This window comes from Aythya marila (genome assembly GCF_965140915.1).
Source record: "Aythya marila genome assembly, chromosome: 7".
In the NCBI taxonomy this organism is placed as follows: domain Eukaryota; kingdom Metazoa; phylum Chordata; class Aves; order Anseriformes; family Anatidae; genus Aythya; species Aythya marila.
The window spans coordinates 10,289,737-10,533,753 of record NC_139048.1 but is presented as its reverse complement, the minus strand read 5'-3'; the positions used below and the strand labels follow the sequence as shown (position 1 = coordinate 10,533,753).

At 43.5% G+C, this 244,017-nt stretch overlaps 5 protein-coding genes and 1 long non-coding RNA gene across 14 annotated transcripts; 4 read left to right on the top strand and 2 right to left on the bottom strand.

Moving 5' to 3' along the window:
* Positions 1-12,152: 12,152 nt before the first annotated feature.
* LOC309880002 lies at positions 12,153-22,063 on the bottom strand. Its single transcript, XR_014317880.1, has 3 exons — positions 21,850-22,063; positions 12,877-13,453; positions 12,153-12,439 (listed from the first exon to the last, which is right to left on the bottom strand). It is a non-coding gene; the product is annotated as an uncharacterized lncRNA (long non-coding RNA).
* A 3,232-nt stretch (positions 22,064-25,295) lies between these two features.
* Positions 25,296-129,333, top strand: RBM20 (RNA binding motif protein 20). Of its 5 annotated transcripts, XM_082765315.1 has the most exons (15): positions 48,105-48,254; positions 80,074-80,262; positions 101,389-102,529; positions 104,238-104,299; positions 104,455-104,546; positions 104,888-104,985; positions 109,341-109,484; positions 110,360-110,491; positions 112,333-112,412; positions 113,252-113,939; positions 115,854-115,952; positions 117,349-118,006; positions 120,171-120,290; positions 121,234-121,355; positions 125,272-129,333. In XM_082765315.1, the coding sequence occupies exons 3-15, from the start codon at positions 101,582-101,584 to the stop codon at positions 125,380-125,382; spliced, it is 3,354 nt and encodes a 1,117-aa protein (XP_082621441.1). In that variant the 5' UTR covers positions 48,105-48,254; positions 80,074-80,262; positions 101,389-101,581; the 3' UTR covers positions 125,383-129,333. The 5 variants fall into 5 exon arrangements, with proteins under 5 accessions (XP_082621439.1, XP_082621438.1, XP_082621437.1 ...); XM_082765313.1 differs by lacking the exons at positions 48,105-48,254; positions 80,074-80,262 and adding an exon at positions 25,296-25,574 and having other exon boundaries at positions 104,888-104,979; XM_082765312.1 differs by lacking the exons at positions 48,105-48,254; positions 80,074-80,262 and adding an exon at positions 25,296-25,574 and having other exon boundaries at positions 113,255-113,939.
* Positions 129,334-139,169: 9,836 nt separating this feature from the next.
* PDCD4 (programmed cell death 4) lies at positions 139,170-155,722 on the top strand. 3 transcript variants are annotated; one of them, XM_082765031.1, is made up of 13 exons: positions 139,170-139,339; positions 141,409-141,514; positions 142,781-142,877; positions 146,038-146,337; positions 146,940-147,034; positions 148,538-148,651; positions 148,887-149,108; positions 149,393-149,490; positions 150,699-150,813; positions 151,591-151,698; positions 152,717-152,827; positions 153,551-153,690; positions 154,968-155,722. In XM_082765031.1, exons 3-13 carry the CDS (start codon positions 142,838-142,840, stop codon positions 155,026-155,028), a joined length of 1,404 nt encoding a protein of 467 aa, XP_082621157.1. In that variant the 5' UTR covers positions 139,170-139,339; positions 141,409-141,514; positions 142,781-142,837; the 3' UTR covers positions 155,029-155,722. The 3 variants fall into 3 exon arrangements, with proteins under 3 accessions (XP_082621157.1, XP_082621158.1, XP_082621159.1); XM_082765032.1 differs by lacking the exon at positions 139,170-139,339 and adding an exon at positions 141,141-141,264; XM_082765033.1 differs by lacking the exons at positions 139,170-139,339; positions 141,409-141,514 and adding an exon at positions 142,424-142,474.
* Positions 153,697-156,258, bottom strand: BBIP1 (BBSome interacting protein 1). Of its 3 annotated transcripts, none has more exons than XR_014317931.1 (4): positions 156,209-156,258; positions 155,932-156,124; positions 154,351-154,891; positions 153,697-154,049 (listed from the first exon to the last, which is right to left on the bottom strand). XR_014317931.1 is itself a non-coding variant. In XM_082765034.1 (3 exons), the coding sequence occupies exons 1-2, from the start codon at positions 156,252-156,254 to the stop codon at positions 155,955-155,957; spliced, it is 216 nt and encodes a 71-aa protein (XP_082621160.1). In that variant the 5' UTR covers positions 156,255-156,258; the 3' UTR covers positions 153,697-154,049; positions 155,932-155,954. The 3 variants fall into 3 exon arrangements, 1 of the variants encoding a protein (XP_082621160.1); XR_014317932.1 differs by lacking the exon at positions 154,351-154,891 and adding an exon at positions 154,185-154,304; XM_082765034.1 differs by lacking the exon at positions 154,351-154,891.
* A 9,439-nt stretch (positions 156,259-165,697) lies between these two features.
* SHOC2 (SHOC2 leucine rich repeat scaffold protein) lies at positions 165,698-228,798 on the top strand. Its single transcript, XM_082764722.1, has 9 exons — positions 165,698-165,878; positions 189,626-190,564; positions 203,470-203,607; positions 215,043-215,173; positions 218,571-218,759; positions 220,027-220,149; positions 221,961-222,098; positions 222,587-222,704; positions 223,890-228,798. Exons 2-9 carry the CDS (start codon positions 189,862-189,864, stop codon positions 224,096-224,098), a joined length of 1,749 nt encoding a protein of 582 aa, XP_082620848.1. The 5' UTR covers positions 165,698-165,878; positions 189,626-189,861; the 3' UTR covers positions 224,099-228,798.
* Positions 228,799-238,730: 9,932 nt separating this feature from the next.
* Positions 238,731-240,744, top strand: ADRA2A (adrenoceptor alpha 2A). The gene has a single exon (XM_082764275.1). It carries the CDS (start codon positions 238,949-238,951, stop codon positions 240,281-240,283), a length of 1,335 nt encoding a protein of 444 aa, XP_082620401.1. The 5' UTR covers positions 238,731-238,948; the 3' UTR covers positions 240,284-240,744.
* The last annotated feature ends 3,273 nt before the right edge of the window (positions 240,745-244,017 follow it).

Genomic DNA, 244,017 nt, shown 5'->3' with positions numbered 1-244,017 from the left:
TACAAAGCAGAGTAAGAGTAGAAAAATTGGTATGGAGTAACTTCTCCCTGGGAATGATAATCCAGTAGGAAATCACTACTGGCAGTAAACTTCAGAAACCAGAAGCAGAGTAGATTGTAGCTGATGTAGGAGCTAGGGTAAGCTTAGCTCTGGAGTCATCAGCTGCATAGAAGATGCCTCTCAGTGAAAAGAGGAGAGGGTACAAAACCTGAAACAAGCTCTTGAAGCCAAAGTAGCTTTTACCCAGCCCCCTTACGTTTTTAGCATGTGTTTAGGCTTTTGATAACCCTCAATCTGAAATTTATCCTCAATGTAGAGAGCTGTCTTTGTATTGATTACAGAACAAAGCATTCTTAAATTGACTTGCAGGTGAAGCAAGTGAGCTCAAAATCTTAAGGGGTACTTGAAGAGCCAGGTGAAATGGATTTTTAACTAAAGTTAGTGATTGCATGCTCTTCTGGCTATTGCATGCACCTGGGTGTTAAATACCCGTGACCTATGACCACCAGGAACAGAACTTTCCTGTGGTGGTAGCAGGCTGCTCTCTCTCAACTTGTTAGGCTTGCCAGCGCAATGTCTTGGCAGTTGTTTAAATTTTGGAAGATCTACAGTTCACAGGTAATGAATCTAATTGCTGTGCTTATTAAAAAATTGTCAGCCTAAATCCCTCTGATCAAGAAGTTTATCAAATTATGATCTCACTAAAGGGGAAATAAATTAGTAGAGCTTCTGTTCCCTGTATGCTGCTCGGTGTCATTGAGCATAAATGTAACTGAATAACCTCAGTAGCTTCAGCTATCTTAAAAGTTTACCGCTGGATTGAGTCTATCAACCAAGTTAGTTATCAGGCACAGTAGGAAAATGGGTAATTGGCAAGCTGGTGAAAACATAAGAGGGTTGATGCTATGTGAGATAAGACTAGATGAGCCTTTGGCTATTGTCTCAATTTGATACATGCTAAAGACTAAGGTTTAGAAGTACTGCTTGCACATAACAGGAGATTTATTGAGACCTCACTGAGTGCTGCTAGTAATGCCACTATGCACAGAAGCAGAATAGGAGATGCTGGGAAAACAAACAAACAAACAAACAAACAAAAAAAAAACACCTGGATACTAACATCCTATGGTAAGCTGGGGTTGCTACGTGTATATACAGCTGAAGTTAGAACTGAAGGGTTTCAAACAGGGACTAATAAGGTAGGCAAAATATGTACTAGCTCGCTACGTTGGAAAAAAAAGGGGCATGAGAGAACTGTGAAAAAAACAGAGCCTTATCCCTTGCTGTATTTTTAAAGGGAAGTCCTTAAATAAAGGAGGAAGAATTGTCTGATACGTTTTCAGTACACATAACACGAGGGGGATTTGGGATTTCCCTGCCTGTTTTTGGCTATAGTTAAGTCAGGAGTGGCAGAGAAATGAGTTCTTTGCTGTCTTCCTGTAATGTTTTGTTTCCGCTTGCTACATAAATTTGGAGATGTAACACAGCCATTGCAAAATGCAATCGTTGAAGTGATAGGCTTCCAAGGTACATGCATTTGTGTTCTCTTTGTGGTGGCTCACGTCTGTTCTGCTTAATACTGTAATTCACGGTTGTCTTTTCTGTTGGCTCATGCTACAAATTCTTCCTGGGGTCTGAAAAATAACCTTTGGAGAGTGTTATTGTATCCATCAGTTTCTTCAAATGAGTCCAGGTTTTCTATCTGAAAACGCAGAGTTCAGTGAACCTATATCTGCCCTGACCTGTAGGGCATCCCAGAACTTGTAGAGTCTCTGGATGCCTGATGGTGCACTGGCCCGTTGTGCCCAGGGAGCCTGGGCTCAGGTATGTTGGCTGCAGGATCTACGCAGTAGCTCTGGTAGATGCTCCTCAGGAACGTGGCATCATAGGGCTCCTGGTTGTCTTCTGTGTCAGTATCAGGAGAGCAGCTTCTGTTGTACGTGTGCTGGGAGAAAATCACTGATGAAAATCCAGAAATATGAACATTGCTTTTTTTTTTTTTTTTTCTTTTTTCTTCTTCTCCATTTTTTTCCTAGTTATATTTGTCCTTCCAACATAACTATTGTTGCCTGGATGCCTAACTGGGACTGTGGCCCTTACTACAAACTTGAAAGTCAGCTGGGAATTCCCAACGCTGTAATGTAATTGCTGAATAACTCCAGTATGGGTGTGTTCGGCTGCTCATTTTCTTAATTGCCGATATGTGAAATTTAATCATCAGCTGAATCTGATCATTTCTGGTATCGCAGGAGAGTTCTGATCTCTAGCAAATGTTCAAGTGCTTTGAAAAATTAATGCCTTTGAGTTTCATATTTTTAGTATCTTAGGTAAAGGTTACAAGATGTAGTTTCTAGCTTTGGGCAGCAGATGGAGTCAAACTGGACTAAATAACGAAATTTGCCCTCTTATTAAAGTTGAGGGCAGAATTCAGTATTTTTTATGAAGTTTTCTGATTTCCAGAGATTATTGTATTGGTCACAAGGACCCTGAACAAGTAGAGAAATGCAAAAATTAGTTTTATATGCAGAATAACGTAGGAGAATGGGAATAAATCACATTTTTAGTTAATATATAATTTGTTAAAATGTTCTTAATAGGTAGAATTATGAATAAATTTATCTAAAAACAACAGAAAAAGTCAAGCCAACCACCACCAACAAGAAACAAACAAACAAAAAAATGCCCCTCAGCACTGTACAGGTGAAGTAAAAAATAAATTCTCAAAAACTGTCATGGAAGTGTAAAAACATACCCTGAGAAATGACTGAAATAATCGTTTTTAGAAAACTTTTGGTGGACTAATCATTCACTCCTTGTAGCTGAACCTGTGAGCGCAGAAGGTGATGATCCCCAAGGATGAACAGAGGGGACAATGATTCTGTCAAAATTCTTCTGTCAGGCTGGAGGTATGGATGGAGTGAGTAACCCTGACTGCTCAAGCTGGTGACTGCTGGGATCCCCTCAGCTGCTCCCACCTGAGCATGGTTATTGTTAGGCATGCAAGAACACATCTGAAAAAGCTTTGATTGTAGAGCACCAGGTTGTAAGAGATAACAGCTTTTCACCTGGGAAAGCACTTTTTTTTTTTTTTTTTTTTTTTTTTTTTTTTTTTTTCATTGACTGTTAATGGCAACCTGCTGATTTTACAAGCTGAGAGTCTTCAGATACTGTTTCAAAATATTTTCTTAGGGAAAGGTAACCTTAGACCCTGGTAAGGACTTTATTTCCAGCATCTGCTTTCATTCCTCATTAGACACAATGGATGCTTTTACTATCTCCCTAACTGGCAATAAAAGCATTCCTAGTAACAAAATCTAGAACTTTTCACATGTGCACTTAAATTTATTTCACTACTGATACTATCTTATTTTTCAAAGAAGCTTATGAAAGAGTGGATTTGGTTTTATAGAAAAGCAAAAGCATATTTCATTTTAGTACAAGTATGACTACATTTGGGGATTATTTTAATTTGAAGCATTTTTCACCTCGATTCTGGCATGATGTCTCTCTTCTCCCTATTACAGTGAGATGAAATGTAGAGAAGCTAGTTTGGCTGAGTTCCTAATTTCCAGTTCTGCGTAACTCTTCCTTTGCTGTGTTTTTTCCTCTTTCCTTCCCCATTGTCTCTTTTTTTTTGCTCCGTTTTGATTGTAACCACGAGGGGGCATCCCCTGTGGCTATTGTTAACCTTGATTGTTTCAAGTTCAGTTTTATAATTTTAGTATCTCCTCTCCCTGCTTATTTTGCCCAGGAATTTCTTGTTAATGCAGCAGTAACAGTTAAAGCCACTGTTCAGTAGACCTTGGATTCCTCTGTTGCTGCAGTTTGAGCTAAGTGTTAACGATGTCCAAACATGATACATTTAGCCTATGACTTTTTATCATCATGCTGAGCTAGCATCAGTTTTCAGTGCTATTGAACCAGCAGCTGCTTCATGTTGCACTTCTCTTATAGGAGAATTAAATTGTTCTTCAGAAATACCTTAAAATGTGTATTTCCAGAAGCAAAGAACTCAGCGTTTCTTATAGCTCTGTCTTTCCCTTGGAATAGCTTTCTTTCTCTGGGTAGAAATGTACAGACGTGAGAAATGACATGCTCATTCTCACATTCTGATGCCTGACAGTTCCCACCAGTCCAGAAATAAGATTTACAGCAGGCAGGATCAGCATTCAGAATCCACTTCTGCAACCATGTCCTGGAGGAGGTATTGGCAAAATGCTTATTGCATGGCCCTGGATGATGCAGCATCTGACCATACCGTGCTTTACATAAATAACCATCCCATGCAGGGTGTGTTTGAGCAAGAGTACTTTTAGTTGCAGTTGATACCATTAAAGGCTGTAGGCAGATGCTGCTGGAGCTTGGAGTACAATGAAATTCTGCCTCTATCCAAAACAACTCAGACTTTTTTTTTTTTTTTTTAACCAAAACCAAAAATGCATCCTTGACCTTCATTGTTCAGATCACCCCAACAAAGTCCTACCAGCTGGATGCAGACCGTCATAGAGCTGTAGCATTGTGTAAGCTTGGGGCAGGGTACGGGTTTCTGAGCTTGTAAATGGATGTGTGATCAGTTTTAGAATTTCAGCTTCTGGATGTTGAGTAGCCAGATCTCTCAAGCACAGCTGTAAGTTGCAACACTGGCTACTAGGGAATAAATTGTATTCCCATTGTTTGGTGGTTACCTGCTTTATTTACACAGTATATGAAAAAGAAATGCACAAAGGTCTGTTTCTACATTAAATCTGTAAAAGGTCTCTCTCAAATTTCAGGGTAAATAAAAGAAAGGAACCAACACAGTGTTGCTCCTTACTTCAAAAGAGCTGGGTGAGTGAAATAACTGGGGCTGTACTACTGTGAGTCACATGTGGAGTTCCCTCTTGGGGCAGGAACCAGCCTATCTCCATCTGCTGCATAAGAAATGTAAGAGAATCACACCTGGATTAGATGTGCAAGGTGGGTAGCTGGAACAAGCAAGGAAAAACAGGAGAGTCCTCTCTCCCTCCCTCCTCTTCTCCCCCTTCCTGAGGAGGCTGGGACACTCTGGATGCAGGGTAGCTCTCCAAACAGTGAGTAAAACATCCCCTGTCAGAACGGGGGTTGGCAAATGATATTCAGCAGTTTCTGTTTTGTTGTCTGAGTCCTCCCTGCTTTTGAGTTGCTGAGTGAGGCTGCTTGGGCTGATCTCTGGAATGTGCAGTGGGATGAGAGCAAAGCGTGCATGGAAACAGCTGGTGTGATAAAACTGGAGAGGAGGTTCCCAGCACTTCCAGGGTGTTCTTTTTATCTCAACTCCATCAGAGTTCAAGGGACGTGGCTTCATTGTGGGGTGCCCAAGGGGGCTCTGTGGTGGCGGTAGGGTGTGTTGTGCTGGTCCTCTTGACATGCCACCAGCTTCTAGTGAGCAACCCAGGGTCACTGGGACGCTGGCAGTCTGATAAGGACACTTTGATTGTCAAGTGTGTTTGCTTATTGAATCTGCTTACACAGAGCATATCCCTTCTCCTGTCTCATCCTTTCAAGGTCACCTGGCAGCAAAACAAAAAGAGGGCTGCTCAGTAGGTTGCAATTTCTGATCAGTGACACAATAAATGGAGTTATCTACACCCTGTGCTCCTAAGAAAACCCTGAGTGGAGCCCTGGGATCTACGTGTGGGTTTATACACTGGCTGACTGTGGAGATTGTATTAATAACTCTTTGTTGTGTAGTGCGTAGATGTTGGCCTGTGTGGAAAGAGAGCTAAAGGGCTGGGCAAAGGCCGTAAGCAAGCTCTCTGGCACTTGCTTTGTGACATTCAGCAGTTCAATGGCTGCTGTTGTCTTCATCTCTGGGCAAGTTGTACTCACAAGGCCACTTAAAGCACTCAGCCTGTGCTGCTAACCTTACTGATGCAACCTTTTCCTGGCTCTGTGTGAATTTCTAGGTGCTAAAAACTCCAAGGCAGCATCCAGTCTGGTCCTTATTTCTCTTTGCAGAGAAGCCAAAGAATCCTGTCTGGGGGAAAACTCTTTTTGGTCTGCCTGCTCTCCCTTCTGAGCAGCATCACAGAGCATTGCCAGTTCCTGCGAGGTACTCTGCTTGGTGACTGCTGAACTTTATTTAGCAAGACACGCAATCTAGCAGCTTCAACTGGGAAACTACTAAGAGTAAAAACAAATAAATGGTGTTGAAAGAAGCTGATTAGCTATAATATCTAGAATCACATCCATGGATAACTAAATTATGCATTGCAGAAAGGCATTGTTTATGTATAAACTGTAATATCCTGTCAGTCCTTCACTTCTACATGCTTTTCGTTCCACCAGGGCTTGGATAATCGTTTTATGAACCAATTTCCTGAGAGCTGAACACCCTTTATGCTTTGTATCTTCTCCTGACTTCACCTTTCTGGAGCTATGCACAGAGGCTGCAGTACTGGTATGTGTATAATGGCTTGGCAGGTCTCCACAGTTGTGGAATTTACAATCATCACTGTGTGTACAATGCTCGGAACAGCCTTTTTTTTTTTTTTTTTGTAATTTATTTCTGGTGGATGATGAATTAGGCCATCTGTCTCCAATGTCTTCTGACCCTTCCCCCCACTCTCCGCTTTTCTGGTATGTTGGCACCATCGCTCAGTCAGCCAAGGTCAAGGTCTGGAACCCAGGTCTGTGACCTTCACTGCTCAGTCCATGATGGCTCAGTCCTCATTTTCTAGGGTAATTCCCCAGTATGTCATGCACCCAGCATCTGAGATGCCATGCAAGGAGGAGGGATCCACTTACAGTAACATTAAGAACACAGCAATAGGAACTTCCTTCAGTTAATAGTAGTTAATACTTGACGAGTACTTTATTTAGGCCTAAAGTTAGTGGGTCAGGGTAGTTTCTCAAAGAATAAATGGGACACTTGCTAACTTGCACCACAAATGTCAGAGGACACGTGAAATCAAATGAATTAAACACAGGTCTGAAAACGTTCGGTATAGACACATTTAAGATATCACTGAGACAGATGGAAGCTTTGGTGGAACAGAAATAGAAAGTCAAGTAAATTTGTCTTGGCTCATCCCATTTTGTCCCCTGCCTGAAACAGAAATCCATGATAGAGGCATAAGTATCGGCAGCCAAACATATATGAAGGTTTACCCCTATAAACTGAGGTAGCATTAGTAACTGAAGAACATGATCCAAAGTCTCCTGAGATTAATGGGAATTCCAATTCAGAATTACTGAGTTTATTGGGTTTTGGATTAAGTGAATAGATACAAAAGACTTTATGTAACAGCTTGCAGTGGTAAAGATCTCTGTGAGCACTTGGGGAATCTTTGAGAAGCTTTTTGTAAACGTATAGGTCTTTAGCACGAGTGCAAGACTAGCAGACTTATTTACTGTTGTTGGCAGGCATCACAGGGATATGTGTGCCATTCCACAGGGAAGGGATTTTAGCAGTTTTTCCAGTTGTGTTACAAAATGATGAGTCAAGTTTATTAAAAAATAATGAAAAAATAAGACTATGGAACTTTTTTTTTTTTTTTTTTTTTTTTTTTTAAACAGAAGACCATGTGTTCTTTTTGTTTGCAGCCTCTGTTTTGGCCTTTAAAGTTGCATGCAAACCATACTGCAAAGCAGTTGTGTGTACACAGGAACTTCTTTTTAATTAAAACCTGGAATTCTCCTGCAGGGATATGCCTCCATCATATAGGGCTGTAAGATGCTACAGAATATCATGAGATTTGCATTAACATTTTAGGAAGAGATGATACTGAGCTAGTAGAAGGGATGATGGAATGAGATTTAATGGAGTAGACCAGCAATGAAGAACAAGGGGAAATTCCCACCCATGGAAAGCAAAACACAGCATCTGACAACAGAGCAGGCATAGGATGTCTGGGAAAAGGTAATGCTCCTGTGGAAGTAAATCAGGATTACCTCTGACAAGGAAAAATTAAGAGTGGTGCTACGTAAATCTTATGCACAATATTACTTAACTCAACAGCTCAACTCATTAGATTTAGATTTAATCTTTCTTTTTCACTTGGCTAATTTCACGTACATGTTTTCACACCTGTTCTGGCTGCAGAATTCAGAGGTTTGTCCTGTAGATCCAAGCAGTCCTGTCTGAAGGTGAAGCAGCTGAAGAAGTTGATGCTGAAGGATGATAACCACAAACAGAAATACCAGCTCTTAGCTCTTCAGAAGAGACCATCTTCCTTTAAGGATCAGAGCCTGCCTAGACTCAGCTGTGGTTGCCTACTGGCAGGTGAGATTCCTGCTCTGAGGTGAGGCCTTGTCTATGCTGCACTGAAAGGCTGGCCTTAGAATGGCTAACAGTGGTCAAAGGCAAGCGAGTCCATGTTCTTGCCCACCTTGGCACACAAATGAACTGTACTGTGAGTTGAGTGCCATTCTACCTCCTAACACATGGCACAAAGCATATGTTCAGAGGCACTTGTAGCATAAAGAGTGAGTAAATCTGCCATGGGGAAGAAATCTGCCATGGAGGAGCCTTGGTCCTCTAAACAAAAGCAGTACAGATGTAGCCTCGGTTCCTTCTGCTGGGATTTAACTTAAAAAACCCTTTACAGGGTGGTTCTCAGTAAGGAGTAACCTAGGAAAAATACAATATTCTTCTTGTTCTTGAAGTGTTAATGAGTCTGTGAGACTGGGTGGCTTTTGTTCAGATCTCGGTATAAACCACAGCATAAGGGTTCTCCATTTTCGACAACTGAGACAGGCTTATGAGTTGACACAAAAAGCAAACATTCTCTTCATTGTTGTTATAATAGTTCCTCTGTCTTAATAAGCCCTCAAAGACTGAAGCAGAAAATGGTTTGCTCCTTGCAGGGAATTGAAGTTGGGAACCATAAAATTCAGATTACTTTGAGACTTCTGTCTCTGACTGTACCAACTGGCAGAAAATTAGATGACATCAAAGAATCATTGGAAAGGGGCTTATTTAATTTTGAAATTTATTGGAAATTGTCACATGTGGCTATCATGCTAACAGCTGCCTTCATGTCACTTTACTGCAAAAGAGAGTGGCATTATGCCTGGATAAGGGTATAAAAGCTGGAGCTGTGAACTGTGACAGAGATGTAAGTTGAACTTTCTGGGATACATAGTGAGTTAATTCCACTGTCTGTGCTACACGTGTTACAGGCTCAGAAGTGTTGGAGCTTGATTTTTGCAGTAGTAATTACACTGTTGCAATTAATTAAATGAATTCTCAGTTGAAAATAGATTTTCTTACTTAAAACCACTCAGATGAGAAATTTATGCAAACAAGCCTTTCCTAACAAAGAGCTGGAATTTTTTTTTTTTTTTTTTAATAATAAACCTTGAAAATATCTATTTCTCTCTTTGAGTTTTCTCTCTGTGAACTTGGGATCTAGGAAAATTAAAACTCCATTTTTGAGAACAGAATTGGGAAAAACAGTACTTCAAGTGCTCATTCAGGAATGAGAGACCTAAGTGCGAGCTGGGTCAGAGATTTGCTAAAATGTGCCTGTTTCCAAAGACCTTTGTAATGGTGGGTTCTCTCTACCATGAGAGCTGATCCCTCATTTTGCCTCCTCTTTCAGTCAGATTGATATATAGAGAGCAATGATATGAGGCTTTTGTAAGAAATTGAAATATGTTTTATAACCAGTCAGTTTTGAGTTAAATTCTTCAGGATGCTTACCTATCATTTTCCAGTTTAAGTCCACAGAGATGTGAGAAATTTAATCATTTTTGCTTAGGAAATCAATTATATACCTTTTGCAGACTTGATCTACGGTCTGTCATTTCTGATCTTTGGAAAAATGGTATTGAAATATTTTAACGATTACTTAAAAAAATTTAAGAAGTTAGGGAAAATGTGCTTTTTGTAGAATCAGGTGTGGATGCAAGGTGAAGGAGCAGAGACTGACGCTGTGGAAGTGTCTGAATGCTAATAAGTCATTAATGTTCTCTGGAAAGTTCAGCCCTTCTTTAACTTCTATATGTTGATTTGATCATAGGCATTGGGAAAGGACCCCAAAGAAGGAAAGTAATTGCAGTCAAAAATCAGAAAGCTGCAGGCAAACATGCCTAAGTTTTCTTAAGGCTGGTTTATCGGTCCTTCACCACCTGTGATTTGAGTGGCCTACAGTGCAGCTACTAGATGCCTTGAAAGATTTTTGGAAAGCAGACAGAGAAACTATGCCTCCAATGAAGCAACAAGATTCAAGACAGTGTATTTCTGAAGGATTATCGGAGGTCTTGGGCATGCAATGAGATACAAGGCTGTAGGCCAAACACTTTCAACCCCTACCAGTGCAATAATCCATATAAAATGTGCTGGTTTACCCATCTAACTGTAGGATTTGCAGGAAAAAAAAAAAAAAAAAAAAAAAAAGAGAGAGAGAGAGAAAGAGAGACTAAGAAATCAGAAAGAAAACTGTAAAGGATGTTAAATAACTGGTTGTTAAATGTCCAAAATTGTTTCCAAAATTTAATATATACTCTATGACCCAAAAGCTCAGATCTTTTAAAAATAATTTTGAAACCTGAATAAACTCGTGGGGGTTAATAGCTCTCTATGGTAAGGTTTTAACAGTATCCATGTTCATAAATCGTGTTCATTGATGGGATCCTTGTTGATGTATATCTGAGATGACTTACAGATTTGGGAATTGTGTGTTCTGTTTGTTTTAAACTTTCCACCAAAATCAACATCCCTATAATAGCACCAGAAGCTGTGCCCTAATGAAAAAATTTATCATAGATGATTTCAAATGGTTTTAAGACTAGTCATTTATTGTTTATTTAAAGGAGTCCCATTTATAGCAGCAAAAGTCAGGGGAAAAGGTCACTCACCTTCCGTCTAGCCTGTCAAGAAAACTATTTGGGAGAGGTGAGAGGGAAAAGATGGTTTGAGGAAAGCCTGAGAGGAAGAATTACAACTCGACAGTGTGTTTGTTGTGAATTTGTAGGCCTGCCCATCTCTTGCCTTTGTGCACTGGGTGCTGTTATTATTAGGGTTTCTGCTTAAATTCTTCTGGAATGTTCAGTGAAGATGCTGAAAAAACAACTTCCCCAAGTGTATTATGCAATCTATTATGTGGAATCAGAGCTGAAACAGCCTGTCCAGTGGGACTGGTTTTGTTTTGTGTTATCCGTCCAGCAGGGGTTTATCCATGTGTGCTGGAAATTACAATATTAAATGCTCCAGCATGGAAATTTTTTGTGAGGATTATCGGACTTATGTTTTCTCGGTGTATGGCACTCCAGGCCTCCTGTTGGCACAGAGGTTCTCTGGAGCTTCCCTCGCAAAGGTTTTGTAACACTAACGCCTGAAATAAAGAAATCTGAACTCTGGTGAGGAGTGAGAGAAGATAATGTTTTCTCAGTTTCACTACTAATGCATGACATCGCCTATTTAAAACCTTTGCTCTTATCTCACTTCCCTCAAGCATTTTGTTTTAAGCTGCCCAGTTGAAAAAGAGCCACAGCATTGTTCCAGCTTGGAATTGTTCTGTTTTCTTAAGTGGACAGATATAAACCGTGGGTAACATTTCATTTTTTTAAATCTTTCTCCAGATTTCTGTGTAAACATAAGTATATGGAAGACTGAGGTGTTTCAGATACCGAGTGTACTAGCACCCCCTCCTGAGATGGCCCAAGGGTGGTTGTCTGCAAATGGAGCAGAAGCAGCTCTGAGGTTGCTGCCTCCTAGAAGTACAGCTTCGACTGCTTACTGTTACCACTTATCTTTTGCCAGAAACGTTCAAGGTCAGTCTTTCCCATTCTCTTAACTGTGTGTGTGTGTGAACACTCGTATCTGATTCCTTGGGACCGAATCCCCACTCTAGTGCCGAGACCTGTTGGGGGGTGACACATGTCTATTTTTAAAATAGATCCACCAGATATTTAGTATCTGAGTGCAGGGTGATTATTTAGTCAAGATTATATTTCTTTGGGTTTTGTACTGCCGTCTGACAGTACAGTTTTACTTGGGTGGTTGTTTTGGTTTTAATTCTGAGGTCGTTTCAATGAGTGTGCCAAGCGCTGCAGTGGTAGAAGGCAGTTGTTTTCGAGTCCATGTGATGCTATCGCTACCACGTGCTCGCGGCCTTGCTACTGGCCTGATCCTGTGAGATGTTCATCACAGTCCAAAAATAAAACTTGCTCACAATGTGATGTATGGAATAGTCTTACAGGGGAAGGGAAGGGGGAGCTTTATTGCTTGTATCACTTAACATTGGGACTACATGAAAACTGGAAAATATTACACCAGAGTAGTAGCCTTTCAAATCACCGCTGGGGTTGCCAGCAGCAATTGCAAAGCTTCATAATCCATTACAAAGCTTTATTTCATCCTTCCATTAGCTTTTGCTTGGAGAACTCATTTCTGCTCGTTAATGTCTGGTAGTCTTGGAAGGACAAAAGGGCTTTTTCTGAAAAACAGTTGCTCACGTTTCTATCCAATCATAGTCTGTAGAAAAAAAAAAAAAAAAAAAAAAAAGTTAATAAATAAAGGCTAAAACCAAATTAATTTCCTTAGTTTGGCTACATAGACCTAGCATTTCACAGATCAGTTTGAGCTACAGCTATGCCTCTTCAGCCTTCCTCTGCTGAGGCTGCAATGCTCACGCAATAAAACCATTGGTCACACCTCATTACTGAGGTTATTTCCAATACTGTACAAAGGACCAAGTAACAGATGTTTTGAAATGGTTAATCAGTTGTTACAGGTTTAATTAAGTTGATGCCTCCACATCTTTTCCATAATTTTTATTTCATTTTATTTGTAAAAGCTGGGGCAAAGATCTTAACTACAGACTCAGTCAAGCCTCCGTGAGGCTCAGGCTTCAACTTTATAACATAAATATTACTTGCAAGTAATTATAATATTCTGTTTTTGCCACTTACACTAGAGTTTTGTATCTCTGAATTTCGCTCTTGGAAAGTTAAGTTTGGACTTAGATGTATGGCACTTGTTGTTTGGAGTGACACACACAAATCCCCATACACCAGAATGAAAATTCAGCCCTAATCATCAAAGGGAAGTGAGGACTAAATGAATGTGTGTCATGCGTATCCAATTTCCCCACTGATCATCCAGAGAAAATAAATCACAGCGGATGTCCTTCCACTTCTTCTTCTTTGTTTAAATAGCTAGAAGGAGCTCTATGTTAAAGTCACCCTGGGTCTCCCCAGAGAATACTAAAATAAATTAATATTTGTTGATTAAATGTTTTGACCCATATTAAAGCCACTGGAAAATGATAGGCTTATTTTGTCATGGCAGCACTCCAGGTTTTTTATGTACTACTGAAATCAGAGGATAAATATGGAGGAGCACATCTCAACTAAGCTAATACCCAATTTTATCTGTTTTTAATAAATCCTTTTTTGGGGATTGCACTCTTTGAGGTACTCATTTGTAGCAGTCTCTCAGAGTTGCCTAGTGTCCAGCTGTGCTAGGATCTCCTGTCATCTTCCCATTCTGCAACAGAAAAGACAGAAAAAGAGATTGACAGGAAAGTGAAAAATAGGGAAAGGCAGTACAGAGCAGACTGGATTGATTAATGGGAACATTTTAAATGGCACAAATTTGCGTTAGGTATCCAAGCCGCATTGATTTTCAATAAGAATGGGATAGCTTACAGTCCCTCATCTCTCTGAAATGTTCCCTTACACCCTAAGGCAATTTAATTTGGAAAGAATTGTTGGAAGAAATCTGATAGGTGTATAAAATGAGCGGTATAAAAAGCATGCTGTCATGGCAAAGGCAGTGCCCTGAGACTCGGAACCTGCTCAAAAGTTAATTGAAATCAATTGGAAAGACTTCTGTTGACTTAAATAAGCTTTGGGTGAGCCCTTGGGAGAGCTAGTTTCAATACCCAGATTTACCACAAATTTCTTGAATGGCTCAGGGCAAGTCACTCTGGGCCATAGCCAGAGCGGGGGCCAGATATTGTAGTGAGATTGCTCAAAGGGAGGAGAGTGCGAAAGGCTGTCCAGGCAGCCTCACGCTTTAGGGCTTTTTTCAGAAGTGGGTTATGAGCTGCTAATGTAAAACAAATAATAACTTCTGTTTAACCTATCCTAGGACGATGTCAAGTCAATTTAAAAACATTTTGAAAATGAGGATTAGGCACTTATGACTATAAGAACAGCATCTGTGGTAAGACCAGCTTGGATAAAATGTCAGGGGCCACCAATCCTCATGTTTCAGAGCATAAACGCACCACCAGCTGGAATAATGAAGCAGATACCTCAGTGGAACGATATGTTACTGTTAAGCAGTTTATAGTATCGTTTACTATGGGTTGTCATCTAGCCATACCTTTCCATGGGTACTCCCTAAGGAATAGGGGTCTCTTCTAACTTCCTGGGGAATAGCAGAGGTGTCTGTAATCCAAGTAACTGGGGCCACTTCCCTGAAGTGACAGAAGCTCCTGGGGAGTGCTGCACCCTCAGCGCTGCTGGGCTGGGGTCCTCCCAGCTGCTCCAACTCTCATAAACTCTGGCGGTGTTTTTGGTGGTGTCAAGAAGGCTCTGCAAGCTACAGGGGCTGGCCAGTGCCTTGTTGGCTTTAGCCATCCGTGCCAGTTTAAAACGTATGTACATCCTTATATCTCTCCAGGGTCCTTTGCTGTAATTGCCAGTCCTTGCTGGATCCCACATTCAGGGTGTCATTTCTGCTGCAACGCTTCGTTGCTGCTCAGGCAGAGGCATTGGGCATGAACAGCAGCAGCAGCGGTGCTTTGGGAAGCCAGGATGGGTGTCAGCAGCTCTGGGCACAGTCAGCATAGGCTGAGTCTTGTCTGGGTATTGATCGCTGCCAGCTGAATCACTGATGGCTCAGCCAGGTTGTATGTGAAAACACAGGAGATAGTTCAGATGATAAACTTATTTTACATGGGACTAATAAGGCAGAAGAACCACCAGGAAAAAGGAGCTTTTACAGAAATGCAACGTAGACGTTGCAGTGTTTTCCAAGCTTCTAGCCGCAAAGGACAGAGAGAAGGAGCCATCATTTTCTGAACATTTTTTGATTGCCTCTTAAGAGAGGATTTTGTTGCTACCTAAAAGTTTGCTGATATTTTCCTGGGTTGCCTGAGGCTTTCTAGTGAGGCTGGTGCCAGCTTACTTTAACATAACTAACAAGTGTTGGCTTCCAGGCTGTGTTAATGGCTGCAAGCCCTAGATATTTAAGTTACTAAAAGTTCAATCAAAAGTTAATTAGGGCTTTTGGCTTTTCCTGCCTACATCAAGAACAGAGCAGAGGAGATTTCCTAATGCAGTCAAGGAGGAGGGGATAAAATCAATGCTATCAGACAGCAGTGTTTAATAGACAGCTAGAACATCACAATCTGTGCCAACAAAACAGTCTTTCTAGGGAGCTCAGTGCCTAACTTGAACATGTCTCTGGTGATGATTCCACTGAACCTCAGGTACTTGGGCCAGGAAAAAGATTAACGGTGATTTTATCTCCTTACATCATTCCCAGCTCTCTGGGATACGAGATGCCTGCAGCTTTGTGTGCTGCAGCCAACATCAGATGAGCTGCCTTGTTTGTGGCTACAAATCCCATGTGCCGTTTGGACACTGGGTTTTCTGGGAAGGGTCTGTGGCTCCTTTATCTGCTTGCTGTTGATGCAAAAGCAGGTAGGGTGTGTAATATCAGCCACGCTGGGCAGACGTTTATCACCTATTCATACTAAAGAGGTCCACAGTCTTGGTTACATACCGAAGAACCTTTTTATTACTATTACTATTATTATTGTTTGTCCCAGTCCATAATATGCCCTCCAAAAATGAACACAGGAAGAGGAGTTGGATCTCCTGCCTTTTTCATGTCCCTTCTCCACAGTGTGGAACTGCTTCGATTTCTTAATGACAAATTCAGAAAGTTGTTTTTCACAATGCGAACCAAATAACATATTGTCCTGTAACTGTGTCTAGGAAAGGACAGACATTTTAGCTGGAGATGTTCCAAAAGATCCCCTGGAAGCAAATGCAGCAGCCAAACAACTGCTTCTGGTCATTGGCCAAAACAAAATTCAACTCCACTTTGTGTCACCTTGACACAAAAACCATCTAGTACGGGAATATTTTGAGGGTTGAAATAAGTTGCTTTACCTGTATATATTCATTCCAAACCAAAGAGTAGGAAAATACTCTCTGACCTGACCACCAGAAGTGAGTGAGTCCCAGGGAGAGGCAAGATGTATATGGGTTGAATCCTGCTGCTTTGCCTTTTGCATGTTTATATTAGCTAAAGTAGCTTCAATGTGAAAATAAAAGAGACCGGTTCTAGAAACCTAGAAGGCTGTCTCTCATCTGGAGACAGGAGCATGCAGTTCAGATCCATGCTCTGAAGAGACAGAGGAGGAGCTCAAACTTTCCTGACATTTCTCTTTACTAAAAACCCGTTCGTAGTTACTTACAGTTTTATCAAACTGAAACTATTCAGGATTAACTTTTTCCTTCGGGGTCTATCTTACTTTCCTGTCTGTGTTCTTAACATTGGGCTTTCGTTTGTGTCAGGGTGGTCCTGAGCAGTTTTGTTGCTCCTCTTGAGCATGTAACCTCCTTGTAATGTCTCTGACACTGCTTGAAATTTCAGCTTTTCTTTTGAAACTGAGAGGGTAAGAATACAACTGTGAGTTTAAGAAAAATTAAGATGAATTATCATTCCTTCAGAAATGTTACCTTTCTCATGGACCAAGTTCAACATGACCTGATTGATGAGTTTGCCTGGAGCTGATTTTTTGTTGTTGTTGTTTTTGTTTGTGATTTTTTTTTCCCAATTGATCTTCTTAATGGAAAAAACAAAAACAAAAACAAACAAACAAACAAAAAAACCTACACCCTGAACTTTCGAGTCCTCTAGGCATAAGCAAGTGGAAAGGGAGAAAAAGAAGAGGGAAAGTTTAATTTTAAAAGCTGTTTTTAAATTTTATTTTATTGTTTTTCCTCCTGCAGGTGTCTAACTAAAAAGGGAAAAGTCAACATATTCTCAATACAACCTAATTAATTTCCTTCTAAACTACTAAAGCTAAAGGAGCTTTCAGTGTCTAAAATGGATGGTGTGGTGTTTGGGTCAAGGAGACTTACTGTGAGTTTTCTTGGCTTTATAGCTTCGCATTCTAATGCCAAAACATTTTATACTGTCCCACATAGCAGAAGGAAGATTTAGATTGGACACAAGGAATAAATTCTTTACTATGAGGGTGGTGAGGCACTGGAACAGGTTGCCCAAAGAAGTTGCAGATGTCCCATTTTTAGAAGTGTTCAAGGCCAGGCTGGATGGGGCTTTGGGCAACCTGGTCGAGTGGCAAGGGGTTTGGAACCAGGTGATCTTTAAGGTCCTTTCCAACCCCAACTATTCTATGGTTCTATTTCTGGAAATCAGAAGTAATTTCAGAAGTATTGTCAGGTAAGGTCATTTCCTGACTGAAGGATGTAATTTAAGTCTGCTTTTTTCCATCATCTCTACCCTGCATATGGGAAACAATTTATCCCATTCTTCTTTAAAGGTTATTTTTATGTCTGTCTTCACTCATCTCCTTTCTAGACTGAACAATACCATTTCCATCATCCTTTTTTGTGCCTGTCCTCTTGTAGGCTTTTAACTATTCCTGTCCTTTTTTCTGAATTGCTCAGTCCACTTAGTACTTAAAGTTCAACTGCCAGACTGGATGTCGTGTTCTTACTGAGGCCTCATTTTCTTATTTTTCTTGGTGCTGACTACACCATGGGCAGAGCAAACTCCTATTTGTACAGCTCAGGCTGATGAATGCCTTTATTGCAACAGCATGTTGTTGCTGACTTATATTCAGCTTTGATTTTCTGTAATATTCCACAGGTGCTATTCAAAACAACTGTTCTCTCTCTAGTCATTCCCATTCTGTACTTTCTCAGACAATATTTTCCCCTCCTAAGTGTAGGACTTAGCACCTGTCATTGCTGAATTGATCTGAAGAGATCAGAGAAACAGTCTGGAAAACATGGGATTCGATCTGAAAACTTTTGCTCTGCCTCCATTTGCCCAGAGTACCTTACCCCACAAGCAGATTTCCAGTGTGTCACCTATTTGGTTACCTGGACCATCAAATAACAGAAAAATATAGGAACAGGACTTAACTCTTGCAGGTTCCCAAATGGTACACCCTTCCAGTTTGACAGCAAACCACTCATATCAGCTATGAGCAAAGTTTTCCAAGAAGTTGTGCATCCATCTTCCTGTTGCCTTATCTACAGTGGTTCACTAGTCTTCTTTTGAAAATATCTTCTGAGATAGTAAAGCTTTTGCTGTTACCTGTGACCATGAGTTATTTCTCCTCAATTCACATTTCTCTTTATCCCAATAGTTGTCCTTGGTGTTCATTTTCTATGTCCTTTCTCACAAGATGCTGACACACATACAAAAAAAAGTAAACTTCCTACTGACTTGAGAAGTAACAAAGAAATCCTCCAGGAATCAAATCAAAAAAATTTATTGCTGTTATTAACCCATCAAGATGTCAGATGTTTCAATAAATGAATCTGCATCTGTCATTTAAACTTAGTGATGGTTATTTTTTTCTCCATAATTGTCTGTCTCTCAAGACTGCTTTGAGATTTTTCATTTCCTTCAGTAAATAATTATTTACAAAATCTATTTCTACAGTCTCTCAGAGATTCTCCAGATTCCCAGCAGGAACATAACTTTAAAAGCCCTTTTAGCTTTTCTAAAGTGGAAGGATTTGGGAAAAGGAAAACAACTAGTAATTCAGTGAAACAAGCAAGAGCTGTAAGTCAGTTTATATCCTAATGAAAGCTTAATTTTAGAAGATGACCTCAAAGGGTGAGCAGCTCATTTCAGGTAACTCCAGCCCTTTGCTTCTCTGCATTGAGTATCAATGTGAATCTGTCTGTTGACTCTTACTCTGAATATATAGGTCGCAGGAGCCGAGTTAGATTCCAGGTCAGCAAGATCATGTTTTCCACTGGAAACTCTCCAGATGATGATAAATATCATCAAACAACTTCAGGATCACCACAAATGTTGATGTAAGCATACCTTAGACTTCAAGGACATATAATCTCATCTACCTTACCTTTCAAACAACACCAGGCAAGTTGTCCAAAATCAGCATGGTTTCTATACATCAAACACCATATGGATTTAGCACATTTTTGCAAGATGTTTCCTCTTTAAACTGTATAGCCGGTCTCACTGCAGTAAGCTGCCTCTCTTTACAAGGCTGCAGCTCAGAGCATCAGTGGATTCCCCACTCGTCTTGTTCACCCAGGGCCCATGGTTCCCTCAAGAAGGTTGTCTCAATGTAATGGCTCAGCGCCACTGCCTGGCATGCAGAACATTCCTGGTTTGTCTCTGGAGATCCGCAATGCAAGTGCTGACATGTAACACCACAGCTGTGCAATTTGTCAGCAGACAAGAGGGAAAAAGCTCTCCCTTGGTCCATCAGGAGGCAGTGCAGCTCTGGTCTTCGCACTGTCCCAGCTTTGCACCTTCCCAGAGTCAGAGCACCTTAGGCAGGTCACACCAGCAGGCGGGCCTCAGACAAGTGGCCTGTCAGAAACGCAGTCCTGCAGAACATCTTTTGCAAGTGAGAAGCCCCAGAAATAGATGTTTGCCACAGACCAGAACACCGTGTGTGTCTGTCATCTTAGCCCAGACCAGCCTTCTGACAGGGTTATGTCTCTTTTCCCTGGCTGCATTCGGTGATACATACCTTGTCCTATTGCCCATCACACACTGGGCTTTGAGGACACCAAAGCAAAATGTAGATGTGACTGCTGCATCAGTTGCCAGACATTTCTCGTATGTGGATCTGAGAAAATTTCCATCAGGAAAATAATTTTAAGAATGTTTTTGTTTGCACTGGAGACTATAAGCCAACCACAAAACTCACATGGACCATACCTCATGAGAAAATACAATTTTTTTTTTTGTTTGCTTGTTTTGTTTTTGTATACGTGTGCTTGTTTGTTTTTGTTGTAGTTTTTGATAGCTGGTCACTCTTTCTTGTTTAAAAAAAAACAAATGCTTTAAATGTTCAACTTAGTTCCTGCCAATGTTCAGCATCAGTGCCATTGTACAAGAACTAGCAAGAATCAAGTTCTTCTGTAAGTGGAGATGCATTTGGTTTGGATTCTGAAATGACTTGCACAATAATTCATCCTGGACTCTAAGAATGATGAACATTTGCTTGGTTAATAAGGGTCCATCTCTAGACAATGATATAGCCAAACGTCAGCTATGGTCACATAGGATGAGTAAAGTTTCGGTCCAGATCTACTTATTTTCTACTCTTAGAAATTGGTTGCCTTCATATAAAATTTCAGAAGGCTCTCTTGGTACCTAAAGATCTGAAAAATAAAGCTTTTTGAGGGCTCAATACTATTTCTAATCTAATACGTTAGAAGAAAAAAGGTAAAAGTGACTGAAGTAAAATTGATACTAAATATGTTAATTATGAATATATCCATTAATAATAAAGGGGTGCTAACAAAGAGTTGCCTACAGATTTAGGGAAGAGAAGAGTAAATCCCCAATATACATGCATTGAAAAGGGGTGGGGTAAGCAAATAAATAAGCAAATATTGTAAATTCTGTCAAGCTTCTTGGGTTGTGTTAGATGAGAATGAGAAGTGAGGATGACTGGAAACAGACCGGTTATGTCATGATATGAAATGGAATATGTTATAGTGAAGGCATGGAAAGATAAATTGGGTTATTAATATGCAGGTTTTGGTTATCTCAAGAGCCAAAACTAGCATCAAGAATTTTTTTAAAAGCACAGTTGTTCCTCAAAGAAATATAAATTTCATGTTTACTGTGCCCGTTATGTTTTCTTTGCTTGCTTTTCACTTTTCTTTAAGCGGTTGGCTACTGCAGTTAAAATGGTAAACCTTTGCCATTTCTCAAGCTAGAAAGGAGCATGACACAAGCCATTAATGACATAAGCCAGTATTTTGGGATCAAACAGCATGTGTAAACATGCTAGGTATGATCAGTTGCACATTCCAATCTTTTCTAAATTTACAATATGTGAATTGAGGATTGCACCGTCACTGGCTCGAGGTGCTGAGGGGGCATACAGCTTTTCACAGTAAAAGCAAAGGACGACGTTAATTTATTGAACGTTGTTCTGCAACAGGACTGAAATTCTACAGTATTCGCCTTACATTAGCTGGCTGCCCCTGGCGTGTTGAAAAGCCTCAGCTATCCATGGTTGAGTGTCCACTAATTTGTCTCTAAAGGTTATCTTTTTGCATCTTGATCTGCTTGAATCTTGAAGGCACGCTTCAGTGGTCAATCCAGCACACGAGTTCTTTCTCATTTTGCAGATTTCGAAAAAGGTCGTCTATCTCAGTGTGTTGCAAGTTTCATTTTCTTATTATTCTCCTTCTAATCTAATACATTTAGGTAAATGCTTCAGGTGATGCTGTTCACCTACAAAAACATCAGCTCTGTAGCCCATTATTTTTTACGCACTGGATTTCCCTTATATTTTCTTTTCAATGCATTAGGAAACTGTTTCTGGTTCTTTCAAGTGTCAGATTACTTGTTGTTTGTTTGTTTGCTTATACAGCAACTTGTAGTTCTGAGCTAAATTTTACCTGGTCCTTTGTAAATGTACCCTGAGTGTGTCTGAACATCACCAGCCATCAACACAGTCATGGGCAAAGGAGCCCGTGCAGGTGCAGGAAAAAGCCAAGCAAGAGTTACGGCAAAAGAGCTGCCAGTTGTGGCCACCTGTTTCCATTCACATCCCGTGAAACGAAAATCACTGAAGAGGAACAAGTGAAAAGTGGTGCTGGCTAAAACCCTTTTCAGGAGAAGCTGATAGCAAAAGCTCATAAAAATGAACAGTGACTTACCCAGAAGGCAGATTTCACGTAGCCAGACACTGGAAAGCTCTGCTGCAGTCTTCAGCTTCTCTGTCCAGACAATGATTGGAGAGAACAACAGGCAAAGATGCACAGCAAGCTCTGAAAATAGGGTTCAGTGTCATTTAAGAAAAAAATAATGTCTTAATAATCTTAATCTGCCAGGTCTAAAGAGGTTTTAATCCATTTTCTGGAAATTGAAGGTACTTTTCTTCATTATCTTTGGGAGTCAAGTAAGAGAGTGCTTTCCTGCCTCCCTCCACAGTGTGTTAAGGAGTACGATGTTACCATTCTTCCTAGATGAAGTCTTTTATTCCTGCAACGGGATACATCTATTACTTCAATCCTATTTAAGAACCAATATCTTACTCTTCATGAAATCATTTTTGAATTTTAATGTTTTCATTTCTGCTTGTGGTACCATCATAACACTGTCTAAATCACTTCAAAATACTTTATAAACATTAATTAAAACATATTTTTTTTTTTTCTGTAGTAACAGCAAAAACAAAAAACAAACCAAAACAAACAAAAAACACAACAGGGTTTATTGTCCATTATTTCTAGCTTCATTACTGAGTTTGTGAATAAGCCATATTATGCACGCAGTGCTACCTAAGCTGGTTCTGCACTTCCCAGCTTGGCCGTGCAGGATTTATCTGCTAGCGCACAACTCTTACGGAAAGGACTGTGTTTCTTCCAGAGCCAACTAAGGCCCAGAAGTACTTGGATTATCCATTTTTTTCCAATTTCCCCCAGCCCCCCTTCCCCTAATAACGGAAAGTTGGTTATGTATTGATTTCACAGAGGATTACATTTAGGGTGTTACAGTCACAGGGGATTAAATTGCAGGTTGCAGAGAAACAGCCAGGTTCAGGCATGAACCAAAGAAAGGTCTTACTTAGACTAATGGGCACATTGACTTGATATAATCTTTTATTCTTAGACGTGTTTCCTTGCTACTCTCTAACCCTACAGTTAATCAAGCTCTTAAGGCAATGAAGTTACAGCTATTTTTGTTATTTGACGCTGAACTATTTGGGGACAGCGTATCCTGTGTGTGCCTGGCTCCATCAATTTTCTACTTTATGGCCCCTTTCTCTTTCCTACCCACGCCTTTGTTAATCTACCCTCCTAAAAAATAAATAGTCTGACTGTGAGTTCATGTACACCGGAGTGCTGCTTCTGATTTATAGCAATGCAAGTTAGAGCAGCAGTTGGATCAGGAGATCAGTTTTAGCGTGCAGAGTGCTGTATCTGAAAAAACAAAAAAGGCATTGTAAAAGGTGGCTTTTGTTTTAATCGTGTGTGAGGACACAGGAATTATCTTTATCTCAGCCCAAATTAATAGCTAGCAATGTTTTTTATTTTTTTTTTTTTATGAGTGCTTACTAACATATTTGACAAAATCAGCAGTTTTAATCTCAAATCACAGATATTTATTTTCATTAATTAGCAGCAAGGTGAAAGCCAGTTCATTGCCACAGTCACCACTTGTTGACAGTTTTGCTAGTACGGAAAGGACCTCTAGCTGAGGGTAAAAACCTACTGATATGTTTTCTCCATATGCATAATTAACTGTGGTGCATATTAGGAAAATATGAAGCACTTGTGCAGCATTTTGTACTTGTTCAATTCTATGATTCATTTATACTGTCCAGCGACTGTTCTCCCTCTCTCTTATGCCAGTGCTATCAAAATACTGCAAGGCTTGGACAGAAACTGTGCTGATTTCTTGCATGAAAGATCCTGTTAGCCTTAGTAAGTCTCTGCTTGCTCTCAGACAGTAACACACCCACTCATTTATTTGCAATTAAGACAACGAGTTAATGCCCTGCATGTCCGAGGGAGCCTGGTGCAGCTGTGTTCAGGTAAGTAGGGACCAGGTGGAGACAAGGGGAAAGTGCTCCTGCCAAACCAGCTTGTGCCAAACGAAACACCACGGTGTGACAGCAAAAGAGACAAAAACTTGACAAAGAGCAGATGTGTAGGAATGAGGACTGTGACTTTAAAGAGTGACTGGAGCAAAACTTTGCAAAGTTTCCAGACCCAGCGCTCGTTCTAAGTGCCAAGCTCTTCACTGTATGCATTGAATGCAGGAATAGCAGTGCTAGTAAAACACACTTGATCCATTTTTACAAGTGATGTAATATATAACTGTCTGTGTGAAGTAACACGTTCTTGTGACTATCCACCTTCTAATCCACGGCCGTGCATTGGTGTCATAGCTGTGCTCTTGCTGCCCTCCGAGCCATGAGTCACCATCTTTCACTTCCTCAAATAATTACAGGCAGCAGAAGGGGCTGTCGCTGGGGCTCTTCAGGGCTTTCTCTGCTGCTCTGGCAAGAAGGGAAATCCATGCCTTGCCTCACCTGCCTGCAGGACCGTGCCTTTCTTTTGCTGGAAGATCTGCTGGTTACACCGTGCTGACCATCCCTTGGCCCTAGCTGAACCCAAAAATAAGTGACATTACAAAACTACTCCAAACGCATTTGTCGGAGCATTGTGTGAGCAAATCCATGTGTATACACATGTGCTGATCGCCGCTCCTCTTTAGTAGGTTCATTGGGTGTTGTGTTACTCCTAAATAACGAAACTAGTAAAATACGGCCTGTTTCTCTGCTGCCTTGCACCTGGTTAGTGCTTCCCATCTGTGAACTAAGGGCAAAATACGTGTTGAATGCGAAGAACTGTAAATTTTCCAGTCCCTGGTGGCAATATTTTGAGCCCATTTACAAGGCAGCGCACTCCTAAGTGACTCCACCAGGTGCAGGGGGAAGGAGGGCCCGACCCCCCCGCTCCTGTCTTTCCCCTCAATTCAGATTAAATTTTCCCCAAATCCCGGGCATTTCTGCTTTCCCCTAGTGGGTGTCTGCTGGGGGCAGGGTGCCCGGCACCCAGAGGCGATGCTGGAGGAGGTGTCGGGGTGCTCAGCCTGAGCAGGACAGGGAGACCCAGAGGGACACGTCCAGCCCCAGCCGATACCAGCACCACAATTTCTGCCCTGTTTCGGCTGCGGGGCTGGGGCACAGCCTCCCCTCCGACCCCACGCCGGCTGACACAGCCCGTGTCGGGGAGGCGGCTGCTGGCATTGCTATCAGAGGTGCTGTCCCCGGGGGATTCTCGCGACGTGCACGCTTTTCCCCCCCTCCCCCGGTTTGGGAAGGGGAGCGAAGCGGTGCAGGAAAACCCCCACCGGGGCGTGTTAAAGCCCCCGGGGCTCTCTGCCTTTGGGTCCCCGGCAGGTGCCGGAGGGACACACAGCCGGACAGACAGACAGACAGACAGACAGAGGAGGCGGCAGGGGCCGGGCTCAGGTGGGGCGGGGGGGGGGCCGGGCCGAGCCGGGCCAGGGGAGGGGGCGCCGCCGCCCGCCCCCAGCCCCGCCAGCAGCACCGAGGCCCCGCACGGCGCCGCAGGGCGGGCACAGCCGCAGGGGGCTCCCGGCTCTCCTCCTCCTCCTCCTCTTCCTCCTCCTTCTCCTCCTCTTGCAGCCCGGCGGGGGGAGCGCGGCCGCCTCCGGGCCCCCCGTCCTTGCCTCCCGGGCGCCCCCCCCGCCGCATGGTCCCCGCCGCTGCCATGAGCCAGGCCCCGGCCCCCCGCGGCGCCGCCCGGCCGGGGAGCGATGCCCGCAGCGATGCCCGCAGCTCGGCCCCCGGCCGGGGCCCCGGCAGAGGGATGCCGCCGCCGCCCAGCCTGCCCCAGCTCCTGCACAAGTAAGAAGCCGGGGAGGGGACGGGAGGGCAGGGCGGGCACGGGGCGCTCTCCTTCCCTCCCTCCCTCTTTTCCTCCCTCCCTCCTTTTTGCCTCCCCCCCCCCCCCCCCCCCCCCCACCTCCCCGCTCCGTTCCCAGACTGACAGCCGCCCGGACGGGGGTCGGCCCGGCCCCGCTGCCGCCAGCTTCAGCCCCCCCGGCCCGGCTCGGCAATGGGATGGCAGCGCCCTGGGGTGTCCCCCCCGCAAGGGCCCGGAGCCGGCCCCGCTCCCACGGCGGCGCCCGGCGCCCCCAAAGCCGCTGCGGGTCCCGGAGGGGTCGGGAGCGCGCTCGGGGGAGTTTCCTTCGCCCCCCGAGGGTCCCTGGGGGGCCAGGAGGGTGTCTCCGTGCCGCACCTCTGCCTGGCTGTCCCCAAATCCACGCTCTCGGAGGGCACGGCACCGGCGGCATCCCGCTGCTCCCTTCTCCCTCCGGAGGGGGACGGAAAATAAAAAGACTTCTTTTTAGGGAAGGGGGAGCCGTGCTTTTTGGGGTAAAGGAGAACCGGGAGGCGAACCGATCGGGGCATGGGAAGCACAAGCGGCGGCACGACCCGAGCTGTGCCGGCCCCGGGCAGCCCCGCGCCCCGTTTGCCCCTAACCCTAAATCCTCGGGGAAGGCTCCCAGCAGAGCGGGAGGGCTGCGAGGGGGCACCGGGAGGCCGGGATCGCCTCCTCGGCCGGCCTGGCAGCAAAAGCAGCCACGGAGGGGCTGGAGGGAGAGCTTTCGGCCCCATCCCCAAGGACTTGCCCAGCACACGGCCGTATAAATAGCGGTGCGCACAGCTTCAGCTTTGCGGCGAGCTGATTGTAAGTCGGGAGCTGCGTTATCGTTTGTAAACACGTAGGAAACCGCTGGTAAATTCTCATTGCAGGGTGGCCTTTACGCTTCTCGGAGCTTAGTTTTATTTTTGTTTTCCGGGCGGATGTTTTTCAGGCAAGTTTTGTAACTTAATCTGTTAACAATCCTTCCTATTATCCGTGTTTTTACTCCTGTTTGGAAACACAGACTTGGAAGTTCACACTGAAACTGAAACAGTAATGGTGGCTTCCTAATTCGGCTGGGTAGCTGAAGAGCCGCCTGTGAGTTGTAGTGCAACCAGAAGGTAACTTGTGCTTGTGCAAAATCGGCCTGAAAGCTTGAACTGTGCTTTCCAGTGTCGGCCCTCATTATTTAATGTTTCTCAAGACTTCACATGGGTGCAGGTCAGGTGAATCCGTCAGGACTGCCTCACAATTAATTTTCTCCTGTGGCGCACGATATCTGCGAAGGCATCCATCCCATTTTCGCCCGTCACGCCTAATTCCTAATTCTAGGTAGGGGAGCTTGAAACTGGTTTCTTTTTGAGCTTATCTTCAGGGAAAAGATTGGAGAGGGGTCCCGTGTCCTGACTGCACTCTGTCGTGGTGATGTGGCACAGAATGGCACACGTTGAGCGTCTCCATCTAAGGTCCTGCAACTTGATCGCGCTGTTTTGTAACCGCGTGACATAATTCAGCGTGCGCCTCTGTTTACCTAAAAATTATATCTCCGCCCTGCTTTTACTTGGAAATGCAGGCAAATTCTGTTTTGCTTTTCTCTGTATTTTATAATCTGAATTGGATATTCAGTGCATTTGGTGGTTGTTAGGAAGGGACGCATCAGGGCACGTCTTAAACTGCTGTTATTTATTTCTAGTCTGCTGGGGTAGGTGTAATGGCTGGCACCATAACATACTTGGAGAGGCTAAGGTAAACGATGATCCTTCTGTCTCAGCACAAAATGAAGACACGATGGTTTCATTACTAGGAAATAAAATATCAACATCTTCCTGAGGATTTTGACTTTCTTAACTTTTTTTTTTTTTTTTTTTTAATACAAAACAAAAGCCCAATTGTTGTCTGTTTGCTTTGTGAGCTGTGGTAAACAAGTGTACAGTTACAGAATGGTAATTCTGAGTGGTACAGCTCAGAATGCTGCGTGTTGGTTAACTGAATCTTTCACCGCTTCTATTTTTCATTATACCATTTAAACTTACAAAGCTCCCCGGATTCCTTCCCTCTCCACCCCCCAGAATACTTTAGAAGCTTTTACAGATGTTAGGTGAAGACCTACGTCATTTAAAAAATGACTTCTTATGTGGGCAGCTGGTGAAATTTCACTGTGAACACTGAGCATTGAATAGGGATTGAAATTTAGCAAAACGGGAGATCTGAAATGTCTTTGGCTCTGTTGGCTGAACTTGCACAAGGCAGATAGCATGTGCGCTGTTTTATTGTACTGCAAAACAACTGGTGGTTCTAACATTTCTAATGTAATTTTAATATTAAAATATAATGGAATCCCTTGATGTTCCTATCTGAATCCTGTCCAAATACAATAAGAACTAAGTTGAACTAAGCTGTGTGTATGTATTTCCCCTCTGAGTGAAAATGTCACTGCAGTTGATACTAAAGGTCCAATCATAAGATTTATAGAGCAGTTAAAACTTTTTATCTGAGTAGGTGGTTGTGATGTTTGATGGGAAAATAATTCAAATTTTCCCAAAGTAAAAGCATTCCAAAGCCCTTATGTTGTTGGGCTGAGAATGATAAGCTGGTGGGGAAGGGAAAACCTGAATTTGCACACTCTGATGATGACTGATAAAAACATATGCTTGCATATGAAATAAAGCAGAAGACTGAGAAGAAGGAAAAGGACAATTGTAATGGTGTTGGTTAGCATTCATCCATTTCTGTTATGGTGGTGTGGAAGGAGTAGAAATGCAGGGTAGGGCCTGTAGCACTGGCAAGTGAAACAAATATGTGAAACCTTTGAGAAGTCCTCAAATACCTGCTCTGCACAGAAAGGTTTTATTGCTTTTTTTTTTTTTTTTTTTTTTTTTTCTCCTCCCTACAGGTAGGTCTGCTCCTGCAAGTGAAGGCTTTTTGTTTATAATTTGGAGGTGGTATTACTCAACGCAGTATTTACATGACATCTGACAATTTTTATCACCTGTTGTTAGATTGACTGGTGTGCATGGGTTCTCCCACCAATAATTCAAGGTGTGTGGCTCACCGCAGGCTGATGGAGCAGCTGTCTGGAAATAAAAGACCGAGTGGTGGTTGTGGTCTAAGTATAAAGATGTTTCATGACGACTGCTTTCTGTGAAAGTTCGTGCTTAAAACGTGCCACAAGCAACCTCTGTAATTATAGGAGGCCTGACTATTGAAATGCAATCTCTCTGTACGTTTTAATGGCTAGCTGCGTGCTTTCAGTTCTAATAATTTGTCATGGGTAATACATGCTCAGTCGAAAGGGAGCACTTCTGAGCTCTGAGTGTTGATATAGGGCTACATTTATTTTACACGTTGAATAAGGCGTCTAAAAACAGTGGGGGGGAAAACGAAGTTAATGTACATTTTTTTTTTATTTTTTTTTCCTAAGGGGTTGTGCCCCAGAGATTTTGAGCTCCTCTGGAAGCAAGATGGAATTTCCAACATCTGTGCCGGAGTCGTCATCAGTTTGTGCCAGTTAGGGGGCAGGCAGAAGCAAGCAGGCTGGTGCTGAATGCTTTGAGTCCTTTATTTCCTATAGCAGCAAGGAGGAAACTTGTTGGAAAAAAATATATATTTTTTTAATTCAATTATTTTTAAGCAGGTGCTTTTTGATTTTTCATTGTCTGTTTAGTGTAAAGTGCAGGGTTTTCTTTCTTTTTTTTTTTTTTTCCAACCCAAGGTCTCTCAGGAGAGATAGAATATGAAATGTACTCCCATTATATACATTAGTCATGGCAAATAGTTTGGCATATATGGCAAAGGCAAAACGGATACTTAACAAGACGACATTAGAGAAACACTGGTTTTACTGTTTCTCTTCTTGCTGTCACTGATCCAGGCTTTGTGTGTTTACTTGCCTTTTAAAGCACATCTCCAAAATCTGAGTTGCTTCCTTGACCAGCAGAGCCCTGAAAACTCATCTAGTTTGTGTTGTAACAACTGTAACTTGTCTGAGTGACAGTGAAAACAAACCCGAGCTCTGTAGCTGTGTGAGCTGAGAGGTGTTAACAAAACAAGGGCAAGGAGCTGAACCCAGCAGCCAGCACAATATGGGTGGTGCGGGACTCGCTAGAGAATGTGGGAACTAAACCCACGTTATTGAACTTCCCTTTGTGTTTCCCATTCGTCATCTCTGTATATTAGGAAGCAGACAATGAGGGAACCTCGTTTTTCCTCTGTATTTTCTGGCTACTCATTGTGTAATTATTGAGTCTCTTCCTATACTTCACCTGGCAGTAAAACCGGGACTTGAAATGTGTGTGGGGAGGGCACCTGGGGGTGCTGCACCTCTAGGTTCAGTTGCTCACAAAATGTAGAAAGTAGCATCAGGGATGGTAACTGTCTTCAGCGTCAGGTAACAAAAATGTCTCATTTATCTTCAGATTTCTTTTTCTTAACATTTCTGATTGTCATGTAAAATACCCTTTTTGGAGGGGAGAGGGAGGAAGAGTAGGGGGAGGAACCAGTAACAGCCCCACCATGTCCCTTATATAAGGTATGACCTAAAGATCAAAGATGAATTCATTCTATAGATATTACAGTTTAAACAAAAATTACTATTTTTTTTATCCTGAAATCTTTTGATTTTCTTTAAACATTTTTTTAAACCAACAGCCTGTTGGGTGAGGAACTCAATAAAATGCATTTAAAGACTGAAGAGGGAGCACAGAGGTACAAAGGGATCAGAAAAAAAAAATAAAATTGAAGGAAGTGCCTTGGATGCAAACATTTCTGTATAGTCTGGCTTTTATTATCAATAAGTTTTTAGTTGCCCAGAAATGTCAAAATTATTTTTACATATTTTAGTGGAGACTGAGCTAACAGCAGCAGTACCAAGTTAAGTAAGAAGTGAAATAATCCTTAGCTGATGAGAAGCAGAGTAGTAAGAAGTTTGTGGAACACAACACATGGCAGCGGAGTCCTCCTTACTGTAACTAAGTTGCCTGGATCTGGCTCTTTTATTGGGAACTTAATACTACTGCTCCCATCAATGGGAAGACTGGGAAATGGGTGCTTTGTTTTTTCCTCTTTATTCACTCAAACTTGCAGGCAGGGACCTGAACTAATGCTTCTCTGTGTGCTAAAAGCCCATTTGGAGGAGAGGAGAATGGAGGTGGGTAAAAGCCTCAGTGCCTTCTAGTTCTGGTCCTTTCTGGGGACTGCCAAAATGGGAGGAACAAAGTCTCTAAAGGTATGATTATATTTCATAGAGGGCTGCGGAAATTTCCTTAGCAGGGTAAGAAATGGGTTATTTGTGTGAAATACTAATTTTAGTCACTTTAAAATTCCATTCTTCAAATAGAATCTGCTCTTTCTGAAGATTATGCCGTCTTGAAGTTTTTTTGAATCTAACTCTTCTGAGCTGATTTGCAGCTAGACACGTTGCCCGACTGACTTCATTCCCCTGCATACACGCACACATACACCCCCTGCCCCGTTCTTTGTAACCTAGTACAGTTGGTTTAAGGATGTAATCGCTCCGTTAGCCTCTGCCCCTCTGTATCCAGCTGCTTTCTCCTTGTCACACTAATGACCCGTCACTGCGGAGCTGTCACTACACGCTGGGTGAAACCAGAAAACCTGCGCCTTTGGCTTTTGGAGAAGCTTAGTATCTGTCCTATTCTGGCAACACGAGCCCAGCCTACTTTACAAATGCATCTTGCCTCTTTTGAACAAATGCAGAATAAAAGCATTGTGTATTCTGTTGCAAAGGGGCAGAGGCTTGTGTTAAAGGGTCAGTGTTTTGTTATTAGTGCACAGAGGCAATTATTATTGTGGCAGGCTTGCTGCTTTAATTCTTTTTAATGCAAACTTGTGAAATGTGACTTTAACTGATATGATCCCGCTACGACAAACTGTATATTTTATCCTGTGCATATGAGGAGCTCCAAGGGAGCCAGACTTGTTCATTTTCTGCAAGTCCCTTTTGGGAGATGAGCTGAACTGGCAGTGAGTGGGCTGTGGTGGGGTTGTGCTGTGTCTCCAAATGAAGCTGTTCAGATTTGTCACCTGCCATCTCAGTTTAAAGACGTGCAGGTGTCTCACCAGCTCCTGCAGAAGACTTCAAAGATGCCACCATCCCTGCCTGAGTCTGTGAGTGATGTGAAACTGTAGCTCTAAGGGTTGTGAAGTGCAGTCCGTCTCCTGCATGGAGTTAACTCTAAAACTAGACTGTGCTACGTTAAATGTTAATGGTGGTGACTACTTTAAGAAGAATGGGGATTCTGCTTCATCATCTTGGATATACTTCCTACTAGGAAAAGACAAGGTTTGGAAAAGGAAATATTTAACTCCTTTTCCCCTGAGTAATTCCCTTAAGTCTTCTGCCAGCCAGGATGGATGGAGAAAATGTATTGTGGGCAGGCTTTGAGTAAGCTCTCTGGCTGACTTCTGCTCACCTGGTCCCTTGCCTGGCTTACTGGCTTTTTAGGTGCCAAAAGTGTGTGATGTTCTCTAGTCCTAGCTTTCCTCAGCTTGCCATAAATCTCCTGGTTTTCTGTACAGCGGGCTGCAAAGTATTGGAATTTGGACAATGTAAAATGTTTTGAATTTGGTTCAATAAGAAAGTAAAGTTTATGTCTTGTGGTTATTTTTATCCTGGAGGGGGAGATGTGTGTGGTGATGGCACCTGCAAGCTAGGGCTGCTTCTCACACAGAGCCTTGGAGATGTGCAGGAATTGCTCTTGTATTTTTACATAGATTTGAACATTTGTTTTAAGAAATAGGCTTTAAGTACTTCTCCAACAAGTGCCTTGACAGCCAAGGTTACATCTGAGGTTTCCTTTATTGAGATAATAAATACCCTTCTGCGGGCTTTTGCACATGCTATACTGGAAAGCAGCAATAAATTGACCACAGTCTGTTTCTGCAGTAAAAAAAAATGTTATTTCAGCCTGCTGATTAACATGCCCTTCCCTTAGAGGAACATACACTAAGTAAATCTATTAGGTTGATGACACACATAGCTCTTACACTGACCAACATTTCTGTTCTCTTTTTGGTCTCTCTTTTTAATATGTAAAATAAAATCTGCAAATTACTTACTGAGAACAAAATGCCATATAATATCTCACAGGATCCTGAATGCTTGCCACCCTGCTTTCTGTTCTGTCTGGAACTAGACTGGGGGCAGAAAACTTCTGGTACAGAGGAGTTTCCTCCAGTCCCAACAGAGCTGTGCATTACGTCCATTTGCATTGTTTGCAGTTGTGTATCTCCTCTACCGCCTCACATTAAAATTCTTTGCCAGAGGATAAGTGCAACTCAGTGAGAGGAAGGGATTTGAAGGAAATGTGGCACTTGTCTCCTAAAACCTCAGACAAAGCTATTAGCAAACTAGGGTGAGGTATTTTTCTGCCCCAGGCTCCTCTTATCTTCCAAGCTCTTCCATTAACACATCTTAACGTTCACACCCCGCTATCCCTGTGCTCTGCGCCATCCATTTGTGCCCTGCTCATGGCACATTCTTGTAAGGTCACCTACAGCTTTCTACAGTCCTGCCAACCAACAACCAAATGTTGGGCTCTTCTCTTTATTTGCCACTTCATTCAAGGTCATGATTCTATTCTGTAGCAACACCTCCTCCCCGTACAGGCAAGGCTTACCCTTCTGCTGGCACCTTTCCATTGACTCCTTGAAATGGCCCAAGAGGTTTGCCTCAGGTTGTCCTGATGTGGATTATGCTAGGGAAAGAGTCCTTGATGTATCTGGAGGTGAACGTATTTGTAAATAATGCAGGAAAACAGTGGCTGACTGGGATGGTGTTTGTAGATACCTCTGTCAGTGCAGTGGGTGAAGAGATTCATAGATGAAGTGGTGCAAACAAAAAGTTCAGCGGTACTTGAATCCAAGTCAGCTCTCATGTCTTCTGCACTGTGTTGGATGTTATTTCAATATTTTGTTTTCCAGATCCTGGAGAAGTAAAAAGTGCTGACAAGCTACTTCATACTTGACAATAAAATTTACGTGAATCACTTTTTCTTTTTTTTTTTTTTTTTTTTTCTTACATTGCAAAGTATTAAAGGATTGAATTTCCTTTACCAAATAAAAAAGTTAAAACAGAAATTTTCAGGGACTAGAAGTTATTTATTTCTTTTTGTTTAAATAATGCAAAGTAAAGCAACACTCATCTTATATATTACCTAAATATCTTAAGCAGCCAATCCAGTTTGTTTGGCAGTGGTAAATAAGACTTAAATTCCTCTTTGGATATTGTGCGTATGCTATGAGACTGGGCTTGCAAAGCATTTGTACACATGAGGATTATTTTTGCGTGTAGGCTTTAGAGGATCAGATCCCATCATCTAGGTCTCCAAGGCTTCATGAATGCTTACTGCTTTGCCAGGTCTCTGGGAGTCTTGCATAGAAGCATCAAGAACAACGAGCACTGATAGGAAACACCTAATACTTTGGAAGCCAATCAATAAAATGGATACCTTGTGTTCTAGCATTGAACCTTTTCATTTAAAAGAGAGTGTGGTGCTGTGCAGGGAGGAGTATTGGCCTTATTCCTGTATGCTTTCTAATAGCATGTTAATGAGCTCAGGTGTTTAAAAAGCAATACTCTGGAGTGTAAAACTTCACAGCTGTGGGCTTATGTGGCAGCTCAGCCTCTTTCAAACTGTAAGTCAGGGCCATTTGGAGCCTTTCCTGTGCAGCATACTGCCTCTTACCGTGCATTTTTCAGTTCTTGGCACTGCTGTGTTTGTCCTTCCCTGCTGTGTATAATAGAAGGCCCTTTTATACTAAGAAACACGCAAAAGAGAGATTCCTCCCACTTTTCTTATTGATCTGTTCAGTATAACAGATTTTTCTTTTGTATGTCCTTCTTCAAAGCATTAAACCCAACAGTTTTGCTTTGTTTGCCTCTCCACTTCCAAGCTGTATTGTGAGAAAGTTGGTAGCAGCGTTCCAAAGCCGAAGACTTGATTGGCAAGTTTTAGCTGTGAGTAAATTTTCACAGCTGATCCATAAATCCCCGACAGACCATTAGGAGCTTCAGAGCAGCTCTGGCAGGCTCCCCTACAATAATTGTAGTTTTAAGTTTGTTATATTTAGTTTTCTCACCTCTTAGCTGGATGCCAGGGAGCCCTCACCAGAAGCACACCGCTCTATCAGCTCCGTGTCTACATTTTACTCCACGTGGGCAGTTTGTGCAAACAGCACGGTGCAGGAGGAGGGCTTGCTGCTGTTCTCCCAGTGGACAAGGCAGAGAGCTCCCAAGGGTGTGACTTGTGACAAATGGGCCCCAGTCCTGACACCAGACATTTCAGGAATTTGAAGAGACCTGGAGTACATCGCTTCTCACCCCCTGCTGCCTGCCTCTGCTCGTAAGAGACACCAGAACAACCAAGAGAGGCAGGAAAAAAGCTGCTTCAAACTTAAACGTGACAGAGTAGCTTGTAACTCTGAGACAGACACAGCTCTGAATTTAAAATCTCTGAGGTAATTTTATTTATTTAGCTGTAGCAAAGCTGGCAGTTCTTGGGGTAAGCACCTCGCTAAGAAAAGAACTCTTTTTCTCCAGCATGGGCGGCAGCAATGAGAGCAGCAGGCGTTTCTTTTGGGGAAGGGTTTTCGGTGGTGATGATGCTATTGCAGCAGCTGGAAGACTGGCTTGGAGACCATGACCACTTTAGGCTCTATAAACATACCTTAAAACCAGTGCTATAATGGTTATATTGTCTGTGTTAAGCCCTGAAGAATGCTCCTTGCACACATGGGTCCCACGTGGCAGCCTAATAAAGTCAGAGGAGAGGTTCTGATCTTGGACTTGGATCCTGCTGCAGGGGCTCTGGAAACGAATTCCAGTTTGGCTGATTGTTTGATCAAATAATAAAAATTGTGTGCATTTCTTCTGGAAACCTGAACTGCTTTGTCAAGGATGCACTTGCTGTTTGGTAGAGCCTGGTGTGTTACCTTGCTGAAGGGAAAAGGGGGCTGTGGGAGGAAGGGGTGTGATTGTAGGCAGGCTCTTACAAACAGCTATTATTTCTCTTTCTAGAAGAGGCTAAGATAAATTAGTTACTAGATGATCATGAATCTCCTTATCCTTCACTACATAAAATCAGTCTTTCTTCCCCAAAGCCCATCACTGATATCTTTACACAGGAAGGTGAAAGAGAAGCATTATCTGAATTACATATGAAAAGGGAAGGAAGAAGAATTACCTGATTTTTTAAATAAATTTTCAAATAATTCTTTTTAAAGCAAGACAAACAGATAATTTGTTTATGTTTAAAGATCCTTCAAACAAAAATCATCAGAAGCTTTGTTGATTAGGGTCTTGTTAGGATAAGGGTAGAGTAAGTAACTATAAATAGCGATACAGTGAGTGATGACCTCGCTCAACAAACTTTGTGTTGAACTTATGCTGGAGACAGTAGAAACGTCAGCTGACAGCCTTCTTGTCAGGAGGTATTTTTGACTAAAGATCTTCAATAAAACAAGGAGAATTGGTCACCTCCAATCCTTACATTCAAGTGCTTTAATGTCATTTGATGTGAGATGTCAAGTGCAATGTCACTGCTGTGGCAGGGATAGGGTGCTGCTGGTGCCTGGGCCAGTTCTGGCATCCAACAATTGAACTAGAAATGCTCGGAGTGATAAACGAGCTAATTGCATCTGTACAAATGAAATGCAGAGCATGCTCCAGCTGGAAGAAAAGACAGCACCCTTCATCTGTATCTCATAATGGAAAAAGCTTTCAGAACAATATGGAACTTCTGACATGACTTGGGAATGGTGCTAGGTTGTGGAAAATAATAGTGGTTTTCAGATTTAAACCAAAAGATACTGGGAATGTGGGTACAAACAAATATCTCCTTAGGCTTGCTTGCGTAAGAGTGCTCTGATTTATTGTAAGACGTGAATGAGTGGGAAGTGGTCATCAGAGACCAGCATGGCCCTCCTGTGCTTTTAGGCAAACAGCTTACCGAGATCAGGGGCTGCAGCTCAGGATGGCAGCGTGTCCTCACTCAGTGGCTGCTGAGCAGCACGATGCTGATGTGAGCTTTCACCAACTCGCAGTGCATCTGCACGGCAAAGAAACCTGCAAATGATTATTCGTGGGAGTAGCTGGAGTGAATCGGGGACCAGTATTTACACATGCAGCAAGTTTACAGGCAGAGCCTGACATGAATCTGTAATTAGAGGTTGAGCATAGTTGCAAAGAGGACAAAGAAATCAAGGATCCTCTTGCTCATTGTTGCTCTGAATACGTGTGAGGAAGACAAGAGGAGAGTTTAGAAGAGTTGTTTTCATGGCGCTGTTAACTTAGGACCCTACTTAGACTTCAGCGGTAAGGCTGCTACCATCATTAAAGCACAATTAATCTTGCTTAAGGTGGTGCTTCTAACACAGCTGAGGGTATTGGGGACCTCCACTTGGGTAGCTGTCACTTTGGCAAGAATAAATTGGCAAAAAAATTTGAATGTGTATCGTCCAATACTGTTTCCATTTCCACCGTTCTCTGCAGGACAGAAAAGTTCTCTGTGTGGAGCTATTGACTGGGAAGGGTTTCAGCCCTGCCCCGCTGCAAGAATTCACCAGGCTGAAACAATGCTGAACGGCCTGGGGGTTGCTATTGGGAAGCTGGTGTTTGAGATAGGTTAATCAGAGATGTCAGGAAAGCGCAAAGTGTGAGGGAGGCATATCCAGAAGAAGAATCTATCTTTCTTTATGTGGGGGGGGAAAAAAAAAAAAAAAAGAAAAAAAAGTGTTTTTTCCCAGCTTCTTTGGGAGAGTCTAGCTGTTACGCTGGCATTGTGTCAAGCAACTCCCCCCCTCTTTCTGCAGTGTAGTTTTGGATAGTTGGTATCAACGTTTGCTTTTCCAGATATTAATTAAAATGAGAATGAAGTTAAAATTATCTCAAGGTGCAAACTTGGTCATTTGCTTTTTCTTCCTCATGAGAGCAAAGTGGTGTGCTTACAATTTTAGTAATTGCAAGAGGTGACTGATGCAAAAGCTAAATGTCTGTTCCTGTGTGGACTTCATTTAACTGTGAAGTGGCTGGGGCAGTCAGGAGGTTCTCCAACTTCTGTATATCTCCTTGTTGCTCTGAATCACTTATACTCTCAAAACAGAACTTTTTTCCTGATGGAAAGGGTGCCTAGACTTATCTAGAGCTGTAGCAGGTTATTAATAGAACAGACTGCATTTCCTTCTCATAAAAATACGAAGGGCACTTTGTAGAGAAAAAATCCTGCTGTGCCTTTCTGTCTTTGGGACCAGCTCATCACCCAGCTAAAATTAAAAGGTGAAGTCAGGCAGTTCTTACTCTCTATTTTTAAACTGCTTCAGCATATGAATGTGAGTGTGAAATCTTTCTTTAGGCCTCTCTTAACTTAATTACCTACTTATTCAAAATATTCTCTTCTCAAATTGCTGAACTATAATTACATTCATCATTTCTATGGACACACTGGAAAAGTGTATATTTTTCTTTTGTTAGTGTTTAATTAATTTTATGCTTAATTTGTAGTTCTATAGTTATTTACGGTGATGGAAGTTTCATGGTAAGTGTTTAAAACCTATTTGTAACTGCTCCAAAAAGAAAAAAACAAAAAGGCAACTAAATTATGTTTTCCGATATCTTTTCCATGATTTTCTTCTGGAAAATATCATGAAGAAGCCCAGTTTAAAAAAGGCATATTAAAAAGAATAATTTTCATTTGGTCATAATAATATAAAATGATGTAACCGCTGAAAATGTTTTGTTGCCTTTTTTCCCTTCATCTTTTGTTTTATGCAAGCTTTTTTTTTTTTTTTTTTTTTTTTTAAATATTATTTATTTTGTTTCTATGCCTTTTCTTTCGTGTTTGAATAGAAGGGCTGATGTGACCCCAGTGCATGAAATTTAGTGGAACTGCTTATAAATGATGGATTTGACACTCTTCTGCTGATTTGGATATACTGAATTCATCTTCCTGTGTTTCAGCAAATCTATGAAAAATGCGTATCAAATATCTTTGTTGAAATCAAGTGTTCTTGGCTCACAGGAGTAATGTTCTCCAGACACTTACTTTTAGCCTGCAGAGGGTGTGCTTTCCTCCTTCAAATCATCTCCCTGCATAGTGCTGGTAACACACCGTCCCATTAACACTGTGCTGAGAATCCGTCCTTGCACCCAGAGGTACAAAGAGAAAAGGGCGTCTGTCTGTCTGTTCCCTGTGGCATCTGTTCCTGGATTTCCCTGGCTATCAGGTGTTTGAAGCACAGGCTGTGCCTGCGTTTCTCTTGCACCAAGGGTACTGGTACTTCTTCAGAGCTATCCCCTTTCATGATGAAAAAGGCAAATGTTTCTTTGAATTCTCTTTTGGAAATGGTGTTTGCCTTGTCTTTTTTCTATTTTGTACAATGCTTACAATCCATACATCTCCATCTTTTTCTGATTCCTTTGCTTTTGTCAATGGAAGCAGCTGTGGTGCCAGGCATCCTCAAGTATTCCCTGTGGTTTCCTATGTACCAGTCATGTAGTACTCAAGCTCCTTCATATCATGTCATTTGTGTTTTGTCATGTGCTGATCTGAAGCTGTGTGAGTTGGTAAGCTTTTAAAGACATTTCCTTTGGTGCCCAAATACTCCTGGAGTGTGCATATGGGAGTCTGTATTTAGGCCCACCTCTGACAGATGAGCGAGCAAACTGTTTGCTGCAGACTCTCTTTAGGGTGGCTGATGCTTAGGGATGGCAGTGAGTGTGGTTCCATCTCCCCAGGCAATTTCCACGTGCTGCTGACCTGATTGGTGTACTTCCACATATCTCACTCCTCACTTACCAGAAATACCCAAGATTTCTTATGCTTGGGTGTTGGATGACAGCACATTTGTGTTGCTGGTGAGAACCACGTTGCTATTCGTGTTGTTTAGTGGCAGTATAGTTTGGGCAGCCAGACAGCAATGTTAACTCAGACTTGGAGCTGTGGTCTCCTGGACTCTTTGCATGCCAGACTCTGGGCTTGGAACAGCCCACCCGTGAATTTGTTCCAAGCTTCCACCCCCTCCGTGCCCTCTCCAGAAAACTCTTGGAAAACCGTCTCTTGTGTAAATCCTCCTGGCTTGGTTGGCCACTACCCCTCTGTTCACTCCATCCTGTCTTGTTGCCTGGTTTTTGATTTCAGGTTGAAAACTTGTCAGCAGAGATTTGTGAGTGTTTTCCCTCTGGTAAACAAACATAGCCCTCTAACATACAAGCAAGAGACCTAATTCTTTCATGAATGAAACATTGCATTTTTTGAGTTAAATATGGACATGCTGTTCACCTAAACAATGTGGTTTTCATAAGGCTAATTGCATTCATAGTTTTGTTTTCCTACTGCAGACTGTCGTCCAATATCAGAAACATTACACTGGCAGTACCCACCAAACTATTTCTGCTGTCATCTTTGTCTACATCTGCTGCTATTTAGCTTTCAATATTCCAGTTTTTAAAATATTTTAATTTATTGTAAATGAGCATTGTTATTGTAACATTCCACTGAAGCCCCATTGCTTCAGTGTGCTTGTGTTTTGATTCACATTGATTCAGTGTGCCTGAATCTTGACCAGATCAGTGGGTTTTAACTGTGTTCAAATACTTCTGCACTTGAAGTGGAGCCTGAAGAATTTGTCCTCTGGAAGCTTAGATTATGTTTTCACCATTAGAAATGAGGCACCTGACAGCATTAAGTGATCAGAAGGATTTCCAGCCATGGGCAAGCAGCCATTATGTATATATTAATGCAGAGTAGGAAATTTGGACAGCTTTTGATTTAGTAGTGCTCATCTGTTAAAGGTAAGCTGAAGATCAGCACAGCAGTTACATTTAGAATTGATCAGAGTACTGAAAGGGAAAAGAAAAGCTTATGGGTATAGTGCAAATCTAGTAGAAATGCTGATTGTACTTTTAAACGTCCTGAAAAGTGTATTTCTCAACAGGGCCAATTGAGCCATTATACGATTGCTATGCCAGTTTAAAAATATCCTACCAGCTTTGTCTCATTTTAAAGCAAACACTAAATTCTGTAACATCCTGTTCGATAGATTGGATTACATTCCTACAGAACTTAAAAACGGTCTCTCTTTTTTAACAGTTTGAACATTCATACGTGTTGGAATGCTGTAAAATGGATTTTTTATTTGTTATCTAGACTATTAAAATCTCATTTTCTTCATAATATTGCTTTAGGTAGTTTTAATAGTAGACTTTATTCAGAGAATAATCCTTTTTTTTTTTTTTTTTTTTTTTTGAATTTCAGATATGAGACATGAAATGTATTTATTTAAGTGGATAATAAAACTAAAGAGCTAGGTAATAAAGTGGTGTTCACTAAAGCATACAAAACTAATACAGAGATTCCTGTAACCTGATCTGATAACAACTGGGGAAAACCATAGGGAAGTAATTTGTTGTGTGGCATATTGTGCAGGTGGAATAGGAAGCATCCCAACATTATTGATAGGTATATGTAATATATAAACTTTTATGTGCACATACTTTTTTTGGTGCGTGTGTTTGCAAAATTCACAATTTTGCTATTATAATTGCTAACCTTTTCCAACAAATTTTTTCTCCATTTTGGCTTCCCACACAGCTGTTGTGTCTTCTAGTCATGCAAGAGCTATGTTAGAACAATGTTGTGTACAACAAATGACATCGTCCAAAAGGTCCATTGTTTTTTTACCACATGTTTGGGGCAGTCTAGGTCAAAGCATGAATGTTGATAGGATGGAAACTGACTTCATACTTTTAAGACATTTTAAAAACAGGCAAACCAGAATTGTTCCAAATTCCCCCTGATCCTTTGGCTTTTCTGTTGGCTGAGATTTCAGACTGTCGCATGGTCTATTGCATGATGTCACTTTTACAGCAATTTCTATCAGGTACTGCTTCCATGATTTTTACCACATTCATAATTTGTAATTAGGTTACTGCGACCTGATTGTTTGAACGTTTGGGATTGTGGCAGAGTTTAGCTGCTGAGAATGTTATGTGAGCATGGCTTTATATCTATATTTATAGATATATATTTATATAGAGAGAGATATATAGTTATGGTGTGTGTGTGTATGCACATATATATATATATACACACACACATACCTAAATATTTTCTTGAGGTGTGGGTAATACCCCTGTGGCATATCGCCTTAGGGATACTGAAGGCTTGAAAGTAAAATGGGAATGCTGTATGGGAAAGCCAGTCCAGAGGTCTCATTTGCTGAGCTCTTCACAGCTTGCCTCGCCAGGGGCTTGTCTTTGTCTTCCTGGAAAAAAAAAAAAATGTTGCAAGGAGCATGGTGGGATCCGTCAGCCCCAGGCTGTCTGTGAAGGGATCCACTATGATAGGAAACTGCTGCGGGTTGTTGACCCATGCTGGCTTCCAGCCACGGAGCAAGTTCCACAGAAATGGATCTAAGTGCTGTTGTATAAACTTTGCTTCACATGACAGAAGTGGTGCTAGTCCCTTGCTGGCAAGGGGCACGTCTGGCTTATCTTGTGGCGGGAGCGAGCTCCGCAGCGTGCTCATCATGGGCCAGAAATAACAGGCGATGCTGGGCATTCCTCCTGGGGAGAGCGGGCAACATTACAGGCAACTATGACTATACGAAACACAGGGCTTGGCTGTTGAATTGCCCCCTGGTAGATTCTTTAGGTAGCATTTGCCTTCGGCAGCTGCCCACAAGCAGTCCTCTCTGCCCCTACCAGCACAGGGACCACTCACTGAGCGGTCTGGGACGGTGACCTTAAATTCCTGTGCTGCCATCAAGGGCCAGCACTTGAATCCTACAGCATACTGAATAGAAGTTGCTAACCACTGGGGAATCTTCAAATCACCTTGCTGCTCCTGAAATTCTATATCCCAGTATCGTTTCTCTGAGCTAACTAATCCACTGCAAGAATGGATTTAGCTAGACAATTTATCAGCGGAGATTTGCATTGGTGCATAATTGGTTAAGGATGTAAGCTGAAATTTAAATTTGTACTCAGATATGGGTTTTATTTAAAACAATATCCTACTTAGGATTACAGTAACATATTTTACAAATCACTCTTCAGAGCTCAAATGGCTATATTATATATGAAGAACAAATTCAGGAGGCTTCACAGTATTAGTGATTATCTTGTAATGTTTTCCAGATGGCAGAACGTGACGTAACCTATCCTGTCCAGTTTCACTGCACCACATACTCTGTCATACCCAATAAGTAACCAAGAGACTAATAGAAAATAACTTGTTAATTCAAATGTTCCTTACTACAGTATGAAAACTGCAGATTAACAAATCACTTGTTGGTGAATGCCAGAAGATTGATTGCTTCTCAAAGCTCTGCAAGAACTAGATATGCGATTTGGATTAGCCAGCTCAAACTATGCTTTGGTGAACAAATTCCATTTTCCTTAGGGCTGTAAGGTAGTTTGCATCTGTTCCACTATAAATTTCTCTAGCAGCACTCAGTAATTCCCATTCTTGTTCATTGGAGAAGCAATGGGAATATTTATTGGTTGTTGTTTACATTGATCTGAAACAACCACATCGCTAGTTGTGTGGGCATGGTGGCTAAATTCAACTTAATTGCATCTTGCAGTTGCTCATAATTCTGCTGCTGTTCCTGCAATAATGTTGTTTACTAACTGATGCTTTTATTAGGTTCACAGACCATCATTTGAATGCCAAACCCATCAAATTTAAGTAGGCACTTAGCTCAGGATTTTCTCAGCATTAATTGGAGGCGTCAGGGGTACTGTGCTGGGACAGGTGCACTCTTGCTGTGCAGAGGCAGGATTTGAGGAGTACATGGGGAGTGAAAGCTCCTGGTGCATCCTGACATCCAGCTGTGTAGATTTTCTCACTTGAACCCACATCCAAGAAGTCTTTAAGGGAGATTAGGGCTGTGGTAGGAGGTTTCAATCCACTGGCACTTGTCCTGTGGAGTGGGTTTTGTAGGCACTTCTTCAGGCTATCCTACCCTTTGATTAAGCCCAGAAAAATTGGTTGCAGAGAAGAGTAAGAGATATATAAATACATGGTATTAACTAGCTTCTGGAAAGGATGAGAAAACTTCCTGAAATGGATTTAATATCTCGCAGTGGTCTCATCATCAAGGGAGCAGCTGCCTGTAGGCTGCCATCGGTAGGCCACAGATCGCTGTGCTCTGTCCGTAGGCATGCAAGCAAGGAGGCCTGGAACAGGAGCTGAAAAACACTCTGGAAAGAAGAGCAGCTTCTAACATAACCCTAGTTTCAATGGTTGTTCCATGCTTGCTTGTTTTAACCGATGACTTCCTCATATGGTTTTTATCACACATGGCATTACTGGTGGATGTTTTTATTTTTCCTTTATCGTGTCTCTGGGGAATTCCACAGTTCAGTACCAAAACATCCCCTTGTATGGGAAGACAGAACGAGGAGAGGTTTACATGGCAGATGTCTCATTTTACAGTTTCCTGATGATCTTCGGTTTGGCTGCCCATAAGGAGCGTTTGTTGTTCGTAGTCACTCAGCCCCGGCTTCTTTATTGACTCAAGCTGTCTTTGCTGGATGCAGCATTGCTGGTGATGAATGTGCTTTGTCGTTCTGATTTGCATGCCTTGTCGTGTGAAACAAAATTAATGATGGTGGCTTTTGGAAATTGAAGAATAGCTGAGAGCTAATTTCATTTTTCATTTACTGTTCCTCCAAGTCCATGGGAAGTGGGAAGGGCTGCAATGCTCAGTGTTACTCGGAGCCTCTAGGCCTCTTTCTTGGTGTCTTCTGCAAAGGCTGTGTAGAAAATGGGCTGTCCAGTGATGAGGACAGAGCAGGGCAAAAAGTCCCGAAAGGATGGCATGTTCACACCTTTCTTTCCACAGTCCTTCTCCCTTTCCTCCCCTATCCCTCAGCAACTTTTCCTTCTGGTTTTCTCCCACACAAAATCTTGCTGGCCTTCCTGATGTCCTCTCGTATCCTGATCTGCCAGATCCCTAGTTTCTCCTCTACCAAGCCAAAGTTTTCACCTTTTTGTGTAAGAATTGGCTGCTTCCTCCTCACCAGCTAAACCCTGTGTATGTAATACAAAGAAGAAATATCCATCACTTTGTCCAGTTGGTAAGAAATAATGTATGGAGTCACAGCAGCTTTGACTTCTGGAGAAGAAAAAAGAAAAGGGCTCAGAAAGCCAACCCACTGACCTGCCTTAAGACAATGGGAATGAATTCCAGATTTTGACTGTCTGAGAGCCCAGAGCTGGTAGAGAGGACTTTTTGTTCTGGAAATGTAATATTTATTAAAGGCTTGAAAATCCTTTATTACAAGCAGCTTTCTGGCACTACGTGGACTCTACTGTAAAAACATTGAGTTTGTTGATGGAGGTGGGAGGCATTATCTTCCACGGGAGGAGCAGTGACCCTGTATTTTAAAGAGATTGTATAAGCCAAGCCAAAATCCTGCCTCGAGGGATTTTTGGCATTGCAGAACACTGCTGTAAATGTAGATTTTGTTAGCTCAGTATGCACGCTGCAGGTCTTGTAGCCATATAGCTCAGCGGGCGTACCGCAGGTCTCGTAGCCGTAAGCACTAAAGGTCGGGGTTGTGTTTAGCTTGTAACTATCAAGTCTGTGATACACTATTAGTCATAGAAACTTGAGAAATTTGTTAAGATATTCCGAGGTTGATTTTGATATATTGGAACAGCTTTTAAAAATCCATCACAGCTTAAAGTGGCTGAGCCAGCATGAAAGGCAGTCGATTGAAACGCAGTCTTTAAAAGATATTATTCCTCGTGTGGTTTGTGATATTTACAATCATCTGTTCATTTTTGAGAGAAAATTTATCTGTAAGTGTAAAAGCTGTCTGCCTGGAAGTAAATTATTTATGCATAATATAGTTAAAATATTTTCATGTAACTTCCCATTTGCAGGAATAGCATGAGATCATTTTAGCAACATTAGTTTTAAAATTATTCAGGTACGTATAAGATTTTTTTTTTAATGTTGCAGATTCTTCTTTAAAATACTTAATAATTACATGGATCCTCTCACCTCAGCCCTCAGTTTCTGATAAATCCCAGTTAGGCAATTTTTATTAATCAGTAGTGCTTTAATCACTGTATTTTGTGGTTGTTTCCTTAGAATTTTGTTTATTTAAATCAGCTATGTTAAACAATAATTTTTATTGGAAAGATGCACAGAAAACTATGAACTAGTCCTGTCTAAATTGCTTATTTTCCTTAGTTGCATTTTCTGTTCAAAGGTGGAGGCTTTTATGAAGCAGTCAAGTGACAAACAGATGTATTGGTCGATATGCATCTGCTTGTTCTATCCTGAAAAAGAGCCAAATTGCAGGGGATAGGGTGGGAGCAAAAGTGCACAGAATATATAGGTTTTCAGTGTTTAAACAAAAAAGAAAAAATTAAAACCAAACCAAAAACAAGCAATCAAAAACCTCACGATCTGTTTAGTCTCTTATGCTAATTGCAGAAAAAAAATGTGTGTGTGTATATATATATATATATATATATATATATATATATATGTGTGTGTGTTTTACAGAACTCATAGAACAGATTACCAAATTGTATTGCCTAGCTTTTCCATGGATAGTAGTTAAGCTCAAGGCAATAACAAGCTGGCTGTCTTGCTCTGTGCAGAGCCCTGTGAGCTGGTTAGGTGGGGAATGACAGCTGCAGAAAGAAGCAATGTGGATGGGACAAGCAAAATGGGTAATCGCTTTCATGAGTGTTATCTGTCGTGTTATTTATTGGCCAACATTAACATACCATTGCACATCAGGTAATTTTACTGTAATTAGATATTTTCTCATATATTAAATGCAAGTGTCTCGCATTTGTTCTTATCAGGGTATTTCTGTTCTTGAAGGCACTTGCAAAAATGTGCTATTTTTGTGCTTGTTCTCCAGACACATTAAACACAGAAATTAAAATCATTAGTTCAAGTAGCTGTTGTTTTCTGAGAGATAATGGCTTATTCTTATTTTAAATTATTATTTTCCATTCTTGTGTTTATATATATATATATATATATATATATATATATATACACACACACAGAAGGAAAATGTTTTGACTGTGTCTCATCAAGAAGATTTGTTTCTTTTTTCCAATGGCACACAAACAAAACACACGATCTTCTAAAAACAGGAGTTTGTTTTCCTGGCAAAGTAAGTCTCTTTGGGAAACTGGCAGGTCAAATTCATCATTACTTGCAAGCTAAACATATATAACATGAAAGCTATTTAGGCATGCCTGAATTCCACGGTGCTATTTTGAGTTATTTTTCAGAGTACTTACAGGGAAAAAAATAAAATAAAATAAAATATATATATATATAATGTTCAGCAATTTATTTATTTATTTTTAACCAGGCTTAGAAATAACAAATTCATTTATATTTGTGAGGACAAATATTTTAAATAAGAGGAAATGTACATTTGGGAAAAAAAAAAAAAAAAAAAAAAAAAAAAAAAAAGAATAATTCTAATTTCAGCTGCAGATTTAGTGAGGATTTTTATTCTGTTCTATACTTGTGCTTTGTCAAATGTGGCTACATAATTAATACCAAGTAATACCTGTCCTTTCAGATTTTTACCACATGATTTCTTGAAATTTCTGTTCTCACTATTTATTACCTTAGAATCGTACTATACATGAAGGGGTGAAAAGTCGAGTATTAGGTATTTATTAAGCTTGTAAATTTTATTAGCAGAATTTTCTTTAAGTATACTTAATTATAACACTTACCTCTTAAGTAAGTATTTAGAGTAAAATACAAATGGCTGATTATTTTTTTCTTGCATGCTTTTTAAAATCATTCTTCGACATTTTTTTGGTGAAAATGTCTTTATGCAGCCATGCATTCTAGTCACAATGCAGAATTCCTAAAATGATTGCAACTTCAGAGGGTGTCTTTAGAACTTGGTTTCTGGTTTCTTGTTTTTTCTTTATTTTTCTTTCTTTTTTTTTTTTTTTCTTCATTTTTTCTTCTTTTTTTTTTTTAATTAAAAAATTTAATGTGTACTTTTTTTTTATATAGAATCCAGAACTATAACATCCTATTTTTAAATAAAACAAACAAGAAATCTTGAAAAAAGGCTTCTTATATAAGATAGCCTTAAAAAGGAAAAACAAACAAACAAACAAACAACAAAAAAGTAGTTTGTTCTACTGTTTTGCAAAGAACTCAATCTCAGCTAAAAAGCATACCAACTTTCTACTAGTGAAATTGAATATATCAGAAACTGGCATATTTAATTGTGTTACGAAATTCTAAAATTCTGCAATGGAAAAAAGTGGGTCTAATACTTGGTTGTTGAAATGAATTTATTATTAATTAGTAGCATCTAGTTATTATATTTCTGTCAAAGCATTTACTATATGTATATTTTACCCTATAGGATGTAACAAAATGTTAACTTACAGACTTGCCTTAAGTTCAAGCACCTTGTTCCCATTCAAAAGATAAACTTTCAATAGGCCAGCGCTTATCTGCCTGGCTTCCTGGCTGGCTGAGATTTAAGCTATACTGGCTCGAACAGCGCACGCAGTCGAACCTTGCTAACCTATGTGAGTGCTCAGCAAGAACATGGGGAATTGCTGAATTCTTATCAGTAAGAGGAAAAACTCAAAAGCAAAGATAATGAATCAGAAAAGGTAGCGTATTCATTTAAAGTGATATTGGTTTATGATAATTACTTCAAGTAACATTTAATAGTTAATATTTCTTTTATAAGTTCATAAAAATGAAGAGGACAGTAGGGTATTTTACTGCTATGTGTGGCTACTAGATCTTCTGAAAGAAGTACTTATGTTTATAATGTGTAATATTGTGGAGATTGGCAAAGGGTAGATGAAGGTCTCTTTTTTTTGTTTTGTTTTAATTCTTTCTGTGAATGTAATGCTGGTGGTCTTTGTAAGGAAAAGATCTACTTCTGTTGAAAGGATAATGCAAAGAAACAAGAGAAAGGACCTCAAGGTAGGATTTATTTTTCTTGTTCCTATTGCCCTTGACAAATATGTTTTTTCTCAAGTGTGGTTCAGAGAAGTTGTTCTCAAATGTGTTGCAGTAGATTCAGATGCCATTATATGAAGTGCTTAATACGGTCTGCAAAACGAGTAACTCTGCGATAACCGTGCAAGTGTTCTCTGCTGCTTTCAGACGGTCTATTTTTGACCTGGAGACCAGTATCAAGTCCTGGATTTTGTCAGGTCAGGGGGTGGACTCCAAAGACCTTATCTCTTTTTTTTTTTTTTTTTCCTTTTGTTGACAACATATCCTTATCCTTCCTGGGTCCTGGAGTGACTGCTTGATAGTGCTGGTATTTAAAATACCTAGATAGGAGAAGTCATGGAAATTCCTTTTCTATTTTTAAGGATGCTCATTAAAGTTGCTAGCAAGACTCAGTGAGACATGGGGGTATGGGACAAAACTGGGGAAGAACACTGTCAGGGAGACCAGGAATTCATAGAAAACCATGTCACCTTCAAGACAGCTTTGTTAGAGAGATGTATGAAACATGTAACTTAGGGTTAAATAAACATAAACAAATTATAAATATTAACTATTATGTATGCATCTTCATTTATTTATTTTTAGTATGTAAACTTTCAGGAAAAGTATATTTTTCTGGTGCCTTCTGGATTTTTTTTGATTTTGTTTGTTTTTAAAGAACATTTTACTTATTTAAGAAACAGCTATTCATGTGCTTTTTTAGATTTACTGTTAGATAAGCAGCAGACACTCAATTATACACATAATATAAATAAAACCAGTATATATGTAATATATAATATAATAATATACCATATATGTAGTTATATATAGGAAAATAAAGAACAGAGGGAGGAGGTCAAATTCTGTGCAAAGTATTCAAACCATGAAGAGGTGCATGGTCTTTGGAGTCCGGCAGTAACCAGATTCATTCACATACTTCAATCAATTTTTGCTTTAACTGCTTAACATCTTAGCTTGACACTTCACCCCTGCCGCAAATTTGTGAACCTTGCAATGCCAAAAGAGCAAAGCAGTTTAACGGTAGTTACTGCTCTGTCTGTGTTTGTGGGCTAATAATGTGGAATTGCATAAATAAAAAAGTGTAGGCTTTAATTGGATTTATTTATATTAAATTTATCATTATTATTTATTTATTATTATTATGAAATTCATGTGAACAAATTCACTGTGAAAATTTAAGAAATCTGTAGCAATAAAGAGTGCACAATTACATAGGAGAAATCATGAGTATTGACTAAAAAAAAGACAATTATTACAGAAGTTGTGCCTAGGTTCCTATTAGAACAACACTTAGGGTAAATATGATTGGTGGCTTTAGCAAAATGATAATTTTCTCACTGTTTTCAGTCTTTTTCATATAGTAACAACTTTTACTGGGGAGGGAGAAGGCAAAAGGAAAGAGAAGAATCAATTTATCCAATAGAGGCATTTAACTAGTAAATGGTTCCCTACCTAAAAACACATTTGCAAAATTTAAGCAGGACTTTGGAGGATGAAGTGAAAATGCATGAACCAAAAAAAAAAAAGTTATTTCATGTAGCCAGGCTGTGTGTAAAACTACTTATTAAAATTTTTAAGGTGATTCTCTTTCTTCAACTTAATTATACCATGGGAAATGAATATTTTTTTCTTGTGGAGCTACCTGAAATTTTCATTTTTTTCAGTGGTCACTGAGGGCTTTTTGTGCAATCTAAAGTGGTATTTTTATGCCTACTGACATGAACTATCATTGTGTTATTAGCAATGGTGCTGAATTATACCTGAAAAAATTAATTTCATAAATAATATCCATTTGAGTTTGCGTTAGTGTAACGTGGCATAAGATAGTATTTAACATACGTATCTGTATTGTCTTGGGCAGCGGGTGCAAAGCTCTGTATGAGGAGTAAATACTGTCTGGGACAAAGAAAAACTGTGGAATTCTTTCATCTTTCAATATAAATTCTTAGTTGGTGACAGCGGGGTCACCCCACTGGCAGTTTGCACAGCGCAGCAGCTCATTTATGAGGTTTCCCCTGGATATCGTTAAGGCGTTAACTGCTGCCGGCTTCACTTTTACTGGTTGCAGTGTCTGTCTCACATGGTTTTGTGTAAACTGGTTTTAAAAGGCTGGAAATAATTTTGCGAAATCTGTCAAAAGCATACTCAGAATATTACTACAGCAAATAAAAACAACTGCTGTATGTTGGTATTAAGTAAGATTAAAAAGTAGTAAGAAGAGCTGAAGATATTCCTCGATTTTAGTACTTATTTAAATCAGTATAGACAATTTCTCAGTTACCAATTCAGTTGAAAAACAGGAATTATTTTAAAGCCACAGAATAAATCTTAGCCTAATTATCCCCTTGTTGTTGCTGGAAGGACAAAGTTCTTCGTATTTTTCAGGAAAATGCTGACACTCTATCCCATTAATTACTATTTTGATTGTTTCTGTTGCAGTCCTTCCCGTGAGCATTACTCCTGTATTAAATACATGCAGTCCTACTTGTTTTGTTAAATAAAACAATCAAGATCATACAGCTTGGTCAGTACTTGTCTTGGGAGCTTGTAATTCTGGCTACATAAATTTAAGTGCTCCTGTAAAAAGTATATGAATTTAACAGCATAGAATGCTCTGAAGTACTCTCTAATTCTATGGCTTTCAAGCATAGATTAATCCCAGAGATTCCCAGGGCTAGATAAGTAAATATGAGAATATTTACCTGCTAAAAGGCGAACGATCTGTTATACAGATGATAGCATGTCGTTTTTGGATTTGTAGACTTGACATATGGAAGTAATTCATCTTTTCTTAGTGTCACTCATCTGTCTTGAAAATCTCTCTCTCTGAAAGTGTAGAGGAAAGCTGAAAAGGCAGAAAAAAAGAAAGACATTGCAGAATGAGCTTCTTTGGTCCCAGTCAGATCCTCTGTATGATTCCAGTTAGAGTTTGGGATTTTTTCCTTAAACGACCTATCTTCGAGGATTTAAAAAGCCTCTATTTCAATAGTAGACATAGCTTAACCCTTGCAACAGTTTGCGTTTTATATGTTAAAGCTTGTCATGGTGACTTTTAAATTTACGAAACTGTAGCTCTAAGGCTTTTCATGTATCACACAGATACCACAGGTCAGCGGGGCATTAGAGCTGTGCTGAATGCAATCGCTTCCTCGAGTAGTATCTGGCTGTCCTTTCGCTCAGAATTACTGTTCTAATACAATGAGCCACAATTTTCTGTCTTGACTTTAGCTGGAGTGAAAGCTATAGCATAGCAGTGGCGTTGTGGGTTTTTGTAGCAGATTTTACTCAGTGTGGTTTAAATATAATGTTTCTTGGTAAGTGGAATGGCAAAGAAAATCTAGCAGTCATGTTGCTGATGCAGCATTGTGTGTCAAAAGACCGGAATTGCTAAACTGTGAGCTAAACTTCCCAATTGTGCCATGACCCGCTGCAGATAGCACTTAAGCAAGTGTACGAAGGAGTTTAGCTGTAAATTACTCATTTGTACAATATATCAAATGTCTCCTTGTTGGGACAGGTGAGGTTTATTTATATTTTAAAAATAGTCCCAACTCATTGTTGAGACATATTAATAAAATGAGGAAATACTGACCTTCCTTAAGAATAATTTGCTCTGGAATGGTTCTTTATAGGTATCTTTCTTCCCACTGCATATATGTTATGGGCATATAACTGAGAAAATTATGCAGTTTACAAAATCCTAGTACACCAATAAATATCTTATTATTACCTGAAAAGAGTAGCAGGAATTTTTTTCTTTCCGAGAACATGTAAATACATTTTATATTCCCTGTTCTCTCTTCATTGTATTTCAGAGTGTGGCTGTAACAAAAATTACATTTTTAGAGACTCCTGTTCAGCTCTCACAATCATGCTTGCGTGCAAAGATGCAAAAACCATTGGTTTGGGGTTTTGTTTGTTATTCGTAAGTACTGTTGTAGCCTGAAGTTTTTCTTTTCAGCATTAACAGTTCTTTCTCTGATTCTTGCTTGAGGAAATGTGTCAGGGAATCACGTGCTGATATCTAAGCATAATAAATGCTAATGTTCAATATTAAGCTTTGTTAAACAATCTGTAGAATCAATAAATACTTAATTCTCAATGAAATTAATAAAGGTCAAATAGAAATCTTGGCTTCATTGAGCAGGAAAATAATCTTGTTGCATCTAATTTCAAATCTTCCTGTATGAATAACTGATGTGGGACAGTTTGCAGCCCAAGCCTAACAAATTCTTGTCAATGGACTTTAAGTCCTAGAGCTATGATACTCATGGAAATTTGCTTACATTAACATTTTGGGCTTAAGAGAGAAACAAAACAAAAAAAATAACCTGAAAAGAGTCCAGGGAGGTGTTGGTAATATTGGCCCCCTTAAGAGCACATGGAATTAGTGATTTTTCCTTCGTAGCACAATTGAGACACAAAACCCCTGTTTTCTTTAGCAAGAATGCTTGGACGCCCTCCAGTCAAGTGTGAACAAAGAGTTGTCTGTCAGGGTCCCAGGAGCCCCACATCTGCTTTTTAAAACAGGATGTTGGGAAGGGTAAAAATCCACTACATCTGTGACTCTAACATGGTTTGGAGAACACCTGGAATTACCAGACCCAGCATTTGACGCTTCTGTCTGGAGCTCGTTTCTGACAAATTAAATGCCTTAGGGGCCAGGTTCCCAAGTCGCGTGGGAGCATGGTGCTGGAACACGTTTTCCACCGGAGGATCTGGCCCCTAAAATCTGAACCTAATAATTCTCCTTTAGAAAATAATAAAATAATTTCAACAAACAAATTCTGTTTTTATTTTATTTTATTTTATTTTATTTTAAAGTTACAAAAAAAAAAAAAAAAAAAAAAAAGAAGAGTAATTTTCAGTTCCTTTCAGTATCCACTCAAAATTTTGTAAGGAAGTGCATTATATTTATGCCTTTATTTTTGTAAGTTAGCTTCTCATTAAGCTGATTTCACTTATTATGTCCAATAAGATAGAGAATGTAGGACACACAAACAGGTTGTGTAACAGGTTCATTCTGTTCCTGAAGGAGCACAGATAGCTGAGCATTTTAAGTAGAACCTAAAAATGTTCCCAGTGATCAACGTGAAGTGAAAACCGCCCAGGTATGTCATACTATCAACCAGCTTTTAGCAGAATGTAATTCACCACTTACTCAGGTCATTGGCTAACCAATAAAAAGGAGAATAAGCATTTTGATGGGAAGATTGTGGAAGGGAAATTGTTGCCTGACTTTTCTTTTTGGTTATTCATCTACCTCATTTTCAACTAAAGTTGTTGTCACTTGGTGAATTTTGTCAACAATTTCAAGGAAGTAGCAAGGTTTCATTTGTTCAAAGTTTTCTTGTGTCACTGCATGCCATGTCAAAACGATTTGTTGGGTGTCTTCGTTTGCAGTGGGAAAACAATGGTGTGCTACCACGTGCTGACTCTAAAACTCCTAGAAATCAAGAACAGCAATAATAAAAATGTGTCTAGGCACGATTTAAAAGTTCTGCTTTCTATTTTAAAATTTTATTTAAATCCGTGGCCCAATTAGCTGTGTATTAATACGTGTAGTATTTTTAAAGATAGAAATAAAGGTTCTTGTTCAGAATACATCCTGTAATATGTTTTTAGAAAGTAGCTGTAATAAAAAATGTGATTACTGTCATCTATATTTCTGGAATTTTAAAACTCGCAGGAGAGCTCTGTAGTGGGAAGGTTGACAGATGGATTTGTAGCTATATGTTCTTTAAATTAGTAGGTGAGTATGGTAACAACCGCCTTGTGTATTCACTCCTCATTTGTGATAGCACAACTGAGCGTTTCAAACTGAATGTTCAAAGTGTTTGATGTTTTCAATACTGAATTAAATGCGTATTTTGGAGGATATGTAGTGCAGATGAAGAGGCAGCTGAGTGCTTTAATTTCTTATTAGTTTTTATGGCTAATTCCGAAAGTTGAGGCTGTTCATGGGTTTTCTTCATTTGTTTGTTTTGGTCAGCTCAGGTTCTGCCATTTTCTCAGGAGCACTGCTTTGCATGATGTGAACATGTAAAATGTGATTCTTTCGGAAGTAATCCTCACTTACTAAGAAGGGTGCTTATTTCATCTCTTACAAAACCGTCTCCTTAGAGAGTCTTTAAATTGCAACAAACTAAAACAGAGCTAATGTCAGCGGGGTTGGTTACATCCTTTTTAACAGAGAAGTCTTTGAAATACTGCAACTGTAGCAGTGGATATATCTACTTCATAATTTCAAATAAAGATAAAACTGAATGGTTGCTTTAAATTTATCAAACAGGGAACATTTTAAATGGAAAAGATTCTGAAATTAGGTGGTGGGAGGAAAATCCTGGTGACAAGAATTTTTAATCTGGATCGCAGATTGTCTTCACTTTTTTCTGTTAGTCTTAATGCTGTGTAATCCTCCATAATCTGAAACAGGGTATGCGCTGTATTTTTATTTTCTCTCCTGTGAAATAAAGTATCTGCTAAAGGGGGGCGGGGGGAAACGGTTAGATGGACTGTATGTAACAGAAATTTTCCCAGTTACTTGGGAAACTGTAATCATATTTGCTATAACTTAAAACTATTTTCCGTTGCTGTACGGCTGGCAATCTGTTAACCCTTAGAGAAATCTGAATTTCTGTACTGCTCTTCTGGGGCGTTCGAGTTGCACGCTGCTAGAAACCACCACTACTCTGTTGGCTTGGTGGAAAAAGGTACAGAAGAATGCTTCTGTGGATGCTGGCTGTTAGAGTAGAAACATCTTGCATAATATAAAAGCCATCTCATTATTTGTGAGCGAAAGGAAATTGTTTACATTAATTTTTTTTTTTAAATAGTAACCTCTGATGCCAAGCTTCAGTAGGCAATTTTTAATCCTTGTCAGTCAAAGTTTATATTTTCAAAGTAATTTTTCAAGTAACTTTTAAGTACATTTCTGTAGTCCTAAGAGGCAGAGTGTAACAAAAGTATGGGAAAGATGAAAGACCAAGAATAGGGTAAGCAAAAACAATGAATCACTCAAACAAGGCATTTCATGAATATGTGAGGGTGGTTACAGTGTTACATAATTTCTGTTTCTTTGAAGTTAAACTATTAATATTAATGCTGGCAATGAAGTAAAATTTTCTGAAATCCTCCCTGCGCTCAGTAAGCAGCGTTCTGTGCTGTGCAAAGGGTACAGAGAACGAATGCAAAAGCATTTTGATGTTTTAATTAAATGTCAGTATACTATAGCCGTTGGAAAAATGCGAGCCTTTCATGTCAGTTCTTTGATGCATTTGTCATAAGATTTTGGGGTATATACACAAGGTATATTACATAAATATTGTTAATTATCATCAAGGTATATTACATAAATATTGTTAATTATCATCAATCCAAATATTATAATTCACAAGTCAACCAATTAAATCTTAGAGTATTTTAATGTTGCATTAAAAAAAAAAACTGAAATAATTGAAACTTTATTTTTTTCGTTTGCATGAGTTAGAGTTCTAGAAGGGACTTCATTTTTTCATCTGTAAAGCTTTCCCTATCCTTTATGGAATGATTTTTGTTGTTTTAGTTCAGGGAAGGTGTTCTTGACACAAAAGTATGGTAGTCTTTTACATACCCGTTAATACTGAATGGAAATACAAAGCTGTTGCATATATCAGGAATCCCTTCCATATGTCATACAATCTTATCTTCCTTCGGCAGATGATGATGATTATTTTTTCTTGGAGATTAAGATTTTTGGATTTTGAGACTTGAATCTAATTGGCTGCTCTGAAAAAATTGACTTTTTCTTGGATACCTTTTGATTTTTATATCCAAACAGATTTTTTTTTCTGATTTTTTTTTTTTCTCCAGGGATATATAAGACCAAAATATTTGGGAAATATCTGGTAACTCCTGTAATCTATGAAGATTAATGACTGAAATAGAGGGAGGCTGAAATTACAGATAATGCAATAATCTGTCATTATAATGCAATAACTGAAAGTGTAAGAACTAAGTGAAAGCGTGAGGCTGCAGATGCCCTTTCCCACGGTATTTAGGGCAGGAGCAATCTGTCGGCACTGGATAAACGTACGGGTGCTTGCGATCAACCTGCCGTGTTACTCACCTTGCTGTGGATGTGCTTTGTTGTCACTCGTGGGGCCAGCTGCCAGCCAGGAGGGTGGGTAGTCAGCCCAGCAGAGCACGGGGCTGCCGGTGCTGCATGCCCGCAGCCTCGTGGCCAGCTCTCCTGCGCTCGGTCTCGCTATCGCCTGGGCTGCGGGGTGGCTGAGAGGTCTCAGTGCCATTGTGCGGATCCGACAGAAGTGCTTGCCTCTACCTCAAAGACTTTGTTAAGGATTAGAGGGGTTTTAACAAGGATTGTGTGGTTTCATTGCTCTGAGTGTTGGAAAATGCACTCCTGGCTTAAGCGGGTAGAGTTTATAGTCCGGCTTGAAAGATGAGCTACAAGAGGTTCCCATAATAGTGGGAATTAAGTAATGCGAGTTGAGGCACAACAGAGGAGACAATACACATGGGGAGAACAAAGGAAAGGAGTCACACGGCCAAGTGAAACAGCCATGCAGAGTGGTTCTGGGCATGCTCGGATTGCCTCGAGACAGCAGAGAACAATTTAATAGTAATATGCCAGTATATATCTGGCTACTGGTAAAGCTATACAATATGTTGCATACATTTTCATTAACGTATTGATTAAAAATAGAACATATTACTCTCTCTCATGTGAATGAACTGGGATACTCCCTGAGTGCAGTTTAAAAGATCAATATTATAATTTAAACCATAGAAAACACAGGTGCAGGGAACATAAATAAGATTACACATGCTTTAGCCCTTCCATATCATGAACTGTTTAATTATCCTTCTCTGCTTGTAACCGAATATAGGCAAACCAGGCTTGTGTTTATGGAGAGCAATGGGTGATATTTCTCATGAGATGCCTTGATGAGATTGCTGTATCATCTGACGCTCTTGACCAAAAGTCATTTTCTTACCTTCTAGCCTGTCAAGAACAGCAGACTTTTTTTTTACATCTTGATGACAGATGAGACTAGTGTGCTGCACATGGGAATCTTCTTTGTGTAAGAGGTAATGAATGAGTTTTATAGCAGAGGGTTAAGAAGGTTTACTTTTTTATTTTCCTTTGTAAATGAGCATGAAGAGCATTGATGTGGGGATCATTAATGGTAATAGTCAACTCTAAGGAAAAATCACCTGTTTGAATGCTTCTTGGTGTTGGGGGTAGGGAAAGACCCTTTGTGTTCAAGGCACAGCTTTGAGGGTAGATCCTTGTTGATGGTGTCTGAATTTGAGTGTTTTTGGTGACATCTGCAGAGAAAACTGATTGGTCTGGTCTGGGTTCCTAGTGAATAAGCAACTGTATAACAAAGCCTAGTTGGCCTCAACAAAGGCAGACCAAATTCCCTGAACCTCTAGGAGTCCACATTCTGTGTTGTATGGGAGCTGCTTGGATTTACTTTTCCATTCCTGGCTGCGTTGCTGCTATTTGGTGCAGCAGTAGCACTCAAGGGGCCAGACTCACCATACTTCCCAGTAGACTGAGACCCTCTCTGTTTTGGCCTTTTGGGGTGACAAAGGTTTCAGTAGCCTCCTCAAGACGCTAAAATGGTCACGTTTTGTTCTGATCTGGCACATCTTGGTCTGTCGCATGCTCATTTGGGGGTTCTCCATAATTCATGTAGAAAGTGCTAGAATGGAAATATGAAAGAGCTATAAGGGATGAAACACTGCCAAAAACCAGCGGGCTTCCAAAGTCAGTTGCTGAATTACAGTCATCTTGCTTATTACTAGTCAAGTGGCATCTAAGAAAAATAATGTAGACCTGTCATCCAGAAAAAAAGGAGAGAAATGTTACCATTTCTGCAACTTAACTAGGTGGAAGAAACTTACAGGCTTTTCTGTACTTTTATTTTATTTATTTTTATTTTTTTAATTGGGGAAGAGCTACGTTTACTCAGGCTGGTGCTGGGATAGACAGAGAAAGGGCCGTAAAGAGGTCACCAAGCTGTCGGGAGAGTGAGGGCAACGTGGCTGCAGTCAGCGGATTTGTCACTTTAGGGGCACTGGAGTAACAAAGTGGCTGGTAGATTTCTCTAGACTCCAAGGATAAACTTAAAGGTGAATATAATGTGTCATGTCGTTTACATAACTTACCTATCAGTAACACTTCTATATTGTCAAATGTGTGTGTTTATATATATCTCTGCCAAAAGGATCGGGTTCAAAGGATAAACTCTGGCAGTGATGTGGACTCGATTTGACCTTGTAAAGAAGGTATTCCCTTCTCCTTGGTTTTTCATAAAAGAGAAAATGATTGCCTATATGAGCTGTTTCTTCTTCCACCACACAGGCTGTGCAGGACTTCTAAGAAGAGAGCAAATCTGCTCATAGCCCTTGGGTTAAGCTTTTGACAAGAAGCTGTTTCAGTTTTTTGTTCATAAACATTTTCTGTTAAAAACATGATTCACAGTTGGCGTAAATGGCTGGAATAACAAAGACTTGGGTTACTGTTGATGGTCAGCAATGTCTTTAAGCGTCTCTCCTCACCAGGCTTGAGAAGAACGGTGTGTCCTGTCTCCCTGCTGTCAGCCCTTGCAGCCTGCGCGCTGGATGTGTCAGCACAATGCCACTGGCAGATGGAAAAGTTGCAGTAAATATGCACAGTTATGGTTTAAGTGAAAGAGCTGTGGGAAAGGAAATACGTTAATCCATTGCGGCTGTTTTTCCTTTTAAGTAAGCCTCTGTAATAAATGGCGAGTTTTTCCTGGACTTACCCTTTATATTTCTAGATTCCTTTCTTGAGTGGGGAAGGGAGTGGAATAGAAATTGAACTGAAGCATACAAATTATTAAAATACAGAAGCAACTGAAAATTAAATTAGGTCGTGCATGTGGAAAGAAATCCTCTCCCATATGGTCTCTTTCGTGAACACACTTCAGCAAATCCCGGTCTTGCAGATCATAAAATACACCCTATGCATACAAGTGTGTCATTTGTTTAGGTGGTGTTGTGGAGGCAATGCTTAGGAAGTGCTTTAAAACCAGGAAAAAATGGATCCCTGAATCTGAGAAGAGTTAAACCTGATGAACAATTGAGTATAGGCTGCTTCTTTGAAAGTAAACTAAACATTCAGCTTTTTAACTCTTTAGACACTTTCTTCCTACATAATCAGGAATTTCATGTCTGATCCTCTTTGATTTTTGCAGTTTTCAGAACATTTTGCATACATTTATGATGGCTAAAAAGGCGAGGATATTGAAGGTGTTGCAAAACACTTTTAAAAATTCAAAGTAGTTAATATGATTTTAAAATATATTTCTTTTTCAGATGCCTAATTTGTATTTTGAATCTTACATCATCATTTTGCTGTTTTCCCAGTTGTTATAATTTTTATATCATAGAAGGACCGGATAGCCTAGGAAGGAAATTTCATATGCCAGAAAGATGTCAAGAAAAATCATGCATTTTGCTTCCTCTTTTCTTCTTCTTCTTCCCCAGCAGTAAATCACCTTTGGGGTACACAAGAACCTTATTACTTTTAAAAATACTGTGACCCCTTCCCAGTGCAGCAGTGATGTGGGATGCTTGCCCTTCTAGTGTAGCATCTCTGTAGGGCTGTTTCATGTATCCATAGGGTTACAAGGAGGGCTTTAGCCTCCTGCTCTCTGCAGATACCACAGCTGCTGTTGCAGCTAATTCCCCTTTTTGATGTTCATGTGGGTGTTGTTGCAAGGGCTGGTGACAAGTGGCTGTGCACTGAGGACACGGGGAGCAGGAGCCTGAACTTTTTCTGCAGAGATGTTGTTAAAATTGAATAAAATCCCTGCTCCAAGAAGGGGTAGGAACGACAGAGCCTGCACATGAAGCTGAGCTCAGAGATGGGCACAGATCCAAGCCTAGCGTTTCTGCACGCGGTGCCAGTTGCTTTTGGTCCTTGTCGGGAGAGACGAAGCCATGGCAGAGCTCAGTGTTGCTACGTCTGGACCCATTTCTTGTGCTCCAGCCAGTTTATTTTAAGCTAGCCTGAAATATCTCTATGCTGTACCATAGTGGGTAATGTATGCAAAGTCATGGATTTCAGTGGTATCAATTGCAGAATAACTGTTCTGTCACATGGAAACCTTACAGGGAAAAAAGGGGGATAAATAGAAGTAAATGGCGTGAAACTCTAACAAAACTGTTGCCGACCCTTAAATATCCATCTCTTGCTTTTCAGAAAGTTTGTGGAAGCTAGAAATACTCTAGGAAAAGGTGGCCAGCTAAGGACGCTTGGCTGAATTAAATCGTGGCTTGTGTGAGCTCTGTTCTGTCAGTAATTTCATATCCTCCGAAGAGCTTGTTGATCTTCTTACAAGGGCTTGATGTGAGCAAAGTCAGGGCAGAAGCTGATGCGAAATATGTGTTATATGGCCAAGTCATGCACAACGAAACCGGCAAACCCACACGTAACATGCATTTGTGCTGCGGGTGCCCGCTCGTCGGCTAAGTGTTATTTTTGTCAGGGCTGTCATGTTGAGCTGCACTTCTATACATGCAGTCAGTTTTGTCCACCTTCTGGGGGGTCTCCACTATAGAAAACCCAAGGAAAATGTGTAAATATTGCTTTAATTAACAACTGGCACTCGGACAAACTGTAGCAGTTTTGTTTTCTTTTTTTTCCTAAAAACCACAAAACGTCACTGAAGAGCATTGTGAGCAGGATAGCTTCAAGTTCAGCTCTCAAAGCAGCTTTTGTTCTTGGACAAAAATGCCTTCCTGAGGAAAACTGCACACTGCCAGCGCCAGCTCTAATGTGGATGGGGCACCTCATTCCTTCATGAAGGAGATATTGTAGCTGTGTAAACAGGAGGAAATGCAGATGTTTTCCTTGTTCAGCTCTGCTGCTCGGATAACGCCACGCTGTGCACCATGTGTGCCCCGTGCCGTGTGGATCCTGCAGTCTTCGGAGGGCCTTACTTTAAATGTGCCCTACAACACTGCCGAGCTCTGGTGACGTGGATGGCCGCCCCAGCCATTCTCCTTCATGCATCTTTTCTGATGCTTTACCTGTGCCAGGCATAGAAGTATCTTAGGAATTAAACTTTCAGACTGATTTCCCTTGCTGCTTGTCTTCTAATGCAGATTATATTCTTTTTTTTTTCTTGTGGGAGCTGTTTGTTCACTTTTAGGCCAGAATCCCACAATTTCTTGTTAGCAAGGAGGCTGCAATCTAAAGTTTCATCAATGTTTTTGCAACTGTCTGCTCCTGTGTATTCTGAGCTACAAACCTGGGAACTCTTCTAGTCCTCAAGCCAACGGGTTGCTTTTCTTCTGCAGTGTTTAACTGTTCTGTTGCTCGTCAAAGTGAGACATCCCAGATGTCCCCCCTGCCAGAATAAGGGAGAAGTCTCCTTGACTCAAACAAAACAGACCCCAGTTTCTCTCAAGAAACAGCCCAGTATTTTGGTTGGGCAATAAACCTTGATTCTGGCCTTCTGTCAGTGCTCCACGAGCAGCGTACCTTATACCTCACAGAAACATGTGCTGGCATACGTGGAGATTGAGGGGAGAGAGAATATTATGTTTATGAGGCTATTTCATCCTAAATAAAACAGCTTTCTTAGACTGGGGAATTAAACACTCAACTTCTGTTGAATTTTGGAAAATAAGCTTCAACATAACTGCTTAATAACATTTTAAAATACATTTTGTTGCTTCAGAGGAAGGGAGCGTAGCAATCTTATACCAGCTGTCTTTTTGATAAATGACCCTACATAGACTAGCAGAGGCTGTGACATTCCTCTTACCCCCTCTTGATAATCTGAAAATCTTCTGTGCTGGAGTGCCTGCTCCAGGGCAGTAATGTAGGAACGTCAGATAAATTCTGTCTTTCATTCCCTGGGGGATATGCTAGCCAGCAAGTTATACAGCAAGCTATGTGGGCTAAAAGGGGTGCACCAAAACCCAATGTGGTGTCTTCCCTGGGAATCAGAAAATTAGGAATATATCAGTGGCAGTGCAAAGAGATACTGATGACTAAAAGAAATGAGACTGGCTCATGACATGATCCCTTTAAGAAGGAAATACGCTAATCTTCACAAAAATATTGTAAGCCCATTACTTAATTCCTTTATATTATATCAGAGCACTAACTCTTCCGCCCTTGGGCTCAAGATCTCCATTCTGCTGTTTAGTTTTCTAAGAACTCTACAATCAGTATTTTTATTTATTTATTTTTTTTTGGACTGTCCTGAAATCTGGGGTCTCATTGCATGAGAAGATTAGCCTTCTGTGTTTGGGGATATTTCCTCATCATACCTCCCAAAATACAGCATCTTCCTACCATAGAAGCTTTTCATAATTTCAGAAGATTATATGTATTTATATATACATATATATATATATGTATATGTATATGTACATTTTTAAATATGAGCATGTGGGAATTGCACTGTTGTTCTGAGTACACCCCGAAAGCAGCAGAGCTCTGCATGCTCACCTGCATAGTGCAGCGCCCATTCATCTTTATCAGAGCAAGCCTTACAGCTTGGAAAAAAAAAAAGTTGAGGTTCCCACCAACAGAGGTGGGAATCCGATGTGCAGGGCTATAGATCACCCGACGTGTGCCCAGACCATACTGCCAAAAGGGCTTCTAGCCTTGCAGACGTCGTGAGAGCTGGCTAGTCCAAGGAGACGTACAGTAGCCAGTTGAATGCCATTTATAACCAGCCAGTCCCAGTTCCTTGGTATCAGGACTGGTGTCTTTTAGAATATTTATCAGACAGCTGTGAAGCCTTTAGCCTTCCTCTGAAGAGCTGACCATTGTTGGCAAATATGACAGAAGCTATCTGTTCATCAGTAAGTGAATGTTCATTGCAACAAATGAAATTCTTTATGTAGATTATATAAAATTGTGTTGACTAGTAATTTCTAAAAAAAAATTAACTTGTAGTGCCTTATCTTTTCTTTTGATGTATGCAATCTTTGAAAGCCTGTTAGCATTTAATCTCTCTCTTATGCATTACCTCTGTTTACTTTATGAAGGCATACCTCAAGGCATCCTGACATCTTGTCTTTGTTCACCTCTCCTGTGCTCTGCTTAGTGTTGAAGCTTTCTGGAGATCATGGCACTGCTCTTCAGCCAGTTGTTTGAGTGTGCTGGAATGCAAAGTGGCCTTTGTTTTTATCTAGTACTGCGGAGATCAGTTGAAGTGTGTCAGCATAGTTCAGCAGTAAAAATGGCACCCTGAATTTCAATTATATATATTTTGCTCAGTCACGTTTGCAAACAGACTGAAGTTTGTGTTTCACGTAGCTCAGTGGCACAAGTTAATTGTAGAATTATTAACAAATGAAACCTTTTTTTTTTTTTTTTTTTTTTCGTCCCAAAGTCCTCTTCTGTTCAAGCCAAGTTGACTGGAATGTGGATTTTAAAGATATTTAACAGTACCAATAAGCAATTGAACGTGACACCCTGAAATTTAATTCTCTGTAAAGATTTTTAACAAATTCAGGCTGTAGCACAAGACCCCCATAGCATAAAATAATGTAAGAATGATGCATAATTATGTTGTTGCACAATCCAAAGTGCTTGCTAATGAGTAGAGAACAATAGTCTTCATAGAGAAGGGAGACAATAAGCTGTTAATGTATTTATTGTCCCAGCTACTAATATGTGCAAACATTAGATCATTTTGAGTGGGGTGTGTGTGTATGTGAATGTATGTTATAAATAATTTCTCCCATATTCTGTTCCAGGACAAGATTAATGTAATGTACTGGATTTGGCACAGAACCTGAAATCGTTTAGAAGATAGAGCCAGTGCAGAACATGTCAGCTTGCTTTTTTAAGCAGTGTCCATTTACAACAAATTGCAGCCTCTATTTTGTGATCTGAACTGAGAGGCATTTTGCTCACAAGCATTTACGATGTAAAATTCCTGACTGGTCATTCTTCCCTTGCAAATCATCCAAGGGGGGAGCTCCAGCTTGAAAACCTTGGTGTCCATTATTGTAGTGCTGCTGAGATCTTCAAGTTGCTTTACCCCTTTGGCTTGGGAGGTGAGGGTGGAGGAGCTCTCTGCAGAGAAGCTGCAGCTCCCAATGGCTTCGGCAGCACGTGCCAGGGTCCCCAGGGCTTCCAGCTACAGAGCCAGGAGCTGAGCCCTGGCTGCAGTCAGTGCTTCAGGGTCCTGTCCCAGCAAATATGAGATGGGTCCTGGGATGCCCAGCTTTTTGCTGGAGACTCAACAGAGCAGTGCCCATAGCCCTGCCTGCAGGCAGGGCTTACCACATTTGCTGCTGGTGGTGGAGGACCAGAAGCCTGAAGCTGGAAAGTGCAGACTATAAAGTAGTGCTCTGGCAGGAAACCTTGGGGAAACTGCTGGTATTGCCATGCCCAGAGGTTTTGCACACAATGTTTTTATCACAAAGGAATCAAGGACTCAGAGGTGAGAAAATTACCTCGATTTGAAAAACCACGCAACCCCTTTTTCCATCCTCTGTGGTTATTGCTAGAGTGAAACACAGCACAGCCCTTCTGGGCTGCTCTAATAGGGCAGAAAAGACATGCTATAGAGCAGGTGAGCCCCGATCCTGTAAATCACTACTATGATCAAACTCTTGCATTTGCCCAAACCTCTTGAATTAAGATCTTGTTACCTTTTACAGCCTCCCTCAGCCTGCTGAAAGCAGTCAGGAAGGGAGAGGGGGGCCAGGAGATGTCTTTTGGAAGTTCAGGAGTTTGCAGTAGGGGCACAGGGGGATGGTGATGGACAACAGCAAACTGGTACAAACATAACGGGTTATACAGGCAGTAGGAGATATTTGAAAATAGTGTGCAAAATAAATGGCTTTGCGCTTCATATTTGAACGTTCCTCGGGGATTTAAAATAATCTGCAGGGTTAATACGAGAGGAAATAATACTGAATTGCTGAAACGTGAAGCGGTGGGTATTCAGTAACATGCTCGGTCCTCAGGTCTGGCTTCTTGAGTTCCTTCCATCAGTCTTCTGCAGATGGGCTTGGTTTGTTTTCTGGATAGCTCAGAGTATCTCTGGGAGGTTTCCTGGGAGGGTTGGCTGTAGGGGTGTCATCGGTGCTTCCCCCTTGAAGGTCTGAGCAGCGTGGAGAACTTGTAAATCTGCCTCCAGCAATGCTGCAGTGCTTTTCTGTAGGCTTAAGGATTGAAAAACATACTTTAGAGGCACCACAAAGGTCTGCTGGGCTGTTCGCTCGGAGGCTTTATGACTGACAGAGAAGGGTTAAATTTATTTGTCTGTTGAACAGTGATAAACAGTTGTCACTGATAATAAATTATCTAAACTGCAGGTGGTCTTTGGTAATGACAAATGCAGGCTTTATGACCTATGTTCAAGCTAGTAAACACTTCAGTGCATCTCTGTGCTGGCTTGGCTAAAAATAGCCACTAACCCCAGTGAAATCTACTTTAAGGATTTCTGTACTTAAATAACATTTGTGTTTTACTGTCTGTAGCGCAAGCAGAGAATGAGTAAGACGAGAAGATCAAAATAAGTAAAATAATTATGGAAAATAAAAAAAAAAGACTAGGAAAGGAGTGATTGCAGCAGCCGTGTGCGAAGGCTGATGGGTAACACTATAAAGATTTGTTTATATTTCTATCTTAAAATAATGGCAGTGCTGGAAGCAAGGAAGCAATTTGCTTCCCTATGGCATCTGTAAAATCTCAATCCATGAGACTGTCATCTAGCTTAAATTGTTTCTCAGTAAATTATTTTTATGCTGCAGGATAATTGTTTTTATGTGACATGATTTCAATTAACTCTTCGAAATCTTAGAGCTTCTGCATACGGTTATTAATTGTAGCTGAAGGATGAAGAAATGAAAGCAGCCCTGGAATAGGCAAGTGGTTCTCATTTTCAGGGATGTTTCCAGAAGCTTCAGTTCCCTGCCTGGTGTATTTGTTTCAATTAATACCTAGATAATTTTGCATCTTTGATGGAGCAACTTTACTTCACCTTACAGAGGGCTTACGGAAATGTGTGGGTAAACCTCCTGCTGGGAGGAAGGGTGCTCACCTGATTTTCTTAAAGAAAATGCCAGCATTGTGGCCCTGCTTATGGTGGATGCACTTGATTTCTTTGCCATCCCTTTCTTGGCTCACCCGTAAAAGTGCCTTATACTCCATACGAGGAAATCCAAAACTGTAAAACATATTTAAGCAAAATAACTAAAGCACCTTGGAGTTCTTGAATAAAGAAAGGACTTTGCAGATGACTGAAACACCAAAGGTTAATTTAGGGGGAGGAAGATGGACAGCATATATCTTTAATGCGGGAAATGCAGGCTGATGTGATTACTCATCCTCTTGTGATATTGCAAGGACAGATAAGACAGCAAGAAATTAGTTCTGTGTACATTTCTGTAGACTTACCAAAACATTTTCGCCTTGGCTACTTGGCACTAAGGCAGTATGAAGGTTTTTGGTCTGGACTTGGCCGCTGTTTTTCCTTTTTTTGCCTGGAAGGCACTGTCCACAGGCAAGTAGGGAGGTTTGCAAAGGAGTGGGATGCTCTCACATCTTTCTTCAGCAGCATGCCAAGGCTGTCACTCATTCCGTGGTGGGTGTGGAAAGGAAGAAAGGTTTCTAAAATTCGGCATGGGGAAGAGTTGAGAGTATTTCCAAGCAGCATTTTTTCTTTCTTTTGCATTCTCTATTACGTGTTGAACTTCACCACAGTGTCTGGCCCAACAGGCAAATTTGTCTCCTCGGGGTGCCTTACTGTGAAGGTTGTGTAGCTGCAGCTTTACACTGTGTTTGTTCCAGAGCCCAGGAAAAATGTAACTGTGCTGTCCCTTTTAATGAACACTATAGGATGCCAGTTGCTGTTGACAAGTATGTGGTGCAATGCCCCATGGATTTCAGTAATCCGTGCTTGCCTTTATCCACAGAGTTATGTCGTTTTGTCATAAAAGCAGAAGAGACAATAAATGTTAATTTGTATAGAGTTAATGTAATTTAATATGGATTCCCTACGCTTTACTACACCCTGTTCTTAAAGCGTGTATGTACAGCTACTCTAGCAAGGGCCTTTAAGACAGGTTGCATGAATAAAATTATTCGTGTGCTTTTACTTCTACAGGATCAGGCTCCAGGTGTTGAACTTATATATGCTTATGTCGTTTATTGTTTCTGTTTTATAGTTGACTATAAGAATTTTTGATAGGGGTTACTTACACACAGTTATAGTGCTCAGAATAATTTATGTTCCTATAACTACTTTGAGCAGGGGAATAGAGAGAAAGAAATAGGTTCCTTGCATTCTTGCTTGGATTTATGCTTTTTGAACGTTCCAAATTATCTGCTATGCTCTGCAGCCTGTAACAATCACCTGCTGCCCTTCTTGTGGGAATGTGCAATGCAGTTCTGCTAGGTCTTTCTTGACTCCTGGGAAGCTAAAAACAGCTTGCCCATCCACGTGTAAATGTTACACACCGTGAATTGCCCAGGGGCAAGTGAATCCCTTTTTGCATCTGTTTCTGTGAAAGGTTTGATGTTCCAGGTTATTTATATCCTGCAGTTATTGCCAAATATATGATGTAATTTCCTAACTTGTGGCCTCATGACTACTTGCTGATGTTATTCCATTTCACAAATAGCATGAATGAAATACAAACTTCACACACCTAAAAGAAAACTTGTCTCGTCTGCCTCTCCCACCTGTTGTGTCTCTGTACCCACAGACGATGCTGCTGCCACTGCTGGCGCTAGGGATCATGTCACCAACTGCTCCTCCAAGGACAGTTCTTGCATGCATCAGGCTGTTAGAAGCATAAAATGCCTTTTCTCTGTTCTGCTCGTATAAACATTGGAGGTTCAGCATTCAGATTCATCCCAAGACACCGATGCACGTCATTTCATCCATCTGCATATTTATTTCTTTTTGTCCAATGGCCTCGCTTTCCTTGAATCGGGGGCAGGGCAATTTGAAATCCGGTGCCCTTGTAAAAACAATAATTTTATGGTTTATAGCTGCGTGGCGTGTGCACAGTAGGCTAAGCTGATTGGTAACACCAGGATTTCCCGTGAAGCTGGTGGGATTGACAGCCACAGCTTGATGATGAAGACAGATGGAAATCTGCTGTGTCTGCAGGCGGTCATGCCCAGCAGGTTTTAAGGCTGCAGCTATGTGAACACCACTTGCACAGCGAAGTCATGGCCCCAAACCCCTGGTCCCTGGAACCAGTGGGATACGAGGGAATGAAAACAGCTTTCCATAAATGCCTGTTATTGTTAGGTTTCTTGGGAGGGAGGGCTAACGCAAAGATGCTGTTATTAAGATAAGAGGCAATTTGTGTGGCAATCGCGTCGAGGTGTGAAGTCTGGATACATTTCTCTTTTGTTTCTGGCTTTCCTAAACAGCTTCAGCTTGCTTTCCCAGTGAAAAGCAAGCACACATCTAGTTCACCTCTTGTTGACTGCATGGCTGCGTGTGTGCATGAAAAATCTGTTGTCCCTCAATGCTGCTAGTCTGGGATGACCATCACCTCTTTCCGTGAGATGGGCAGGGGCTGGTGGCTGCAGGGGTTTGTCAGTGCTTGGTGGTGGATCACAGTTCTCTCCTGAGGTATTGGAAATGCCCTAAGTTTTCCTGCATCCCAGGCAAGTGTTCCTGCTTATCCTGACAATCACTAGGATAGCCTGGTGCTGTTTTCTCCAAAATCAAGCCCATATTTCTGTCCAGCACAACACATGTTTCTACCATTTTTAGATTGTTTTAAGGTAATACAGGACGCATGGTGCGTGAATGTGAACCATACAAAAAGGTTATGATGGCAGTATTGTGCACAGTGTTGAAAAACTACTTCTTGGAGTGCTTTGATTTTAATCAATAGGAATATTTTCCCTTATTCCTGTGTTTCTTTTAAGATAGATACCTGTAAGTGACACTGTGTTCCAGCCATGAACAGGAAAATTTTGATTCATACCCATCACTCATCTGCAAGAGCATTTTAAAAAGATACATTTTTCTCATTTTCATTTCCTTTACATTCCACATATTTTGTTCAAATTTTGCTTTCCACCAGCTTTAAATCAAAGTATGGACTATGTCAGTAGGAAAATGCATGTTTAATTTCTTTATATTTGCCTGCTTTTCTACAACATATGGGTACAGTCAACTGCCATCCCTAAATTCTGGTAGCCTGCACTAGCCTCCAATCATCACCTAATTTTAGGTTTGCAGGCTGGGCCTTCTTACCTTTCTACTCCTATCTACATGAGTTGTCTGCAGAAGTAGCTGAGAATAAAATCCTGCTGTTGTTTTTAGTTTTGATCTTCATCCAAAAAGCAATTGTCAGGAGAAAGGAAGAAAAATAGGAGGCAGCTGATAAACTGTTTCCTTATAAGCCAACAAAATTCATTCTGTGATAGTACAGCAGATACAAGTCCCTGGGAGGGTGTAAATATGGTCATGGCTCAGGCTTTGCAGATGCACACAAGAAAGCCATGCCCTGCAGGAAGGCATGTAGGGGAAAGATCCTTAAGGTTGCCTTAGACTGCAGGGATTTTTCCAGCTACAACTCTGGGCCACGATCCAGGGAGATGAAGAGCTCTCTCCGTGTGGCAGCCTGTACCTCACAAACTGGAAGACAAAGCCTGTTTGGACACTACAAGAAGTAAATAGGAGGAAGGCACTGAATTTACACTTAATGTATAAGATTATGCCCTATAGCTAAGTTGAATGTATGAGCTGAGCTCAGCTTGCTGTGAATGAGTTGATCCCTTATTACAAAATACTTGGAAGAGAAATTGCTCACATAGCACTGATGGGCCTTTGGAAGATGAGCAAGAGAGAACTGATATTCTTGGCAATTTTAAGGAATGCTGTGTGTTCCTGAAACCTCGGGGAAATAATTTGTGCCACTGGGGTCATAAAACTCATGGGATACTTCAACGGTGAACTCCTGCTGTGTTTGGTTATCTAGATTGAGCAACAGCTTTGAGCAGTAGATGCAGCTCCAAAAGAAAGCTTGCCCAGCCCTGAAGGTGGCCAATTGACATCTGCCTAACCTAGGGCTCTGTCCTCGTGCTTGCTAGTCCTTGCCTTTCAGTACAGTGCCCATTCATTCCTCAGACTTCCAAACACACTGCTCATTTGTTTGTGTGGTGTAAGGAGTTTGCTACAGGGTGTGTTCTGTAACTTCCCTCTCCGCTCCCATGGCCATCCATGGTTTTAGAAAGGGTGAGCATAAAAAATAAATAAACGATGCTGTGTGTTATAGCATTAAGGAATGAATGAGTAACTCATAGCCACTGAGTTTTGACTGCATGAGGATTAATCTGATAACCAAGTTCTGGAAAATAATCCATTGCAGATCACTGAATAAAACCAGAGACTGGTGGGAACTAGCCTATTGTGTGGCAGCATGTGGGAGGAAAATAAAAACGGATATGGAATATTTAAAAATGGGCCATTCAATATACCAGAGATCTGATGCAGCCAATAGGAGCACACTTAGCATTGCTAAAAATGGATACTCTTTTAATACAAAAACCACTGCACACAATACCAGTCAAATCTATTTCAGACGTCATGAGCCGGGATACAGATGAATTGATCAAGGGAATGAGATTTGGTGGTTGCCTAGGGACTGGTGAGCATGACCTACTTCGCTTCGAAGAGCCATATGCTGGTTTATATGGGTAACTTGCTGATCTGATGTTTCAGAAGGGTGAAACTTCATCACTCTGGGGAAAATTTTACATCAAAGTTGATTGAAAAGAAAAAAGTAGAAATATGTAAAGTAAATTGGGATTTTGTTTAGAAGCACTTGCAAAGTATCACTGCATTCATCCACCTCAATAACTGAAAAATAAACAGGGGAAGGTAAATATAAAAGAATTAAAACCAAGATTGATGGTAGATTTTAAATGGAGCAGAATGATGCTAGTGAAGAGGGAGACCCAGTATCAGGTAAAGACTAAAGTGGCTAGAATTGATGAAAAAACAACTACTAGTTATTAAATACTTCCCTTTGTAATAAATACTTCATTTTTCTCTTTGGAGAGGAGCAGGATAACGTAGTTGTATCACATGAAGCTGAGGCAGTACTTCGAAGTCAATATTAATGATAAAATTTGTCTTAGTAGAACTGCACTGAGAATTAACTAGTCTGGTTAGCTGCACTGAGGAATCGTGAGAGTTGGATCCAAAAGTACGCTAAGATTCTTGTCCTCCTAGTAGTTTCAAAAATTATGGAAAGTGGGAATAAATCCAAGCCATTGAAAAAGTGCTAACCACTGAAAAATGGTGACTGGGATGGTCCATGTAATTGTAGTGCAGTTAGTTTGATGCCAACATGAGACAAAATAACAAGAATTTTTAAGATGAACGCCGTTGATAAAGACTAAAACAAACAAGCTCCAAAGGTAGAAATATAGTTATTTGAGTCAGCATAATCTTCTGTTAAAAAGAATTTTGCTGAATGTTTTTTTCTTTGAGATTTTAGTTTTGTTTGATAAAGGTCAGTAGATAGATAATAAGATTTAATTTTTGCAAGGTATTTTGCTTCATAACTCCTGGTCTTTTGATTTTTAGGGGAAAAAAAAAAAAAAAAAAAAAAGCAAGTGTCATTAGAGTGATATTTAAATTGCTGGGTTAAAAATAGTCTGAAAGCTGTAGGGAATTTCCTTTAATAGGGATCTTTTTGGTGGGATACCAGAGATTTGGAAACAGTCTTATTCAGCATTTTCACAAAGTTTGGAGTAAAGTTGCTGTTCACTAGTGCCATAAAGAATGCTATCATTTTAAGTAACAATAGCACTGCAAGTTCTATTCGTGTTCTATTCATGTAGCAAGTTGGGTCCCTGTTAGCATGAAACATTCTAATGCAAAATCTGTAATAGGAAGTTTGGAATTGGATATTTAAGTTGGAATGCAATTCCATATTAATAGTAAAGGTAATTAGCCACTGCGACAAACCAAAAGGAGACAAACCAAGTAATTCTCTGCCTCTTGCCTAACTTAGGTCAAGACTGCAGTGTTGCTCAGGCAGTCTTGCTTTTAGGTGAACGCACATTACCAGGGTTGCTGGGGGAAGAATCCCATGCTGTGGCACAGAGGGCGACCTAGCGGCTCTTCCCAGCCTTAAACTTCACAAAACCATTAATTTTTTTTTTTTTTTTTTTTTTTTTTTTTTTTTTTTTTTTTTGCGTAGTACCAGAGGAGGAGAGGAGTGGAAAAGGCAAATGAGGTAGATGAGGTAGAGGGTCAGGGCTGAACCAAAGCTTGCAAGGGGAATGAAAAGCTTGAATAAGTATTTTCCAGGGTGAGACAGGAAACTTAAATTACATTTATCCATTGGGAAGTCAGTGAAAAAGTGAGAATGGGAGAAGCAGCAAAAAGCGGTGTAAATCTCTCAGAACCCTCAACTGCTTTCCTCCATCCCCTATTTTGATTTCCAGTTCATGAGCAAAGATTTTCTATGAAATCCCATTTCTCTTCCTTTTAAAGTCATTGGAACAGCCCAATGACCAGCAGCCAGAGCTGCAGAATGCCTCTTCATGCCACGCCATAGGTCCTGTTGTGTTGCCAATACCTGTGTCAGAATTAAAGCCTAGACAGGTTGGGGATGGCATGGATTTGACTGTCTTGCTAAAGCAAAGCGAGCATTGGGTGAGGAATGCTGAGATATTTGACAGTTCAGTTATGTGGGCTTCCAGACTCTCAGACAGAAGCTAACTTGCAGTGATTTGTTGTTGCCAAAAATAGAATCGTCCACAGACCAGCAAGCTGCTCCTGATGGGGTGTAATTAGAAAGGTCACAAGTCTGTGAGCTTGTCTGGATCATGTGTGTTCACTGCCTCAGTATCGGAGACTTGTCTATAATTTCCTCTCTGGGTGACGATCTTTAGGTTCTGTAAGGGCATTTGTATTGAACAAGTGGACATCACATAAATACTGTATACGACTCAGCTGTCATATGTTGACTTTGATATTGAGGAGGCTTATAACTTAATGGAGTGTGAAGAGATGCTTATCTAGCTCATTTTGCTCATGCTGGAAGATTAGCTCCTCTATACTGAGCATGCATACATGTCACCGCTAGGATTCTTGCTTTATTTTCCTGAACACTTTATCCTACAATAAGAGTGGAGCAAATGCTGCTCAGAAGTGTATAAATATAATACCATATTACAGGACTTCATTGACTTGGGACAAGGCCTGAATCCACCACGGAATTTCAATGCTGCTTATACTGGAAGCAACAGAAGTGGTTATTTGAGTTATACCACTGACTTAAACCCATGATTAGCCCACTGAACATTAAAACACGTTTCATTGCCCTGGGAGAATTAGTGGGTAAGCAAATAACCACAGGGCCTTCTATTAAAGCGTATCACAGTTTATTTGGCAAGTTTTTAGCTCTGATCATGGTTGGTAGTGCTGCTTGGAAGATATTGGAATATCTTGTGAAGGGGGAGGGTTATAAAAATTCGGCAATGAAATCTTAAATATGTGAGTCTAATTGGGTTTTAATTTCAATTTTTGTGAAGGGGAATATATGTTCATAAGCTATTAAATATCAGATCACAATCAGCAAGGTTTCTCTTTACTTCAACTAAAGCAAGTTATGCTGGGCTGAGCAGGAGCCTTGGGCTGAAATTGTCCCAGTGGTATGGAGGAGTTTGAGCTTTTGGCAAGGACGTAGATGTGAAGCAGCGTGAAACCAGTGGGTTTGGCCCAGGGAATGAGAGGTGAAGAGTTTGCTATTGGTCAGCCAAACAGGTAAGGTGGAATTCAGACCTCCGAGACCTTTCACAGGTCCAACCTCGATGCTCTTGTTCAGCTTCTTGAAAACTTTAAAATCTTTGGCACACCCCCCCTTCTAAATAAGGACATAACTTGTAGGCTTCAAGCAAGCTCTTCTTCCTTGTGACAATGCTATGAGCATCTAAAGGAAGAGAAGAACATATAGGTTTCTAACAGGGTGGCAATGGGTGACTTCAGTCATAAATTGAGCAGGTGTAGACAGTGAAGGTGCAAATGCCCTGACCTTCAGAGAACATCACAGTTTTACAAAGTCTTGCCCCTCAAAATGGGTGAAGCTATTGTAGGTTACCAGTGCTATGTTGTCCACAACTACACCACATGTTCTACACATAAGCATCATTTTGAGAATACAGTCATCTTAATGTAGTTTGCACATGTGTCTCTTAATCTGCACGTTGTATCTGGTGGTTTATATTTAGGCACCTATGTAAATGTGTATATTTCATTGTGGGTGCTTTTTTTTTTTTTTTTTTTTTTTTTTTTTGCCATTTCTGCTCTACCTCTGCAGCTTCGTAGAATACTTGTCCTAATTTCAGTTGCTCACTTTTGTGAAAAATAATAAGGAAAAGAAAATCTCTTAAAATAACAAGCAGTATTTAAAACTTTTATTCTCGGTAGAACATTTCACTTTATCAGTATGCATACTCTCGATATCAACTTTAAGTGGGCTCAGCTCTTTCATCACTCCAAAGATAGACTTCTTGTTATGGGACCTTCTGCAGTTGCCCTTGCTGACATCAGGTGGGTTGTCAAAATGTATGGCTTTTCTCTGTCTCTAATAATTCTTTCCTAACCTTTTTTTTTTTTTTTTTTTTTTTTTTTATGGGTTCAAGCAAATCACGCCAGCTATTACACTGCATCCAGCCCATCTGCATGGCAGCTACCATTTTGCTGTTAAGAGATACCTTTTCCTTTCCCTTCTGTTTCTGCAGTTAATTGATGGTAGAAGTTCCTGTTGGGCCTTTTGAAAAGTAGAAAAGGTCAGATGTGTGTGCAGAATACTTCAAAATTTTAAGGAAAAACAACAACAACAACAAAAATGAGTCTATGACATTGTTCAGTTGAAGAGAAGATGTATTGTTCGTAAGCATTTCCCTCACTGCAGTGCAAGTCCCACGCATAACAGGGGGCACAAGGGCAGCACTGTTTGCTAGTCATGGCACAAATCACTGTCCTGAAACATTCAGCACCCTGGAGCAATGCAGAGGCAATTGCAGGATTGTAGGCAAATTGCTCCTTGCAAGCAATTCAACTGCTGCTCATGAGAAACAGAACTGCAGTAGCAGTTTGACTTTTATATAAATGAAGCATGGTCAGAAGACATTTCTGGTCAGGCTTTGAGTCCTGAAGATTTCACACTTCCACGCTGCACTGTGCGGATGCCAAAATACTGATCTTGAATGCTAGCACGAAATTCCCAGAGGGCTGGTGCTCAAGTGCTGGATGGAAGTTATGAGAGTTGTACAGATGGTCGCAAGGTGGTTTTTAAGTCGCTTTTTGGAGTGTGAGAGCTGGCAGCAAATTTATTTTGGAATGCTGTCTGGAAGAAAGATGTGATATAAAACAGATTTCTCTTTGCTGTTACAAGTTAGTACAATATTAATCTAATTTAATTAGTATTATATAAAAAGAGATTGTTTTGTGCTTCCTCATTTCTTTTTATGAGCCTCTGGAACACCACAAGGCATAACTGTGTTTAGAGATGAGCTTCATTCATACGCTTCATAGTGAAGAGAAGGCACTTACGGGACTGACTGCCTCGCTGCTGTGAACGGTACAATTTCACTGAAATTATGGCCACTTAAATGTTGTTAAATGTGATCAAAATGCTGGTCTGGCAAACCTTTGTTCACCTTGGGCCTGATCCAAACACCAGTCAGGGAACTGGAAACACTTCTTCCAGTCAGTGTTCTGGATCAAACCCTTTATGAAAATAGTTTTCTTATCTCAATTGTTATGGCTTCACGTGGCCTCTAAATGGCTGGGAGCTGATATCCATAGATGAAACATGATTTAGCAACGTACCCCACAAGAACTGGGATGTGGAACATTTTAAAGCTTTCTTAATGCTTAAATAATGATCATTTAAGAGCTCAAGTAAGTGAGATTCAGAGCTTTGCAAGGGAGCTCAGCAGCAGGAGGATGTTTTTCTGTGGAAGAAAATCTAAATCAAGATAAAATCCTGTGTCCCAAGGTGTTGTCCAAATCATGTGCTGTAGCTTGCTTCCCTTTCTGGTAATACTCTTTGACACACTGTCAGCAACACCAAGTACGTTTTTCCCTTCCTCACCCTCTATGTGTCAACACATTTACAGCTGTGATTAAGAATTCTCTGTTTTAAGTTTCATACATTTTTGGATTATATTACACTGAAATAAGCCAGTCTTCATCTGATAGTGCTAAGCTGCACGTACATCCCATTGCTTTTTCTTAATAAAAAAGCTTTGAGAATGAGCCATGTGTGAAATAATAATGCCATACGTGTGCATATACCTATGGAAAAGGTTGATGAGAAAGCTGAAGATGAGTGTAGCTGAGCTGAGTTTACTCCTACAGCATGCTGGAGAATGCCATAAATGTGTTCACAAATTCTTTCAATTCTGGAGTGAAGCCGGAGGGTCTGTAACGGTGACAAGTGAAGATTTACTGCCATCTACTGTGCAGCTGGGCACTGGTTATGCATAACACATTAAAAAAAAAAAAAAACAGTATATGTTGTTTTGGAAGGGGGTACTGGTTAGGACTTAAGTTTTTATCCCAACAGCATGCGGGGTTTTCAAGTTCTGCTTCCGTGATGGACGGGTGATGGTGCAGGGCAGCAGTGCGTTAGACAGGGCAGTCTGCATCCTCCAGCACTGAGTTGGAGCTGCTGATGCTCTGGGTTTCCGTAAGGGTACAGTCCTTCATGTGCTAGAAGAACCTGCGGCTGTTGGTAATGGATCTGATTATTATTTTCTCCATAAGGTAGGTAACTATCTTAAAAAGCCTACTGCAGACGTTACCTTTTACCAGATTTTTTTATAGCCCTTTTCCCAGAAGTAGGGATACCTTAAATTTTCTGTTTAAGATAAATGGTAAAACACAGTAGGGGAAAAATGAGGTGTTTCAATGCCATACTAGGGAGGTGAAGCCTTGAAAGTAGGTTCCTATCAGCTACTGTCCTCCTACGTGTAACTAGGAGCCTTTTGAACTTATCTCATGCACTTTTTGCCATGATACGTGACCTGTTACTGCAACACAAACCTCTACTTAGTACATAACTGACCAGGCTTCTGAGAACTTTTATCTCCAGCTGAGGCTGCAGGTTCTTTCACACGGGTCAGGAACCAGCCCTTCCAACTGCTGAACTCCTGCGCTACTCCCAAGTCAGCTGCCTTCCTCCTCACACCTTCCCCTTACACCTTCCCCTTATTCCTGCTTCACTCTGTGCTCAGCTTCCTGGCTTTTTCCTTCCTTTTGCCAGATGAGTCCCTGTAAAGCTGCGGTAAATTCTGATAGCAGTAACGCTGATTATAGCAGGAAGGAACACAAATACATCCCTTGTGTTAAAGAGGATTTCTTTTTCACTCTTCCAAGACATTGTTACAGAGAGGTGAAATCTGTGAAATCATTTCCCCCCCCCCCCCCCCCCCCCACAGAATTAAAAAAGGCATTTCTCTCCTCTTACCCCTTCAATCATCTTGTATAATCATGGATCTTGCAGTTCACTGTGGTTAGAGAACATTTCCACAGGGATAAAATGTCCGTGTCCTAGCTGAAGCTGTGCCCATCTTTCGTAGTGTTGTATGATGTGGTTGTGCTATTTGTAGTCTGGAGAAAAGCACTTTATAAAAGCATATATAAAGCATGTTAACGAAAATCCCACTACTTCTACAAAACAGATCCTGGGAGACTAATGAAGTATTCAGGTCGTGGTGAATGATGGTGTGTGAAAAGACGGATTTTCTGGCTCTGTGTTAGGAGTTCTGTTCAGCTTTATCATTGTTAAGGCTTTCAGCTGTGGCATTAGGGTTTAGGGGGAAACTATAGAGTAACTATTACATTATTAAAATATTTTGCACCTAGTCTTTCAAAAGAACAATTTGGGACGCCAACAGTAAATAAGTTCTTAAGGTAATAGTAGGGCTCTTTTGCTTTCAGGTTATACATGAACAAGACATACCAGAAATAGTTGTTCCAGGACATGGAATAATTTTTGCTGGACTACTCCTAGTGCTTCTCCAAAGTGATGGATACTTCTAATGGCATTTGGGTTTTCACATTCAAAAGAGTGGTGTGAAACGCAATCATTTGGGTGGGGGGTCTTACAGCACAAGAGCCTTTCTGCTCCTCTTGTCTCCCTTGCTGTGTGCCCTGCTGCCATCATACCTGTGAGTCCCCCGGGGCATATTGGGTGTCGTAGCATCCAGATGTACAAGTGGGACGAGGATTCTTCCCTCGGTGGAATTTGGCTTTTTGGCAGGCACTATAGGCAGACAGGTGTGGGCAACTTTGGAGCTGGCTTTAGGTCCGCTACTTGATAGGGCTGCTAATGAGCTGTTTTATGCTTCCTTGCTGTAGTGGATGATGTTGTAATTCCAAGGATGGGCTCAGGTTTCCTTTTGGGAGTATTGTCCGCAGCTCCTCAAGAGATCTCTGCGCAGGATCTTTCATGGAGCTGTAGTTAAAATCTTTTCTGATGCTCACATATAGTTATTCTTTTAATAAATTGGAGTGCCCACCCAGATGCTGGTATGCTCGAGCATAATGCGCTGAATTATTTTCTTCATGCCTGATGGGAAGGAATTCCACAGCATAATCGACTGCACAGGATGCCAGTGCAAATGGTGAAATGCCCTTTTAGAGTCAGAGACACAGCACAAGAGGGGCTGCAATGAGCCTGTCTGAGGTTTACCAGATCCTGCAGCTTGGGAGGTGTGGGAGCTCTTTGACTGCACACGGTACCTGTAGCTGAAAACAAGCAAGGGGAGCAAAGTAAGCACCCTCCTTGGGTCTTCAGCAGTCTATAGTGACTTTGTCCTGCAGTTTATTTTGAGCATATACTTGAGAAGTCAATTAAAATGAGGAAGTCTTTCTCTATGTACATATATTTTAAATGTATCTTAATCATAAATCAGAAGATACACCTGAATTAGTTCCATGTAATTCTCAAAGAATCATGACAGCTTTAGTTGGTTTTAGTCTATCACTGTGCACTCGTCCATATGCAAATTTTGGACTAAATTTGGTACTGTAAATGCACTGAGCCTCCTGTGTGAGCATTGGTGGCGTCTCCTCAGATCTCAGATCTGTTGCAGCAAATTCCCAGCAGAGGCTGAGCCTGTACTGCTGAGATCAATAAGTATTTCATCTTTGGCCAAGACAAGTGGTAGGGCAAGAATTCAGCCTGCGGGGCTTTCTGTATTTACTTTCATTTTCTAGTTGAAAGCCATGACGAAACATATTGGACATTAACTTTTAACTGAAATGCAGCTTTAGAAATAAATCCTAGATTTTGCACATTAGGCCTAGAGAAACCTTTATAACCTTTTTTTTTCTTACTTTTGTTAACCATTTTTTACTCTTATATTCATTGACATTTTAAAAGGTGTACTGCTGATTTCAAGGCAATAAAATGAGTTTTGTTTGCAACTCTTTACAGGGTTCCCCAGGTGTCTGCTGTGGATTTGTTCAAAACAGCTTTTTGTACACTTAAGAGCTTCCCATGTGCTCTTTTAAAGCAAGTAATCATGTTCAGATGGTATCATTCCTGCATGAGATTGTCTGCATTGCCTGGAAGCTGTAATCAAATTCTCTTGCAGTTACAAGCTGAGGCCACCAGTATGTAAAGGTGAGCACACGGGAGGAGCTTGACTTCATGCGCATCCTTCTCTTGATATATGCTACAATTTTGAAATGATGTCTGAAATATCTTTGAGTATCTCGGAGTGGTTCCCCACAGCTCTACTTCTCCATTCATGATTACTTGGCCATTTGCTTTCTGACACTGGGGAGAAGGGAAATATTAGTTGAGGGGATTTGAGATGGAGGGAAAAGGGTCCTTGAATTTCAATGCACTCGTGAGGAGCGGGTGGAATCCAAAGCTGATAAAGTGAGAAAGAAAAGAGTGTTGTCAGTGCTGTGAAGGGTCTGAAGGTGAGGACTGAGATCATATCCTTCACGCCTTGAGAAATACTGAACTATTAGAAGAGGGGGGACATATGTGCTGCAACTCTGTTATGGGTTGAAGGGGTTGGGGCCAAAAAAGTGGTGTGAAGGGATGGGTGTCCCATTGATTAAGATAGGTGATGTGCATTAAGTTCTAGCTGATGCTTGAAAGGAAAAGGCTGTGGATAGAGGAGTAGCAAAATGTGACAGCCAGATGCTGGATGGGAAAGGAGAGGATGCGTAAGGATGGCAAGGTAGAGAAGAGGGCAGACAGATGGGAGGAAGACCAAAATCAAGGGAAGGCCCAAAAGATGCCTTGTCAGAGAAGGGAGATAGATGGTCAGAAGTATGAGAAACTGCCAGGAGGTCAGGGGAGATGCAGCAGCATTTTGTCTTCTCTGTATATTTATTGAAACTACTTTAATCTCAGTTTAGGAATACATACATTGAGCTGATATCATTTTCTACCTGTTTTCATAGAATCATAGAATGCCTTGGGTTGGAAGGGACCTTAAAGATCATCGAGTTCCAACTCCCTGCTGTGGGCAGGGATGCCAACCACCGGATCAGGTTGCCTAGGGCCTCATGAGTCAATTCATCTGTCCTTACCTTGGCAGAGAGGAAGATGGAGAGAATGCAGGAATGGTTTTATTTTTTATTTTTATTTTTGTTTGGTTTTAATAGTTTGAGAAAGTTTTATTGCACAGGGTGACCATAAGTCTCCTACTGGGTTTGTAATATTCTGAAGTTGGACATCCCCATCTAGTGGTTGTTCCATCCCCATTCACGTAGTAATTGTCTGCGGAGAAAGATGCCTTGCGTGCACAGCCAGCAGAAAACAGTCGTGGCTCTGTTGTCTTGGTGTTTTCTTTGTGGATGTCTTACACTGCTCTGCATACAGAACAAAACATTTACAAAACTTTTCTAAAAGGAAAATCAGCATTTTTTAGCTATATATATATATTTTTAATTCCTATTACAGAAATTTGCAATTTTTTACTTTGCAATTTTGTATTACAGAAATTTGTAATTTTTTACACTTTCTATGTGGAAAGTAAATTGCTGCTATATTGAAGGGACTTATTTTAACACTGCTTCTGACATATCAAATGCCCATGAAAATGCTTTTCATCATGACCTTTTCATCGAGAGCAGACTGAGAAAGAAAAGCAGGATCTGTTTGTTTGCTAGCAACAAAGGGACAAAAAGAATAGGTTACCACACAGTACACTGCTTTGTGAATTAAATTATTTGTGAATTAAAGCAAAAAATCAGTGGGGCCGTGTAGCATACGTAATAATGCAGCATCATATTTCTACCGCCCTCTGTGACCTTTTGAAGAAAAAACAAATTTGTTGCTTTCCTTGCTGCAGTCCTGCTCCCTGCAGGTTTCAGCACAACTCTTGGGTTTTGGCCCACACTGCTGATGGAGCTGGTGTTTGGCTGGATCAGGAGTGGTTTAAGGCCGGTTTTGGGGGTTTGTCCTGGTGGATGCAACCCTGGTGCCTCCCCAGCTCCAGCAGAAATAGTGCCCATGCAATCAGGGCTGTCTCGACCAAAGGCAGGGAGATGTTTTTAGGGCTGCTTGGGACTGGAAAGGGAAATGAGAAGGGCAACACCCTTGTTACACAAACCGGTGAGCCTGTGCCAGGCTGGATGTGACAAACCCAGCTTCTTCCTTGCACTGTGCTTTGTCCACCACGGGTGTGTTACACGTGGTGTCCCCCGGGCACTGGGACATGGCTAAAGACGGCTCCAGCACGTGCTGGGAGGCTGGGTCCCGGCACGGAGCCACTATGCTGGGAGGACACGGGGTGCCCTGGGCTCGGGGTCCCACCTCTGCAGGAAGCGCCTCCTTTTCCTTCCTCCTGCTGTTGTAAGCACTCCCGGTGGGAACTCTTGGCTTGGTGATAAAGTCCTTGGAAGCAGAGCTAGTGTTTTCAGCCTCTAAGTACTTAATTTACCTCTAACCAACTTGTGCAGAAAGGTAATTGCATCCATGTGACAGAGCTACATCACAGGCACTAATCCTGGGCAGAGAAATCTCTCATGTGGATTTGAGTGCATAGATGGAGACAATTTTTTGTATTTCTTGGTCTTTGTCTTAACTCCTTTCCTTCTCTTCTTGAGGACCCTTTTGATTTCTCTACACAGATACATTTTCAGAGGCTGCAAGATAACCTGTTTGATCCCTCTCCCTCACTAATCCTCCTGAGGGCCAGCCAGCATTTTCTGTATACCAGGTAACGCTGAGCTGAGCCAGGCATACATCCTCCCGGCAGTTTTGGGGTGGCATTAGCCCCCCAGCTTCCCATATGCAGTACTGGGGCCTGTCACCACACCTGCAAATAAATGTGTTCCTGCTGGGCAAACTGAGTGCTTGGGTTCTCCATCTGAAAATCCTGGTTGGTTCTTGAATGTCAGGAAGAAAATTGCCTGTTGGCAGCTCTGCTTGCTGGTCAGCCCAGGGAGGAGGAGAAGGCTGCTGCTTGGCCCTGGACATCCCCAGCAGCACGTGGATGTGCCCAGCCTGCAGCAGCAAGCGGCTGCACCCAGCTGGTCTCTCGCCTGTATTTCTTGTTTGAGGTGCTGGAGCAAATATTCAGGTGGAATTCTGAGAACTTCCCACTTTTCCATCTTCCTCAAATGACTATTTTAATGTTTCATATATATTCATTTTTCATAAGGTCTTTTTTAGTGGAAGTGCCCTGCCCAGGCACTTTCTGTTCCCAAAGCAGAGGCAGAACTGGTTCCACAGTAATAACAAGCATCTGCTTTTTTTTTTTTTTTTTTGGTTCCTTTTCTTTTCTGTTTTTTTTTTTTTTTTTTTTTTTTTCTTCTTCTTCCAGCTGTTAGTAACCAAAAAGCCATTGGGTGGCAGTATCAGCCAATGAGCATCTCAATTAATTGCTGAGCTAAATGATAAGAAAGATTTGAAATGATAAGTTTAAGTGTCTTTATATGGAAAGATGAATCAGTTTGTATTTGAAGAGGCTTTCTTTAAGGCCAGACGTATGTTATATATATATATATATATATATATATATATTTAGATAAAGACACCAGTAACAAAGCAATCAGCCTTTGGGAAGATAGTTATTACCACTGCAGTTAGTAATGAAACAACTGAGTTTTTTTGAAGGGCTTGTCAGTAAAGAGTCTGCTGGTGGCATTGCTTTGTTGTTAAATGAATTATTCTGATTCTCAGAGCTTAGACCCGACCTTCTGTTTTTAGGTGGTGACCTTTGGATAAATTTATTTAAAAGCAGAAGTCTTCATTTGTCATCTCAAGGGTTTCTTTTCTTTTCTTTTCAAAGCCCCTGTGAGTGGAGTACAAAACTAACTAAGGATAAAAGAAACTGCTGTGCAGGAGCTGTGTGCGTTGCACTGTGAGCCTTTAGCTTGTGCTCGCACAGGGGCTACTTGAGCTCGCTGTTCCTGAGCTCTGCACGCACATCAGAGCCACAGCATCTGAGCTTCACATCACAACTTTGTATTCACTTTGCTTTTGTTCTTTTATTTAGCTAATATAGCGCTCATTTCTGTGTACAGCTTTATGACTGAAAATAGTACTTGTGATGACCAACAGTTTAATTCTCCATCCAGAGGCAGCAGACTTTAAGAATCACTATATTTGCAATGATGTAAAAGTTTCCAAATTGGCTAGGAGTGGCCCTTCCAGGCTCTATTTCTAGCTACGTTTGTATTTTCTGTAATGGTTATTTTTGTGGTGGTGTATCATGTCAGCTCAATTATAGACATTTTCATGGATCTGCTGTTCTCTACGTTCATGGTAACTCTCAGCACTCTCGTTCTATGTTCAGACTGGCAAGATCATGAAAACCACAGGCAAATTTTGACTTGTCCCTAATATCCTTTACTTCCCAAACCCCATCCAGACAGGAACATTTTGTGTGGTACCAAAAAAAGCTGCACGATCATGTTGTTCCTGTCTTGCTTTCAGGCGCACCAGATAATGCCACTTGTTTAAGCTTAGTCACGTCTGGGGGAATGTCAGAAGTCTGCATCACATGAGCTGCTGCTCAGATTTCCCAGCCTGTATCAGCATGTTTTCCTGGGCAGAAGCAGGGTAGGGATGTTATTAAAATGGCTCATCTTATGTGTTAGTATGGATATGTAAGCCTTAGCCTTATTCTTGTGATTTTCATGCAGCATTTTGCCTTTATATTCTGCCACTTTATGTGATTTTTTTTTAATTTTATTTTATTTTATTTTTTTCCTTAAGGTAGGCATTTCAGGAGGAAGAACACACATTCTAACCGGTCATCCTGCTTGCATTCTAGCTGGTGTTTTCACTTTCTGCTCAGCCTCAGACTTACCACCTCTGAGCAGCTTTGAGCCTGTCTTTGGCTTCATTTCCACGACCTCATTTCTCTCGCTGTGTGGTCTGTTTGTAGACCTGGTGCTCTTTGTCCTCTTCCCTCCTTGGATCAGGAGGGCTGTCAGGATGTCCTCGCTCATGCCCCAGGCCAGCAGCTTCCCCAGCAGGATGGTGCTGTTCCCAGGACAGGAGAAGCACCCGTTACAGTCTGGTTTTGTTCCCTACTGCCTCTGGGGTGCCTGTGATAAATGCACCACATACAGAACTCGAGATGCTCCAGGCTGGGCAGGTGTTTGAGCCTTTCCTTTCCAGCATTGCTTTCTGAAGTTCAAGAGCCACAGCATTCACCCCACCAGCTGTGCAAAGCCTGGAGAGAATGGGAAACGAGGAGCGACAAAGGCCAGCAGCACGCAGCACTGGGCCTTCATTCACCTTGCTCGCAACAGGTTTTTATCCACGACTCTCACTGCGTCTGACTGCTCTGCCCCAGGGGAAGGTGCTGGCCCCGTTCCCAGATCCTGGTTCAAGTCAGAAGTTGGTTGGCATTGCCTCCTAAGACCCGAAGCGTGTGCTGTGCCCGTCCCGTGCCCCCAGTCCCCCCCCCCGGCTTCGGTGCATACGGAGCTGGCGGCCCCACGCGTGCCCTTGTAGGGAAGGGTGACACTATCTTGTTGACATCAGCTAATCCAGCCAGGCATGTGGAGGGGCAGCAGAATGTGATGCTCACATGTAGGGTGGCAGATGGCACTCGGGACTGGCTGTCTCCATCGCACCCGCCGACACGGACATACAAGACAGGAAAAGACCTTTTTAGCGTAGCTCTGCACGCCCTACAGAGCTACCGAAGGGCTGGGCTCTGGTAATCTCGTGTGCTGAGCCACGCTCATCCCTAGAGGATTGTTTCCCTGTGTGATAATGAACCATTGCACTCGCCATGGGCTGCAGTACAAAAAGCTGTAGGAATGAGAGAAAAGAAGGAAAAAGAACATGAAGGAAAAAGAGCATAAAAGCAGGTAACTATCTTCTGCCTGCACATGGGAGCAAGCCCTTAGAAGTGCAGGACGACGCAGATGTCTCATCCAATTACACTTAGGGGGTGCCTCAACCCTCACAAAACTGGATTTTACAGCTCTGAGGCCAGAGAGCAGTGGCTGACCCTGGCAGCAGCAACACGCTGCAGCCTGGGTAGTTTTTATCAGCAGTTATCTAATGTTGCCAGTCTCTGAAGCTTTCCTCTTTGCAGACATTCAAGCAACTAACTTAAAAATAAGTTTGCAATTCTGATACGGGCCTGTTTTACGATCTACCCAACAGCAGTCGCACCCATAAACATAGAAGACCATGACAAGGTTTGTTTGGTTTCTTGGTCATTTTGAAAAGTATTTCTGAATTTCGGGTGGCTTTGCTTGTGGTCCTTCAAAAATGTTGATGTCCAAGAACCCAAAAATGTTGGAGTTGCAGTACTTCTGTGGGGTATTTTCAGTCCTTAGTAGATAAGATGAGAAGACAGACCTTCAGTGTTTCTGTCTGTCTCAAGCTGTGCATGAAGCCTGTTTCCAGTCCTGATAAGGAAGCCGGTTTGCTGTCCTGAACAAATCGGGCTGTGATGCTGGCTGCAAAAAACGATCATAGCTGGGTTGGCTTTTTAATCACCTTTTTCAAATATTGCTATATGGAGAACAGTAGGAGCTTAGGAGGAGTGTAACTGGTAAAAACAAAAAAAATATATGTGAAATTTTCTGCATGAAATACGAAGACAGTTTCTTTGTCTTCTTCCTTGAGGGAAGAAAATACCGCTCCGTTAATATTTAATTTTAAAACTTGGGATGGATTTAACAAGGTCATTTAGAAGAACTTATTTGATTGTTAGAAATTCTTACAGGGGATCCAACCGCAGTTCTGTTTGCCAGCACCCCATTCCTTGGGCTGTGACAGAAAGCAGGGCTACAAAGCGCGATTGTGTGGAGTCCAGATAGAAGCTGCCTCCTACCCCACCTGGAGGTGGCAATTTATGCCAGGAGGTTTGCAGGCTCGTGCCCCATACAGGCTTCAGGATGGGTTGTTTGTTCAGTAATCTTCTCTGAGTGGGGATGCTCCCATATCTGGAGTTCTCTGTACAATATTTTTTTGAATTCTGCTGTTTAAATATTCAAATCGATCCGTCACAACCCTGCTTGGCTTGCATCAATGCATCTGACTTTTCAGAATGTTTTCCAAATGACGTACTGATGGGTTTCTGTAACGTTAATACTGCAATCCAGAAACTCCATAGACAAGGGCAGAATTTGATTCTTCCATGTGTGTGTGCTCAATTTAAAAAAAAAAAAAAAAAAGAGAGAGATTTTTAAATGCATTAAGATATCAGAGTCCAGAGATTATGCTAAGGAATTTATATGAAGAGGTTGACCTCTGAATTAGAAAGCTGCACCAAAAACAACCCCTTAAGTAGGGTGTTAGAGAGCAAAATTTCCTGAAAAGCTGCACTGCAGTGCTCACAGCTCTCCATCAGATGTATTATTGCCTTTGACTTGATGGTTTCTCACTATGTGTGCCATCTGCTCAGCTAGAATTTGTTCTCAGCTGCATTACTTCATTCTTGCCTTTTTTTTTTTTTCATGACACAAATGGTCTGAATGATTGTATTTATTTATTTTTCATACCTCCACCAATGTTCAAGGCAGTCAGTGAGCCTTTCTAAGTCTCCCCAGCACCTGGAAGGATGCTGTCACCTTACCAGAGGGTGTCAGGCAGGTGGGAGCCCGTGCGTGTGCCCACACTGCGGGCATCGAGGCCAGCACGTTGTTCTATCCGAGAACAATGGAGAGGCTCCCAGCTGAAACATAACCAGCTGAGGGACTTCATAGTCTCACATTTCTCTCTCAATGGGATTTACTTCCACAAGTAACGTTTATTTTTGGTTGCTTTTAGTTAAGGTAGCAAAGGGACTGGAAGGGCGTGTTATAATGCATGTTGCCTAATTTATTCTGGTCTTTCTGTAGGGGAAAGACCAGAATAAATTTATAGGGTTTTTATTATTATTATTATTATTATTTTTCTCCCAGCTCAGCAGATAGAGGGGGCAAGGGTACGCCACAGGAATGAGATTTGCCCGATTGCCTGGAACATTGTTGGTCTGGGGCAAGTTCTTTCCCTGGGTGTGAAGCGAAACACAAGTACCCGATGACAGACGAAAATGCAGGTTGGGGAGAACTAACAGAGAGGAGAGAGTGAATCTTCTCCCTCTCTGGAGAGATCAGAGAGCGTGCAGCCTGCATGCTAGGCAGCGTTTTCTGAAATCAAGTTGCCCACGTTACTCGCCTTGCTCCCCTTTGTTGTTCGCTGCCCTGGCTGGGTGGAAAACACGCAGGCCCTCCTGCTGACCCAGGCAGGGCCCGGTGCCGAGCCATATGCAGGCACTGCAAGGATTAGCTCCGCGCCCGGCCGGAAAGGTCTCGCCGCCGTTCCCAGGCTGAGTTTGCCATATGTGTTTCACGTGGCTGTCCTGCGGTTTGCGTGAAATGGAGAGTTCAGCTTCGAGTGCGAGTTGGTTTGTGTTTCCTCATTCTGTTTAATGTAACACAGATGCAGAGGACAGCGTGAGGGCGCCTGTTGCAGAGGGGAGATGCAGCAGGCTTTAGAAAAGCCCCACAGGTTTTGCTAATTCCTTCTCCTTCCCTCAAATTTTCCGCTGCTTCCTGATGGGAGTCGCATGTGGGAAGGAACACCCTTGGACCACCTGTTAAGTGCCTTCCCCCTTTCAGTCACAGGCTTTGCCATCTCTTAAAGACATGGCTTTTTCTTTTGGAGAAGGGCCAGAGACTTGTACAGCAGTTTTCTCCTTTGGAGAGGTGGGGAGAGCGCTCTGACGTGGCACCTGAAGGAGGAAGGAAGGACAGAAAGGAAATTAGAAAGCCTGGACGGAGACCCCTGAGGGCTCCCCTTTGTCCCCTCATGTGAAGTATTCAAAGTATATCCAAGTGTGAAGTACTGCAGTGGTTTCTTCTGTAGGACCGTGTCACGTACGCAAAGCCCCTGCTATTGTTAAATATTCCCAAGACTAATGCTATTAATTGCTCCAAGCCAGTTCAATAAGCTTTTGCCGTGTCCCAGGTTAGTTGAGTGGCCAGCTAAACAGCTGTAAAGAGGAGGCCTGACTGGCTACAGGGGTACGCACCTCTAGCTTCTTAATTAAGTGTGTGCTGTGGTGTGTTATAAGCAGAGGCAGAACAATAGCGCTTTTTGTACCCAAACTTTGCATTTTCTGTTAATCCTTGAATAACGTGAAATACGGGAAAGGTCAACAATTTTGGAAGTCAGTTTGGAAGTATTTAGGTTTAGGAAGGTGCAAAACTCGTTCTTGAAAAGCTTTTGGTTTAACATGGCAGGGACGGCAGCGGGGAGGGACCGGCTGAGCCCAGCCCCGCAGGAAGGCTGTGAGGTCCGGCGCTGCCTCTCGCCCGGCTTTGATCGCAACGGAGCGTGTGGCACAGGTCAGCCTTCGTGTGTGCTGGGGGCAGCGGTTTAGCACTCGGCCATGAATTTCCTTTACCGAGTTTCTGCTGGCTGTTTCCGAGAAGGCAGATAGCTGATTTTAGCAATAACATTATCCCAAAGACCAGCACTGCCTTTCCTCAAAGCCTCCGCTGCCCTTGGGAGGCAGCAAGTCTCCTCACAAATTGCTCAGGGGTTAAAACACAAAGTATTGAGTGTGCATTTTTAGAAATTGCAATTTCTTGTTAAAACTTTGTCTGGATAACGCTCATTGCTTTCCGGAGCAAGGGCTTGTGCTGTAGCAGCCAGTCCCTCTCACTGTTCATTAGCATAGCTCATTTTTTCCGCAGTTCGCCTAATTAGACTGTGACCCTCTCCCCAGTAGGATCCCATGGCTTTACACTGTGCTGAAGCAGGATTTTGGTGCTGAAATGTGGAGAGACCGAGACCATATGGCATAAACATCAACTGATATTGTTTGCCATCCACACTTGCTGCGTGTAATGCAACAAGAATGGTTCCCGGCAGCCACGTGACTGCCTTCCAGTCCTCCATTTGGGCTGGGTTGGCTTTCCCTTTTCCTTTTTTTTTTTTTTTTTTTCTTCATTCCTAAAGTTGTGACTTTCTGGAAGGAAGCTTGTAACTAGACGGCGCGCAGGGAGCAGGTAGAATGTCAATGGGATGTTATTGGGAGGCATGTGCGTAACGCGGACATCGGCTCCCGGCCCCGCTTCCTCCGCACCCGCGCGCTGCCGCCCGCAGCCTTACATGTCGCAGAAAGGTAAGATGTACGCTAATTTGCCAAGCCGAGCATGGGCTCATGGTCACCTTTAAAACTCACTTTTAAAGCACGGCGCCTTCCGTAACAAAGCGAAACAGGCAGGCGTACGTAGCTCTGGCTGCGACGGCTAACTTTGATTTCAAATTAATGATTTGATCTGTTTCGTGCAGTAGCTCGTACTGCTTAGCTTTTCGTAACACGCTTTTATCCTTTAAAAGACATTCCATGCTGAATTGGATCCTATTGATTTTCCATGGTTAACCACCCTGTAATAAGCCTCAAAGTCACTGCGAGTAGACAAAAAGCAGAATTACGTTAATGTCATTTACAACCAGCGGGCAGAACTTATTTCCAAAAGCTAAAGGAAGTCAAAACACCAAAATATTCCAAAGATGGTTGAATTTGGGAATGTGTTCATTAGCTCGCGGACAGAGTTCCTTGGATTAGAAAGAAAAGAGAAAGAACCAGACCTATATTGTTAATGGCGTTATTATTATTTTTTTAATTGCTACATCATACATCAAGACACCTTTTATTTTAAAAAATAAAAGCTTGGAGATGAATAAGATAATTTTAATGAAAAGCAGCACAATTATTTATTTATTTACTTATATATTTAGCGAGTAGCGATCGCAACTTTCTTGGGCATCTTTTCAGACTGGAAATAAAACTGAGTCCAAGCCCCTGAGTGTTATGAGATTAAAAGATACATCAGTAAGCATGAGGTGTAACACCTCATGTGCAGGCCAGCAGAATGAATTAAAACCTGTTTTACCTTAGTCATACAGGCTGATTAGTCACACAGACTGCAGCTACCGAGCAGAGCACATGCAGTAAAGTAAAAATAGACAAAACCAGCACGCAAGAACTAATGGGAATAATGCCCTGCTTAACCAAAGAGCAGAGGCTGTCCGTTTGTATTGACAGTTTTGTCAGCAGAGCTGGGCAAATGACCAGCTGAGGTTAGTGGACGGGTTAATATCTTCACACTTTTCCTTTCCTCACAACTGCCACATGCGGTGCTCTGGAACCTGATATTTTTCATCAAAAACTGATTCCTATTTTCCATTCGAGTCTACTAATCAATTTTACCGTGCAGCGCTCGAAGCACATTGACTGTCAGTTACTCCTAATTAATGCTGAAGGCAGACAAAAAGGGAGAATACAATAACTGACGTTATTTAATATAAGATGCCTACCCCAATTTTGTTTTCTTTGTGGAAAGCTCTTTTGGTCCTCGTTCAAGATTTAAGCACTGTTTTATGTTTTGTTTCAGAGGGTTGATTGAATGGCAGTTTATTATTCAAGACAACAAATTAAACTTCTCAAAGCCAGAGAGTTCCAGCACTTCTGGCACAGGCTGTTTTCTGCCAGAAGGAACACACTCAAGTCTGATTCATACCAACTGTTGCTTTTTAATGGAAGAAAAATAAATAAAGATTCACATTAAAAGATTCGCATTAAAATTTCTTTAGCACAGAAATTTGGACGCGTTAAAGAAAAGGCAAACAACGTTCAGTGCAAAACAGATAATGAGAGCTTCCAGGCCAAACTGTGCTGCGTGTTACTTGCATGTAACAGTACGAACATTAGGGCCTAGTATTGCAGTCTGATTTCAAAGAGCTCATGAAAAGAGGGCATTCTTTGATGTTTTGTTTAAATTGAATATAACCAAGAGGGGACACGGAAGCATTGCTCTGGCTGCACCGAAATCAGGAAGGGCTTTGCAGCTCGCTTCAGTAACAGCTGAGCTAGGTCTGTGTGTGTCAGTGTGTTTCCTAAGGTTGGTGTATATATGTACTCTATATGTGTCAGTAATGAGTGCGGGTGTGTAAACAATAGGAATTTCTAACATACGTGTTTTAAAAACTGTAAACTGGGAAACTATAAAATAGGCCTGAGTTTATACCTGAGTGATATTTATTTTAGGAAACCCACAGAGGTTCTGCTTTTCTATTCAGAATTCTGACTAATAAATAACTGAGAACCCCTCTTATTCCTTTAGATTTCCTCCTTTAAGTAGGAAAGGAAATATCAGTGGTAAAGTAAATCATGTTGGCTGCTTCAGATGAGAGTTCTTGCAGCGCTCCTCCTTGGGCACCCTGGTGCTGCGGTGCTCAGTGCCACGCAGCATTCAGACAGCTTCTGGAGGAGGAGGTGACACTAGAATAATTACAAAGCGATTGTAGTGCTCTGGTGTGACTTTTAGTCGCAGGCTGTTGCTTTTCGGCTGGCCTAGGGTGCAATCAGGAGAGCTCAGATTTACGTGTGATTTCTGTAGCCCGTGCTGCTCTCATTAGGAGAGCTGACTGCAGCTCTAGAGACTTCATTAGGGACTTAAATTAGAGACTTAATTTACTAATAAATTTTTTCATTGAAATTTTAAAATATATCATTAGACTAATATATAATATATAACATAATATATAATAATATATAATAAATAAAAAGGTGAGTGGTAATATTTTTTCCCACAAATGACAATCCTTTCTCTGAACACAAATGAAACTACTTTGAAGTAAAAATCCTTCTTAGTACTTTAGCATTTCTGCAGTTATATGTCATTTTCTTGTCTACAAACTGAAGACATAACTTCTGTAAAAGGGCTTTTATATTGTCTTATATTACTGTGAAATAGATACGGGTTATTCAAATGAGAAATTATCTGCCTACCACGTTACGCTTCCTACTTTCTACATACAAATGAAAACTGCTTTGCCTCCAGGCAGTGTGAGATATTGATATGCTCAAACTTATTATTTTTGTAGTGGTTAACAATACCCCGTGGAAAACACATTAGCAGAAGGTATGGCGAGATATTACTGTAATATCTTTTCTAGTAAGTACTGTATGCCAAGGATTATTTTCCTGTTGGGCATTTGTCCTTTGTGCTTGTGTAAAAAGCCTTTGAAGGGTTTCTGACTTTTTTTTTTTTTTTTTTTTTTTGAGGCTTATTTTTCATTTTTTCCCTTTAATTACAAGGAGCTTTCCAGATCATTTCTCCTGTAGGGGTGGCTCGGAGCGCCGCTGGGAGCTCTGAGCCGCGGCAGAGCAGCGGGTGCTGCTGCCCGTAGCTTGGGTGCTGCTGGAGCTGCTCACCCCGTTACCTGTTTCTGCCAACACTAACCCCTGTCCCGGCCTCTCTGCTAGCCCTGTGGGTCTGCATTATGATCTTTTATCCTGCTTTTCCACTCCCCAAAGGCTTCCCTGCCCCTCAGCCTCCAACAAGCCCTGGTCTCTGCACTTCTTGGGTGGGAGCCGCTGGTGATTTGGGCACGGCACAGGCACCTGCCCGCTGAAGATATGGGGGAACCCCAGCTCCTCTTCTTATGGGGGCACTGCTGTGAGCGTCCGGCCTGGGGACTTTGCACCATGAGGGTGTTTGAAGCCTAGAAGATGAGGGTTGTTGCAGGAAAGGCGCTGGGGAGGCAGGCACGGGCAGCCTGCTGCTGCCAGTCCTATGCAGCTTGCCCACAAAGTTTATGAAGCTGTGAGACAACTTCTGTGCCAAGTCAGAGCTTTGCAGCATATTGCAGGGGGCACTGATCTGGTACGATACCTATTTCTGACAAGTTTTAGCACATATTGAAAATGAAGTTTTTAAACAAATTTCCTTGAAGTTCAGTACATGAAGAATTACGTTTCCTTGGGAAGCGCTTGCAGTTAGATGGCTGCAGTGTGGCTTACCGGATTTCTATGGCCAGATACAGAAGTTTAAAATGTAAAGCAGTGTTCCTGCGCACACACTAATCCTCAGAGCCCTTGACATACCGTGGCATGTCGTCAAACTGGACACCATTTAAATGTTCTGGAACAATAACTTGCCCAACTTCTGAAAACCCTTCCCTGTAACCTTGGGTTTAGGTGGTTGATGTGCTAGTTCTGTATGTCCTTTATATGAAAGTGGTTGAACTTTCCTCAGTTAAATATTTATGGAGATATGTGTTGCAGGAGAGAAAGCAGAAATATACCCAATATACAGTCTGGATTTCCACACAATATAGGACATGTTTTCAGGGTAAAATGTGTACTGAATAACAGTATACAACAAAGGAGAGAAGAAGCATGAAGGCCACTGCAAAATTCAAGAATACCTGGTTTTGTTCTCATGTTGCAACTGTGGGTTGTTGTCTATGGCATTGCCTTTGGCATTTGAAAGTGTCTAAATCCAACAGAAAAGAAACCAAAATGTATAGTTGATTTTAAACAGTAATGCAAGACATCTCTCCCATAACTATAAAGCAGCAGTTCTTAATAAGAATCACCAGAGTTCCAGCCTTTTTTTTCTTGAAACTGTAAATAGGGCAGTTTCTTTTTTTTTTTTTTTTTTTTTGGGGGGGGTCTTTTTTTTTTTTTTCCAAACCATGGAGGAAAGAATGTGGTATGTTCAGCACACAGAGCAAACCAGCCACATGGAAGAGAGGTCCTTGCAATACTAGTGTTTGGAGAGAAGAAGGCAAAATGCATCATGGTTCCCTTCTTGGGAGCGGTCTTTAGTTGATCTGACACTTTCATTAATGACTTGGGTGAACAAAACACCCATTACAATTATGCAGTTATTGCCAAGAGGAGAGGATTTACAAGTGCTCTGGAGGCAGCACAGGAATCCAGAGTAATCCCAACAAACCGGATCTGGCATAACCTGGATGCAGTATTGATGAGGGCGATGTGAAATGCTGATGTAAAAAATCCACTGGACGGTCAAAAGGAGAAAGGACTGAGCTGGCCATCCCCGTGTGGAAAGTAAGACCAACCAAGTTCCAGTGATCCCTCCAAACAACCATCTCTGGTTCCCACGTGGGCAACAGCTCTTCAGGAACAGGCTGTGCTGTGCTGTTAGGAGGAAAAGCAGTTGCACTGGGCATTACAAACAAATGCAGTACAGTAGATGTGCAGAGAAAGGAGCTGGGGTGGATCTAAGGAAGGCATGACTGTGGCTTCAGGAAGACAAGAGAAACCCTTCTTGGTGTGCGTTGGATGACTGAGCAGAGAGCTGCTGTAGATTTTAAGAGGGGCCTTCTAAGAGTAGGGGAGTCAGGCAATGAATTGTCCCTGGAGGTTGCGAGGTCTCTTCCAGGGAAGGTTCCCAAGAATGGATTAAATGAGTACATCAAGAGTTGTTGAATTCAGCCTGATGCCACCTCAGCAGTTAGTTTAAAAATCCTCATAAGATCTCGTCCACGATCACAACCATTATTCAAGTTGTAGCTGCTGTGTTTGCCCCTGTATCCTCTACCGTCATCAGTGGAAAATGTCTGACTTCTCTGCATATGAACAAATGTTGGGGACATTTTAGGTGAAAATTTCAAACGAGCCCAAAGGACTCTTGGTGGGAGTCAGGCACTTACCTCCCAGCTTTGTAAACCTCGACCTTAGCAGCTCTGTGGTAACATTTTACATTTCATCTTCCAGCTAACTGCTAGGTCGGATGCTTGTCCAGATAATAGAGTTTACTGTTGCCAAACATATGCAAAACTCTCTTGGCACAGTGCATGTATACATTGGCCAGAGTTTTATTTTAGTCCCTCAGCAGTATAATGGAGGACTTTAAAAGTCATTATTTGGGATAAGAAGGGTTTTACTTGTAGCTTACAAACGTATTAAAGTAGCTTAGGGTTTTTAGTGCTCCCTATCATTAGCTGAACTTACTGGGAAACATGATATTTTTTTAATCAAGTATAACAGAAACTCAGCAAAAAAAATTCTGCAGCAGATGATTTCAGAACTTAAAGTCTAAAAGTGGAGGGTTTTTCTCCTTTCAGCAGATTTTCGAAGCTTTCATGACCAAGAAAGTAATTTCACTAAAAAATAAAATAAAATACTTCTTATGGACACATGGAGAGAGAAATTTAGTATCAGCCAGATGCAGTCTATGGTGTAGAAAAAAGTTCCCGTGTCCACCTTTTAACCAGTGTACCGGACTTTATTGACGTAAGTGTTGGTTTTATTCAACAAGAAAAAAAATTAACTTAGGCCCTGTGTTCTTAGTGGGATCCACAAAACAACATAAAACATTGTTACAACAATTAGTTATTCTAATAATTAACATATGTTGTTGAGATTGCTGAATTTTGTGTTTACTTTTACTGGCATTTGAAATACTGCTTTGCAGTTCCATTGAATTCAAGGGGCTGAATTCTGTCCTCAGAAACAAGCAGATACTTTCACAGAAGTCAAATTGTACATTCTTTAATTGAAGGCTAGGTTTGCCCCTAATATTTTTCAGCTTCACCCATGTAGCAATTGAGTTTTAAGTTTTTCAATTTGCTCTTTTCATGCAGCAGCAGTTGTTCTGGATAAGTTTAAAGAAGGCAGCCCTGTGTGTTTTGAATAAATGATACGTTACAGGGAAGGGATGTTCACACAGAATATAATTGATTTTGTGCTTGGATAATTAGAAAATGGTGCTCTTTGATGTGTTCAGGAGTCCCAAATTAAAAATTCGGAGTTTTCTAACTGTTAGAAAAATTGATTCAGAAACAGTTTGAATGGATGAAAAACAGCATGTTGTTGCAAATGTGGTCTTAAATCTAATCCTAGGCTAACAAAGAGTAGTCATACATTTAGAATATTTAGATATCTTCAGATCCTGCTCCATTTTAATTCTGAAATCAACACAATAATAGAAAAATAAAATGTATGTTTCAAATTATTTCGCAGTGAAAAATATTAACAACTATATCTATCAAAGCTTTTGACAAGTAGATATAATTATGCATAAAGGCAAAAGTGTCATGGCAGAAGGGATACAAAATCTTAGAAGATGGGCAAGTTTCATGGCAAATGCAAGAAAAATATGCACAGCTCTGAATTAGTCATTTTTTGAAGAATTCAAATTAATTCCCTATGCAGCAGTTCAAATATTTCTAAATTTAAATACTTCCTAAATACACAGTTGTAGCTAACATCATAACTTTATTAGTTTGTATTTTAAAAAATTATTCCTTTGTTTTGGAAGGTGCCAGGCAGCACTTTAACATCCTTAATTTTGTCATTTGAAAATCACCGAATTGTAGAAATCAAGCTGTGGGTTGTCAGTCTGTTCTAATAGATGTGTTTTGTGCTCGGCCTTTTCATCACTCTTGTAGCCAGGATTACTCAAATAATCCAGCAGTCTAGATACCTTACCTCCGACACCGTGTGTTGCTCAATGTTCTTGGATGCTAAAAACATAATAAGGATTACAGGGGCAGCAGATGGGCAGAATTTATTTCTAGCAATGGGGTCTTGCCAACATTTGCAATTTCGTTATGAATACTGCAGTAGGTGAAGCACCTCTTCAACTCCTAGCTTCTAGAGCTGGGGGAAAACTTGCCTGGTTTGTGGCTTTCTTCATGGAAACTTTATAGCAGCGCTCCTGGCTGAGATATTTTAGAAAAGAAAGGTCATCTCTGGTTTTTCTAGTTGTGCAGCAGAGGCACTTGTGTAGCCCAGCTGTGCGTTTAATGTTAAATAAATTAACAAAGAGAACAACTCCTGTTTACTTTTTACAGTATGACCTTACAATCAGGAATGTTTTGCAAGGGATCGAGCTAACTTTGGCTGATGCGGGCTAATTCCCTGAGCACTCAATGGAGAGCGAGAGGTTATTCATTCAGCTGCTTTGAATCATCTTGCGGCAGGGACCCCCCACGAGCAGCCAGGGCTGCGTTTTGGTAACCTGAGGACAAGCTGGGGTGGGACATGTATGTGTACGAGAGGTGAATGGCCCCACAAAATGCCGCAGCTGAGCCCCATCTTCACTTGATGCTTGCAGTTTCCAATGATTTAGTAAATCTGCAGCAGGTTTATTTGCAAAGCGATGTTATCAAGTATATAATATAATGATTGTAGAACAGAACGGGAAAGATTTTAAAAGCTCTGCATGCTGCCCCTGCATATCTCTTACAGCCTGTATTTCATAACAGAACAGAAATATTTAAATGTGGATGCTATTCTAAGAGATGCTTTATACACAGCCCTCTTCCCAGCCTCCCATCTGCATATCTGTTTTTCCCACTGCCCCATGACCATTCCCTTCCTTCTTTAGCTTGATTAGATAAAATATTCAGTTTCTGCTGTGCGAGGATAAAGCGTGCAACCCGAAGCACCCTGAAATCTGGAAATGCAAACCAGACAGCTGAATTTTGAAGCTGTAGCCGTTCCCAAACCTACCAGTGCATGGGAATGACCCCCCTCGCTAATTCTGTCCCTCTGCAAGTGGCTCAGGGGCTGCAGCTTCTCCTTACAGCGTTTGCTTTTCTCCAGGTAAGGCAGCTCCTCGCAGTCCCCGGCTCCCCACCACCAGCCTGCGGCAAAGGGCTGAAGCCAGTGGGTTTTGGCAGTGCGGTGGGTGCTGTCCTGCTCCCCAGCCCTAAAGCTTTCAGCCCGAGCTGGCTGGAGGCTGTCCTGCTGTGCAGCTGTGCTGGGCACCCCCTGCTCTGCCTGCCCCCAGTGCAGAGCTCAGAAATTATTTCAGAGCTGGGGGGGCAGCAAACTGCTGGGCATTCCCAGCTGTGCTCTGACAGGGCACTGCTTATGTACTGGGGTGGGTTACAGGGACATACGAGTCAGGTAGATGCAGTCAGACAGAACACGAGGAGAGCAGCAAGTCTGAGGGAGTTTCAGAGCTTGCAGCAGCATTGTGAGAGTTGTGGTTCCCCTGGGAGGGACCCATGCCCATGTCCTGCAGGTAGCTGCGAGAGCTTGCAGGCGGCTGCAGCTGTTGGGATGTGCACACTGCTGCACGGGCTTGCAGCAAGGCACAATTAAGCTGCTGGGAACAGAAGTCGTCTGTGGCTCCTGAGCCTGCAAACGTTACATGCTGGCTCTTCTTTTTCTTTTAGGGCCACCAGGCAGTTCTTATTTGCATGCTCTATAAAACTTTTGAAAACATTTTACAGCTTGCTTAACGTACAAAAGGTACAAGCAGCTATAAAATGAAACAGTAGCTCTGACTGTGGTGAGTGCCGCGCAGCACATCGTAAACCAGGATGGTAAACCAGATGCTGGAGGCACAGAAAACACAGCCTGGGCACAGGGCTGTGCCGCGTTCCCCAGCAAGCATGCTGGTGTGGGATCTTCCACTTGCTGAAACCCTGTGGGGCTTCTCAGCAGCTTTTGTGGGTCCTCAGCTTGCAGGCTGGCAGTTCTGCGAGCCTCTGCGTTGTTTTGACTGGAGTTGCACACTGACTTTCATCCGTAATCAAATTTAGAGCAAACTGTATTATAAATGCAAGTCTGAGAGCGAGGGATGGAAACCGCGCAGGAAAACAAAAGGCACCTCAGCACTGAAGCGCGCTGGTGTCAGCTTGTGCTGGCAGGGAATCTCGTCATGACATAATGATGCACTTATCCAACGGCGTTTTGTATTTTTGGAGACAGATGTGCCGTGCAGTTGCTAGTGGAAGTTAAATGTTAAATATGAAACCCATTCATTTTCTCTTAGTCATACTTTGGATTTAAGCAGATGTTTTCCTAATTTGTGGTTTTCAAATGTAGCATGCTGACAAGACATTTATCATTAACTACAACTTCATCCATGCAGTTTAGCAAATTGGCCAATTATTAACAGTGAGTGTTGCATGGCGGTTGATGCGTAGCTCCTGCTGCTTTGAAAGGCCTAAATTGAAACTCAATACATTTTTACAATATAAATTAATTGAGCTTTGGACCACATCCCTGTTGTTGGAGTGCTCTCCGCTCTCATTTTCAGAATGAGCAGCCATTTGTAATGTGTAGAGTAGCTGCGCCATCTGTGAGCAGGGCTCCTGCTGGTGTAAGAAGTGAAGGGTCACATTTTTTTCTGGTACGGGTGTGAAAATGGCTGCTGGTATCCAAGTGCAGGCAGCATGGCTTACAGGGGAGCGTGGCCACAGGACAGTTTATGTACACACACACCAGGCTGGCTCTGCCACGGATGCTGCTGGATATATACCAGAAGGATGCACGGGGACAGCGAAAGCAGTGTGGGTACAGCTGCCTGGAAGCTAGCATTGCCTAATATTTTCCATTATAACATTTTACTTGTTTATGAATTTACCCATTTAGGATGATTTTTTCTCCTGTTTTCTGTTGACAGGGTTTCATGTGGTAGGGAGAGGGTTGCTGTTGGTGGTGTGAGCTGGGGAGATCTCCCAAAGGTGCTTTCCAACACCAGGAACCAACGTACGGCTGAAAAAAGTATCATCTCCTATTTTCTTAGTTCTGGAATTCAAGTGGAAAATTTAGTTATCATTTTATTTATCCTATGTACAAGGCTTAAAGGACAACACTCAATGCACCTGTAATTTCTAGGCAGTACAAAGACCTTGATTTTCACCAGCTGACAGTGCAGAAATTTTGCCTTACTTTCCAGTTGAACTATGAAAACTCTTTAGGATGGTTTGTTCATAGTCCTTCTTGCTGCCATTTCTCTTTCTACGGCTTTTGAAGTAGCTGCACAACCTCTGATGCATTTTTCTTCACATTCCCAGCGTTTGTTTTTGCTCTGGCTTTCCAGCAAATCATATGCTTTTTTCCCTCCTCTATATTCCCATCTGCCCAGCAGGGAAGCTATGTATTTTGTTACAAAACAGGCTGCCGTACAATTAAAGGAGAATTGTAAATAGTTTTAAAAAAATGTGTTATGTATTGTATCTTCCTTGATGCCACCAGCTATGCTAGTTGTGTAGTACTTACTGGGTTGCTTTATGCGACCATCTGATGTCCTTTCCTTCACTTCCCCCTGCTCTGTGGGAAAAGGTGGTGCTGGGTCCTACTGAGCATAAAACACCATAAAAATCCACAAATGCTACTGGGAGGTTGAAAACTGCATAAAAAGGGCAGGGGGGTGGGAGGGAACAGAGTTTCAGGGATGGTCTGGGGTAGCTTATGTTGCCTCTGCTCCTGGTTTGCATTACGGGTGTGAATCCCATGGGTGTTTAAAGTGAGCTGAAGGTCTGAGCCAGAGGGTCAATGAAGGATGAAACGGGGGTTTGCAAGAGAGATCCGTGATATACTTGTCTCCCTCATAACTTTTTGATTGAAACGGACATGCAGCAGAGGTTTAAGCAAAGACGGGTTATAGCTGTGTTGCCAGCCACCACCTTGCTCTCCTGGGTTTAGACGAGTAAATCTCTCGAAGTGGCTGCTTGCCTCATGGCAGGCTGTAGCAGGAGGCAAGACCAGTTTGATTTCGGGTGAATTTGGCTAACCCACGTCCTGACCTCTTGCAGCGCTGCCAAGCTCCTGGAGAAGAGCCCGTTCTCCGTCGGCACCCCGAACCCCCTGCTCCCCTCGCCGGCCAGCCTGCAGCTGGCCCAGCTCCAGGCGCAGCTCACGCTGCAGCGGCTGAAGTTGGCTCAGAGCGCCGTCACCAACAACCCAGCCGCCGCCACCGTCCTCAACCAGGTGCTCTCCAAAGTGGCCATGTCCCAGCCGCTCTTCAACCAGCTGAGGCACCCCTCCGTGATGAACGCCCCACCGGGACACACGGCCGGGGGCCCTCCGCCGGGGCCCGGCATCGCTAGCGCGAGGTTCCCCTCCGGTGGCATCGCCTTCCCCGCACAGACCCCGGCCTTGGCCACGCCGGGGGGTGGCCTGGGGCCCGTGCAGGCTCAGGCCCCCAACACCATCGTCATGAATCCCTTTGGAGGCGTTATGGCTCCCACCTCCGGCCAGCAGCCCGTGGTCGTGGGTCTCAACAAGGCAGGACCCTCTGCTGCCGCTGCTGCAGCAGCAGGGGGGTTTTACGAGTACAACAAGCAAAATGTCACCGCCCCACAAGCCTACACCTCGGAGGGGGATCCTCCTGGCCAGCATGGCTTCCCCTCGGCAGCAGGGGCTCGCTACGAGGCGCCCTTCAGCACTGCTGGGCCACTGAAGCACGATGCGCCTGCGGGGTTCCAGAAGGAGGCCTTTGGGGCGACGCCGTCCTTCCCCAGCGACCCGCACACCAGTGCTCATCCAAAGGGAGATCCCGGCCCCATCTTGCATGGCACTGGTACAAGCAACCAGTGGGAAAATATCCCTAATTTCTCCGGCCAAAACAAGCCTGACCTCCTGCCCAGCGACAGCATGTGGCCATCAGCAAGCCAGCAGCCGTATGAAATAAGAAACGAGCTGTACAACCCCGAAGAACCGACACCTGACACAAAGTTTAGCGCGGCCGCGGCCCCGGCGTTCGGCAGGCTCAACAATAGCAAGCAGAGCTTCGGCAGCCCCCGGGTGAGGCAGAATGAGGAGCTGAGCGCCGGCACAACCGAGCTGCCCATGCGGCCGCTGCAGCCCCACGAGCTGAATGACTTTCACGGTGCGGCCCCCCTCCACTTCCCCCATGTCTGCGCCCTCTGTGACAAGAAGATCTTTGATCTGAAGGTGAGTGGTTTTAATTGCATGCAGGGGCATGGCTCGGACACAAGGCGTTTGAAGGGGTGCCCTGTCTGTCTGTGTGTCTGTCTGGTGATTTATCTGGCTGCCTGTCCAGCTCCAGGTGTAGCCGTGTCCGTCAGCCAAGTCAGCCTCGCTCGCTGTGGAGGTATCCAGAGAGAAATACAGACAGAGTTTCATAGGCCTGGGACTTGGAGCATTGTAAATCTGTTTTGTGAAAATTACTGGGGTTTCAGGGTCTGTTTTTGTTCCGCATTTCACTGTGAAAATGTGAGGGCGGGCACATGTGCGTGCGCAGCACTCTGTCACTGGGAGATTATAGTCCCGGCGTGAGAAATGCCAGATCCAGGCTCAAGTTGTTGCTCATCTCTGATGGATGCAGTTCAAGGGGAGGAGGAGCTTGAACCTGATTTCCCCCCTTCACCCTCCTCTTCTCCTCCCAGTACTGTAATTGCACATCTGCAGTTTCTTCTGGCTCTCGCTTTGTTTCTGATCCCAAAGCCTTCCCAATAAAACCTGTGTGGAAACTTGATTAAATAAAATAGCACTTTTTCATAAAATGAGTTTGCTAATTTCTCTTTTGGGATGTCCTACACCCCTTAGTAGCTCTAAGGAAAATTTAGATCCCATTGTCCCAGTGGCTTTGGCCTGGAAGCAAGACGCTACCCAGCATATCGGGTACAGACCATGCTCCCTGTTCTTATGTCATGGGCCCAGCCAGCTTTTCTTGGCCATGTTTATACTGTCAGAGGAGCCTCCAACTCAAACTGACCCTTGAGCAGAGACTTCCTGGTTGTCCAGTGAGCCTGTGTGCTAGATCACGTTATAGGTCAGCTCTGGAGACAGTTATGTACGTAGCCCACCGCTGCCCATGGGCTCTGCCTGGGGCTGTTTTTGCCTGGTGAGCCCAGCCCCACAAGTCCTTGTGGCCTTTTCCATCACATCGCAGGACCAGCACCTAATGGCAAAGGCATGTGTTCTCATGCTGATGGTGGCCTGACAAAAATATTACAACAGGAACAGTGGCCAGCAAATGAAATAGTAGCTGATATGTACATGCCCTGTGGCTTTGGGATATTTGAATGCATTTGCTCTTTCATGTTTCTCTTTTAGTCTTTGAGCAGCTGTTCGCAAGAGGGTTTGCTATGGCTACTGCAGCTACAGGAGTGGTGTGAACTATCCCCCATCTAGGGCATGCTGGTCATTTCTTTTTTTCTTTAACATTTAAAAAGTGTGGGTAGATGTCATTACAATGAGTTTTAGTTGATCTGTTCATTGGTGAACTGCCTCATTTCATTCATAAAAGTGTAAATAACTAAATGCACTTCTCTTACAAGTATTGGTCATCCAGTGAAATGAATAATCACCCTCTTCATGGACATTGCAGAAGTTGAGAATGCTCAGAGCCTTTTCAGATATAATAAGTTGACTGATTTAATAGAAATAAACATTCTAGATTTAAAAATGAATACAGAGAAGCTGTCCATGTGTAAAGTAACTGGTAGGTAATTTAGCCTACAAATAACAAATCGGTAAATGTATTAGATAGAAGTGCACTTGGATCCAGTATCATACACTTTGATCTTCAGCGTTTCAGCACTGATTTTAGAATAAGGCAATTGGAATGGAGAAGCAATTTCTTGTATATTTGTTTCAGGATTTTTCCTATGCTCATCATCTCTTTGTTTCAACATAGGACTGGGATCAGCACATTAAGGGAAGTCTTCACATCCAAAAATGTATGGCTTTTTCAGATAAGTAAGTATTATTTCACAGACAGTCTTCCAACTCAATTCCTAATAGAGCATCCCTTACTTCAGTGGCTTTACACCAGGAATTTACTGTCTAATAATAATGCTTTAATATTTATGGCACATTATGCATGCTCCTAAAGTTGTTTTTTTCTTTTCCAGCACTGGTATCCGGTGTGTGTTAAGTTCAGCAGATGGAACATTGCATTTATCACCAAATAATGCAGCAGTTTTCAATCCATCTAGTATTGAAGGTGAATGGTTGCATGTGCAATAATTATATATATATATTTTAATGAAAAGGGAAGTCAGTCTTTGGGGAAAAATGGACATTTCAAATGACATATGATACAAGTTTCCAAGGAAAATAGTTTTTAGATGTTGTATACAGAGAGACTTAAAAGGCAAGATTGTCTTTCAAAATGTCAATTTATTTTTCGTTCAATTAGTTGTTTTCACAGTACAATGTGAAGCAGTGTATAATTTGGTGTAGAAACTATGAAATGAATTGTTATGTAAATGGGGCATTTCTTACTGAGTCAAGATGATAATATGAGTCAAGATTTTCATGAAATGTGTGTAATCCATTATTTAGATTATCCTCCAAATGTCGGCTCATCTTTTATCACAACGTCAGCAAGATCCTTTGGCCAGCCAGGTCCTACATTTTCTTCTCTTCCATCAGGGGTAAGAGTGAGTATCTAAGCAAACTGATCTCCTTGCTGAGATTCTTGTAGAAGCCACTTCTACTTGCTGGAATTTTAAATGTGTCAGTTTAGGCAATTATGTGAACATTGAGTTTAACTTACGTTTAAATTTACCAGCAGCTCTTTTATGCCTTTGATTTTGATCAAATCAGAACTCAGCTGTAGATTTTCTTTTCAGAGTGCTAGAAGTTGTTTGCATGTTAGACAGATTTGGGGAGGGCACTGGACTGTTCTGTGTGTATCCCATAGTTTTTTCACCTGTATTCTGAACCTTTTTGACACAGGAAAATCATCTTCAGCTAGGAATGAAGAATAGGATTATTTTTTACTTACTGTATGCATCAATTGCAGTGAGAAACCTCTCCAGATATTTATCTGTAGCAATCACTCTGCCTCTCCCATGCTGGGGTCCTTCTCCCCAGTAGCAGTGGTGGCAAAGACAGTGGCTGCAGCTTCGCTAACACTTACCCATCTAGGGATCCCAATTCAATTCATTGTACTGGGCTAGCTTTTTCTCAGTTTATTTTAGTGTACTATTTATATCTGCTGCCACTGGTAACATTTCAGTCAGTTTGCTTCAGTGTGCAACCTTCTGTGGTTTCTGTTTATTAGTTACCCCAGCACTCATCACAGGTTCCCAGTTGTATTCTTCTAGTGTGCAACTGAATTACCATCCCAATAAGCAAAAAGTGCCAGAAAGAAAAACAAACAAACAAAAAACTAACATTAGAAGTAGTTCTTAAAATGGAGAAGAAAAAAAAAAAAAACAAACAAACAAAAAAAAAAAAACAAAAAAAAAAAAGAAGAAAAAAGGTTTTAAAAGAAGTCAAGAAAAGCAAATCATATGCATTATGGAAATCCAAAGTTGTTAGGGATAAAATGAAGCACAAAATATATAGGAAAGCTATGATTAGAGTTGGAAACATCAAAGACTAATGTTAGGTCATTCATCGAATAGCAGCAATAATCCAGGGGTTCAAATTTTCACCTTGTTAGCTTTTGTGTTTATATCCTGATGTGGTCTCAGACTCTCCAGAAAGCCAGGCTGAATTGTGTTCCTGTGCCGCTCCAGCTCACATCAGGCATTGCTTACAAAAACATCACCCAGATTTGTTTAATCCAATCAATTTTCTGCTGTGGGGTTTTGCTGTGACAGGAGTTATTGGAAGAGATTTTAGCTGCTGCCCATCGCAGACACCATGTGTGCAAGGCAGCAAAGAGTGGAGCTGCTTGTGATGCCTGCCTCCAAGGTCAGAGGTGGAGTAGCAGCGGCTGTGCAGGAATGTTCCTTTTCATCATGTCTGTCAACCTCGCAACAAATGAAATTGCTGCTAATACCAGTATCGTTTCTCCTCAGAATCTGTCACTATTTGTCATCTAAGCTGCCTGCAGAAGTCCTTCTTCTGAATGACCTGCAGTACTAGGAGAGATGAAAGAACCAATAACTTCACTTTTCTTGGGCACCATAAATCCCCTTTTTCTTCAAAAGCTCCTAAGGTAGACAGGGAGCTATATTAGAGGTGTTAAGTTTGAGTTTACCAGCTGTCATTCACCCCACAACTCCGGTGATTTATAATTTACTACACCTTTGCACAGCAGTATTCATTTTCAGCTAAGCTGCTGCCATTTAACTGAGCAGTTGGAGATTATACTTGACCCTGCATGTAATCATAAACAAAGTGTTCAGATTTCTGGAAGAGCTGGATACATGCTGTCTGTCTGTAAATAACTCTATCCCTCTTCAAAAGGCAAATACAGTGCTACAAGTCTTCCCTCAGCCATGCAGAGCCATTAGCAGTGGAGGGACAGGACTGCCAGTTTCTTATTGTCTTTAGAAAAGATTCATGAAAAGCTTAAGTAAGGGATAAAGAATTTGAAAAGTAAGAAACCCCAAAATCAGGGGAAAAAAATAATGTAATAAAAATAACTAAATTAGATTGGAGAAATAATATGGCAAACTGAGGTGCTTTTCAGTGTTACACATCAAATAATTTATTCAACCAGTTATATGTTGAGCAATTTGTTTTTTTAGTAGTTGTCCAACTGCATTAGTAACCCTCTGTAGACATCAGCTGCAAAGAAAGTTAACTTAAAGTCTTACACTCCATGCTTGATGCACAACAGCTACTTTAACTTCCTGAGTGTGGATATAGCAGGTGTGTATTCCTCTTCTGGCTGTGTTTTACAGCTCACTTAATGAATGGATCCCGTTTAACTTCAATCAGCTGTCAAGGTTATTGCCCGGTACAGCCCATCCACTCCTGGTATGAGTGTCTGACCACTTCTTAATCATGAATTGTAGCAGATTTATGATGTAGCATTTCAATTCAAGCCATTGCCAATTTGGGGGAGGTGGTAACATCTCACAGTCATCTGATTTAATGTACTGCTGAGTGCGTGTCTGAACCTGGGCCCTGGCACGTAGGTAGGGAACAGCTAAATCTTTCAAGACCTATATATGCTTAACAGACAATCTCTCAACAGATCTGACAAAACAAACAGGAGGTGCCAGGTGACTTGAGGTGTTCCTTTGCTGTCAGGAAGGTTTTTTTTGTTTTTTTTTTTTTCCCTGCTAGGTGCAGGTTGTATTCTCCTGTTGTATGTTGTATGCTGCCTTGCCAGATGCACTCAGCCATCACTCCTTTTTTATTCAGGTGGAATTGAGTTGCTCCATCTTTATCAGGGTCAGGTCTGTGTTCTTCTTCTGCCAGAGAAAATACCTTTCAGCTGGACTGTGGCACTTTTCTGATTTACCTTATGCACCTGGGCAGTCTCTGTGAGATACCAGCTAAACAGCAGACCACTGCATGATATAGGGTCTTACTGCAGCAAAAATACACAAACGGTTAAGTGGTAGAGCCTGGAGGGAAAGTAATGGGATGAAGGTGTAAATAAGATAACATTAGCTCTGTGACTTGTGAAGTTGCTGACAAGCCAAACATTTGTGATGGCTCTGGTGAACTTGATCCCACAAGATTACGTGATTTGCATCTTTCCTTGAATGGCACAATTTTAACTGAAGGTAGAGTTACTTCTTCAATAAAACCCTAACAGCAGAAGTTATGAACAGGGAAGTAGTCTGGGAGGATGTAATCCTGTGTGAGCAATGTTTGCATATCATTAACTGGGGTAAATTATGTTTCTCTCTCAGTATACACTGATGTCTGCTTGCACATGGAGCATAGACCCTGCTTTCCATGTCCGGGAGATGGGCAGCTCTTTGGGAACTGCCCCAGCACTCCAAAATAGACTTCCACCCTTGGGAAGTGACACTGCACCAGTAGCGTGTGCCTGTGCCAGCCAATTTGGGACCTCTGCCTCTCTGCATGTCCAGTGGTCAGCACGCCCCCAAGAGAAATGTCCCTCCTACTGGGTGGTATTGTAATGGGAAGGGAAAGCAGTAGGTTTTCCAGCCTGAGATACAGCTGTTTTGTCCTTTAGCAAATTGAACGGGGTTGGTTTTATCCCCAATTCAATCTGTTCCACAAGGGCAGAAGAAGGGTTTGAATTCAGCCCGTGCTATCCTGAACTCCTCTGCAGTCACCTAAACTGATTTCTAATATCTGTCAATCCAGCAGGGACTGCAGTGAGCATCTGTTTCAATCTGTAGGCACCACAGACAACAGGTGTTCACTGAGTCATTGAAAATATTATTTATTTGTGCATTGCTGGCAAATTATTTGTTAAGGGCCTTTTACTCAGCAACAATGTATTTGTGTGGGGAAGGCACTGAGCCATCAGTGGCACAGAAAGCTGCAGGACAAAGGAAGGCTACGTGACTTGGCAGAAGAGCCATGAGGGTTGTGGTGGTGAACCAGACAGGTATCAGGCTCTCAGGGAGCTTTTTGGAGGGTCTGAGACCTCCATGTGGCAGACAACCGCCTCTATCTCTATCTTTGGAGGGGGCTCCAGACTCTCACTGGTGCTGGGTAAAGTCCAGGGTCCTGTGCGTGTAGCCTGGCTCTCTGCTGTGACGTTCCAGGGACATAAAGTCGCTGGCTCTGTGAGGTTTGAGGTGGTAACTTACCTTCTGCAGCAATAGCACTAATTCTTGTTTGAACTCTCTCTAGAGGAGAGTTCTTTCTACTGGAAGAGCATCTCTTCTACTAATCTTCTGTGGACTTTGTCATATCCAGAGATGGGGACTCCATTGCAAGTCACGCTTCAGTTAAAAATATGAATGGGAAGGGAATGTCTTTCACGTCTTTAAATAAGAATATTTGTCTTTTATAACAACTACACAGAACAGAACATTTTGGTTTTTTGCAGAAATGTAAGGTCTTATCTAGTAGCTGGCATATCTAAGATAAAAACATGGTTTTGAGTTGGGTTTTTTTCCAGTTTCCCCAGAGAAAATCTCCATTGGGTCGAGTTGTTCACATCTGCAACCTCCCCGAGGGAAGCTGCACAGAGAATGATGTCATTAACCTGGGCCTTCCATTTGGGAAGGTCACCAACTATATCCTCATGAAATCCACTAATCAGGTACTGTGCATGTGGAGTCACCAGCAGTGATGTAAATGGACACAAAAATGTACTGACATGCTAAGGGGAGGCTGTGCCCTTACTGGGCACCAACACCTCTCTGCCTTTTAATCTGCTCTGTATTGCAGTAGAGCTCTGTTTTTGAGGTGTTTTTAGACTCCAGTGGTAGACTTGGAAGATTGAGACGTATTCTCTCACATAACTATAGCAGACAGTGCAGATGGACGTGGAAACCACACCAGTGAGCAGTGTGTGGGATGGTAACATTTCAAAATGCGGTCAGTGCACAGCTGGGAGTATCCTTGGCCAGTTAGATCAAAGTCACATCAACTGCAATTTTCATGCAAGTAGAAGTGCTAGATAACGTTGCCCTTCTTTCCTAAACAATAAATATATTTTTTGACTTTGTTTTGTCTGGTCATGCTGTGATGTTCTGCTCTTGCCTAGCTCCCTTGCACTTTGCAAGGCAGAGCTGGCAGTCTCAGGAGCGGTGCCTGCTGCAGCATTGCAGTCCTGCATCCTGTCAGCAGCTGAAGAAGCACCAGTGAGAAAGTGGGGAAAAGATGTTGGATTTTTTTTTTCACATATCAAGAAAGATTGGGTTCAAGTCACTTGTTCTTTTAAGTGGCTTCTAAAGTTGCCTATCCACTTTCATAGCTGTGTTGAAGCTGTAATTTTTAGTTAAAAGAGGCTGAACAACGAATGGCCTGAGTATTGCTATTTCAGCTGCAGGGCTGGAGAGCTATCCACTTCTGTACTATCAGGATATTTTGCATGAAAAGAATCCAAATTAAAATGATTGTGCTGCCTTTTCTGTCTTATACTTTGTTTTTTAATTCTGTAGTAGATTTTAAAGCTCTCCCCATTTGTGCTAGGCCTTTCTGGAAATGGCTTACAGTGAAGCAGCACAAGCCATGGTGCAGTACTACAAAGAAAAACCTGCTATGATAAATGATGACAAGTTACTTATTAGGATGTCTAAAAGATACAAGGAATTGCAGCTGAAGGTAAGATCGGATTCCCAATCAGATTTCCCGAGTTTCCATAGCATGTTCATGAGAATACATCAAAAAACCTTTGCTGATTGCTGATTTTAGTTAACATTTTAATATTATGGAAAACAAAATAAAGAAAGATAAATTAATGAATGTATGTTAAAGATTGTTTATACTTAGCTGTTTGCTGTTGTTCTAAATTGTAATTCCTTGGAAAGATCCAATTTTCTATTGTTCTCTCATACCATTATTTCAAAAATCCCTTCCAAGCTTCCTTCTGAGCAGGCTTCTCTACAGTGCTTGAATTAACAAAGGTCTAAAGCACAGCCCTGTGTAAGATACCACACGTCAGCAAAAATAAGGGGTGCCATCCTTTTACACAGGCATTAAGCCTGAGGCAGTGCTCTTCCCTGGTTGCCTGCTTGAGCCGTAATACAGTCTCTATTCTGAGCCACAATGGCAGGGATAAACATCACACTGATTAGTTTTTCTTTCTTTCTTGAGAATGACCTCGCTTAGAAATATGATCTATTGTCACTTATGTTGCTATTATTATTATCTACATAGAACAGAGCAGTATTTGGTCCTTGTACTTTTTGCAGAGTGTGATGCTTTTGATGTGGACACCTGAGGGATCTCCAAAAATCAGTACTCTTGAGAGCGTAGTGGCAGGAACTTATGTTCTGCTGTAATGTTAAGGGAAAAAAAAAAAATCATGAAGACTTGGACTGGAACCAATGGTGCAAAGCTGAAAAGCTTTATATTATGTTATCCAACACAGCACGAAGTTATTTTATAAAATAAGTGCAGTGTTCCAAGTTGAGGCCTTCTATGAGCATTAAGGGAAAAGGAGTAACTCAGATGATCTGGTTTGACCTTTGGAAAAGTTTCTATCCTGCATGTGTTTAATAGATAAAGGAGGCTTGAACGAGTTGTCAGAAGCCCATAAATCAGGGTGCTCTTTCTTGCTGTGGTATTGTGAGGCATCAAGAAGTGAGGTGGTGGGGGCTGCACAGCTACACATAGAGGCTGAGCTGGGCTTACCCACAAAGGTGTAGGACTTTGCCTAGACTTCAGGAAGATTTTCAGCAGTTCCAGTGGCAATTTCTTAGGTTATGGAATTGTTTTTCCCTGCATGAACAAATGTGCTTTCTCTTTGTTAAAAACAAAGAGACAAACAAAAGTACAACATCAGGAAAGGGGGAATATGCATGAGCTGTTTGCCACTACGAACTGCTCTGAGTTCCTGCATGATTATGGTGCTCAGCTGTGCATGCTCCAAGTGTTTGATGAATTGCACATGCTCCAGCCTGGAGTAGTGCACCTTTTGTAGATGATCTTGAACCTCAAGTAATCAGCACTTCCTGCACACGTTTTTCTTGCACTTAGCTTTTCTGAAGCTCTTGCATCTAAACCTGGTCTTTCAGAGCCATCCTCCAGAATGGCAGGTCATTCCTAGGAGGGCAGGGACAGGCTGATGCATCTATTTAGTTCAGCTGTTAGAAAAGCTGCCTGGTTTGTTTCATCTTACATCCACTTCTAGAAAATACTCCACAGCAAATGTGTACCAGGGAAGTACAAGGTAGTTTTCAAAGCCGACTTTGCAGAAGCCAAGTATGAGGAGACGGCGCTACAACATAATGGAGCAAATTTTCCATTTGTATCATTTGCCTGCTTTGATCATGCTGTTGAGATACCAGTTGCAGAAAAGACTGTAACCAGACCACTGAACAAGTATTTCTCATTAGTGGTAAAATGGAATGATGCATGGGTGCCGTTTCTGAAAGGACAAATCGCGTATAATAGCTTGGAGAGCAGTGCAGCGTGCTAAACAGTGTCTTTGTCTTACTTAGAAACCAGGGAAGAACGTGGCTGCTATCATCCAGGACATCCACTCACAGAGGGAGAGAGACCTGCTGCGTGAGGCAGACAGGTAAAGTTTCTGTAGAGTTTGGAACTGGGACCTGGATAAGTCTGAAAACCAACAGGTAGAATAAGCATAGTGTGTGTGCTTGCCCTTCTTCTCTCATTTGCTTTCCTATTTCAGGTTTCATTTCAAATCACTGTGAAAATAGAAGTGGGTACTATAGTAGGTGCAGAACCTATGTAATGAGATCAGATTGAAACGGACTGTTAGGAAAATAAATTAACTCATTACTACTGATGATAATGACTCAGAAAATAGGCTTGGCATGCAAAGAACATACAAATGAAGCCATTCCCCTCTCCTCACCCTTGAGTGAAAAGCATAAAGGCTGGGGTTGCTGTGAGACCTGGAGAGAGAAGGAAGTTTATTTTGGTATATTCCTGATCTGACTGGCTTCATTAGTACTTTTCTTGACCTTACAGAGGAGGGAGGGAGGGCGGGGGGGGAAGAGGGAAAAATGGAAAGGACTCACAGTCTTAAAACACCTATTTTAAACAGGTGATCATTTTCATTTTTGTCTCAGAGATGCCCAAAAGGAGTGAATACTAGGGATGCTAACACTAGGGTCATTGTAAGGGTGTTAACGTATTATAGGCTTTTAGCATAAAAACCCCTATGAGACATTTTAAAGAATGAATGAACGTATTTTTGGCAGATCTGTGGGGACTTGTTTCAACTCTGTGGATATGGCACTGCCTTTTCTCCTGTTTGCTGTGTCTGCAGCTGTGCAGGGCATGTCTGCGACAGACCTGAGGTCTCAGGCACACAGGCACCGGGGTAGTCCCCGTGTGTTTGCAGTGGGCCACGGTGGGCCAGCCAGTTACAGCTGCCTTTTCCTTCTGCAGCAGGTATGGCACGGAGAGGCCCCGCTCTCGCAGCCCCATAAGCCGTTCCTTGTCACCCCGATCCCACACTCCCAGCTTTACTTCCTGCAGTTCACCCCACAGCCCGATGGGGACCAGCAGGACCGACTGGGGAAATGGAAGAGAGTCGTGGGATCAGTCCCCGTATTCCCGACGGGACGAGGAAAGAGACAGCAGAGAATGGCGAGAGAATGGGGATGAGAAGAGGGATAGGACTGACACGTGGGTACACGAGAGGAAACATTATTCCCGACAGCTGGACAAGTTTGATTTGGATGAACGGATTGAAGGAGGCAGAGGGCACAGAGAAAAATATTTAAGGAGTGGTTCTCCTGGCTCTCTTCACCTTATATCTGGCTACAAGAGTAGGGAAGATGACTATTACCGAAAAGCCTCTAAGTCAAAATCTGACAAGTTTCAGAGGCAGCTGCAGGAGCTGCCTGGCAGATCCAAGAGAAAGGAAGAGGCAAAGCTAAGGGAACGGAGGCATTCTTACAGTGAGGACGCTGCTAGGGAGGAGATGGCCGAACAGAAGCACAGCAAAGCCTCTGAGGGCTCCAGGCAGAAACAAAGTGAGAAGAATAAAGTGAAGAAAGCAGAAAAAGACCAAGAAGAAGATGCTGCTGCTGAAGGCAGCGACTTGAAGGAAACCAAACCTGTGGAGAATAAGGTAAATAGAATCCCAAACTGATGTAAGAAGAAGGTAAATGATGAGGTGATGTATTTTCTGTAGTATTTTAGGTCATTTTTTTTGAGTGTGGTGCTGGTGATATGAAGTGTTTTGCCATGATACGATTAGGGAATATAGCTCTAGAAGAGATCTTGAGAGGTCACTTCGTCCATGTTTTTGGCCAGATTTGTGCAAATCTATTATGCCATTTCAGTGTTAAACACCTGGACGTCATCTTTCGCTGTCACACCCAGAACCTCTGGGTAACTAGTTGGGGGAAGAGTCAAAGGCAACTAAAACTAAACCAAAGGAATATCTGCTGTTTGCATGCAGGTTGCATGTGCAGGGGCCATTGGCCTACTGTTCTCTTTTCCAAACCTCTGACTTGCCCTCTCTGCCCTACCCCAGCTGCTCTTTCAGCATCATTACCTCCTTCCTGCTGCGTGTGATGTGGATTAAGTTATCTGGGAATTAAGTAGTATGTTACAGGGATGCACAATATATGTTGCTATGCTGCTATCACTGTAAGTTACTATACTGCAAAAACAGGGAATGAACTTTTTATGAGGAGCATTTATTTTCCTTTGGTCAGCTCAGTAAAGCAATTGGTGTCTGTTAAACCTGCGCTCCTGCCCTCAGCTGTGGCAGGGATAATTCACACCGCTCCCTTTAATGTGCTGGCAGGAATCTCTTCCCGTGGCAGAACCACTGGATCAGCTCACCTGTAAGGCTATGGGATTGCTGGAGAAATGCTGCTGGTCGGTGAAAGTGGCAGTGTTTGTGGGTTTGATTCTCAACTGGAAAAGGATAGAGAGGGAACAGATCGGGATGCCTCGCTCATCTCAGAACAGCCCATGCTCGTATCCCCTCCCTGCAGGGATCTTATTTCTGGCTCTCGGCCACCCTGCCTCCCCCAGCCCCCTGGTGATACCCGGCCTCCATCCGCCCACGGGGATGCTGGCACAGGAGGTTGCGGAGCTGCTTTGCTGACCAGGGGTCCATCTCTGGCTAGTGACTGCGCTGCCAGGGCTGTCCCTGGCTGTTTTTAGTTGACCTTGCATTTGTTCTTCTTGTGTGGGGGCAAGGTTGGTGGAGATGCCTAGATCTTGTAACTCAGCGAGTCTCTGTAAGAGTCGGCAGCGCTAGCTCATGCCATAGATATGTGCCTCTGTAACCACCTTTTGTCATCTTTCTCCTGGGGCCGACATTTCGCTGTGATGGATGGTTCCTTGCGAGACTTCTTTCACTTACGGAAATGTCAGGCAGCTTCCTGAATCATCAGTGCTGCACACCCCTCTGCATATTTTTCTGTTCATTTTTAAACTGGCTTTGTAAAAGGCACATTTCTCCGGGGACTGCTGCTAATAATGTGTTTTAAAAGGAAGAAATAGGTTTGAATGCTCTTGAGCTCATACTTTTTCTCCACCCCTCTTTGACTAAGTGCCAGGTAACACTGTGGTTTTGTTCTTCCAAAGCGTGAACAGTGCAAACAGTCACACTCTTGACTGATCCTGCATCAATAAACAAAACAGTTGAGGTCTTTTGCAGGGTTTTAACACTGCTGCTCTCCTTACCATGTCTGACTCAACATAACAGATGTGAGTAGAGAACGGGGGAGAGACTGGAAATTTTAATGAATTCACATTCTCCCCAACCTGTCTTCTTGCTAACTCTATGATATAAATTACATATCTCTAATTTTGTTTCAATTTCTTTTTTCATAATTCTTATTTGTGCAGCTTTGCAAATGGAATCAAATTCTTGGGTCTTTTCCCACAGTCCAGTTGACTTGCATTAACTTTAGAAATAAAGAATGTGACCTTGTGGGTGACTTTGCTTCCCCAAAGCCAAAATAGAAACATAATAGAGCACCACTGTGTATTGCTTTATGTGTATATGTTGTATTTATTTTAGCTTGGAAAAGAGGAGCAAAATGCAGAGAAGAGCTCACCTTCAGCTAATAAACAAAGAAGAGAATCTGGAGAGATTCTGGAAAACGCAAGAAAAGAGAAGGTTGGTGACGTGTTGGTGACAGCTTCCATGATAAAATAAGTGAAAATCCAGGTGTGGTAGCATGTTCAACTGAAATATTAAAAGTCCCATGGAAGGGCGTGTAGAGGGGCTGTAGAATGGGTGTCTAAATTACTTTGCCTTATCTTGACCTTTTCCTGAAGTCTCCAGAACTCTTTTTTTAGTTGCTCTTTGCCCATGTACATTGCTTCACATGCATAGCCCTTGGCACTGACAGCTGTAATGTATGCCCAAGTGAACCATGTAACTTTGTGAACTGTGCCCAAAAATAGGAGATGCAGTCAGTCAGTGGAGAAGGAGGGAACTAATGATGAAAACTTTTCAGAGCATTGGCCTTAGATGGATTAGGGATAGTAGCCTCTTTGATTATTTCTGTTTTTTAATTAAATAGTGTCTTAACAGCACCCCTACTGCAGCATCGCAGTCGGAGACAGCAATGTCCTTGGAATTCCTCCAGCGTCATATCTGTAGGGTCATGGGTTGATGGTCAGATATGGAAGCTATTGATATCTGTTGCTGCAGAAAACTGATCTCCTGGCAAGAACAGTGTCAACTCCCAGAGTTTTCTTGCTGTTTTAGGATTCTAGGAGGGGAAGTGTGGGAATGACCAAACAGGAGGAGAATACAGATTATTAATAGATTATGTGCTCACGATGATTCTGAGAGCTGAAATCTAAACCACACCAAGTATGTGTTGAAAAGAACAAAAACGTTATAATTCTGAACATCCTAAATGTCTATAACTGCATATATGAGGTACTTCAAATTATAAACATTGGAATATAACAGTAAAACTGATTTTTCTCAAAGTCGAAGCCAACCTCTGTCAACACAGTCCCTGGCAGAGGCTCTTGCTGGTGGAAGGAAATGACTACAAAACATAGACATGTTTTCTCAGTCACTGTAGGAATTTTAAAGGACCTAATCTAGCAAAGTCAAAGCCACAGTGGCTAGAGTAGGGTTCAGTATATTCTCACTGCAGTGCTTATTTCTGGCTGCCCTGGGACAGAGGTAGAGAAAGGGCGAGGTTAGTTTCCTTGGGGATCCCACAGCAGTCAGTCACATAATAAAGTATGACATGTTGTGCCTTGTCCTGCTGCTTACAGAACAGCAAGGAGTGGAGACTTCAATGCCGAAGGCAGTTACAGGATCTTCCAAAAATGAAGTTTATATGATTATTATAAAAATATTACTTGCTTTTGTGCATAACGTTTAAAATCATAGCATCAAGGCATGCCATTCATTGAAACTAAAACTCAAAATGGGCTAGACATGGTCAGAGCAAAGCTTTTCCTTGTTACTGAAGTTCAAAGCCCAGAGTTTATCAGTGTTGATTTGTAATCACTGATCTCTCAAATTTTTTACATCTTTATGATAGGACCAAGACTGGGAGAGTGGAAGTGAGATAGAAGGCGAGACCTGGTATCCTGCTAACATGGAGGAATTAGTGACAGTAGATGAAGTGGGAGAAGATGATTTAATTATGGAGCCTGATATAACTGAGCTTGAAGAAATCGTACCAGTTGATCAAAAAAGTAAAGCTGCTTCAGAAATGTGTCCCTGTATGACAACCATGTTAGAACTGAAAAATGATCATGGCCACGTAACCAGGAGTGAAGACAAATTTGCCCATAAAGCTTTAGAAACAAACTTCAGATCAGCAAAGGGTAGTGTAGCTTCTAGCGTCTGTCAGGATGAAGAGGAGGAGGATGACAATGATGATGCTGTAACTGAAGCATCAAGCCTAAATCTAGACCCTGAGCAGAAGCCAGAGGAGTCACAAGAAGACCAACCTGCTAAGGATCAGCAGCAGAAGGAAGAAAAAAATGATAAAACCTCTGACACTCACTTAGAGCCTGAAGATCACCATATACCTTCTGTTCAGCTGAAAGAAGAGGGTCTCCATGTCCCGGATACATTTATAGATGATTACAAACAGATGGAATCACAAGGAGCTGAGAGCAGAGAAGTTATGGAAATGCTTGTTAAAAATGCTAGTGAAGAAACAAGACATGGAAGCCAAGAGTGTCCAGAGGGTAACTACCGTTTCTTTACTGTTTCTTTTTTCTTTTTTTTTTTTTTTTTCCCCTTTTCAGCCTGCAGAGAGCTTTGCATGTTTTCTCTGACAGTAGACTGAAATTTATTGCTAACAAGAGTAAATGTTGCTAATAGCATCAAGACTTGTCCTTGGAGCAGCTCAGTAAAAGAACTCCAGTGCCTTTCGCCAAGCTAAACCATTAGAGGCTCTTAGCTGAATAGTGTAAAGGAAATATGATAAGCAGCTTGCAAGCTTTCTGAAAGGCATAAGCTGCTATAATTGTCATGTCAAGGTTCACATGAGTTTAGCTGAACCCTTTCAGTGCCCTGCTAAATTTATTTTGAATTGTCAATGAAATGAGTGACAGTCTCTGAAGGTCAACAGAAAAGTATCTGTAGTGTCTAGCTGGCTGCTGGACAAGGTGGGTATTCTTACACACTGTACGGTGGCATTAGTAACATGGAAATTATCCGTAAATTGTTACTTCTCAGTCCCTGCATGCCTTTTGTCAGGACTTGCCTTATCATCTCCTGTTATCTAATGCATGCTGCCTTTAATATATCTGAGAGGACTGCTGTGAGATAGAGCCAATAAATGTAATCGTAGCTGTCCATTAATATTTTACTGTCAGGGAAAAAAGAGATCCCGAATGTCTGAAATTGAGTTCAGTTCCTTGTCACACTTTCAAATGAAACTTGAGCGGTTGGGTTGTGCATAATGAGTGGAAGTGGAAAGCAGAGACCGTGCAGGCCAGGAATGCTCTTTTTTGGTTGCTGCTGGAGCTCATGTGGTGGAGAAGGGCAGGTGAACAGAAGTTGCAGGAAGCTTTGTGAGTGTCATTTTCTAGCAGAAAATGCTGGAACCTTTAATGTGAATGTCTGATCTTGAACTAACTTCTTCCTCCAGGACAGATCTGAAACTTGCTCAGTTTTCAATACTTACCTGTCTGTCCCAAAGACAGCTTTCCAGGCTGTGTGTATTCAGAGATAATGCTGCCACATGAACTCCCTGCGACTGGGGTTTGTGAGGTTGGCTCCCCTGCCTGCCCACTTCACAGCAGTCCAGGTCCAGTAGCACAGTTGTTTTGGTGTTTTCAGTATCTCAGCTTCCAACTTGCCCGCAGTGAGCCTGGAAGCTCCAGGGGAACTTGTGTGCCTTATGGTTCTGCCAAGGACTTGGTATCTGGGATCTGCAGTGCAAGGCTCTAGGCTCTCTGCAAATGTAGCTGCCAGCTCACAGGGCCAGAAATCAACTCCAGTGGGACTTCGGTTGCCACAAAGGCCCTGGGATGGTCTTAAAGGTAACCTGAAAATCAACCAGCCAGGATTTCATATTATTTTCTTTTAAACCATGTATTAGATGTCTTTAAAACAATGAAGAAAATATCATTTTCATAGCCAGATATTGCAGATCTCTGAACTACAGACTTGAAAGGCAGGAAGGGTTTGGTTTGCGCAAAAATCTCTTTGTTTTATGAGAAAATATATCCCTTATCTAGGCAAAATTTGCAATGCAGTGGAAATGTCAGGGTAAGGGAACCAGTTCTTCGATGTTAGAACTGAAGAATAGGAACCAAACCAGTGTTCTGATGCTCTATGGAAAAAAAAAATAAAAAAAAATCAACCCACTGTTTTCCATGCTTTCATCTCCTGCCTGTGTCCATTTAGGCTGATCAGCAGGGACCAATCATCCCCTCCCTGGCCAGAAACTGAAATCTTCAAATGGCCCAAAGCCATAAAGCAGAAACCATCCCTTGGGGAGCTGAGGATGGGAGAAGAGTGGCTCCAGGAAGAGCTGCTCTCGGCAGGTCCTGCAGCTCCATCACTGGCCGTGCAATTCCATAGGTGGTTACGGAGCTGCAGTCTGGCCATCCTTGTGCTTATTGCTTGTGTAATATTACAGATCTATTTAGAGATTAAAATATGAAAAGAAAAACAATAACAAGCATGAAGTTAGAAATAGAAAAATGGCCTACTGAGAGAAATAGGAGTGATTGTGTCAGCTGTTGGGATGCACTGAGTAGGCTCCTATTTCAGTCGAAAAGCATTTTATCCATTTTGCTTCATTCATAGCTCCATCCAGAAAGTGTTCCCAAGAAGTCACCAAGTGTCTTTTCATACTAATAAAGTGTTTTCATTCAATACATTTATTCATTCGTTAAGCAAATTCTAGGTACCTGGAAATGAGATCTCTCGAGTACCCCGAAGTAGAGCCTAGAAGAAGGCACTCTCCGCCAGGCTGGGAACAGGAGGACGTCTTCACCGAACTCAGCATTCCCCTGGGTACGTTTGGACGCCCAGGCCGAGGCTGGCCTGAGATGCCACCCACTGCAATTCCTAGAGCTTACAACAAGATGTCACTTTAAGGCTACTTGCTATATTTATTTCTCAGAACAGATGTGAGGAGAGTGAAGGAACAGGGCATACAACAGAGAGGTAACTGTTGAAAGAAACAGACTTCATTACAGACCATTGCTAATTTCTTTCCACATGAATGGCTAAAAAAATAGCTGCTAATGCTGTCACTGATGAAATAAGTTCCTGTGGACTTCTTTGTCTCAAACCTGAGCCTGACTGATGCAGGGAATCTCTGCAGTAACCAAGAATAAGCATAAATTAGCCTGTTTAGCCTCATAAGGAAGCTGGTGAGGCTTTGGTAGAACCTCTTGAGGGTAGAAGGATCATCCAGGGAATTCTCCAGGAATTGGACAGTTTAACTCTTAAGACATATGGTATGAAAAATACTTAGCAATTTATAAGTATTTGTTGTAAAAGTGTTTTTTATACTTTAAACAAAAACATTGGCTTTACTGTGTACACACTGATCATGAGTAAAACACCTGGGAGAGGTACATCTTTAAGTAATTTGCATAATGCAATTGTGAATGTTGCTGCTAATAATTACTATGGCTATTCCAGCCCTTGAGGTTACACAGTGAAGTTTCCAGTCAACATTATGTGAGAGAAGGTACATTTTTACATATGTATAATATTTCTGAAAGAAGAAGTGCAAAGTGCATTTGCAATGCACAAGATTTTAGACTGCAGCTCAGTATTGCAAAACTAGGTAAATCAGAGAAGTGAATCCAGGATCAGTCTTCATATCTATGTTACTTAACGAAGCAGCACCTTTTTTTTTTTTAATTTTTTTTCTTTGAAAGCAAGTTTATGCTGGAAGGGAAGGGTTTCAACTGACATTTTAATGTAAATCAGAATCTCTCAATAGGTGTGGAATTCGTGGTGCCTAGGACCGGCTTTTACTGCAAGCTCTGTGGACTCTTCTACACAAATGAAGAGACGGCAAAGACAAATCACTGCAGAAGTACCGTTCACTACAAAAATCTTCAGGTAAAAACACACTTGAAACTAGCTAATAACTAGCTCATGGGGTGGACTGTGTATAAGATAATTATGCTACCAAAAATTTGATTTTGTGCTGTAGTTAGAATTCAGACAAATTGAAGTTCAGATAAACAAAACTTTTCAGTGGTTCCAAATGTTAGCACACTAATTTCTCATTGCCAAATCCCCACAATCTACCTCTGGATCATAAATAAAATGGGGCCAGGTGACAATTTTATCTTCTTATCCATATTTGGTCCTTGTCACCAGCACAGGAAAGAACTCGGACCTTTAGCTGTCTGGTCTTGAAGGTCCCAGACATTTGCATCACTGGGAGCAACAATCTTTATTATTTCTTAGTTCAAGGAGCACTAAATATGCCACTTGTTTAATAAAGTTGCCATTCCTACTTTGCATGAGCATATATTTCTGCAGCATGTTTCAGCAAGCAGTACTCTGTGACGCACAGGCTCTGCGAGGCATTTCCTGTGACCTGCTGAAATCACCTTGCTACGCTGCAGAGCAGCACAGGGGCTCAGCCACGCAGAACACCACTGCTGAATAATTTCTCTAAGGATCTGCAGAAGCATGTAATCACCTGTGTGGTTTCAGCACTTGATAATAGCACAAAGAGACTGTGGGTGCTTGCCATTAAATCAAAAGCCCCCCACCTTTATCACTGCTCAGATGCACGGCTGATAATATCAGTCATAACAGCAAGAGCATCAACTGCCCAGGGCTGAGGACTCCTTAGAGGAGGTGACCTTATTACACATCCCCTTGAGTCCATGCCTTTGTGTAGGGTACATGTACTGCAGGAGATGCTTTTATCAGAATGCTGTTGGCATTCTCACACTCCCAGCAAAAGACATGAAAGAACAAGACTGCTTCTTCTTTTTCTATTCCTTCTGTCTTACTTCCTGGAGCCCTGCTTCTCTTCAAGTAATACCCATCTCTCCCTAACTGGCTAACGTTAGCTCTCCCTAACATTAGCTTTTCTGAGAATAGTTTTTTTTGTAAGTCACGCTCAAAGTCAAATCATTTCTCTGGGAGAATTTTCTTCTTGACTTGCCTGAAGTCACTCAGCTGTCATCCTACGAAGGCCTCTGGCTTTCAAAGACTGTGCCTGCAGAGCTGCTATGCTTGCTTATGTTGGATCCTGCAAGTGTAAGCCTGAAGAACAGGTGCCCAGTTTGCATGTCCTTTTTTGCTTATTACAAGAAAATCCGGAGGGATTCACCAAAGGTAGCACCACCCAGTGCAGGCCATGTGTCCCATGCAAGTCTGTCCCAAAGAAACTCATGCTTCAACAAAGATTGCAACTTCGGCACTTGGTAACTACCCTCATGGGAAGGAGAGGCGTTTTTTTCATTTTCAGTTATTTTGTCAAAGTCATAGAGAAAATATGTCCATTAAAACTGAATCAACATGAAAAAACAAACAAACACACCACACGTTTTCTCTCCTGTAAGACATTTCCCATGAGCACTGTGGTCGATATCTAACACTGACTTGAGATAAAGCACAGAGACCGCAAAAGCTGTTAAAATTAAATCTGTCAAACATGGTAATGAAAACATATTGTTCTCTAGAGCTGTACCTCTTATCTTATTAAATGAAGGAAGTAAGTGTCTGATAAATACCCATCCAACTTTTGCCCTCTCAAGTGGAAACTCAGCAAATTTTAAATAATTGCTCTGTATTTCTAGAACTGTTCTAATTGCAGTACTGCTAATTTATGCACCCTACAAGAAATATCAGTCTTCTAGGATGATGCAATTTAATGAGTGTATCCACCAACATAAGAGCTATGGACAGTGACTGTATCTGAAGCTGTGGCACTGCAGCTGCCCCCTGTCTTTCTGTTGTCTTGCCTACCTGAGGAATAACATCGTCCAATGCCAGCAACGTTGTCCCAAATTCTTTCATGACTATGAGTCTTTTGTAGTTATTTGCTACATGTCATCTTTCACACGATCTATTTGGAGACACATCCAGAATGTATCCTCAGTGTTTGGATTTGAACACCAAGCTGAACAGTTTGTCTAACAGTTTTCTTCAAAAGCCTCGCTTAGGTGATGAGTAAAATAGTCACCTTCACCTCAGTGTGTTGTCCCTTGAAGAACACCAATCACTGAAAAATTTCCAACTGTTTCTTCATCAGCCTTGCAGACTTTTTGTAATTTTCCATTCTCTTCAGCTTAATAAATAATTTCCCAGGTGGTATTTATATTTACAGATCCACCACAGTTTCCATGTCCAAAAGATCCACCATTTGTCCTTCCCTCCCACAACTACCACACAAAGCTGTCAGATTCATCTGGTGTAAGCTACCTTTGGCAACTCGGTGCAGCATTTTATCCTGTTTTCCACAGGCTTTCTGCGATATTCATCAAAACTTGTATTTAGAAGAAAAAATATTTTTTGTTGACTCTCATTTTCCTATAAATGAATTTGAATGTCTGGTTTGTGAGCTTCAAAACTGGTGTTCATGTTAGTCATGATAGCTGACATTAGCATCAACTAAAGGTGGTGGATAAATCTGTCTTATTTTGGTGGGTAATCATTAAAAAACAAAAGTGTGTGCCTTATCTGATCCAACGACAAGCGTTAGTGATTTATTACAGCTCATGATGAACGGATCACTTCTCCCCATCTTTATGGATCCTATATCTCTGTATACTCCCGTAACGTTTACTCTGGCCTTCTGCCACATGGAATTTTGTACCCAGGGACCACAGTTAAGAGTTGTAAAATTTCCACTGCCAAATCTCTCTATTCAGGTTGACAGGGGTGCAGTCATCATTTTGTCACAGGTATGCCTGCTCTTTGCCTTTACTGATCCCCTTTCAGATGTGCTTTTTAAATCCAAATCTTGTGTTTACGTGAGACAGCCTGGCAGTCTTAACACAGCCCCTAGTTTCTTTATACCCATTTCCCATTCCACCTCTTCCCCATGGGTAACCAAGTGTTAACTTTACTCTGGAGGAATCTTGCAACTAGATAAGGTTTTGCAGTGACATGACATCATCTTTTTGAGACAAATCCAAAGGAATAATAAGCTAGAAAAGAGAGCTTTATGTTCATAAAAATGTACAGGGCAGATATTCTTGCATGTGCTAGCTGTAATAAGACCATCTGTACATTATTATGCAGGTGTCTGTCTAAACTAGTTGCTAATGAAGAAGCTTCTTTCCATCTATTTCTAGGTCTGTTGAGTACCATTTTCATTCCTACATCAGGTCATTTTCCATTTTGTGTGCACCTCCACTAAGAGCACTTCCCGAAGGTTGGAGGCCTCACTGGCCTTGTCTTTATTTAATAGTGAAATGCTTTGTCTTAGAGCAATACAATAAATGTAAATATTCTAGCCGGACTGCTAAATTTTGTTAATTGTTATTGATTTGATTCATCCCTAAATATAAATGTTCTTGTGTATGAGGTTTATGTCTGAACTGGATGTGCTAAAAATGTAATATATATGCTTTTACTTATGACTCAGAAACCACATCTACTTTCTGACACAACAGCCTTACACCAGAATACTTTTGTCGACTCAGTGAAATTAGTTCCTGCACTATAGCATACAGGAGCAGCAAGTTTGCTTGTAAGGAGAAAATGTGAGGTTTCACTTGTGATGGGGAGCTGGGGTCCTCCTGGCTCTTTCACCAATTCCCCTTGTGGCACAAGGTAAATCACACAACTTTTGAGGCTCTCCATGCAGTACAGTATCTCTCATTAAGGTAGTTTGCCTGGCACAGCTATTTTTCCTGGCTTGAATTTTCACCAAAAAGGGGCTTCCATGTGTTTTCTTTCTTTGTGAGATGCCAGGAGAGTGTAGGAGCTATGAAAAGGAGTAAAGCATCCTGTGTTGGATATTTTCAGTTTTGGTAAAGATGCTTTGTTTCTGATCTGATTGCAGAAATATCTATCACAGCTTGCAGAAGAGAGCCTGAAAATGAAGGAAGAAGGCAGCCATCTGCTTCAGGATGACACTGGAATTGTTCCTCACTTTGCAAAGAAAAAGTTATGATGTGGATGAACTGGAAGAGCTATAATGAGTGAATGCTGATACTTTTTTTTTTTTTTTTTTTTAATTTCTCTGATATAATTGTCAATTTGCACTGTACAGAGGAGGGGAAATAAAGAGCATGTTCCATGCATCTATGCCCAGAGTGCCATTAAAAACCAAAATGCCTGAAACTGTTTCCCACGGTGAAGCAAAACTGGCATATCTGTAAGAAGTGGAGCAATTCTTTCTCACACTCTGCATGCTGGGAGTGGTTTCCTAGATTAAATCAGAATTCTCAGGGATTCTTCAAGTTTTAATTCTGATGTGACACATCAGGTCAGGCACAGTATTTAGAAGCACTCAGCATCCTCCAGTGGACGCTGGAAGGAAAGGAGATGTGACTATAAATAGGCTTTAATGTTGCTTAAAATATCTTCAGCCATTTTACTCATTAACCCAGTGAGCAGGATTTGCATAGGACATCTAAAGCCATTGTGCTAAAACTAATCTGTAGATGGCAGAATGTAAACCCCATCGGCATCCATCTCCGTGTGTCTTAGAGCTTGCTGAAATGATAGATATTTGTGTTGTTAAGCACTGACTGTGTTGTACGAATGCAGAGGGAGCCGCAGTCTCTGCCCAGGGACCTTAGAGCCTGAACCCAGCACAGCGAGAGCAGTTCAGATGTGTGTGCTGACAGCTAACCTGCTCTGGTTTTCAGCATTTTCCATGGTGTGATCAGGATGTTCTCCAGGTACTGTTGTGTTTGAGACTCTTCTTTTTGATAATTCTAAAGGGTGCCAACTTCCAGTCTTACAGACTTGAAGCTCTCACGAAAGGATTTTTGAAGTGCCGTGTGTTTGGACCATGTCACTTTTAGACATTTTACTCAATGACTTTTAGAGTCTTTCTGTTTTCTTTCAAACCTGCTTTTCCTCGGCTTGGCAATGTTGAATTTTCCTGGTTTTCATGGAAAGATGCCAGACTTTAAATACTGTTTTTGTATTTTATTTCCCTGAATTTTTAAGGTGAACACAACAACTGGTGGCTCACAGTGCTGTGCTGAGAACACAGGATGCACCAGCAGCTCTGACATTATTATGAGCTATTGTTTCTGCACAGTTGTTGCTTAGTATTTTGCAAAGTCCCTTTGAAATGCACTGTACGAGTTTCTGGTTCATTTCAATGGGGCTTTGTGTTGTAAAGTGAATACGTATGCAAACCATTGCCAGAATTGATCCCAGAGTTATGCTTTTATAAAATGCACCACGCAATTTAGACAGATGGGGATTTGCAGACGTGTTTCCGTTCTTTGCCTTACTCTAATATTCATCACGGTACGTTCTGTAACAGTTGCTGGTGCTAGATACCCTGTTGAGATGTTGCTCAGAGGAAACAGCTTCCCAGAAGGTTCCTACCATCCCTAAGAATGTTGCAAAATACTGCAGAGTGGCCAAATGGCCAAAACTGCTTCCACCAAAGTATTTGTTCCATTATTTCTTGTGCCAGCAGTCATGTTCACTTCCTGAAGTGCCCTGTGGCCAGGCAAGGTGTCTCAGAGGTGCCTGTCATTATTGCCTGAAGCCCTCTTCCAGTTCATGGCCTGTGCTTTCTGCTTGTTTTTTACCAGAGGTGGATTCAGATATCATATTTGGGATTCCTGTTTCTTACAAGTTGAGGGATTCTTTGCATCCCACATTCAGATGTGGCCTATCCGAAAGAAGAGGGGAAATGAAAAGCATTGCAGCATAAATCCTCCTTTGTCCATACTTGAAGTATTTTAAGATTTGGGTCCATCTGTCATTTAAAACAGCTTTTTTTTTTTTTGTTTTCCCCTATGTTAAAAAATAAATAAAATTGCAAACAAGGTATTTTTCCTTCAAGGGCTGGGCTTTCCTTTGACTGTTTGTTTTTCACATTGCAGTGAAATTTGAGCACAGGGCTGTTAGGGCAAGAGCTTATATAGCAAGCTATAAGATTACGAAAAGGGCAGTAAAGATTGTGCAACCATCTTCTAAAGCACAGCTCCCAAGCTGGTCATGTATCATCTGAATATGAAGTTCCCTTCATGCCCTTCAGCACAATCTGAGCACAAGGGAAGGAAATCACTCCAAATGCAAGCATCAAATCTTTGAAGCTAACCCTGCTATCAAACCGGGGCTCTCACCGGCCTAATGGGAGCTCATTAGCCCGTGTGGTTAAGCTTAATTGGATGCGAGACGTAGCTGACTCTATATCAAAGCCATGTGCCTCCAGCAACTTTATCCCCAGGTAACCTCAAATGAGAAAAGTATCACTGTTATTATTCTTTGTTTGTATTGCAGTAGAAGCTACAGGTCCACGGCCTTTATTATGGGCACAACACAAATCCACAACAAAGACTTTCCCAGGCCAGAAAGCTTTAAATCAGACCTTCAGAAAACAGACGACAGGTGGATACAGGCAGACAGGGAAAGCAATAGGCAGCGATGAGCTTTTTGACTGGCAGCAGCAGAATTATTAAAATGAGTGTTTGCCCAGGGGTTATCTTGGGATTTACAGGAGGTAGCTCAAACTACTTCCCCCCTCCTCTGATTCTGAATCAGGCTCACTCCCTTTATTCATAGCTTGCATGTTTAACCTCCTCCTTTCTCCTAGCCAGCTGCACTAGGCACGCAGGATTCCTTCCTGAGAGAGTGGCCCTCAGCATCCTTCAGTCCCTGACTGAGATGTTTCAGTCCCTATTTAGGGCTTCAGAAGCTGGAATCCTGACCAAGGCTCATCATGGCCTGTCCTGGCTCCAGATACCTGGTTTGGGTCGAGGTCCAGGCCCTTGTTTGCAGCTGTGGAAGGAGGAGGCTCTGGAGGCAAGATGGGATCCCTGCCCTGTGTAGTTCCCTCTGCTGGAGGGAGATGACAAGAGGGCAATGCAGGTGCAGGGCCCAGCCCCACAGATGTGACCGAACCCAACTGCCCCGTTCCTCGGGGCTCTGTCCTGACACAGCAGCAGTCTGCAAAACCCAGGGTACGGCCAAATGTTTCTCTTCTCAGTTTCCCTTCTGAGAAAATCCTTTCTCTCCCTAGAACCTAATGCTTTAGAGCAGTTAAAAGCAACCCCAAATCTCAACCAATTCCTAGTGATCCCAATGATCCATTTTTAGCCTGATTCACTTTGGGATCTCAGAGATAATCTCCTTCCCTCTCCAAGAGGCCATCACGCAATGCTGGCAGGCACTCAGCTCCTCAACTTCTCTCTACTACCTATTCTGCTGAGGAAGAAGGACACTGTAGGCAGACGCTTTCCTTTCCCAGCATGTGTAAAAATGTGTTTCTTTTGGTTTCTTATATTTAAAATCTTTACTTTTTTTTTAGTTGGCATAATTCATCATCACTATAATCCACGCTGTTTATTAATACATATATATACATATATATATATATATAGCACAAAGCAGGCTCAGGTCTAGCCAAAAAAACATAATATTTAAAAAAAAAAAAGAGCTTCCTTAATATATACAAACCATTTCAACACATCTCAACCAAAGATTGCACTTTTTGAATAGGGACTATGCTTTTCACCTTTGTGAAATCTGTATTGATCTCAAATAGTCTTTAATATCAATCTGCAATTTACTCTTTTGAAGTAAAACGTAAAATAAACAAACATTTGCCCCATAAGATTAGACAGTTTCATATTGGCTTTAACACTAAATTAGTGTTAAGCTGGTTATATTCAGGGTTTTTCTATTCTCTAAGGATTAAGGCTGTGATTTATTGAATTATACTTGAACTGGACCAGATGTATTATTTATTGAGCTTATATAATCTTGTTAATTTAAGTTTTGGCTTGTAAACAGTTGGAATTTGTTAGTACTTGTTTAATTATGTAGGAACTGTCACCAATATTAAATGATCTGTGTAACTGATTGCAAAGTGTTTCAATTTGTGTTTCTTAAAAGGAAATATTTTAATAAAGAGAATTAAAAGCATAAGCAGTGGTGGGCAAATGTCCCAGCAATGACATGCTTCTAGCTTCCCAGGGGATCTGTTAAGAACCAAAATGAACAAAAGATAGTTTGGGGGGTAAGATAAAAGCGGGAGGCCAAAATGTTTGCTTTCCAATATAATTACTAGAAGTTGTGATTCTTACCAGGTAGTTCCTGCCACACAGATCGCGGGTGACCACAGTCATCTGGTGCTGAAGTGAACACATCTCGGCCTTTCACTCTGTAACTATTATTAATTGTTACTACTGCTTCTGCCTCTCTAGATACGTCTTCACTTCCCTTTTTATTTCCAAATGAACTAGGCAAGCTGGCTGTCCCCACTGGCTTTTCTGTCTCTATCCAGATTGCCTTCTTGTCCTTCTGAGAGCACTGTACAGAATTATTGTCCCCAGCAAAGCTAAGGACACCTCCACATCTTGTCTCCACCTCAAGTCCCCTGTTTGTCTGTTTCCCTTCTCTCCCTTGCTCTCCCTTTGCTGATTTTTCCTCTTTTCATCACGCTGCCACGGAACAGCTGGGGAAATGGGCCATGGGCAAAAAGACTGGCACACGGGTTTTCTGACTCTCCAGTTCGTTAAGTCAGCACTTCAGTCTCTTTGAAGTAAGTGTTTTGCAGCTGAGGCACACGTGCAATGTATTTTAAGCACAAATGGTTTCAGTTCTTCTGCCCCGGATGTACTGAAGCTTTCAAACTCGTGATTTCAATACCATCTCATGACAGCTACAACTCTATCTTGCTCTAAAAGTCAGGAAAGTCAATGTCATGTGTTATTTTGGCATCGTATATCCCTAACAAGAAAACAATCCAGATTGTGCAGTTCAAAATGTAATGAGTTTCCTGTCCAGATTTTGTCATGTGCACTTTTCTTGGCGGAAAGGGGAATGCAGGTGTGAAAGACAACAAAAGATGAACACCAGCCCACACCCAAATACCAGCTCTGCCTTTTGACACAAGGCTGTGACGGGTCTCCCTTTGATATCTGGCCCGTAACCTGGCTGTCCTCCTTGAGTAGCAGAGCTGAGGAGGTCAGGGCCATCCGAACACGAGCACCCTCCCAGAAGAAGGGAGCTGGGGCCACGCTGCTCACACAGACGTGTGGCTAGGCTTGTAGCAGGCTCACTGCTGCTCCCACCATGTGGAGGTGGTCTTGGAGAGCAGGAACCACCTCGCTGTGAGGGGCCACAGGGCTGGGATGCTGCCAGGGGCACAGCCTCCCTTCCCCTGCCTTCCGTGCCAGCGCAGCCTGGGACTCCGCCGTGTTTGTGCAGGTGGCAGCGAGGGCAGCCCGAAGGAACAGGTTTGCCTTTGCTTGCTTTGACTCCGCCAGCCCTCGCTTATCTCTGTCAATACAAGGAGCACTCCCCATCTGTTCGGCGTGTCTGATGCAATGCTGCACTGTGAGGCCACAGGAGCATGGGTATGTATTCCTGGGGGAAAAGTGCCCCCACTATGGAGAAGGTGGGGACTTTATGCATCTCGCCCTGACCTAATGAACTCCCAGCCCCATGGAAACACGGCTCCCCAGAGGCTGCACTGAAACCAGCATTGTCCAGCTCTTCCTACCTGTCCCCTCTTATTGATAACAGATGCTCCAGAGGGCCCTGCCCGGGGTCTGGAAGCAGGCAGGGGAGCTGCAGGGCCAGCAGGACCCACCTGGCACGCTGCGGATGCTCTTGGGGTTTATCTGCACACAATTGCATCCGCCTACTGCAGGGGGAGATTTCTAACCAGATACCCGTGGTGATTAAAGCCAGGGAGCTCTCACATCAGGCTTACACTGGTTGAGCAGCCGTCTGCTAGGAGCAGCATTTAACTACCTGAAGTAAGCTTCTTTTAAACCGAAATGGCAGCGTACATCAATTTTTAATTAACTGGGTCAAATCTAAATGAGTGGGCATGTCCAAAAGCTTTTTGTGAGCTAGAAAGCTCCATAGGGCAGGCTGAATCCAGCCTGCTAAATGTTTAAATAATTGCCAGGCAGGGCCCTGGCCAATGTTCCTTCAGGTGAGACAGTGAGCACCAGCAGCGCAGCCCCGGCGGGAGGCAGCTTTTCCAGCCTGGTTTCTTCCCAGTGCCTTGGAAATGAGGGATCCTGTTTATAAGCTGTCCTCCCCTTATTTCTGAGCCTTGTTTGAGAACATGCTTATTAGTTCCACCTTCCTCAAACACAGCCTTTGTGTCTTTAAGAGGACACAGGAAGCCTGTTTTGTTTGTGGGTTTCTTCTCTGGCTGGGCTGTTTGCATTGCAGCTGGGTTATCTTTGGCAGATAGCGACGTGTTCTTGGCAGCAAACTTTCACCTTGAGCTCAGGGGGCGTAGCCAGGCAATGTTTTGCACACCTGTGGTGGGAAATTAGGAGAAATTTGCCTGTTTGCATCACTGCTGCGATGCTCAAACCAGTTCCACAGCAGTGCTATTACTGCATGCTTGGTGGAGCGCCTGGCCCCAAGAGGTGGGTGCTTTATGGGGCACAGGGTGCACGCACGTGTGTATGTGTGTGTGGGTGCAAGAGCAAGGCTTGTGCTGCCTCGCCTGGACTTTAGCATTAAGCAGTTGGCAATCAGATGTACTTTGCTAATGTTACAATAACAAGTCATAACTTTTTGGTGTGCGCCCAAGCTGTTTCTAACCTCCTTATCTGCCCTGTTTGCTGTTACCTGCCCTAACACAGGGACTTGCTGTGCTGGAGAGGGGGCTGGTTTCTGTGCTACCTGGGGTGCCCCAGCCAAAAAGTGCAGGGAAACAAGGCAGACCTTACACAGGCATGCCCACCGCAGGTCTGGCTGAGTGGAAATGCACTGAGACCACCAGGAAGAGCAGCCCAGGTCTGTCCTGGTGCTAATGGGGATCGGCACTGCTCCAGGGCCTATTTCCATCTGAATGAAAGTGGGAAAGATTAACACAGTTAGGCACAATATGCTAGATATTAGACTGCCAACAGGCCAACAAGGCAGCCAGGATGCTGTAAGTGATCCCAGAAGCCTTCTCTTTCCTTTTCTCTCACAGATCATGCTGGGTGGGAGGGTGAGGGGAGCTGTAGTGTGGCAAAATAGGAAAGAGCCTTCAGCCGTTCCCTCCTGTGCCAGGCACTGTTGGTGCAGGGGTGGACAGAAACCTGGCAGTGCCTTGTGTGGCTAACACCAAGCTGAGCATGAAATGGAGCCAGGAGGTCTGACAGAAGTTGGTAGGCCCAATGTTTGTGGGTACTTTCCACCAGCAGGCCAATGTCTCCGTGGCTGCTCGTTCACAGGCTGTGTGTTACCTGCTGCTTTTGTCCTCCTGCAAAGGCAGATGCTGCCTCTCATTCACAAGCTGCCACTGTTTAGCCATCAGCACGTCTTTACCCAAACCTCCTCTGCAGACTCTGATCCCAGAAGTAGCAGTGAGAGCCTGGTTGAATCGCTACCTGGAACTTAAGGTTAAGTAAGTACCCGTTTACACTGGGCTCAAGCAACCCAGTAAAATGAGAAGAAAACAAAACAAAACAAAATCCACAAAACAAGAAGTGAAAGAAACCCATCAGAAATGCCATTCAGTCATATTCTTCCTCAGAGCTGCTCCATCTCTTTGCACTCTGGGCATGTTCACGCCGTGGCAAGGAATGACATGAACTCACTTTCATGAGTTACTCCTTGCCAGCCAAGCAAAGTGGGACGTGAATTATGCTTGCTTAAACCACTGTGCAGGTGGTCTGAGCAAGTGGATGTTACCTCAGAAGGAGCAGGCAAGGTGTGCGTGCACCAGGAGCTGGTATGGGTCAGCTGGTACAGACTAACTAGCTCTGCTGTGGTATCTTGATTGCTGGTGATTGTGTGAACATGCCTGAGGATGCAGGCAGTACAAAGCAGAGCAGTGCTTATGAGGTTTTTGAAACTCACATCTGCTGTTATTTGGTCCTGGAGGCTTTCAGCAAAGACCACCCACTGAAACAAGAATCATTTTCCTGAAATGCAAGGGACCAAGACGTATTCAGTCTCATTCAATGCCCTTCTATGATCTCGTGGAGCCTTTGAATTCCTCTTTACCTACAAGAGATTTACTGTGGTGCAAAATGAGTTCCTGGAGCAAAAAGACTCCTTTCTAAGGGGATCTGTGCTCTTAGGGCTCCAGGTCTTTGGTCTTTAAAGATTAATGCTCCAATGTGCATTATCATAGGTTGCTAAAATATTCTTTTTCCCACCAGTTTCCTCATGTCAGCATTTCTGGAACTCCAGAACATTGCGGCTGCTGTTATGTAAGGATTTATGAATGGCCACAAAGTTCAAAGGCATATTGGCAACCCCAAGTCCTGAAAAGCCAGCACTCAGCCCAAGCCTTGCCCCATTTCCCAAGAAGAAATTATTTGCCAACTAGTTCTTTTCCCAACTTTTTTTTTTTTTTAAATTATTATTAGCTAGTGAACTTTAGGATCTCTTTATTCACTTCCTTATTTTGGAGCATTTAAGTCGCACTGGTTTCATATTTTCAAATCTTTCATCCACAACTTTGAGCACATGCTTTGTTTATAAATGGGAGCTGCAGTTCCCTTGTTTCAAGGAGCTGTGATTTTACAATACAGTCCCCAAAGGTTAAAAATTAGGATAAAATCACAGGAGTTGCCAGCAGCACACAGAGTCTCCTCTGTTGGGGAGAGGAGGTGTTGGACTGCAGCGAGTTGCAGGCATCAGCTCCAGCTCCTGTTGTGTTAGTGAGTCAAATAAAAATAACCTCATGGTTACATGCAAGCTCTGCAGGCCCAGCTGAGAAGACAACCTCATCTCTTTTTATCTGCAGTGCGTCACCAAAGAGCTCCCTTTGTAAACCTCTGGGTTGATTTCCCCGCTCCAGGTCTCTCCCCAGAAGGCCCCGGCAGCCCTGGCAGGGTGCCCTCAGAGTACAACAAGCCCTCCCCAGGATGCAGGGCAGGACGTGCTGGCCAGGCACTTTTGGGACACGTGGCTGTGGCTGCTCCCAAGCCGGGCACATTTCGGCCTGAGCGATCTTCCTTTCTCCCCTTTCCTTCCTCTTCACTGCTGCTTTAATTGCAGCTTCGTGCCTCCTTTCACGTAGCCCCCCTCAGCTTGAATCAGATCCCTATTGTCTGTGTTGTCAACACAGCTGTTTAAATCCCTGCCCCCAGACACTCCTGCCTTCCAGAGAGCTGTCTGTGAGCAGCAGGCACCGCTCTGAGCTGGGGGCTTTTTGTCAGGTCCCGGGCTCAGGGCAGATATCCATTTGGCCCAGCGTGAGGGCAGAATGGAGCTGAGCTCAGGGAAATAAAACCTCTGCTCCAGCCAAGCCTGATGCTCGCCGCCTGCACGCTGGTGACTTCTGCAGTGCTCCAGCCTGAGACTGACGGGCAAAGCAGAGCGAAGCAAATGATTAGCATTATTAAAAACGCTTTGCAATTATGCAGCGTCTTTTCATCTGAAGATTTCAAAGCTTCGCAGCACTCACAAAGTTACTTATTATCCCTGGCATTCAGCAGAGTCAGGAAATGAAGGAAAGCAGCTAAGTGACTCGCCTTAGGTCATGCAGTAAGTCGGCGTCAGAGGTGGGAACTGGGTCCCGAACTGCTGACTCCACTGCTGCTCATGCCCCAGCACGAGGCCACACCTCTGCCTCGCTGTGCCTGGCCTTCTCCTGGGGGTGCAGAGCTGGGGGAGCCCCCTGAGGGTCAGCACAGCTCAGTCAGGGGGTGCCTGGCTGGGAACAGCACTGCCATGCTCCCCATGAAGGACCCTCACGCCGAGGGGCTGTTGTGGGGTCTGTCATGCTTGGGGCTGCCATCCAGCTTGTTGTGCACCCACAGCCCTTAGTGCAGGCCCTGCAGGGCGAGATGTGGTGTGGTGAACGCCGCCACCGCAGCCCCTGTCACCAGGATGTTCCCCGGCCAGCCTGCTGGCCATAAAAAGGACCTTTCTTTATGGCTGTCTTCTCCACAGCCACTTCAGGCTGGATGGCCCAGAATGAGCTCTGTAGGAACCGGAGGCAACCAGAAGCGGTTCTGCTTGTATCAGCACTGCACTCACTGCAGCAAAGGTGCGGCAGCACGGGCTGCCTCCTGACCAGATGCTCCAAGCCTGCTGAGCAGCCAGGATATACGTTCATACACCCGCCAGGAGATCAGAAATTTATTTCCAAAGTGTTCCTCTCCGTGGCTGGCCGAGCTGGCTGTGCTGAGAGGGACGCACCGGGTGCCAAACCCACGTGCCTTGCAGCAACTGAGCCGAAAAAGCCAAGCCCTTGTAGGCTGCCCCTTTTGTAACTTTCCGTTCAGTGTCAGGACTTCAGGATAGCATGTCAGCATGGGGGGAACAAGGAGGGATTGAAGGGGTAGAGAGAGAGGAAAGGTGGTGAGAGACAGGTTGGCCTCAGCTGCCAAGAGAAGGGCTTGGCTGAGTCTCCTGGCCCTGCTGAGGTAAAATACCTCTTGGGTGAACCACCACGAAGCTCACCTGCACACTTATATTTTTAAGGTTAAAATTTATCTCTAAAAAGGGCAACAAATCTACTTCTGCTCTTCCATTCTGGTTTGCTGATATTTACCCTGGAAATAATAGAAAAAAATCCACTTTTGTCAATTTATTTTTTTTCCCCTGAAAGACTTCAGATGCTTCAGGCTTTTTACTGACAAACAACATCCTGCTTAAAGTATTACATCCTGCAATCAAGGCAAGCTTGACAGATTTCTAAGGTGTATTTAAACAAATAGCAGTAACTAATCAATATTATCAGCTTTTCTTAGGAGCCTGGGGATTTACATGTCTCAGTGTTACTGGGATGAGACTCCAGGACTGGGAATAAAACTCCAGTTAATTAAGCATAACTTCACTGGGGATAAAACCCAGGCAAGGGGGAAAACATGAAAGCAGATGCTGCAGTTAAATGAATTTCAACCTCAGAAATAATATTGAGAATAAGCAGTCATTACAAGGAATCATTTTGAAATGGTAAAAAAAAAATGATTGGTTATAAAAGCTGTGTCTCATAAGTCAGGCAGAGTTTGGTCTTCTAAAGGATATTAATAAAGCATTTTTCCTGGTTTCACATGGTTGAAGAAAACAGGGAAGGAGGAAAAAGAGCAGTTATTCTGCAGTGAGAATGGGATAGAGTTTAATTTATGTTAGGTGTGTGCAAAACCTGAGTTCATATGAACTCTCACTGAAGGTAAGGATGTTAACCACGTGGCAGCAGCTGAGAAGGAGAATGGGATGGGGCCGTGGAAATGTTCACAGCCAGCATAGAAACAAATCTCCGGGCTCCCTCCTGCACTGAAGGCAGAGGAACGGGCTCATCCACATGCCAGAGCTCCTGAAGAACTGGCCCCAGCGTCTTCAGCAGATTCCTCCAGTTAGGGACCAGAGCAGAGTGAGCACACGGCCTGTGTGTATGAAGTGAACCGATCTGGACAAGAACAGGCACGAACGTTTCAGCTTAATGGTATATGAAAAGCTTCAGAGCAAACTGTGAAGGAAAGGATAGGTAAAGAGAGGGAGGTAAATGCTGTGAGATTAATTGGGTTTATCAAACCCATTTATCTTTCTTGGGTAAGGTAAGGCATTTACTTGGTGAGAGAACTGGGGTGGATCTCATCCATCTGGGTTTAAATTGCACAGTGCTTACGGTGCAATGTGGAAAGTCCTGAAAAAGGGGAGAAGAGATTTAGCACAAGGTGTAAATTCAGTAAAGACCTGCCATGAGAAGAGTGCAAGACTGCCAGGCTAGAGGGAAGTTACCGGGGGGTGTTAAACGTCATTCCTGGAGATCTGGCAAAGTGCTCTTGTAAATGAGCTTGGCACAAACGTTGGTGGAGAACTAGTGAAATTGCTGATGACAGAAAATACCAAGCAACCTCAGGACAAAAGAGGCCTGAGGTATTATACAGAAAAAAGGTAGTCAGCTACAAGGAGAGAAATCAGCAGAAAGGGAAGGTTGTAGGCACAGATGACCAAACCCTTTCCTACACGCAAACTGGCAGCTCACACTTTGATCACAGAATAACTCAGTTGCCAGAGTGGTGGAATCATGAAGAAAGTGCGATCCTAGAATACAATGGGAAAGGCACAGCCCAGGCTGCAGTGAAAGCACAGTTGTACTCAATGAGAGGCTACTTTTCTTGATTTTACAATGCAGGAGGATTTCTCTCTGTCAATACATCATGGAAGTATCTCCCAGGAAGGGAATGGGAAGACATAGTGGTACTAAAGGCCAGTGCTGGTAGATAATAAATGAGCAAAAGGAGGCATCAGACATTTTTAACAGATGATTGTTACTAACCATTCGACAATCTGGGAGGAACAGCCTGCCAGTTGCAGTCGTGCATGCAAAATATTAAATTGTTCTGAAGACGGAACTTGATAAGTTTGTGAGAAGGATTATATCACATGGTGCCTGTGATATGGGACGTGGTAGCCCAGAAGTTCCTGCCAGTCCTATGCACATAGGTAAATATTTTGTAACCCTCTGACAATATAAATATGGAGCATGTGATTATACACACACAGAAAGCGGGCACGTGATTTATTAATCACAAGACCTCAGCTTGTCAAATAATAATTACAAGACAATAACACACCTTGTTGTAATAAGTGGCTCCCTAAGATTTTCTCCCACAGTAAACCAGTAAAAAAAGGACAATTATGCTGAGGTAAGGACAGTATTACATGTTTCTGGTCGTTAGCTTTTAAATGAACTCACTGTCTGGAAGTCTTTACAGGCAAATCAAGGGCTCCCTTTTTCTGCACATTTCACAAGTTCAGCCCTTTCCTGTAAAGTGTCTTTTCAGAGGCATGATTGTCTTTGTTAAGGCAAGAATGAACAGATGACAACTGTAACACAGAGGAGACATGCCTGAAACAGTTTTACAATGCAAACCCAAACCTGGGGTGTCTGCCAGGAGGGTGCACTGAGAAGCACGAACAGGGATGGGTTTTGTGCACTGTCAGGGTGCACAAGTCACGATACAGACAGGCAAGCTATGATTTGGGAAAGCACTTGTCCAAAGACATCTCAGCAAGTGACTCTTGAGTTTCCTCAGACAAATGTGAGACTATTCCTCTGCACCTCCCAGAGGTGCCCGTCCCCAGCAGGTGCTGCAGATGCAGGGCAGCCTGGCCACAGCTCACATACAGGGCTGCAGGAGGATGTTCAAAAGCAAATCTAAATACTGAGCATTAAATAAGTGAAGGCATGCTTTAGCATCCTTTCAACCCGGAGCTGACACTGACTGGTAAGGAATGGGATTGCTGTGCTTGCAGTTAATTTTATGAAGGCACCTTGAAGCCCATGCAGAAGACACAAAATAAAAGTGCATTGAAGGCAAAGAACCCAGAAGGCCAAGAGACAGGGAACTGAGCAGAGCAGATTGATTTAGCAGATACATTTTTGCTGTCTGCGTTATGGATAGAAATCTATATTTTAAGTGACACTGCGACAGACTAGATTGTGATCAAACAGAACCGCTGAGGTTTCAAGATCGCAGACACTGCCTTTTGAAAACACTTAAGAACAGAAAGTAAAACTCTGAGAAATCCGCAGTGGGGAGTGCAAAGAAAATGCCCTGCGATGTGTTTAACCAGAGGCAACCTCTCCGCTTTCTGCTGCTCTCTGCGGTGCGGGAGGGCCGATGGCCAACGCGAGCCACAGTGGGATGAAAAGCAAAGGCCGGCAGCACGCCCACGAGGGTGCGTGTGCTCTGGACCCAGGCTGGGGAAGGGCTGCTCCACGCGTTTTGGGGAACTCCAGCCAATGGTTTCCTCCCCTGGGTGTCATGGGAGGGCTTGGCCAGCGAGCGAGAAAGGGAGGGGAGAGTTTGAAAACAACCCAGCAGGCGCTAAGGGAGGAAGAGAGCTGGGAAGTGACCCGCTCGCCTCTCTTGCAGCACTCTGCTCCAGGTGGAGGGCAGCAGGGGCTCCCAGCGGCTCCCCACGCGGCGTGGCGTGGCACGGTGTGACACGGTGTGACACGGTGTGACACGGTGTGGCACAGCGTGGCAGAGCTCCTGGCACAGGTAACCTCGCGTGGCAGCTGCGGGCTGCCCACAGATGCTCAGAAGGGCTTTTTTTCTTCTTTTTTTTTTTTTTTTTTTTTTTTTTTCCCTAAGAAAACCTGGGTTTGGTCTGAGTGATGCATGGTTTTTTGCCCTCTTGTTTCGAGGGGGATTTGGGAGGTATGTTGGCTATTAATACAGCTGGGGGATGGAGGCAGGGAGGGAGCAAGCAGCCCTCTGCAGCTCAGAGATTTGTGTGTGATTGGCTCTGTCTGTTCAATATTAAGGTTTTGAGGCTGGGAAGGCAAAATGGTGATATCTTTTAGTAGGCTGGTAGATAACAGTGGGAAAATACAAATAATCTTGCATGCACATCAGTCCTTTTTCATGTCACAGTGTCTTAGAAATCTGAAAGTATGGACAGTCAAACATAGACGAGATTTTCAGTGTTTGATAACCGGGGTGCTAATAGAGACGTGCAGCAGAAGAAAGGAAACCTACTCTGTTTTCTTGTCTGGCAGTGTGCTGGTTAGTTCAGGAGCGTTCATCTTCTCTTGATTTAATCACCCTGCTTTTGGGCCTCGTGGAAGTGACCCAGTCCAAAATTTAACCAGAAAAATCCTCCCCCAAATTTTCTGCGGTGCTTTACACCAGGTAGTAGCAATTGCCATGTGTTTTGTGGCATCTTCTCTTGTCACTATTTCAAAATGCTTTTTCTGCCACCTCCTTTCTCCTCTTCCAAGCTCCTCTCCTGTCTTGCTGCAGGGAAAGCCGAATTCCCTGATCTTTGCTAGTGGATAGAAATTATTTTCCAGATTTCTGAGCTGTAGTGGTATGTACTACTCGGTTAGGGTGAAAGAGCAAACTAGAAATTATTTTTTGATTGATGGGGGGAACAACATAGTTTGAGGTTGCTTCTGGGTTGCTTATGAAAAAAAGCCTTGTGTGAGCATGTGAAACTGTCCCGACTTGAAAATGCCTGGAAAAAAAATGCCTGGAACCTGGAGTCTTCAGGAACAAGAAAGATTTTCTTCCTGTCATTTGCCCGACGGGAGCAGCATTTATCATTTATCACTAGAAACACGGCAATCACGCCGCATGCTCATTTCCCAGATCACTGTTGTTTTGATTCTTAACCCTACTTCTGATGATTCATGTGGAGCCGGGCCAGCAAATGCACTCGGAGCCTCTTACACAAGGGAAGCCTGGCTTTTAACTCCCTCAAAACCACGCCAATTTGGAGCAAAAATCCACTGGAATAATACCTAACAGCCCCATAAAACTCAGCTCATGGGGCATTTATGTAAAAAACAGCGTGAAACCCAGCTGGTAGGGGACGAACTGAGGGGGATTCTCTGTGGGGAGTGAAAAACCTACAGGGCACAAACCCCTCAGCGGGGCGGTGTGGGGACATGGGGAGACGGGCTGTGAGGCTGCCTCCATGTAAAACCCGCACGAGGCAGGAAGGTGGAGGTTTGGGGCTGGGTGAGGGTGTAGGACTGTAGGTGTGCAGGGTGTAGGACTGTAGGGTGTAGTGGTGTAGGACTGTAGGGGTGTAGGTACAGGCCAAACAGCCCAGCAGCGGCCCCCTCCCCACCCGAATGGTTCCGTCCCGCTCCCCCCGCCCCTCATGGTCTCGCCCCCCTCCTCTCCCTTCTCTGCCCAGCGGGCCGAGCCCCCCCCCCCACCTCCCCACCCCAGTCCGCTGATTGGCCGAGGCGGCGGGCGGGAGCCAGCCAATCAGCGGCGCCGCTCGCAGCCGTGTCGCTGGGGGGAAGAAAACCCAAACAAGCGGGGCCGGGGGGCGGGGCTCGGCCGAGCGGAGCCGAACGGAGCCGAACCGAGCCGAGCTCGGCCCCGCCCCGCCCCGCTCCTAACGGTCCCGCTCCCGGCTGAGGGCTGAGGGGAGGCGCCCGGCCCGGCGGGCCCTGAGGGGCTCCCGTGAGGTGCGGGGCAGCCCTGCTGTGGGGAGCTGCAGCCAGGGCTCTGATTGACGTCTATTATCCTACCCGAAACCTAAAGTTCTGTTATAAACTACGTTTTTCTCTTAATTGGTGCTGAATTTGGGGGTTTTGTCTGCTTTTTCAAAGAGGTGCAGCGGCTGATGGGACGTCCCGCTGGGAGGGGTGCAGCGCTGCTGGCATAGACCCACCGCACGGCCAGCCCTGAGGAGGAGCTGCTGGATGACTGTGTGAGGTAAACGCCAAGCAAACGTGTCTGAATTGAGCAAATGTGAAGCAAAATTCCCTGCTCTGAAGCTGTGGGTAGATCCGTGTGGTGCCAGGGGGTTGGGCTCGACGTGTCCCTTCCAACGCTGGGTATTTGGGATGTTCAGGGGTTAAAAATGGTGTGGGGATGAGGAGGATCGCGTGTTGCATTAAATTAACTGTTGGGATGGGTGTTAGGAAATGACAAGGTGGTGGCAGTTTGGTACCGTGCCCTAACCCTTCAGTTCCTTTCCTGTCAGTGCGCTGCGATGAATCGTGTGCAGTTGGTAGGTCTGTGGCAGGAAAGTGGGCATAAAAGGGGAAAACCAGGAAAGGAGAAAAGCGGAAGGGAGCGATGCCGTTTGGTGTCACAATCTTGCCACTCAACGGTAAGCTGCTTTCAGGGCAGAAATGGATGAAAAAGAAGAGCCACGGTATTCTGATGGGACAGGCACATACTGGTAATAGTCACAGTGCTACAAAGTGATCTGTGAGGATCTCACAGGTAAAAAAAAAAAAAAAAAGTGCACGGGGAGTTGTGAGGCTGCTTTAATTTTGTGTACATAAAGGGAAGATGGATGAGCTCGGGAGGGATGAGCTCTTTCACAGTGACCTGTGGTGGTTTGTGGAATAGCAGCTGCTAGGAAAAGAGAGTAACACAAAAAAAGTGAAATGTTCAAACCTACCCCGTGCTGATTGGCACAGAGACGTGAAAGTTTGACAGTTGTACATAAACACATACGTTAAAATATAACCACTGTGTCCTTGAGGGGAGGAACAAAAATACCTTGTTTTTTAAGGATTTGTCTGAACTTGATAAACAAGTACCATTTTATCAGTATAGTTCAACCTGAAGAACATTTCTCTTGTGGATGCAATTATTACGTTGATATCGCATGCTTTTGTAGATAACTGCTCTGCAGAGGTGGATGGTCCTAGGTTGATAGAGGTGACTTATCAACTTACAAAAGCTGCATACAGGGGGCTTGTACCCTTAACATAACGGTTTTTATCCTGGTTCCTTCTATATAAGCAGCAGAACTGACAACTGCTGAGACATAAAGGCTTTGATAGATGTGTTTAAGGGTGGTGCTGTCTCATGTTACATCTTCTACCTTCTCAGGAGTTTTTCAGTGGCTACTGGTAGTTAAGTATAACTTAAACATATTTTGTGAGTGAAGCCTTCATAGCTCTGTACTCCTTTCGGATTTAGTCTAGTGCTTTTCTTCACCTGGGCTTCTCCTTTTCCATTTAGGCCCTGAAGGGAAAGCGTTGAGACTTTACATTTCACAGTCAGTTCTGTTAAGCAGCTATGGAAATAGAAAAGGAGCACGTTTATGTTAACACAACAGGTAAGTAATAGATTCAGTACCTTTTACTTATATTTGCTTAGCTGACCTAAAGTGTTCTCTGTTGTAAATCGTATTGCCTGTTAATTTTTAACACTACTGCTTTAAGAAAAAAACTTCACATATTTACAGAATATGTGTTGAAGTTTTTTTTTTTTTTTTTTTAAAAGGGTATTTCTTTCAAGTATATGTTACAATATCCTGCTTGATGTTTATTTTGAAGCTTCTCTGAAAATAATAATGAATATAACATTTCTCCCATAAGTTAGTAAATAGTGACTTTCGACTCTGTCATGTGATTTTTCAGTAGTGCAGGTGTAAAGGCAGGTGTGAAACTGCCTTGAAATTGACAGCTTTGTCCATATCACAAGCACATTTTATCATGCTTGGTCAAATTAATGTAATTTCATGTTGTTTTTATGTGCCTTCCAGAGATTGTGATGATCTGCACCAACCTTCTTATGTCAATTAGTTTCTGTAGGTTTTGTAATTCTTTTTTCTAAAAAAAAAAAATCACATATGTTATGGATGGTATGCGATGCAGTTGAAGTGGCAGCATTCTCCATATGAACTCTTACTTTAAGCTTGAAGTAGTTTGCTGCAGAAGATGCATTGCTTCTCAGCATTTTAGAATGACGTTTGAATAATGGATGGGAGGCTGTGAGATATCTAAATTGATCTAATTTGGTCAAATGAAACTTGTAGGTAGGTAAGTATTTGCTGAACGTTCTTTTTGTCTAATAGTAGTGCCCATAAAAGCACAGCTTTCAACTATGCCTGCTAGGCTTAATAGCAGGTTAATTAGATCAATTTGGATAACTTTTTAATATGTGGTAAGCAAAGCCTTAAAGTGTATAGGATGCTGTTCCTGCTTGTATATGTGATGTAGATCTTTCCAATGTCTCATTTTAACGTCATTTTTTGTGTACTTCTAATGAAAGAGATTTATAAAATTATTCAAAGCTAGTTTAATCTATTTTTTTTTTTTCAACCTAATTAGGTGACTAACAGTGGAGGGCCAGTAGGTCATGGTATTGTGGAGTAAGAGGCTACAGGTGGAACTTACATGGTGTTACATAAAAATAAAAAAAAAATGTAGTAAGAAATCAGTAATGCAGTATGAAATCCTGAGTCTTACGGGTTGGACGTTTCCTGTGGATGATTAAATTTAGATTTGAACCTGAGATTGGGACTGTGTAGAGGCTACACTGTTGTCTCCCCCTTTTTCCTTAGTAGTCAAAGTCATGATTGACTTGTGTTAATTAAATGTTGACCATTTTCTTTGAAAATGGAGAGAAATAAGTGGTCATCGAAGAGTGTAGATCCTGTATAGCCTGGTTGTAGGTCTGAACTGGAGAAATTCATGGGAGACTCAGCATGGTGCAGAATCTTAATTCAGTTATCTGAGATGAGCTGGTTCTGCTGGCGAGGGCTCCCTGGGGAAGAGAAGGAAGGAAACCTGTTCAGTTTTGCTTTTTTGCCCTCTGCTAGCTTTATGCAAATCTTTCATTGTGGTATTAAAATATTATAAAGCTGAGAGTGCTTGTTGTGGGAATTCTTTTCTGTACGTAATGGATGCTTTTCTTTTTTTAGCTTGCTGCAAGCATAAAGGGAATGCTTTTGTGGGAGTAATGAGTGGAAAGATGAAGCTTATATGGGAATGACTGCATTATTGTTCAGCTATAGCATTCACATCTGTGAGCACTAATATCTAAATGTTGCTTCTTTGATCATGAAGGAGGCAGTTGCATCAGGATTTCTTCGTTTTGCAGTGCAGTGTCCTCTTTGATATGAGTAAATACTTTGAGGTTGGAAATATTTTATTAGTGCACTTTGCTTTCAAAACATTTTCATGAGCTTGTTTTGAATTGAAAAAAAATCCTGTTCTGAGAACAGTTGCCAAATGAATGCTTTTAATTAGAATGTATTGGAATGGTAAAGTAATATATTTGTCTACGTTCAAATAGAAGTTTAAAATACTCTTCATGTTCTGGGTTTAGGGCTTCAAACTTTTCTGTAAAGCAGGTTTGGCACAGCTGGAAAAGCAGCTTCTTCTGTGCACCTCATCAGTGTGCATCCTGGGGTTGGGGCCATAGGCTGTGGCTGTGAGACTCTACCAACTGCAGGAAAAAAAAAAAAAAGAAGAAGGAAGAAGAGGGGGAAGAAGAATTTACAGGGACTTTTGCACTAAATAAAACATTCTGCTGAACCATAGAGTTCATGTGGGGGAGAGTCTAACTCTCTGAAATACAAGACTTTAATGCACATTTAAAATTTGTATCTAACTTAAGAAAATTGTGAAAATCAGTGAAATTATTGCACCTCTCAATGCTCTGAAGTATTTTTGGATTGTTAAGTTGTGAGAGGGCTTTTTTCATTGTGCAGAGGGTGTTTTAGAAGGAAACAGGGCTTGTTACCTATTACATGTGATTGTAGCGGGGAAAAAAACATGGTAATTTTTAGAAAAAGTCTTGAACTACCCCCACAGTAAGGAACAATCCCTAAAGAAGAGAGATCACATTGTTTCAAAATACTTTATTCTGAGTTTTTGTTACCAACCTTTCCAGATTTTGTATTAAACTGCACTTTTTTCATACCTTTAAAAACAGAAATTAGTGATCTCATTCTTGTATTTTAAGTGTAAATCGTTGATTTTTCCAGATGGTGAGCTTTGTTTGAAATTCCTTGAATGAGAGGAATGTTGCTTGATGATGTAGGAAATTAATTTCACTTCGGTGATTATTCTGTTAATGTTGCTGAATTCTTACAAAATTTACTGCATTGGCAGTTCTATTTGTTTCCAAGTCAAGCGATGAGTGGGTGGGGTGATAACAGGGCACCTAGACCTTCTGTGCTGAGGAATTCTGATAGATTGTTTAACACGGGTGGAGTTCTTTGCGGTTTACCTGTTTATAAATGGTTTATTCATTTGCTGTCTGCCTCTTGACATATGCTCTGTTTAGATTGTGGATGGTATGTGGAGGGGGATAAGGAACGCCTTATTGCTGTGATGTATGGACATATTTAAATTAAACACCACCGTTTGCCTGTTGAATATGAGTGCTGTTAAATGCTGTAATCCATTTTAAATGCAGCATTTTGGTATTTTAACATAAAATACTTTAAAACAGTAACAAAATTTCCACTTTGCCTCCTTTTTAAGAACTTGAGAACCTCAGTGATGCTCCATTTTCCGGTGATGAAGAAAATGGTGGGTCTGACGAACGAAAGACTGAAATCAATGGAAATTGGATTCCTGCAACTTCGATTACTGAAGCCAAAATAAACGCTAAAGCCAAGAGACGGTTGAGGAAAAATTCTTCCAGAGATTCTGGGCGAGGAGACTCTGTCAGCGAGAATGGAGAGACACAGAAGACTGGAGTTGTCATTCCAACGAGCCCAAAGGGGAAACTCCTGGATAGGCGGTCCCGGTCCGGAAAGGGAAGGGGTCTGCCAAAGAAAGGTTGGTGTAGCTTGGTGAAAAGATTACTGTGATGATGATTCTGTCAAGAACATAGAGATTTTGTTGTCACTGAGAACCATACTTGTAGCCCACAGTCTATGCAGGCATTTGCTCCTATTGCCACCTACCAACTAAAAAAAGCTAGATGGAATCTTTATATCAAAAATTTGTGAGTATCATTAAGTAACTTGTGTCTTTGAGTTAGGTATCTTTTAATAGTAAATTGAAGTAATCTTTTAATAGTAAATTGAAGTAATCTTTTAATAGTAAATTGAATATGAATTTGAACTATTTGGGGTTGAGGCGGTTCACAGGAGTGTTACTAATGCGAACTGAAAGCATGGCTATATTCGAAAGTACGGTTGTTTCAAACTTCAGCAATTCTTACATAGTTTCATTCTTCTAGTGTCTTACTGGAAAGTAATGAAAAGGCTGGTTGCTGAAGTGGGAACGTGTCAGAGAGACACTTCTGCCCTTTTCAGCAAATATGGCTAGAGTCAGGAGGTGGTCACAAGCACATACTGAGTCAAAGAATGTTGGGATGAACTGAAATTATTGCATGTAAGCTGACTGTCCTTGCTTGCTGCCCTCTATTTCGCCAGGTGGAGCAGGTGGTAAAGGAGTTTGGGGAACACCAGGTCAAGTGTATGATGTGGAAGAAGTAGATATTAAGGATCCTAATTATGATGATGACCAGGTAGGGCAAATTTCCTTGCACAATGCTTGTTTTGATTTCCGTTATTACTTAAAATTGCCGTGATGCTTATATTAATGAAAGTTTAACCTCACAAGTTATGCGGGTGTTGGACTATCTGTACTAAATGCTCATTTTTATGTTCAGTAATGGATTGTTGGCTAGCTAAAGGGGTGTGATGTAGGAGTGTGGCAGTGTAACACTATAGATCTTAGACCTAAACTTTCCCTCTGTGTCTGACTAGGCAGTGTGGTTTTCCCAGGTGTGTTCTTTCATTGCTTGTTCCCATGGAGGTGAATGTTGCAACGCTGCTCTAAATTGCAAGCAAGCACCAAGTTAAAAATACCACACAGATTTTTAATTTGGGAGTTTAGTCCATGACAGTATCTGTTAGGGATTGCTCTCTTCCTTATATTTCTCTTCCTTATATTCCCAACATAGCCATTTCTTGTATCTGTTTGGTATTTGTTGTGGAAGATTGTGCCCTACAGCCATATTATTGGGGAGAACATCCCCCGAGTGATGGAGGAATCCTTTGAGCAGAGGTTGCTGCTTGTAACCATAGCTGCTGAGGTGATGCTATCTCGGTATGCCAGGACCTGCTTTCAGAATCATTTTTTCCTGCAATTCAACACTGACATCAGCAGACATGGCTATTGAAAACGAACCTGATGATTTCATAAAATGAAGCTTTATGAAGAATTAATATTCCAAGGAATACCTGTATGCTTAGCTTTTCGTAAACATAGTCTATTGTGATAGGAAAAATAGGCTTTTGGTCTTCTGCTGGAATTCTTGACTGTGGAAAGCTTCCTTCTGATAGATATTAGTTGGAAGCTTCTTTTTTTTTTCTTTTAAATACTGCTTTGATCTCTAGTATTGCTCTGAGTATTACTTCTGAAGTCTTTGAGGAACTGAATTATAGTGGAGAACTCTTCAGGACCAGGTTATACAGGAGGCAGCTGCTGTGTGATTCCTTTTTCTCTTTAGGGAATGTCTTCACTCACAAATGTTCTGAAAATGCCTTTCTCTGTCATGCTATCACCTGTCTGATCACAAAGTCCCTCCAGGGAAGAGGGAAAACAGGCAGGCTTGTTGTGCTGTCAGGGACAGAAGTACCATTGCAGGGAAGGCTGCTAGAAGTTAAATCTTCTGTTGCAGCACAGATAACTCAGCTGGGCTTTAACAGGAGTTTCTGTCACCCTCCCTTGAGTACATAGGTACTTGATCTCTGTGTTTGTATAGTGTCAGCAGAAATCCAGTGACAGAGTTTGAACTATTTTCTGTCATTGAACAGTAAATTCAAAATATAAGAAACGTGACATTTAGCCAGCATCATCCACAGTTAAACTGTAGAGACATAATCTGGTGTTTTCTGGTAGAATACTAAAATATAAAAGCATTAGGGATGTAGAAGGTGTTTTTTGATGCTATTAATGCTGCTGAAGATTTAAGAAGTGACTACTGTTTACAAAAGGGTTTATGCTTTTGTTTCTTTTGAAATAGGAGAACTGTGTCTACGAAACAGTAGTTCTACCTCTGGATGAAAGAGCATTTGAAAAAACTCTAACACCAATCATACAGGAATATTTTGAACACGGAGATACTAACGAGGTTTCGGTATGTCACATGCCTTTATTTACTTCAGGGTGCAAACCTGTAGTGCATGAGGGAATCCAACTGCCAGCTGTAAATGAGCGTTGGCAAGAAAGGTGCAGTAAAAATAGCTAAGCAGTTATATTCATTACATAAGCAGAAGCGTACGTGTATGTGTGTATACGTATTTGTTTATAATATATATTTAATATTGAAATGATGAAATGTTAATCTGTTTTGTTTTTCAAATCTTATTCAGGAGATGCTGAAGGATCTAAACCTCGGTGAAATGAAATACAGCGTGCCAGTGCTGGCTGTTTCCTTGGCGCTGGAGGGGAAGGCTAGCCACAGGGAAATGACATCTAAGCTTATCTCCGACCTTTGTGGGACAGTAGTAAGCAAAACTGACGTGGAAAAATCATTTGACAAACTGCTTAAAGATCTACCTGAATTGGTGTTGGATTCTCCCAGGGCACCCCAGGTATATCTGCAAATTTTTGTGGTAGAAGTCAAAACCTTTTCCTTCTAAATTACAGCTAAAATTGATCAAGCAAATTGAAACAAGGCACTGCGTTTTGAAAAACAGTTATAGATTGTCTTGGTATCTGTAATCCCCTATCCAGTTTCCCAGGCTGTGTTTTCTACTTTGAGCTGTCTCATTTAAATAAAATCTGAAAACCAAATACGTTGTAACTTTCTACTTAAGCTGTTTTGAAATTCAAGGTTTATATAAAAATGCTTTTTTTTTTTTTTATTTATTTATAGTTGGTTGGCCAGTTTATAGCTAGAGCTGTTGGAGATGGGATTTTAAGCAGTACTTACATAGATGGCTACAAAGGCACTGTGGATTGCATCCAAGCTCGGTAAGTTTCTTGCTTTCTATAGCAACATTTTTTTCTATTCCACATGCCTGAGAAGGAAATCATGAATACGGGGCTTCAGGATAAACCATGTGGTTCTGTAATTGCTTTTCTAATTTCAAACTATCAAAAACCCACATCTGCAACAACAAAACCCAGAATTGCGGATGCCAGAGGAGAAGTACTGAAAGTGCCTTAAAACTATATTCGATACACTGGAGTTCATCTTGTCAGGTTTGTCTGGCTTTTGTTTTGGGGGGGATAACCTGAGCTGAAACTAGACGTGACTATAGAGGGTTGTGTCTTCTACAGAGAAAAAGCTTTAATGTGACTAAGGACTAATAGCATCAGGACAGCTGCTGTAAATATGTTGTGAAGTACGCAAGTGATCAAGTGTTTTGCCTCACAAAGATTTTAAGTTTGTGTAGTGCTTTCCTGGACTTCCTTTGTGACGTTTCATTTATCAATAAAGAGAGTTGTTTTCAGTTCTGGGGTGAGAAGTCTGAAGGAGCAATCTCTGAGCAAAGAGGAGCATTTCAGTAACTAGCCATGCATTTTTAATTTTTTCCCCATAAGTATGTTTCAGGCTCGATACTGAGATGCTAAACTCATACAACTTCTAATGGTGCTTAACTGGAGCTGTCTTTTTTCACTGTTTTTCTTCTCAATGAAACAACAAACATCCCTAGTTCACAACATTTTTGCAACTACATATTTGCCTTCTGAAATGCTGTCTTGGCTTAAATTCCAAAGGTTTCACAATTCTTTAGACAGAAAACATTTCAGTGCAAAAGCCACTTTTCAGCATGGAAGCAACTCAAGCCTCTTGTTCTGAGATACACATGCTAGCCTGCATTTTTGGAGGAGCCCAGATACAGTTCCTCCCTACAAAATAAACTATTAAATTATTTCCTATGAGACTGTTTCAGGTTCTGCATTGATGACACACAAACACTACCATTGCAGGATTGTTCCCTGTTCAGAGCAAAACATAACCAAAAGTGTACGGGTGGCAGAAGGAAAGCACAGGAAGGGTTCTCTTGCTGGCTTCTTGATCTGGGAGGCCCAGTGGAGTTATTAAACCTGACCTTTTTCCAGAGATAGGATCACTTTGGTCAGAGAAGAACAGTGGGGGTGAGGGTGTAGATGCTACAGATGTCTTTTAGAGATTTATTATGAAACTTTACTAAAATTTGAATTTCTCTTTCTAGAGCGGCTCTGGACCGAGCCACTGTGTTGCTGAGTGTGACAAAGGGCGGAAAGCGTATAGACAACGTGTGGGGGTCAGGAGGCGGCCAGCAGTCTGTGAAACACCTTGTTAAAGAGGTAACTCATGTCTACAAAACTCTTCTCCCCAGAGTTTACTGTTTGTCTAAGCTTACGTTGTTTGGGATGGAGAAAAGAGATGCATACATCCCATAGCAAAATGATGTCTCGAGTGTTGTATTTTTTTTTTTTTTAATACAAAGTAGGTTTTAAAAACTGATGTAGATAATTTTGTGGATGGAAATGGATGTCCGTAGTGGTCAGTGGGGGGAACAAACTAGGTAATATTCTTTATTGCAAGATTACATCTATTCTTACTTTAAGCAAAATTTTAAGCACTTAGCTTTTAGGAGTTCACAGTACAAAATGATGAAGTAATAGAGAAGCCAACACGAAACTGGCTAAACTAAACTATCTTTTTGGCATCAGTGATTAAAAGCACTGTAATAACTCAAAAAAGAGGGAGGAGGCAGAAACAGGGAAGCTTGATGGTCCCTGCTATGAAGCAAGGAGGTTTAAAGGAAGCAGTCACATTGTAATTCCTAGTTTGTGAGTGTAGCAGATGACAGGAGCTCGGAGAGAAGATAAGTTTATGTAGATATCTTACAAAACAATGTGCTTGCATATTTGTCTTACATTATGGGCAGGTATTTGGCTTACATTGTGTTTCAGGTCTCAATTTAATTACGTTTATAAAAACACTAGCTGCAAGTTTCAGGAACTAACTTGCTGCCAGGTTGATTATGCAGCATGAAGAAAACAGATCATCATCAAAACAGTTGACAGCTTTTAAATCTTGTATCTAATTAGTTTTTGTTTTGTTTTAAAATTCAATAGATTGATATGCTGCTGAAAGAGTATTTGCTTTCCGGAGATGTACTGGAAGCTGAACGTTGCCTTCAGGAGCTGGAAGTACCCCATTTTCACCATGAACTTGTGTATGAAGTAAGGAGAAATCAGTCCCTTTGAGGACTGCCAGTAAAACCAACAGATTTTGTTTTGATGTGGGCATGCATATAACGTAACTGGAATTTGAAGCTGATGTTGCAAGTTCTGATGTTATTTAAATAACTAAATTATTTCATGTAAAGCTAATGGTTTATGTGTTCACTGTGTGTATGTTGTGCAAGAAGTTGCTGGTCCCTCTGGGAATATCCAGAGTTAATTTTTTTTGTTGTTGTGTTCAGATTATTACAGATCTCTGAGGTCAGCTTATTTTCTGCTGAAGAACAGCAACAAATAGTCATAGCTTGTATTGGTGTTGACTTACTTCAATTGTGTACTACAACAGATTTTAGACATCTGTGTATTCTAATGGGTGTTCCCTATTTCTGTTAAGTTATCAAGTTTTCTCTTTAGGGTGGAATTATTCCTTCTAGTACATCTGTAAAAAGCTTTGAGATGTTTTAAAATCAGACTATATGAGAGAAGGATCTTTGTTTTATGTGGAAGGTGACTGTTCAGAATTGGGAGATGGTTGTTCACCAGTAAGGCCAAACACCCACAAACTGCAACATTTACTCTTCAATAAATTGACTCCTTTTAGAAAATCCTCTTAGGATAGGAAAACAGATACCTCTTGGTTGATGGGGTTTGTGGAGACAGGTAAAGTTGTAAATTTTCCTCTAAAGTCCTGGATGCAAAAAGCATAGACACAAAATTCATCTGTGCTGCAGCAACCAGATGGGTAGTCATGTATCTCTCAAACCAGGAAATATTCTGCACTCTGTCTACTCCTTTCTGTTTTTTTTTTTTTTTTTTCCATACCTTTTATCTTTATGCAAATAACTTTTCATCAGTCTTTCTTTTCAAATAATAATATACTGGAATTGTATACGATTGCATTTTCTGGGGAGACAAGTCCACAGTAATGCGTTCATTGCGTTTTGTACTTCATGTGCTTACATGTGTACTTGAACTGCTATTTTCTTTTCAGTTAAAATGCTTACATGATTTGTTTTAGGCAATTGTGATGGTTTTGGAGTCAACTGGAGAAAAGACCTTTAAAATGATGCTGGATTTGTTGAAATCTCTCTGGAGATCTTCTGTCATCACTGTGGACCAAATGAAAAGAGTAAGTGTGGCACTTACAGAATACTGGAAAAGGTCTTTAAAAACTTGCTTAGTTTTTACCCACTTTTAATAAGTATTTGTAGCCCATTGCTGACTCTGCTGCTTTTTTTCCTCCCTTCCCTCCACGGTCACTCTGTATCCCATACAGATAATGCCATTATCTCATACAGACAATGTCATTTTCCTCACACACATTTCTCGTGTATTGGAGGGAGTACAAAGGGGTTCTGAGCAGCGGTTTTCTCTTCAGCTGTGGGGTACAGAATATCTGAATCTTCACTGAAAGATTTTCAACTGATTTTATGCAATTAAATGATAAAAAAGCAATCATAGTATGCTGTGATATAGCTACGTGTCTTTAAAATTATTTTTCTTATCCAGTATACTTCATAATCGAGAAGTGTGTTTTCTTCCTTCTGTTACTACCCGTGCAAAAGCAGCCTGGCTATCACAGAAACCCAGATAGCACAGAATGTATGACTTAAGAAGCTTAAAAATTCAGCTAGTGTATTTATATAGATGGATAGTTACATAATACTGTGCTATTGGTTGGTATTATACCTTGCTTTGCCACTAATTTGCAGGTGCTCTGCTTTCAGTTTGTTGAAACTGTCTGAAGTATACGTGAAATTACATAAAAAATCATCCTCTGAGTGCAAAAGGGCGTTTTAAAATAATACAATCATTGAATAACCAGATTATTATTTGTGTTCTTACACTGCAGGGCTACGAACGAGTTTACTGTGAAATCCCCGACATTAACCTGGATGTGCCACACTCCTATTCTGTGCTGGAGCGGTTTGTAGAGGAATGCTTTCAGGCTGGAATCATCTCCAAACCACTGAGAGACCTCTGTCCTTCAAGGTAGGTGTTTTACTAGAGATAGTGCTTTATATCCCCAATGTAGGTAACAGAAAGCAGGATCTTCGTGACCCGAGTGTTAGAGATTGGAACCCAAAACTAGGAAAGATGGAAAAACAGAAGAGGGTTGGACTGGGAAACCGTTTATTAAAAAGCTGCACTAATACAAAACCTTTTACATGGAGGCTGGGATAAATATTTGAGCAAAGCAGGGCATCTGCTGAATCCCCGGCACCATGCCTGTCTGCTCTGCAGAGGACAAAGGCCCGCCTCTCCTCTCAGCTTTGCCGATTTCCTGGGCAGAGATCAGCGCATCACTGAGATGCAAGAGTCAGATGTCACAACGATCCATGCAGGCAAAGCTGGAAGAAAAACAAAGCTTGAAAAACAGCTTAAATATACTAAACAGCATTAGCCGAATTCTAGGATTAGACAACCAATTCTCCTTTTTTGTTTAAAAGGAACTGGGATATTTATGCAGCATAAGCCCCACGTACCTGATCCTTTACTATCTGCCCATCGTGGGCTTTGTAAGGTGCTTTTTGTTTTGTTAGTGTTTGTTTGAACTGCAGGTCATCAGTATTCTTTTCTCTCCTTACTGGTCACAGTTTCATTTCCTGTGGGAAATGTGTGTAAAAATTTGATGTTAAAACCATTACTCACAATTTTGCGCATTGGGAATATTGCTTGTTAGATCTTTTCCAGTCTGGGTGTTTCCTTAGGCTTCTTAAAGCATCTTGACAGCTTGCAAAAAATCAGGTTTGGAAGGTTTAGTGACTTCATTGAAAGCAGCCTCCACATGTGGACTTCAGGCTTGATATTGAGTTAGTCTGTATTCCGATACCAACTGTTTTGTGGGCTTGGGGAGTAGGAGGGTTGAAAGTCATCGCTGCAGCAAACGCTTGATTATACTTCAATTCTCACGAATATATTGAGAGGCATTTTTGGCTTATGTACTTCAATTTGGGGTAGAAAAATGCCAGTTTTAGGCTTTAGCATCTTTTTCAAGTATGAATTACAAAAATAAATAGAAAAAGGTAAGCAAAGCAGAAAGAACTTGACAATACAAATTTTGAAAAGCTTCCTAGAAATGAACCAAGATGTGAGATGCAGATGAATTTTCAGCAGTTGAAGGGTGATTGTCAGCTGTATCTTGCTGAATCTTTTACACCTTGTATTTGACTCCCAAGATCAAGAGAAGATTCTTCACGGTGATAGATGAGAAAAAGAAATTACGCCACTGTAAACTTCCTGAAAATATACTTTGTGCTCTCTTACAGGGGCAGGAAGCGTTTTGTGAGCGAAGGAGATGGAGGCCGGCTTAAACTCGAAAGCTACTGAATGTGGGAACTGACTCCCGAAGCCTGAAGTTTAAAGGGACAAGAGATAGATATCTATATATATACAGACACGCGTGCTTGTTGGTGTGTGTGTATATATGTACGCACATATATTGTATACCAGAATTCTAAGAGTTGCTTAGCACAGTTCATATTTTTTTAAAAATACATCTTTGGGGTACAAATCATTTTTTTTAAATAGTTTTATAAATTTCAGAAAGAACTTTTTTTTTTTTTTTTTGGCATACAGTAGAACAACTGGCCACTCCGCTGTGGTGGTGCCTTCAAATAAGCTACCTTTTTATAAGTGCCATACGTTGTGACCTAATCATTCCATGTTTGCATCGATGTTTGACTGCCGCTCTTTCTTTCAAGGACAGTGTCTTCGTCATGAAATCACTGGCTTGTACAAAGCTTTATAGAAGGGTCAAGTTAAGCTGCTGTGATCCCATTTTCAGTGCTGCTGAAGAAATACTGTGCTTTGGGAGAAAAAAAAAAATAGCTATTTCTTTGTAAAGAGCCCGTGGAAACGGAGTTGTTGGGTCATGGGACAAATTCACCTGTTCTGGGGCAAAACGCAGGTCGGTTTTAGATGTTCCAGCTACCACCTACCAAACCAGTCGAAATGTTTTTTCTATGTAACTGGAAAAGTGAAACGTTCTGGTAAAAACATATTAAAAATATTTTTTTGTGAAGCTCTGCTTTCTGTCTTCATTTTTAAAATGATGTTTTACAACTGAACTGCTCCCATCTCTGACGGGTGAGGGTTAAGGCGTACATCTATCACACTACGAGTTAGAAGATGTGAGAGAGCAGTGACTAAGCACTTAAATTACAGGTAACACTTTTAAAAAGTGTTGTTAAAACACTAACACGCCCCCCAGCCCCTATCCCCTTCCCCTACCTGTGGCCGGGCGGCTCCTGGCGCTAGCGCTGCGAGCCCGGCGCCCCCCCCGAGGCCCCCCCCGAGGCCCTCCCGGCCGCCTCGGCCGCCGCCCGCTGCAGCTCCTCCAGCTTCTCCAGCGCCACCGACTTGAGGGGCAGCACCTTGGGCTTGCACAGCACCATGGCGGGGACGTCCTCGGCCGAGAGCTGCCCTGGGGAGGGGACAGGCAGGGGGTGAGCGGGCAGCGCGCTGGGGCCGAGCCGAGCCGAGCCGGGCCGTGCCCGCCCGCCCCTACCTTGCTTGGGCAGCACCTCGCGGAACGCAGCCTTCCCCTCCGGCATGGCGCCGCTGCCGCCAGGAGAACTACAAGTCCCGGCGTGCACCGCACGGCGCAGCGCTCTGCATGCGGGGGCGTCTCCCTCGGGGCATGCTGGGAAATGTAGTCCTTACGGTGCGGGCAGGCATAGCAGCAGCGAGGCCCTGGGGTAGTCCCGCGAGGTTGACCTGGCCGCCCGGGGTGTGTGCGGGTCGCCCCGCCCTGCCCGGGCCCTCTTAGTGTTATGGGATGGGCTCCGCGCCCTGCCCGCCCCGGGCTGTGTGGTGAAAGCCTGCACCCTGCTGACCCGGCCTCGGCAACCATGTGTTTAATTGCACTGAAATGCTGGGAGCGTCCTTCAGCCTCCTCCTCCAGGGGCTGTAGGGAAAAGCACAGATGAACCCACTAAGTCACGAATCAGAACCAAAATGTGTGCCAAACAGCTTTCTGCCCCCTGTGCTCTCCGCTCTGTCTCAGTGTGGCCAGCCCCAAGCTTCCTGACCCACAGAGCTGCCAGCCACAGGGTCCCAGCCCCTCTGGGGTCCGCATTTAACCCCAGCTTCCCTACCACCACCTCCCCAACGCTTACACAGAGCCCCTACTCGTGCTCTGCTAGGGCCGTTTCCTCCTTGGCAACCTGCGGTGGGCAGCTGCTGGTCCCTCAGGTAGCCCACTGCCACCCCACGGCTCCCTCGCTACGTGTGGGGCCCTGCGGCCGCCTCGCTTCCTGCCTTTGTGGAGCCGGCCAAAGACAACACCGCCGGCATGGGCCAGCAGGGCCCAGCAGCCCAGTCCGTGCTCTGATTCACTTTATTCCACTCGCAGGTCAAAAGATTGGCATCGCTGAGGCGTTGAAATGGACGCGCTTGCTCGGGACATCCTTCGCGGCCCTTTGAAGTGCGCAGGAGCCTTCCCGCTGGTTTCGGTGGGAACGGCCGCCTCCTTTGTCTGCTGTGCTAGTCGGGGTGTGCCAATTAGCGTTCCCCATTGATTGGGAGAGGAAAGGGCAAGGGACCGGAGACAGATTTATGAAGGTTGTGGATGTCTGTAGACCAGGACGTTTGACACGGTACGTGCAATTTGTGGATTAGTAACTTGGTAGGTTTGGGTTTTGTTTTTGTGTTGATGGGCTTTGCGTGTTTATGTATGTAATTAGTTATCTATTTTGGTCATTTATTTATTTATTTATTATTTTCCAAAGTGACCCTCCTAGCATCTCAGCTGGCTAGAAACGAGTGGAAAAGACAGCCAGTTACGAGTGAAAGTCTTGCACTGTGAAGCCAACAGTTACTCCTGTGGTGACAAATACGGCCTGCGGAGCAACAGAAGATGAACTGAAAGCCAGACGTCGGAATTAAATTGCAAGATGGTTGTTTTGACAGAGCCGATGACCACCTGGAGTCCAGCATTATGTGAGGGTTGGCATTGGTAACAACCAGAGCCCCCCTCGGTCACGTAGGGAATCACTTTCCCAAGACAGTTTTCCTGCCAGCGAGGTTTGTTTGCTTGGTGGCAGGAAACAATGGCCAACTCGGGTTGTTACTTGAGTGTTTTAGTGACTGAGAAGTGGAATCTGGCTTCATGCTAAATCCATTCTCTTAGCTAGTCAAATGCCAGCTTGGCAGCCTGTCTATAAACTGATAGCACTGAGAGTGGAGTGGCTGTGGGGATTGCTGTCAGCAGTCTCCGGTAAGTCTGCTTTTAAGACACCTCTTTCCATTGGGGAAAAAACACAGTTGCCATCTTCAGGACTGTAAGGACTGGATGAGAGAGAGGAGAGAGGCATGGGCATTGTCTGGAGCTTGGTGTCTCCCCTTTCAGGGTGCTTTACAAGCAGTGATGGGCTTAGCTTTGAGTCAGGCCAGCATTCATTCACTAGAGTTGTGACAACCACTGTCAGCAGGAGGGGAAAGCATGGCACGTAGGACCTAGTTCTGCTCTTGTTGGAAGAACAACAACAAAAGACGTGAGTTTTTCAATTACCTGGTCTTATTCTGCAAAGGGAAGCATAGTTAAAGGTGGCACCCACGTGTGTGGGGAACTCGGAGCAGGGCTGTGTGGTGATACCCACATCTCAAGTTGTGCCCTCACTGCGTGTGGCTTTTTAAAGTGCTGAGACTCGGCCTTCAGATCACAGAATCGTAGAATCACTCAGGTTGGTTGGAAAAGGCCTTCTTTGCCGGTGTGAGAGCACCACCCCAGACAAGGACAACGCACTTGGTTCCATCCTCGTTGTACTGATGTCGCAAACAAGTTATTCTTGTACGCTGCAGAAAGCCTCACAACCACAAAACCAGCAATAATTTTATAAATGATAAGCTTGTTTTCCTCCTCCTCTTCCCAGATATTCTGAGTACAGCAGGCAGCAGAGATGTGCATTGCTGGAATCCGGAGAGTTTCATAACGTGGCAGCCGCTTGCTGAAAGCCCTGCAGATACAAAACAACACTTATTTTAAGTCTTGAGAAATATCTTCTCTTACCAAGGAGAAGAAAAGAACCCAAAACATGTAGGTGAAGCAATATGGCCGGTTCCATTTGTTTACGAGGCTTGTTTTTTGTCTTTATACATTTTAAATGCTTTTTATTTGTATTCTGTTTTTTGAGCCTTTCAAGTTCATGTTTTCCATTTTTTTTCATACAACAAGAAAGTCTGGAATTGAGTCCTTTAAAAACAAAACTCCGGTTGAGAGTCCCGTATAGCCATGTAACTCCAGACACGGCGGGTTTAAAAATATCCCTGCTTTCATGAGAATTGCCCATCTCTCAGTGCTAAGTTTAAGTAAGTGCTTTGTTGACAGTTTAAGACGCTTTTAACAACACCTGTCTGTGTTTGCTTTCCAGGCAGATCCCTCTCTTCTTTTCCAAACATTTAGAGCTTGTCTCACCTCTGCATGTGCTGATGGGGTCAGAAATGCAGTGCACCAGCCTGGCTAACGCGTGTTGAATAATTCATACAAGTGCTTATGAAGGTACAGGTGTGTAGATTTCATGCCGTTGTCCCCCTAAGGTGCTGAGTGGTACCAGAGGGTGCAGAGCCCACCGTCCAGGCAGCAGGGGGAGGGTGGTGCTGCTGTCCCGGGAGCAGAAAGCCTCGGTGACTCCCTGGGGGAACCACAAATGCCTCCAGAGCATGATGTTTAACCCAGTCCTTGTTTTTGGAAGGCAGCTGACAGACGAGTGATTTCTTTTGGTTCACTTTGCTGAATGTTACGGCTTTAACTCTGCTGTGTGACGTGGTGCTGTTCCCGAGTCCACCACGAAGGAGACGTCCTCGCTCAGCGTGCAGGTTTGTCTTCCACTGCTGGGCACACACAAGTTATCCAAGGGACACAGAAACAGCTTTTTGTCCAGCTGCTCTTTCTGTTTTCTCTCTAGCCATAACGCCCGGTAAAAGCGGAGCCTTTTGCCTGCCTCACTGCTCCGTAAAAGCCCCGCTCTGGGCTGCCAGGCCCAGGCTGGCACTTCCAGGAGGTTACCGCTCTACTTGTGTGGTTTGAATCGCTTAAGTCTTTGGCCTTGTGCCTTCAAGTGCCAGCAGAGGCATGCTGTAATTGCCCGTAAATGCACCGTCTGTCATATTATTGTTTAATTATTCCAGCTTCTCACTGCCACACACTGCTTAGTGTCTCTCTTGCTATCTTTATTTAATTGAGTGGAAAAAATCCGAGACTTGCGCTTCGCTTACGTCACTTTGTATTTACCCAGCATCACTGGATCCTACTTTGAAGTCCCAGCTTTTGTACGTAGAAGCCAGCCTTCTATGCAGAAAAAAAAATAATGTAAATGTCTAAAGCATATGTTAGAGACAGAATCAATATTTTAACACATGGTAAACTCAGGCCATAAATCTCTTAACACAGTCAGATGATTGTATTGTTCTCCTTTCAAACTCCGCTCTGCCCCTTGAGAAACAAGAAGGGGAAAGAAAACCCGTGAATAACCAAGCCCTTGTCCTCACAATGCAGGATTGTTCTTAGCCTGTCACTTTGTCTGTGCCACCTCTTCCTTTTCTGGCTACTAGCTCTCTTTATTCTTCTACGCCAAACGCCTTCATCTCCAAGAGCCTTCTTTCCCTAGCCCATTCCTACTGATGGGTTTTAGCTTATTATCAGGATATCAGCTCTGTCCTTGGATCAGCCTGTGTTGACCAGTCTCACTGCCCTCTTCTGACAGTTTCAAACACCTCTCTGCTTCCTCCAAGCCTGCAACAAACCCGTTATTAATGTGTGTGTTGAAAAAAGAAATCATCTCGCAGAGATCTCTCCTTGTCCGTATGGTCTATAAAAAAACTTGGCAGCATGTTGACTGCTTTCCTTTCCTCATGCTCCCCGTGTCTGCGACAAATAAGCGCATGCCATTTTTCTGGTCCTATTCTCAGTCTTCTGTCTCTGAACCAGAGCAACCTTTTTGTACAGCGCCCAGCACACATAATTGGGATCAAGCAACTCTGTGTTACTGCACCAACGGTAAATATTAGGGTTGCTGGCATTCTCCCTAGACTAGTTTTCCTGTCTCTAGGCAAAGGGAGTTTCATGATGTCCTTTTGGAAGATCACCGTGTGCTTGAATAAATCTTGCTTTCAGGACTTTTCTTTTTTTCATAAATCCTCAGCCGAAATTTTCATTCACAGGTGTGCTCCGTACAATGCCTAGCTGCCTGGCAGAGCCAGCGTCGTTTCTGGGGCTGTGCTTTTGGCTTCCCATAACCGTAAGATTACTCATTTCATACTATTTTCTGATTTGTTTTATTTTTCATCCATCTCTTTCCTGCAGGAAAGAGCAATTTATATAATGATTTCACTGTGGAATTGACTTCAGGCTTTACTGCTATTTGTCACCATTCAGGAAATCCATCCCTGGCTCCAGAAGAACACTCAGTCCCTGCTGACAGTCTGGAAGAGGGAGAGAAAATAGATAGCAGAGCTGAAGCTATTAAGACCAACAGGCACATATTTTATTCCAACTCAATTTTCCCTTCCCAAATACCTTTTAAAGAAAATCTTTCTCTTTGAGAGACCGTGAATTAAGGTTGGTTTTGTTTGTTTTTTGAGGGAAGAGGTTGTTGTAGTTTTTTTGTTTTGTTTTGTTGTTGTTTTTCGGGGTACTTGCTGATCTTCATCTTCTTCCACATTTCAGACAGCAGAGCCTGCAGCCGTGACACGATGCAATCCCAAGCAAAACTGCTGCTGCCTCTGGCCTTGGTTAACCTGCTGGCAGTGATACTTGCCTGGGCATGGGGCAGCTGGCTTTTTACACAGCTCAGCATGGATATGCTGCCACTCCCAGTCACTTTTAGGACACAGCCGAGTTGTTTTTCTTAAGATTACTTCTGAAGAAAAACATGTAATAAAATGTTCGACCTTCCCAGGGCCACCACTCCCTGAGACCTTTCCCCTTTCTTGGCTTCTGCGAGAGCTTCTTTCCCTCGGCTTCACACCTTTATCAGCTGAAAACGATAAGGGTACAGAGCTGCTTGGCTCCCGGCTCTCCCTTTGAAGCACAGGCTGCGCTGCCACACCGTTGTGCCTCTGGGGGACTGGACGATCACCGAGGACAATGGGGAAGTGAAGTCTGCTCCCTCTTTTGTGTGGAGCAGAGGCAGGACTTGGCCTTTTATGAAGTTCAGCAGGGGAAAACTCGGGCTTTCTCACTCGTGTTCCTGCATTCCGTGCCCTACCCGTCAGCCTGGTGCTAATCTTCACGGACCTTTGAAGGCAAGAAATGACACGCAGTGCAAACGAAAGCTCAGCCAGGGTATTGGTGCCAGCCAGTTTTAGAAGTCTGACGCGGGAGCCAAGTGGAACAGGTACAGGGGCAGGAGATGCCGTGTACCACCTGCAGGCACGCAGACCTGCGGTGCTCGTGCGGCATCGGAGCCCAACAGCATAGCGCAGCGGGCGAGGAGCTGGGGAGCCCAGGGCCACATCAGGCTTGAACGCACTTTCCCGGGGAGGAAGTGGCTTTTCCCTTGGAAAGCTCAACTCCCCAGGGTCCCTATGAGGTCAATGGAAAAAGTGATTTCTTCAGAACATGATTCAGAGTGCCTGAACACAGGCTTATCATTTCGACTACGAATGGAGCTTAACCTCTGTAGTTTTCAAGTAGATTTGTGAATGCCCACCCCCTCCTGCCCCCTAGTTTTGGGACTTATGCTGGGGGTTAGTGGTAGGCAGGGTGCCCACCACAATTCAGGTGCTGCAGACCCACAGCCTTGTCCACTACAGCACCGCATGTCCTATTGGATCCTGCTTTGTCCTTGTGGCATCTCCTGGGATGTCAGAAATGGATCTGCAAGTAGCAGAAGAATCAAATGAAGTCAAGAAATGTTGGTTTCTTTATGGATAGCCTGACTGGAGCTGGAATAATCAGCATCTGTTTCAGTTTAAGCGAGTTTTCATTCCAGCCTCTCTCCCTTTTCAAAGTACAGACAACCGAAGCCTTTAATTTGCCGTGTCTTTCACTAGAGAAAAGTAGGAGTTTCTAGCAGCTGATACTATCCTGCCTCGAAATCTACACTACAAAAATACAGTTTATTGTCTGTTGTGAATGAAAAAGCTCTCGCTTGTTTCTCTTGTTTGTAGTGTTGACTTTGAAAGATAAATTGTTTGAACTGGTTGACTCTCCGTTTGTGTAAGTGAAGATTAGCTTGCTTGATAGCCGGCTGGATTTGCAGTTTCCCCTTGCACTAAATAAACCGAAGACCTGCCAGCCTGGGGCAGTTAGGACACAGCACAGACTTGAAAAAGTCGGTGTGCATACTGGTAAATATGGGAAACTCCTCTCATGCCTGGCATTCTGGATGTGCCATTTCAGGGTCGGTGTGTCCTGCCTTTCCTCCTGGAGAAGCCCTTGTAGGACCTGGGAAGCGCATCTGAAACCTTGCTACCAGATAGGTTCCTAACGAGTTCAAAGGTAAGGCTGGCAGGCCCAGAGCCATGTTTTACTTGACAGTTTCACAACTTTTGAGTCATGCTGCTGCTCGGTTTTGAGAACACAGGCACCGTAACCAAACTCCATCCTCTTCCCATGTGCGTGTTTGCTCTGTAGAACCAACGGGAGGCAAAAAAGCAAAAATAACTTTTTGTCCCTCAAGTAAGCAGACCTGACTGAACGCAGAAAAGGAACAGGCGTTAAAAATAGCAACGTCTTACAGTACTGCAGCCCTTAACTGAGAACCACATTTTGAGGTTCCCCTTCTTTGTATCCTTCTTTGTATTGCAACAGCAGAAGCTTTTGCTCTGGAGGGGCAGTGTCTCTCTCAGATGCGACGGATCTTGTTGTTGGCTGCTCTGTCACAGCGCTGGCTGCTGGACATTGCCAATGGCTCTGGGTGTCCACGTCCATTCCCCAGGCACAGCTCCTGTGCCTCGCACCATTCTTCTCTCCCCTTCAGCTCCTCAGCTGTGCCAACTCTTCCAGCCTCCCCACTCTCTGTATACCCGTGATAAAGGCAGTAGAGCCAAGATTACGTTCAAGGTGAAGACAGAAAAGCAGCGCTGAAGTCATATGCTATTTCTGTGATCAGTGTGACGCTCACAAAATGAAACGGTGTTCATCATGCCATCAGCCTTCAAAGCATGCTTCTCTCCCACAGAGCAGCGGGACATGTTGCAAGCCTTGGGTAAGAGATCGAAGCCAAGCCTCTGGTAAACCGATGGCTCAAGAAAAGGGAAATGAATAGGGCAAGGCAGGAAGGCCTGGGTAGGCTGAGGTGTAGAAGGGAGGAAGGCAAAGCCTAAGACTGGGAATTTGGAGCTTTGGTGCGATGGAAGGAGGCTGAGATGCACAAAGAAAGCGAAACTGGGAATTAGAGGAGTTTCATGCTGAGACTGGCTGTGCGAGGAACTGACAGCAGGGGAGGGACCGAAGCCATGGCAGATTTCAGTTTGTCAGTACAACCAAAGTCAGGGGGATAGGAAGTTGGATGAAGAACTGGCCAAAAGAGACTGAGCAAGGCATGGGGAACTGAAGCTGGAGGCAGCGTTGGAGGCTAAGAAAGGAGAGGCAGGTGATCGAGTCTGAAAGCCTTGATCGGGTACAGGCAGAGGGGAGGGAGCGGAGCACCAGGGAGAGCTGTGAGCTGGGCAGAAGGGAAAGCTTGGGGATGGGGGTACAGGGGATGTGCTTGCTGGGACACCCTGGCGATGGGGCAGAGCTTTCCTGAGGCTGGCCTTCACTGTGGTGTGGCTGGCCAAGAATTTGCCTCTTGTTGGTCTGCCCCAGAAACAGCTAGAATTTAGTGCCCTGGGACAAGGCGGCAGCAACTGCCTGCCTGGGGGAGGAGAGAGATTTCTTGTAGTGAGATAGAGAAAAAATTACAGTTGGGAGGAGGTAGTAAAAAGGCCACATGAACAAAAGAGAAAGGGTCAATTCATTAGTCTGGCAGCTACTAAATTAAGAAAAAGCAAGCAGGGCTGTTATATCAGAGGTGTCTGAATTCAGGCAAAGATGATTCTGAAGTTGCTGTATTGATCTCGTGGTCAGCTTAAGCAAGCTTAACTAATTAATTGCTTTATTTTGGTTCATTGTGTAAGATCTAGCTCCCAATAAATCACACTGCTTTGTAGAAACATGCTTGGAACAACTGTGTAAATACTAAATAGCCTTAGGAATGGTCATATGTACCCAGTGAATAGTCCAAATTCCAGGACTCATCCCTCTCCAGTGCTGGTCTAGGTGGAGGATAACAGTCTGCTGTCCTCCGCCTCTGTGAGTGAAAGGGGCAGAGGTCTGTGTTGGGCACCTCAAGGTACCAGCACTGCTGATGACCCAGGGAAGGGTTGTGATGTTTTGTGATCCTGTAATGACAGCTGTCCCTTTGGGAAGCCAGGGAGTATTACGTGTGTGGAAGGACCATTACTAGGGCTGCAAAGCCAAGCGTTTCAGTGAGGCAATGCCCAAATGAATTTGCCTGCGAAACCTTCATTCAGATCGTGCACACATGCAGGTTATGAAATGCTCATTAATTTTGTTGCAGTAATTCAAGATCCTCTCATGGTTGTACAGTTTTTTAGGGAAACAGAGACCACGAAACTACTAGTTGCTGCCTGTGGAGCTCTCCTAAGGAGAAGTGCTCAGCCACCATACCACCAGGTTCAACATATTGGCCAATAACAGGAGTGCTCTGAAGCTGAGGGAAACCTTCGCTAATAATTTAGGGATCCTGACTGTGGTGTCTGTCTTTTACATCGGGTCTGTGTCTGGGAAGGCTTTGGGAGAAGCAGCAGCACTGCTGGAGGCTGGTGCTGGAGCTCAGCCTCCAGCAGGAGGGCACCACATTAACTATTTCACGTGTGCAGATTCCAAAACAACATCTTGCAGGGCTGTGCCCAAACACCCGTTGCTTTTGGGCTTTTTTTTTTTTTTTTTTTTTTTTTTTTTTAGGAGCCGGCGCCGTCTCCAGGGGCAACGAGGGCCGCTTCCGCCCGGCGCCAAGATGGCGGCGGCGCCGTGACCTGGAAGCCATCGGCCGGGGCCTCGCCGCGCCGCGCCCGCCCCCGTGGTGCGGCGGGCGGGAGGGCCGTGGGCGGGGAGTCCCGTGACGGCTCGGGGCGCACGGAGCGGGGCCGCCGGGGCCGGTGTTGTGAGGCGAGGAAGGGAGGGGGGGAGCGTTGCGGAGAGCGCCGCGGGAGGATGGCGGAGCCGCACGGTACGGCACCGGGGCGGCGGCGGTGGGGCGGGTGGCGGCTGACAGCGGGCCGGGCCCCGGGGAGGCCGCGGGCACAAAGGCGGGGAGGGCCCCGCAACGGTCCCGGCCCCCGTCCCCAACGGTCCCCAACGGTCCCCAACGGCCACCAACGGCTCCTCACGGGGCGGCCGGGGCTGTGGCGGGGGTGGGGGGGGAGGCCCCGTGAGGGGATATGGGGGGATGTGAGGGGGTTTTGGAGGGGTATGGGGGGGGTTTGAGGGGATGTGAGGGGTTTTTTAAGGGATATGGGGGGGTTTTAGGGGGATGTGAAGGGTTTTTGGGGGGGTGTGAGGGGGTTTTGGAGGATATGAGGGGGTTTGGGGTGTGTGTGAGGGGTTTTGGGGGGTATGGGGGGTTTGGAAGAATATGAGGGGGTTTTGGGGGGGTATGAGGGGATTCCGGGGGATATGAGGGGGTATTGGGGGGTGTGAGGGGATTTTATGAGGATATGGGGGGTTTGGAGGGGTATAGGGGGATTTTGGGGGGATATGAGGGGATTTAGGGAGATATGAGGGGGTATTTGGGGGATGTGATGTTTTTTGGGGGGGGATATGAGGGGGTTTTGGGGGGGTTCAGGCACCGTGGGGGCGCCGCGTTGGGGTGCCGAGCTCCTCTGTGCTGCGTCGGGGTGGTGGTGCCCGAAGGAAGGAGGGGGGGATAAATAAATAAAGAGAGGAGGAAGCCCAGCCTCGCCGCCTCACCTCGCCCCGAGGAGGAGCCGGGGGGAGCGCGGTGACCCCGTCAGCATGGGGGAGCCCGGCCGGAGCCCCCTGCACCCAGCGGGGTGAGGGCAGGCAGGGCCCTCGCAGCAGGCATCGCCATCCCGTGGTGCCCCAAAAACAGAGGTGGCCCTGAGGGAGACGGGTGACAGCTGCCCGCTCGTCCCCGTGGCTCTGGAGCCTGGCTTTGCCCAGCTCTGGGTGTCTGTCTGTCCCTGCGAGGTGCTTGCGAGGCTCTGGTAACCTCAGGTAAGGTGAGCGGCTCCCTGTGCTGCCTGCCAGCGCCAAGGAGAGGTTCGGTGGCACTGAGGGTGCGTGGAGGCGTGGGGCGGCTCAGCCCCACGGGCTTCATGGGGAGCAGGTGTGGGACAAAACAATCCCAAAGCCGAATTAACACTGAAGCATCGACAGCGATTTGTGACGGATGCATCCGAGATGGGGCTGGGGGAGCCAGCGTTTCGTGCGCTCCTGCACACGTGCAGGCACAAAGACGCTTCTGAGGCAGAATAGTAAAGCTGAGGAGTTGTAGCTGGGTGTGCTGTGGCTGCAGCAGAGATTTCTGCGACTGCTGAAATACAAATGAAACTGGTTTTGGTAATTAGATTCAAGGCTTTAATTTTCTGCTGTCTCCTTGTTTGTGCGTTCGGCTTTCTACTTTTTATTTTCCCTTTTTACCTTCTAAACTGTTTTTCTTATGCATCTCACTAGGCGTTATTGGGAGCTTCTATTTATAAAATCAAGGGCTTAAAGTAGGTGGTGGTCAAATTAAGTCACACTTATTTACAGCCATATTTCAGGCATATGCTGTATGGTGATCTTGATATAATCCTAGCTTGGTTTTGGGAAAGATTTACTGTATCCTATGAATTTATTAATACTCTGTTGTGCATACGTTTTAATTTTAGTAACACCCTTATCCCCTTAATTCCTTTTGAATGATTTGGGCTTGACTGTCTTGGTTTTCTGTGTAATTATTCTTTGTTCTGGGCGAGCAAAATGATGGGCTATTTTCATAATTTGAAGCTGGATTCCTTTTAATTTAGGCTAATATTTGTCAGCCATCAGGATTTCTGTACGTGTGGCAAGGCAAAACACGTCCATCGGGCAAAACTCATTTTCTGTGCCATCTCGTACTGCGGAGAGATGATTCCAGACAAAGCTCTCCGCGCGTCCGCAGCCTTCCTTTGAGGAATACCGAGGCATCCTCAGCGAGGATGCTCGCGTCCCTCTCTCCTGCTCTCTAGAGATGTTAAACACCCCCCCCAGGATTTTTTCTCCCAGGGGTGACGGCGAGGGTAGGGTCTGTGGCTGCCGCTCCCGGTGGAGTTTTCCCTTCCCCGTGCCAGCCGAGATGTCGGTGAGTGAGGCAGGAGGTGCTGGGAGGGGCGTTCCTTTGTTGTGGTGACACCGATCGCCCCGACGGGTGTGTGCTCCTCCAGGAATTGCCTTCCGCAGCCGGGATTCCTTCCCAGGATGGGTATTTTCTCTGTCAGTCTCCGTGCTCTCTTAGCTTTTGTGCAGGGGTGAATTTCTCCGGGGATTGCTGTGTGTGTGTGTGCCTTTTAGGAAACCCTGGGATTTCTTGCTGTTTGGCTGTGGCTTTCTAGAAACGCGTGTCGCTGCTGGAGCAGTGTGGCCATCCTGCTCGGGCCAGCTGCTCCTCGCCGGTGTGCAACGCCCGTGGAAGAGGTGCAGGCGTGTGTTTGTGTGCCTGCGTAACGCTCATGCATATTCATCGAGTCCGGGCCATAAAAGTATCTCCTGTTCGCTCTGGCTGAGAAGATCAAATGTGATCTCTTCTTGATCAGGCTGAGGAAGCCGTGCAAAGAACCCAGCTCCCTTTCGGGACGATTTGGGCAGGTGATAAGGAGACGAAACTGCACTGAGAGATCTCAGATGTAGTACCGCCGCGGAGAGAATTTGGGTAGGTGCTAAAAATGAGCCGTGTCTCTCTTCCAGCGGGTTTTCCTTCCTGTCTGAGGAAAGACGAAAACTTGCGTGTCCGTGCGTGCGCCTGAAAGCCAGCTCTGCCTGCTCTGCCTCCCTCCAGCCCCACACAGACCCCGCTTCTAGGGCCTGGACCCGCTCCTGGGTGAGCAGAGCGGGGCCGGAGCCTTGGCAGCCCGCATCCACCCTGCCTGGCCCTCCGCCTTTCCCACCCAAAATCATTTGAGGCTCCTGGCTTGTTCTTGTTTTTTTTTTTCTTTATTTATTTTCTTTTGTGGGACAGCTCTGTGGATGCTCTTCTAAGTGAAGCGCTGCCTGCTTTCCTCTGTGGCTGTGATACCTTCTACTTATTTTCATTGCAGGCAACTCTGCCTCTCGGAGGAGGTATTTCTGTCTTTTTTTCTGGTGGGTTTGTGTGTGTGAGAGAGAGGGCCGGGGAGGACACCGTAGCGAAGATTAAACAGCCAGTCGTAGCTAGATTGTAGAGATAAAAAGAGCCCTTGTTTACATTAAAATTGTACTGGCTGAGACATCTTCTAGTCTGTTTCATACAGTAGTCCTGGTGTGTTACAAAATCTCCCGGGATAAAATGTAACAGGTTGTATAAAAAGAGGGTAATGTTTGCGATATTACCCATTGACCTTAATTTGCCTTTTTTTTTTTTTTTTTCTCCCCTGCGTTGCTTGGGCTTGGCTGTGTTGTGAAATGCAAATAGCGTGCTATTAAATCTGGGTGTTCTCCGACACCGAGCCTTGCTCAGGGAAGGCAGTTGGGGGATAGCGAAGCGACGATCGCTGGCACAAAGCGGGTTTTAATTACCGAGGATTTTTCCATCGCCGACCCCCTAGGTAATGGATATGCCTTGCAATTACGCAGTGTTGATTTCTGGTTGAAAGCAATTCAATGCCGGGCAGTTGCTTTTAGCCTGGTTGAAGGTGGCTGCAGCTGAAGTGCCCGATCTAGGAGGGAGATGCGGGCGTGCAGCCTGTCCCCAGCTAGCGCCGTGGCCGTGCTGATCAGCGTGAGAACATGGGAAGAGGTTGGGAACGGGCGGAGATAAACCTTGCTGTGTGTGGTCGCACAACTTCTTAAAACACCCTGCCATGCCTGCGCAGCCTGTAGTGATGCTTTGCTGGAGGTGAACACGTGGAGAGGCACAGGGCGGCCTTGACTGTGCTTTTTGGCTTCCCTGTGGCAGGACGGCCTGCGTTCTGAGTGGATTTACGGCCACCAGATCCGAATTTGCACACCCGCCTCCCTTTTCCTTACAAAAACTGCCGTGCCCCAGGAAGGTCTGTGTCTGTTTGCTTGTCCAGACCTTTGGCGTGGCCCACAGGCCCTGCCTGCTCAGGCAGGGGGCTGTGGCTGGCTCCTACCTTTGCCACGCTCATCTCCCCCTGCTTTCCTACCTGGGAACGGCCTGTGGAGGAGCAGGAGGTCCGAGGTGACCCACCAGAGGGTATTTCCACGGAGCCCTGGTGATGCCACAGCTCCTGGATCCGCCTGCCCTGTGGTCGGAGGCTTTTTGTTACGCATGCATCCTGATTGTTCTTTCTGCTGGCATTGTGCAGGGACCGGAGGGGCTGGACACCAAGGCAGACAGCTTTTCTGGTACCTTGTGCATTTGCATTATAATGGCTGCATAAATATTGCAGCGCATCTCAGTTCTCCCTCGCGCTGCTGTGGCTGCCACGCTTTGAAACGGGCTCGCTCTGTGGCCTGGATCCGGGCTGGGATTGCTTTGGGGGGGGGTTCTGAAACCCCTCTGTGATGCTGAGGTGCAGTTTTACCCTGCCCACGTTCTGGTCTCCCACTCCTTCAGCCCACAGGTCGATGCAGGCGCTCAGAGGGAGGGAAACGACAACAACAAACCCCACCAAAACCCCACGACCTCAAGCAGTTAAGCAGTTTTTCACCGACTATTTCTAAACTGACTATATTTGGGGTTGCAAAACATGTTTGCTGGAGACTTGGTCTTGCATTTATTCTATTTCCAGAGTGCCTATAGATGTCTGTGGGAATGTTTTATTCATGAGGAATGCAAAATATTGTGCCACCATTGTTTTGGTGCTGAAACGTTCAGTGACTTATGACTAACTTTACCAAAACCACCCTAAATTTCCTTGGAAAGTGTCGACACAGCGACATGACTGAAACCAGCAGCTGTTTTTGGGAACTGGTGGCACGTTGCCATCGCCTACCTGTCCGAAGTGTGCTTTACAGAGCTGGTAGCCAGGACAGGGAGCAGGGACACTCACCTGACTCACAGCCATTAGGAGGTGCCTGGCGACTCTTTTTTAATCGTGAAGGGCTTGAATCCACTGCATGTGGATGCAAGCCTTGGTATTAACGCGTTGTGTGTCAGGTTTAGGGGAGGGTGATGTGTTGCATTACTCCTTGTATTTGGTGGCCGAGCGCTCGCTCTGTCTGACTTGGTTTAGTTCGCAAGGCAGATGTTGAAATCAATCGGGGCTGGGGTCTTTCTCTTTTTAATTTGGATCTGATGTCAGTAGTTTGTCGCTCTCTCGCTTCTTTGCACGTGTTAAAGCGGTGGTAGTTGGTTAGGTACACGCTGTGGGGAAGGACCCTGCTGTTGGAACTGAAGTTGTGACAGGGCAGCTTGCTGAAACAGCAAGCGCTGCGCCTGCGAGAACCCCTAAACTTGCCTGGAACTTGCACAGTCACTGACTTGGGCGTTGTGTGTTGTGCTGCAAGCAGTGCAGTTAGCACTGCAGCCCAGCTTTTTAACACTTGCAGCGTCAAAAGCTGGTGTTTTGTCTAACAGAAGTTGAGAGGAAGTATTCCGTGAAGGCAGAAACACAAGGTTAAGTAATATAAAAGAATAAAACTTCCCAAACCCCAACACCTTCAGATGCAGAATGCTTGCACTGTCCATGGGCTTGTGTTTTTGTTACCATTTGATGTTGCAGATCGTGTCGGTTTGGTGCTTGGGAGAATATTGGCAAAACTTCAGGATTTGCTGTGGTATTTCGATCTGTGCTCTCATTGTTTCCATCCTAATAGGAATCGGTATTAAATCAAGAAGCTGAAGAGGTGGCTCCTGACAGTTGAAATGGTCAGAGCTCTCTGTTGGTCTGTCGTCTCGTGTTGACTGGGAAGGAAAAATAAACACATCTATTACTTCCAGGAAGAATTGCCTGACTGGCAGCCAAAAAGGACCAGGGTCTGGTATTTACTCGCAGACAAGGTGCAGCAGTGATCGTGGAGACTCAGGCTTTGCTCTTTTCCTTCCTCTTGTCTGTGTCCCGGTCACCTAAATGTCACAGACAGGGGCTGCTCTCTTCTGCTCCGCCTGAGGCTTCTCTCCTGTGACCGGCCGTGATGGCAACCTGGGAAATTGTAGCTTGTGGACTGTCCGGTCATGTGTATAGTGAAATTTCTCTTCTGCTGTATTTTTTTAATGCTGAAAGTGAGGTTATAATCCGTTTTGTAATACATTGCATTAATCGTGTTTATTTATCATTGTCCTGGGAGGAAGTTTTCATGTGTCAAAAAAAAAATTAACCGTTGCATATATATATATATACACACACGTATCTATATTTGGAATGAAAGAAGGCAGTCAGAATGTCACTGTAACTTAAAGCTTGTGTAGCAGTGCAGTGAAAGTCTTAGTAAATTTGTAAATAATTGCCCAAAGTGCCACACCGTGCACCTGCAGGTACTGAGTTAGGAGCGTTGTGCTGTAGCAGGGTTCAGGTCTGTAACTAAGCTTTGGCTTTATTTTACTTTCATGTTATAGCTAATCCAGCAAAATACTGGAGTTTATTTTCATCCTCATTTAAAAACAAGTAAACAAAACCCCACCAATACCAACAACAAAACACACAAAACCCAGCCTATAATCTCTCCCTCTCTCCCCACAACTCAATAAGGAAAAACCCGGGTCAGCTCTTGGAGAGCAACCCTTATTCTCCTCGTTGGGTGAAATCCTGCTGGTGGTTCTGTGCTTTTCGGACAGGGCTTCTGTATTCCCTTCCCCCCTGCCTCGAGACAGCCGCTGCAGAAAAGCAGAAGCACGCGTTGCTTTTAGCTGTGAGGGATAACCACGCCGAGGGGATCCTTCGCGTTGCCCTGCACGCTCACTTCTGCTTGGAAGCGTTCAGTTGCGTGGAGGCGCGGAGGGCAGCAGAGAGAAAAGGACTTCACTAGCAAACTGTACGGCTCCTGGAGGCAGCAGGTGGCCAGATATGTACACACAATTACACGGCAGTCTAAAATAGCTCTTCATACAAAAAGTAGTGCAAAAAAGTGACCTCCTGAAGGAGGAAGTCAGGGGCTGCCAGGGAATCCATCGCTGGAGTCCTGCAAAACGCCGGTGGAAGTGGAATGGGAAGGACTGGTAATGGAAACCCATCCTGCTCTTGGTCATGACATTATGCTCGGAGTACACGAGCTTTGGTTTTGCTGTTTCTTGTGGATTGATTGTACCAATTATTATACAGTCAAAGGCTTTAAAGCGAAGAAAAATCCGATAAAGTATGCAGGTTGGAGTGATTTACAGTTTTCTTATTGAAGGGATGAATGGGTTAAACGAAGCCTTAGTTCAAATGTGCTCGTTAATGTACTCGATCTGTGGCAATTACTTTTCTAATAAAATTTAAAATTTAATGCCCATGCATATTGTACGGTATTTGCAAAACCTGAAGTATTTCTTATTAAAGGCAATCGTATAGTACGAGCAGGCACACGAGTTTCAGTGAATTTCAGGTTTTAGATTATCTGCTTTCACTAGAAGGGAAACTTCTGTTAGTAAATAATGTGAATTAAGGTACATGGGAACTTGTGGTTGGGCGGCAAATTTTGTTCTGGCAAGTCCCTCTAATTCCTTTGAACTCCTGTTCAGCGTGCAGGGCAAGGCAGATTTCAGGCGATCGTATTTGTTCTGTGCATGGCAGGCTGCAGATTTGGCTTTTTGTGAACGTTCAAACAATTGTTTGGCAGCTTTCTTGATAGCATATTGTGTGTGGCAGGCCTGGTTAGGAAGGAAACAAAAGTTGAAGTATTATCAGCGTGAGTTGTAAATCGCCAAATAGATGCAACAACCTGGGTTTTTTATTTCACTACGTCATCCATAAATATATTTTCTGTGCTTTAGGGGCACCATTAGGAACATCTTTACAATAGTGATTTGTCATCCCTCTTACTTGTTGGAAGTCTTCAGAGAAGTGTTGGTAGTTGTCCCTTGCGTGTCAGCCGCACACCATCTTTGAGAGATGTTTTTGTGCTCCAGCTCTCTCGGAGCCCGAAGCCGAACCCACCCAGACAGCGAGGTTTCACTTGCATGCTGTCACTGCGGCATTATGTTTTCTTCTCCTCCTAAACCAAGATTCTGGTTATTGAACCAATTAGCTGCTGGGTGCAGGCCAGAACTTTCTCCTGCAATCAGAATTAATGAATAAACAAATTACCCTGGGACGCTGCCTGCTCTCCACGGGCAGAGGCAGTCGGTGCGTGGTGAGGCCACGCTTCGCGTCCCACCGCGGACCTGCCTGCGCTCTCACCCCTGTCCGAAGCAACGGGGTGAACTTCTGAGCAGGGATCACGTGTTTGCAGCGCGTATTTGCCGGTATGTCTGCCTTGGCTCGGTTTTGAACCCCTTCCAGCTCTTCTGTAGCAAGCAGATGGGATGCATACGCCTTCATTACCAGGCAGTTAACTCCGCTGGTATGACTGAGTTTCCATCACGCTCCGGGTCTCTGCCTTGGCTCTCGCTGCGTTCCAGCTCCCGCTGCTTGTTCTGCTCTCTCTAAGAAACTGGTGTAGTAGTGTTACATGCTCCTGCCCTCCTGTGGCAACGAAAACCGAAATGATTTGCTCAAAATCGGGTTGTGTAAAAATAAAAGAGAAAGAGATGAGAATAGGGAACCAGTATTTCTCTTCTGTAACAACTTCTTGCATATCTCAAGATGCGCGTTGGCTTTTGATGCAGCGTTCTGCTTCAAAAGCACACACAAAAATCAAACCAAACTTGCTGTTAGGGTACCAAAAATACCTTGTAGGCCTTCGTGGCTTTGAATTAACCTTCTGACCTTTTTCTGCAATAAGCATACTGCCCCTTTTGCACTGGAATGGAGGAGCCAAGGCGCAGAAGTTACAGGGAAGCTCATGAGAAGCAGGAACAGAGACTGGATGCTGTGAGCTGGTGGGAGCCTGCCCGGCTCACCCTGAGCCAGGACTGAGGTGGGTTACAGCCTGCTCTCTGCTGCTGCCAGGGCAAAGCAGTGGGTGCCAAATGGCTGCTGCTGTGAAATGGTTGTCAGCACTTGGAGCCATGGAGTGATGTGCCACATCTCTGGGCATGTGGTGTGGCAACAAGTGAGCGTGGTGCCCAAAAGGGTCCCGAGGTGGCTGTGGTACGTCCGTAAGTGACTCCTGGTTTGGGCCAGCCTGTTGGCTGCCTTCATGGGAGGGTTTCAGAAATCTGTATCAGAAGCTGATCAGCTGTATCCCGTGGTGATCAGCAGCGTGCTTTACTGCTGTATCTCTGACCTTTTCCCATCATGTTTTGTACAATTTCACTTTTGGTCTCTTCATCTTTGAAGCCCCTCAATTAACAGTGAAAACACAGCACACAGAGTTGCAGCAAATAAGAAATGCTCAAAAAAAAAGTTTCTGTAATCTTCGTTGTAAATGAGTATCTTCTTTTGTGACACCCGAATGAGTTAAGGCAAGGTAAGGAGGTGTAAATTTGGAGCACAGAAGCTACTCATTTTAGCTGCTTGTCTGCATTCCCTCATCCCAGAGCAACGTGTTACACTGCCCCTCTTCGTATTGACCCAGAGTGTGTGTGTGTGCCCAGGCTTTCTGCAAGTAACTGGTGGGCAGGAGCCTTCAACCATCAAGTTCCTGGTTGGGAGCCTAGCTAGATGTATAAAGTCTTAAAACAGAAGTAGGGAGAGTGCGTACGGCAGAGTGTAAAATGAGTGCCCGGCCCTCTGCCTGCCTGTTGGGAGCCAGCTTGCTGTCAGAGCAACTTCAGGCAGTGGGGGGCGAGGTGGGTGACAGCCTGGGCTATCTGCTTCAGTTCTGATTTTTAAATTAAAGTCAGCGTCATAGAAAGTGTTTTATGAACGAGATGAGAGACTAAGGAACTTGTTAACAAGTTTACATTCTTGCAGTTGTTCTTTGATGGTTCGTCCATATGCACAGCAGGTGTGTGATCTGCTCGTTCCCTGCAAGCCATGCCGCTGTTCAGACACTGGGAGCACAGGGACAGAGTGTGGTTGGTGCTGGAAACGCTCCTTTTTGCCCAGGCTTTGACCACTTTTAATACGAGGTATACATTGATCCATTATAAAGATGACAATTCCACAACTCTAACATTTAGGATTCATCTGAATTCTGATTTTCCTTGCTGTCAAAGCTGTAAGCACTATGTAAGCACCATCAGTTCTGATACCAGTGGATCGAGGGGGACAGGATGGACGATCCTTTTTCTTCTGATGTGACCAGGGACACTTTGTATCCGAGAGCAGTGTTTGGCTCTGGTTGGTAACACACAGCTTCTCGCCCTGCCTAGTGCTTACGGGCTAATGGAAATAAAATACCCAACCTTGAAAAGTGACAAATTGAAATGAGTTTTTTTTTTTTTTTTTTTTGATACGTGCACTTAAACACGTGATCATAGGGCAGACTAATTCTCCGGTGCAAGGCATTTGATTCTTTTGAATCAAGCTTTCCATTTGCCTGGGAGGTTTGCTCTTCAGTATGAGGTGTTCTCGTATGCTGACGCTGGCGTAATGCTACCATTATATGCAAGCTATAAAACAAAAAGGAAGGGAGAAGAAAAGGATTATTTTGCAATGTGGTGGTTTGTGAAGCTTGCCAAATTCACTTGTGGATTGCTCCCTGATTTTTTTTTTTTTTTTTTTTTTCCTCTGATGACATGTAGTGATTCTTGAAGGAGTAATGTGCCTTTTATGCAAGTCTTTTAATATTGGGAAAAAAAATACCTAGAAATAATAAGTGATGAAATGAGAGCTCCTGACATTAATAGAGGCAAGAAAGAATATCTAACTCGAACAGATGGTGTTTTTTTTGGCTCCATTCAGATTTGTTCTTTTATCTCTTTTTAAAATTATTTATTTATTTATTTAAAATAAGATTTCAAAAGTTAAGCATGCTCATTGCAACTGTCTTGCTCTCTAGAAATGTCTGAAATATTCCCTTCACATTTAGGGGCGCAGGGCTGGACACGTCCCTTAAGCCAAGCAGCATTCTGGTGGTTCAGTGGCCGAAGAAGTGGAAGGGAACCCCAGGAGGTGCTGGGGAGATGGTGGGTTCTGGCTGTGCCTCCTGCTTCTTGTTTGTGTTCTAGTTTTCTGAAGAGGACCTCTTAGTTACTAGATTATTAGTTGTTAAATTTCAGTTAAAGTACAGATTTTAATGGCTGAAAAAAACACTTAACCAAGAGTGATCGTATTTTCTTACAAGTTTGCAACTTTATTTTTTTGAGTTAATTGTGGTGAACAGCTGCGCTTCCTACCATAGTTTCTCTAAATTTCTTTAGTGGAAAGATTTGATTGTCCTCTGCTGGGTTTGTGCTTGCTTTTTTTCTCCCTTTTTTTTTTTTTTTTTTTTTTTTTAAGTGTAGGGATATGTGCAAGTTTTTGATATTCTTGAAAATATCAAAATAAAAACACTGTGCCTTGTCTGAAATACGAAAACTTTACACTCTCAGTTTACTTTAGCACTACGGTAAATAACCTTATTTCACTGCTGATTGAGTTGCTCTTCAGTTCTGCACCTGCATTTGGGAGCTGCTTGTAAGTACAGGAATTTGAGGTCCCAAAAATAGTGATCATATGTAATTACTGTTTGCAATTACTTCTGATCCCAGAGGGGAAACCCAAAGAGTTGTTTCTTGCCATAGGGGCCTGTGAGGGCTCCAGTTTTACAGTACTCTGGATTGTGACAGTATTTAAAATGGTTTGTGACAGTTAAAACTGAATTCAGAGAGAGATCAAACTGTAATGAATCGGTGCTTAGATACTCGTTTCTCTTTTTGCTGACCTTATGCAGTGTGGCAGGTGAAGCAGACGTCGTCTTGCTTTTCTGCTCACTCCCAGGTATTGAAAACCTCACGTTCGTGGTGGTGTGTGCAGACACCCAACGTCTGAGGTGTGGTCACATGAAATCTGGAAGGGTTTTTTTCTCAAACAGCCCCCCTAACCTTTTAAGTTCAGTTTTAAAACACGTAGGCTTTTTGTTTTGTTTCTGCTGAGGTTATTTTACGGGATCTCTGTCTTGATCTGATTCACACAGAAAAATGTCATCTGCTCCGTGCTGGAAGGCGGTAAGTTCTGTTGCGTATTTAGAGATTTAGTTTTTGTGTGACATCCAAGCTTTTGTCTCTCTTAGCAGCTTCACGTGCTGGGTATGCGAGCATCAACATCACGTCCTGGCATGCAGGGCAGCAGAGCTTCGTAGCCATCCATGGAACTGGCCGGAGGGGAGCATCAGGGACTCCTCTTTTTGCAAGGAGAGGTGGCAGGGCTGTTGGGGCAACAAGTCTTCAAGCACTGAGCTTTTTTTTTTTTCTTAGACAAAAATACCACTTTGGAGCTGCATCCAGTTTGCTGGACACAGTAGTACAATGGCCAAAGAATGGAAGGGCGTGTGGGAAGTTTTCTGGTGGGCTCCTGCAGGGTTAAGCTGTGGCTGTAAGTAAAAGCGAAGCAGTCATCCCACTAAAGCACCTCGTGAAGATACCACGTTCTTCTGGGGGAGAGATTTAATTTAAGAGCTCTTGAATTAAAATCCAAGTTTTATTAATAAATGCTAGCGGTCGGAAAGAGATAATATTGTATGGGATTAAGTACGCTGAATGCAGCCTGCAGGAGTGAGCCTGGCTGTGGGGGGGATTGGCTGGCCTGGATTTAGTGGTAACGTTATGTGCTCTGTTAAGGCTGTGGGAGAAGAGAGAGCTGCAGCAGATTCCCCAGAGCTGATGTGAAGAGTTGAGGAGTTACAGACAGCCCCAGATGTGGCAAATAATTGAGGATGGGATTAAAACTCCCAGACCTGCTTCTGACTGCTGGTCCTCCCAGCCACAGGTCACGTTGAGCCCTAGAGAGGATCCCTCCAGCTGAAACGTCCCTCTTTGAAATGTTTTGGGGTTTGAACCTCATAGGACACTGATTTTAGTATAAGCTGATTTTAGGAATCTCTTCATCTAAAGGAAAGGAAAACACACTTAGAGCACTTACCTGCACTTCAGTACCGAGCCGATACTGAGAACTGCCAGAGCAGTTATATTACTTGTGGGCCATGTAAGAATTACAGAAGGCTTTGGGATGGTAGAATTTGTGTGACACGGGCAATGTTCAGCTCTTAGATGGCAGCTTCTCTTCCACCTTCCGCGTGAAGGGAGGCTGCCAGAGAATGGAAGAAGGGGAGAGAGAAAGGAGGAGCCGTGGGGGAGCGGAGCTGCCCCCGCTCGCACCACCTCGTGTCCAAGAGTCACAGGAGCTGGAGGCTGCCAGCGAGGAGGAGGATTCATCAGACACATGCTAATCCTCCAGCCTGCAGAGGAACAAAGGCTCGCTGTAGTCTGTCTGGCTCTTTCCTTGCGGCAAAGGGAGGGATGGAGAAAGGTTTGGGACGGCATGGGGCAGCCCCACACCGGGCCCTGGAGCTTTGCAGCCAGGCACCGCGTGCTGGGCTGGGGGCAGTGGCTGTCTGCCCCGGCAGGGACTGGCTCCCCTGCCTTCCCTGCCCTCTGCCACCCTTTGTGCCACGGCTGCTCTGGCTCTGTGCCACCCCTCGCTGCTCGCTGTCCCTACGGGCAGCCACACCGTGCCCAGGCCTCCAGCTCTGGCTTGGGGTAAATGCTGGCGGCTTCTCCTCTGCCTGTACCTGCCCTCACTCTCGCTCTGGTCCTTTGTGTTTTCCTTGGAAGTGTCTTTCTGTGCCTTTTTTCCCTCTGTTCCCGCTGTTTTAGAGAATGGTCCAGTGAAAAAGGAACAAATAGTGAGTATTTGTTAATGTTAGTTAATCAGCTTCACCGAAAACTTGTTTTTATATTTAGAGGTTCAGGTGTCCAGTGTTTTAGCTGCTTTGTCTCTCTGTGTAGGAGCTCTTTTGCACTTCTTTAGGCCCTCTCCTTGCATCCTCAGGGTGTTCATTTACAAACGTGGCATCCTGATTTTGAACACGTTGTTCTGGAGCATGTTGTCATAATAAAACTTGTTTGGTCCTTCCAGCAGGTTTGTGAGTCTCTCTACCTTTCTGAGTGCTTTCTGCGTATATCCACTACTTCTTGGGTTACCCTTGGGTTACCCTTCCCAGCTCGCAGTGCCTGGTGCAGCCCTGCAGTCCCTCCCATGTGGCCAGGTACTGAGCGAGGTGAGTATCTGCAGGCTGCTGTCACCGTCTGGGGAGGCACTGGCGTGCCTGAGCTGCTTGCTGTAAAGGTGGCATGTTTCTTAGTCATTTGTTTTATAACTCCTGAATGTTCACAGACAGCTCGGGTGGTTCCTTGCTGACTTACACGTGTGAATGACATCTGTTTTCTGTCTGAAACGAGGGACAATAAGCTGCAAGGCTGTCGTTCGTTAGAAATGGGCGCACAGGACACGTTTGGGCTGCTTTATTTTGCTGGGGTAGTGGTAGGACCTTCCTTGTAGCTCTAAGCTGGTCTGCTTTTTCATCAGTTTTTTAAATTTTCCATTATCTTATTTAATTTATCAGAAGGTAAAAGGCTTCTTATGGCATGGGATTTGTGTGCCGGTGTTTAATTCAGTTCACGTCTGAATTTTTTTTCCATGACTTTTCTCAGGTTATCGTTGCTGCTACTTTCTGCTTTTACAATATACAAACCTTTCAAGCATGCTGAAGACCGTATCATACCGTTGATTTTTGGCAAGCAGAAATCATGTTGTTCACTATTTCTAGTAAAAATGTCACTGAAGACCTTTCTTCTTTAAAAAAAAAAAAAAAAAAAAAAAGATGCCTCATCTGAACAGATTTTGAAGAATCTGCTTGGAAGGGATCACAGTGGTTTTCTTTTCTTTCGTCTTTTTTTTCTCATTCCCTGTGAAGGAAAACATCTTGTTCCTGTGAAGATACCCAATTTATCGTGTGTTTTCCAGAATTGTTAGCGTGTGACATCTTTTAATCGGGCTCCTACTTAGGCGCAGAATAGTGTTCAGCTCATTAGCTGCTGGATGTCTTGACCATCAGGACAAAAAAAAAAAAAAATGTTAGAATCTAAGTCTTGCAAAACTGCTTTTTTATTTTATTTTTATATCTGTAAAGACTGGTAATTTGGGCTGTCAGACTTTTGTTACACTCCTGTAAGCTGCTAGCTAACGTTTGAAAGAATTACACTGCAAGAGTGTCCTTTTCAAATAAGATTGTGTAAAGAAGAAAAAAAAAAGATATATAAAATCAGTGTGGAGTGACCTAAGATACCACTCTTTGACTGACTGACAGACTAAGTTAATTAGCATTTAATTAGCATTTATCAGTGAAATGTATGTATGCAGGCTGCTTCTATGGAGTAGCTGGCGTACAGGCGGTTCGTACTCTAACTTGTGTGTTGAGATTGTTAAAAATACATCCCCTGTTCTTGAAACAGCTCGTGGAAGCAGCTTCTTAACCCTACTCTTGTCATGCCTTCCTTAGGGCCTCTTCACTTACCACGAAGGAGCAGGAATGCCACCTGTGCGAGGATTACTGCCTCTGTTTTATATCTGGGCTCTACACGGAGCCCCTGAGCACTGCCGCCACCGGGGCTCTTCAGCCTCCTGTCCCCGCTCCTGCTCCGTGCTTCTTGATGTGCTCGTGCTCCAGGCTGGCTGTGTGTCAGCTCTGCCCCTCGGCACGGCCACCGTGACCCCGCGGGGAGCCCAGGAGAAGGTTTCTCAGCCGGGTAGGAAGGGCCTGTTCGGCCACGGTGCGTTTGACTTGCTCTGTGGGAATGCCGTATATCAAAAGAAGTCGGCGTGTAGGAGGTGAGGAGGTGAAACAGGCTCGGGGTGCATGAAATATTCAGGTCTGTGTTGCCAGAGGAATTCCTCGCAGTTTTCTTATGAGAGGTTTCAAAGTGGCCAGAAGTGAATGTGACAAAATCTGGCACGGCACAAGGCAGCTTCTTCACAGTCTGCAGGTCACTGGTGTGAAGCAAGAGTACGTGGTGGGTGTCATGAAAGCACGGTAGGATTATGTGCAACACGAACAAAGCAGCGTGCTATTAACTGCTTTGTCATAAACACCTGGACTAAATAACTTGTCTTACCTTTTCCCTATCTTCTTGGCCCTCAAAAAAAGAAAAAAAGAAAACAAACAAAAAAACCACTACCAACAACAAATGGGAAAAAACAACAAACAGACACCTTCCCCTCCAAGAGTAAACTTCAGTTTTGAGGAGTGAAGTCTAAAATGGTTCAATGTGGTTACCAGAGCCTTCACCACAGCGTGCTGGCTGTGCCTGGCTACACGCAGCGCTCCCTCAATCACCTGAAATGCCCATGGATTTGCTTAAATAATATTTGACTGCTTTATGCCGTGTAGCTTTAATTCTGTTTCGCTCTTGGGGGAAAACATCTGAAAGCTTTGAGAAAGCCTTGGGAGCAATTTTATTCCGCGGCACCTTATCGCGGTGTGTAATGAGCCTGCGTTTGTGTGGCGCTGCTAATTTATGAGGTTCCCCAAGGTGTTTCCAGGCTGCCTCCCTCTCCCCAGCCGAGGCCAGGCACCATTTCACGCAGCACTGCAGGATGCCGGGCTGGTCTTTGGGACGGGGAAGCTGCTCGACCGCGTGCAGCCAGGTAAGGAAGGGCAGGATGGGGCTGATACAGCACCCCAAGGCAGGGGGAGTTGTGCGGGCACAACGCGCTCGGTGTTGGAGATGCACGCAGCAGATGCTAACGAGAACTTGGCTGGAGAGCACCCAGGGAACGCGGCAGCTCTCGCTGGCAATTCCTGGTCCTGCGTCTGAATGAGGATGCTTGGAAGGCAGAAGTGCTCCGTCACGGCACGCGCAGGCAAATGTGTGCTGGAAAACGAGAGCAGAGGTAGAAATTGCTTTCAGAGGTGCAGCAGCTGCTTTGCCCTCTCTTTCTGTATGCTCACTTGGCCTGAGCCAGTTTGCTTTGACCAGGTACGTCGTGTGTGTCTGAGGTGGTCAGATAACAAAAGCAAACAAAGCCCAGCACTGTAAAAATCCCTGGTTAAGCAGTAACGGCGGAAGACGTGCAGGCTTTTGTACCTTCCTTATTCTTCATTCAGCGTATTCTGAATTTGTGAAGTTTTGCTTCCCCGTATTAAATACATAACGTAAACTTCTTGAAAAACGTCCTCCTGGAGGAAACAACTCCAGCTCATCCTTGTGCAGTTTTCAAAGAAATTTTATTTAATTTAGTAGCAATGAAGGGGAAATGTACGCTTAAATAGGAGCAAATCTGATTCCGATTGTGGTCATTATCTCTTCGTATGAAGAATGCCAGTCTTTTCAAAGAGATTTATTTTTTAAGAGGAGCTTAGCTGCAAGATATGCTAACGACTTTGAAAACTGAGGCGATTTATAATTGGAAGCTTGTGGGTAAATACGTGTTTTTTTGGTCTTCACCAGACATTGTGTATCTTCCAGACTCACGGACGTTGGTTGGAAAGTAAATCTTCCTGCATATGTCCATTTCTGTCCTTTAGTTATATTTAAACTAGGTGCTCAAGGAAACCAACCCAGACTCGTCTCTTTTCCCTTAATTGAAGATCAAGAACTGCAAATAATCTGAGCTAGGGAAAACGTTACCAGGGGCCAGGCTCTGCGCAGCGAGGAGCTGCCATATGTAGGCACTGTGGCTTTGGCTCTTGGTGCTCTGTGTGCCAGCAGGCACCGTTCCTTTTCATCTTCAGAATTATGTTAAAAGTGCCTTTTAAGTTGCTTTTCAGATAGGCTGTTTTCCTAGCAGGGTAACCCTCTGCAAAGGGATCTTGTGACTTGCAGTCACTAATTATGGTCAGAAAACGCAGGCACTGAGAGTCATCCAGCACTGAACTCTGCAAAATGGTCGTAATTATTACATAAAAGCCTGGTGAAGAAGATGAGCAAACTTTCTGGATTGCATTCAGAGCCGAAATGAGGAGAAGTGCTACGATAACCGATAATTTTGCTTTGTCTTTGGGCAATTGTGCTGCTGGTAGAGACTTGGGTAGGATGCTACCGAGAGAAATGTTTGTGGCTGGGATTTAGCGTGCGACTTGTCCCTCTATCTGTAAGCAAAAAGAGGAGAGCACCTCTTACTCCGTTGTTGCTTTGTGTGTTTACTTTCTCTCCCGCCCATCCTTCTTGTTTTGTCTCCTGCTTGGTTGCTTTGTGCCGAGATGTTGCTTCTGTTGCTCAGAGGAGATGACGGATAAAAGAAAAAATACTTCTTGAATTTCATTCATTCCGTTTTTTTCTTGGATTTCCCTAGAGCCGTGTCCGTTCTGGATAACCCGTTTTTAGGCATTTCTAGTTACCAGGACCTATATGAAGGTGAGGAAACTTGCTTTGCTGAGCAGGTTAGGATTTTCAAATTTCACGTGTTAGGAGGGATGGGGTCGGGCTGCCGGCCGATACCACGAGTTCCCGTGGAAGCAGAGAGATGCAGCCCGAGAGGTGCGTGTTGGGGGACCACACATGCAGAAACTCCCTCGTCCCAGCTGGAAATAGGCTGCCTTGGGGACTTAGCAAGATTCTTTGTACTCGCTCTGTTTCTAGAGACACATGAAGTGGTGTAACTTGGCCAAGAGCTGGGCTTGGTTTCCTTTCTGTAAAGGAGAAAAAGAGCAAATGCTTCATAAAGATAATGTTGGAGCATACAGCATGAATCACAGCACTATACACTTGTTTGTATTTGCTAGATGTGCTCAAAGGCAGGGCACAAAAGATTATTTTTACTACCCAGGAACTTAGGGTGTAGGTGCCTCTGCCTGCTGGCATGTGACCGTGCGTCGTGGTGGATCTGGACTTTGGTGTGTGACATTGCAGCACAATGCAGAACCCGCAGAGAGCAGGGGATGAAAGATGGATTCAAAAGCTTTGTAGGGGACGGTGACACCTGTGTGCCTGTGTCTCTGCTGCAGAATCGAGTGCAGTGTAGGCATCTGGAAAGGGATGTCCCGGAGGTCGTGCCTGGTTCCTGAAGTTCAAGGTGCTCAGCGTCCAAACGCCTCGTGAAGCTGACTTGCTCATAGTGGCACAAGCTGTAAATGCACATGGATCTGTAATTATATGCTTATAGCTACAAATTTGTCTCCAGATTGAAGAAACCACAGCTAAAACATGAGCAAGCCTTCAAAAAATGGCCCGGTTGCTGGCCCTGCCCTGTTGTGAAGGCTGTGCAGTCACTCCCTGCACCTCCTGGCTGTGTTAGGACGCCAGATCAGGTCGTGCTCGGCCTTTCTGCAGCTAGCAGGCAGCGTGGTCCTGGCTGTGGTCCTCCGGCAGATGAAGATATCCGAAAGGGCTTAGCGGGCTGTCAGGCTCCGTGCCCGCTCGCTTACCCAGCCCCGCAGCACGCAGGCTGCCCCCTCCGTGCGGGAGGGGATTAGGGGGGAGCGGGGCCACGGGCAGATGCACTGAAATCAGGCGAGACGGGCGGGCAGGCTGCAAGCTACCATCTGCTGGCTGCACATCTAGGGGACCGAGATGAATTTAGTGGCCTGCCTTCCCGACAGAGCCATCCAGTTGGCATGGACCCCGTGGCAGCCTTACACTGCCGCTCGGAGCTGAAGGGAGATTTCTGCCCAAAGAAGGAAAACACCAAGTGCATGGCCGGCGTGTCCCGGGAGCCTTCCTTTTGTCAGCTGGATCCTGGCTACCTCTGTGATCTCTGGCTACGTGATGGCTAGCCGGTCCCTGCTGTCGGCCAGCCTCAGGGTGAGGGTTGTGCTCGAAGGAGCAACGCGACCGCCCGCCGGCTGAGTCAGCGCTCTGCTGCCGGCAGCAGGAGCTCAGCTGCGCTCACACAGCTCAACGCTGCGGGTCAGATGGCTGAAGCTAGGAAATCGTAGGAGAGAAGTTGCTTCGCTTGCAAGCGGCTGCTCGGCTTCGGCTTTTGGGGTTTAGAAATGAAAGTAGTGACCGGCGCTTTTTGCAGATGTGGTGTTGAGAAGGGAAGGTCTCTGGCTGAACTTGAAGTTTCAGCCATTGCTCATTCGTGTGCTGGTGTTTTTGAGATATCCCCCGCTATCTTAAGTAAAAGGCAAGCATTTTTAAGAAGTAACTTTCTCAGACTTGTTTGTGTGTGCGCCCAGGTGTTGCTGCCATTCCTAGACAGCATTTGAGCTCTGCCTTGCTGCTGAAAGCCACTCAGGTCTGACCAAGAGTTTCCTCGATCAGAGTTGCTGCCTCAAAACACTTATTTTTATATTATTATTATCATTACTGTGTAGGGGAATCACTGTTTGCTCACTCTGGAGTGTCAGTGTGAGCTGATTCCTTATTTCTGTGACGTGGTTCATGCTCAGTGATCCTCACCCGTGATTTGGGTTGGAAAGCCCGAGCCGTGCTGTGTGAGCCGTGCTGTGTGCCTCTGGGTCAAGTCTAGTACAACTGGAGTAAGGAGAAAAATCATCCCTATCCCCTAAGATAAAACTATACATATAATAGAAAGTTTCAGTTTAAACGCAGGCCTTTAGGCCTCTTGCTACATTATAAAATAACTAAAAACGTATTTGATTTGGGCGTAATGTATTAGGCTTTAGTGACTAGAATGCCTTAATTTTTTATTATTCTGGGTACGTGATGTACCTGTGATTTGAAGCACCTGTTTTGTTTGCTGAAACACGTAACGGGGAGCAGCAGTGTTCAAGGGGCACTGCACAGTGGCCCTTCTGTAAGGCGATGTGCTGTGAGTGCTGTATCTCAGCACCGTATTTTATTAGATAATGACCTGCAAGCACCAGTATTCGTTTACCCAGTCTCAGGTCATTAGTGTAGTAGTATTCCTGGAATTACAAACATTGCTGTTCTTACGTTACTGTGTTATTTTATAAAGCTCTTACTGCACGTATGATTTGGGTTCTGGTCCTCAAAGAAGCTGAAATCTCTTTCCAATGCCTTGTGTACTTCACTGAGGTTCCCAATGTGCGTGAGGTGGATGTGGTACCCTGCCAGGCGGCTAAGGAAGATGGTACAGCTTGGGCTGAAATTGTTTCCGAAGCTTTGTCAGAACAGCCCAGGTGTATTGACCTGCTTGCCAGACGTAAGGAAGAGCAAATGAAAATTCTGATGCTGGTTATTTATAACTATTTACACGTATTTTTATATATATATATATTTGAAACAGGCAAGGGGTTATATTCCTTACCTTCTCCAAAAATTGTATTTTCCTTCATACGCTGCACCAAGCAGGAGCCTTGCTCCATTTTCCAAGATGTCCAGCACACAGTTAAATGTCTTTATGTCAATTAATATTGCCAGGAAGTCAGCTTGAACAGCGTTGGAAAATGGAAGTAGTTGGCAGAACTGGCTAATTTCACTGAATTTCCTTTTGCTAAAAATATCTCTAAAAGAAGCTCTCCTTTTGAAATACAATGAGTGCTTGTTGGGCTCTAGCGTAGAATTGATGGTGACTCTTGTCCTTTAATGAAAAGGGCTTGAAAAATGTGAATAACCTTTTGAGAAATATTCGGCTTCCTCTGTGCTATGCGCAGTGATGCTCGTGTCCCTCAGAAGTTTGGGTGTCTGCTGGGCTGTATCTGTGAGTAACCCTGTTAGCCGGGGCGATCTGCAGCAGCAGTGACATTTCTGTCGAGGTGCTTAGGTGAGGCCGAGCATCTCGTTGTGTGCGTGCTGGCTGCATGGAGCAGGGTTGCTGGGTCAAGCTTTGGGACAGCCGGACTGCAGAATTCCTCAACGGAGGCTTTTTGCTTTCCTTCCTAGAAGCATCGCTGCAGTCGCTGCATGGACTAGGTTTAGAAACAGAGTCTAAACCTTCCCAGACTATTTTGAGTGTGTTTTGTGGTCTCAGGCAGTAATTAAAATCCCCAGGACAGGGAGACGAGACAGGTGCAGTGCATTTAATCGCCAGCCTGTTGTCATGGTGGACAAGGTGTGTGTTTTGAAGGCCTGCTGCCCTCCTGAGCTCTGCTCTTGTTTCGGTGCATTAGACACCTACCTCTGCCTGCTGCTTGCTTGCAAGCTGGCTGCCTCTAACATCCTGAACTTTGAGGAAAGGTTGAAATACCTGGTAGCGACACTTCTGTATTGATCTGATTTTAATCCTCATTTTTTAATTTTTACCCTTTTGTATAGGCAAAAATGTATTTTTTTTGTCCCTCGGAGTCAAATGAAATGCTAAATTGGCATGGTGTAACGGGGAGCACCTCCCACCTGCTTCGTTTTTTCAGACTGCAAGTCATCGCTGGTGAAGACAGTGAGATGCACGCAGCTTGCTTGGAGGATTTGCCCTCCTGAGCTCCTTTCACCAGCACTGGTCTCCCACTGGCTTTCCTCTCGGAGTCTCCTTCAAAACCTGCTTCTGCAGTGCCTATAAGGCATTAACCGAGTCCCTCTTGTCAAGGCTTAAATTTGACTAAATTGAAATCTTGTAAGAGCAGCAGCCTTTTTTTGTAGGGGGTGAGGGGGCACTTTGGGGTCTGGCTATGTGATAAAAATCTCAGTATTACCAGGACTTAGAACCTGGCAGTGTTAGTACTGGGCTCTGCTTGCCACCTTTAGTGCTGAAAACCAGCTGACAGACACTTGAGGCTCTTACCCTTCAGTCAGCTGCGTTTTTGCATGTGGAGTCATTGCATTTCCTACTGCGGGAGGTTTGCAAGCGTGTAGATGACACGGTGCTGAGAGCAGGTCCTAAAACAGAACGTGGCGAGGCTGGTAAGCTGGAGATTAGGGCAGGTTAATGGATGGTGTAAAAGCTGGGTGTAAAATCTTCATCCTGCAATAAGGAACTAGCTTGTGCTGCTTTGGAAATCTCCGGTGGTGCAAACGTCAAAATTAAAAGCTGCTGCTCTCAAGCTGCCCAAGTCCTTTACTTGGTTGTGAGCTGTGCTAGTAAACAGCCAGATTTGCTGCAGAGGTGAAATGTCTTGCCCTCCTTACCCTGTCCCCAAATAGATTGTTTTTTATTGGGTTTGTTTTTATGTGAATGAGCACAGTGAGCAAAGCCTGCTGGTGTGTTCTTTGAACGCATGTTTATACTTGAAAGTAAGCAAACACAGTGTAACCGTGCAATTAAAAATAGCTGCTGAAGCTCTGCTACAAGTTTCTTGTAGTTCTAGTTCTTGATGATGGTTCAAGCATGCAAAATATTACTTAATGGATTTTGATTAGCAGCTGTATGAACTGGTGCAGAAGGTGGAATGCCATGAAGGAGAGGGTTCCTGCGTGATGATTTTGTGAAGGTGTAAAAGGGGCTCTGTAGGTTTCAGACACTTGTTTCATTATTAGGCTGCATTGTATTCACTTGGGGGGGGAAGTCAAGATGTTTTTCAGAGACGTTATATCCTATGTTTATGAAAAACTCCTTCCTAATTTTGCTTGTCTGGAAGCGTAATGTGCTACATTCCTTCAGAGCTTTCAGCTGACTTCTCAAATGGCTTATTCTCTAATGAACTTCTTCAGATAGTTCAAAATCTTTCCGTTCGTGTCCTCGAGGTGCATGAGCCTGGTGACAGCGTGCTGTTCCTGTGGTCCAGGACGGGTCGGGAGGGAGATCTCCCAGTGAGTGGAGGGAATATTTGTGTTGGTGACCAGGTCTAGCTGTGACATCAGGTGGCAGCTCGTGACTCCAATGGAGCACTGAAGGCAGTGTTGTTCTTAAGGGCTGTACTTTGCTTTCCTCGTGTGTGCTAATTACCATAGCTCTTCTACTACAGTGGATCTTCTGAGCAGCAGGTGTAGTATTTTGTGGTAACACCGGGTTTTTTGTTGGCGTTTGAAGAGAAGGACAAATCATTAACCTGAGCGAGTGAGTGCTGGCTGGAAGTAGAAACATTCACGGTTTAACTGGAAGGGAGGTTTTGTATTTACACTAACTTTGGCTTCTTTTCTCTCCTGTGTTACAGAAATACTAATACGGAGTGCTTGACCTTCTAATCCCTAACAGCTGAATCTCCTGAGACCAGGATTAGGACAGAGTGCCTTCAGAACCAATATGTAGCAAATGGGTATCGCACCTCCGAAGCTCCTCCCTTGGTTCAGCACGTGCGTGTTGTAAGGATCCTCGTAGCCTCAGCAGTGAGTCGTTCTTGTTGACTTCAGAAACGGATTTCATGTGGTGCTTGCTGAACACTGAGTCACCATGAGTAGTAACCTGGGAAAAGAAAAGGACTGTAAAGAGAAGGATCCAAAAGTCCCGTCGTCAAAAGAAAGGGAGAAGGAGGCCAAAGCCTCCGGAGGATTTGGGAAAGACAGCAAAGAGAAGGAGCCTAAGACCAAAGGGAAAGATGCCAAAGACGGAAAGAAGGACTCCAGTAGCACGCAGCCTGGGGTAGCTTTTTCAGTGGACAATACGATAAAAAGACCTAACCCAGCCACAGGTACCCGCAAAAAATCCAGCAACGCTGAAGTGATCAAAGAGCTAAATAAATGCCGGGAAGAGAATTCGATGCGCTTGGACTTGTCCAAGAGGTCTATACACATGCTTCCATCCGCTGTCAAAGAGTTAACGCAGTTAACAGAACTTTATTTATACAGTAACAAACTGCAGTCTCTACCAGCAGAGGTGGGCTGTCTGGTGAACCTGATGACACTGGCCCTGAGTGAAAACTCACTCACCAGCCTGCCCGACTCTCTGGATAACTTGAAGAAGCTGCGCATGCTTGACCTGCGGCACAACAAGCTGCGAGAGATCCCGGCGGTGGTGTACAGGCTGAGCTCTCTCGCCACTCTTTACCTACGCTTTAATCGTATAACTACTGTGGAAAAGGATATCAAAAACTTGTCAAAGCTCACCATGCTTAGCATACGAGAGAACAAAATCAAGCAACTACCTGCTGAAATTGGTAAGCGATGGCACTGATTAAGGGCTTAATTCAATGCTTGAGTTAATTTTTGCAATTCAGTTCTGTATACATAAGCTGCCACTTGTTGGGGTGCTCTGCCACTTCTAAAATGTGCATACAATTATGGTCTTGGTCATATTGTAGCAGTCTTAGCTTATACAGAGAGTAACCAATACCCTAGATGTATATTTTTAAACAAAACAACACCCTTTTTTCTTCTTAATCCATCTTAAAACCAGCTATATCTTGTTTTCATCTTTGCCTTGTGCTTTCACATATTGTGTCTTTGGAGCCCAGATGGTTTAAAAGAAAAAGAAAAGATACAGGGGCACGTCTTATTTTCGGATTTCTTTATAAATCATTTACGATCTGTTGCAAGTTACAAACACATCATGGGCATGTTAGGGAGAGGTATGACCACAGCAGTAGAAGGTGGACAAGGTAGCTACATGCTATTAACATGAGCAAGTTGCTGGATGCCCTAACAGCTGATAATGCAGGTTAATGATTCGTGAGAGCCTCTACCTTTTCTCGGTCATGAATATATTAATACGTGGAATCTCAGTATAAAGTGACCAAATGTTGCGTGCACGGTTGATGATTCTTATGACTTTTTAATGAGGAATATTTGTTTTTCCAAGCGTTGTTGCAAAAGTTTGAAAGATGGTTATGTGAAATGATATAAAAATGGCTTATTGATTTGGAATAGTTTATTACAAAAAGAGCAGTGGATTGGCTGTATATCAGTAACTCCTGAGTTGTTCCCAGTAGGTTGAGATTCGTGGAAAACATCTCTTCCTCAGACTGATCTCAAGCAGTGCTTCAGTAACGTATGTGTTTCATAAAAGGGAGTGTATCATAAGCTTTTTCTCTAGGTAGCTTCAGTTTATAAAACACAAGCGCAGTTTAGTGCTGTTAGGTGGAGGGGGAACAGAAACTTCTTCATGCATTGGAGAGAGTTGAAACAGTTCCTGAAAGTGTGGGGAAAATCTTGTAGCAGACCCTTACTCCTTGTAACACCGAGTAAGCATTCCTACGCCCTGTGTTCATAAATGGCTGTGGCACTTCTCCCTGTCACTACACTTGTGCATGGGCTCAGTTAAGCACTACTGAAGTTGTCCCGATGTTCCCTAATTTTGCAGAGTTTGGGAAATGCTCATTTGGATCCCAAACTGATCTCTTCTAAGCCAGCAGTGTTTGCCTCCTTCTGCGTAAGGTAACGTGTGCTGGATAGCAAGAACTGCTGGGCACTTCTTACGTGCTGATGTGCAGACGGCTTCTGCTTCTTCAGGGAGTGAAGAAATGTGGTGAAGCTGTCTGCCGGTGGTGTCAGTCTTTGGCTCCCCGCAGGTGCTGTTGGAGTGGATTGTGCTAGAGCCACAGAAACTCATTTTTGCTGGGCAGAAATGGAACAGCGAATACGGTACATTTTCTGATAAAATGATTTTTCAGTTGGCAGCTAACATCTTAGCAGTCCTGGGAATTTCCCCTGGGAGAGCTGAGGAATAATAATTTGGATCTATTATTTGACACTTTGGTTTCAACCTAACAGCCCGGGTCTTTCTCAAATCCAGGAGCCATACTGCAGTGTGCTGCGTGCTGCTGCAGACGTCAAAGAAATTGTGACCGATTCAGTTGCCTAGGTTATGTTGTGCCTTTGTCAGTACTTTACCTGTGCCTGTTCTGTGGCTGTTATTAAATACAACCCAGCAAAGAGTCAGCCTCTGAAGTTCATCTGGGGATAGTTCTGCATAAATTTAAATTAATCATAGTCTGTGAAGAAAAGGCTTTCTTGCGATGTTGCATTCCAGTGTTTGGTGTTGCCCTTTCCAAACCTTTAGTAGGTGTGTTTGATACTGCAGATATTGCTGCTGGTGGAGCTGCTTTGCTTCTTGCTGTTTTGTTTGTGCAATCTCATAGTTAGGTTTCCACTAAAATCCATGGTTTCTCTACATACAGGTGCTCAAAGTAGACTTGAAAGAGATCATGTGTAACAGCTGCATGGAGAAAATTAGTTACTTCTTTTATTTGCTTTTTTTTTTTTGTCTTGATAGCGTCCTGGCAGAGGTCTCGGTTCTTTATCAAGCTCCAGCTTGAGAACACGAACTACTTTACTTCTCTCTGTGTATCCAGAAGTTTGTCGTGCCCGTGTTTGCATTGTGGTAATGGTTATATTCCTTTCGTGGGTCAGCACCTCACCGTGGAAGGCATTTTAGAAGCACAAGTGCAAGAAGACTCACTCCAATGAAGAATTTTGAAGGGCTATCACCACGTTTAACTGCAGACTTAATCCAAAGCCCATCTCTCTGACTAGGTTGCCTGTAATTGAATCATTGTAAAAATTAGTTTAAAGGATTTTGAAATTTAAGAAACACAGAATTATAACTGTCAAAACACACACAACAGCTATTTGAAAATCTTTTTTCCTCAAGTAGTGAAAACAGACAAGGCAGTTTCACTTCTGTAATTGATTTCTGTGCGCTGACTTTCACGTCTCTTTGTTTTGGTACAAAGATGAAATGTTTGAGTTGGACACAGCTGAGAAATGAAACTGCTAAGAAATGTATCTCTTACTTTCCAGTGGAATTTCTCTGTTTCTGTAAACACTTGTTAGTTCTCTACATTTTGCATGCACGCTTCAAAAAATGCTAGTCTTTTTAAGCCCTGATGATCTTAATTGGTACATTTGTAATGCGGTTCCCAAATATTACGTGCAAAGCTGAACTTAATGGTAAACATTCTTGTATTATCGACTTGTAAATAACGCAGAAATTTTTGGTGCTGCAAAGCAGGAAGTAAAATGAGGCCATTATCTTTTATAAAGCAATATCACGCGGAACATTTCAAATTCTTTTTAAAAATACCCCATTGTTCTGAGGCCCAGGGCTCACATATCTGATGGTGAGCTAGTGTGCTTATGTGTAGGTCTAAAAATTCACAGATTATGTAACCTGCTGACTTGTCCAGCAAGGAAGAGTCTGGCAGCGCTTGGCTGCAGCCTGCTCGTGTAGCTACCCTGGTATGCAAGCATGCGAAGAATCCTTGGGTTACGTTTGCTGGTAGACATGCTAACTAAAAACGTTGTCCTGCACAAAAAAAAAAATGCAAACCCCAGGCCTGAGGCGTGGGATGTTGCTGCTGTCCCATAGCAAGAAGTCCCTACACAGAGCTGGGGCTGACTGTGAAGTCCGACCCCATGCTAAGGAGTTCTGGTGGCTGTTGTTACCGCTGGCCACATGATATCAGTCCTGTGTAGTTATAAAAGGCTTTCCAGCTTCTGGGGCTTGCTGCTTTTAATGAAAGGATCACCCGATCTTTGCAAGCAGCCACCCCATTTAATTACTTTTCTAGGAATCTTTAGTCTCCAGCCTTATTAAATACAATTTGTTCTCCTCCTGCTCTCAGTGAAAGAAATTGAAAGTGGGGTCTGGAGCCTTAATGCTCTGATGGTTGAGCCCTTTCTGCCAACAGCCAGTAAGTCTGTCACCAGCTGCTTTCTGTGCTCCTGGGTTTAGATGCAGCACTTTCCCTCTGTTGCTAATATTTGCTCCCCCGTTGTATTTGCAGACAGCAGTCGTATCTTCTCCCAGCTGTTACTCAGATTTCAGTTTCAAGTCTTGCGGAACATCTCCATCCCTTCTGTCACCCCGCTACCCATTTTCTCGATTTCTCTCATTTTGAATGGAGAGCATGCTTGGTTAGTTGGGATTTGTGGGATGTAGGGAGAAGCCCCTTGCTTTCTGACTAGCCTTTACTGAAGACACAGCAAGAGTGGTCACAAGGCGGATGCATCTTGACTTCTACCAGTTGCTACCCGAGTTTCCAGGTTATTTTCTACACGCTGCTACATCAGGCATCTCGCCAGAGTCTTGGAGGACTGGACAAAATAAGAGGATCTGCCGTACTTTTGTAGAAAGCTGTGTCCAGTTTCATGCCTTTTGTTAACATCTCTTGCTAAATCTGGTGCTCTGTGTAGTGTTCAGATGCCCTTTCAGAATCTCCCTTTGGTTTTTCTCCTTCCTTAAATTTGGAATTGGTTTTCAGTCCTGTGGCAACATTCCTTGTTTGATCGATGACTTGTCAAAGCTGGGCTACTGGTTATGCGATTTCAAAGTAAGTTTGTAGAACTGCCTACCTCAACCATCCACTGCTGGCTGTGCAAGTGCTAATATTAGCAATAGGTGCCTGTCGGGGAACCTGAAACTGAAACATTTCTGAAGAGACTGAGCAAAGGTAAAATATCGGACAGAATGTCGTTGGCAAAACCTGTCGTTCGTGAGATTTTATGAGAAAAATGCTGTAAAACAGCTGAGCTGTTGCTGCATGGATTGCCTTGAAGAGACTCCAGAGGAGATGAACCTTCCTGCGTCCAGGAAGCGCTCTGATACCTGTTCGGTTCTGCTTCGGGCTTTAAAGCGTCTTAAGTAGCTAAACAACACAAACCTGGATGAGGTGACTGCAGTGGGGGAAGAGTTGCTTTGCATTTAAAGTTTTTACAAGAAAGAGGAAGTGTTATTATCTGTAGTTAGTAAACAGATGTGTGTGTTTCTGGTCTCTTTTTCCCCCCAGAATGCAGTACATCGTGGTCCCGTGCCTCCAGTTGCTTTGTTATGGGCAGGTAGGATGATGACAGTAAGCTTTTGAGTCTTTCCAATATTCAGATCTCCTAACTTTGAATAACAGCTTACTGAACTCACCGAGTAAACAAAAACAAAATGGGGAGAATATTCTCTGTACTTTGGAAAAAGATTTTTAGTAACTCAGCAAATTCAGGTGCTAAGTAGGTAGCAAGTCATTGCTGCCAGTCTTTTATTGGACTTCTCCTAAGTTTTCCAGCAACATATATATTGTTTCTACATTTTTAATGCAACTGAAATGATTTTGATAGGCTGCATAGGAAGCTGAAATCCTGAAATGTGGTGTTTTATTTTCAAATATAAATAGATCTGTTTGAATAACATCTAAAAATCCATAAAAATACATTTAACCAAAAACATATTCAGAGGGTGTTTTTAATCAATTCTTTCTTGAATGTTTAGCTAAAAGATCTGTTCAAGAGTGGCTGAATTAGGGAGAGTTTTCGTGAAATGGCTGTGCTGATGTGCACCAACTTCATGATGCTGAAAAGGGCAGTAACCCCTCCTGTCTTCCCAGCAGCTCAGTCCTTCTGCCTCGTGCATCTGAGTTGTTCCTTGATGAGCTGATTTTTCTCACTGAACTGACAGGATATGATTTTGCTACTTTTGTTTTCTATTATGTTAGTTGAGTTCAACCAAATTTCAGATGAAACAGGACCTGGAGTAAGAGGAGCAGTGGGACAGCACGGACAGCATCAGGGAGAGCAGGACCGCTGCTTCTCGCAGTGCTGAGCTGTTAAATCAGCTTGGCTCGCTGCAGCTCACTTGTGAAATCTCACAGGTAGCATTGCTAATGTTGTATAAAAGCACATGAAATGCATTGCAAATTGAGGAAAGATAAGTTACCCTCTACAGAGCCATCGAAAATGCGTCACTTTATAATTTCAGAGTCTTTCTTCCTTTTTCTTGCCCACCTTCCATCTCATGTTCTACAAAATCCTGTGTGACATGGGTGTCCCGGTAGCATCAGCTTAGCCCCACCATCCTAAAGCATCATTTTATTTATTTATTCATTGGAATAATGGTGAGGATTTATGTATGCAAATTTCATGATGGCAAAGCTGCTCTTCATTGCTCTGTGTACCTGTTTTCTCTTGTACGTGCATCTTGCCCAATATCCTGCTTCTGACTGTGGCCCTAGACAAATACACTTGTCCTGCCTTTATGCAGATGTATACAAGGCTGAACCTGAATCCTTTCCCAGATCCCAGCTATTTTCATATCGGGGATTTCCTGAGTCCAGCACAGACTTTCTATTTAAGATTTCTCAGTAGACTCCTCTTCCAAGGACCACTTTTCTCCCTTAAAGTTTTATAAACTCTGCTCATCTTTGGCAAGGTCCACAGGTTTGCTTTGAGTGCAGCTTTTGATGGCTTCATTTAACGAGCTGCAGTTCCCACGTTCTGAGATGGTCAGCAGTCATCCTGATCTCTGTGCCATTCCCAATTTGGATGTCGTTCCCCCAAGTTTTGCTTCTGAACACAGATGGGTTGTTTGAAGCCCATCATTTAATACACTAAGCTAGATACATTTTTCTCTTGGTCTCCCATCTGCATTGCTTTAAGGTATATAGGGGAATTTAATTGGTCATTTTGTTGCTCAGTCATTTAGACTTGAAGTTCTTCGGCAGGGTTTCACTCTACGCTTGTCCTTATGGCCATGAATAATTTAGTTTCAATCAGGAGGCTGCTGCTGCTCAGCCCTCGATGGAAAGCTCGTTGTTGTGCACTCGCTGAATGTGTTCACATTGCAAGTGTGAACGCAGAACTGACCTGCTCGCCTGGCTGTTGAGTCTCTGGTGGCATCCACGGACAAAAATGTTAATGGGAAGGGCTCCATGTGGCAGCTTTGCCAAAACAATCTCTGAGGATAACGTGGGAATGAACGCGCAAGGTGGACTCTGGCTTCATCACCATATCTGGGAAATTGTCCGTTCCTCCGAGATCAAAAAGTTGAAGATGAGAATGGAAGAATGCAAACGCTACGGTGAGTCAGACGGGGAGCATGAGGAGGAGGAAAACCAGAGGAACTCTTCTGGGTTGAGGCCAAGCAAGTGCTTCGATTTGCAGTCTGCTACTGAAGCTTTTTGCATTTCTTCTATCTAGCGTTTTCCTGCGTTCTTTCACGTTGTGCTGAAGGAATTGTTTTGCACAATCAAGTTGATAATATTTTCTTTACCAAGTCAATGTTGCGTGTTACACAAGTTTTTGACTTTTTTCTTTTCAGCACACAGATCAAATAAAAATAATATCGTCAACACAGTTGAAATTGCATCTGCTTAGTTTCTGCAAGTTTCTTAAGACTCCAAATATTGTGTTTTCTGTCTGTGAATGCAACTCTTATTCTGTGGAGAATCTGGTCAGGGCTGTTCTGCAAGGGAAATATTTTTAGCTTGTAATTCAGGGAATCTGCCTACACCAGACTTGGAATGTCTCTGAGACTCTCGTCTGTTCTTCCCTTCCCCCATCTACCCAATATTTAGATCATTTGCGGTTTCTTCACTACTTTGAAACTTTTTTCATAACACTTGCACCTGTTTGGTTTTCAGTGGCACAGACAGCAAAGCAGATGCGTGCAGCTGCGTTACTTGGTGCCTGCTCCATGCTGAATATATTCGCCTCCTGACTCGGTGACTGCTCGCTTGCAAAGCTTCTCAGCGGCGCTCTGAATTTCATTTCCCTTTTCTTAGCAGACCTGGCGATACGGAGAAACACTGTTTGTGTGTAAGAACCTCTTTTTCAGTTTCAGCAGTTTGAAAGTTGTGTTCCTGGGCTCAGCTGTCACGCTGCTATCTGCGAATGCAGTGTCTAACGTGGTTAAAGTCCAGCGCTGGGAACCAAAATGCAGGTGTCCATACACATGTGCTGTACCCTGAAAGTCACAACATGACTCCTTAGTTGATGCAGTTCTGGCCACTTCCTTGAGCTGCAGGCAGGGTGAAGAACTTGCTTTTGGCCACCTTCAGCTTCGGTGCCTGGCTTCTGATTCCCCTGGGAGCTCATGAGGGGACTCAGTTTTGTCTCGTCAGCTATTTGGCAAATTTGTCCTGGTTGCGTTGTTTTTATACTGGCTTTACGATAACAGTTGAGCAGTCCTGCCTCCGTGATCTGCTTGTGGAGCTTACTGGGAGGATGTCCTGATGGTATTGCAGGGAATGCTGACAACTTGTTAGAAATCCAGCATTTTTTTTAATATCAATGCTGCAATAATTTTAACTGCTCTAATACTTCATAAACGCTGAATAGAGGGGCACAATCACCCTGCCCTTGCTAATGCAACGGTGTGTGGCTAGCCTTTATTATTTGTGCACGCTGCTCTTCCTCCCTCAAAACGCACAGGGGCCAAGACCTGACCCCAAACTCATCCCCTCCAGGACCCCAACCCTCCGAGGCTGCTGCGGGGCTGCGCTTGTCCTCCCCCAGCTCCGCGAGCTTCCCACTGCTTTGCTACGTGCCCGTCTCCATCCCTGTCTGCAGCCCTCGCTGAGGCTGGTTCCTCTGCCTATGTCATATGTTTAAAAGGTTGTTTGAACACGTTTTTATTTGTATTCCTTCACTGTTTATAACTGAAAGTAACAAAAAGTGTTTTTGCTGTTGTCTTGTTGAAGCTTGTTTTAGGCTTGATTTTTAGGCTTTTCGGTGAGCTTAGCTTCTGCATGTTTGAGCGGTTCCCATAGCCAGCTTCTGCTTTACACCCTGCAAATTTTAAATATTGCACTCTGCTTATTTATTTATATGAATATTGTAATTTTTGATCATAACTAATTTGGAACCATATTAAGATTTCTTTCTTTCTACTCCGTAACTCTCCTGTATAGGCTGTATTTTGTCAGTAATAATTCAGAACAGCCCTTATTTTTAACTGTTAAGCAGTTAGTGATGCACAGCAAAAAAAATCATCCTGTCTGTTACAATGATGTACCCAACCCTTGTGTCCAGGGATAAGGTTCTGAAATTGCAGTTAGTTAATTTTTTTAAACTAAAATCAGAACTCGTACCTCAAAGAGCTTTATAGACAGACTAAAAAAAAAGGAGAAAAAAAAAAAAGTGTTGCTTCCCCCCCAGTCAGGGAACCTAATGAGAGATGAATGTTATGATTATGGGAAATACTTGAAGTTTGTTCACAGCGTTGCTGATTTCGGATAATTGTTCTTAACAAATTAGATCGCAACCAGAGCGCTGACGCACTGGAGTCGGGTTCCACTTCTGTTTGCATTCTCCTCTTCCTCGCGCTTTCTGTAGGAGTCTTGATCCTCCTGCTGTGTCATCTGGCCCAGGATTTATCATCTTGTGAAGGATTTCACAATTTTCAATCTGCTTAAGCATGGGCAGGCATCGAGTTAATCCGGAGGAAGACAGGTTATAGTGCCAATTCTCCTTGCCATCCAAGAGAGTCGCCCACCGAGGGAATTTGTGGTGGGAGACACCACAGCCCTTTTGATACCGACCTGCGCTATCTCCCTACGCTACTGTGAATTTGGGAAGCCTCTTCTATTATTTTAATGTAGCTGAGTGCTGTTTTTAAATGGCCAAGAGGAATTTTCAGTTACGTAAGTCAGGGCACGTAGCTTGGCCCTCTTGTCATGACAGGCTTTCCAGGCTGGCCGTGTAATGGGGCTGCAATTCTGCCGCAGCGTGTGGAAGGCACCGGGCTCCTCATAACCCTGTTTTTTTCCAGCACGCACATTTAGCTCTGTCATAGCACACCATACCATACCATTTGCTCTCTGTGTACCTCTCAACAGCAGTCAGGCGATTGTTCCTCTCACTTTTTTTTTTTTTTTTTTGAGCAGCGTACTTTGCTGTATTTTTAGCCGTGTTTTTAACTAGAAAGTAGTTGGGCATCTTCAAGAACTATTCTCTCTGAAAAGTACATGTGAATTGTCTGAAATTTTTGTTTTGTAGACACTTCTGAATTATAAGATTTAAAAAAAACACTACATAATTAAGCCTTCTGTTTATGGAGAAGCTGTTTCATGTGTTTCATATGGACATTACTTCTACTTCAAAATTTCTTATTACCAAGCCTGCTAGTACATGCAATTTCTGCCTGCTGTCTTGGCAGACTTTGGGTTTCAATAGCCTTTTATGTGTAGCTTGCAGAGCAGTAGTGTTTTAAATAAATAAATAAATAAATCCACCTCCAACCCCACAGACTTTCCTGGTTTGTTTTCTGGTTGTGCTGAGGTTGCCCATCTCCGCAGTGCCGTTGCGAGCAGTCTGTAGAGAATTCTTTCCTCACTACCTTTAGATGAAAATTTTGGCCATTACTTGTGGTGAAACGGCTCCCTTCATTTTTCCTGTCATTAGCTTTTCCCTAAAGTACTCCCTGCCCTTCTCCAGCGGTCCCTGGTGTCTGACCTTCCTTGGTGAAGTGATCCTGCTGCCCGGGTGAGGCTTATCTCCAGCTGTGAGCAGCACATTTCTAGCTGGGGTGGTCTTCAGTATGAACAACACCGTGAGTTCCTCACTCGTTAACTATTTTTCTTCTTGTACCTGTGCAAATTTTTCCATTAGGAAGACTCTTTTTGATTTTTGACAGCCCCTGCTTTCGCATGCAGAGGCCGGGCTGTGCTGGCACTCGCCCCTCGGCACACGCAGGCTGTGGGCCCCGTGCCCAGGAGGTGTTAGAAGCTGAGCCTGATGAGCAAGGTTGGCCTCATCTGACACAGGGCCTGGCCAGCATTGCTTTATGAAGTACTGGACCCCTTGGATTCCTGATTCCTCTCTTCCTGTGCTTATTCGTCCCAAACCACACTGATTCCTCTGTTTTCCCTCCCTGAAGATCCCGTGGTAAGGCTTGCAGTCCCCCGGTTCTCCTCCTCGCATCCCATGGGAAGCATCACAGCCCCACTGGGCTTCCTCTTTGTGCCTGGTGGTGGGCCCCCACCGTGTTACCCAAACATTTTTCCCTTTGTTATGAGAAGCATATCTGATGGAAGGTTTTTTTCTTTGTCCTGGAGAACAGCAGGATAAATGTACCTTGCGTGTTTTCTGGTGACTTGCAGGGTCTCGGTGTTGTGTCTTGGCAATCCACGTTAAAGTATTGAAAGAATTTCACTTCCCCTCCCCTCTCCTTCTGCCTTTAGGCTAGGAAGGACATTTTGGTGAGCTGCTGTCAGACCACAAGTATTATTACATCCAAGAGCAAGATTCCTTACAGAGCAATGTGAACTAAAAGCTGAATAGTAGATACCGAATAGTATCACTTGAAATTGTTTTCCTGAAGTCACTGCGCTTCAGGATAGGGCTTTAACTTTAGCTTGACTGGCTACATAAACCTGAGCTTCTCTTTTTTTTTTTTTCCTTCTTCCCAGAATTAGCTCTGAGATGTTTGTGGCAGCACGTATCTTGCTGTTGTCAAAGTTTTCAGCAGGTGCAAAAGGGAAACGCAGCAAATGGTACTGCAGAAATCCAACTCTCACCTCAACTCCAGCAGATGTAGAGTGGGAAGAGTCAAGTAAATGAGAAATCAACGTGATGAAATGAAATGTGTGCCACATTGAGTTTGACATCGTTGGTTTAGGTGTGCAGGGAAAACAAATGCAAACAAGATTGTCAGGGCTGAACTTCAGCAGTCGGGAGGTGAAAAATGCTGACCGAAAGTGCTATCAAAATTCTTGGGTTTTCTTATTAAAGATAATACGGGGTTCTTTTTGGTTTGTTTGAAGGGAGAATAAAGTCTTCCTCTAGCTTTTTCTCTTTCTACTGCCTTCTACACTTTGCCCACTTGTTTTCATGAATATGAAGCAGATGCTTCTATCACAGAACATCAACTCTTGCTCAGCCTTCTCCGTAAGTTTGCTTTCTTCTGCCTATTAATGGCATTGAATCGTGTGGTTGATGAAACACGATTGGATATTGACTCTGTGGTTGCCTGAAATACACTTGAATACTGACTTGAGAGGCGAGCACACACAGTCATGGAGGTGGTGCTTAAGCATTACATTTTCATGTGCCTATTTTCAAGGAAAAACATCCCAATTTGGGTCAATACATGCAGAAAATTGGGTCACTTTTCGTAAACTTTTTTGTTGGCTGGATTTTCACAACTGTTTTCTGATCCTTAATAAAAGTTTGTGCTACCTGCAGCTCAGATACAGAGTCTTGAGTTCATTAATGTATTACAGTTTAATAAATTGCGATTTGTGATCCCCTGATGATGTAATATGTAGACAGTCTACGCATCAGAACTTGCCCAGGCCAGGCCTGTGGGAAAATCCCTAAAGGATCACGTCAAAGATACAATACTGAAGCTTAAAAATAGACAGTCACCCCTCAAAAGGAATTTGCTTCTTTTCCAAATTTGTTACTCACTCAGTGATGCTCTGATACACGAATACAGTGACCTTTACTGGATAGAGTTGAAGCTGTTGAAATCATTTGCATTAATTTCACCTCCATTAGATCCAAAAAATACGAGCACATGTACCTGGTACCTGTGTTTGTCCATGCACACACACTTTCTCCAACAAACCCAATGAGCTATTGCTCAGAATGCAGTGTTTGCTGTTCAAAGAGGTGGAACTGCTGTACACAGAGAGCTGTGCCTCGTTGTGCTCTTCAGTTGGTACGTACGAGTCAGGAGTGAAACAGAGCAGCAGTAAAGCTGCTCTTAGCTCTAAGCAAGTACAATCCTTTTATCCCTTTTAAGGCTTAGCAGATAAGTCTTTTATTTCAAACTTTTATTGGCTATACCTGTGTTTACATATATATATTATATCATAATCTGTATAAATAGTTTCTACAGTCATCTTATGATATGTTGCCTTTTCTTGATGACTGAAATGATTAAAAATAGCATTCAGGACTTCGGATGAGTTTTGTAGGGTGTCAGCCAAATAATTTTGATGTCTCTTACAGATTCATTTTGTGTCTGAACATAATTTATGCTATAAAAGCAGATTTGGTTTCTCATAATTCAATACAATCCACTTACTCCATCAGATTTTAAACTTCTGGGCAGCATGAAACAAGTGTGAGGAATGGATTTTGTGCTCCTCATATTCCACAGCTTGAAGTGCTAGAAGAAAATCGATAAATAAGATTTCTTTAGAGAATCTATAAAAAGCTTTATCCAAGTTTTTAAAAAAATTGTCAATCAGATTTTAGATTTTACTGATAAATTTATGATGCTCTAAGGCCTTAGTTTGTATTCGTAATTTTATGGTGGTAGTGTATTATATATATATTTTAGATCATCAAGAAAAATCTCTCCAGACCTGTACATTAAATAACTTCATGTTTTGGTTCTCTTGTGTGCTTCTAGGTGAGCTGTGTAACCTCATAACGCTGGATGTAGCGCACAATCAGCTTGAACACCTTCCAGAAGAGATTGGAAGTTGCACACAGATCACCAACCTTGACTTGCAGCACAATGAGCTTTTGGACCTGCCAGAAACCATAGGTATGTAAGGAGGCTGGGGAAGAGAAAATAAATCGCTATTTCAAAATGTTCAGTAAGAGGTGGGAATTTAAGACTAAGTGCTTGGTTGGCAGCTGTAGAATGACTGCTGTTCTGCTCAAGGCAACTTCACCATTGGGATTAGAAGCAATGTGTGCCTCTTACTTTAAATGTAGTTTCTAGTTTTTGGAATTATGTTATTAAATTTAGCTGTGGCACGGAGTCTGTGCAGCATTGCACAGAAGAAGGAGAGTTTTATACAGAAAAAAACCCCTCACTTTTAACCCTGATTTAAGGTGATCTGTGAGCATGATGAAGTATTTGCAGCTTGTTTGTCCATTCTGTAATGAAATTAAGTACGTAAAGGAACAAAAAGCCAAAAGAGTATTAGCTGAAGATAAATACTTTGACGGATAGTTTTAACTAACACCTTTGGCTAGAAGAAAATAAAACCAAAAAGGTAAATGTTTTCAATGAATTCTGTTTGCTTTATGCTTCTGGGTAGAAAATTAAAAAAGATTTCTTTTAAAAGAACTTCTCAAGTCAACAAAGCAATTATGCTGTAATGCAATAAAATACAGAGGGTTTGTGACTGAGGTTGGGAGGCTTTTTGGTCAGTTCCAGAATCTCATGTAGGAGATTCTCTAATTTAATCTGTCTTAAACAGATGGCAGAAAAAGATGCATGCTGTGATTTTAAAAAGACAAAAAAACAAGGCCATCATGATTTTAAGCCCTTCTTTGTCACCACAACATACTCAAAAGAATATACATTATCACTTAGCCAATGTTTAATGTTCTTTAATGCGTAGTGAAGTGAATGAGCAGAAGAGTGAAGAACCACTTAAAAACACTCCAGCTTTTCTTTTAGCAGTAAATTGTTGTGTGTAGTTGCTGTGGCTTTTTTGATTAGAAAGTTTGACCTGAGCGGAGATTACATTGATGAACCATCCACTCTAGCTAAATTTCCTTCCTGGTTTGATGATATTTTTAAACTCTGGAGATCTTTTTCCATCTGGAATTTGCATCTAACTTACAGAGTTTGTAAGCACAGCCTTTATTTCTATAGCTGTTTTGTAAATCTTACTGCAAACTGTTTTAAATAAAATTTACATGTACTGTTAATTTCATATTTAGGAAGAGAGTTCTCTGGATAAGCTGTTAATTATGGGAAAAAAAGTCTTCAGGCAAGTTGGTGGCTTCCATTGTGCTGGATGGTGCCAAAGATGTACCGAGTTGTCTGGTGGTTGGCAGTCACTGAGCTTCCTTGCTGTACAAGGAGAGGTCCTTGGGTGTGAGAGGCACCGAGTTACTTAAGCTGTTAAGCCGTTCGTGATAGGTAGGAGATTGCTGACTGTGCAATCAAGAGAGTTTGGACTCTTCTATTTCTCTAGGAAGTTACTGTAAACGTAGGTTGCTTGCATTGAGCTTCTACCTGGTCAAACTGGATTTCTGCGTGTTTTCTTTGTTTTGTTTTCCCATTGCATTGTTTTTATAGTGTTTTGAAGTCATTTATTTTTAAATGCACACAGATGTCTCTTTACACTGCTTATCGGAGCTGAACATCAGTGCTGTGTAGCTCAGCAAACCACCAAAGACAGATGAATAATTACAGCGCACTCTCCTGCCTTTAACTTCACACTGGTTAGGCTTTTGCGCCACTGGAAAATCCCTCTTGTTTGTACTGATGAACGTGTCCAGTAGCTGAGCACTGTATTTAAGTGAAAACTGAACATCACAAATCAGTATTTGTGTAGCTCACAAATGGCCAGAACTGGAAAGTTCAGGCAAAAAAGTTGAGCTCCAACTTAAATGATAATGATCAACCTACATTTATGCATGTTACAGAAAAGGCAGTCGCAGCCAGTTCAGCAGCATTGGCTTTGTTTCTTAGTCATCACAGTTTTGGTTCAACATTAAAGCAAGTTGTGGCTTGATTTTTAGATTACAGCTTACTTTGCGGTTAGGATTGTTCAGCGAGAGAATTTGAGTACTGAGAAAAACACCGAGGACGTCTCCTGGCCCCGAGACGCAGGGGCTGGGCTGCAGGACGCCCTGCCCAGCCTCTCGGCCGCTCTCGCCAGTTCCTGCTTCTTCCCTCGCCCGCCGATACCTGCCTGGTGCTGCTCATAGCTGGCATGTCTTGCAGCGCCTTTCCTCTGCCGGGTTTTGGCATATTTGGTATATAAAACACTGTCAGTGTTCCCCTAACTTACTCGAAGCAGCGTGGGGGTCACACGCTTGGTACAGAAAAGACCAAACACATTTGCTCGTTATAAATATTTAATACGCTACGAGCCTCCTGTTGTGGAAGAGACTTTCCATTACTGCCAGATCTGTCCCCTCCTCCCCCACTGATACCCCTTTGATGGAGGCCTGGTTTTGCTCGTGAGGGATGTTTTTGTCAAGCTGCTTTGAAAAACCAGCAGCCCCTTTCGTTTTCTACTTCTCCTTCCCCCCTTAACCAGACACCCCCAACAGAAAAGAAGGTGAAAAACAAACTTGGAAAAAATGCTTACGTTTACTGCTGCTCTATCTAACCAAGTTTTGGTTTTACCACAGAAAGATTCCTGGACATGCCAGTAAAAAAATAAAAAGTTAATCATCATAAAAAGCTGTTTTTCTAGCTAGCAGTACCTCCTGAACCGAGGCGGCGTTGGAAGGCAGGGACGCCGAAGGGTGACACGCAGGGGAGTGGCCGGGAGGGGATTATGCATCAGCAGTGATTACAGAGGTAGCAGAGCCAATATATCCACTCTGTAAAAATACAAAGTTCTTTTCAGCTAACACTTTATAAGCAGCACGCCTTCTTGCAGTAGCAAATGTCAATTTTAGATATTAGTTGTCAGGAAGTGACCTCATGTCTTGCTTTGCAGATATTGCCTTAATACATTCATATCTGTATCTCTGTTGATTGAAAATTGTAAAGTACTTTGTATATTAGGTCACTTCCTGGAAGAAAAATGAGCTTTGTGGAACAGCTTAGCACATTCCAAGAGTTTCAAGTCCTAGAATGAAAATCGTAGTGGGATCTTAGCTTCTCCAGTGCTTTAATTGCAGATTGCCTCCCTGCCCTGGGTGTTTTCTGGGGGGGTGTGGCAGAGAAATTAAGATCTGATTTTATTTTCAGGCATTTATCTCCGTATTAGTACCTGGTGCACTAAGAAGAGGGATTATCCAAAGCATATATACAAGGAGGTGAATTATCAAAATTAATAATTGGACTTTTGAGATAGCAAATTTGGGCTGGAAGAAAGGGTTTCTGTTAGGTGACCACTGGCTTAAACTAGCTTAGAAAATGTGCTGCACATACTGCGTTGTGAGTGTTCGCTCTTTTTGGAGACTCTATTATAGCATTCCTTATAAATGTTTGCAATTTCTTGTTTAAAAGCTCAGAAATGCTTGTTTGAGAATGTAATTTTGTTTCTGTTGAATTTCTGCTGTTAAAGAACCAGATTCTTCAACTGTTTTGTAATTTTCCACTTCTGTGTGTTTACGTGTGCAGCTTGATTATAGTCAAATGTGGCATGTTCATAGACATTTAAGGCAACAGACATTTTAATACGAAAAAGAATAGTCAGTTGTAAATGATCCAAAATGATGCTTTAAAAGCACAAAAAATTCTGTCACTGGATACACTTTCCAGTGTCTGACATGGCACCGTTCCTGAAATATGGTTAGGAGAAGGAGAGGCATATTCAAAGCCTAGAATTCGTGCCCTTCGCTACGACAGAAGAGCTCAGAGCTGAAATCACAACGTTCACGAAAGCAAATGCTCTGGGGAGAAGCTTTGCTGCTGTTGTTGACATCGAGCTACAAACCGTGCTTCGAGCTGCGTTACCTTCGGAGCGCTGCTCTGCTTTTGTGCACGTGGTTGATAAAACCTGGGGATGGAGCTGTGGCTCACGCAGCTCGGGTCGTACGACGTGCTGCCGACACCTTTAGGTCCCCAGAATTCCTCATAATTTCCTACACAATTCCTCATATTTTCCTACACAAGTGAAACTACTTTAAATTTATTTCTTTATTTATTTTCTTTAAGTACAGCAGGCTTAGCAAAAGCTGAAGTCTCAGTCTGAAACTTCTGCTCTTAATGAGAAGCAGGCGAGCACCGCCAGCCCTTGATGGCAGGGCTGCTGCTCGGGAACCACGAGCTGATTTCTTGCCCTCCTGGTGGAGCAGAAGGTGGGCACCAGTTTGGATGGCAATCTTCATGTCCTGAACATTGAAGCACGTACACGTAGTGCTTTGGTCAGGCGGGGCCTATGAGCGTGCAATGCTTTCAGGGTGAAGCCCATTTCCAGTCTCAAAAGGAGAGAGCGATCTGGTCAGTGCTTATTGTTCTTGGACTGTGCTGTTAATGGAGCATTTAAATTAGATTCTGTTTGTATTTGGCAATCACAATAAGCTTGCCTTTTCTCTACCTCCTCGAAAGCAGCGGCTCCCACTCTTCTCTTTCAGTTTTCAGGTTATTACAAACCATTGTTGGTTTTCAGGGTGTTCTCATAAAGGGGATGAAGCTGCTCATTGTCTTCGCTTCTAGAGTTAGTAAATACAAAGCAGTGAAACTGTCCCAAAATCTTGCATGGCATGGAGGTGGGAAGTGGGAAGTGCCTGCTCACTGCCTCCTGGGGGCTGAACTGGAGGGTATGGAGCAAAGCTGTGAGTTGCCAGCCCCCAAAGGATTAAAAGCAGCTTGCCCTTACTGTGACGGGTAGGTAACACTTAGATGTCAGTGTTTGCACAGCTTGTTGGGGATGCTGAAAGCTCGCGGGCTCCCAGGGCAGCGTGACAATTCCGAAGAAGAAAACTGCATCAGTTGCTGCTAACTCCAGGAAGTTTGCGAGCCACACGTTGTTGAATCTTCCCCGGGCTCCAGGGGAAGTTTCAGGGTGTGCTTTCCCTTTCCTTAGCTGCTTCTCTTGGCGTTGGCTGTTGGGCTTTTTTTTCCGGAGAGAAGATACTTGTGAGTTAGGTGTACGTTGTTCTTAATGGTTAACCTTTTTGTAAAATTAATGCCTATATAAATGTTTTTAATGCTCACTTGAAAAGGAAAGTAAGATTGCCAAAGAAAAAAATAGTAAAATAAATTTCAGTTGCTTTGTGTTACATTTTTCTCAATTCATATTTCATACAACAACTTCACTGATAATTGAAAGCAAGTCCCAACTGTTGCTTTTGACTGTTGCAGTCAAGTGTTTTTGTATCATTTTCATATAATTTTCAGCTGATTATAATTCCTGTTTTTGTTTCAGTAAATAATCTTCAGTGCAAGCCTGGTATATAATTCGATACACATGTATTCTGCTGTAAAAATAAGGCTTGCTTCTATTGGCTTATTAGTTCTGAGTTTATTGATTTGACCTGTATTTATGAAAACACTTCTTATTTTGTATTTTGGTTGGATATTCTTCCTGGTGAGACCAGGATGGGGACTGTTTATTTTAGCGAGCGTGCATACCAGCACACGGTAATGAGATGCAGAGACCGGTATGGAGAGATGCGTTAGAACTGCAGCTCAGCATTTTCAGAGTGATTTGTATACCGTAGGAAGAAAAAGCCCATCATCTTATATGTAAGAAGCAGGCAGGAAGGAAGAGTGATTCAAAGGAATCAAGGCAAGCAGGTCTCTTAGCTAAGTGCATTTTGATGAACACATGTTAAAGGAAGTTGAGTTTTCATGGCTTAAAGACAGTTTCAGAAACATGTCGCTCTTGTTCGTGCTCTCTTGCCTTATACAGGTGTTGTGCATAGTACATGTCAGGTACTTTAGCCTCTGCCACTTAGTTTTTGCCAGTATCTTCCATCTTTCACACATGCATTCTGCAATGATTTTGGTCTTGAATTTGTTCTGAGGATTTTGTTCTGTTTTCCAGTGCAGCATGCTTGCTGAGATCAAGTTCATGATGTCTTGCCTTGCCAGTGGCTTCTCACTCTAGCCGTGCTGGATGTCTGTAGGCATGTTGTGCTTGTGGAGTGCAACTGAAGATCAAAATGGTTTATCTAACACCTTTCATTTTGCTCCCCACCTATCAGGGGAAATGTTTGCCTTTCTGACAAGAGGTTAGGTTGTCAATGACAATGGTGTCAACATGTCAACAGCTCCTTTCACCTAAAAAATCTGTGAAACTGTTCAACAGTTGTCATGGAGTATGGCTGACATCTGGAAAAAGTAATGCATACTAAGCACAAAGTGTGCTATAGGCATCTTCTAGCTTGCCTTATGGCTATTTTAGGCTATGAAATAAAGCACTACTGAAATGCTCAAACAGTGTTTTATTTCTATCCATAGTTGGCCACCTCTAGCTTGCCTAGTCTCTCCTTTAAAGTTTTCAACTCTTAAGGCCCTTGTTCCTACCTTCTTTGGGTTTTGTAATTATTTTTTAACATACTCCCTGAACCTCTTGTGGCTTTTTCTTCCATACTGTCATCTTTGTTATTTTATACAGCATGAAGGATATGCGGTGTTTTAAGGCTAATCAATGACATCTGGTCCCTTTTGTGGGTGAAATAATTTATCTCCCGTGGAAGAAAATTCCTCAGTGATTTAAGTGAGCTGAGCTGTATGAAATCATACGGTGTAATGTAAAATAAGTTCTTAGGCTGCTACTTAAGGCATGCAGAGTTTAGTCAAATCGAAATCTAAGAATATTTATCAAAGTTAGATCATCAAAAACACTCGTGAGCCATGTTTGTAGTTCAGTCTTGTGATTATCTGTTCCATGCCGAAGTTCATGTATACTTATTATCACAATCTTTAAGGGAAGGGTTTTTGATGTGTGCAGCTCTTTTAGTTAAATTTGTGTGTCAGTGCTATCTGCAATAGGATTTTCTCTAGCAAACAGATTTTAAGTTGATCAGTAAGTTTCTGGTATTTTTAGGAAAAAGTAACTGGCAATGTAGCTTGATGAACTAAGTTGCATAAATCAGACTAATTGCTCCATGTTTTAGTAATGATACAGTAATATTTTGCACGAAGTAATGACCCTTCATCTAGGGATAGGGAATTTGAAGGATTATTTTAACTGAGGAAGGGAGAGAAAGATGTGATGAATCTCAGAAAAAAGAGCATTTGTCACCCCCTTTAGATGGTGCTGGTAAGACTTTGAAATAGGAATTTGGATTTCTGTATACTATTTAATGCTTTAGGTCCCGTTTCTCTTGATTTTGAAATACTCAAGGACGAGATGTTGCTCCTAATTAGAGAACTGCTTCAGGTGGTCTTTCTAGAAGGCATGTTTAGGTGAGTGTTGTTTTCCACTTTATTTCAGTCTTCCCTTCTTTTGGGGATTAGCTTGCACTGAGTTTTTTCCTTTAACATTTGTGAGGTATCTTTAATAAAGATTTTAATTTAAACTAGAGTCTTATTTGTAGTAGTAGGATTTAATTTAACAGTTTCGGATTTATGTGCTTCCAAGTGGCTTTGAATTAATTTCTGTGTAAATTTAGAGACCCCTGTTCTCCTCAGTGAGGTGACCGGGAGTTGTGTGCTCAGGGCGCTTCAGGACTGAGCGCTGCGGGATGGGTGTCACACTGGGCTGGGTGTCAGTACCTCTTGCCTGTAATCAAATACATCTGAAGCAATTGCTACAAAGGTGGCTGTGTGAAAAGTGACTCTTAACAGTGACTGTTCATGCAAATAGTTGAGCTAAGACAATTGTGCAGTGACTTCCTTGTGCCTGGCGTGAGTTCAGGGCTTAGGCTGGCTTTAGTATGACAGGGAGAATTACCTCTGAACGGGGTGATTGAGTTTACAAGCTCTTTCTTTGGAATGGGCTTCCTAAGAAAAACTCTTGGAAAGGTTTCTAGTTGTTGCTTTTTCTGCCAGTAGCTGCTTTTCAGTTGTGGTTATCAAACTGTTGCCTTCGTGAGCATCCAGCACTGCGTCTTCTGAGTCACTGCCTGCAAGGGGCTGCTGGAGAGGAACCGCAGAGGTATGGTTTCGGTGACAAAAGCACAGCCGCAGGTGCTCCTGATTGTCTGGCTGCCCCAGCTGATGGCGATCGGCTGCTACCATCCGCGCCTCACTTCTGGCGCGGTAGATTCGGCCTGACAGCGTGCAAGCTGAGGGCTGAATGCGGTGCCACATCACAAACCAGTAGCTAAACTGGAGAAGAGGTAGGGAAGCACTGGAGAAGAGGCCGGTGAGGTACTGGGGAGCGGGGTGAGGAAGATGGCAGCAGGCCGTGCGGCGGGGCCTGCAGCCCTTGGCCATGCCTCCTCCAGGCCCGCCCCTGATAGCTGCTGGTGTCGCTGCGGCTCCGGGCAGCAGAAGCAAAAGTCTGGAGACAAAACTTCCTGATGGCACATACACACAGAAATAAATACATTAATAAATCTGACCTTCGTTTTGAAGAATGCAGGCTTCCCATTTGGGGAAAAAAAAAAAATAAAAATCACAGGGAGGAGTTTTGACATCTTGAGCAGAGGAAAGAGCTATAGGGAGCATCCTGTTTTATGAAGAGGAGGCTGTGCTGGACAAGCCAAATCTTACTGAAATAAAAGCTGATCGGGGCTGTTCACTGTGGTATGTTCACAGTGAAGTGTGATGTGAACTCTGAAGGGGATGAAAAGATACCTGAGCCTTGTTGACACGAAACTACATGGCGATGAGTTGGCCATAAAAAACTGGCTTGAAATCAGACGGTGGCCTGTGCTGACTGGGTCGGCGGGTGCAGCACAGCCTTTCCAGGAGCAGGAGGGGCACTGGAGATGAAGCTGCAGCTGAAATCTCGCTGCTTGTGTTGCCATTCCCAGGAAGAACCGACTGTATTATTGCTGTGCTGTGTGAAACAGTCACGAAAAGGAAGGACACGTAGGATGCGTATTCTTTTTTTCCTGTGGTATGCCTTTCCCGTGGAGGAGAAAGATTTCTGGAGAAGAGAAAACAAGTTTATTGAGAAATGCTATTTATGATAAAAATTGTATTGAGAGCTGCTACTTATTGCCTCCTTTCTGACAATGCTATGAAGACAGCCCATGGGTATCGTTCTTCCTTGGAAAATTAAGGCACAATTTGACTCTGTAACGGCTGCCTTGTGTTGTTTTTCTCAAATGCCACGTTGCTGGTAGGAATGGAGCCACAGCCATCCAACCTGTGCTCGCAATCTGGACTCGGCGCAGCGATGTCGTATTGCTAAGCAACAGTTGGCATCACGCTGGCTGCTCGAGCCGGGCCCTCTTTGTTCTCCTTCAGAGTGCCCGAAAAATCCAGATCAGCGTGCAGCTCAAGGTTTAAGTAGCGAAAAAAAAAATAAATTGACATCTTTATGTTGTGTAAAGTTGATCGCTTGTTTTGTAAGTGAAGTGCTAAATAGTAATTCAGAGGAACACAGTCAGGGTGTGCTTCGTTCGTCGTAGAGCAGCGAATCCTAATGATCGTGGTGCCTTGCAATAGGATGTGCGTCTTGTGGAGCCAGGCCAGTGTCCTGTATGGACAGATCTTGCTGAAAATGGCATGAAATAGCTGCTTTGCTCATGAATGCGCATCTTGGTGCTAGTGGATTGTAGGTTGAAAGCAGGTCTTACGTATTCTGCTTAGTGTGGATATGTACTGTAGGATTTAAAACCAAAATGATGACGACTTGTGCATCAGAGAGCAATATCGATAGCCCCAGGTTTCAAATGCCTTTTTTGGTTAAGGGAAGACTTATCTTGCTGCTTCCGTCAAAGTAAACTGTAGACTTGCTCAGAAAGAAAGCACTTATAAATAAAAATCCCGGTGGGAGATGATGTTAGTTAAGCAGCTCCAGGTGGCTACCTGTTGTTTAAACTTCTGTTTAGTTTTTGACAATACCAAGTGGAATTTGTTGCTAAGCTCGTTAGCTAGGCACTAGATACACACCGAAAATTTGTCATCTTTTCTTTCTTGCTTTGTAAGACCTGGAAATTTTTTTCTATGGGAGGCTTTTTTGGACTTTTTTGCCTCTCACTGTTCTTACGAATCTCTTTTTTAGTAACTGCAGTGAATCATTCAGCATTTCCAGTTCTCAGTTTTTATTAGGTACACTACCAGTCTAACCAGTCTGTGATTTAGGGTCAATTCTTACTGTATGTTTTCACCAGTCCGGAGTACTTCAAGAAAGAGGCATTTTGCCATTTCCTTTGCTCAGACTTTTTGTCTGTCTAGTGCATTTCATACACTAATTTGCTTCTTCATTTGCTGTGTTCCCATCACCTTTGTAGAAGTTCATATGTATAGACATTAATATATCCTTCAGTTAATGAGGAATTGGTCGGACTATACATATAAGGCTCCCTTCATTTTTTATTTGTATTTTTAAAAAAATTTTGGTTATTCTTGCTAGTATTGAATCTTCTCTTCCTTTTATCATGTATCTTTCTGGTACTTCAATATGCAGAATACGTAAGTTGTCGCACAAGTGATTGTAAAAATGTAAAATAGTATAAAATAGTGAACGTTCTGCAAGGACTAAGTGTGTGAATTTGTTTCAGTAGCAGAAGCTTATGAACATACACATGCACAAACGTGCTTTCTAAACACATGGATGAGACAGAAGGCTTTGCACCGTTCTTCATACTATTTGCCAGATGATTTTATAGAGAAGTTTTGCGCCTTAGTACTTGCAGGAGAGTACCGAATGCCCCAGGACTGTGTAGGTCAAAGACATTCTTAAGCACTTGATTTTGACCCCGAGAGCTTGTTAGCTGTCAAAGGTGAGAGCTAAAGGGATCTTCACATAGGAAATTTTCAAGATGCAAGCTTCTCAAGGCTTTTTCTCTGGACAGAAATACAGATCAGCAGGGACTGTCAGCCTGGCAATATTCAGAAATATTTTTAAAGCACTATTGTCCAGATTTTTGCAGACTTCTCCCGGACTTTTCCCTCGGTATCATTTGAAAAACTTGAAAGATTTTTTTTTTCCGTCATCACTTCTTAAGGACTGTGTTGCTTTTGGAGGATAGTAGAGCCTTGGTGTTGTGTGGTTTTCCCCCACCCCCCTCACCCCCTGTAGAGGAAATTGTTTTGCCAAAACCGAAGCCGTGTGAAGTATGCCCAAGTTCTGGTAATATGAGTCATGGCATTCAGTGATGCTATGTGTAAATTCTTTTTTTTTTTTTTTTTTTGAAAAACAAAAATTGTTTTGGGGATATTGAAAACGACAGAGTTCTTTGGTAGAAAGATCAGGATAGGACACTTCTGCAGTAGGATGCAGGCTTTCCTTTTCCTTGCTTACAGTATCATGTACAAGTTAAGAATAACACAAGGCATGTACCATTACTTCTCCTGCATTGTTGGTGTCAGCATTGGAAAGCACGGTAAGTTATGAATGTCCTGTTTGGGGATGACAACTCCTTTTCACCCTATGAAAAGTTTGAAGTGTGAAGTATGAGACTACAGAAGAATCAGAAGTCAAACCATTTTCTGTTCCTTGGTGTTAATATAATGATATATTAATAACTGTTTCCTCCCTCTAGGAAATCTGTCTAGTCTAAGTCGTCTTGGCCTGAGGTACAATAGGCTGTCAGCAATTCCGAAGTCTTTAGCAAAATGCAGTGAACTTGATGAGCTGAATCTGGAGAACAACAACATTTCTACTTTACCAGAGGTGAGAGTTACCGGGGAGTGGGTTTGGGAGGGAATGTGTTGTAAGGTGTCTTTGTTTTGTAGAGGATTTGGAACATGTCAAATAACTTCATTTTGTCTCACGACTCTGAGGAATGCCCTTTGTTTTAATCTACATGTGTAACGTGAAACATTGCAATTCTGTACAAGTTCTTCTATAGCAATTAGATATGCCTACGTCACGCAGCTTCTGTCAGAAGTTGGAGTAGTACGTGTGGTTCCCATCATTTGAGCTGTATAAGAAATGTTTCGTGGAAGAAGTGGAAGTAGAAAAAAAGGAAAAAAGGATAACTATCCCTAATTGAGGCAAGAATGACCTTTAAGAGAGTGAATAAAGTGTGCTTGCAGCTACTTACTTGGCTTTAGCATTCTCATTTTAACATGGAAAACCATATGCTGTTGGCACTGATGGGGTAGCATCCAGCAACTCATTGATGCACCTTTCGTAAGTCACAAAAAAATAAAAATTTCCATCATGTTTCAGTTTCCAGCAACTCTGCAAGCATCACAGACAAGGGAGGAGAATCAGTTTTCATGCTTTTCATAGTCATTGCACTTGGTTGTTTTACCCTGGTCTCTTGCTTCAAGCTTAGTGTGGGAGCAAAGAAAAAGTTCATTGTTAGAAGTTCTGGAGTCACCTTTTCAGTCTCTTCAGGCAACACATTTCCTGAATGGACTGCTTTGTTAACGCTGAGGTGGAGACACAAGTCCTAGTCCCCAGTGCATCTTTATATTTGTCTGTACTCTTTCTCAGAAATTCCCTGAAACTCGCCTCATTAACCTTCAGTTTCACAGTCCTGGATAGGTGTGGTAGGTGGTTACAGACCGTTTTTTCAATACAGTTTTGGTGTCTGCATACTTTGAAACTATTTATACTGCTGGGTTGTACGTCTCATCCTGATTTTTTTTCATTTTTATAATTTCTTGAGACTGATTTAGCAGGGCAGCAGATTGTAAGATGCTTGACTGCATACATTTGGTGCTAGTAAACATTTAGAGGAAGTGTTTGAATGGAAGCATTAGTGCCTGGGCAGAATTGCTTGGACAACAGAAAAAAATCTGATATGATTTATTCTTATTTTGGATGTTTCTTCCATTGATTTAGAACTGTTTGGAGATTAAAGCTGTGAGACAAAGCATAGAGTTTATATTCTCTTCTGTTTTAATGGTGGTCCAGACTGCTTTCCTAAGCTGAAAAGAGAGAGAGATTTCTATAAATCACTAGCATCAAAGAGGTATATAAAAACTATACATACAAGAAAAAAATAAATACATTTACAGTTAAATTTGGAATTAGGCAAAGTATTCGTAGTAACAAAATGTCACGACCTTTTTCTGTCAGATAAATTTTTAAACTCAGCAATGATAGACTGAAGACCCAGAATTTAATAAATGTTTGGATAAAGCTATCATTTAAGGAAATGCCACTGAGTGAAAGCCACCAGGCTGCTTTTAAAATGAGGACTAAGCTAGCTCTTCCCACCCTGACATATTATAAAAGCAACTACAGTGTAATTACAAAAAGATAATGTGAAGATGATTGCTTGTTTTTCAAATATGTTCAGTCCTCATACAAAACTATTTGAGACCACACTGACTTCTTCACGTATTTGCCAATAATTTGTTACCACCTAAGCAGCTACCTTGCAGAAGTGTATAATTTATCCTGTAATCAGCTTAAAATAAAGCATTCCTTGCTATAATACAAAGAACTGTATTTGCTGAAGAAACTTTGGAATTTCAAAACATAGCTGAGGCTGCTGACACAACGCCTAATAAATATTTTATCTTAAAAGGATGGGCTGGGAGAAGGCAGCACTGCCACAGTTTTCACAGACATAAGAGCATTGTTCTTTTTGTGCTGCCAAAGCTCTCTTGCTTCCCTTCAAATGTGTTTAATTACTCTAGGCTATTAGAGTGTATTAGCTAACATTTTTAATATTTTTTGTATAGATGCAGAGTTGAAAAATTGGCTTTAGGAAATGCCAAGATCCATTTGAAGCCATAAAGTGTTTCTGTAACAGAGCTCAGGGACTGCCTAACCCTAGGACAAAGACTATCGGTTAAGTAAAGTATAGCTAGAAGCAGTATTTCCCAATCAGAGGTTGTATTAGTAAATGATTAGGTTTTAATGACTAATACTGATTTATAGATCCATTATTTTGTCTTTAGGGGAAACCTGCTTTATTGATGCTTACTGAGATGCCCCTAGAATTGTATTTCGGTGCTTAAAAGTTTTAGCCATGACTTGTAGACTATTCCCTATTTAATCCCGTTTTACTTACAGCAATGTTAATAAAGAGTTTAGAAGAGAAAACTGACCAAAGCTTTCCTGGTGAAAGCAGCAAAACCATCTTCTTAAAGTTTTTACAGTGCGTGTAGCAGTGTAAGTGCAATCCAGAAACACAGACACTAGAGGTACGGTCGGAATCATTATCTTGTTACGGCTCTTTCCTGATTGCAGATGTTGCATTATTTATGGTACGTAATGCCACGCACAAATCTCCAGTTCCTGCAACGCTTAAGCAAATAGGGCTGAATTCAAGTTGGCATGGTAATAAGCAAAGGTGACACTTTCAGCAGGAATTTAGCTCTCATTATTCATCCCCGTGGTACCAGCAACGTGCTTGGTGCATAATTAATGGGTAAACCCTACGGTCCGTGCTGCTGAGATTTCGGAGTCAGCTTAACTGAGGAGGGGTACAGTGGGGCTGTGCACTCAATGGGCAACCATTGCTACCTCCAGGCCTTTTGCTTTTCTTTTCTGAAGTGGGATGAAAAGAAAGGTGGAGTAATAACTATTTAGGAGCATTTTGGAAATAGGAGAAAAAAAAAAAAAAGGGATTTTTCAAAGCAATTTTCAAAGGAGGTATCCAATACACATTTGAAGAGCAGCGTGTGCTGTTGGTACCTCTTTGGGCCCTGGTCTGAGTTGTGATCAGAGGTCAGAACTAAGCAATGGGAGGCTCAGTGCCATGGGCTGTGCATCCCCCAGAGCCAGGACGTCTGATGGGGGCATGCTGCTGGCTGCGGCCACTGCCTGTGGGCTTCAGAGCTGCCCAAGAGGTAGCAAGGTGTGATTGCAAAATTCCTTTCCAAGGAAAACCTACTAAACTTGTGCTTTCAAAGGTGGTGTCTTTGCTTTTATGTATATGTCAGTGTATAAGGAAAATGGGGGAAATAAGGTAAAGGGTAATGGCTGTGATGGGAGATTGCTGCTGATGAAAGTTTTATCAAATCTAACCCTGATCTGTGTGCTGCAACGTGTATTTGGGGGATAAGCTTTGGGGGGGAGCATTTCCAAGTAGACCCTTGAAGGAATAGAGCTGTATTCAAATAAATCTGTCCTAAGTTCCCGGGTGGTTTTCTTCTCTCTGCAGGGTCTTTTATCCAGCCTTGTCAAACTGACTAGTTTAACGCTGGCCAGGAACTGCTTCCAGTCCTATCCTGTGGGTGGCCCGTCCCAGTTCTCCACAATCTACTCTCTCAACATGGAGCACAACCGCATCAATAAAATCCCCTTTGGAATTTTCTCTAGAGCTAAAGTATTAAGTAAGCTGAACATGAAGGTGAGGCACAGAAACATGCTGCTGTTTGTAAAATCAATGAGGAGCACTGTTCCCTGAATTCTGGCAAGCCTAACGATTTAAGGGATGAATTTATCGTGCTCAAGTGGGCACTGCTGCTGTTAGACATTGAAACCATTCTGGATTAGTTTAAAAATGGACTGTCAAAATGTTATTGAGGCGGCTGTATTTCGGTAGTTAATCTTTTGTCACATTTGCTGGAGTCTGAACAGTAATGAAGTGGCTGCAAAGTTTTCAAATAATCATCTAATAAGATGTGAGTGTGTATTGCAACTTATTTAAAACAAAATTATGTAACGTTTTTAAAATATGTTCTTTTAAAACCTAAGTTTGGAGCATGCAGGAAAAAAGGACCTTTAAATCTGTGCTATGAACATGTAGAGAACAGAGCGAAGAGAAACAGGGAAAAGAGATAGTATTTTTCAATAAATGGGTTTATGTTCTTGAAACAAGTTATTAAAAAAAAAGTTTCAGCAGTAATTAAGCTCAGCAACTATCTTAGAAAACTGTTGGCACACATGTATTTTCAGTTGCATTATTACTAGTTTTTGCAGCACGTACTCATCTGTAACTTTGCATGTTTACCAGGACTTTGACTTTGTTTTTTGAATATACAGTGTCTGATCTAAATCATAGGAGCATTTTGAGTAGTAGGATGTTTAGATTAATTTCAGATGATTTTACCCTGGGCCATTAAGGTATATTTCCATTGTTTCATTCTTTTTTTTTTTTTTTTATTCCCCACCTCCCCTAAACCACATGTATCTGTTGATTTCAGACTGCGCTATGAAGCTCTGCTGGCTATTCCCTGTGTCCCAGCTTGCTCAGTCACGTAGTCAGAGCCTTGAGTAATATCTTTGCTTTTGTAGTTTTGTAATGACCTCACTTTTTTTTTTTTTGTTGTTAAATGGTTGGAAGAGGTGGTGTTGGATTTTTTTTATCAAGCTCCATATATTTTTAGTATTTCAGCATTGCTGATAGCAACTTTGTAAGTTATGGTGAGTTCTCTGTCCTTTTTTCTCTCCGTTGTATACAGCAATGAAAGGGAAAAATGTTTTAACTACTGGGACGTTGTAGGGCAGTTTTTTATTAAAAATGGGGGGGGTTAGTTGTCACCTTCTTATTCTTCTGATTTAATTATCTCCTATTTTGTTGTGAAGTATTTTATAAGCCATTTGTCTAATCTCTCAGAAGCCTTGCTGACATCTTGCAAATGCAGACCCTAAATGTTTGATATGTTAAATCACAGGACAATCAGCTGACCTCTCTCCCGCTGGACTTTGGAACTTGGACTAGTATGGTAGAACTGAACTTAGCAACTAACCAGCTCACAAAAATCCCTGAGGATGTGTCTGGGCTTGTTTCTCTTGAGGTGAGAAGAACATAAATGAACAGCTACTTGAATCCCTGCAAATAAGCGTTTTCTACTACAGGTATAAGTAATGTTATTTTGGGTCAAATAAGGCCAAGTGAATACATGTAGGTATGGCATTTAAATAGGTTTATTTGATCTGTTTTTGGTTGTTGTGACCAGCTTTTTGAATGTTGTGCTTTAGACTGTGGATGACTGTGCACAAAGGGATATTGCATATATATTTTTAACTATATAGAAAGAAAACTTCTCAACAGAAAGTTATTGCTGGAAATTAAATGGCTCTGAACTTAGTATAGTTCTTGGAGACACCAGCATGGAAACAGAGGAGGTCAGAAAAACATATTGAAACGGTCTTCAGTCAAAAGTGGCTTGAACGTAGCCCTGTGAACCTTGTAAACAGCCAGGTGGGAATTCTCCTCAACCCTGAAGGGGTAAGAGCTCTGTAGGTGGAAATCATGAACTACACCTGTCTTGTCCCCTAGACCTGTTTCTCAGAGGCAGTCAAACTTAGTAGTCTCGGAGGGACATACGAATAGAGGTGCTTGTTGGGGCAGCTCTGACATCTTATTAGGGGACTTCACAGCCTCTGTGAGCCAATGGATAAAGTCTGCTAAAGTACTTTTTCAAATAGTATATTTGAAATTGCAAGTTTTTGGTGTGGCTGCTGCTCTGAATAATTAATCATCTGTTTAGTCTGAGGTAAAGTTGATGTGGCAGAGCAATAGAGCTTTAGTAGTAGCCCAGTTTTCTTTAAGTTAAGGCTCAGGCTGATTGGACTGGGAAGTTGGTAATCTCTGACAGCTGGATTTGTGGGTGGTCTGCTAGCTGCAGAAGCTCGGGAGCTGTGCAGTCCACAAAACCATTAGTGCTATCTTTCTCTGTAATTAAAGAATCAAATACAAAGAGCTATTTGGGCAGTGTTTACACAAAAGTGAAGGTTCCCACAGCAGTGCTAAGTCAGCTGCCTTGCATGTAGGTAATATTTTCTGTTCCTGCCTTTGTTTCTAGATATGCGATCAGAGCGTTATTATTCCTACCGTTGTGTATCTTAACACATAAAGGAAGGCCACTGTAACACTGCTTGCACCAATGCTAAATTTTTGGCTTTTATTCATTTTCATTTTCACTTTGATTTTATCCTTGTTCTCTACTCTGTTCCTGCCTTCAGTGTTTCCAGGCTCCACGAAGCTAGTGAGAGTGAGATTGTTGAACCTTGGCATTTGAAACTGTCCAGCCTGGCAGGGATGAGCCTCTGCTCTTTCACGCTTTTGTTTTGACCTGCTGTGTTAAATAACTAGATAATAGCATTGTTTAATCAGTGATTACCTTACTGCTCGCTGTGTTATTATGAGGCTTGGTTGTTTCTAAGGACTGTTAGGTTTGTCTGAAGCTAAATGGTTTACTAGTATAACTTGTGGCTCGATGAATAACTCTGCTAGTTGACATTGCAAATGAGGCTACGTTTGCTGAATGTAGGATATTTATAATCCAATTTAGAAAGAAGGAGAAACATGAGAAGATAATATTCTAGTAGGGGTGAGTGTGTGCTAGGAGACCATTTTAGAAAGTCAATGGATATCTACACGGTGTTCTGCTTAGGTGCTCTGATCTGTGCGTTCACTTGCTGCTACTCCTACTCAAAAGGGCATTGGGAGAGAAGGAATAATTTGTTCATAATTTGTCTGTACACTAATCTTGGACTTTATTACTTAAGAATTTAAACAATCTCGTCTTGTTATATTATTATATAGCCTGTCTCCTTGTTTACTTATTGCATTGCTGAAATTCTTTTTTTTTTTTTTTTGAAGGTTCTTATATTGTCAAACAATCTCCTAAAAAAGCTTCCCCATGGAATTGGAAATCTAAGGAAACTCCGAGAGTTGGATCTAGAGGAAAACAAACTGGAATCCTTGCCAAATGAAATAGCTTACCTCAAGGATCTGCAGGTGAAACAATAATTGGCAGAGATAAACATCTTACGTCCTTTATTTACACCATACTGTTTTAATTACAGCTAGTTTGGTGAAGCAAACTATTTTGGATGGATATAGAACCAAAAGTTAAGAATCTTTCACAACTTCCTCCCCAATCTGTCCCCACTAGTTCTTCCCCAGATTCATTAGCTGATTTCGAACAAACAAGTTTTAGAGTTTTACTGTGTTGCACCGTGAGTACGATACTACGATGGGAATAGCTTCTGTGGTTTCAGTCATGTTCATGAAAACTTTTATATTTGGGATGGAAGGTGTGTGTTTTAATATTATGGACTGTTACGTTTTTATGTTTAGCAATGCCTCGTAGAGTTCTGAAATGTTGGGATGTAGAAATTTTCAAATGCTCGAGATAGAACCCACCACGTTATCAGCCATGTATCTTGTTTTTTGATGTTATTTTAAGGCACAAGTTAACTTTTAAAAATGTGTTTTTTCCTTAGAAATTGGTTCTGACTAATAATCAGTTGACCACCCTTCCGAGAGGTATTGGTCACCTTACCAATCTAACGCACCTTGGGCTTGGAGAGAATCTTCTCACACACCTTCCTGAGGAAATTGGTAAGACCTATTTTTTTTTTTGATTGTTTTATGCAGTGTGGCTGAGCAAAAGCAGTTACTGACACAGAAGATAGGCATCTACTGTGCTCACAAGTAGAGCTACAAAATTCATGCGAAACTTCCAGATATACACAACCTGATGTGAACGATGTGCCACTGAAAAAGCACTATAAGTGTATGATACTTATCTCGCTTCAGCAAGCTGTAGTGAAATGAATGGTCTAGCTTTTTTGAGTTGTTTTGCAGAGGGTTGCCAAATGCACGCTAGCTTGGAATGGTGAGATGCAATTTATCCTCAAATTCTTCCACAAGCTGCATGCTATTGATCACCTCATAAAACTATTCTTTTTCTTGGAAAGAGGTCGGTGTTAGAAAATACACAAGTCCTATTCTAATTCCATAGTGTAGACTAAAACCTTGTGTAAGGCATAGACAGCTGAAGCAAACGTTTCTGCTGATAGTTCCTCTGTACACACTTCTTTTTGTAAAGCATCATGCTGTATTTCACCTTAAGTAGATAAGAAAAGTAAGCAAGAAGATCTACAGAAAGTAGGGGAGAAATAGAGTTATTCTTTCTGTTCATTTGAGACATCCTGCCCCCGCTGCTACTCTTTCTCTAAAGGGAAATGAAATAGTTTGTTAGCTTATAGATGTGCATGGTATGAAAGATGGGAAAGTGGGGCGTGTTGTAAGGAGGACTTGTATGTTGGGAGTGTATTTCAAAGATATATATTTCTGTGTCACGGCTACAGCTTCAGGTCTGTAACAAATACATTGTAATTATGTCAAAGGTGGGGTATAGATATTTTATTAGAGATGATAGATACCATGTGGCATGAGTAGATTCTAGGCCCTTCTAATTTGAGTTATTCGGTATTGACTACAATTTCAATGTGCTAAGCTGAAGAGTTAAGGTAAAATCTCCATCAGTTCTTTTATTCTGTGTATTCTCAGTTGCTCTCTGAGGGAGATGTTGTAATTGCTATTTTCATGGAAAAAGCTAATGTAGATGTGGCTCTGGTTTAGATAATGGTGAAAAGAAAACTTGCAGTTTAGGAGTTCGGATGAGTAACTGACTGATTTTATATTGTGAAGAGTTTCCAATTGGGCTTAGAGCTCCTGTCTAAAAGTTTAAAAACTGCATGAACCAAACCATCCCTCTTTATATTATTTTATTTTAACCAGGTACACTGGAGAATCTGGAAGAACTGTATTTGAATGACAACCCCAATCTGCACAGCCTTCCCTTTGAGCTGGCTCTTTGCAGCAAACTGTCAATAATGAGTATTGAGAACTGCCCGCTCAGCCACCTTCCACCTCAGATTGTTGCAGGAGGACCCTCCTTCATCATTCAGTTCCTAAAAATGCAGGGACCATACCGTGCCATGGTCTGATGCTAATCGGATTGTCCAATACACTGTACAAAATACAAACTGCATTAATGTTGTAATTGTCTGCATATGTATATATAATATAATATAATATATGTGGTTTATATTATATTATATATATATAAATATATAAATAATATAAAAAGGCGAATTTAAGACTGCATTATGTGTTTCTGCTAATAGAGGAATCATAGCCATTTAGATTTTTTTTATTCTGTAAAAATGCTTGTCTAAGTTTTCTTTGCTGAATTTGATGGATGGATGTCTGAGTAATCTGGAAATGCCATTTCATTTAAAGCAATTGCCAATGAACTCAAATTTAAGGGACAAAAATAGTTTTGCTTAGATTTACTTTCAGTTAAGAGAAACATGTAACCTTTATATAATGAACTCTTCTGTTTTACTCCCTCTTTTTTTTGTGTCAAAGCCTGAAAGGGTCATGTGTCCTGAGGTTGGGATTTTCTTTTAACTTATTTTGAGATTTGAAGCAAATGGTGTTTTTATATTGTTTACAGTCAGAGTAAATCACTGGATTTTGTTTTATTTTGATTTGCTCTGTTTTAATCAATCATATCTAGAATTTATATGCCTCTGCTGATGAATTTTTATCAACTGGTTTGTATACTAAAGACATATTCTCATCAGAACAACTGGCAGGTGAAAAGGATGCAGTCAAAACGATAAGGAAGAAAAAAAGAAAAGCTTGAATTCTAAGTCTTGCTTCCCTGAGTTATCAGTTGCAGGCATAACATATCTGAACTGAGCCTTTTGCAGTTGGTCTTTTCTAGCACAAGTAAACCTTTTCAGATTGGTAAAATCGTGGAGTATCCTCAGTGAAGAGCGGTTTTCATGTTGTGAAGTAACGATTCCATGAGGTCTGACAGAACAGTTAAGTGGCAAGGAAATAATATATATGTACATTTTTATTACAATGTTGAGTCATAAACTACAACAGGCAATTTTAAGGATTCCTTCTAGTCCTTGTACAATAAATGAATGTGTCTTACTTTTAAACACTGCAATATATGTAAGTTTTAAGGTTGGTTAACAATGTACTATGGTTTTATATCTTGACTTGCCTTGTACCTCCTTCCATTACGGAACTTCTGTGTCCAAGCACAATATCTTCACACTGTGCTGTTTTGCTGCTGAACTAAATGCACTTTTCCCCACAGCTGGGGCACTTGCTTCAAAATATTCAGTTCAGTATCTTGATTATTCTTTTTTAACTTCATCCTATCTGTTTCAGTATTAAACTGATCTATTAAAAAAGAGGCACCTTTTTCATTTGTGCATAGATGTTGATAGCTCAAGAGAAACACTGTAAGTAGTGGACATTCAGTTTGATCATGACTTTCTTGGTTGCTCAAAAGGCAGAAGATGCTTCAGGGAAATACACACTATTGCTGCACTTGCAGGGCCAGTTGTCCCTTTCCAGGAGGGCAGGAGCTTGAGGCGGTTGCATTCCACGTTTACTGAAGAGCTGTCCAGTCTGTAATCATTGGAGTTGCTGCTGGGGTAGCGTGGCTTAGAGGACTGTATCTTTTGAACAAAATAAAATCAGCTGATGCCATGAGAAATCTATTTCACATGCAGAAGCTTGGGGAATATTATTTCTGGCTTTCAGGCATGCTTACTTATGTATATTGCCTTGATCTATTTTTTTTTTTTTTTTGGCATTGCATTCTGTTTTGTCTTACATCTTTTCATTAACAAGGAGTAAGTTTTAAATGGAAGGCAGGTGGAGATATAAAACCTTAGAGGGCTTAAACATGCTGTAAAACTATTGTAGATGTCACTGGATTTTACTAAGTAATTTTTTTTCTTTCTCACTCGTTCTCTCTCTGACCCCCCCCCCCCTTTTTTTTTTTTTTTTTTTTTACATCTACTGTAGCTTTTCAGTTTAGACTTTAGTTTATAAAAGGCTGTTTTCTTATGGTTCTGCCTGAAGTTAATCTTTCTCAGCATTAAGGTGTTAAAATATGAAGATGCTGAAGTGCATATTTTCAAGACTGTAATCTAACTTCTGGATATACTGCTAAACCCGTATTTGTGCCCTCAGGTCACTAGGGGAGACTGGTTTGAGTAATAGGGTTCCTTAAAACAAAAGTGGCGACCCCTTGTGTTTTAAAGCATCTTGGTCTCATTCCCTGTCTGCTTCTCAATCCCATTTTTTATAAGAGCTGACAGGATTTAATTTGTTTAGTTTGTAAATATGTTGATTATTCACCTTGTTAAGGTACACGGTTAATGACTGTATGATTGGAGCTGACCCTCTCTCACATAAGTTCTTGTGGAGAAGTTGGCTACCAAAATAGTGCTCGTTACACTCGCTTACAAACAAAGTATTCTTTTCATTACACTTATAGGAATAAATAAAGCTATGTTTTAATTCATTACTATATTAAAAACAGGATATTTTTTCAAACTATCTTTGTACTAGTATGGTTGTTGCAGTGCCAGATAATCCTGAACCCTGTTTTAGAAGTTTAATTTTATACATTCTGAGGTGAGTGCTTATTTTTTCAGCGTCTCAAGAGAGATTTGAATAAAAGCAGTGTGAGAGAAGTTCTGGTACAAGAGAAATTAAGTCAGAAATAATTGAAGTTCTTAAAACTAGCCTAAATTTTAGGTATTAAATGTGTAGCACGGCTTGGGAGTATGTGCATATAGATATCTATATGCACATACGGGGATTTATATCCAGATCTATTCACAGATCCATATAAATCCAGCTGTTTTGACCATTCAAAGCAGTCTTCTATCCTGACATAAAACTTCTGCATTTGTCAGGATGCTGGACTGTTAACTGGTGCAGTTTCTAAACTGTATTTAATGCCTGATGACATTCAGTTGGACACATGCTGGTTCATACACGTCTAAGTATTTTGTTGGGCCTCATCAGTTGAAGTCTGAATGGAAATAACTTCATCCTGACAAGTGTATGTATCCGTACATACATGTATATGTGTATCTATATGTGTATGAAAGCATAGACAAGGTGGTGAAATGAACTCTTTAGAGCTCTTTTCAAATAAGGATGGGAAACAGGCGATTCCCAGATACTCATATTAAATATTCTAAATCTTCCTTGCTCTACTGTTATCTTCAAAATAATTTACAAGGGTTATTGAGAAGTGTGACAATCTTTATTCTGGGTGAAAATCATGACCTTTATTGCTTGCCCATGGACAAAATGTCAATTTTGTGTGTCTGCCTATGTACATAAAAAAAAAAAAAAAAAAGTGCATATACATATGGTCTGTAAAGACACTGTCCTGAATCACGCCTTGACTTCACAGAAGCTGAGTTACTGTACTATAGACTATACAGTATTATGGAACTTTGATAAGGTCTAAAGCAGATTAGGGATTTGTTAAATTACAAAAAGAAGGTTTAAATGCCATCGTGACTCATTTTGGTCACATATTGCATTTAAATTTGCAAAACAGAAAGTTGGTAATCATTCTCTGCAAAAATACTTTGTTTTAGTATAACTAATATAAAAGTATTAAAGTTATGTCTCTGGCTGTCCCATATTGAACTTCCTAAACAAATTTGTCTAGTAAAAATGCAGTGGAAGTGCTGCATGTAAAGGTGGGGTCACAAAGTTATGTGATTGGCACTTTGTAGTTTGTCAGATGTTATTGGACATTTCTAAATTCACGCCCACTTTTTAGAAAGAGGTTTGTGCTGTAGAATATTTGCTTCAGTGCCTCTTCTGGATTTTAGGTTTTCTCTGCAGTTTTGTCCATCTTTTGCTGATGTTGTGTGAGTGCACGTTCAGACTTCTTGAAGGTCGTGTTTGTACATGATTTAGTAAAGTAGTACTCAGACTGGCTGGCTGGTTAGCACTTAAACCCATTGTGTCACCTGAAATCCAAGTATCTCCAATCTCGGGAGTTGGAAAAGTACTTTATATTTAAAAATTAGAAAACTTTATCAGAGTTTTTTTTTTTTTTTTTTTTTTTTTTTTAAATTTCTGAATCAGTGCAAACTCTTAGCTGGGGAGTCTTCATATCTGGATACAACAAAGAGTCTTCATGTAGTCAGTATCACACCTCAGTTGTATCAAATTAGCACGCCAGAATAGCTTCTAATTAGATCTGCAGTTGGCAATAATTTGCCCAACACGAACTTCAAGGCACAGTAAGGACAATTACAAACAAACGATAGTATCTGCAAGTGGATTTTGTTTTTATGCTGGCAAAGATCAGAAAATTATGTTTATTATTCTGATGTTTAGGTCTTAACCAGGACTGCACAGGACTTTTGCTGTGGAAAAATACCAGACCACACTAATTTTGTGGTTACAAGCTAAACAAGAGTGTAAACAGTCTACAAAAATGTACTTTTAATCTGAATTATTGTAATGTTGATTGTTATGTCTATATAAAAGATTGCCTTGCTTTTTTATAAGAGTCATTCTGTATCAATGCATTCGTTATAAATAGTATATTTGTAAATGAGCTGCCACTGAGTCTTTTGAAAGTTTTCTAGTATTTATAGTCTAACACGAGCTGGATGTAAGTCATACTTTTGCAGAACCCCAAATTATCAAGAACTGCCTTCTTGTTATATACTTGTCACTCCTGAAAAGATGTTTTTTTTCAAGTAAGATACAGATTTTTCATGTATAGCAATTACAGGAAACTTCAGAGTTGCTTGACAGTAACTACTTTACTCAAAAGAGATGTGTAAATTGCACACCTTTATAAAGCAAATGTTGGTAAAATATTTTGCTTTCCTTTTCTTGTAGTACAGTAAGGCATAAAGTAAAACAACAACAAAAAAAACTTTGAAAGGGAAAATGTCTTAGATTTTAGAGCAAAATGCATTTCAGCAACAACAAGAAACTTGAAGTAGGTCCAGAATTGTTCTGCCTGCAAGGAAGCCATCTGCATTTAAACTTCTGATGTATAAGGCAGTATTTCCAAGCTGACCTGGCAGCTCCGAAGTGCTGTCCTTTAGCTCTGTGAAGCTCCCTAGGATAGGTGCTGTTTCGAGAAGGTCATGGCTTGCAGCGTGTCCCACAAACAAACACACGCTGATATCCTTTGGAATCCTAATCTAGAGGCCATAGCAGTTCAGATACGGTGTTGAGGAGGGCACTGAAGCACTTGCTGCGGGAGCATGGATGCGATCAAACTGCCCTGTGGTCTGTCTTTGAGCTGCGGACATCCCTGTAGGTTCGTTTGGTGGCCTGGTGACCTGAACGCAGCGACCCTAAGGGATTTGCAGCTGTACCATGAGAGCAGCTGTGCCATGCCACAGTGCTGGCCACATACCAACCTTCCCCATCTCGTGGTGCTGAGCAGCAGACGTGTAAGGACAGCAGCAGGGACTGCAGTTCCTCTGGCACCCTGCCCCGGGGCTCAGCAGCTGAGTCTGAAGGGCTCAAAGCAGCGTCGGCATCACGGCATTGAGTAGCCCTTGATAGATTTGGTAAATTCACAGAAGTGCTCTTTTTTCCTTTCTTTCTTTCTTTTTTTTTTTTTTTTTTTCCTCCTAAATCTATTTGTATTTCTGGCCTCTGCAACATCCTGTGTCTAATAATTCTGCAATATGATTATGTGCTGGGTGAAAAAGGACTTCCTTCTGTTTGTTTCAAACCACACCACCTTATTTCATTTGGTGACTCCCAGTTCTTCGATTCTGAGATATTTATCAAGAGTCTCTTTCCTGTTCATCTGCTTTTTACTATTCTTGAGGGTTTTTCATAAAGAGGAGGGTTTTTTTCCTCAAGTCATAGAGCTCTGCCTTTTTTACCTTCAAACAAAACTTCTCCCATTCTGGGGTGATTCTTGTTGCCTTTCTCTGTAGTTTTCTAGCCCTGCTCTGACATTTTTTTCCCCTAATCCGTGGCCTTCAGCAGGCTATTTTGTTCTTTGCCTTCTAGTTTGTGAAATAAAGGTACAGCTGTCATGAAAAACTGAAGCTGAGTGGGGGATAAAGTTTAGTGCTAAATTTCAGTGCAGAATAATTTTACTATGAACGGATCAGATTGGGATTTAGATTTCGGAGGCAAGCCACCCGCTGCAATAACTGTTTCCTCTGATTAGCCGTAACACCAATTTTCATTGTCTCTTGCAGCTAGATTTGAGAGACAAAACTGATGTTAAACTTCACATGGGTGTGCTGATTTAAATAATGCCAGAATTTCAAACGTGCTGGCAGGAGTGCGTGGCTTTAGCAGATAGGACTTCTGAATATTTTAGCTGGCCTTTTTAAACAGCCTGAGCGTAACACTTTCTGAAAATATTGGGAATTTTCTAGTGTTACTCTTCCTTATTTTTTAGTTGCAGCTCAACGCTGCCCTGGTTGGGTTTGATTTTCCCAGGGGGCTCCTGCCAGCCACGAGCACTTTCTGTTCAGATGCTTTAAACGAACATCCCCAGATGAGCCTGGCCTCGGAAGAGGGCTGCACCTGAGTGCGAAGTGAAGAGCGTGTCTGTTCCCGGCACCCTGTTTCCTAATGTCTGTATTAAGGCCTCGAAAACGTACAGGTGGGGTTTTGGGTACCTGGCGAGACAAATGGGATGTGTTTTGGTGCAGTTAACCCAGCCTCAAGTGCTTCAGGATCCCGAGTCTCCCAACGCTGCTGCCCAGAGGCAGGGCCTCACTCACACCGTGCACGTTGGGGTGTTTGGGGTGCAAATACCGTATGAAACCTGGACCCGAGGCAGCTGGATAGATTACAGTGAGTGCTTTGGTTGGAGGTGGTGGTGAGAGCAGCCTATGCCAGAGAAAAAGGTGTTAAAGAGCTGGAGATGGTTAGCCTGGATACAATTAGAAGAGACAGAGTGCCTTGAAAGCTAATTTGTTTTGGTTTTGCAAGCCATCAGTCAAATAAAATACATCAGCTCTTCATCCAAGCCCTGCCTCACTTAGGCTTGTAAGAGGGGGAGATAATTTGATTACCAAGATCAAATGATGATGTTTTAGAGGAGGAGCCATCTGGAGCATTCGAGTGAGCAGCTGGCAGCCTGGGCTGCATGCTTAATTGTCTGACTGTGCCTTGCAACTATTTTTCCACTGCAAAACCTTTTAAGAGTCTTTAGAGATCAATCTACCCCACTGCTCTGACTGAGATGCTATCTGCAAAATTGCACACTTGTTCCCTTTTAAAAGGGAAAGAAAAAAAATTGTTCCCTTTTAAAAGCTCTTTCCACAACACCATCTCTCTCTTTTTTTTCTTTTTTCCTGCTGGTAAAGTATTTCTTTGTTAAAACTCATGACGAATCCTTAATTTGCTGTAGCCTGGTAGTTGCTTCACTTGAACTTGTCACTGCTTTTTGTCCCGTGTTGTTACAGTTGTGGGGCCTCAAGGGATTGCCAAGCGTTGTCTGGATAGTTTTAATAGAAGTGCATTTTTTTTTTTCCCCTCAAGAAATTCTTAAAACACCTGCATTGGATGAGAGCAGCAGAATCATCCATGAAAACTGGGGGCTTTTCCAGCAGAGCTTCCTTTTTCCTTCCCAGCTTTTTCGGTGTCACTTGTGGTCTTGTCCTCTCTTGTACTCTCGCCTCCCATCTCTCCTCCTCCAAATTTCGCACTTGTTGCAGCAAGCCTGCTGTCTTGGCCCAGTGCTTTCCAGGCTGTGCTGAGTGGAAGTAAGTGGAGAAGGGCTGGGAGAGAGAGAAGGTGAAAAAAAAAGCGGGTACCCAGCAGTTTCTGGTCCTGACACCTGCTGGTGCATCCCGATCCTCGGCTGAACTTGCTTTGCACCGTCACAACCCCCTGTTCTCAAGCTGTTGCTGAATGGAGATACCAGGAGGAAAACAGGATTGGGGAACAGGTGGCTGGGAGGGAGGACAATAAAAGATGGATTTGCTGCATCTGGCTCAGCCGTGCGTTGGTTTACTTTTCTGCGAGCTCCTTGTACAAGTGATTTATGGAGTGCAGCTGGGTTGTTACGCGGTGTCCCGGAGCGAACCTGAAGCTCCCTGTGAAGGTTTTGATGTCTGAGCGCTCGCTGGATGAATGGCTTGGCCTGGGGTGTGTGCCGAGGCTTGGAGAGGAATGAATTTTGATTAAGTAATCCTGTGGCTGATCTTTGCTCCAAACCTGTCAGGAGCAAGGATGAATGTCTTAGTTCCTGAAGTGACACAGAGCGGCCCTGAAAGGGCTCTGAAATATGTGTAACACTTGGTAATGCTCATCGCTTCTGCTGGGGAAAACCCACACCCTCCCACAATTAAATCGTTTGTGAAATATTAATGAGAAAATGATATTTTCATTTTGTACAGACACTTAGTTCCCCAGAAATGTAAATAAATGAAGAGATTTTCTTAAGATATGTGTTAAAGCTACCGTAACTGCACGTTGCCACTGCTGTCTCTGGATCCGCTTAAGGACAATGAAGAGTGGGTTGTGGTGGGGGAGCAGTGGTGGTTTTCAGCTCCAGAGGACTTGGTTGGCCTGATACCCAAGGCCTAGGAGCCCTCCTGAGCGGCCCCGAGCCTGGATCCTGGCTGGGTGGAGAGCCCCACACTGGCTGCCCTGTGGCCAATGTGTCCCCGAACAGTTTCGCAGGGCTGTTGGTTAAAGCCAGATGAAATCCACGATGTGCTGTCTTTCTGGGGATTTGGGGGTGATTTCCAGCCTGGCTGAAATGAAAGGGTGTTGCTGAGTCCTGATTTCGGTTACGCTGCTTTCCTGTCAGTGCACCTGATTGCATTTGGGACTGCGCCTCCGGTAACGCTTGGGTGCCGCCTGGCAATTTCCACTTCTCCGCGGCTGTGAGCCAGCAAATTGCTCGGGCTCTACGAGTGGAAAGCAGAGTTCAGGGAGGGTTCAACGCTTCCCATCCGTGGGGGAGCTCAGGCGTTTCCCACCACGGCTGCCTTCCCTGTCCATCCTGCCCTTCATTTAAGGACGGGTCGAACAGCGGGGCTGTCAGAGGAGATGGCTCCTTTCCCTCTTCCCGGCTGCGGTGCCCATCACTTGCTCCCCGAGGGGCAGAGGTGACGGTGGCGATGGCACCGGTGCTGCCGGGAGCACCGACCTGCTGCAGGCTCCGTCCCGGTGCCAAGGCAGAGCCCTGGCGGGGGGATTTGCTGGTTCTGCCCTGTGCGGGGATGGAGATTACTTCTCGTGAAAAAGGGAAGAGAGTTTGTGTGCAGCAGCAGAGGGTTGTGTTTGCCGTTATGTGCTTGGTTTTATGTGGTGCTTCAGAGCTTGTGAGTTCAGTCTGGAGAAAATTTCCCTTGCTACCTGTGGTGTTTCAAGGGAAAAGGAAAACCAGAATCGAAAAAGCACAAGCGGATGCGTTGTGCTGCTGCTCTCCGCATGCAGCGGGTCAGCCTGCCTCCTCCAAGTGCCTTGTGCTGGTCACACAGCACCGCCCTCGGGGTGGTATTCCCAGATAGGATAAATGGTTCCTGGGGAGAGCTATTGTGCGTTGCTGAAAAGCAGGCGGTAGTGCTGAATCAGCAAATAAATCGGAAGGTGGTGTTTAAACTGAATTTGAGCCTCTCGGGAAAAGAAATAAAATTATATATATATATTGTAGCTTATAATCCATACAGGGTTAATTGTGTTGTAGACGAGGGGACGGCCGCAGTCACGATGATGGATTTCCCTCTGTGGCACGTACAGGCGGCATCTGCAAACCAGCGCCAGGATGGGAGCCCCGGCTCTGGAGAAAAGCGGCCTCACCTCCCTCGCGTGGCCGTCGGGTGCCTCTGCCTGGCTCCCGACACTCCAGAGGGGAAAGAAGGTGTTGGGGCAGGGGTGGCTGCCGGCAGTGTGAGCTTGCCTCGATGGGAGGATTGCCCACGGCCTTGCTGGCTGCGGGCGGGTGGGCTCCGTGTGGAGATCAGGGCTGCTGCTGGGGACAAGGGGGGGGCTTTGGGGGCACAGCGGCAGGACAGAGGGTCCTGAGGTGGTGGCCAGCCTAAATGTCAGCCACTGTAGTTTAGGACGGGGAGACTTGAGCAGTTTTGGGTGCTGCCCTCTGGCATGCTCCTCCCTGGCTGTCCTTGCTGCTGTGGGAGGGTGGGAGCCCAGGGAGGGCAGCCGGGACGTGTCCTGTGCCCTGCTGCTGGGACGTGCTCCCAGGCACCTGTGGGGACACCAGGGGGAAGCTGGCACTCAGACAGCTCTCCTCACAGATCCAGCTGCTGCTTCTGGATGATTTCTCCGCGTTATTTGCTTTTGCCACTAGATGGTGAAGTAAGTAGTCAGTGAGAGCACCTAGAGCCTCGCCGTGCTCCCCAGCGGCCTCCCTCCTGGTGGAATCGCGCCAGCGGGCTCTGCTTTCTGGGAACCCGGCAATTTCAGGCAATTATCCCCAGGATGCTTTACACAGCTCAGCCTCCGAGCACTGCTGCTGCCACGCCGAGCCCTTTGATCTCCAACTCCGGCTTCATTCAGGCAGGCCCAGCTGGGTTAAACGCGGAGCAAGCCTGCCTGGTGCTGCTGTGTGTGGAAAGCCACCTCCAAGACCTCCCCGTGCCCAGCCGCTGGCTTTGCTGGCAGCTTTTGGGGTGGCACCTGAGGGCACGGCTCACTGGGGTGCTCTGAAGGAGGGAATCGTGCTGACTGTGGCCCTGGCCCCCAGGCAGCGTTGCTGTCAGGGCCTCAGACGGCGACGGTGAAGAACAGGGAGGGAAAGGGGCAGGGACGATGTCAGGCCCCAGGGTATGTGAGTTACGGCTTCCCAGCTGACTAATTGGACCTTAGCCTCTCCCACTTGTGAAATTAAACACTTTAAAGCCAGGCAGCATTAATTTTGCTTTAAACGCGGGCCGGCTCTGCTGATGAAAGGTAACTTGCTGAGCTGCAAGAACCTGGGTTGCTTTTGCTCAGGGGAGGTCAGAAGGGAAGGCAGCGGCACCTCGCCGTGCTCACGGCACCTCTCCGCCTGCCCAGGCCTGCCTGCCCTCGGAAAGGCAACTCTGGCCCGGGTGCCCTGTTGCAGCCAGGCCCTTGGCCGTGGGCTGGTGCTGGCTGGGTAAGTTTCCTGTTATGGGGTCTTACAGGAGCTGCTTGTGGTCTGTAGGCTTTGTGCTTCATCCCCTCTGTGCCCATTTTGGCTGATGCATCCCATGGGCAGACAGGGTGGGAGGCTGTGAGCCCGTGAGCCCTCACCCCGCGCTGTGAGCCCCAGCACGGAAAGGCTTCTCCTGGCTGTTGATTTAGGGCTGTGCAATCAAACCTGGCGGCTACGATCCTGCCAAACAGGGCGGGCAACCCCGGCGCAGCTGATGAGGAAACGCGAGCAGGGCTTTAAAGCTGCCTGTGACAAAAATGCTGAAGGAGCAGGTGGTCACGGAGGATCTGTCTCGCACTGGTTTGGGCCAGGCACGGGGCAGGGAAGATCTGCTACGATCGGTAATATTCAGCGTGCTCCTCTCCTCCCTGCCCTACACCCGACACCACGGCAGCGTCCCTCTGCTTGCCGGGGGATTAGGTGCGAGCGCAGGACGCCATCGCTGCCATCCCTTCCACGATGGTTTATTCAAATAACTCGGGAAAGTACATCCAGCAGCTGAGTCCAGGCAAACTCTGTTGAAAAACACAGCTGCTGGGGAAGGCATCGCTGTCAGGTCGAGGAAAAGAGCAGAATCTACAGCTGCAGTGCAGTGGATGGGGAAGGGGAGGTCTGTGGGTTTGAACGCATGTTCAGGGCCAAGTACTTGGGTTCCCAGAACAGCTGGTGGGGACAGACGGGTGGGCGGCCAGACCAGACACAGTTCTGATGATTTTTTGAAGTATTTATTATTATTATTATTTTAAGAAGAAGAAGATGAATCACAGCACTTGCACTGCCTCCCTGGAAATGGATGGTGCGTTTGCTGACATTGGGATTACAGGGCAGTGGCACTGTGATCTACCCAACCATGCCAGGTTTGCCTGCTCAAGATCTTTGCCTCTTCCCTGATATATTTTTATTTTTCCTATTTTTTTTTTTTTGGTGTGGCTTGGGTGCAGTTTGCTTGGCCTGAGGGAAAGCTGTCCCCCTGGAAGGTGTTAGGAGGGGCTATTTGGTCATTAGCCCACGGAGCATCCCAGGCCATGGGCTCTCAGTGCGTTACTCCCGGCAGAGCCCGGTTACTAAAGCAAAGCTCCCTGCACAACACCCTGTTTTGAATAATTCAGGCAAAGCCAGCAGCACAATCAAAACCCACAGCCACAACCAGGGCTTCCTGCCATGTGTATGCAAATACGGAGATCAGGGCGAGCGAGCCAAGCCCAGACCTCCCCGTACACGGCCGACGGAGGCAGCTGCTCACCTCTGCTGCAGAGCACCTGCAGCTCCCTTCCCCAGCCCGCACGTTCCTGCACCGTGCCTACTGCTTGCCCCTTTTCCCTGGTCCCCCACTGGTCTGAATCCATCCCTGTTCCCATCCCCTGATCGGTGCGTGGTGCTGTCAGCACGGCAGGAGGACGAGCCGTGTGCTGGGCCCTCTCATCAGGCTCTTGGTGGGGTTTGAGCTGCAGAGACCTCGCCGCTCACACCAGCGTCGTTAGCAGCTCGCGTTCAGAAACTGAGCATCTGGATGCAAATGCCGGGGAATTGATATAAAATTTTTATTTACTATTTGTTTTTCTTTCCCCTGAAGCTCTTCTCTAGTCTTCCACAGGCTACAAATTCACAGTTCTTTGCAAATCCCAGGACTCTGAGAGCTGAGGCTTTATTACAAATTACCATAAAGTGCGGGATGAGCTCATAAGACGGCATCCTGTAGGAACGGGTGTGCTGCAGGCTGCTGTGGGGCATCTTGGGGGTGCTCAGCAGCCCTGGCATTCCCACCTGCCTGCCATGCAGAGCTATAGGACAACCTGCAGAGGAGGTAGGAGGGAGATGTGACGTTGCTGAGATGCTTTGCAGGCACCACTGGGTGCTGCCGGGGCTCTGGAGGCATCAATAATGTCACCAAGATGTCACACGCATGGCTGTGGTGGTGATGTAAGGAAAGTGCGCTGATGTGCCAGGTTTCCTCTTGGAGATGAGCACAGCATGCTCCCAGCTGTCCCCAGGCTTCTGCTGGGGTGATTTGAAGCCCCTGCTGATCCCGCACCCAAGGGAGACTAAGCCCCGGTGCCAGAGGCAGAGCCCCATGTCCTGCAGAGCACGCAGCTCCTGGCAGCCAGCAGAAAGCAGAAGATGGCCCCAGCGCCCAGCATCACCTTGCCACGTACCCAGGTGAGTCCCTGCACCCTGTGTGCCTCCACCTGCCCCTTGCTGTGGAGTCAGTGGTTGCAGCTCACGGCCACTCCAATGGAGACTCCTCCAACGTGCACGGAAAGGTCCATGCACATCACTTTGGGTTCAATGTCCAGATTTTAAGTCACTCCCCACGGCTTGCCACCTTCCCAGGCGTGCTGCACTGTGGGTCCCACGCTCCCCCACCTCTCCATCCTGTGCCAGCCCCACAGGCTCTGCGCTCCCAGACCCCATCCATCTCCCACCCTGCTCTGTCTGCTGGGCATCACCACTCCTGGGCCTGGCTTATAACACCGGCAGGGCGCGGGGCTGAAGCTGACAGGGCTTCCTCCATCTCGCGGAGCAAATCCGTTCATTGGCCCGAGCGCCTGGCGCGCCGATTAATTACCAGCTGCCTGGCTCTGGAGCACGGCGTAAGCATCATTAGGAGCCGGCTGAAAATGAGAGCGAGGAGCCCGTGAGGGTCAGGGCTGCAGCCCGTGTGCCGTAGGGGTGAGCGAGCTGTGTGCGGGGAGCTGGCATCCATGGGGCCACCAGGTACGTCACCTCTGCTTTCCCATCGAAAACATCCCGTTTTTGGACATTTTTTGCTGCTGCAGCTGGCCAAAAACACCCCCTGGGCACCCCATGGGGCAGGCGTGGGCACCACAGCCCCCCTCCCATCCTCCTGCTTATGGGGCTGGGGAGAAACAGCGGGGAGCTGGGAAGGAAAGGGGCAGGAGGACGAGCCCCGGGGGGAGGCTTCTGGGGCTCGGCCGTGGGCCGAGAGCTCCCGTGGGTGCCGCGGCCCCGGGGGCCGGAGCGTGCAGTGAGGCGCCGTGGCCAGCAGGTGCCACTGCCCCCCCGCGCTGCCCGCCGCCACCCGGCCCCCCTTGGTCCCCCCCTGGTCCCCTCCGGTCCCCTCCATCCCACCCCACCCGGAGCATCCCCACGGCACGGGGGGCGCACGGAGGGGCGGCGGCGGTGCCCCCCCGGGGCTCCCCGCGGGGACCCCACGCGGGACAGGTCCGCTGCTGCCACCCCCCCCTCCGTGGGGGCGCACGAAGCCCCGTGGGGGGAAAGGGGGTGGCAGGAGCAGCCCCCCCTGTGTGTCCCCTCCCCTCCCGTGTCCTCACCCCACGGGGAGGGGCTGCGGCTCCGCAGCGGGGCGCGACCCCCGTGGGGTGGGCTGCGGGGAGTGTGTGGGGGGGAGAGATGCGGAGTGGGGGGGGGGGGAGGATTTGGGGATGGAGAGGGGGGTGACAATAGGGTCGGGGGGCGGTGGGTGGGGATGGGGATGAGCACGGGGGGCCGAGGGGGGGGGAGGCGGAGCAGGCGTGTGCGCGGCGTGTCCGTGTCCGTGTGCGCGCACCGGGGGCAGCTCCCTCCCCACGTGGGGCTGACGCGGCAGCCCCGGCCTGATCCGGGGCTATAAAGGGGCCGGCAGGCGGGCGAAGCACGGCAGCCGCCGCCGGCTGCAGCCCCGGCCCCCGCTCCGCTTCGCTTCGCTTCGCTTCGCTTCCCCTCCGCCGGCAGCGCCCGGGATGAGCCGCGGCCCCCCGCGCCCCCACGGCGCCCCCCGAGCAGCCCCGGCCCCGGGCGCGGCGCCCTAAAGAGCGCGGAGCCCCCCCCCCCGGAGCCCCCCTTTTGGGTTGGGGCTGGGGGGCGAAGGGCGAGGGCGGCCTCGCAGCCGGGGTTGATGTTTAACCGGGAGCGCCCGTTCACGGAGAGGGGCCACTTCTTCTCCTCCATGGAGTACCAGCGGCAGCTGGGGGAGGAGGAGGGCTACCCGCCTCCCGCGGCCAACGGGAGCTTCAACGACAGCGGGGTCGGGCCGGGATGGGGCACGGTGTACCCCCTGCACGCCACCGTCACCCTCATCAGCCTGGCGGGCTTGCTCATGCTCTTCACCGTCTTCGGGAACGTCCTGGTCATCATCGCCGTCTTCACCAGCCGGGCGCTCAAGGCGCCCCAGAACCTCTTCCTGGTGTCCTTAGCCTCGGCCGACATCCTGGTGGCCACGCTGGTCATCCCCTTCTCCCTGGCGAACGAGGTGATGGGGTACTGGTACTTCGGCAAGGTGTGGTGCGAGATCTACCTGGCCTTGGACGTGCTCTTCTGCACCTCCTCCATCGTGCATTTGTGCGCCATCAGCCTGGACCGCTACTGGTCCATCACGCAAGCCATCGAGTACAACCTGAAGCGCACCCCGCGCCGCATCAAGTGCATCATCTTCATCGTCTGGGTCATCTCGGCCGTCATCTCCTTCCCGCCGCTCATCTCCATCGAGAAGAAGAGCGGGCAGCAGGCAGACCAGGGGGTCGCGCTGTGCAAGATCAACAACGAGAAGTGGTACATCATCTCCTCTAGCATCGGCTCCTTCTTTGCCCCCTGCCTCATCATGATCCTGGTCTACGTGCGCATCTATCAGATAGCCAAGAGGCGCACCAGGGTGCCGCCGAACAAGCGGGCGGAGCGCCCCGAGAAGAAGCAGAACGGCTTGGCCGACAAGGAGGACCTGCCGGCCACAGCCCAGCTCAACGGGGAGAAAGCGGCCGGAGGAGGCGACGGGCAGGAGGGAGAGGTCAACGGCATCGACATGGAGGAGACCTCCTCCTCCGAGCACCAGGACAACAACCAGCCCAAGAAGTCAGAGAGACCGTCGAGGGGAAAGGCCAAGACTAAGCTGAGCCAGATTAAGCCTGGGGACAGTTTGCCCAGGAAGGTGGAGGAGGAGAGGACCACCAAAGGGTCCCGGTGGAGGGGCAGGCAGAACCGGGAGAAGCGCTTCACCTTTGTGCTGGCGGTGGTGATCGGTGTCTTTGTCATCTGCTGGTTCCCCTTCTTCTTTACCTACACACTGACTGCCGTCTGCACGAGCTGCTCCGTGCCCGACACCCTCTTCAAGTTCTTCTTCTGGTTCGGTTACTGCAATAGCTCCTTGAACCCCGTCATCTATACAATTTTCAACCACGACTTCAGGCGGGCCTTCAAAAGGATCCTCTGTAGGATAGAGAGGAAAAGGATTGTTTGAAGGACCCCCTGGTTTGGGCAGGACTAATCGTTCAAGACTTTGTAGGAGAGTAACGCATGGCTCCCTTGGGCTGTGCTTGCATGGGATGGTTTCCTTCAGCCTGTGAGCAGGAAACCCTCAAAACCCGAGACGAGCCTATCGACACACCAGGCAGCAGCAGCAAGGAGCAGCAGGCAAGTGGAAGTCTGAGCCGTGGCATTCGGCTTTCCAGGGGAGGATGGCTTTTGACTTGCTTGGTTTACTTTGCTAGTTTTTTTTTTTTTCTTTTGCCAGAGTCTCTCAGTGGATATTTTCATGACTGCTCAGTTTGACTCTTTAAAGACAAGCTCCGTGCAGCTCCGTGAGATGAACAACAAAGAGGGAGTATGCCACCTCAGAGGTGTCGGCTTTTTTATTTTGTTGTATTGTATATGTAATTAATATTCCCCCCCCCGTGTAAAATACAGTATTGTATCCCTGAATCTGAATGTCTTAATTTTTGTAAGGCAAGCAGCTTTGAAACTGTGAATGCTTTAATTATCTTTGATACCTTAAAAGTCCCTCTCTTCCCACCCTCCGAAAACTCAAAACCACTGAAAAATTAGAGCCATTTCCCCTGCCCATCAGCCTGACAACGTTACCAAAATTTCCAATGTCCGTCCTGTGTTTGTTTGTTTTTTTTTTTTTTTGACTACAGAGCTTAGTATCACACATCTTGCCAGACCGGCTTTTTTAATTGTTATTATTATTATTTTTTCTTTTGGAGTCATACCTGATTGTATTTAATTTTTGTGCTGCCCGTGCTATGATACGGCTGGGCTGGGAACTTCCCAGCTGTTACGAGCTAGAGCAGAGCCGAGGAGTGGTGGCTTTGCCGTGCTGTCCTGGGGGGCTGCGATGTGGGCTCCTTCTCACACTGTGCAGTGAGCTCCTTCTCACACCGTGCGAGGCTTGGGACCCAGCCAAGCTCCCAGCGAGTTAATCTCGCCTGATATTATACCACACTGTAGTGACGAAACGTGTTCAGCACTAACATACTTCCCCCACCTCCAACTGTAAATAGATAACATTTCATAGCAAATATCAGGGCTCTGTAGATCACGCTATCTTGTTTGTATTGATTTTTTTTTTGGATGTTTTAAATCCTGCTGGGTTTCCTGCAGAAGCAGAGGGGGTTTGTTTGCAGAGGTGGTTCCAACTTTCTGAATTAACGGAGGAGAGTTAAGTTTTTAATCTGTCAGACTCACCTTTCCTAGGAAATACCGAAGCATCCCTCTTTCCGTCTTACACAGGGCAAAACCCTGAAATTGGAAGCTTACAGACACTTTCCCCTGTATTTTATAATGTATTACTATTTTTTTTTTTATTTAAAGAATGTGTACATATTGTGAGATTGGAGCAGGAGAGAGTTATTACTGCTTTTACACTCCTTTCCTGAAATGTCTTTCAGCTTTTTCTGCTACAAAATAATAAAAAACAAAATGAACAGAACAAATGTAACATCTTTGTGCCATGAAGAAATTTATGGAGAATATTGAAGGAAAAAAAAATCTTGATATATCACAGTAAATGCGTTGGCAAGAGTTTAAATGTTATGAAAATAGCTTTATCAAGTGCTGACAAATCATAGAAATTGTTTGAGAAAGCCAAGTTTAAGTCTGTTGTATCGGATGAATTTGCCTTCTCTGGAATTTTGTGGTGCAAGGAAGAGACTTTAAAACAATACCTTTTTACTTTTGGAAGTGTTTTGTTGATTTTGCTCTCTCTTTGGCTTTGTAATTAACTCTGAGGGTGCCCGGCTGCATCCTGGGACCTGGAGAGCAATGTTTACATTCACTTGCATTTTCAGAGTTGAATCCTCAAGACATGAGGAAAGCAAATAAATAAACTGTGCTTTACTGTAAAACAAACCAACAGAAAACACAAGCAGAAGTTGCTATAATGGATGATTATTTTTATTAAATAAAAGAACGTTTACAGATCAAGTGTGAAAACCCTCTGAATAATCTGTTAGCTGTAATTTTTTCCAGCCGTTCACCGATTCTCCGGCAGCTTTGGTCTTGACATTTTTTTTCAAGAGCGCGTTGGGAAAAGCACTGGCAGTTTCTAAAAGGCGTTTTTACCCCAGGTAGGGAACAATGGCTCACTTCATTGCGCAAGGGCAGAATAACAAACGAGTCCTTGATGTTTCTTGTTCTTTCACCCCCTTTTCATGCCACGGTAAGAGCGTTCACGTGCTTCTTAAAGGAAAGAGGTTAGGTGTGATTTGCTCCTTGGAAATGCAGCCTGGCCCCGTTCCTGCCCCTCGCTGGGAAAGCCAGGCTGGTGCAGTTTCTGTAGCTCTTTTGCTGAAATTTTTTGTGATAATTAGGTTACAGATGGGATTAGAAGTGCTTGGGGTGGAAGGCAGTGCTCGTTCCTATACGCAGGAGTGCCCACCTGCCCAGCGTGGTGGCCTTTGCAGGCCAGGAGGGCTTGATGGAGGGAGGCAGGGTGTCCTGCTGTCCCCTCTGGTGGCCTTGGGGGGTTTTCCAAAGTAGACCCAGGGGAGATGTAGGGGTCGGTGCCTTCCTCATCCCTGTGGCTTTCTGCTGTCCTCGCGGCCGAGTCTCTAGCGCAGACAAAAGCAAATTTTGGTGGGTTTGGGGGTGGGGGCTGGGGTTTTGACGGGCTGTCAGTGAAGCTGTGCACAACTGAGATGTGGCTGATTATTCACATTTTTTCATCAAAGATCAAAGCAATGTGCTTTTGGGGTTGTGTCCCTCCCAATACCCCATGTCCTCACAGTTCAGCCCAACCCAATAAAATACCCCAGGGACTATGTTAGGCAGGGACAGTGACTCCCTGCATCTGGCATGGAGCTGCCTGCCCGTCCCTGTGGCCAGTGTTTGAATTTCCACTGTGCTGCTGCCTTTGCCACCTTCTGACTCATTTTTGTGTTTCATTTCCCTGAGCTGTTGGTCATTTTGGTTTCAGCTCTGTCCTGGGCCCTTTCTGCCTGCTGAGGGGGGGAACATCCAAGACGCAGGAGCCTTTTGGGCTGTGTTGTGCTGGTTATGGGGTGAAACCAACGCTCTTCTCCCTGTGTGGTGGTAAATGTTGAGGTAAATTTCCATGCCTGCCCCACATTTTGCTTTGGGGCTGCGGCTCTGCAGCCCAGGCCCGGTCCCATTGCCCAGCCCTTCGTTTTCCCTCTCCCACATTCCTCCCTCAGTTTGGAGAAAGCAGCCTCAGCGCTCCGGCTCATTCCCATGCAAATGCCACATTATGGGATGTAATGAGCTGTGGTTGTTTTTTAATAACCTTTTATGTCAGGGCTGGAATGTTAACCGTGCGGGGGCGGGGAAGGTGCCAGCTCAGGGACATGGATGTGCGGCCACGAGGAGGAAGCCTGGCATGGCAAGTGTCCCCAGATGTCCCCATGGGCGATCTGCAGGAGCAGCAGGGTTGTCCTTGCAGAGCCTGAAGAGAGCCAGCCCAGGGTTTGTCCCTGACCCCTCATCCTGCTGGCATTCACATTTATTCCCATGGGGTTTTGCCTCCATTCCCTGGGACACGAGGAACTGGTCACGCCGAGGAGCCTTTTTCAGGGTTGTCCAAGGAGGGATGGGCTTGGCCCCAGGCACTTTGCTCACAGACCTGGGGGAGCCCCTCTGGGTTTCACCCCATGTCCCTCAGCCGTGCCATGCTGTGGGTGTCCCCCCACCCAAGCACCCAGGGCTTGGTGCCCCATGATGTCCCTCTTGGGTTTGGTG

Bases quoted from the DNA above. Each gene is read 5' to 3' on its own strand.
- RBM20 (XM_082765311.1), top strand. From the start codon at position 25,420: ATGGTCCCCGCCGCTGCCATGAGCCAGGCCCCGGCCCCCCGCGGCGCC. The intron at 102,530-104,237 runs GTGAGTGGTTTT...GTTTCAACATAG, and splicing joins AGAAGATCTTTGATCTGAAG to GACTGGGATCAGCACATTAA. The intron at 115,953-117,348 runs GTTGGTGACGTG...TCTTTATGATAG, and splicing joins AAAACGCAAGAAAAGAGAAG to GACCAAGACTGGGAGAGTGG.
- PDCD4 (XM_082765031.1), top strand. From the start codon at position 142,838: ATGGAAATAGAAAAGGAGCACGTTTATGTTAACACAACAG. The intron at 149,491-150,698 runs GTAAGTTTCTTG...TTCTCTTTCTAG, and splicing joins GTGGATTGCATCCAAGCTCG to AGCGGCTCTGGACCGAGCCA. The intron at 152,828-153,550 runs GTAAGTGTGGCA...CTTACACTGCAG, and splicing joins CTGTGGACCAAATGAAAAGA to GGCTACGAACGAGTTTACTG.
- BBIP1 (XM_082765034.1), bottom strand. From the start codon at position 156,254: ATGCCGGAGGGGAAGGCTGCGTTCCGCGAGGTGCTGCCCAAGCAAG. The intron at 156,125-156,208 runs GTAGGGGCGGGC...TCCCCTCCCCAG, and splicing joins CGAGGTGCTGCCCAAGCAAG to GGCAGCTCTCGGCCGAGGAC.
- SHOC2 (XM_082764722.1), top strand. From the start codon at position 189,862: ATGAGTAGTAACCTGGGAAAAGAAAAGGACTGTAAAGAGAAGGATCCA. The intron at 215,174-218,570 runs GTGAGAGTTACC...TTCTCTCTGCAG, and splicing joins ACATTTCTACTTTACCAGAG to GGTCTTTTATCCAGCCTTGT. The intron at 220,150-221,960 runs GTGAGAAGAACA...TTTTTTTTGAAG, and splicing joins CTGGGCTTGTTTCTCTTGAG to GTTCTTATATTGTCAAACAA.
- ADRA2A (XM_082764275.1), top strand. From the start codon at position 238,949: ATGTTTAACCGGGAGCGCCCGTTCACGGAGAGGGGCCACTTCTTCTCC.